The sequence below is a fragment of the Danio rerio genome, chromosome 24 (genome assembly GCF_049306965.1).
Source record: "Danio rerio strain Tuebingen ecotype United States chromosome 24, GRCz12tu, whole genome shotgun sequence".
In the NCBI taxonomy this organism is placed as follows: Eukaryota; Metazoa; Chordata; class Actinopteri; order Cypriniformes; family Danionidae; genus Danio; species Danio rerio.
Window position 1 is genome coordinate 29,068,103 of NC_133199.1, and position 243,793 is coordinate 29,311,895.

Below are 243,793 nucleotides of genomic sequence, written 5' to 3' on the forward strand. Positions count from 1 at the left end.
TGACTGCGGCCTGAAAAAACATACCAAACATTGAATAAAAACAAAAATGTAGCAATACTAAACATTTATATAACATTAGAACATTAACATCAGTTCTCTCTCCTGATTTCAATGCCAACTCAGCTTTACCTGTGAGCGAAGCATCAATACCAGGAGCCGATTCTCCATTTCTGCAACACAGCTCAATGTCCTCTGGACGGTCAATGCCTAGGGCACCCTGGGGCCCTTTACTGTGCTCGCTAAGACCTGCCACTGTGCAATAATATCCCAACGGTATACACTACTGTTCAAATGTTTGGGTTTAGATTTCTTTTCTCTTATTTGTTTTATAATTCAATACATTTTGTCACCAAGGATGTATTAAATTGATTAAAAGTGACAGTGAAGGTATTTAAATAGTTATCAAAAGTTATCTATCTCCTAATCTTACTGAACCCAAACGTTTGAATTGTAGTGTATTTGAGACAAATCCTTACTCCAATTCACACATTGTATCCCAAGTTCCCTCTTGAGCTGTAAGTCCACACTGAAGAGATATATTTGTGTTGTAGATCTATCCTTTCTTCTGGAGATTCAGAGCCTAACTTGAAGCTAGAACATCTAGTACGGCTAGAATTAGCTCAGTGGCTATGAGACTTGAATCCACTACAACTTTGATAACATCAACGACTTCAAGAAATAGCAGAGACCCGCCTTTCTGATGATCCTACCCAAGGGATCTTCAGATACACCGTCCAAAACCCTAACAACAGTTTAGTTTTTCATGTAATAACCAAGTCATAACACTCAAAAATATTTAAAAAGTTTTAATGTATTTATTTAGTAACTTATTCAAAGGAGAAACAAGTAAAAAATATGAAAACTCATGAAGTTGAAAGTTGCGAAGATACAGAAACAGAGTGGAATAATTTCCTGTCTTTTATCTTTCCAACATTCTTTCACTATCTCCACAAAACAAGTAAATAAGTTCTAAACATTTCCACCCAGTTCCAATAAACACCTCCCACTGGAGGACATCAAGGCTTTGTTGGGCAAACTTACTTCAATGGATCTTGATTTGCTTGTTCTTAGGGTTCAGAGAGCCATAATTTCACAATTACTAAGAGTTACTACACAAACAACTGATGAGACCATGAGTGATCATGAGTGGTGTTGTTGCATGCTGGGTATTTGATGAAGCTAAAGCTGGATTTTAACTGCTGTTGCCAAAAACGCCCTTGCAACAAGGCAAAAGACTGAAGCCTGTTGTCTAAGTCTCCGGTGTGCCTTGAGGTTACACATGTGTTTCTCAATCCCAAGCCTTATTCCCCACCACTCTGCACATTTTCTGTTCCTCTTTCAACATTCGTTCTAATTTGACCATACACTCCCCCCAAAAGTGGACTTCACAGGATATGCCCCCATGATTTCAGTTTGAAGTGATCAAATATGAGCTTGATGGACTGGGATTGAGAAAATATTGGGGCAGTACCGTCTCAAGCCTAAATGTGGTGCTCTAGGCAAACGACGGTCGCGCCGCCCTCACGGTGTTCATGCCATCCTTTTGAGGACAGAAGCGAAGAGCAGAAAAGAGAGAAGGGGGGGGGGTTTAGTGGTATTGCGGACGAAAGCAAAGGGGGGGTTGGTGTCATGGATAAAAGAGGAACCTGTGGGGTCGGGAGGGAGGGGTTGCCACCCCTAGCAAAATGCAGATCACTCATATTGCCCATGCCTAAATCTGACACTGATTTTGGGGTGAGCATTACCCTCCTTAAACCTCACTCCCACCCGAGTCACGGCACCAACGTGATCCTTGTGGTTATACTTTCCACACTCAGGAATAAACATAGCATTTCTGTCTTGCGAGGTAGGTGCACTAATGGCCCGTTTCCACTGACTGGTACAGTATGGATACAGGTTAGTACGGGTCACCTTTATTAGGCGTTCCCACTGCCTAAAGGGTACCAAGGGGACCCTTTTGGTGGGCGTGATGATAATATAATAGTTAAACATGGCAGTTTGTTCGTGTTTTAGGTTGGTGTAAGAATTTATTTTATCTATTTCCCAGTGAATACAGTGAAATCATGTTTTTTTCGGGCTTCTCCTTTGTTTTTGTTTTTTTGCGTTTCACTCTCACGTTTGTTTATTTCTGAAAGGATCAGAAGCACTTCAATAATCACTAATAATAGTCCCTAATGCACCTTTTGAGGCTTGGGGTGTGAGGTTTACACACACAGCTTTTACTAGATGGCCTTCATTATACAATCATATTTAAATTAATACTTTTTCAGTGAATTTTCTTAGGTGAAATTAATTTTAATTAAAAACATCTATGCATTAAGAGAATATTTTACCAAATTACTATAACAAAAAAGGCTTGGTTTAAAAAAACTTACATGTCTCCTGTGTTTTATATTGTTAAACTGTTGACAATTGTCTTTGTACCTTTTTGTGCCTGCTAAATTCATTCATGTGACCGCACATAAACTTTGTGAATTCCACAGAAGAACCGTGAGGAATTTTATTGGTGCCATGCCTCATTTCTGTCAAAATACCCATAAACACCCACTACAGACCATAAACAGCAGGGTGACATAACAATTAGAGTCTAGGAATAGAATGAAAATGAAAACAAATGACTGCAGGCACACCTCATCATGCAGAATTACTAAAATAACACCACATCATTGAATGAAATTAATGATTTCATTCCTCTGTAATATGTATAAAATAGCTGATTATTTCATTTAAGAATCAGCTTTGTTATTTAAGACCCATAAAAGGCATGAGAGAGAGAGAGAAATAGGGAATAAAAGGGAGTAAACGCTGGAGGTTTCTCCATTTCAGTGAGATCTGACAAGACAGGAGATGACATCAGACAATGAATAAGGCAATAAATGTTCCCTAAAGGAAGACATTCTTCACCAAACCAAGACTGATATTATTTGAATGAAAATTATGTAACAGGCACATCTAGACTACTGTACCTTTCTTAGACTTGCCTGCAGGATAGAGAAAGTGATCCAAGATTAGGTGACGTTGATGTACAAAGCACCACTTTTGATGTGCATGATGCAATGCTATATAATAACACAGTGTGTTTTTTTAGATGGTTTGTGTGTTTGAGGTGAAGAGCCTTACCCTTGTGCAGGCGGTGTGTATCCATGTGTGTCTCTTTAGGGGAAATGGCTAGGGCTCGGTTTAACACACTCCCACAGCTGGAGCTTTGAGCTAAAGGTGGATGAGACTGTACACGAGAGACTAATGTTAGAGTGAGTTTTTACTACATATGTACACAAACATTCAAAATTTGAGGTCGGTAAAAAAATTTTCATGTTTTTTTTTTCAAATGTTGTCTTTTAAATTTTTCTATTATTTTTTTTAACCATTCAGTTCAAAATTATCATCATTAGTGTATTATGTATGGGTGGCATGGGGGCTCAGTGTTTAGGGCTGTTGCCTCACAGCAAGAAGGTCACTGGTTCGAGTCCTGGCTGGGTCAATTGGCAGCTCTGTTTGGAGTTTGCATGTTCTCCCCGTGTTGGCGTGGGTGTTCTCCGGGTGCTCCGGTTTCCCCCAAAAGTCCAAATACATGCGCTATAGGTGAATTGGGTAAACTAAATTGTACATAGTGTATGTGTGAATAAGAGTGTATAGTTGTTTCCCAGTGATGGGTTGCAGCTGGAAGGGCATCCGCTTTTGTTTATTCTTGGCGGTTCATTCTGCTGCGGCGACCCCAGATTAATAAAGGGACTAAGCCGAAAAGAAGATGAATGAATGAATAGTGTGTTCTTACTTTAGGGGATATGTTGCGACCCAGGGTGGCACAGGTGAATTGTGGGGTAATAGTGGGCTGGGTTTTCTTGCGTGGAAGAGTGTCACTCAAATGAGCTCCGCCTTCTTTACCGTACCGTTTTCTTTCCTCTAGACTGCGAAAATGCTGAGGAACAGAAGGTTAAAGATAAGTCATTTCAGTGATAATTACATTCATATGTACAGACACACTCAGAAGGATTACCTGCCTGTGGCGGCGCATTTTTTTTGCAGGCAAAGGAGGAGGAGGAGGAGAAGGATTGAGGAAGGTGACCATGTCTTCTGGCCAGTGCACGGAGGGAGGTTTAGGGTTTGGATGAGAGCATGCAGTGAAAGAGGAAGAGGAAAGGATGGAGGAGGACAGTGGACTGGAAGAGGGAGAGAGCTTTGGCAAAGAGAGGAAAAGAGAAAATCTGAAAATAATGCCAGAAGAAGGTGAGCTGATAAGACTAGGTAGTTTAAAAAGAGTCATATCATGAAAAACTGATTTTGCCTTGATTTTGTACAATAAATATTGTCACAATCACCAGCGTTCTAACCCTCATATATCGCTGGAGAACATTCACTTTCAATTGGACTCTGCCACCATATGAACAACAACTACCTTCAGGCAAAACACGCACACACCTGCCTCGGTTCTTCATTGAATACACACAAACACAGATCTGAGCTACTCAAGATTAATTACATAGACCATATAAACAGCATACACACTCACATACATAGCGGAGTCTTGTTGGTTTTCACCCTGTAACATCACAAAGCGTTTTCTCTTGTTTTGTCTCCGTGTTTGACCCTTCCCTTGTACTTTTGTTTGCGTTGTCTGCTGCCTGCCATTCGACCTGATTCTGGATTGTCTTGTATGTACCCATTTGCTCCTGTGCCTGACCATTGCCTGGCATACTACCTACTTCCTAATTTAACAGCACGTGGATCCTCGCCTCAGTTGTCAGCATCCTATAGTTACATAAGACTCAGCCACAAAATGGATCCAGCAGTTTTATTGGTCCTTCAGCGTCAAGGTAATCAGTCCCTCAAAAAGGAATGTCAAGAATCCATCAAGATTTTTTGAACATTGCTAACATCACCAATTTTCCAGGCTGTGTAATAATTACCCTTTTTATTTATTTACTAAATGAACCACTTAAAAACATACTTTTCCATGTTGGTTCTTGAGGCACGCTAATTCAAGTTATGGACTTTGCCCTTATCTCTGTGGGCTTCCCCTTCACTGTGGGCGAGGGTCAAAACACAGAGAGATTAAACACAGAAACACGCTTAGTAGTGTTACAGGGTATGTGCCAACAAGACTCTGCAATGTCTGTGAGTGTGTGTGCTGTTTACATAGTCCATGTAATCAGTTTTGGGTAGCTCTTAGCTGTGTGAGTGTGTAATTAATGGAGTACCGAGACAGGTGTGTGCATGTGGTGCCTGAAGAGAGTTGTAGTTCATACGGTGGCAGAATTGTAGTCCAAGTGAAAGTGAAAGTTCTCCAGCGATCTATGAGGGTTAGATCGCTGGTGATTGTGACAGTTATGATTAAGTAGTAAAATTTCATGTCTTCAAATAAAATATATAGTAAAATTACATTTTTTGTAATTAATAAATTATTATAGTAATTAAATACTTTTTAAAATAAGTATATTATTAATAATATTAGAAAACTGAAATATTATTAAACTGATTAAATTATCAGTTATTATTTTCAAGTAGATATTCAATATTTCAATTAGTAGAGTGTTTATCTAATTGTAATTAAATATTATATGTTAGTCTTTAGAGAAAGAGAAAAATGATTTAAAAATATACATAAATTCTGAAAACAGCAGATTTGCTTTTTTGTTTTTAGGTGTCATTTTCTACCATATAAAATTTTTGAAAATTGACAAAATAAAACATTTTGGGGAAATCTTTATTAATCAAACACATACCGACTGTATGCCTAGTAAATTATAATTATTATTGTATAATAAAATGATATGAGCTCTTTTTTAAAGAAATAAAAAGAGAAAGGGAAGCAAATAATGCAAATAAATCACAAAATACAAATCCCACAGTAGCAATGTAACATGACCTCACACCCAGTATTTCCAGTACTTTCCATGTATAAGCTAAATTCTGGACACGCTTAATTCCTAACACACATAAACCACACACACCTCAGCCTCTCCCGGTGGGGCAGTGCTCTCGGCAGGACTGGGGTCAGGACTGGGCTCAGTCCCCATGGCAGGGGTGTCAGGGGAGGACTGGGCTTGGGTAGGGAGAGGGTTTGGGGAAGAATCAACCCCCAGCTGAGAGTACAGTTCATTGAGCTCAGTGACTGTAACATAGCCCTGTGGAACAAACCATTCAGAAAAGAGGGGGAGAGGTAAGGGGGAAAGGGAAAAGACATATATTCAAGTAGGTTAAAATGATTAATGATATGCAAAAAGATCAAATAAAATAAAAATAACATGAAAAAAATAAAGAAATTAAATTAAATATTACAAATTAAAATAAATAAACACATGTAATTGATTAATAGATTAATTACAGTTAATGCTAAAGGAAATTTAAAGCATTGACAAAAAAACGATTAATTTGGATGTTATTTTTAATACAACTGTTTCCTCCAAATTCTTAATAAAAATATTCATATTTATAGATTTTATTTTCTTTCAGAAAATCAAAATTGGTCAAAATAATAATTGTTTTTATTTGTCATGTTTGACAAATCAGGTTTATTCAATCAACTTTTTGATTTAACTAATTATTAAAATAAAATGAATTTATAAAATAAATAAATAATTTATTAATTATTATTAATTAATTAATTCATGACAGTTAATGTTTAAGGAAATAAAAAAAACTCTCAAGAAATGTAAAGCATTAATGGTGCAGTGAAAGAGCAATAATTAGGATGTTATTTTCAAAATCCCGGAGAGAAGCAACATGTTAGTAGTTGTTCTTGAAAAGCAGGCAAAAAGCAACAATCAGCATTCCGGATGCACACAACTAATGCATTACCTCAGCGTTTTTGGTAGTCAGAGAGGAAAGAAGAGAAGAAAACATCAGGAGATCAGCAGGAAGTGGAGAAAGGGTTTTGTGGGCATGGCTAAATTCACTATGAGGTGGACACACGTCAGCCAACTGGAAGCAGTCCTGGAATACAGGGGAAAAGACCCCGTTTCCACAGTGAGAAAATACAAACAACCCTCTGCAAGCAGGTTGCAAGGGTCGTGATGAGGACACGGGGGGAAAAAGCAATCAAAGTGAAGACTTCCTTATTTACTGTAGTTCCCTTTGTGGTGTTACAGTAACCTTCTGGGGCTGCCACACATGACTGAAGTGCTCAAAAATGCATGTGTAGTCCAAGAGAGGACAGATTTGCTTTAAATAAAATGAGAAAACCCAATCCTTTAAGGCTTACCTCCTTCATACTGATAGGATTGACAGGGAAACCCAATGACCCAGTGAGCTCGGAGTATTTCTTCTCCAAACTGACAAGATTCTCCTTTTCCTGGAAGAAAACAAGGAATGTCATGGTTCAGAAGCACCGAACATACTTTCATCAATGAAGTTTGCAAAAAAAAAGCCCACTAGTATGAACTCACTCGCTGTAGCATCATCTGAAGATTGTTCTTTTCCTTCACAAAGCTGTCCTTGTCTCTCTGAGCTTGCTGGGAAATCTGGGTGCACTGTTTCTTCAGAGCCAGGAGCTTCTCCTAAGGGTGACAAACATATGGATGTGTTTGAATGATTGTGTTTACAATATAAATTTTGAGAAGGGTCATATAAAGACTCATGACAGAAGCTTATATAGTTTGCTTAATTTATATTGTGAATGTTAAAACTAATTTTTTGACAGAAAATATTGCTCATTTGCTACTTTTTAGTGCAATAAACAACTTCACCATCATTCACTAGAATGATAAAAGACACTTAAAAAGCTTGAAACTGACTTTATTCAGAAAGTATGCATTCAATTGATTCTAGATTGAACTTCTTTTAATCCTAAACTGCACACAGCACACTGTCGAACAGAAGTAAACAGGAAGGCTGCTGAAGTGGAGTGCACTTGTACATTTATTTAAAGATGATTTGTGTTCTGGCATTAAAGAGGATGAGGACAGGCAGAAAGAGAGTGATATTGTCATTCACTTAAAGGGGATCTATTATGCAAAAATATATTTTATAAGTGGTTTAACACATTTGTGGGGCAACAGAGTATGAATATACACAGCTCCTAATGGTGAATATTTATTCATTTTCTTTTGAATTCATCTTCCTTCTCATTTTTCAGTCTGCAGAATCACTTTGATGGGCATTCTCCCTTTATACATGTCATCACAGAGTAAAATTTCTGTGCATTATTGACGAACTTTCCCTCATTTGCATAGGATGTTAGTCTTGTTTCTGAATCTGCCACTATGCTGACACATAGGCATTTGTAGCTCTGCACAATCTCATTTCATTTTAAAGCGACAGTCACCAAAACAGCACAATTTGCATTCAAGCAGAGTTATTAATCGTTATTTGTGTGGTATTTTGAGCTGAACACACACACACACACACACACACACACACACACACACACACACACACACACACACACACACACACACACACACACACACACACACACACACTCTAAGGACATCAGAGACTTATTTTACATTTTGTAAAAAGGGGCATAACAGGTCTTCTTTAATGACCAAAGAACTAATGGTGTCTGAGGCTGCTTGCAGACTGCAGAACAATAGGGATTAAATTCAGTATATATTTTGATTGTTTTTACACAATTCGTACCATAATGTCCTGCGTATCTACAGATTTTTAATACTTAGTGAATATGACATGTTGCATACTGTGTGAAGTCAGTTGAGGGAAAGGGAGGTGGTATAAGTATTATGGCTTTTTCTAAACTACACTTAAGGAGTTGTACTCGAAATATTTGAAAATGTTGCATCGTTGTCCACCTTACTGCCTGCTCAAAAATTAGCTGGCTTCTGTGGCACATCATTACCTTAAATACATACAAGTATAAACACTGACATCAGTGGCCTCTGAATTTACTTTAGTATGACAATGTGACAATTTTACTCGTTGACAAATGTTACAACACATTTTAATGTTTTTTTTTGGCATGTGGGTATAGGGCTGTGCGATTTGGGGAGAATTTCCATTTGCAATTTTTTTGACAGATATTGCAATTTCAATTTAATTTGCGATTTGATTTTATAGTCTAGCTTTAGCTCAATAATCTGTATCGTAGCTTATTACTGCTAAAATGCAGCAAGTGTTAGTTAAAAAAAGGAACTGAAAAGATATTAACTTACTCAAACATATATTCAAATTTGTTTTTAAATATTTAGAAATAAAACCTTACCTTTCTGTAAACTTTCTGTAAACAAGTTGTACTCCAATTAGGGAGAGTGTGTAGCTTATTATACAAACCAAAATAATATTGAATAAAAAAAAATATATATATACATATATATAAAAATACAGAACATTCAGCAAACTAACATGGCTAAACAACTCTGAAATTGTACTTTGCTGTTGTTTGCCACTAGATTGAGTGTCACTAGCAATACTTTCAGTTGAGTTTTTAGCAAGATGCTCCTCATATAGTCACCGGTGGTGCTTTTTTAAGAATGGTTGTTGTATTTTCTCATGCTGTGGCAACAATTCTTACAAATGACCTGTTTTTGTTCGTTGTCTGTTCCTTTGAAACCAAAATATTCCCATATTACCGACATGCTGTTTTTCTTTGATATGAATTCATCTATTAATGCTTTTGAAGCGGCAGACCACTTGTCTGTGTTTTTCCTGTTTGTTTGTTTTATTGTGGGCTTTCTGCATAGTTTGGTTGAGCATTTCTGATTGAGCAGAACGAACGTGTGCTCACTCAATTGGCTAGTAAAACTATCACACACAGACAGCAGTCACGCATTTGCTCTGGGCAACTCCCAATTAAAAAATACATTTATATTTCATATTGCAGCCTCTTGCGATTAGCTATTTTCAACGTTTTCAATCACGATTGTGATTCAATTTCAATTAATCACACAGCCCTACATATGGATCAGTTGAGGACCATGATCAGATCACACTGGAATCTGATATTTGCCACATTTAAAAAAATGTGAACCAGTTTTCTAACCTGTGTCAAAAGGCAAAAAGTCTGACCCTTTTTTTTCTAAACCTGAACTTATCTAGACAACGATATATTAAATCCATATATCAGAATCATATATTTGTTTGAACTTAAAAGTTTGGTGATAGTTAAGAGGTTACACCTTTTTATCTAAATCCCCAAAATAAGATAAAAAAATCCATGTGTTTTTTTTGCTAGTCACACTATCAGGAAAAAAAAAAATCTGGATCACATATGGAAAAATACTAGAAATTTTGCTCGGTACTGATACATCTTTTATTTGGAAGATAATAACTAATTTATTATCTGATAAATACAAATCTTTCTCAGCCTGATTGCAAAAATAAAACACAAACAAGCAGATTGTCACAAGCACATTGCTCACATTTTGTCTAGCATAAACTCTTTTAAATTGTCCATCTCATTTATGGCTGTTAGCATGCATCTGAATCTGATCAGCCAGTGCAAATAATTCATCAATTATTTGCCAATGCTATATTTTCCTAAAAGGTTAACACCGTTAACATTAAAAATAACATTTACCGGTTAAACATAATACTGATATAGTCTCGGATATTTTGTGCATCACTAAGTTAAATTTTCCAGGATGACTTGCGTACCAAAAGAATCGTGAACAAACATTGAAGAAACTCACCTTGCGTGTGACAGTGCTGCGCTGGTATTCTGCGATCTCCCTAAGAATGTGTTGAGTTTGAGACTCTTTCTCCTCGTCCTGACGACTCTCGCGCTCCAACTGCTGAAACTCGAGGTCTTCAAAACGCTTGGTCTCCACCTCCAGCGTCTCTGCATCCTGATACACGAGAAACATGATGGTCTTAATGAGTGCAAGATCTGTATCTTCAAAGTGGAGAGGAAATTAAGTCGTCATACTCCTACAGTTCAAGCAGCTTCAAAAAAAAACCAGCAAGAGCTCAAAACAAATCCCCCCTGTTCCACTGGCCTCCCGAGGGATGGAGACACCAGGGTTAAAGTTTCACCCCACCGGAAACAGGCCAACCACAGTCACTGCTATAAACATGCCTTCAGCCACCACATGCCACAACTTTCACCTGTCACCATTGACCTTTAGAGATCAATCAAGTCAACACTCGCATAACACGACCTTCTAGACCTACATGAAGAACCTCTGCAGCCATTACATGTTGTTGAGACGGCCACTACACTCCATACATTCATTCAATGCCTGCCAGCTTTAAATAACTTCCCAAACTTAATTTACAGCTCGTGTGACCACCACCAGGGATTGTTCACCAGCCTATCAGGGTGAATCGCAAAAAAATAAAATGTGAATAATTATTTATTTAGTTATATTTTTGTAGAATTCAACCTTACACAGTCTGTCACTATTGTAATGCAGAAAACTTTTATTTTGAAATATAAAATAATTTGAATATATAGAATTATTAGAACACCTGTTTATTTTTTCCCTAATTTCTGTTTAAGGGAGAGATTTTTTAAATAAAACAACTTGCCTAATGACCCTTACCTGCATAGTTAACCTAATTAACCTAGTTAAGCCTTTAAATGTCACTTTAAGCTGTATAGAAGTGTCTTGACAAATATCTAGTCAAATATTATTTACTGTCATCATGGCAAAGATAAAATAAATCAGTTACTAGAGATGAGTTATTAAAACTATTATATTTAGAAATGTGTTGAAAAAATCTTCTCTAAAAAATAAACTGGGTGGCTAATAATTCAGGGGGGCTAATAATTCTGACTTCAACTGTATATACTATAATTTAGTTTCTTTAAGTTGAAAACAATAATTAAATTCACTAATGTGAATGCAAAATTTCTATTTTCTTGTTTTATTGTTATAACTGGATTTCTTTGTCAATTTTATTTGTACTGTAAACTTAATAGATATTTTAAAGCAGAGATGCCCAAAGTAGGGTCCGCGGGCCAAAGTTGGCCTATGGTAACCTTTGATTTGGCCTGTTATCCCTTCTGAAAAGAGAGGGAGAATGATGTGGAGGTGGTTGGAGAGAATTTGACAAAGATCATCATTCCAAATTTAACAACCTGTTTTGTCTTTGTTTCATTGCTGAGCTACGAATAAGGCAACTAAAATTAAATGAACCAAATAAATGTTGTAAATGAATCAGACCATTTTAAAATGGAAACTTTAAAATGGAAATACTCTCACTTGACAAAGAGGACAATGCACAAGACATCTGCGATCAAATTAAGGTAAAGGCAGGAGCAGCTGGAAGAGTGTATTCAGCATTGAACTCTATTGTGTTATAAATGGTTTATGTTTTTACTGTAATAAAACGTTAACATAAAATGGTAAATATGATACTACATTAGTTAATTTGATTTAAAGCAACGTTTTCCAGATATTTTAAAATATTACCGAATTAATTGCAAAATTACCATGACAAATTTAATATATATGGTTTGCTATATATTTAGGGCACACAGGCCTTTATCAGGTTTGCTTTTTGGAAAAAGGAAAAAGTTTGGGCACCACTGTTTTAAAGTGTCTTTTTTAAAACCTCTCTATAACTTGTCTTTTATTTTGCAAAAAAAAAAAAAAAAAAAAAAAAAAACTGAGGATTTTAATTAGAGTGAGAGCAAAAACGTGAACATATAAATGTACAATAGAAACTGTATACAATGCTAGATTCTATGACAGAATCAATAATAGTATTTGATCAGTGATTTATGTATAATAAATTGTACATTTGGTTTGTTACTGTATTCTAAACTAGACGTTTCAATTTGATTTAAAAATATAATCAGTTTTCTCTTATGATTTTTGGAGTGAAATATGACCCATTCATTACCAATTAGTGCCAGAAACAATATTTTAATATCATAAAAATCTCATGCAATGCATTCCTTCACATACAGGAAGCACATGCCATGTGCGAAAGGGGAAAAACAGCCTAAACGTCTGTCCTGCAAGTCAAGCAAGCAGCAGTGATGAAAAGGAGAAGGAGCCGGTTATGAGGAAGAGGAGGATGAAGGCTGTGGGTGAGTACTGACCCTGCAGAGCTGCAGCTGAAGTTGCTCTTTCAAGGCTTCAGGGCAGGTGTCCAACTGAGTCTTCAGCTCTGCAAGCAAATTGGCCAGTCGCTCTAACTTTACGCGCTCCGCATCTAGCTTGGCTTTGTCCTGCACGCACGCGCAGTGGATGCAGGGAGAGAGGAGAGGAGAGATGGGTTAGTGCCAGGGCGGGTGGGGTGGGGTGGATTAGTTACTGCACACAGTCAGAAACAACACAACAGGGGAATGATGGATGTGTGGAGGTGCTCAATTAAGTGGAGGATATGGAAAATGCAGGAAAATTATTGTTTAGGGTAACTTGATGATGTTAAAGTACAAATGAAATCGAAACTAACCATATCATTTGGTTAGCTCACATTGCTAGTTTTGTGGTGAACAATCGGTGCATATCATTAAGAAAAATAATAGTTTGCCCTTGTATTTTAAATTTAAAAATCTGAAAATGTACTTTCTGTTGTTTCAGTTAAATTCCCAGATTATAACCCAGGCCCGTGGTCTGGTAAAAGAGGTGATTCTTTATTCTTAAAAGTGGACCTTTTTGCAGTTATACCCCTCATTTTCTATTTAATTATGAGATTTAAATACTGCATTTTAGTGACATTTTAAGCACTATTTTTAGCTGAATTAGCTTGTCGGGTGGTCATCATAACCACACTTTTTGATGTAGCAAATATATTTCCAAAAGAGTTAGTATAAAGAAATGTGAAAAATAAAACTTATTTAAAAAAAAACACATTTCTGACATCGTATAACATTAGAAAAGAATAGGAATAGTTTTAAATTAAAAACAGTAGCCTATTGTCATTTATTAGGCAAATAACAAACTGGCCAGCACATTTAATTTTCCCTCGTCAGAATTTGGCCAAAATAATAATAATAATAATAACAATTCCAATGGGCCACTTTTGGTGCTTCACACCTTTTTATTGTTCAGTTTTTGTTTCAAGAATAAGATCCAAGATTTACCCTCCTCGCCCGGTGAGGAGAAGGTGTCTGTTAGGTTGTAATAACTTTCCTGAAACCCTTTACTACATCCAATAAGCTTGCAGTAGAAAATATTTTCTTATTTAATATTCCATTTCTCTAGGGAATGCATCACAATAAGAAAAAAAAAATGGTTGCAGCTTCCGGTTGATGCAGACTTTAATATACAGACGAGCAGAAAATACCTTAGTAATCAATTCAAAGTGAACTTAACACATCTATGAAAATAGCCCAAAACTTGCATTTAAAAATGCATTAAATCTGTTATCGGACATCATTGTTCAATTATTAAATTATTACAAGTACTAGTAATTGCATCAAGTAATATTGTCCAACTGTAGATGGTTCATGGTAAGGTTATGGTATAAGTGTAAAATTTATTAATGCACACACACTTTTTCAGTGGTGTTATTTCAGTGGTAATATTTCCATAAATTTTTCCCATATCAATAAAAAAAAGGTATTTAATAACGTCATGAATTGTGTATTTAACCATAAGGAAAACAATTACGATCCCATTAAGATGGCATATGAAATAGAAGGAGACATGCAAAACTGCTCTTTCAAAACTCTTAATCTTGTCTATACTAACAAGTTAATCATGACATGCATCTATATACAATATCAAAGAATCAAAAAAACCCAGCGAGACTAAATAAATGATGTTCTTTGACTTTCTCATAATGATATACAGCAGCATTCATGGTGCAAAACTACATTACCCATGATGCTGCTGTGTATCATAATCAGAGGATCAGCAATTTTGTAGTTCACAGTACATCTTGTCTTAGAAATCTAGTTTCTTATGAATGGGGTTTTAACTTCCACAATCTGACTTTTGCATTGTTTCATTATCTAAATACTTCATAAGTGAACAAATGCATCCTCCACAAGGACCACAACTGTTGGACTCTCTGCTAGAAGCTTGCTATCTCCAGTGTCTCTACAGCTGCCAGGCTAAATGGAATGATCCGGAAATTAGTCTAAACTTGATATGCAGGTGCCAGGGTTTCCACCACCTCCTACTGTAGCTTACAAATGCCTTGCATCAACACAGTGTGTGGTGTCACTCGCTTTAGCAGAGGTGTATTTAGAGCAGGACCAGGATTACCAGCCATGACACAGATTGAGAGGCTGCCAGAAAGTACAAATGTTGGTGTGTGTGTGGTGAAATTAAGGAAATATTATGTCAAAATTTGTAAACAGTGGTACTTTTAAACCATAGCTCCAAAAAAAAAAAAAAACTTAAACTAGCATTCACAAACATATACATATACATATATATATATATATATATATATATATATATATATATATATATATATATATATATATATATATATATATATATATATATATACACACACACAGTTGAAGTGAGAATTATTAGCCCCCCTTTGATTTTTTTTTCTTTTTTAAATATTTCCCAAATGATGTTTAATAGAGCAAGGAAATTTTCACAGTATGTCTGATTATTTTTCCTTCTGGAGAAATTCTTATTTGTTTTATTTGGCTAGAATTAAAGCAGTTGAAAAATGTTTAAACACCATTTTGAGAACAAAATTATTAGCCCCTTTAAGCCAATTTTTTTTTGATAGTCCACAGAACAAACCTTTATTATACAATAACTTGCCTAATTACCCTAACCTGCCTAGTTCACCTAATTAACCTAGTTAAGTCTTTAAATGTGACTTTAAGCTGTAAAGAAGTGTCTTGAAAAATATCTAGTAAAATAATATTTATTGTCATCATGGCAAAGATAAAATAAATCAGTTATTAGAAATGAGTTATTAAAACTATTATGATTATAAACCTGTTAAATAAATCTTTTCTCCATTAAACAGAAATTGAGGAAAAAAATAAACTAATAATTCAGGGGGGCTAATAATTCTGACTTCAACTATATATATATATATATATATATATATATATATAAAATGTCGAAAAAGTAAAGCGATACAAATATTTTCCGGATGCACATTAAAACATGTTAAGTCTATAATAGAGTCAATAATGACTGCAAAACGCTTTGCAAAGGCTCCAATAGAATCAGAGACTTGTTCCTATAAATTGTAGATTTAATTTGCTAATGTACACACATTTTTAAAAGTCTGGGATCAGCAAGATATTAAAATTTTCTTATGCACATTAATGTTGCACTTCTTTGATGTAAAAATGATAAAATATTATTAAAATGTAAAATAACTGTTTTCCGCGTTATTATTTTAAAATGATATTTTTTCCTGTGATTAAAAGGTGACATTTCAGCAATATTACTGTCACATGACCCTTCAGAGGGCGACGAGGTGGCGCAGTAGATGTGCTGTCACCTCCAAGCAAGAATGTCGCTGGTTCGAGCCTCGGCTGGCTCAGTTGGCATTTCTGTGTGGAGTTTGCATGTAAGCTAAATTGTCCATAGTGTATGTGTGTGAATGAGTGTGAATGGATGTTTCCTAGTGATGGGTTGCAGCTGAAGGGCATCCGCTGCATAAAAAAAACCAAAACGTGCTGGATGAGTTGAAGGTTCATTCCGCTGTGGTGACCCCGGATTGGTTAAGGGATTAAGCCGAAAAGAAAATGAATGAATGACCCTTCTGAAACAAATTTGAATATGGTGATCTGGTGCTCAGGAACCATTTCTAAATATTAAAACATTATTAAATGACTAACATTTCTGCGGACACATTTATTGATGAACAGAAAGTTTGCTTAAAGCATTCATTTGGAGTAATGAATGTTTTGCAACCATCCTTGCGTTGACTTCAATCAATTGAAAGCATCCTTTCTGAATAAATTATTAATACCTTTCAAAATAAATCTTACAGACCACAAACCAACAAAGCGATTTATTTGTTTGAATAATCTACCTAATGTACCTAATCACCACCAAATGTTTAGCAGAGTGCATTTGAGTTCAGGATATTCTTGCAGCTTTATTTTTTCAGTTGAATTAAATTAACATTTCAAGTCCTCTCAACTTATATCAATCAAACTGACTAAACATATTAAGTTAAGCTTTGCATAACATAGTTGACACTTGATTAACTTATCATCTTTCATCATATCACATATATTTTTACAGTGTAGCATTGCTTCATTTAGATAACTGCTAACTAACCCTGAAAATACATGGCTACATACCTGAGATTTGTCTGTCTGTGCTTTGTTTTCGATTTCGGCCATCTTTTCTTTAAGCTGCTCCAGAGTGTCTTTTTCCTGCTGCAGCTGAGCCATCTCCGAATCCTGCTCGCCTTCCAGCAGAGCCCGCTCCACTTCCAACTAAACACACACAAATATATATTTAATTTTAACATTTCAAACATTTCAAACATTTCAACATTTCAAACATTTCAACATTTCAAACATTTCAACATTTCAAACATTTCAAACATATAAAAAACATCAATTATCCTTAAAAAAATCAGTCATTGAAGTCACTGATTTTTAATGCTGCAACAACGTCAATGATTTCACAGCAAACAGTGATGTAATACCACTACATTCTGGACCACCAAGATGGAGCCTCATTTCACACATATAAAAAGGAGGCCCACATTCTGAGCCCATAAAATCTCAACCTTATAAAACTTGAACTCATCACTGACAGTGCGGGTTTGTTGAATGTTCTAGTAATGGAACAACTGACCTCGCAGGAACTACTGGCTAAAGACTAACTTACCTGCGAATCATTAATCAAGAGACGGGAGTTTCTACTTTGAGGCCCACTTTAGCTATAGCTTTCACTTGAGCTTTGGGTCATCTTAACTATTTCTAACTGCAAAGAACACGTTCAGGACTTTGTGTTATATTCAAAAACAGATTGAAAGCTAGAATATTCCTGCAACAATAAATAATTTTAGTCATGCATTATATTGTCAGAGATATAGCGAGATCATTTTTTGACCATTTTCTGACACGCTATACCAGGGGTGGGCAAACTCGGTCCTGGAGGGCCGGTGTCCTGCACAGTTTAGCTCCTACTCTAATCAAACACTCCTGCTTATAGATTCTAGTGATCTTGAAGACATTGATTAGCTTGTTCAGGTGTGTTTGACTAGTGTTGGAACAGAACTCTGCAGGGACACCGGTCCTTGAGGATCAAGTTTGCCCATCCCTGCTCTATACTATATATATATATAATTATGACAGCAGAATAATAATGACATTATAGGCACAAACACTTTCAAGGGACACAATCTTTTTCTGTCCTGTAATATCATAAAAAAGGAAATGGCATTAACATTATTTGCGATTTTATGGAAGTGGACTGCAGCTAAACCAGATCTTGCTGACACCTGCAATAGAGATTAGATGCGGTGACAGAGGCGATGCAACCAGCTAATATTTTGCTGACATATAAACAAGATGTGTGATATATATATTGCAACACCAAACATTATTAAGGCCATGTGAAGTTTTGATTTCCATGTGGAGTTATGGTTCCTTGCCATTGTTACCTCTGAAGAGCAACTCCACCGACCTCAACTAAGCAAGCCAGTTGTTTGCTCTTCAGTGCTTTGGTACTTCACATTGTCTATAAGTGCTATAGATATAAAGATGACTTGACTCTACATGTCCATGTATTGCGCATTAAAATACTGTTTATTGTGACAAGCCTACTGTAAGCAGGAAAAACTATAAAAAAGAAGTGCGGGAGTCTCAAGACACCATTCAATTTTTTGTACAGAACTTAAGCTTTTAATTATTAAACTAATTAATTTAGGGCCTGTTTGCCAAAAGAGGTCACCAAATACACGTTCTTTGATGACTTTCTTTCCTAAAGATACTTTATCAGATCTTTTGCAGTCTTGGCTTACATATGACTTTCATTTATAATAATAAATTCTACAATTCTGCACCGCTAACTTACAAGAATACAAGAGTACATTTGCTGCATACTTCCTGATAATATGGTTAAAAAACAGGAATCAAAACAGCAGCATGTGTGAATATTTAGTATTTAAATAAATACATGAAAAGTTTCAGAAAGACTGACTACTTCATTAAGATTCTGTATCACACATTTTATAGACAGACTGTTATATTTTGAGGCCATATGCGAGGACTGGTAAGTGCCAGTAAAAGCAGTGCAACTTGCATGACAGTAACCGCATATCACACATACAGTTGAAGTCAGAATTATTAGCCCCCATGTTTATTTTTTTGACAATTTGTGTTAAACAGAGTGAAGATTTTTTTTCAACACATTTATCATCATAATAGTTTCAATAATTAATTTCTAATCACTGATTTATATTATCTTTGCCATGATGACAGTAAATAATATTTGACTAGATATTTATCAAGATACTTCTTTACAACATTTAAAGGTTTAACTAGGTTAAATAGGTTAACTAGGCAGGTTTGGGTAATTAGGCAAGTTATTATATAACAATGGTTTGTTCTGTAGACTATCAAAAAACCATATAGCTTAAAGGGGCTAATAATATTGATCTTAAAATAGTTTTTATAAAAATAAAAAGCGGATTTTATTCTAGCCAAAATAAAACAAATAAGACTTTTTCCAAGAGCAAAAATATTATCAGACATACTGTGAAAATTTCTTTGCTCTGTAAAACATCATTTGTGAAATATTTAAAAAAGAAAGATAATTCAAAGGGGGTCACTGTATGACCACTTTCACACTACCCATATTCCCATACTATATGGAACTTTTTGTTTTATTAATAGTCATAGTTCACTAATTCAGTACCAACTCAAACAGTTTACTATTTCTTTAAACACTGATTCTAGCGTGCGTTCAAACATCACCACAACATGATGGAAAGAAAAGAACAATTGGAAAGTGAATTACAATGGAGGAGAAATAGATGGAGGAGCAAATACTGAAATCTAATGAGGAATGAGGCATGTCATTTAAAAGGGAAAAACAGAAAGTGGGGCTTGAAGTAAAACGGATTAAGTCTTGGCAGGTCAGTTTTCCTTGTCTAACTGTGGTCCTCATCAGGACTCCTGATTACTTTAGCACATGCTCAACTCCTCCACAAAGACACTCTTTTTGTTTTACTCCCACTACTGTTCTACTGTATACCTCTCTGATGGACTCCTCCATCTGGTTGTCCAGGTCTTTGATCTTCAGCTCCAGTTCTTCCATATTGTTGAGGACCTGGATCCTCTCCTCTTCTATACGTCTCACGTCGTTCTTTAGCTGCGTGTCATCTTCGGTCGTCTGTTGAACACATGATAATGTAAGCAAATATGCAGCTATGCTCAGCACTGCAGTACTATGCTCAATCCCAAATGGTGGTGTAATTTTTAAACCAAAAAGAAAGAATAATACTATATATATTAGAATATGCTTCAGTGACCACAATAAAGCTGAAATAAAATGTAAACCTTGTATGAAAACTTAATAAATAATTATTCAAATTTAAGTCAGAGTACAAAAATGACCAAATAAAAAATATGAAGAAAATAAAATCTATATAAATACATGCTTATAATAATAATTAAATTAGCATGTATGTAAATAAAACTAATTTAATCAGTTGTGTGGCTAACTGATACACAAACCTTTGTTTTGCATGAAGAAAAAAAATCACTAGACTATTTCAAAGTAGTCACAACACTTTTGTTTGGATGCTGTTTTTTAAAAGGTAGTTACGGTTATTCTATGCATTTCTTCTTCATTCAGGCCTGAATACAGTTCCACTTGATATTTGTGAAAGTTTAACCTTCCAAACTTAACTTATTATCAGTCCTGGTTAAAAATTTGACCTCTAAAGCTGCATTTAGAACTGCATTCTGGGCTAGATGTCAATGCACCAAGTGTAAAGCCCTTTGATGCAAGCCATGTATAGCATAGACCTGCCCCCTTCTGGCAGCTGCACTGATCTGGAGTTCTGACAAACAGCTTTCACTGAATTTTCAATGAACGCCAGCTACCATCAATGGCTACAATGGAAACCTCGAGGGATAGTGGGGTGGAGATGCATTCTTGATTTCCTATACCAATTATTTATATAAGATTTCAATATCCATGTAAGGCAATCTGCCTATTTTTGCTTATTATTACATTAAAAAAACAAATTATTAATCATCATACAGTACTTACAAGTATTTTTAACTATACAAATAAGGCATTAAGTAATGAAATATGTGCTAATTTGCATACATTTATAATATAAAAAGTTTTCACAAAGGGAATCGCTTAATCAATAAATAATAAAAAACTAAATTTTTAGAAATATAAAATCATTTATCAAATGCTCCTCTGCTGATTTCACTTGCTTCTATTACCCACATTCGTAAGCTACTTTTGATAAAAGGCAACTGCTAAATAAATAATTGTAAATTAGTATATTCAGGCAAATTACACACGGACAAATCCTTTTGCAAAACCTTCAGAATATAAATATGAATGCAAGTGCTGCCGAAGTCAGTCAGTCAGTCAATCAGTCAGTCAGTCAGTCAGTCAGTCAGTCAGTCAGTCAGTCAGTCAGTCGGTCGGTCAGTCAGTCTTTATTCATTTCCCAAAGGCAATTTGGTTGCAGAATAAGCATGCCACACATAATACACAAAAACACATTTTACAATAAAAATCTACCCTAAATTTCAAAACTTTACAGCTGTGGGGACAAAGGAATGTTTGAACAGATTTGCTTTACTAATAGAAGTTCAGTATCGAATACCAAAAGGGAGAAGAAAAAACTTGTGGGATGAGAATCATCTGACAAAATACTCTGAGCTTTACTCAAAACTTGTCTATGGTACACCTGAGCCATAGTCAAATGTCTCCAAATAACTCTTATTTTCCACACTTAAACAATTAAACCAACAAAGCAAGGAAAAGATAACAGCAGGGTTCATACGGTCATGAAAAACCTGGAAAAGTCATGGAAATTTTCAACCCCAAAAGTTTTGGAAAAGTCATGGAAATTAGTATGATTAAAATATAATAATAAAATATTTATATTTATAAAATATATAAAAATTTAACCTTATTATAGTTATAAGTTAGTTGTCTTTACTTCTTTTTTTCCATGGTCAAACGCATCCTCTTACGTTATTAGTGTTGTGTTATTAGCATTATCTAAATAAAATTTACATAGATATAAAGATTCATTTAAACTAAATGTTGCATATTTTATGATATGCTGTAATAATTTCGAACATGCATTATTTTTCTTATTATTTAACATGTATACATAGACATTACATGAAACATAAGGTCATGAAAATTTACTTGAAAGTCCAGGAAAAGTCATTGAACTTTAGTAGTAAAAATGTGTATGAACCTTGTAACAGTGAGTGAATGTATGAACTGTAAAACATGCACATGAGTGATTTATCTATATTTAATGATCTTATTTCTGTAAGCAGTACAATTTTTGCAGCCCCTTCTTACACATAATTTTATTATTTAACAGAAAAGGACAATTTATTATCTAAAACAGTACCCAAATACTTGTACTGTTATGGTGGAGGTTTATAGCTCAGTGCAAAAGAAAAAAAACTATTGAGAAAGCAGCCTTGTATAAAAATATCTATTGTAATCGAAATATATAGACACAAACTGCAAAAGTGAGCCAAAAAAAAAAGCTTAAAATTGACAGGTTTTAATGTGCATATATACGGCTAAATAGAGTCCTTCATTGTGTGGGGTAAAAATCAAACAAACACAATGCTCATGACCTTGCTATATTTGGACAGTGATGTTTATATCAGCTCATCACAGTTTATACTATGGATGGCACATCTCTGAACTCCTTCAGCTGTTTCTGTGTGGGTTCATATACACATTTGGTTTTCAAAGCCATAGTGTGTTATACAGCATGTATCAGTAGATGGATATAAAACAGAACCTGCACATGACTGCAACTCCTGCATAAAACAGTAATTAGATTAGGAGTTTGAGGAAAGACACCGGCACATTCCTTTGTGGATTAAAGAGCGTGCAAGGTTGTGCGAATGCCAGGGAAGGGTGGGAAACTCTTATAACGTCTCTGAAAGGTCACAGGAATTAGCAGCAAGGAAACGACCTGGCTTTACAAACGATTCAATTACTTAACCAGATTAAAACACACACAAGCTGCATGACGAAAGGAGTTCATGCATGAAGCTGTAGTGGAAAGTAAAGCTGAAGGTCAAATCTAGTAAACATGTGACTTCAGGCCCTCTCAGATTATATCAGTGCAGACATCTAATATGATGCTAATATAATATAAAATAATAAAATTAAATGAAATATAAATCACAAAACCAGTCATAAAGGGTAATTTTTAGAAAGTATAAATGCTAAATAAGGCGACACGGTGGCGCAGTAGGTAGTGCTGTCACCTCACAGCAAGAAGGTTGTTGGTTCAAGCCTCAGCTGGGTCAGTTAGCTTTTCTGTTGTGGAGTTTGCATGTTCTCCCCGCGTTCGTGTGGGTTTCCTCCGGGTGCTCCGGTTTCCCCCACAAGTCCAAAGATATGTGGTACAGGTGAATTGGGTAGGCTAAATTTTCCGTAGTGTATGTGTGTGAATTAATGTGAATGGATGTTTCCCAGTGATGGGTTGCGGCTGGAAGGGCATCTGCTGCGTAAAAACGTTCTGGATAAGTTGGCGGTTCATTCCGATGTTGCGACCCCTGATTAATAAATGGACTAAGCCTAAACAAAAATGAATGAATGAGCGCGAAAGAATAAATAAGCTTTCCACTGATGCATGATTTGTAAGGATAGGATAATATTTTTGGCACAGTATATGCAAAAAATCAACATACTGAGAAAATCTTATTTATAGTTGTCCAAATTAAGTTCTTAGCAATGCATATTACTGATCAATAATTACATTTTAATATATTTTTGGCAGGAGTTTTTGGTAGAAAACATCATTGTGGAACATGGTCTTTAGTTAATATCCTAGTGATTTTTGGCATAAAAGAATAATTTTGTGTAATAATAACTTTCAAATTTCCACAAATATACTAATACAACATGGTTCAGGGTCACAAATACACTACCTGACAAATTCTTGTCACCTATCCCAGTTTTAGGAACCACAAATAATAACATGACTTCTAATTGATCATTTGGTATCATAGGTGGCTTAAATGAAAGGCAAAGGCCTCTAGATTACGCTTATTTGATCAAAATAAAACATGATCATGCTTAATTTTTAATTATTTAATTAGGACGATAAGGTCTGATTTTGCTTGGACAAATTGTCTTGTCACCTAACAGAAATAATGTACGGTATAATATAAAGTCATGGTGCAGTGGAAAAAGAATGAATATTGTATATGACTCCCATGAGCTTGGAGGACTGCATCCATACATCTCTGCAATGACTCAAATAACTTACTAATAAAGTCATCTGGAATGGCAAAGAAAGTGTTCTTGCAAGACTCTTTAAGATTTATTAAGATTCTTTGGATTCATCTTCAATGCCTTCTCCTTCATCTTACCCCAGTCATGCTCAAAAATGTTCATATTTGGTGACTGGGCTGGCCAATTTCGGAGCACATTGCCCTTCGTTGCTTTCGGGAACTTTGATGTGGAGGTTGAAGTAGGAGCTCTATCCTGCTGAAGAATTTGCCCTCTCCTGTGGTTTGTAATAAATGGGCAGCACAAATGTCTTGATACCTCAGGGTGTTGATGTTGCCATCCACTCTGCAGATCTTTCACATGCCCCCATACTGAATGTAACCCTAAATAATGATTTTTCCTTCACCAAACTTGACTGATTTCTCTGAGAATCTTGGGTCCATGCAGATTCCATTAGGTCTTCTGCTATATTTGTGATGATTGAGATGCAGTTCAACAGATGATTCATTGTAAAAATCCACCTTCTGCCACTTTTCCAAATGATCAACTAGAAGTCTTGTTATTAGTTGTTGCTCTTACAACTGGGATCCACAGCAAGTCTTTTGTCAGGTAGTGTATACAAATTCCAAATACAGAAAATGTGGTTTTAATAAAAAACAGCAGCAGTTTTTACTTTAATGCACTAATGCAATGTACTTCTTTAATCTTATTATTAAATAAATCATTTAAAAAGAATATAATTTTTATTTCTGCTGTTTAAATGCTTTGATGCAAACACAATGACTGTGAGCCATATGTAGTTTTCAGTAAATGTGTATAGTCCATTCCTCTCATTCATGTGTTTTTAAAAGAAGCTTGATAGGTTTAAGACTTTACCAATTACCTTGTTTATCCGTGTCAGCCGAGGAGAAGGGGTGGGAGCAGATCCACGGACTGCTGTTGTCTCCGACCTGGCGTCCCTGTGTCCACTGTTCTTGCGCTGTCGTACCTGTCTCTCCTCTCTGGCCTGGGGCTCCCGGAATTTAATCCCATAGTCATTTTCGGCAGAAATGCTGGCAGAGAGACTAGCAGAGTCTGAGAATGTGGAGTCATCATCTGACACCTGCAATTTCTCCAGCTCCTTGTTAATTTTCTGCAAGTCTGCGACGGCCAAACCAGTATTGTCCTGCTCTGCACGTCCCAAACCGGAACACAGATTCAGGATAGTCTCCAAACGCTGACGTTCCTTTGGATCACATGAAGAGAAATAAACAGTTTGATAAAATGCATATGGATAAACTCTACATTAAAACATGCAACTGGAGGGGATGATGCATTTGGAAACATTTCTCACCTTCGAGATGCAGACACATTTACCTTCAGCAGTTCTGAACATGTCTGCATGAGATTTTGTCTCAATAACAAACAGTTCATACTAATAGCCCATGGGCAGCATATAGAAGAATATTACTGCAATATATTCAGGAAAATCCAAATTTCAAACATCTGAAAAAGCTATTTTTACAGCCACAAACTGCGATCAGAGAGAGACCAGATGGATACGACCAAGCATATACATCCAAAAACAACCGTGGTTCATGAAGGAGTGCACTTGGCTTGAAAAAAAACCCAACCTGTATTTAATCGACTGATATGCAAAGCCACCCATTTCCAGAGCCAAGAAAAATGATCTCACAGATTCACATAGCCATGAATCAACAACCCAACCTGCATCACAGGCATATTAACAGCCAATAAATCCATATAGAAGATATTTCCTTGTAAAATGAAACACATTTGCATGGCTCTCCCAATCAAAGAGCCCTACTCACCATGTCAGGGGTCAGAGGGCACATAGTGACCTCCACCTCAGAAGAGGAGTTCATGCCCTCATTAAAAAGATGCCAAGTTCAGTTACATTCCACAAGTACAAATTATAAGAGACATGAGCTCAACAACTTCTGCTCCACTCCAAGCTGGTGTTAGAAACACAAACCCTCTGATGAGTCGGTAGGATGGGAGAGCGAATGGGAAAGAGAGAGAGAGAGAAAGAGCTTTGGAGAGAGTAAACCGGACCCAATCAAAACACTGCTGGCACTGGACGGGAAAGGATATGCAAATAGGAGAAGCGTGATTCAATCCTTTCGCTTATATTAATGACACGCTATCAGTCCATGTGCATGAGTGCAGGGTGAAACCTTAATGAATCCCCCATGGATATAAAGGGCAATGCTAATAACCCTAAACAATTTACATAAACACTGTATCAATTCAAGGTCTGTTGGCATGCTTTAAAAAGCTTGGACCTAAAATGGATTTTAATTCAAGCATAGAGCAAACGTATCCAGAATGTGGACTGATCCAGTTTTAGGCCCTGCCTTGCTGTTGTCATGCTGGGTTCAAACAACTTTTTTTTTCAGTTCGATCATTGGGCTCTACTTAAACAATCTAGGCACAAAGTCTAAAGCGAATGGCGCAAAATCATTAATGGTGTGTCTGAATTCACTTTTGCTATTTTAAGATTGGAAAAATACGCTTTGCGCCCCAGCTCGTAGTCTAATAGGGTTGTGCTTATTTTCTTATAGAGTTATGGGTGTGTTATCAGCATAACGTGCATTAAACCAATCAGAGTCCCAGAGTCCGCGAGAAAACAGTTAAACAAACCATCTACGATGTGAGGATAAAGAATGAGCCTCCTCCATTCGGCCTCTTTACTTTCTCTTTACGTTTACTCTTTGCTTTACTCCTTTACTTCAGTGGATAAGGAAACGGTGTTGTATGCACTCTACACTTTAGACAATCATTAGCCTACATATTTAATTTTGTTTGTTAAGCTCAAAGATTTTTTCCAAACTATTTCTAAATTCAGTTCTAATTTTCAGCAAACAAATAAATGAACAAAAATAACAAAGTGTGGTCAAACACACGTCCTATTCTCATGCCCCATATGGTGATGCATACATCTCCAAAACCCAACAGATGGCCAAATCTAAACTTGTTTTATTAAATAAAATATAAATATGATTATAATAAAAAATACTGCTAATAGTAATAACATTATACAAATGCAAACTGTCATGAATAAACTGAAAAAGTCTCAAGCATGGAGGTAGTTGTTTTTATATTCATGTAGAAAATAATAATTTTGTAACATTTTAACTTTTTTTAAAGATATTTGTGTATTGCTATACATCCTGTGTTTATTAAGCAATGTGTAAGCATTTTGGACCTGCATAGGTGCATAAATAACACGCTCTGCTCTAGACTTTAGACCAGCTTTCAGGTGGTCAGTGGCGCAGTTTATTTTAGTTCCTTAAAATAGCAACGTGGCAACAATGCGCCTTAACACACCTCCTTTATTCACCTTATTCTCCACCGACGAGCGGGCGCTGCCATTTGAATCTTTTTGGCTTGAGATTTCCGGTCTCATTCACTTCCATTCATTTTTTGACGTTAAAAACTGCTCATTACGCTGCTTGATGTTGCAATTTGATATTTTCTTATTATATTATTCAACGTGGTCTGTATAGTCATGCAAACATTTGTTTGTAGAGCAAGTAGTTTGACCGTTTTCTGCCGTTTATTATTCCTAGTAATTTCTCCCATTGGCGACTGAATCAGAAGTTCTAAGACAATCGCGAAAACAGGCGCACTTCCGCATTTTAGAATAAGGTCAATAGAGCGGAATTCACATGAGTCCACAAAGCAGTGCAAATAGAATTGCTATTAAAACAACGTGGCAGAAAACGTGAAAATTAGGGTTGTGCTGGTCTGAAATTTGCACCAAACACCTTATTGACTTATTGACCCAGGTGTATAAGACCCATGGACTGTAAGAAATATGAGCAACACATCTCCACTTTGTATCACGGTTGAAAAGTTAGGCCATAATGTCCAAATCTGGCCATGTTAAGCCAGAACTTTCACATTCAAGGGTGAAAGCATTGGGTATCATGAATAAAATGTGTGGTCTTTCAAAAAAATAAAAAAACACAACAGCACATGCTATGCAAGTGCATGCCATCATGAATGAGTGTGTGTTTTTAGACATATGACCAGAGATGAAGTCTATAATATGACATTCCTATGAGAGAGTTTGTTTTTCGAAGAAACCCATGTGTGGATATACATCTCCACCTGCAGAGGCCTTGTTTTCACTCAACGCTGGCCTTGTAAAGATCACCAGCCTGTAGTTGTGGTGATAGCTAATGAGTGGGCGGCCTAGGCTGATGGTTTGGCCTCTGCCCAGCAGGGCGGCGCCACAGGTGGCCTCCCTTAACCACAGCATACAAATACTCTGTTGCCTTTCATTTGAACCCCACTGAGAGCAGCTGAGAAGCAAGAGCGGAGCATGCTAGTGTGGGCAATTTGCCAGGATCATCTGCAGCTGTGGGCGGCCTCCCAGAGAGAGTGTTCGGGAGGCCGGGTTCAGTGAAAGTGGATGTGGTTCTGGGCTGTCGAGCTGTCTATTAATAGGAGGTTTATGCAGCCACACCTCTGCTTGGGACTTCCACCGCATCCACTACAGAGCACCATAGGGGCCTTCATGCACGTGGTCTGTTTGTTATAGCCAAGTGGAATGTGAGAGTGCAAGTTTGGCGGCAAGATTAATTAGGCTGCAGGTGGGGTTTCCTCATATCTGAGCTCCCACATATTGCAAGAAGAGATGAAATATCAGCAGCTTTAAGCTCGATACCCCTTCACAATGAGAAAAGAAAACATGGCCATGGAGGAGGAATGTTAAATATTCTAGATGAGATCAATCATCAAAGTCATTGGTTCTATATTTTGGGTCTAATCAGAACGATATGGTTATAAAGAATATAAATAAAAAGGAAGCAGATGACTGTGCCGGTAGATGTTTGAATTGTTTTATAAATGACATACATATTTTATGTTAACATTTGTGATTTTAAAAATGGTATTTGGGTCATCAGGAATTGATTCGATTTTGAAAGATGGTTGTTTTATAACAATGGGGACAGAACTTATAGTGCAAAATGACAATTGATTATACCTACTGCAAACTGATAGTTAGCTACCATAGCACAATCGCTTCTCAGCAAGAAGGTCGCTGGTCGAGCCTCGGTTGGGTCAGTTGGCATTTCTTGTGAAGTTTGAATGTTCTCCCAGTGTTTGCGCAAGTCCACAAGTCCAAAAACATGTGGTTTAAGTGAATTGGGTAAGCTAAATTGTCCGTTGTGTATGTGTGTGAATGCGTATGTATGGATGTTTCCCAGTGGTTGGTAGCAGCTGGAAGAGCATCCACTGTGTAAAACATATGCTGGATAAGTTGGTGGTTCATTCCACTGTGTTTTTGGCTACTTGTTAATGTTTATGAAATATGCCTTGGTGACATTTTCAAAAAAAGAAGACTTTTGGAGGCAAAAAAAAAAGGCTTTAAAGTTGTACACATGTTGTAGGACCTAGCCACTAGGAAAGATTCTAGAACATAAAATTTTCCTCTTGGCCCTTTTCCTGATTGCAATCACAGCGGTAATAGAGTATGAACTCTAAAGTGACTTAATCTGACTGACAGCAACATCATTTGAGTGCATGTATTCATTAACAATTAGATGATGAAAGACATAATAACGTCCCGACGCAGTGGTGCAGTGGGTAGCAAGTTCACCTCACAGCAAGAAGGTCACTGGTTCGAGCCTTGGCTCAGTTGGCGTTTCTGTGTGGAGTTTGCATGTTCTCCCTGCATTCGCTTGGGGTTTCCTCCGGGTGCCCCAGTTTCCCCACAGTCCAAAGACATGCGGTACAGGTGAATTGGGTAGGCTAAATTGTCTGTAGTGTATGAGTGTGTGTCTGTGAATGAGTGTGTGTGGATGTTTCCCAGAGATGGGTTGCGGTTGGAAGGGCATCCTCTGCATAAAAACTTGCTGGATAGGTTGGCGGTTCATTCTGCCGTGGCGAACCCGGATTAATAAAGGGACTAAGCCGACAAGAAAATGAATGAATGAGGACATAATAACTGAAGCTATGTATTTGTTCCTGAGATTCACGATAACAGAGATGAAATGTTATGGAATCACAAGAGATTAATCGTTTGAAGACAACTTTCAATGTTACATATCACAGATGTTTAAATCACTGTGGTGGTGTTTCATATAGTCAGTAGTTTCATATAGTCACTAGTACTTCCTTCTGTGCTGGGTTAGACCCTTCTTTGAAATGGGGATTAATACCACCTAAAAAAGGTATTCTTAGCCAACTGGTGTTTCACCTAGCTTTTCTGAACAGCTCTCCGTCCACACTATACTGCTGAAAACGCACATCACGTGACCACACACACACTCTGGCATGCGCTACAGAGTATCCGCATGTCTGAGATCTAGGCAGTCAGCGGGTGCTCTGCGAGTACCTCCTCAGATACTGTAAGAGCAGCACAGATCGGACAGTTCAAGGATCTTCCGCTGGATTTCATCACACTATAGTTGTTAAACGTAATTGTGGCGAGGGGGCGTGGCTGAGAGCCGTGGGAACGGAGTGAGGCCGCCGCGTAAGTGGATACACCTGCGGTGCGCACCTGCCTCGAATCCCACGGAAGGAGCTCTGGACTATAAAGGGAGGAACGATGGCAGAGGAAGCCGAGGGAGGACCGGGCCTGGGCATTTTACTTTTGCTTTCAGTTTGACGGCAGTCTCCGTGAGGAGCTGCCGTCCGTTTGTTTTGGTTTAGACGGCAGCCTCCGTGAGGAGCTGCCTTCACTGTTATTAATAAATTATTTAAAAACTGCGTCGGTTCTCCGCCTCCTTCTTCCCGGCGGCCAAAGAGCCGTGAACTTTATTACAGTAATATTTAATTCATCTAGTTTCTATCTAATTACTCTAATTACTATTACTTGTTCTCAGGTAACGTGTTTTGGCTAAGCACAAAGATAAGTTAATATATTCATTTATGTAACTACGTACACAGATTCTGCTCATTATACTAATTTGCTTGCCTTTATTTCTTATATTGTATAAAACTATTGTACGTTATACTTTTATAATGGCCATTATTGATTATTAAAACTAATATTCAGCAAAAGAGAAGGTATGCTCCTTACGAAAATTAAAGGAGGCAGTTATTTTATAGGTTGTTTTGTTTTAAATATGCAAACAGTGAAGATGACGGTCATTTAAATATGTAGCTACACAACGCCTCAACATTTTTATTGTCTTTTAAGTTAATATCAGAATGAAAATATGCAGTTCCTTATATCATGTTTTCATTTTATTGTTAAGATAGTGGAACAATGTATGATGCGAATGATGTTATAAATTACACTGTTTTAACCTGACATGTTCACGGTAGTTTTTTTTCCATATCAAACTTGGGAAGTCTGAACTTACAAGGAAAGGGTGTAAGGCTGAACTTTGTGCACTTAATATTGAGGAAAAGCCCCAGCAGATCACCGGTGGTCTGCAGCCATGTCTCTGTTTTCAGACGTCTTTGTTTTTAAGCCATCCACACTAACATGGAGCAGAAGTATTTTAAATCCAAAACGGCCTTTTCAGCATTTTCAAAAAAATGTGAAGAAAAAAAAACTTTCAAAAAGTTTCAGGGCTGGAAAACTCCAGCGGGTAGTGTGGACGAACGCGTAACCATAGCTAAAACATATTAGTGTAAACGGGGCCTAAAATTGTTCTCTTTCCCTATAGTACACAGACACAAAAGGGGGGAAAGCTGAATTAATAGTTATAGAAACAAAAACTATTGACCATCTTATAATAAATTGACTGCACTGCATACGACACCAAAAAGAAGTTTAAAAATGAAGCAAATGCATGGATGAATTGGTAACAGTAAGAACGGCATGCATTTTGAGAATGACCATTTCAGACTTTGAGTCTTTAAAGTAATACCGTACATACAAAGAAAAGCCTCTTACCAGTCTCTCCACCTCTTGTTCTCTCAGTCTTTCATCCCTTTGTCTCTGATGGTAGTCCTGAAGCTCTTCTTTTCCACTGAGAGAGCTGATGCTGCCTTTTCGCTCCCTGAATCCAGTTGGCGGACCAAGTCCAGCCTTTCCAAATGACTGTCTCCTCTCCCCGAGACCAATCTCTAGAGCTGGCGAGGGACCACACATAGCTTGTCTGTCCACTTCTGAGTAAGAACTGGTGGATGTCAAGCTCACCTTCTTGGCCTGGCGGGGGCTGGTGGCTTCTCCAGAGGTCATGGTGACATCCGGTGGGGCTACGGGTTGTTTGGTACCAGGTGTATTGGACAGCGAGATGGAGATGACTTCAGAATGACCATTCTGGTGGTTGGGATCAGAAATACCACTTATGTGAGATATATGTCCATCGGGAGAGCGATAGATTGGCAGGAGGGTGAGTTGGGAGTCTGCAGGTCGATAGAGACGTGGAAGGGAGCGACTATGTGAGCTCATGCCTGTTAGTGACCCAGCGGAGTACTTTCGCTGACGTGGAACCGGCTCGAGTCCTCCGTTACGCCCAGACTCTGGAGTGTGGAATCGACGGGCCAGACGGGGACTGGAAGGCATGCTGGCTGCTCCACTGCCACCCCCTGGTGCTGGAGGAAGGGGATCAGTCGCACCGGTGGACGAGCCATTCCACATTGAGAGTGCTGAGCCTGAAGTAGCAGTACGTCGACTATCTGACGAATTGAGGAGCAGACTATCCTGAGATTGATTCCGGGTCATGGGTCGAGAATAAGGAAGTGATGTGTCCCGCTCTCGAGGGTCAGAACGGCGTGGAGATGAAGGCATGCTGGTGGTTGAAGGCAGCACTTTAGTGGAAAACGGTGGACGTTCTGAACTGTACAGTCGGCGAGCTTGTTCCTGATAGGAGTTTGGGGAAGAAGATGTCATGGGTGACAGCAAATTGGGCGTGGTAGGCGGAGACTGTGTCATACTGAAGTAGGAGGGGCTTGAGTCTCCATTGGCTCGCAAACTGTTTTCCAAAGCCTGCTTCTTTTTTTGTAAAGTGTCCATCAAATCCCGCAGCTCAGAGACCGAGCGCATCCCTCTGGATCCAGAGCCACCCAGGCAGTGGCTGAAGTCGCTGCTGAACTTCAGGTAATCTAAAAATAAAAACAAGAAAGGGTCTTTAGAGGAGATTATTACCACCAGCTTTGATTTTCAAAAGGTCATACTATTGCTAGCATGAGAAAGTGGTTACGAGAAGTTATATAACTGTCTGCTTGGCCCTCGTTAACTCCTGGAATTGCTTTAATTGTTTGCAGGAGTACGAGGAGCTGCTGTACCTGAGGCTTATTTGGCCTGCAACCACCTGGAACAAAAAGATCTTTGGTTTTTCCTCAGGGATCAATAAATTAAGCTGGTCTGTACTGCAGTCCTATTCCACGTTGCTCCACAGTTTAAACTAACCTAAAGTTAGACAGTTAAGACATTTTATAAAAACAGCGTCTGAACAAAGTCCAAAGTTTTCTGTTAACAGAAACTGAAATTATCCAAAGTCTACTCAACATAAATGAGATGAGCCAGAAATGCAAAACTCACACACACAAAAAAACACTTCAATTGTTAAATATTGTACTTTTAAAATAACTATAGATGATCCAGCACAGGTTAGGAAAGGTTTGAACAAAAAATGACAATGTTGGCCTATAAGTTTCCTAATTCTGTCTCCCTCCTTCACAGACACACTTTTCTCATCTGCTTTCTGGACGAGAGGTGAGCTTTACTCCGCCACGTGCCAAGACAGTAAAGATCAAAGAAATCCCCCTTCAGATGACTGACATGAATGCTCATAAAACACACAAACCTGCAGATGCCAAGAAAAATCCCTTTATCTCTTTAAGGTGCATGTGTGCGTACATTAGATTGAACTTAAATCATGGAGGAATCTCTCATGTGAAGTTAACGAAGGAAATAGAGCAGAAAAAATAAAAGATATATCATAACAATGACACAGTTGGAGGAAAGGCATGCAAGATCACACAAACTTTTACCATACATGGAGAGGTTCTGGCAAATCATTTAGCAGCAAGCTTCACTTTTTATGGAAACAGGTAGAAACTGATGCATGGTGTTTATACCACCCTGATGAGGCCATCACCCCATAAACCAAACAGACAGCAACACAGGGGTTAAAGTGTACCTATAGTGAAGTCCATAGTGTGTGCTTTTCCCAGGTTGATGCACTTTGAGTGAGTGGGTGCATGTTTGTTTATGTGCAGATTCATTCCTGCTGTCTAGCAACAGTGTGAGAGTGAAAGAATGACTGAGAGGAAAGGGTAATAATTCATGTCACTTTCTACACCTCAAAATGTTCAATCAATCAACAGAATCAACAGGGAGAATCCAAACCACATCTGTGTACAGATTACACATTCCACCAGACAGACTGGCTCCCTGTGTCTCTGTGTAGGTTTGCTTAGATATGCTAGGGTCAGGGCTACTATAGAGAACTAAAAAAAAGTGTGTGTGTGTGTGTGTGTGTGTGTGTGTGTGTGTGTGTGTGTGTGTGTGTGTGTGCGTGTGTGAATGTATGTATATATATAATCAGAAATCATTTTTATGGTAAATAAATAAATAAATAATAATTAAAAAGTGTTTAAATACCAAACTTCATTCATTATAAAATTTATGTTAGAACTTTTTATATTTCTCTTTTTCATTTATTAAAATAAAAAAAGGATAAAAATACAATTTTAACTACAGTGCATCCGGAAAGTATTTTTCCACATTTTCTATGTTACAGCCTTTTTCCAAAATGGATTAAATTAATTTATTTCCTTAATTCTACACACAATACCCCATAATGACAATGTAAAAAAAGTTTTTATTTTATTTAATTTTTGCAAATTTATTAAAAATAAAAAACCTGAAAAATCACATAAGTATTTACAGCCTGGCACACCTGTCTTTGGGAATTTTGCCCATTCCTCTTTGCAGTACCACTCAAGCTCTGTACAGCCATTTTTAGATCTCTCCAGTGATGTTCAATAGGATTTAGGTCTGGGCTCTGGCTGGGCCATTTAAGGACATTTACAGAGTTGTTGTGAAGCCACTCCATAGCTATTTTGGCAGTGTGCTTTGGGTCATTGTCCTGCTAGAGGATGAACCGTCGCCCCAGTCTGAGTTCAAGAGCACTCTGAAGCAGGTTTTCATTCAGAATGTCTCTGTACATTGCTGCATTCATCTTTCCCTCTATCCTGACTAGTTTTCCAGTTCCTGCTGCTGAAAACATCCCCACAGCATGATGCTGCTACCACCATCCTTCAATGTAGGGAAGGTATTAGCCTGGTGATGAGTGGGGCCTGGTTTTCTCCAAACATAACGCCTGGCATTCACTCCATAGAGTTCATTTTTAGTCTCATCAGACCAGAGAATTTTGTTTCTTATGGTCTGAGAGTCCTTCAAATGCCTTTTGGCAAATTCCAGGCGAGGAGTGGCTGTCTGGCCACTCTAGCATAAAGGTCTGATTGGTTGATTGCTGTACAGATGGTTGTCCTTCTGTAAGATTCTCCTCTCTCCACAGAAGAACTCTGAAGTTCAGAGTTTCAAAGATTAAACAAATCCCTGACTAAGGCCCTTCTCCCCCGATCACTCAGCTTAGATGGCCGGCCAGCTCAAGGAAGAGTCCTTGTGGTTCCAACCATCTTCCACTTAAGGATGATGGAGGCCACTGTTGCTCACTGGAACTATAAGAGGAGCAGAAATTTTTCTTTAACCTTCCCAAACCGTGAGGCAATCCTGTCTTGGATGTGTACAGACAATCCCTTTGTCTTCATGCTTGGTTTGTGCTTTGAAATGCACTGTCAACCCTGGGACCTTATATAGACAGGTGTATGCCTTTTCAAATCATGTCCAATCAACTGAATTTACCACAGCTGAATTATGCTTCTGAAACATCTCAAGAATGTTCAGTGGAAACAGAGTGTACCTGAGCTCAATTTAGAGCTTTACTGCAAAGGCTGTGAATACTACTGTACATGTGATTTTTCTGTTTTTTTTATTAATAAATTTGCAAAAATTAAAAAAGTTCATTGTCATTATGGGGTATTGTGTGTAGAATTTTGAGGAAATAAATTAATTTAATTCATTTTGGAATAAGGCTGTAACTTATCTTGAGGCTTGAGGTAATTTATCTGCATCTTCATGTACAGAAAATGAAGCAGAGATTGCTCAGAGTATTAATTCAGCTGTGTTAGATTGCATTGTCTGTAAAATAAATGTTTAGCACTCTTAAAATAATTCTGGGAAACATTTTAGAATAATGGTGCATTAGTTAATGTATTTACTAACATTTACTAATTATGAATAATCTTGTGTAGCATTTATTAATCATAGTTCCAATCCAATCTGGTGCTTGTTAACATTAGTTTATCCACTGTGTGTTAATATAAACAAACAATTAATCAATGTTATTTAACTTAATGTTAACTATTGTAAAAGAGATTAAAACATTCCATAGTAAATGTATTACTCATTCTTTGTTCATGTAAGTAAATACATTAACTGATGAACCATTATTTTAAAGTGTTAACGAATTTTGCTACATCAGAGGTTTAGATCAAATTGCACACAGTTAAAGAAGAGGTAACTGAAACCTTGTATCACACACACATACAGAGAGAGAGGCAAAGACAGAAGGAGAGAGAAAAGATTCCCCTTAAATGATGTTCTGGTATGTTGTGATATGGGATCTGGCGCTGTGTGTGTGTGTTTGTACTGGTTTTGGTGGTTTACAAAAACAGAAATTTTATGATGACATAGGTATGACATAAGTTTTACAACATCGAAGGTGGTTTATGAGGACATGTCTTGTGTCCTCATAATTTAAAATGCTTTAAAACATACTTAAGTCCTTTTGACATTCGAAATTTGCCACAGCTTTGCTGTGAGGGTTGGGTTTAGTGATGGGGTGGGTTAGTGCCATATAATAGGCGTTTTTTTAGTGTATAAAATTATTATTCCTATGCAGTGCTCATAAACTATTAATATTAATCAGTGGTTAGTTTCAGTTCCTGGTGAAGTTTGGGTGCAAAATATAGAGAGGTTACTAATGATAGAACAATATGTCAGTAGAAAGAGAAAGGGGGAGAGAGAGTTTACCTGTGCTGTACACCAGCGGAGAGACAGGACTCTTCTGAGGCAGCATGCTTTTCATACGGTTGGCTTCCTCGGGATGGTTAAAGCGAAAGATATAAGATTTACCTAGACAGAGTGTGTAACCTGAAGAGAGATAGAAAGAGAAATAAACACACAAATCAATTGAAGAAAGGTTAGATTAGTATTCATGTCACTCAAGTCCACAGTCCATTGAAACCCAAAAAACAAGAAGATAACAGAAGATAAGTTCATACACTATGATGCACCATGACACAAAGCTCAAATAATCTCAAAATGGTTTCTTCAACATTACAGTGCATTCACTAAACTCAAATGACCTCCACGGTCACCAGATCTCAATGCAAAAGAGCATCTTTGGGATGTGGAGGAAAGGATGTGGAGCCAACAAATCTGCAGCAACTGTGTGATTCCATCATGGCAATGTGGTATAAATAACATTTTGAGGGAAAGCTAGAAGACAGAGATGAAGCTAAAATGTGAAATCTTCAAAACATTATACCCTTTAATGAATCTTTCAGTCATACAATTCAATTATGCTAATTGTCACTCAGCAACAGGATAAGAAAGGCATGTTTCGCTATAAAAAACTGTCTTAGACATCATTCTCTTATTGTTTCTACGTAGATTACTATGTCCAGAGGGTCTGGGTCTGCTCTCTCCACTAATCTGAAATCAGAGACCACAGAACGGCAGATGGATGCAAGCCCGGAAAAAAGTCATAGAAAGCGGAATAACAGCTCATGGAAAATATGTAGGACCTTTTTCCTCCACACTGAAACCCCAAAATATTTGCTTCAATGCTCTGTTTGCTGGAAGCAAGGATATAGATGGAGACGAAACTTGTGTGAGAGCTTAAGAGAAAACAGTTTCATCAAAACATTTTGAATGAGAAATAAATAAATAAATAAATAAAAGCAACGCAGTGGCGCAGTAGGTAGTGCTGTCGCCTTACAGCAAGAAGGTTGCTTTTCTCCCCGCGTTCGCGCTGGTTTCCTCTGGGTGCTCCGGGGTCCACCACAGTCCAAAGACATGCAGTTCAGGTGAACTGGGTAGGCTAAATTGTCCGTGTATGAGTGTGTATGGATGTTTCCCAGAGATGAGTTGCAGCTGGAAGGGCATCTGCTGCGTAAAACATATGCTGGATATGTTGGCGGTTCATTCCGTTGTGGCGACCCCAGATTAATAAAAGGAATAAGCCGAAAAGAAAATGAATAAATGAATGAATGTGTGAACTAAATAAATAAATACATTTACTTCAGATTTCAAAGCAGAAACCTACATGTTTTTCCAATACTTTTACTTATCAAAACAGTTCATCCAACTACATTTTAAGATTTTTACTTAAAGATTTTTAGCAGAAACTGTGGTCCTTTGTGATCCATAAAATGCAAGTCAATGTCTACTACCACTGACTAACTTTGAGCGTTAAAAACAAACCCATGCATATATATGCAATAATATTAATATCCTTGACTCCTAGGGATAAATAAAGGTCTTAGGAAGCAAAACAATCAGTCTGGGCAAGAATCTGAACATTATTTACAACATTATTGCCTTTAATCCACAGCCTTGACTAACGGTGATGTTCCATTGAACCCTGCAATGGTTCAGTAGTAGGTTACATTTTGTTTGTTTGCCCTGGAATTTTCTCACAGATGAAACCCCAAGCTGCAAAGGTGAAGAGTTCTCTGAACGTCTTCTGTTATTAACATGCCAAACCTTTGACATTTAGTCTCCTAAATCTGTCCCACACATTACAGGGTTTGGTGCACTGACAGAAATTGTCTTCTCTGGACTTCCCTTTAATGTGTCACAAAATGGACAAATACAGCTTGAGCAGCGGGATGCACTGATTTCATAACAACAGATGGACACAATGTGCAGGAAAATAAAACCTTGAGTCAGTCAACACTCTTCCATAGGCATAACACGTCCAGAGAAACACTCAGCAGTCATGAAACAGAAATATAAACAGACACACGTGTGTGTGCGCACACACACTCGTAAGTGTTTAGTCTACACAGCTGTTCTCCTAGGGCTAAATAAATACACTTTCAAAAGAATAAAGATGTACGCATCTAAGCTTGGCACCCAAGGTGACTGACTTACAATTCTGTTTCATCTACATCCATGCAGAATACATTTGTGTAGGTTCATAAAAGCGTTTCCAAGACTTTCATAAAAGGAGTTTACAGTTGTAGTTTATTGCAAGTCTTTTCCTGCCCTTCTGTCCCACAAATGAATCCACAAACACAGCTGCTTCATCTTATAAACTCTCTCTTCTAAAGTCAGTCTTGAATTCAAAATAAGAACCCTTTGATCACATAATCAAATGTGCATGTTACTTTATGAACAGCTCCTTGCTCAAATTATTGGATTAAATCGGCACCACAAGGAAACAATCTTTGGGTACAATGAAACATTTATGATACGTTTAAATTAGAAGGGAGAAAAAGTTACAGTCGTAGCAAGGATATTAGCAGTAACTGCTTATTAATAAAGAAAAAAATAAAGTTTTGCCATTTTGCTTACTGTCAAAGTTTAAGTGTAACTACCCTATAGACCATTTTGATGGATATAAACAATAACAATGGTCCTTACGTATTTTCTGTTTTACATTTTTTATTTCCATATAGCTTCCAAGAATACAAAACCGTCCACAAATTGATAAATAATGCTATGATAGCTGTTTTATTGTGAAGGTATGATTAAATTGCCTCTTGTTATAGCTATGAAATAGTTTGATAACAAGCAGGAAATGTTTATGGGCCAATGACATCCCTGCATTAAAATGGTCTTTATAACAGACATATTATTATTACATGTTATAAAATAGAATCTTATGATTCGAATGGCCAGTCTCTCATTAATAGTTTACTACACTCTAAAAACAATAAGAAATTTAAGCCTAAATATGGGTAAAATATGGACAATCCCAACTCTTAGGATAAAAATGTAATGTAAAATTTTAACCCAGTGGTGCTGTTTGTCTAATGTCTGGATTTTACCCCTGCTTGGATTGAAACAACCCAACATATTTTGTTTGCCTGCAAATATTAAATAAAGCTGACTGGCATCATAACCTCAAGACTTAATTTGCAATAATTAACCCAGCATATTTTGTCTGCCTGCATCCATTAAATAAAGCTGACTAGCATCATAACAGACTTAATGTACAATAATTATGCCTCCTAAATGTTTACCACATTAATGAAATAATTCCAATAACATTCTTTTGAATAGTATATCATCACCTACCAGTACTACTACCATTTATGAATATTACGTCCATCAAACAGGCAGTACTTAATTATTTACAGTAAGATCCAGATGTTTGAACTTGAACTCGTAACGTGAAAATGTGGGATTATTACTAAAGATCCGGAAAAAAACAATATTTCTCAGTTGTCAAATATACGTCACGTACGCCAGTAAAATATTGTAATATTTAATACATTGTAAATGTAAAAATGTAATAAATAAATGTAAAGTTTTTAACATACAATCACAAAAACACAGTTTCACGAATTAATTATCAATTGACACAAATGACGTGACACACCAATGTGAACGAGCACGTCGTTTATCGTAACAGATGTAACTTTACTTCACAGTTCTTGCAGCGTGTGTTATAGTCTAATCCACACAATTATCTGGAAAGAAAATGATGAATGATAAAAGAAAGCAAAACAAACCTTTCAGGAAGTCCCATTAAGCGAGTACCTCAAAACATTAGCGGAGGTCTGTAGCCAATTAGTGTTTCACGCCGAAAAGCAAAGGCATCATGTAAACTCGCGTGCGTTTCTCCGTCCGCTCGTGCGTCTCACGCGACCGCTTCTCTTTCCTCCACTACTGTCCTGAGGTCAGTGAGAACAGCACAAACGCTGAAAACCCGTCCTAAAGGGGTGGTGCTCTGTACACACTCAAGTACAACTTGGGAGGGAAGTCTTGCTAATTCACTGAAGCTGTTGACGCTTTTAAACGTAAGTCAAGACTTTTAATTATCTGCCTCAGTGATGCATTCAACTGTGAACACAATCTTGATACGTACACTGCTTGGTGAAGCAAACTCGTGAGTGAAAGGTGATTTAACCCCTCCCCCTCTACTTTCTTTGTCTGCCTACTCAGAGATAAAGTTACCTGAGAGAAACATTAATGAAATAAGTTGAGGTCAGACACTGCTTTCAAGATATAGTGCTGAACTCTGAATGATGTGCCTGATGAGTGATATTTTGTGCAACTCTGTAACTGAAATCAATTGTTCCACTTGCACAAGACTAAGCATATCATCTTGTTCAAGTTTTTGACCTTTCTGCATCATCATGTGAATGCCAGCACAGCTCTACCACCAACCTTCACCAATCATGATGCAGACGACAAGAAATCTGATTTCAGGCAGGCTCAAAAGTCAATGGTATAAATAGATGTTTGTATAAAATCAAGTAACTTTAGGGGATTGCAAACTTTTTAGTAAGGACCTGAAAAATGTGAAATGACCAGCCTTAACCAATATGAAATAATTTTTACATTTGAGTGCTTTCATATTGTTGAAGCTTTGAAATAAAAAAAAAATAAAAAAATATATGTATATATTGCTGAAGGCTGGTCCCTCATATTTTGCAGGTCCTTGTTCCAAACAGCATTTTTATAGTTCAATATACTTTATAAATACAGGCCTATTTGGTGTATTTATTCAACATTTTTTTATTGCAAAAAGATACAACAAATTTTCTTTATTAAAACCCATGAATTTTTAAGGTATGTCTGATAATGTTATTTTTTTTTCTTCTGAAGAAAGTCTTATTTGTTTTATTTTGGCTAGAATTAAAGCAGTTTAAAAAAATTTAAAACCATTTTAGGGTCAAAATTATAAGCCCCTTTAAGCTTAATTTTTTTGGATAGTCTACAGAACAAACCATCGTTATACAATAACTTGCCTAATTACCCTAAACTGCCTAGTTAACCTAGTTAAGCCTTTAAAATGCCAGTAAAATATTATTACGGTTAAATGTTAGGGATATATATATATATATATATATATATATATATATATATATATATATATATATATATATATATATATATATATAGTATATGAGTGGTGTTTTTGATAAAAGGGGTTTTCTGATTCTTACATACCAGACACATTAGTCAGAATTAGATAACTACCCAACAGACACATCTAGTCTGAAACAGCCTAATAATAGGTTAAGTCTGACTCTGAACATAGAATTTGCCAATCAAATGAAGTTTTGCAATTGCCCGGGGGAAGGTGACGTCACTTCTTTCATCACAGTGACTGCTGGAGTTTGAACCGTCTTCATGTGAGCTCCACTGATTTATTATTTCACGCTCTGCAGCTCTTGTGCTTTAAAGTGTTGAGAGTTAAGCCAGGTCAAATAACTCGCATGCAGGTCCTTGTTGTGATACAGATGTATGAGTTTCCTTACAACTGCAGTTTTACATAAAACAAAAATAAATTTGTCTTAATTTGCATCACAGTCGTGTCTATTGACAATTCCTCCCACAGAAACAAAGACACATTTCACAATCCCGTCAATACTTGCACTCCACCACTGTAAAGTGTGAGAATAAGTCTGGTAAATGTTTATCTGACTCGCTCTCACTGAGATGTGAAAGAAAATACGCATAGAGAATGATGGATCATTTGTTGAGGAGCTTGGAGAGGCTGAAGAATGCAGGAATTGCAGAGAAAATACAACCTTGGGGAAGAAAAAAATCTGAGCTTGGTAGCTCTAACGCTTCTGGAAGCTCTGAGTCACAGCACTGCATTAATACAAGATCCCAAGCCACACCAATTAAACTTTGCGTCACGTCCAAAACCCAGAAACCCTGCTGGAAACACACATTATGTCTTTCCAATACATAACACACTTCATTCCCAGGTCATAAACCTCTTCCCTTTTTCATTTACTCAGATTCACTCTGTGTTTTCCAAAGTAAACAAACACAAACATGCATGTGTAATAGTGTGTGAAAAATGGGTAGTACTGACAAATAGGCAGTAAAAATGCTTTTGTTGTAAAACACTATTTTAGGGAAATAAAACTGCTATATTTATGTAGTTTGATGTTTGAGTATAATATAAGGGGTCGCTAACCAGCGATGCAACGATTATAGGTTTTGGTTGTACATTTATTGGATATGGAAAAAGAATTAATTTGTTAATTTCAGAACACTACTAGTTTAGAAAATCACATGAAAACTCTTTATACTTTAAAAAGTTATTTATTGCTGCTCAGTAACCAAATAATACAGGTCAAAACAATAATGGAAAAAAAACAAAACAATATTGGGTTATTTCGACACTGGTGCTAATTCAATACTTTAAAAATGTTTCCGGTTCCAAAACTTTTGAGCCAAAAAATTATAATAAAAAAATAAAAATAAAATAAATAAATAAATATATATATATATATATATATATATATATATATATATATATATATATATATATATATATATATATATATATATATATATATATTTATATATATATAATTTAAATTGAACATTATAATTAATGTTTAAAGTATACATCAATTCCTATTTTATATATTGAATTACATTACTTTATTTCTTTTGATCCTTTGTTTGTTGGATGTGATTATTACTGTGCGCTTTGCCTACTATATCTAAGCAACAAGAACAAACGCATAACATTGACAACCGTGTCCGTAACCCTCAAAGTTGTTTAGAATGAATTGTTTAGAGATAGTGTGACCCAACGGGTACCTTTGTATACCTTTGATGTACCCCTTCATGCTTACGTCCATGTCGCAGCACCAGTGGCACTGAAATTATTTACTTTATCAATTCTTTCACAGATTTTTTTGTTTAAAAGTTTTACTTTTATTTTTTTTTACTGAAAAGTACCATAAAATATTCTATGGTATGACATAGCAAAGTTGAAGGAAACAACACTTAATATTTTACAATAGGGTGAGAGTGATTTATCTTCACTGTTGGACACTCATCTTCATATAGTGCTATTTATTTTATATGAAATTATGAATAATAAATACATTTTTTTCTCCATGACATGTTGGACTTTTTGCACATTTTCAATAAACAGGGGTGTCACACCAAAGTACAACAAAACGTAACAATTTTATAGTGGCACTGGTTAAAAAAGTTAAATATGTGATAAATTCTGAGACAAAAACTTAACAGGGGCACATGATGAACTTCACAAGGGGGCTTCAGTCACATGATCTTAAAGTTGAAGTTTTACGTAAAATTTCCAAATTTAACAGTTATTATAGTGTCACACCAGAGGACATGGTTTCAGTGACAAATGTAAATGTAAGTTCCTATGTTTTTTTTTTAATGTATAGATAAAAAATTACTTAAATAGCCACTTTATAACCATAATGGTTTAATGATTTTCTTTTCAAACTATGTTTGAGAGTCACACCATTGGACATTTTTAAGATTTTACTCAAAAATGTAAAAAAAACAATGTTATTATTATTTACTTGTTTATTTATTTTTAAATATTTTTTTACTGTTATTATGATTTTCTGGGATGGGATAGGTTAGGGGAATGTTTTTTAAAATGTGAAAAACTTTGAGTGTTTTTTTAAAGTGTTTTTTTTAATAAAAAGAGATCCATGGAAGAAAAATAAATGTTTGAAAAAAGAAAACTATTTAAAGCATTTTAAATGATGACAGTATTTACAATTATTTTAGTCATGTGTGACAATAAAAATGCAATTACACATCAACAACTCAAATGCATTTGAAGTTCCTGGTTACCTTGTGTGAGTTGTGTTGGTCTGCTTACAGGGACTCCATCGAGTGAACACAGGTGTCCGCAGGGGTCAAGGGTGACGACCCCTCCGCTGTTTTCAATCCTGCAATGTTCCGCTTCAATGCCCGGACCCTCAATAGTGATGTCCTGAGGTACAGGGGCGTCATCGCGACCTATGCGTGTCACTCCTAGAAAATAAAGACACTCGTTTTGTAAGTATGAGATTTGTGAGTTTAATTTGTATTAATATTGGTGGTAAAAAATGCAAGGCTACACGAGTCTGCGTTTGATTAGTTCATCTGTAAATCTTGCATGTTGTTCTGGTGTTCGTTCAGCCGACAGCTTTATTGAGTGCTGAAATAAATCTCACCAACTGTGAGGCTTTTACGTCTTTACCTCCTGGGGACTTTTGAAATTGAATTTTGATGAAAATGCTCATTTTAGAGTACTGGGGGATTTTCAGGTTAAGTTAAATCCTGATCAAGGATCTAGATTAAAATTAGTACAAGTATAGTTATATGTGTGTGTGTGTATTCACAATGAAGAAAATGTGTGCTTGTACTAAGGGGTATGACACATTATACTGTATGTTCTAAGTAGTCAAATACTGTGTATTTGAAGACAAAATGATTAGCCGTCCTGTTAATTGTTTCTTTTTCAAGTATTTCCCAATTTCTATAAATATTTAAAATATATATTTTTTTCACAGTATTTTCAATAATATTTGTTATTTTTGGAGAAATTTTTATTTGTTTTATTTTGATTAGAATAAAAGCAATTTAAATAAAAAAAACATTTTAAGGTCAAAATTATTAGCCACCTAAAGTAATAGATATATTTTTTTGTCTACAGAACAAACCACTGTTATACAATGATTTGCCTAATCACCCTAACATGTTAACCTAATTAAGCCTTTAAATGTCACTTTAAGCTGAATTCTAGTATAATGATGATGATGATGATGATGATGAACAAAGCCTTTATTTGTCACATGCACTTTTACATGTAGCGAAATTGGACCCCTCTGACCATACACAAACATCCCACATTTCAGGGGGAAGACAGGTCAGACAAGAGGTAGCTTTAGAAAGAGGAAATCAGATACAGTAGGTAAAAGGGAGGAGAAAAAACCTTCGCTACAGAGTTCTCCCTGTGTCCATATGGGTTTCCCCCGGGTTCCCCAGTTTCTTTCCATCGTCCAAAGATATGCGTCATATATAAACGGACTAAGCCAAATGGGCACCATACTCTAGCTCCCAGCATCAGTATTTTTTTCTTTCTCAAAGTAGTTCACCTCAGCCACTTCAGCAGGGGAGTTTTCGAGATCCCTGAGCTCAATCTCACCTCTCGCTGTGCAAACGTCCTGGGTTCGAGGATCCCTTGAGCTTAGAGCTCTCTCCCGGGACAGCATGCCAAACAAGCTTATTGTAAATCATCAGCTAAGTGTGAACTTTTGAAACAGAAATTGTGGGAAACAAAATATACAGGGGGCTAATAATTCAGGAGGGCTAATAATTTTCACTTCAACTGTATGTATATAATTATCTGTGACACGTCATGTATTGTTAATGTCCATTGGTCTACTTCAGATGCATGCAGATTACAATTTATGAAGGATTTTAGGAAAAGGAGTTTTTTTTGCCATTTACTATACATTTACTATCATCACCTAAAATTTCCATCAGAAATCATCCATTCTAATTGTTTTTAATGAGAGCCCTCTTTGTTTTATTCACATTTTGTCATCTCTCAGGCGGCACGGTGGCTTAGTAGCTAGCTCTGTCGCCTCACAGCAAGAAGGTCGCTAGTTCGAGTCCCAGCTGGATCAGTTGGCATTTCTGTGTGGAGTTTGCATGTTCTCTCCGTGTTGGTGTGGCTTTTTTCTGGGTGCTCTGGTTTCTCCCACAGTCCAAAGACAGGCGTTATAGGTGTTAAACTGAGGTACCGACTATCTGGGGTCGGGGAAAATCCCAGGATGTCCTTCGAAAACGAGTAGAGTTTAACCTCGGTATCCTGGCCAAATTTGCCCACTGGCCTCTGTCTATCATAGCCTCCTAATCATCCCCATATCATAATTGGCTTCATCACTCTCTCTTCTCTCCACCATTCAGTCTGGCGCAATATGTCTGTCGTCTCAACATCCAGGTGGATACTACACAATGGTGGTCGTTGAGGAGATTCCCCCTAATGTGTAAAGTGCTTTGAGTGTTTAGAAAAGCGCTATATATGTAAGGAATTATTATTATTATTAAAACTTATGCTGGATAAGTTGGCGGTTCATTCCCCTGTGGCGACCCCTGATGAATAAAAGAACTAAACCGAAGTAAAATAAATGAATGAATGTCATCTGTCAGTAAATAGGTTGAAGATCTAAATTACATAAAATTAAAGTGATACATTTTTTTAAATGGGTTTGAAATCTGAATTTTTCAATGCTTTAGTATACAATTGCCAATATTTAGCTGTTTCACATAATTCTACGCCATCACCAATGCTAGATAAAAATATTCATAGCACTTTTTTTTTTCGCATTTGTGTCAATTTTATTCACAGTCTAGATAAATGTTTCTGGCATGGAGACACACTGCTGTAAAGAATGAGGTGTGTGTGTGTGTTCTAAATCTCCACTCTCCTCTGACCTCTGCTGGCACACACACTCAACCAGTGACGCAAGTCGCCCAGTTACAGATTGACTTCAACACCTCACAGTCTATGGCTAGCGGAAATGGTCAAATATTTGCTCTTTTTATATCAAAACATAATTAACCTCTCTTGAAATAGCAGGTCTAAACCTGTCTTTGTGTGTGTTTGGTTCTGTAATAATAACTGTGACTTTATTGCTCATTCCCGCTGGGAGGAAGTCAGCTTGACTTCTTGTCCTGTCTCTATTCTGATAGGTTGCATACTTCATTTCCTGCGCCATTCTCAGATTGCATTCCCCTGTTTACTATAGTGACCGTGATAAGATGAGCGAAGTATGAGCTTTATGTGTGCAGAAGTGAACAATCTTGATCGCATGGAAGCCAGGGATGGAACAATTACAGGTTTCACAATTAACCTTAGTCAAAATTTCTGAAGGTTTTTTGGTGTAAAACCATTAATAGTGATACTGTTCCAAATTTTAATTATCATTAAAGGAATAAAGTTCACTTAAAAATGAAAATTGTCATCATTTACTCATCCACTACTTGCTCAAGATTGTAGATATATTGATATATATAGAAGATATGTCAAAGAATGTTGGGGAAATTTTATTTTATTTTTTAATTTCTATGGATGTTAATGGCTGCTTTTCCAACATTCTTCATAATGTTTTGTTGTGTTCAACAGAAGAAAGACCTACCACTTCAGTGTGAGTAAATTGTAAGTACATTTTCATTTTCGGTAGAAATATCCTTTTAAAACCACGTTTTGGAAAATCCTGCACAGCCAGAATCAGTTTTTTATTGCAGATGCAGCATGCCGTCTATATGGGTGGATATATTTATATATACCACTTGTAACTAATGTGAATCTTCCCCATAAAAAGAAAATCTACATTTATTGTACCTTTATCACATGCAGAATTTCACAATTAAACTGTAAACAATTAGATGGACATAAAGCATGTATTTCTGTTTTAAAATCTCATGTCAATTATCTTGATACTAATTTCCTCCAATTCCATTTCAAATGCATTCAATACAAGAGACGCATCACAAAGTTGCATTTAAATAAAGCAAGAGCACAGTGTTCATGGTGATGCAAGAGTGCTGTAAAGTTTTCTAAATCATTGCTGTTGAAGCAAATATATAATTGATAATATATAATATAGTTGAAAATATATCATTAGGTTCATTATTGGCTTTATACTGTATATATTTTTTGAAAATTAACACATTTTATTTAATGTTATGGTAAAAGTCATGTGAAAACCTGGTAGGCTTACCTTTTATTTTTTTTATTTTTATATCTAATTGCTACCAAAGTACTGGTTCTTATGCTAATGTGTAAATTCAAATACCTATTGAATGACCCAAGTGGTTCCTTGATGCATCAAAATTACAGATAATATAAATACTCAATATTTGAGAGAATGCAAAACCACTGAAATAGGCTGTTTTATTTCTCATTAAGATGGTAAATAAATGATAAGTGCAGTGTGAATCAACATTTGATAGCATGGCTGGAAAGCATAACAGCCCTGGAACATCAGGCTAGCAATTTTGCGAGCCCTCTACTGTTAATTAAAACCTACATTCAGAAAAATTTAACTCACAGAAATACACATTAATGTTCTTTATGATCATAAAACAGCACAGAGCTACAAATATTATATGTTGATTATTAATTTTCAGATATAATACAGAAATGCTTTGTTTGTGTATCAGTTCTGAATAAATATTTTCATCTCATTTTAATATAACAGAGCTAATACTGATAACTGATATGTACTTTTCACCCCATTACATCTCTAGTGTAATCAGAGACAGGTGGACCCTCTTTAGGGCAAAGACTAAATAAAACACACCTGCTTCCGGCATGGGGAATATTACATTAGAAAAACCCCATCCTTCCTCCTCCTTCCTTTTACGATAACCTAAGCTCGCCAGCAACAAAAAAAAGCCACATGGATCCACTATTTTATGAAGGCACACATAGATGGAGGGTCACATCTATTCTTTGCAGGCTATTGTTCATGGATATTTGGGTTTGTGTGAAGGAGGGATGATCATGTGATAAGACAAGTCAAACAGAGAGACAAAAGCTCATACCCTCTTTCAGCGGTAGAAGAGTAATGGCCACACTGAGTCTTCCACTGCCCAGACTGACCAGATGAGGGGTTGCAGTTTGTACCTTCAGTCCTTTTCCTGTATCAATCAAATCCAACGGTGGACTCTGAAAAAAAGTATTCAAGTTCATTAAAAGTTCCCGAGTCAAAATAAAGTGCTTAAATATGGTCTGCTTACTTTAGGAGAATTGAAGCTCTGGTCTGACTCGGGTTCGAGGATACTTGCAGGACAGTTTGCCTCTGTGTCCTGTACCACACAAGGAGAACAAAGGGCTGATATGTTTAAATGTACACATGCTTGTTGTATAACTTTGAATATAATTGTCAAGAGATTTACAGACTTTTTCCTCACTTAAAATTGTTTTTGTTTTAGGTGGAGTAGCAATATGTTCATGATTCTCTTTTGTCATACAAAAAAGTGAGTGCAGACATTGTCAAACTACTATCTATCTATATATATATATATATATATATATATATATATATATATATATATATATATATATATATATATATATATATATATATATATATATATATATATATATATATATATATATATATATATATGGTGGCTTTGTCTTAAAGTTTTAAGAAATTTGAAACAAGCATAGTTAAAAAAATACATATATGTTAGCATGTTTCTAGCATGGATTGGCATGTTTTTTGCAAGGCTGTTAATAGAGGGTTCTGAGTAGTTGCTAATGGGTTGCTAGGGTGTTATGAATGGTTGCTAGGGTGTTTTGACTGTTTGTTAAGGTGTTCATCCCAACCAATGGTGTGACGAATCCAGCCATGAAAAGCATCAACTGCTATATCTCCTTTATGCATCTTCAATAGCTTGAGAAGGGGTGGATTCTGGTTATACACTTTCCATCCCCAGGCAGAAAAAAAAATTCTTAATAGGTTTGAGGAATGGAGAATATGGAGGAGATAAACAACTAAAAGACGTGAACAAGTTATGAATCAGATGAGCTCTGATTTCTAAATCGCACTTATGTGTGACAGGTGTTTACCCATGTGATTCATTCAGAGGGCAACTGACTTTACAATTTTGAATGACATTGTGTTCCCTGTAAAAACAAGAGATTTTCTGCATGAAAAGTGTGCCAAATGCTGAGAATTGTGTGTAGTGTTTTTAAAAAACTGTTTTAAACCTGCAATTTGAGTGTAAAGCAGGAATTGGTTCAGAGGGTTGCATCAGTTACATGTTGTAGTCATTGTGTCTGAAGTACAAGTAATTGTGTGTAAACAACTGAAAAAAACTGTAATCGTGCTTGTTTGAAGATAAGGTTTGGTCTTTAATGGTATAAGAAAATGGAGCAAGGGTTCAGAAAATGTGTTTTAGTTAATTAGTTGTTTTAGTAGTTTTTTTTTTTTAATCAAGAAAAACTGTAATAAGTATACCATCCAAAAAAGGGAGACAATTAATTTTTATTTATATGCTTATCATGGGGGCATTTATTTGATCATAATACAATTTAAAATAAAAGTATTCTATGCAAATTTTGTTCTGAAGCTTTCAGAGAAGGATTAAACATCTAATTTTACTTTTGGAGTAGCTAAATCTGATTTGCACCTCAAATATTTGCATAAATTGGCATGGTGGAAAGGAAAAAGAAAGAAAGAGAAAGAAAGAAAGAGAAAGAAAGAAAGAAAGAAAGAGAAAGGGAAAAAGAAAGAAAGAAAGAAAGAAAGAGAAAGGGGAAAGAAAGAAAGAGAAAGAAAGAAAGAAAGAAAGAAAGAAAGAAAGAAAGAAAGAAAGAAAGGAAGAAAGAAAGAAGGAAAGAAAGTAAGGCATATCTTGCTTTCATTTTTGACTGCATATTTTTCTATTAACTAATGCCAAATGTTTTCTGAATTTCATGTAGCAACCATTGCAGCAATGCTTGGCAGCCTTAGACTTCTGTTTCATGGAGAAAAGCAGCATGAACATTCTTCACTATTCATTTTCCCCCATAGAATATGAGTTGGAGAGGTATAAAGGTAAGTAAGTAATTGACTAACCCCTTAAAATGTCCCTAATCATCTGCATTGTCCTCTCCAGTATGATGTTTACAAAAACACACTTCAGCCCACATCAGCAAACACTTGCTAGCTATCTGTCAGTTCTAGTTTGAACACCACTGACTGAATCCAGATAAGGCAAAAGCTATTATGTTTAATGGCACACCAGTAACAAGATAGTAGTTCAGAGACCCTCACAAACAGCCCCTGAGGGCCATAAACATCAGAGTGAACACACTTGCAGTCTCTAATCCAGCTTTACATGTTACACAGGTCACAATGTGTGTGAAAACCAGTCCACGGGGGACAAAAAAACAACAGAGAGTGGGAGGAAAAGGCAGGAATGTTCCATGCCTACTATTTCCCACGAGTCATTGGGAGTGTTTGGCATACCATGCCAGTGGAGATGTAGTGAGAAATGGCTCTTGCCACCCTAGAGTTAGCATACAAAGAGGCCCAGACGTTTAAGCTAACCTCACTTACCCACAAACACATGCACATGCAGACTCCGAACACCAAAAGAGGGTTTTAGGCATCAAAACAATGTGTAATTTTAGTTATTTTCCCATTGCATGTCCTGCCCCCCCCCACCCCCTTCAACAAATAACTTAATACATTTAGACACAATTAATGTATTCATTTCAACCAGTTAGGCTAAACATCAAACTAAATGGATGAATGCCAGCTTACAGGGTTTCTGCAGGGTCTTAAAAAGTTTTAAAATTTCTTAAAACTCAAAATCCAAATTTTAGGCCTTAAAAAGTCTTCATTTACTGCAATACTGTGTTTTAGGTCTTATTTAAAAAAAAAAAAAAAAAAAAAAACAGGTCTTATTTTTCCTGTGTTCATGTATTCCTGCCCAATCTGTCCAAAACCCATACAATCATCAACAAAACATCTTAATAAAACTTTAACAATTTTATTTAAAAAGGTAATTTTAAACTTTATTTATCATAATGGTTGAATTATCTTCTTTACAATAACATTTGTTAATACAATGTAAATTATATTTATACAATGTAAATTTTATACAGTAAATACTAGTTCTCCATATATTTACTGCTGACGACACTGACCTGGACAGATTGTTGTCCATAGATTTAGTTTATTGTAGTTTTTAAACCTTTTAAAACTTTTGTTCATGTTTTATTATTATTTTTAAGAAGTTTATGTTGGGAAAAAGTGTATGTATACAAGTAGAGCTTGCTTGTTTTTACACAATATTTAAAATATTTAGCTTAGAAATAAAATCTAAAATATTGTAATTGTTTATTATTAATGTATTATGAGTATTAAATTATAATAATTTGTTTTGATAGGTCAAGTAAAAATCTTTTTCATCTGGGTCATTTGAAAAGTTATTTTGCCTTAAGCGCATAATGAGTCTAAAATTTTATTCATAATGGTCTTAAAATGGTCTAAAAAAGTCTTAAATTTAACTCTGTGAGACTTGCAGAAACCCTGAGATTAAAACGAAGGGTTTTCGATCACATTTTATAGTACAGCACATGCGTACTTATTTTAAAAAGTATATAATGTACATATATAGGGAGTTAAGGTCAAGGTTAGTTTCAGGGGTAGTTTAAGTTATAGTATAGTTTTTACACATTAATACACAGTACTTTTCTGAACCATTTCTGTTGCAAGTTACTATATGAAGTCACAATGTGAGTCAATTTCCGCTATCTTTAAAATGATAAAAAAATATATATTTTTATATTTTGCAATGGCAATTATACATTTAACAGTTTTTAACTTATTCTCGCCATTCTCTGTGTGTCATTCCTGATATGCCTAAGAGGAACTTCTAACCATTACTGCCTCACGCTGTTCCCGTTTCCTCAGATACAAAACTGATTTCCTGAATGAGGTCACTGCTGTTTAAACACCCTCATTTCCAATCCACACGTCAGGGTCCAATAAGAGCACCCACAGCCACACTTCTATACTACTGTTCGCCATACTGGTAACATGTTTACATTAACGTTCTGTTTGTAAGTTTGACCACAGATACTTAAAAAAAAAAAGACTAAAAATGCAAGTATAAGTTATTTTGATGGCCCCCTTTAGACATCATGTTGACTTCATACACTACTTGACAAAAGTATTGTTGCCTTTCAAAATTTTAGGAACAACAAATAATAACTTGACTTCTAGTTGATCATTCGGTATCAGAAGTGGCTTATATGAAAGATCTCAGGCTGTCAATGTTGACATCCTCTCTGCAGATCTCTTGCACACCCTCATACTGAATGTAACCCCAAACCATGATTTTTCCTTGACTGATTTCTGTGAGAATCTTGTGCCCATGCGGGTTCCAATAGGTCTTCCCAATCATCACAAATATTGCAGATGCAGTTCAACAGATGATTCATTGGAAAAATCTACCTTCTTCCACTTTTTCTAATGATCAACTAGCAGCCAAGTTATTATTTGTTGCTCTTACAACTGGGATCGGCGACAATACTACATCCTACATTCCAACTTGGAGTTATTTTATTGATGGTCTCACAAGAGACATTATAGTGACTATAATGATTTTTGCTTGTTAGCTTATTCCATTAAGCTTATTCCCAACCCTTAACTATCTACTAATACTGCAATGAGAGTTAGTTGATAGTTTGCATACTTTAGTTAACAAAATGTTTAAAAGGCAGCTATAAAATAAAGTGTAACAAAAATGTTTTTTTATTCCACATTTAGCATTGCCTAATAAAGGCATGTGGTAAAACAAACATTTACTTTTGCAATAATAAAATAAAAGCAAATATCGAATAACCAAACACTGAAGGAATGGGAAAAATGTCAAACATTTTTTAGGCAGGCTTAAGTGCACTACTGTTGAAAGAGTCTGTAAGATTTACAAATATTTTTGAAAGGCTCCTTTTTTCAACAAACATGCAGTCATTTTATATTGTACATATACTGCCAGTTAAAACTTCAAATCAACAGCATTTATTTAAAATAGCAATCTTAGTCACTTTTGAGACTAATTTGTAACATTTTACGCAATTATGTGTTTGACCCCAAACCTTTGAACGGCAGCATACTCTGTAAAAAATACGTTCATTAACTTTTGTATAACTGTGAATTTTTAACACGCTGTAAAACCCAACAGTCAAATGTATCAAATGAAATGAGTGTAGTTTACACAAAATTTACTGTAAGCTAATTCTACTAATTTAAAAAGAGTTTTGAACCCTTTGTTGAAGTTAATGAGTAAATAAAGTGATTAAGTGTTGATTAAACATTAATAATGTACACATGCAACTAACTAACTAACTAACTAACTTAAATGAAGTAAGTTCACAGTACTTCTATAGATTAGTTTTATAACTCAAATGGTTTGTAGCAATCAGTTTCCCCAAACAGTTTGAGTTGCCTTAACTAATAAGGTTTTACAGTACTCAGTTGGTTTGAGTTCTCTTCTTTTATTGGGTTTTTCTGTGCTCAAATAGCTTCATGTACTCAAATGGATTAAGTTCACAGTACTTATTAGGATTAGATTTGAACCTAAATGGTTTGTTGCAATTGGTTTCCTCAAATGGTTTGAGTAACTTATTGGGTTTTACGGTGCAGAACTTGTCCATAGCTCTTCATTTATAGGTATTTTCAGAAATTTATACCTTTTTGATATGAATTATATTGATCTTGATGTCTCCTCTGAAAAATTAACTATAGTCTAACAGAGTGATTGACTTTTATTGACATTTTAATAGTTTGAAACAATATATTTTCTTGGTTTTTCATATCAATTACTGGTACAAAAAAAAAAAAACTAGTAATGAGCTGCTGTTGTTATATTACATTCTGTTATATTACATGTTATATAAGTAGATACGCTTAGATAAGCTTATTTATACCATAAACTCACCTGATTTAAAGTAAACATGAAATAATCTCTATTCACTGAGGTTAATTTCCTCTCTTTTTTTTAACTGCATGGTCAAATTGAAGTTCTGTGAGACTTTTAACACCCTTGACGTTCCCAAGAGGGCACTTGACTATTACATGACCTACTTTATAGTTCAACAACAACTGCACATGAACTATAAACCCCCTCCTCAACTCTCTTTGCCCTCTTTTCCTGACAGGTAGACAGGCGTGTTCCTGCAGGAATGTCCCAGTATTTTGCTTTGGAGAATGGCTTAGGTATGTCACCCCAGGATCAAAATACCAGCTACATTCCTCTCTAGCACCTCTCCGTCCAATCAGCTCGTAGGATTACAGATGTGGGCGACTGTGGGGCGATAAGGGCAGGTTTGCTATTTACACGCTGGATGATCTTTGTTCGCTGACCCTGACTATGGCTTTAATCATCAAGACCTCTTGATCCAGGTAATGTTCAGGCATGTTTAGACAGCTAACAAACAAGCCAGATTGTTCATAAAGACTGTGGGTTTTTTACACACAGGAAAGAAATCAAACAGGGGAAGGAAGAGGGGGGTGAGTGTTAATTTGAAAACAACATTAATTTTATGAGCCACCGAGACAGGATGAGAGATAAGACACACACACAGAAGAATAATGAGACATCAGATCAATGATGGAGTGAGCAAGGCCAGAATTTGACACAAAACGCTTTTTGAGACTTTGTGCTTTTGCGCAAGACACGATGTGGGAGGACATTCCTGAAAACTCAGCTGTAGCACACATGGGACGATCAAAGAGGCATTGCACATTTCAAAGTCTCACCCAGAGCTGCAGGACGGGTGGTGACGGCCACATACAAGGTTAGCGTTTCGGCAGACGGGTGGGAGATTTAAAAAGGGAAACGGTCTGTCAGCCTTTCCCTGTTTTCATTCCTTTCCTCCATCAGATATAACCAGATCACTGGCAGAAACGCGCTCGCTTTCCAGGTCATTTCCAAATGCGTTTGGCGTGGGCTGATCTTGGTTGTGATGGCTGGGTTAATCTTTCTGCCTTCCATATACGAGCTGTGACCAGAATGGCATTCTAGCTTACTATTTATTGTTATCCGCTATACAAGTATTAAAACCTAATATTTATTGTTAACATCTGTTCCTTTAATATAAATTCACAGTTATGCCATTTAAGACATATATTTTCTCTTTTAAATTTCTTTCCTAGTGTGAAAAACTTTTGAATTATCTAAAAGGACATTTCCCGTTCATTTACTGGAGTAGAAGTTTCTACAGGTGTTGAAGGCTCTTCATGAAAGCATCAATGGCAGTTAAAAATGGATAGTGTGACCAGTGTAGTCTGATGTAGGTCTTTTAGAGTGAATCATTCATTTTCCTTCGGCTTAGTACTTTATTTATCAGGGGTCGCCACAGTGCAATGAACCACCAATTATTCCCAGCCATTTTGAATGTTATCACTCGATTGAATGGGCGGTATCAGTGGTTATCAGTGGATAGATATGGGCCAGTAGGGGCATTCTGTGCCTACTAGTGCCTACCAGCCCAAGACCGGTTACTCACTGAAGCTAAGGAGGGCTGAGCCTGGTCAGTACCTGGATGGGAGACCACATGGGAAAACTAGGTTCCTGTTGGAAGTGGTCTTAGTGAGGCCAGCAGGAGGTGCTCAACCTGTAGTCTGGGTGAGTCCTAATGAAGGGGACACTATACTGTCATTGGGCACTGTCTTTCGGATAAGGCGATAAACCGAGGTGCTGACTCTCTGTGGTCATTAAAAATCCCATGGCACTTCTTTTAAAGAGTAGGGGTGTAACCCTGGTGTCCTGGCCAAATTCCCTCTTAGCCCTTAACCATCATAGCCTCCCAATCATCCTCATCCACTAAATTAGCTGTATCACCGTTTCTTCACTCCACTTATAGCTGGTGTGTGGTGAGCGCACTGGTGCCGTTGTCTTGTGGCTGCCATCGCATCATCCAAGTGGATGCTGCACACTGATTGTGGTGTGGAGAGACCCCCCCCCCTCCTCATGATTGTGAAGCGCTTTGGGTGTATGGCCATACACAATAAATGTGCTATATAAATACACACATTATATTACATTACTCAGAAGGCTGTTGTCATCCACCCTCATGGTTCATCAGCTATAGATCACATACGGCTGTGGCTGGAAGTTAACAAGAATTATTTATATTATTTATTAAATTTTCCATTAATTATATTTTATTAACACCTACCCCAAACCTAAACCCAACTGTCACAGTAATGTTAAAACAGATCTGGAGTCTTCTCTATTAGTATAGCTGGTTAACCATGTAGATGGATGATAACAGCCTTCTGAGCCTACTGAAAGGCCCATACTGATCCATATCTATCAGCTGATAACACTCATTGAGTCGACTGATAACATTCAAAGTGGGTGCTATTCCTGCATATGCTTTACCCAGCGGATGTCCTTCTAGTTGCAACTCATTACTGGGAAACATATACTCTCACATTCACACATACACACTCGCATATTACGGGCAATTTTGGTTACCCAATTCACCTATAGCGCATGTGTTTGGACTGTGGGGGAAACCGGAGCCAGAGTGAATCATTCAGTCTAATTTGTGAATATATGACTGTTATAAATTATTTCAGGTGCAACCAATTTAAACGTGTAGTCGAATTCCTGAATGCATCACTCTTGAGATCCTGTTATTTTTAGTAAATCAAAAAATTATTTGTTCCACCTGAAAAAATAATTCATAACAGTCATATATTCAGTGTAGTCATTCTTGAAAAACAAGACTTATGAGCCGGTTCTCTTAATGAACAGTTCAAAAAGCATTTTTAGATTCCTCCTGATGATCCTTCACTGAACTGAAGTGATTAGAGCATTGGCTGGATCAACATCTGACTCACTGAACTGCCAAATATGATTATTTGCCGTAATGAGTATCCAAATTTACAGAGGGAATAAATTAAGAGATTTTTTGGTGCATTTTGAACAAAGTCTTATATCCATGAAATGACATGAATGCAGGCTTTGTTTCTCCTCTGAATATATAGTTTCATATATTAAACAGATGTCATGTCAAGCTTACGCTTTATTAGGGTTCAGCATCGTTTTATTAAAGGCCGCACACTTGCCTCGTAAACAATGTCAGCATAGAAAGCTCATCAGATCTCTCAAAGGTGGCGAAGCAGCGTTGCTTATTTAGTCCAGTCTGTCACATGTGACAATGATCTCATTGTGCCTGGACCTCAGCTTAATACGGGATCCCCTTCATGGCATGCAACTCATTTACGAAGGCTTGGACACTCAATGATGCGAGATCTTTTAGGTAGACAAACCACTCTCTGTTCTGGGTTTCCTCTGCTTCCAGTCTTTGACTTATATGAGGCCATTGAAAATCATTATGTTGCATGAGGAGGGGGATGTTAGTGGCGTTATGTTTAAAAATAACAATCGTTAGCTATAAAGACCGTAATTACGATAGCAGTTTGGAACTGTTTGTGGCAGGATGGCGAACATGACTCGCAGTTATTTTCTTTTTCAATTAACGACTTGAGGGATTGAATACATAATTTGCCTGCACCATTAAAATGCATGCTTTTTTAAATGATCTGAAAAAACATATTAAGACCGCTCAAACGATTAGCTCCAAATTCCAAAGTGAACAAATGAAAAAGTGGAATGTTGTTACAGCTGCAGGAATAAGAACCGAAAGGAAATCCACGTTAGGCTGCAAAACCTTACGTAATATTATTTTAACAGTATTCACCTAAACCTAAGATTTCTTTTGAGATTGTCTTTTTAAACGTCAAGCCACTTTAAAATATGAAGTATACCCTGCTGAAGTACAAATCGAAGCTGTTCTCTGACTTTCAACACTGTATGATTGTCAGGTTTTTGTTAATGTTCTAAAATGTTGACATTATTTTAACACTCGCTACGTTCATCTGCATTCTGACCATAATTCATTAGGCTATTTATTAATATTTTTATTCATTTATTAAAATATTTTTCTTGATTGATAATTAAAATAACAGTATATACACTCACCGGCTGCAGAGTTGTACACCTGTCTAACTGCTCGATAATGCAAATTTCTAATCAGCCAATCACATGGCAGCAGCCTAGTGTATTTAGAAATGTTAGACATGTGCACGCAGACGTGGTCAAGACGATCTCCTGCAGTTTAAACCGAGCATCAGAATGGGGAGGAAAGGTGATTTAAGTAATTTTGAACGTGACATGTTTGTTGGTGCCAAACGGGTTGATCTGAGTATTTCAGAAACTGCTGATCTTCTGAGATATTCACGCACAACCATCTCTTGGGTTTACAAAGAATGGTCCAAAAAAGAGAAAATATCCAGTTCTGTGGGCGCAAATGCCTTGTTGATGCCAGAGGTCAGAGGAGAATGGCCAGACAGTAACTCAAATAACCACTCGTTACAACCGAGGTATACAGAAGAGCATCTCTGAACGCACAACATGTCCAACTTTGAGGCAGATGGGCTACAGTAGCAGAAGACCACTCCGGGTGCTACTCATGTCAACAAAGAACAGGAAACTGAAGCTATAATTCGCACAGGCTCACCAAAATTGGACAATAGAAAATTGGAAAAACGTTGCCTGGTCTGATGAGTCTTGATTTTTGCTGCGACATTCGGATGGTAGGGTCAGAATTTGTTATCAATAACATGAAAGCATGGATCCATCCTGCCTTGGATCAACTGTTCAGGCTGGTGGTGTAATGGTGTGGGAGATATTTTCTTGGCACACTTGGGCCCATTAGTACCAATTAAGCATCTGGTCATTGCCACAGCCTACCTGAGTATTGTTGGCTACTTACAGCAGGATAATGCGCCATGTAATCAACAGTGAGGTGTACCTATTAAAGTGGCCGGCGAGTGTATAATTATAATTATGTATCATTCAGAAATCACACTTGTGATCATTGGCAGTTAAAGCAGATTGAGGATAAGCATATAAATTTGCATTGGAGATATAATTATTTATCTATTTATTTATTTAGAGATTATGTGATTATGAGTCATTTTAAATCATATGCAAACTAACAATTGCCAGAAAAGTCACATCATTTCATGCAGTGCAATTTTGATGAAGTAAAACGTTTAAAATATCACTTTTTGAGAAGTGTGAGAAGACCACCAAAGGGTGAACATAAATTGTAATCTTTTGCATCAATGGTTTTAAGAAGATCCTTTAACTTCCATAAATAATTTCCAAAGCAAATTAAGTGGTAAAATGTTCTTTATGTTAATAAAATGCTGTTCATGATCATTAAAAGAGCTGTTCACTGGAATGATCTTTAAAAGTTTTGTGGCTTTGAAAGCTCTCTGTTGAAACCAAGAGTATGACTTCAGGCAGATGTTTGTTAAATTCAGCCAGGCTTTAGCTAGCCAGAGCCACAGGGGGTATATTTATTAAAAGAATCATCACTCAGCACATGTGATTACTGTCTCTGTGGCATCTGCACAGTAATCAACAATGATTTCACACCTGTTTATCACAGAAAGCTCTTTGAGTCAGCTGGATCGCAGATTAACACACCTGAGCCAAATTGTGCAAAGTTCAATGTTTTCACAACTACAGTGTCTGGATCACTTGTAGCATCTCTCTCTGTCTGTGTTTATTTCTTTTCTTCCTCTCGCACTGACTCATGAAATAATTGCTGCTCTTATGCATGTTACTCATGGCAATTGTGTACTGAGCGTAAAAGACGGTGTTTTACAACCATAACATCTGGTTTGAGGGTTCAAAATGTTGTTTTTGCATAGTAGATGGATCTTTTTTTTGTTCAGTTTGATTGATGAGTCTTTTTCAGAGACAATGAAATCTGCAGTCATGTCACAAGTTCATAACCTGCAGGTTATTTCTAATGTGGGTTATTTCATTGTCTATGATGTTGGATGTTTACTGTATGATGCCTATCTCTCAGTCACGAGTCATGATTCAGTGCCAGTGATGAATTCAGTAGACAAAACACATCCAGACCCAAAAGTCGGTCACAGATTAAAGTCAGAGTTCGCTCAAACATAAAAAAAGTTTTTCTTCATAAAATCTCAATGTATTGAGTCATAGGTATTACTTTTGTTTTGCCAATACACGTCTTTTTGGCACCACAAATTTCTGGTAGCCATGGGCTTGCATTTTATGAATCACCAAAGACCACAGTTTCTGTTAAAAATCTTCTAGATGTGGAGAAAAACTGTCTCCTACTGCCAGGATGGCCTGAAAATGAGTAAATTAACAGCAAATTTTCATTTCGGGTCAGTAAATGAAAAAACACTATAGCAGTCCAAATTATCAGTTTATTTATCCGCTATATAAGCAAACAGGTATTGAGGGGTTGTAGAGACATTCAAAAAAGATCATATTTTCTATTTTTTGCTATTTATATTTATTATATTATATTTAGTTATTTTATGTAAGACTGCAAATCAGATTCAATAATGCAGTATATCATTACATTATGTGTTCAGGTGATTTTTATTAAAGTTTATTCATTTTCCTTCAGCTCAGTCCATTAATTCAATTCAATTCAATTCAGCTTTATTTGTATAGCGCTTTTACAATGTAGATTGTGTCAAAGCAGCTTCACATAAATGGTCATAGTAACTGGATCAGGGTAGTTCAGTTTTTTAGTGTTTAAGTTCAGTTCAGTTTAGCTCAGTTCAGTGTGGTTTGAAGTCATTACTGAGAGTCCAAACACTGAAGAGCAATTCATCAGGGTTTGCCACAGCAGAATGAACCACCAACTTATCCAGCATTTGTTTTACACAGCAGATGACCTTCCAGCTCCAACCCAACCTCATTCAGACTTATAACACAACGGCCAATTTAGTTTATTCAATTTATAGCGAATGAGTTTGAACTGTGGGGGAAACTGGAGCACCTGGAGGAAACCCACGTGAGCACGGGGAGTACGTTCAAACTCCACACAGAAATGCCAACTGGGTTAGCCAAGACTTGAACCAGCCCTCTTGCTGTGAGGTGACAGTGCTACTCACTGCGCCACTGTGTCATGTCTTTTTGGCACCACAAATTGCTGGTAGCCATTGGCTTGCATTTTATGAATCACCAAAGACCACAGTTTCTGTTAAAAATCTTCTAAATGTTGTTCTATTGGGGAAAAATGATCTCTTACATCCAGGATAGCCTGAGAATGAGTGAATTAACAGTAAATTTTCATTTTGGGTCAGTTAAGGTGACTGCAGCCAAAATAAATAAATAAACACTAGCAGTCCAATTTATCCGTTTATTTACCCACTATAAAAGGAAACCGGTATTGAGTGGTTGTTCAGTGAGGGACACTCAAAAAAGATCATATTTTAAATTTATTCAGTATTTATATTTACAGTTATTGACTGCAATTCAAATTCAATACAGCTGTATAATTACAGCAAGCACTTGGTTAAGTTTTATGAGAGTTCATATTTGCTGTGATGGAAATAAAACTTAGATAAAAAAAATCCACAGCTGGGACAGCAGAAAGACGTCTTTTTTATTTTTTATTTTTTTAACATTCACTTTATAGAAATATAGCCTATTTATTTTAGGTGTCATTACCGATCCGCACCAGACAGAAGAATTCATTACCACCATCATTATCGTGATAATATACCATTACACATATACAATAAAGTTAGTAACATATATACAGGATATATACTTAAAAAATAACAACCAATTTTTCAAGAAATTTATTTCCGGGGACTCCATGCTTAATTTGAGTTACTGAATTTGATTAATTAAATGTTTACTTCGGGGTTTATATTTGCAGATTAATCAAATGACTAATAAAAGGAAAAAAGTAAACTTACCATTGCTGAAACGATGTCTGTCATATCCTATGGCTGTTCCAAACAAACACACTTATTGAAGATGCGTTGCGCTCTTCTCCAAATATACTCTGCGCTTCCAAATCACTGAGAGAAAATACCTCAGATATAAACTCCACCTCTTCGCCGAAAGTTTTAAAAATAAAACTAGCGAAACAATATGATCCAAAAAATGAGTTCGCAGAGTGATTAAACAAGTCCAGCAGTGGCTCTTTGGTGACTTTAAAGGCGCTGTCCTGACTGCTGTCGCTCTTGGCCAGCGGCGGCTCCGCTGTGCTGTGGAATGCGCAACAGCTGGAACCAGAACGTGCGGTGGTGATCTGAGCATGCGTTCTGGAGACCGGGGCGCGTGCACCTCAACTAGCATTGACAGTTCGATGCGCACAAGTCAAGACATTCACCAAAGCAGCAATTTAAAAGGTGTCACATGATCCTCAGCGTATTCTTAATATAAATGCATTTTTTTTTATTTTTAACGGTTTATTTTGTGACAAATTTGATTGACATTATTAATTGTCACTGTTATTATAAAGCTTCTTGCTGAGAAATGAGTAAAATCTACTTTAAGTGGACTGACGGATAGCATACACATTTTAAATGATTTAATTAGTATTTTTGGGCTGCAGTAAAGTAATTTGAATTATTTATTATGTCATCAAACAAATTAATCTAAGCATGTCTGAAACCTTTGTTTGTTTTTGTTTTGTAAACTAAGGTTAATTCATTACATTTTATATATACAATTAAACAGGACACACTAATGTATGGGGGAAATGAATTAAACTGTAGTTTTGATGCTTTTAATGATCTGTTTTTATTTCTGACCCTTGCATAACGATAACTAATTTTTAAAGATTTATAGATTTGTGCTAATCTTATGATGCCAGTTTATTGGGTGCATTTATTGTTCATTTCTACTCACTAATTCCTTCTTTATTGCTTCTAGTCTTGATCAACATTATTTATTTTTCTGACTGCATCATTCCTCACCCACATCCTTAACCTGGCTGCAATGCATGTGGTGAGTTTTCTTGTCCAAATACCCTGAAATAGATAAGATATGATCAAATAAAGCATGCTTCATTTTCAAAAGGATAAGCTCTCTGCTCAGAATATTCACTGTAACACTATTTGTTTTTAATTAACAAACACAGTTTACAATTTCTGTAATAAATTCTTACTCTCCTCCTCCACCACTCACACCCTTCATCAGTTTGTGATTAGTGATCATGTGTCGCTGAAATCTTTTGGTAAACAGGATGTTCCAGCGCACGCTCACCCAGTTTTCTTTATCTCAGAAATAAGATGAATGGCGTTTGCTAAACAAACAGGTAAAGGCTCAATATATAATTTCTGTAATATTTCGATTTTTACTTTTAAGGGTAAAATAGTATGGCCAATAGTCTTAAAATACATGATTGATTAAAAAAGTTAATCATAATGCAAATTTTGATTACTCACATGCCAAAATAACAAATATTCTTAATGAGTAATTACACTGTAAAAATGCTGACTTTCACACAATTCCTTCATGTTGTCCCAACACAATTGTTTTTACAAATTTAAGTGGATTGAACATAAAACGATTAAATTGTCCCCAAAAAAACAAGTTTTGTGTTGATTCAGCTTATTATAAATCAGTAGTTTGAACAAGCAGCAAAAATCATGTTGTCTCATGTTTGTTTATCAATACCAGTGTACAATTGCATCACATATGCAAATATAGTCTCAATAACAGAGATTTCATTGGCTGTTGGTGATATCTGACACATTGACATGCTCAATCTTTATGTTGGTTTCTTTAAAGGCTTTTTCCCATATTCAGTGTGTATAATGCAAATTTCACTGGACTCGTGCACACACGGTACAGTATATATATATTTTTAAAACATGATCAATATGTAACCCTGAAACAAAAATGTACAACTATTATTTTTTTGTGTGCCAAATATGCATTTTATGGGTAAAAATGTTCACTTTGTCTTTCATGTCAAACTCATAAAAATATTAAGTTGCATGTTTTTATAACAATATTCTGTAAATTTCCTACTGTAAATATATCAAAACTCAAGTTTAAATATGATTTTCTCAGCATTTCTCAAAGCCTGGCTTTAAAGATATTTGTTGACTAATTGTATCGCAAGTAGATGAGGGACACATATTTATATTTACACTAAGTGTATAAACAGTGGTGGAAAGAGTACTGAAAAATCATACTAAAGTAAAAGTACCACTACTTGCCTAAAAATGTAACGCAAGTAGAGTAAAAGTATCTGTTGTGAATATTACTCAATGTATGAGAAAAAAGACCTTTCGAAAGTACTTAAGAGTATGCTGATGCATTTACATGTCATTTGTGGATGTGTGTAAAGGTTACATTTTGTACTGCATTTAGATATTGCCCAGCAGGCACACAATCTCATAAGACGTTTGGGTTAGAGTTAGGTTGTGTTGTCGGGTGACCAAAATTCAATGTCTAGCCAGTGTCTAAAGACAATGTTATTTTGATATCCAATAACAATGTCAAATAAGGTTGATAATTGGTTGATTTTAGGTTAGAATTTGACCAAAATCGTACGTGCAGCCAACATCTTAAACCAACGTCATACTGACGTCAAATACTGACATTTATTCATCAGGTATGGCAACCAAAATCCAATGTCTGATAGGGATCATAGTGGTAATGACAACACAACATCACGCTGGAACATCATTAGACGTTAATATTTGGTTGATTTTAGGTTGGCTGTTGGACATTGACATCGACCTGACATTGGATTCTGATGTCAACCCGATTTTAATTTCCAAACAAAATGCAACATCCCCATGACGTTAGTATACAATGTCAATCTGACATCTTGTCGACGTCTTGTGCCTGCTGGGTGTTCAAGGCCATTTCGCTCATCATAAACATCTGTCATCTTCTCATCAGTGACATGCATCTAAATCTTTAGTTGGACTTAGTTGGACAGGAATCACAGGACTGACTTCTCTAACCCTCATTGACAGAAGAAAATAGTGTCTCCAGGTTGAAGGAAATTTGTGGAGTAAAAGTATTGATATAGCACTAAAAATGTACTCACGGGAAAGTAAGAGAAGACATATTTAAAACTAATAAATTGTACATTTCAGAGAAAAACTACACAATTACAGTAATTTGAGTATTTGTAATTTGTTACTTTACGTCACTGTGTATAAATCCATCTCTTCTGTCCATTTTTGATCACTTATTTGATGAGAGAGATTCTATGGACTTGTGTATGTAAGGGCTTTTTCCAAAACCTTTTAATTGAATATTATAAAATAGACTTGTGCAATTCAGCTTATAACTTTTGAAAAGAATAAACCCACATCCTCCTATGAATCTTTACTATGCACGTGTCAGTCATCTTTTTGTACCTCCATAAAATCAAGTATATTTTGACTGTATGCATAAAAATATATATAGACTAAAATAATGTCTTTCATTTATAGGGAAGAACCTGATATTTGCTCTGTCACCTGCTCTATAATGAGTTATCACTCATTACTAATCTTCAAATGACACATAATTGTCCCTTTTCTTCACCCTGGAGACCTGGAGAACCCAGCAGAACCCTCAGCAAACAGAAGATATATGAGTGTTAAGCGAGTTAGAGAAAACATTGGAAGATGTCCACAAGCAGTCCTTTCCTACAAGGCCACAGCAGTGCGTAATTACACTGTAGTTTGTGTCCCTTTATTTAAGTCACTGCATTGCTGCCGACATGAAAAAACAACTCCTGACATTCTTTCATGATCTGGAATGAAGTAAAGAGGGGGAGTGAAGAAAGGGAGAGCCCAGAGTGTGAAAGAGAGGATGGAGAGAAGGAATTTTGTTTGTTAAGGTCTTAAAAAGACCACTGGTGCTCACTTTCATGGAAAGAAACGAAGAATGGCAGAGTGTAAAATTGCAGCTGGCCAGAAGCTTCTAAACATTTTGCAAGATGTTTTTGAAGGCTTGGAATTGCATGTCAAATTACTAATATGGTATTGTTTATATGGTATTTATGGTTGTTTTTTTGAAAAGTTAACTGTGTTCACATATGGAAATAACAATATCCCAATATGTTTTGAATAGCTTTGGTGTTCCCTAACAAAATAGGCAAAAAAAAAAAAAAAAAAAAAAAAAGCCTCTTATTATACTTTATCAAAACCATACTATATGTGACCCTGGATGACAAAAACAGTCAGAATTTGTACGATATTTATTTTGGGAAAAGTCGAGAATGAATTGTATTTTTAAAAATAAATAATAAATAAATAAATATATATTGCTTAAAACTTTATTTGGACAGCTTTATTAATGATTTTCTCTCTAGTTCTATTTAACCCTCAGATTTCAGATTCTCAAATATTGTCCTATCATAACAAACCATATTAGTGGAAAGCTAATTTAGTCACCTTAAAAATAATAAAAGATAGAAATGTTATAATATAAGATGATTTTAGGTCATTGATCACTAAGCAACTAAGATTTCTCACCTGAAATTCACTATCTGTATCCCCTTCCAAAATAAACCGAAGTGAAACATTCCTTTAGTGATAGTGGTGCTGAGCAAAACCTAAAACTATAAAGCCCAGAGCAGCTGTGCAGATTAGATCTGTCTCTCGTACTCTCTTCCTAAATACCTCCACGCTTTGAGCACATAATTGTTCCTTCATTGGATTCAAATGTTGTGTGTGGACTCGTTCACATGGTCCTGATCATTATCTGATGGCTTTCTCATCCCAGAGACCAGAAACAACGACTGGAATGTGGACATGGTCACTGGAAATGGAGGTGTGGCGGAACCTCTTGCTCTCTGCTTGATGTGAAGATGGTCACATTGTTTCTGTGAGGACTGGTAAGATTATTTTTTAAATACTGAAGAGCTGAAATTTAGGAAAACAGTTGCAGAAAATGATTAAAGCTGATTCTTATATACACTCTCAGAAATAAAGGTACGGCAGCTGTCACTGGGGTGGTACCTTTGCAGAAGGTACACATTTGTACTAAAAGGATCCATATTGGTACCTCAAAAGTATATATTAGTACCTAAAAAATTTAAGAGGAACACTTTTGTACATTTTAGGTATAATATGTATCCTTGAAGCATTAATATGGACCTTTTAGGTACAAATTTGTAACTTTTGAAAAGGTAGCACCCCAGTGAAAGCTTGCATACCTTCTGAGAGTGTGCAGTTAAAGTCAGAATTATTAGCCCCCTTTTGATTTTTTTTTCCTTTTTTAAATATTTAACAAATGATGTTTAACAGAGAAATTACATTTTCATTGTATGTCTAATAATGTTTTTTTCTTCTGGAGAAAGTTTTAGTTGTTTTATTTCGGCTATGAATAAAAGCAGTTTTTAATCTTAAAAAACATTTTAAGGTCAATATTTTAGTCCCTTTAAACAGTTTTTTTTCGATAGTCTACAGAACAAACCATCGTTGTACAATAACTTGCCTAGTTACCCTAACCTGCCTACCTAATTAACCTAGTTTAGCCTTTAAATGTCACTTTAAGCTGCATAAAAGTGTCTTGAAAAATATCTAATAAAATATTATTTATTGTCATCATGACAAAGACAAAATAAATCAGTTATTACAAATGGGTTATTAAAACTATTATGTTTAGAAATGTGTTGAAAAAATCTCTCTGTTAAACAGAAATTGGGGAAAAAATAAAGAGGGAGGCTAATAATTCTGACTTCAACTAAATTACATTACAGGACCTTGATCTTTCTTCCAACAACTTTTAATCTTGAAAGGTTCAAAAAGTGACTTTTATTAACATTTTTAATAGTTTAAAGTGATATATTGTCTGGGTTGGTGTTGTATATTATGTTACATAAACCTTGTAATTAACTGCTAGTACATTTCTGTTATTTCACAGACTTAATTCTTTATATATTATTTCTTATACTATTAAAATATCAAAACTCAACAGAGCAAAGATCAAGGTCCCATAATGCAATTCATTACTGTAAATGAACAGAAAACACTGACCACAGAAACTGTTAGTTAACAGATATTTTTTACGGTATAATTTAGAAACTATATTATTGTCTTTGAGTACATTTAAAAAAAAACATGAATTTGTGTAAAGATGACATTAATGTTTGTGTGAAACTGAAGACTTTTATTTTCAGTGTATTTTATGTACTTTATGTTAATTAACACAAAATATTGAGTAGGGGGTGGAGTTTCTTTTAGCGCATCATTCCCTCATAGCGAACTAAAAGTAAAAGTAGACTGTGATTGGTTTATTAGCAAAACACACCTATAACTCATTAAGAAAATAAACTCAACCCTTTTAGACCATTCGCCACGGCGCAAAGTGGATATTTCCATCCTTATATTAGCAAAAATGCATTCTGACACGTCCTGAAAGGGTCTGCGCCCTGCATTTTGCGCATGGACCATCAAAATAGAGCCCCAAGTGTTCAACTAAATAATAACAATGTGCGCTAATAAAATAAACATTAAAAATTTAGAACTTGACAACCAAAAAGCACTACAGGACTGTATTTGTATAGGTGTGATGTGATTCTTTGCAAAATATCATTGCCATCTATTGGCTTGGCATGTGTATTACAGCATGTTTAGTTGTTTTCTTGGATTAGTGTTACCGGGTCATTTCAACAGTGTTTTCGTCAGTATACAAAACTTTTTAAAAATGCAAAGACAAAATTCAGTTTTTAAGTTTGTTGTTTTACTATACATTTTTCATTAATTGTTAAAGCACATCCTTTAATGATGCAGTAATTGAATAATAAGTTATCATCCATCCAGGCATTTTTTATTTTATTGCTACATTTCTAAGAAAATATAAGCAAAAAAACAAAACTTCTAAATAGAGATTTCTGCTGCGACTGACTCGCATACGTCCCCTAGAAAAACACAAATAAAGACCATAAAATGAGGGCACATCATGTGTGTACATCAACCATTGTTGAATCAATTTCAAATATGAGCAACTTTCCTTATTACTATGTGAATTAAAGCTCAATGACCCTGTTCATATTACTTTGATACTATTATATACACACAACATGTTCTATATGACAACATTTTTTCAAAATATTTATTCAAATCTGCTAAAACTATAAACAAATACACAATGTAGGTGAAAACCTGTGTATAAATAAAGAAACTTCTCAGTTCCAAAGGCTGATGGCACTTAAATATAAAAGTGTTGAGCTCATATGTAATTCCATGTGATTCATGGTAAGCATGCCTTTAGTTTTTCGTGGTGGTCTCCAAAATGGTCATTTGGTATCCCGATCCTTAATGAGGAGGGTGTTTAACTTGATGACGGTGTTTGCAAAGTCCACAAGTTCTACAAAGTCTGACGTAATGATATTGACTCCATCTTTGCCAGGCTTCTGTGCTTCAACCCATGTCATTATGGTTGGAAGGTTCCTGAAACAGAAACAACAGAAACGCTCGGTAGTGCATATTTTATAAAAAATACTTCTTTTAAGCTATCTAGTCATCAGAAATTAACTTCCAGAAAAATATTCAGCAGTTTTAAACATTGACTATAGGATGTAAAGTTCTCTTGAGCAGCAAATCAACATGTTAGATTGATTGCCGGAGGATCTTGTGACACTGAGGATTCAGGTTGCCATTTTGGGAATATATATTAACCTATTTCACTGGTAAAAGTTGTAAAATATTTTATTTTAAAAATATATTTTAATAATGGTAAAATATATTTAAATAGAAAGCTGGACCTTTAAGATATTTTACATTTAGTCACAGGACAATGGTGGGGTATTAGAATTCTACAGCATTATCATTGCCATATTTTATCCATAACATATAGAATATAAAAATAATAGTTATATTAAAGTCAGATGCATCAAATTGACTTTATGACAACAGGTTAAACTTTCTAACAGCTTTACGACGCTCACATACATTAAACATAAAGACCATGACTGAATTTGGAGGAAGGTCATGCGCTATTGCATGCATGGTTTATATATTTATAAACACCTCAGAGGATATTGGGGGTCACTGGAATTATTATTTTGAGGGTCATATAGGCTGAAATGTTTGAGAACCCCTGATTTAGCAGACACTTTTGTCCAAAGCAACTTACAATTTAGGAGGCATTCAATGACTCAACAAGAAAAGGCAGTACACACAAGAAGTGCTGATTATGCAAAAGAACTGTTTAGTGCTAGAGGAGAGATAAGAGTGTTTCTACTGGTGGTTTGTTAAGCCCACTCACTTCATAAATACACAATGTTATTTATTTATTTATAATAATATAGGATATGGTGCCCTATCATACACCCTGCGCAATAAAGCACAAGACCTGTTTGACGCAATTTGTTGCTATTTTCAGACCAACGCTATTTTCGCGCTTTGCACTATGTTGTTTAAATAGCAAATCCATTGCTCATTCTTTATCCTTGCGCTGCAGATGGTCTGTAGCACACTCAGAATAGCAAAATCTTTAAAAAATTTCAGAATATTGCGGATTTTGCTTAAATTATGATCAAATAAATGAGGTCTGGTGAGCATTAGAGACATTTAAGATGAGGCAGTACAAAAATGCAATGTTTTTTTATTATTATAATCCTTTTTGCAATGCAGATGACAGTTTTGAGGTTTTGGGGTTCATAAAAACAATCCTTTTAAACTTGACAATGTAATGTTCTTACAAACTTGACTGTACAATGTTCGAATTAGAGTGTACTTGCTGAAACATAACAGAAAACTTGTCATTTAAACAATTTTAGAAAACTAATTTGCAGTTCTTATTGCAATCAAACAACTGGGGAAATAATTGTGATTATTTTAATGTTATTTTGAACCCTATTTTTCTTTCTTGTGACTTGCCTTTAAAAATATTGCAGCACATCATTTAAAATAGTCGTGTATTTTGTATAGAGCTGCATAAATACACATACATATCAAAATAAAACCTCAAAAGCTGTCTACAGGGAGCTGTTAACATATTAGCAATAAGTATGTTAGCTTTATTTCAGGCCAGCCGAGTCAACTTTGAATAGAAATAAACAGAGCAGTCATTTGCAGCAGCGGCCCGGACAAAACCAGGAAATGGGAAGCTCAGACTGTGTTTATCCTGGAATAACAAACAATCCAACTTCCACACTCAGGCAGATTTACCCAGCTTCCTCCGAGACAGCCGTCTCATAAGGATGTCCGCTAAAACACAGCACATGGCTCCACACTTCTGAGATGATGAATATATGTGCCACTAAATATGACACTTCAATATATATTTTCTAGACTGTGCATGCTTTATTTTTGCATAAACCGGTAGATTAAAAGTAAGCACTGAATTTATAGGTGTTTGCGAATTTTACGAGAGGCCTTGTTTAAAAGGAGTCCAGTTAGTAGGTTATGGGACATTATTCCATCCTGTAGTGTGATTATAGGTTGTGTTTGTTTAACAAGTGTTTCTCTGTCTGATCCTGAGACTGCTTTTCAAATGTGCATTGATGGTGAGCATGCCACCTAGTGGAGGGTTTTAATATTACTACAACAAAAATGACCAGTACAGTACAGACTGCTGGAATATTCAGTTAAAGAAAAAAAAAATCAGCCCTCCTGTAAATTTGTAATTATTGTTTAAAGTGCTTTTTAAACTCCAGAGCAAGAAAATTGTAACAGCATTTCATATTATATATTTTAATATATATATAAATTTTCATTTTTAAAAATAGTTTGTATGCTCAATATTATTAGCCTCTTTGATCATTTTATTTTAATTGGCTATAGAATAAGCCAATGTTGTTCAGTGACTTACCACAAATTAACCTTACTTCCATAGTTAAACGAATTAACCTAAGCCTTTAAACTGGTCTTTAAGCTGAATACTAGTTGCAATATAACCTAAATATTATGTAGTGTCATCATGACAAAGACAAAAGAAATAGGTTATTAGAAATTAGTTATTAAAGCTATTATGTTACTAAATGTGTTGGAATAATCTCAATCAAACCCCAATTAGGTATTAAACGTAGAAAATTTCACATGAGGGTACATGATTTTGCTTTCTGTACACACTACTGGTCAAAAGTTATCACATAATCCTTAAGAAATCATTCTAATTTACTGGTTTGCTGTGTATGAAAGAATTATTATTTATTAGTATTATTATTATTATTACTATTATTACTACTATTATTATTATCAATAGTTATTAACAAGTGAGTAAATTAATTCCATTCAAAAGCATGGTGCCTGTATATCTAAAAAATACAGATTTTTTTAATATCTTAGTAAAATAAAGTATAAATGAATAAATTATCAAAAGTGTTGCTAAAGACATTTATATTGTCACAAAAGATTTCTACTTCATATCAATTCCGTTCTGAAGGAACTTTCTGTTTGAAAAAAAGCTGAAAAAAAAACTGCTCAGCTGTTTTTAAATAACAAAAAAAGTTTTTGAGCATCAAATATGAATATTATAATAATTACCGAAGGATTATGTGACTGGAGTATTGATGTAAACAGTTCAGCTTTGAAATCGCAGAAATAAATTGGACTTTACAATATATTCAAATAGAAAACCGTTATTTTAAATAGTTTTGCTGTACTTTGGATCAAATAAATGCAGGCTTGGTGAGCAAAAGTGACTTCATTTAAAGAAAACATAAAAAAAAAAAACATTACAAAATAGTACTGTTCTAAAACATTTGACTGGTAATGTGTATACTGAATAGCCTACTTTTACAGTAACCTACTTTTACTGGTAATGTGTATACCCTAGTTGTACTGATTCATATTTACCTCTCCACCAGGTAGTTCCTCAGACCCTGTACCAGGCCCCTGGCGATGGTTTTGACACGTGGGGTTAGAATAGCCTGCGACACATGAAAGCTGCCGTATTTGGCTCTTTCACCCAGCGTGGTCTCCAGGAACTGGATGAGTTTGGTGGTGTCTGTAGTATTGGCCCACGGTGCAGGAATTTTACTACCAGGCCACATCACAGGACAGCCCTCAGCAGATGGATGATGGTAGAACACCAGTACCTATGAACCCAAACACAAAAACTCCTTTTTATAATTGAGTTAAATAGTTGAGTTTTATACAATTTTTAATCCATTCAGCTGATCTCCGGGTCTGGCTGGAGGAATATTAGCTTAGCTTAGCATAGATCATTGAATCAGATTAGACCATTAGCATATCACAAAAAAAATCCCAAAATATAATTTTTCTATTTAAAGCTCGACTGTTCTGTAGTTACACCATACAAAGTCTGAAAGAAAATGAAAAGTTGCTATTTTCTAGGCTGATATGGCTAGGAACTATATTCTCATTCTCAGTGATATTTCAGTATTTCAGATACATATATTAAATACAAAATAGTATTTTGTATTTGATAGGGTTTATGAATATGGGTTAATATTTTGTATCAAAATACTTTAGAGTTTTGTATTTTTAAAATACTGTGAAATACTTTGTCTGAAGTCTACATGATGACATCATAAAATGCGGCCTTTGATTGGTGCTTTCTCAGATATTTGCCTAAGCATGAGATCAGAACAGGAAGTTTGTTAAGAAATTGGTCAATGCTGGAAGTATGGATGGAAATTATGCAACACACATAAAGAAAATAACAGACAAATGGTATGGATATATTTAAGAGCCAGTCAACTCATTAAAAATAGTGTACTGCGCAATGTAAGACCCATCATATATAATGGCAGTATAGTGTACAATTCGGCATCAGCATCTTTGCTTAAAAAATGAGATGGAATAATATCTTCAGAACATCATCAGTGCTGCAGGAGCAAATTCAGATGAAATTTAGAAATATAAAATATTTAAATATGATGTACTGCTGTTTGTTCACTAAGGGGGTAAACTGAGACTCTTCCAGTTAAAGAAGATCTAAAAAACTCTTGAGTATACTGCCCAAATAATAGATGGATTAGATGGATTGCTGCTGTAGATGCCAAAAAATGAGACAAACAATAATAAAATAGGTCTCAGCAATGTTCAACTTCATTTATTTAAATCCAGCTTATTAAAATTGTTTGCAACAATTTGCAATTAACCATTTTTTTCAGTGTATCAGAAATGGTAAAACTCAACTGTTTAACTCTATAGGTGACTTGAGGTGTAAAAGGAGCCCCCCCCCCCCCCCCCCCAAAAAAAAAAAATAAATAAATAAAGTGGAGTGTTCCTTTAAAAGTTAAAGCTGATGGATGATAATGATGCTTTGCAGCTCATTTCTTTAAAGAGATAGTTCACCAAAAGATACAAATCTCACCATTTAATCACTCTAAAGTGGCTCCAAACCTTTCTGAGTTAATATTCTCTTTGATATGACACAAGATGACAGGCTTAAGAGTGTTTGTTATTTGTTTGTTGATCACCTCTTAGAATTTTAAACCTTTTGACTAACTTTTTATGCTAAAAAATCATATTTTTGACAGTTTTTTTAAAAATGTTAAGATCTTCTTTGAGCATACTGAACTAAATATCTTAAAACTGAGCAAAATATTTCAGAGTCTGGTCACCACCTTTTCCGCTACTTAATACCATGTTGGTTTGTATGTTTCATACATACTGTCAAGGCCTAAATTATTTATATCCCAACAAATTCTGACATCAAGTTTTTTTTCACATGTAAATAAGAATTTTTTTGTTCCTACAAATATACCTTTTGTACATCATCTTATTATCATTTTTAGGAAAAGCATGTGTTATTTCCAGTAAATAAATCAATAAATAAATCAATAAAAAATAAAAAGATAAATAATAAAAATAAATAAATAAATCAATAAAATCTTGCTGGTTAAATAACAGTATAACTTTAAGTTATAAAGTTAAGTTGAGTTGCTTTAAGTTGAGTTTGCAAGGGTTATGAATAATTTTGTGGAGTCACTGTATATTCCTTAAGCTTTCTCTAAGGTGTTTACAAATAGAATGTTTCTAAAGGATGTTGTGTCCAGTTTTTGGCATTTGTACACCTGTCTGTTTCCATCAGAGTGTAAAGTGAGACATTAATCCGGTGGTGATTAGGGTCAGACTATCGCAGGAATAGCTGACCTCTGCTCCAACACACCACTGACACACAAAGAGTCGACAGCACAGTCAGACACAAGTCAACTCTACCGCTAGTTTAATTAATATATTCAGTAAAATGTAAACCAACATTAAAAGGTCAGCTTTTTTATATCTCTTGATGTAAATACTGTTTAAATGCACACATTATTCTATACTGACAGAATGTTCAAATCTGAAAGGTCATTGATATCAAGCAAGTCAAAGATTTGCACTTTTTTTTTATTCTGATTGTACCAGAAATAGCTTTCGTGTCTGTTTAATTCGAGAGACAGATCTGGCATTTAAATCAGTTATGGGGAAAAATGTATTTTCCAGATTTTGTCAAATGTTAATGTAGGTTAGTTTCAGTTTGACTGATCATCATATAATCACTGACGCATTCACAGTTCAGTTTTAAAGTTGAAAAAGTCAACAAATGATCAAAGTCCCAGTTTTTTTTCCATTTCCTAAATTGGACAGCACTAGTTTAACAGAAATATCTATAGTTGTTTATATACATGCTGTATTTTACACTGAAATCAAATTGCTGCAACAGTGGAAACCTTTGTAACTCTATTTTCCTACATAATAAATGACCTTAGCATAAAAAGATGCAAATTACAAACATTGTTATACAATTTTTTTTTTTTTGCTTTTCCTAAACAATTATTCATGATTTTTAACCTTATGTAAAGCCATCATTAGCAACATTTACATCCAAAGTTTAAAAAGTAAAGTATAAATAATAAATATTACTTTTACAATAAAACTGTCACATCTGTGTTCATGTATTCAAGCAACTGTTAAAAGCCCAAGTAATCAATAGAAATTTGTATCCTGCAACCGGGGAAATCCCCATTTTTTCTAGGCTTTTTTCTAGGTAAGTACATGCAAATCTGCCATAACTTGCATTTTTGACGTACTTTTCATAATTATAGAATGCTGAAAACAACATTTAAGATTGAGTATGTTTCCATTTTAGGGAAATTAATCAAAACAAATGTTGGATGGAAATGACAACATGCACATAAAAACCTTTATAAAAAGAGTATGATCTGTTGAGGTGGATAATTTTATATAAATACAGTATATATGCAAATAAACTCAGACAGCAACATAATTAGTGAATACATTCCTTGATGCACAAAAAAAAAAAGAAAATGATTTCACTTCCAAACACAGGACAATAATAAAATAGTCACTCCTAAAAACTGACCTAAAGTGTCAATAATAAAAAAATGGAAGTTGCTTTAAATGGAAACCACAGTAGCTATTTTTTCCCTTTTACAACGTTGCAAAAAATGCTTTTCTTAGATTTTTTTGTCTTGTTTCTAGTCCAAATATCTAAAAGTTCTTAAATCAAGAAGCATTTTCTAGACAAGCAAAATATATTGTCTTGATTTAAGAAATAATATGCCAAAATGAAGTGAGTTTTTCTTCAAATCAAGCAAAATAATCTTGTTTTTCGATTTGTGATAAGATTATTTTGCCTACCCCATTGGCAGATTATTTATCTTGATTTAAGGAAAAACTCACTTTATTTTGGCATATTATTTCTTTAAAAAAACCCATATGTTTTGCTTGTCTTGATTTAAGAATTTGTAGATATTTGGACTAGAAACAAGACAAAAAATCTAAGTAAGAAAAGCATTTTTTGAATGAATATCATGAAAGAAAAAAATGACATTTACCAATGACAACCATGGTGTAATTTTGCTGCTTTTTATTCTCATTGAATATTTATAAACTCCTGAAATGATAAATGGTAGGGTCAGGTGCAAAAAATGCTGTGTCCATGCCTTTTCAGGGCTATTGTTTGCCGCACATTTAGTGAATACCAATACAGTTTTCAGATCAAAAAGATGTTAAAACAAGCTGTCAATCTGGCCCTTAAATCCACGTAAAGCCATAATTAGAGCCTAATGATTTTCACCCAATATTGCAAAAACTTATTCTAATAATCTGTTATTAATCTAACATTCATTCATGCATTTTCTTGTCGGCTTAGTCCCTTTATTAATCCGGGGTCGCCACTGCGGAATGAACCGCCAACTTATCCAGCAAGTTTTTACGCAGCGGATGCCCTTCCAGCCGCAACCCATCTCTGGGAAACATCCACACACACATTCACACACACACTCGTACACTACGGACAATTTAGCCTACCCAATTCACCTGTACCGCATGTCTTTGGACTGTGGGGGAAACCGGAGCACCCGGAGGAAACCCATGCGAAGACAAGGAGAACATGCAAACTCCACACAGAAACGCCAACTGAGTTGAGGTTCGAACCAGCGACCCAGCTACCTTTTTGCTGTGGGGCGACAGCACTACCTACTGCGCCACTGCCTCGCCTTAATCTAACATATTTTTAAATATAAAAATGATTTAATGTCACATTTGTGAACAAAGAGTCCATGTGTTTGAACTAATAAAAAAAATTGTTGCTACACCTGATTCAGGAATTTGGGAATAACAAAAATCCAATTCCATGATGCTTTTTCCCCTCCTCATTAAGCATTTCCTTTCAATTAACTGAAAAGTTTTCATATTATTTTCTTATCATTTAAAAACATGACCCGCATCTTTTATTTGTTTACTTTTTGACCTTTTTACCTTACATTTTTACCTTACAGCCTTTTTTCATAGATTAGATGGAAATGTGATATCAATTGGTTGGCAAAGTTTCTTATAATATGAAAAAAGTATCCACCTCAATTGAGTGCAAATATGATTGTTATGCACATTTTAGGATTACACGTGCATCTTGACTTTTACATGAAGTGTTTTTTTTACACCTGAACATGTATTGAAAGCAATGAGTTTACATCTAAATTTGTAGGAATGTTTTCTTTTTCACATTTGCCTCAATTAATATATGATATCAGTTCACCCAAAATTAAAAATGTCATAATTTATTCACCCGTCACTTCTTCAAAACTAGTTTTTTTTTTGTTGAAGAGGAAAAAAAGGTATTTTGAAGAATGTTGGAAGCCGGTAACCATTGTCTTCCATAGCAGGAGAAACAAATACTATGGACATCAATGTTTACTGTTTTCCAGCATTCTTTGGTCACTTTACTTTGATGGTCCGTTTGTTGAATTTAAGTTACATTGCATCTACAGTACATGCCAACTGATTTGCATTAGATCAGTGGTCACCAAACTTGTTCCTGTAGGGCCGGTGTCCTGCACATTTTAGCTCCAACCCTAATCAAACACACCTGAACAAGCTAATCAAGGTCTTGCTAGGTGTACTTGAAACATCCATGCAGGTGGGTTGAGGCAAGTTGGAACTAAACCCTGCAGGGACACCGGCCCTCCAGGACCGAGATTGGTGACCCCTGCATTAGATTATAAAGAGACTGTTAGGTTAGGGTTGGGGTTATTGTAAGTTGAGATGTACTTGCAAAGCTCCTCATAGTTAGTTAAATGTCTGTTGAAGGAGCAGTATCAACAGATATTAAGCATATACTAATACTCAAATGGACCATCAAAATAAAGTGTTACCCATTTTTAGTAAATCCTTCAGTATATCTTTAACAGAAGTGAGGATAAATAATGACAGAATTTAGATTTTGACTGAACAATCCTTTTTAAGTTTTTGTGATCTTTCGCACAATTTAGAATATTAGCCTCTTGAATTTCTATGTAGTGTTCATTTTGGTAATATCTCTTAAACAAAAGCTTGTTTAATGTTACCCGGTGATGTTTTGATCTCACCTGGTATCTATTTTCCCACAGATAATTCAGAGTGATCTCCTCCACCACATCGATCCTGCAGAGCTTGTGACCGAACACGTCCTGCAACATCTTGATTAGGTAACGATGGTGTTCCTCTCCCATTGCATAATGATGATTGAAGTCTAAAAAAACAACCTCTTTCTTGTGTATGTTGAGAAAATTGTTTATGTCATTAAGGCCGTCGCGTACTTTGTGTCCAAACAGGCCGTGTATGAAGTATATCTCGTGGCCTGCTTCTCCTGGTTTGGAGGACACCCGCAGGTCGAAATAGCGAATGCCTCCCTCAAGCTGTTCCCTGAAGGTCAGGTTCTGGGTCATGGACCACTTCTTCATCACCTTCTTGGCCAGAAAACGGAATATCGCAGCCAGGTGTTTGACATACGCTTTCTGGTCTGGACCGACTGGAGCTTGTTCGTCCACCCAGAAACTAAAGGAATCATGAGAGCCTGAAATGTAAAACAGATAAAAATGACACATATTTTAAAATCTACAGTTGAGGTTAATATGATTAATTCCTATTATATTTTTTCTTCGGGAGTAAGTCTTATTTGTTTTATTTTAACTAGAGTAAAAAACATTTTTAATTTTTTAAAAACCATATTCAGGTCAATATCATTAGTCTTTTTAAGCAATATTCCAACCATTCCAATATGACCATCGTTGATATTGTTATTAACTGATATGAATTTAAATTAACTATTAACCGAGAGGTTAATTTGATGGTGGTCATTTTACAATACACAGCATTTAATAATTAGGTGCCTAAAATCTTGAATAGGGGCGAAGCAGTGGCGCAGTAGGTAGTGCTGTCGCCTCACAGCAAGAAGGTCAATGGGTCGCTGGTTCGAGCCTCGCTCAGTTGGCGTTTGCATGTTCTCCCTGCGTTCGCGTGGGTTTCCTCCAGGTGCTCCGGTTTCCCCCACAGTCCAAAGACATGCGGTACAGGTGAATTGGGTTGGCTAAATTGTCCGTAGTGTATGAGTGTGTGTGGAATGTGTGTGTGGATGTTTCCCAGAGATGGGTTGCAGCTGGAAGGGCATTGTAAAAACTTGCTGGATAAGTTGGCGGTTCATTCCGCTGTGGTGACCCCGGATTAATAAAGGGACTAAGCCGACAAGAAAATGAATGAATGAATGAAAAATCTTGAATAAAAACAAAGGAAGAGGTTTAAACATTTAAGATCTTCCTCTAATAAAAACGTATAAAACAATAATAAAAAAAAAGAGACGGGCATGTGTCAATTTCAAATCTGAAAAAAATATGTAATTAATTTTTATTTATTTTAAATTCTTTTCAGAAGAGAATACAGCTTAAAAATATAAGATAAAAAACAGCTAAAAGGATTTCTTTAACGTGTTGTAAAAATAAAATCAGTATAAGTAAAAATATATCAAATCTGATTACATTTCTGTCTATCTGTTTTTCTGCCTACCTCTGTCTATCTGTTTATCTATCTATCTATCTATCTATCTATCTATCTATCTATCTATCTATCTATCTATCTATCTATCTATCTATCTATCTATCTATCTATCTATCTATCTATCTATCTATCTATCTATCTATCTATCTATCTATCTATCTATCTATCTATCATCTATCTCTATATCTATTTGTCTGTCTGTCTGTCTGTGTTTTTTCTGTGTGTCTGTCTGTGCATGTTTTATAAACAAAATAACATGATTTCTTAAATTAAAAAAATTTAATTTAAACAAGTTATATAATTAATTATGAGAATTCTAAAATATCATAAATATAATTGTAATTTGTTTTAATGATAGTTCTTTTTGTTATGTTTTAAGAATTGTTTATATTATAGTTGTTAAAATTATATTACAGTTTTTCTCTGTCACTGGTCCATTTCTCAGATCAGAATTGAAATTTTCAAAACTCCTTGTTCAATCTTCACATTCTCATGTCACTTATGAATATCGGAAAAGCAGTTGCAAATGCTTTGATGCACCCATGCAACTGATTATGTGCAATTGTCTAATGTTTCCTACATTGTCTGTTATATATGTCATGTTGATTAAAATGAATTATTTTGGTCTCTGTTGAATAGTCTCTCCGCCACAACATTAAGGCGTTAGTTCAGAGCACAAGTCTTTACATGCAAAATGCTTAAACAAGCTGTCTTAATATTTTGTCATAATTTCCCCATATTTGCATTAGACCTTTTTTCTAAATCTGTCTAAAATTGGTAAATTTTTCCCCAGGTGAATCTTTCATTCATTCATTTTCTTGTCGGCTTAGTCCCTTTATTAATCCTGGGTCGCCACAGCGGAATGAACCGCCGACTTTTCCAGCGCGTTTTTATGCAGCGGATGCCCTTCCAGCCGCAACCCATCTCTGGGAAATTAGGTGAATATAGACTTTTTCTAATTAAAGTGCACCTCAAAAGAGATGTTCACATTTCTACTTTTGCTTTGTTTTTTGTGCTGTGCAGTGCTGTCTTTTCCTTTCTGTATCACAGTGACATGATCAGTCAACAAATTACAGTACAAACAAGAAAGTAATAAACAAAATAGCCATAGTTTACACTATTTACTATATTAAATATTACTATATTAAACACTATATTACACTGTTATATTGACAACATGACTGTAATTTGACGAACATAATGACATACATAAAAAACAACGATAAAGTGTTATTAAAATATTAATATGAATATTGTCAATGAATCAAAATAAAATGGAAATAATGTGGGGCAGGTTAAAAAAATATTTAAACAGAAAGAAAAGTATATCAATATTTGTTTTATTTATTATAAAAAAAACATTCTTGGTGTTTTGAAGAAATTGTCTATAATAACACATATTATAATCATTGTGTACACATTGTGTTAAAAACAGACTGCATCTTTAAGTGGCATCTTTGTTTGTTCACATTAAACTAATCCAAATGGATTTCTTTATACTGTTAGGCTAATCAGAATTTCATTTGAGGTAAATGTCAAAGGGCAGAAAAGGTCTCTCACCAGGAACCGCCAGGTGTTTGAGGGGCATTGACGTGAGGGCAGGGCACAGGGAGCCCATCCAGTCAGCATTGGAAGTGTTTCCTGTGGGTCGCGTCTTCATTTCCCCTAGTTAAGCGTTTCAACATCCACAAAGCCAATGTAGCACTTATCCAGGCCAGGCTAATCCATCAATTGTTCTTCTCCACGAAATCATTATTGTCAATAGGGTCATCGATGTAGGATTTAAATCAAGATAACAATGATTTAGTCATTATAACATCACTGGATGTGCGAGGCGGACTGCAGATGGAGAGCGAGCTCTTCTACTCGGTTAATCTTCTTAAACTGAAAGTACAATCCTTATCCTCCTCCCTGCTTCCCTGCTGGAGTTTAAAACGTCTTGGTCAGGGGATGATTATCCTCGTCTCTGCCTCTCCGTTAGACAGGTGACAGATGGGACAATTTACCTTCAGTGCTGCGTATTGTCATGTTTGAGACGTCTAGACATTCACTTTTGACTTATCGCAAAAACAAGTGAGTCACACTGCTCTTCAGAAGTTTGGAATTGTTACAATTTCTTAAAGGTTTTGAAAGAAGTTGGCGACACGGTGGCTCAGTGGTTAGCACTGTCACCTCACAACCAGAAAGCTGGTCCGAGTCCCGGCTAAGTCAGTTGGCATATCTGTGTGGAGTGTGCATGTTCTCCCTGTGTTTGTGTGGGTGTCTTCCGGGTGCTTCTGTTTCCCCCACAGTCCAAAGATATGTGCTAAAGGTGACTTGAATAAACTAAAGTGGCCGTGTATGGATGTTTCCCAGTGCTGGGCTGCAATTGGAAGGGCATCCACTGTGTAAAAATTATGCTGGATAAGTTGGTGGTTCATTCTACTTAGGTGACCCCTGATGAATAAAGGGACTAAGACGAAGGAAAATGAACGAATGAATAAATAAAAGAAGTCACTTTTGACTTATTGCAAATACAAGAGCTGCATGTGGATATTGTCACATTTTAGAGGTCTACACTTCCTGATAAACCACATAAGTTTCATATGTTAAAACCACATGTCTAGCAAAGTGGAACAGACAGCTGTTCAAAGTTTGGTATAGGCAGGATTTGAAATCAGTCACTCTTTTAATAACAATACTTACTCAAAGAATGCATAAGCTTCATTTGTTAAAATCACACAAAGGCCTAAAACACACATGGAACAATTTTAATTCCATCTTTATTTCTATAGTGCTTTTACAATGTAGATTATGTCAAAGCAGCTTAACATAGAAATTCTAGTAAATTGCAATTAAAACTGTCAGTCCAGAGTTGAAGTTGAGTTTAAGTTCAGTGTGGTTTAATTTTCACTGCTGAAAGTCCAAACACTTAAGAGCAAATCCATCGATGCACAGCTCCACAAGTCCTAAACCATGCAAGCCAGTGGTGACAGTGGCGAGGAATAAACTACACTTATTGACCAAAGTGAAGGACAAAACCTCGAGACAAACCAGGCTCAGTTGAGCACAACCATTTGTCAGAGCTGCAAGTACTGGAGGCCGGAGAAGGAACAGAGAAAACATTCACTATTGTTCAGGAATATTATCAAGCTATGAGAGTACGTTAGTGTGCACACAAAATGAAAATAACAACTTATTTGAAGTTTCTTCTCCTCAGTGTCAGTATATTGCACTCTTTCACTGGCACTGCCTCAGTTTGAAACAAGCACAGGTGCATAATAATACATCAGAGGCTTGACCAAGCAATGATACATGAATGTGCATCCTATACTGACACTGAGAAAAAACTTGTTGTTATTTTCATGTTTTGAGAACACAAAAGTATATTCTTTGCTTGATAAAGCACTCAGAAAAATTACCTTTGATGCTTGTTTAAATTACTCATTTAAAATGAGTTGAAACACAATTCTTAAGATAACTTAATTGTTTTGACTTCAATCCGTTTAAATTTGTGAAAACTTGTGGTGGGACAACATGAAGGAATTGTGTGGAACCCAGCATTTTATTATAGTGTACTAAGATTGAACTACTGAAAGCATATGGTCTTGATTTTCTTTTATATTTTCCTAGGCATTTCAAGAGTTCACACTTAGATATTGCTTGATACAATTTGCAGATTTGGTATGCTGTCCCAAGACAAAACCCAGAGTTCAGAGATACTTGAGCCCAGAGCTCCTGCCTGGTCATGTAGCGTGACAGGGGGTCCGAGATCATAGATATATACACTAGATATTGCATATGGACCCTGGTATGCGTCAATAGCGACATATTAGTACAGTGCTTCCTCGACACAAGTTATTCATCTGCACTAGTCAAAACTAAAGCCAATCTGAAGATGCTGGACTTTAGCTCTGTGTGTGGGTGTAGTATAGAGCAAACAAAGAAAACAAAACACAAAGGCAGAACATTTCATAGGTAAAATTTCATTTTTTTTTTTAAACATTTTTATATGTTACAAACTTTTGTGCTAAACAAGTATGCTAGTAATACAGTGACTCACTTACTGCACTGATCATAAGGAACGTAGCACCAACTCGCACTAAATTCTGGCCTTATGCTAGTTTGGTTGAATAAAATCAGCAAACAATGTGAAGGAAATATGACAACAAGAGGCTTGTATTATTGTCGGCTAATAGAACGAGTTGTTTATAACGCAGATTCATTCACAAATGAATAGCTCCCTCCGTTAGAATGAGAAGTGAAAGCAGGATGGGGCTGTGTTTCAGGACATGGGTTAGATCAAATTTAACAGGTAGGGAGGATAATACATTTCCATGCACATAAACTCATGCTCTTTGTCGGCAATGCCCGTGCGAACATGTATCCATCAATGTTGAAAAGTGATGTAAAATTATAATTTTCGTAATTAAAAAAAACATTTACATACTGACTCCCGGGAAAACTCCTGATCATAGATATATGTTTATATATCTATGGCTGTGGACAGGCACGTGCACACATGGAGCTCAACCTGTGCAGTGCACATGCCCTTTTTAGTCTTGGATAGAAAGTGCCCTTCCAAAATGATCAAAAGTGCCCCCGCGACCCGGCACACCCTCGGTCCCGCTCTTCAGTAGGCGCGCGACAACACCGCTCTTGAGTACGCGCGCGACAACACAGCTGATCAGAACACGCGCGACAACACCGCTCTTCAGAAATTTATCCTGCACATGCCCTTTGGACGGTCTCTGCAAGGGCCTGGCTGTGGATGACCAGCCCTCCATAACACCTTGGTCCCACATTCATTTCAAAGGAGCGCTACCTTGTACTAATGGCAGCTCTATTGACACATTCCTTCCAATAGACACCAATAGCGTATAGGCGACATCTAATGTAAATATCTATGGTCTGAGATCAGGTAGGGCTCCAGAGCTCCCCCTGTTAAAGGAGGAAAGGGGGAGATGAGGTGCATGGGGGACTACTCAAAACTAAGATAAGGAAAGTAGAATGAATAGGTCTATGTAGTGGAGACTAGAAGTCAACTGATTAGTCTAGCAATGATATCTGATTAGACAAACAATGATTATGCGAGACCAGCCGCGGTCAATCATATCACGTGTTCCTCTCAAAATTAGTTCATAAATCTTCATTTAATGAGTCTGGAACCTTCCTGTCAATGATGGATGAGGAAGCTCTCGGATTCCACCAAAAATAACTTAATTTGGTTTCAGGGGTTTGGAATGACATGAGAGTTTCCCTAGTCTAATGAAAATACTAGTAGCCTATTTTAAATAGCAGCTAGTATCTAATGAATATATGAGTATACAATTAATAAAGTACATACTTTACTACTATATAATTGCCTTATTAGTATTATACTAGATAATGAATGCAAACTTAAAGTAGCATAAACATAATATACAGCATAATGGGCACTATGCACAGAGTTTTGAAGTCAATGATAAACTTCCAGTGAAACCTAGTGTGGCTAATTTTAATTTCACAAGGTTGTTTTTATAGCATTCATGTTGTAATCAAGCGGCAACATCCCGCTCTCCCTCGTGAAGCCAATACGGAAGTAACTAAAACTGCAATTCATCGACTCGCCTTGGGGGGCTGGCTCCAGGAAGTGCAGGTCATTTCTGACTGCAATGGGAAATTGGCCTTTTTTACAGCTGATAAAAACATGTTTAAAGCCTGGTACATTTGATGGTTTTAGTGCATATAGCTAGCGTTACCCTTCATGACAACTCTGAGGGGGGTGAATTTTTTTATAACTTATTCGTTTGGTTTATATTAATGATTTTTTATTTTGCATAATTAAGGGAGTGGTCACTTGAGTGACAGCCGTGATTGACAGTTTGTCAGCTGCAGCTAGCCCGCGTGGTCGCGTCACGTCTGCTAATTCCGTCTAATGAATATGGCTTCTGCAGTGTTTGTGCTTTAGTTGTACATGGTTTTATGCAGTCTGTTCAATTTGTTGGTTTTATTTCTTACATTTATTAAATAATATGGCTTGTTGTGCAGTTAATTGTACTAACAGACCGTCCAAGACGGGTCTCCATTTTTTCCGGTGAGTGATATTCTAGTACAATGTTAAACATAAATGCATGCAATGATGTCTTAAATAATTAATTATTTAGAACTTTATTTTAAAATTTACTGGATTAAATCCTTCATATTGTGAGTAATGTTAGCTGCAGGCTTAAACCAGAAGATATCTGAAACTATAACGGTAATATGCGCCTGCTTTTCAAAAATAAAGTTGGCTTAATGATTACTAATATTGTACAAACGTGATATTATATTGTACAAACGTGATATTATATTGTAGGAACGTGAAAAGTATATTGTACAAACGTGATATTATATTGTACAAACGTGATATTATATTGTAAGAACGTGAAAAGTATATTGTACAAACGTGATATTATATTGTACAAACGTGATATTATATTGTAAGAACGTGAAAAGTATATTGTACAAACGTGATATTATATTGTACAAACGTGATATTATATTGTAAGAACGTGAAAAGTATATTGTACAAACGTAAAATTATATTGTACAAACGTGATATTATATTGTACAAACGTGATATTATATTGTAAGAACGTGAAAAGTATATTGTACAAACGTGATATTATATTGTACAAACGTGATATTATATTGTAAGAACGTGAAAAGTATATTGTACAAACGTGATAAAGCTCTTTTTTTTACCTGGGTGGCAGCTCTACGCTTCCGTAGAAGATGAACAAACAATCCTACCAAAAACTTGCAAAATCAGCCGGATCAGAACTCTGCATCTCGACCTGTAGCCGCAGGAAAGGGTGTTCAGCTGCTGGACGCACCATGAGTGAGAGACTGCGCTAAAGCCAGTGGATTTAATAATGTTCCTCCACAAACACACGTAGCCTAATCTTGGTGCGTAAAGGGTTTTTAAATTATAAATAAATATTAATTAAACCATATAATCATAATGTAGACAGAGTATACAGACTAATGGTGGCATTATTCTTTTAATATTCAGCTTCACCGCCGCCTTAATGCCAGATTGTGAAGAGAAGTGGAGAAACAACTTGCACAGCCTTTATCTTAATTTCGTTATTGCCAAAATACCCGTCATCATTTAGAGTTTATTTTAATTTGATTTGTTAAGCAAGATTACTTTTCATTGGTGTGTTGGATAATTTAAAGGCTAAGTGCATGTACCTAGACCAGAGCGCTGAGATGTTACGATGTTACAGCTGTAGGACTTATTTTATTTCTTTGTTCCAACTTTCAAGTGGCCTATAGTCTACGCTTGTTACGAATAAATGATGTTAAAACATATAAATGACTCATTCTTAAAAAAATGCATTAGAGCTGTGTGCATGAGCACATTTTAATGTAGGCTGTGAACGGGTTTGGGCTGTATAAAGCTGTCAGTCAAAATGTACCTGTCGGACTCGGGACCTATCGGGTATAACTGCTGTTCCGCGGGAGCCGGCCAGATTTCTTACGGTGTGGGAGTAAATTTCTGAATAAATCGCGGGAGAGATGTGTGTGTGTGTGTGTGTGTGTGTATTAATATTAACTAATACTTTTGTTCCAATATAAATGTTATACTCACAATACTTTAGATAATGTTAACAAGCTCAAATTAAATGGATTACTAAATGTTGAACTATTATTAATAAATACATTATTGTGTTAGTAAATAAACCCAAGTCACATTTTACTAGCATTTCTTATCACATTTCAACCAGTAAACAATATCAACTGCCAACATTGAACATACAACTGTTAATTGTTGATATAAAAAAATATTTAATTTAAGAATTTTATATAAAGAATACTTTTTGATGTTAACAATTAAATAGTTGATATCAACAATTCAGTTATTTCAAACGAAAGAAATATAATGAATGCTGAATGTTGAAATCAATAAAGCATATCCTAAGAATAAGTCAAAACGGCTTTCCACAGAGAGCCATAATAATATCAACAACATTTATTATTTTAAGTTTTGTTGTGTAGTTTCAGGTTAATTTACCTCGATAGTACGCTGAGATGTTCAAATGATTCAAATGTCGCGGGTGGTGGGATGGTCTCTATGGTTTCAGCAAACAGTCATCTTAACTCCGCCTAAGATCCGCCTCTGCCCATTTTCGAGTATCCGGGAATGACGCACTTCCAAGATGGCGACGGCTGACCACGCCTACAGTAAGCTTCATTTGCGCTCTTCAGAAACCTATGGGTGACGTCACGGACACTACGTCCATATTTTTTACAGTCTATGGTTGTAATGCGATTACAACACATGCAATAAATAGACTTAGGCATTCATTTAGTTGTTCAAGTGTAAAACGAGATGAAAGACCTTTGTAATTACTAGCGCCATCAGTAGCAACAGGCTATTGCAGAAATTCCATTGAAAAATACTGGGGTAAAATATTCTGTCATATTTTAAAGACATGGCGGGGGGAAATGTAATTTAATGCAGTGCTAGTCCGATCTGAGACCCACTTTATAGCCTATCGTATATCTGACATTCAGTGAAGATCGCTGATTTTTAAAGCAATCAGACCTTAAACGTGACAATTTTGTAATGAAAGACTGTCTTGCTAAAAATTAAAAGACTGTGTGCATATAGCCTATTGAGTTCGCCCAATTTTGAAAATGAGTATTTTTTATCCTTTTCCCAGTAAATATAGTCAATGTATTTTGGTGCATTTAAGCAAAACAGATTTATTAAATATATATTTATTAAAATAATATTTAGTCACTAAACATATTTAGTGATATTTTACATATTTGTAAGTTATTTTGTTAGATAAGCTCTAGGTTTGGCTTCAGTACTGACCAATCTAATGTATATGCACAAATATAACATTGTATAGCTTCCTATTAAAAATATGAATTTAATAGATTTGTGAGGGTGCACTATATGCTATAGGTTGTGAGTTTTTAAATAATCTTTTTAAACCTGTTAAAGTTCTAAATTTACGGAACATGTGTAAAAGACGGCCACTAATTATGAAAAATGATATAGGCTAGGTTAAGATAAATATATATATATATATATCGCACGGTTACTGCTTTTGGTACATCTACACTTCCTTTGACCACTACGCACTCTAACCCACTTCCTATGAGCTGGTTCGTGTCTGTCTGCATGATATGCATGCCCTTTGATGGAAAGCGTGCATCACGCACATTCATCGTTTCTGAGTGTAGGCATTAAGGAAGATTCCCTCCGCAAAGATAACAAGTGGACTTGTGACGGAAACATCTGATCTCTTGGTGTAAACAGCAGTTGACCTGCTCTACCCGCTCCTCACACGTGCGATGTGAAGCATGGACCATCCATCGTATCATGGCGCGATCACCAAACAGAGATGCGAGGAGCTGCTCGGCAACAAAGGGCGGGATGGGACTTACCTCATTCGGGACAGCGAGACCATTCAGGGAGCTATGTGCCTATGTGTGTAGTGAGTATCTTTTGGTATTCATGTTTTTAGTCATTGACTGAGCAGAGCTAATTCGTTGTAAATGTCTTGCTTTCTCAGTTATACCAACGTGTAAAGGTATTTATTCAATTACCAGATGAATGAATGGAGACTGGATTACAGTACTTAAAGGGATAGTTCGTCCAAAAAATGAATAATTCCTCGCAATTTTCTCAGACTCATTTGGTTCTAAACTTATGTGAGTTTGTTTTTGTTAAACACAAAGCAATATTTCGAAAAATGTTGTAAACCAGCAGACATTAAGTCCATAGAGGGAAGAAATAATACCATTCAAGTCAACAGCTCCTGCTTTACGTCGTCCTTCCTTCTATTTTCTTTTATGTTCGACAGGAGAAAGAAACTCAAACATGTTTGAAACAAATTGAAGATGAGTAAATGATGACAGAATTTTTGGGTGAGCTAACTTTAAGCTATCTCTTTAAGTTGAGCCACCCCCTAGTAAAGTTTGACAGGTATTGACAGCTACATTGACAGTTGTGATAATGTTTTGTTATATTCATTAATTGGACATGTTTTTACTTTAAAAACAGGGAAAAGGCAGAAACATTGGCATTTTTAGGGCTGCACAATATGCTGAGCCACCCCCTAGTAAAGTTTGACAGGTATTGACAGCTACATTGACGGCTATAATAATATTGTGCATATTGCACATGTACATCAGTTTCTTGCTTTGCTTGCTACTATCATAAAAACATACTTAAATTATGAAAATATAAATTTAAGACATTTTCCACACCGCTTTTTTTTGTTTGGGTTTATATGTTGACATCAAATAATGAAATGTAATAAAGGAGTAAACAAGCTAAAACATCAATATAAGTTTTACTACAGCCATTTTATAGCAGGTCAAATGTGAAACTTTGATTTTGACCAGTCTTAAAAAATTATTAATGACATTTTAAAAAAAGTGTTGCGTGATTTTTGTCACTTAGTGCAATAATGTTATGTTATATTCATTAAGTGGACATGTTTTTACTTTAAAAAGTACAGGCAGGAAAATTGGTATATTTAGGGTTGCACAATATCCGTTTAACTGGCTGCTCTACCAAATGGTTGACCATATTTTAAATACTGACTTTTAAGTCATCTAAAGAATGACTGTTTTAAATAATAGTTTACACAGCATTGTTGATTTACAAAAAAACTAAACAAATATAATCCTGTTACACTACTACAGTTGATTTTGGTTTTATTGTAAAAAAAAAAACAAGAAAACATGTTTAATAAGAATCTGAAATATTTCATGACACACTTCAAAAAATAAAAAATGATTTACTGTTCAAAAATGTTTTATTATGATTATGTTTTTAAATTAACTTACACTTCAGATTTTCACATTTTTTATAGTATATGTATTAATTCTGGTACTTTACACATAAACTGACAAATTAACCAATTTGGTAGGGGTTGATAATTTAGAAATTATGGAATGTGTTGAAAACAAATGCATTGAGTGTGTTAACTAGCGACATTAAAAAATGTTTTTCTTGGTGGGACAGTTAAAGGGGCATATAGTTTCAGCATTGATAAGATCGATGAGACAGAATTATAGTTTAGCAGGAGCCACAGTTCAGAACACATGAGGTTTTGTGCAGTCACTGTGTTTGACGAGTGAGTGAAAGTTTATAAGAAAGTCCAGCCTTTGTTTTTAACCTGCACGTGTTTTTAATGTGTGTGATGTAAGCATTTCAAGAGACTTTAAGCGTTCATGCACAATAAATGATACTTAATTTTACGGAATAATTGTTTTTTAATTTTTAGACTATGTAGTGCTGTTTTACGTTTGATTATTACATTTATGTTTTGTCGAGATCCTAATCCCCCCAAAACCGTAAAGCAATTTTTACTTAATTTTTTGCTCTATTGTATTGTACTTACAGTTTGTATTTATCTTATTATTTTCTTCCCTACAAAATCACTTCAATCGATTTAAATGAATGAACTCTTTTTCATGTGGTGAAATTGCCTTCATATGTTGCAATATATGCCTCAAAAAAATACATTTTGCAATGTCGGATGTTTCCAATGTTGTGACGAACAAATGAAGAAAGAAACTGTGACGTGCCTATAGAAATATTAGTTTGCTCACTTTTATTATCTATCAAAATAAGTATGGGAAATAAGGTGAATCAACATGTAATTTATATACAGTAATTTGCTCTTCTTTCCCTCTGTAATGCATTCATTTTTTCGATTTAACCAATGTTAGCTATATATTATTTTGTGGGTCAATTTAGTACACAAGATTTATGGGTTTTTAACTAAAAAATGTGTATGTTTGTGTTTTCGGAATGTGTATCAAAATCTTGTTTTAGACAAATGTCCATGAGTGTTAAAGACAGCAGCATTTATGACCCCCACCCACACTTTTGTAGTTCATACATGTTTAGTTCACTGCATTAAACCCATGATTTTGCTGTTAGCGACTCTTCGATAAGAGCTTCAAAATAAAAAAGCAAGTTTATTTAATTGTATATTTATTTATTTAATTGTTTGTTTGTTATTTAAAGATTTGCTATTTGACCTAAAATTATAATTTTTTATATTGATGTATGATTTATCAGTATTTGTTCAGCAGTTACAGTTGGTTTTGACTTAATTCCATAAAAGGCGTTGCCAGATTACTAAAATGATTGATGGGTGAGTTTCAGACATCATGTGAAAAGAGTATAACTACATACTTTAACCAACCATTTAATTGTGTGTTGCACATTTAGCTACTTCTTCCTCAAAAATTTGGTTAATTTCCTGAAAACGTTCAGGTATTTCAATATGGTTTAAGCTGATCATAATTGTTGTATGGTGTGGATGCACTTTACAATGACACGTTCAGCATATTTGCATTTGAAAAATGGAGAAGTTTAAAAATAAACATTGTAGTCAAGGGAAGGAAGCAGAATGGCGTTGTCAGTCTCTGTTAAAACATAATATGTTTGTGCGTTCTGCTCGAGTTGTTGTTTAGTCGCATTGGAGTTCAAGTTTGGCTATACACTGAATCAAATCTGTGACCATCTGTGGCCAGTTTTTGTTAATGTCATGTCAAACAGCACATTTATTTTGGTGTAAGAGTTTAAAGTAGTTCAACTTGGAAAAAGAATTACTGTACATGGAACATTATATATTGGTTGGTTTTCAGTTGCTCTAAATATTTTAAATGACAATATACATATGTTGTATGTCATTAGCTTCAAATATAGAATTGCATTTTGAAGGGTGAATACGTTTTTAGTACAGTAAGAATGAAATGCTGCTATGGTCTATGTTTACATTTAGTCATTTAGCAGATGCTTTTATTCAAAGCGACTTGCAATTGAGGAGGCATTCAACAAGAAGAGGCAATACATAGAAGTGCTCATTATGTAATACGATAATGATGGTACACTGTTAACAATTTCCTATAGAATCTACAGTCATTTACTGTCAGCAGTTCCCCAGTAACTTACTGTAAATCAATTACAGCAAAAAATTGTATTTACATTAACAGCACCATTTATCTTGCTGTGTATGTATTTACAGTATTGTATATATTTATACAGTAATTTTCACTATGTGACTTTAAATACAGTAACATACTGAATAACTGTCCTACAGTTAAATACTGTAAAATTTAGAAAAATCATCAACAGTGTAAAGTAGCCTTACTTAACTTTGAAACTAGGGCTGCAACTAACGATTATTTTAATAATCGATTAATCTGTCAATTACTTTTCGATTAATCTGATAAAAAAGCCAAGAAAAGCTTTAATTTCCAACCCTTTACTTAAAAATGCTCATCCCTGAGCTGTTATAATAATAATAATAATAATAATAATAATAATAATAATAATAATAAATAATAATAACAAAAATAATAATAATAATAATGATAATGATAATAATAATAATAATAATAAAAATAAAAATCTAACTAGTTTTTTCCTGTTTTCAATTCAAATATCTTAATGTTTTTAAATGATTATGCATACTTGACACATGAAATAGCATAAGAAATCACTTAACCTCAAAATTAAGTGATTGTTTGCTTAAAACAAGCAAAATTATTTGCCAATGGTGTAAGATAATTTATCTTTATAAGATATAATCTTAAACAGAGGTTTTCAGCATCACTTCATTTTCTCATGTCATTTTTTTTGTCTGTTCTTGATGGAAGATTTTTTAGATATTTGACTGGAAACGAGACAAAATGACTAAGTAAGAAAACTTTTCTGCAGGGCAGCTATACATGACAACAGATGAAAAATGAAGGATCCAAAAAATGCAAGTGCATAAAAATGTCTTTAGTCTTGCAATACAAAGTAACTCTACCACCGCTGCTTTACTACTGTTATTAACTCTTTCACTGCTGAGTTCAAAAGATTCTCTCTGGTCCAGGAGTCAGTTTTTTTAGAACATTCACCCCTAATGTTTTCTTGGCGACGCATCATGTTTGTCTCGTGACACACCGCTGCTACAACAGTGATGTATGACAGATGTATCCCTTCTACTTAGTTTTTTTCTGTTTAATTAAACATATTCACATGCTTGCTCATCATGTCATCAACTACCTGATATTCTAATTCACATAAACGTGTAAGTGATCGTGATCTATAACGTGAGATGGAAGTCTCTATGTTTACTTGCGGCCGCTGCCTTATACATAAAAGGCAGAACACGCAAGATTTAGCACGTACATTCATAAGTTACCTCAAAATACGTGCAAGTAAGTGGCTGGTGAAGTAAGAGCAGAGTAGATTCAACTTTATTGTTACTTTCACTATGTATAATGTGTATCTGATATGAATAAAACACATCAGCAAATTATATTTGAATGGATTGTTAGACTTCCTTGTGTGTTTTACAAACTCTAAACGTCTTGTTTTACTAGAACTTGTGTGTATTTACATATCTAAAACATAAATTAAGTATTAGGTGGTTAAACGCTGCATAATTGTGATAATGTGACACGTCAGTTGAGTTGATTTTGTTTTTCGAAAAAAAAAAAAAAAAAACGGAAAAAAAATGAAGCACTTTTTCAACAGTCCCTTACAGAGAGCTCTGCTCGGCGCAAGCTCTCTCTGCCTCAGCGCAGATTGCGACTGCTTAAACAGAGCAGTGCTCGTAATATCGAGCGAAAAAAAAGAAAAAGACAGCTGTGAAACATAACCTGCTTTGTCTTTTTGTAGGAAACACAGTTTAGATCTTTTTAGGGTAAGAGGTTTTTGAGTTAATGCCGTCTATCACTGAATGTGTCGGGAATACCGAAAACAAAAACAACTTTACCCCGCTGTCTTTCTCTGGCTCAGTGCCAGACACAAAACACTAGCACCAGGGACTTTACAGTTGTCACTTCAAAACGGAACAAAAGTAGGATTCTGTAGAGATTCTTCCGCATCATCCCTGTCTTCTTGAGGCGCTGAACTCTGTATCAGTGCGCGAGAGACAGAGAGGGGCTGTGTTAACTTCGCTCCACGATGAACTAAAGTGTTCATTTTTTAATCAAACATCTTTGTGTCGCGCGACACAACGAATCGATAATAAAATTCGTTGCCAACGCTTTTAGTAATCGATTTTTATCGATTTAATCGATTCGTTGTTGCAGCCCTATTTGAAACATTAGTCTTTCTCACTATTTCTGTCTTGTTTTACTAATACAATTATCATTTATTTAATAATGTTCTCGGATGAGATACTGAGTCTTCATTCATAAACTAAGATTTTGCAAATTGAAGGGCTCCATTTTAAGGATCTAGGTGCAAAGTCTAAAGCGCAGGGCGCTAAAGCATTAAGGGCATGTCTGAATTCACTTTTGTTATTTTAAGGATTGAAAAATACTCTTTGTGCCACTGCTCATGGTCTAACAGGGTTGAGCTTATTCTCTTAACGAGTTATGGGTGTGATTTGAGCATAAACCAATCAGAGTCTCATCTCCCATTCCCTTTAAGAGTCAGTTGCGTCACACCATGGCACATTTGCTATTTACATGACGGACTTTGTAAGAGGAAAAACTGAAGGCTTCACTAGCAAGAAAACTGTTAAACAGAGTCTCTGCAGCGCAAGGATAAAGAACAAACCTCCTCCATTCAGCCTTCACTTTCTCTTTCTCTATTTCGTTGATAAAAAAGTGTTGTTCACACAGACATGCAATAGCCTACATAATTTTGTTTGTTAAGTGCAAATATTTGTTTCAAAACTATTTCTAAATTCAGTTCTATTTTCCAGCCAATGAATAAATGAGCAATAATAACGAAGTGTGCTCAAAACACACGTGTCACATAAGTGAGTCATATGCAAACACACATGCTATGCCCCATGTAGTCCAAAACCTGACAGGTGGACTTATCTAAGCTTGTTTTTAATAAAATAAATATAAATATGCATATAATGAATGCGACCACTACTACTAATTATAATAACATTAAACAAAAGCAAATTGTCATGAATAAACTGAAAAAGCCCCCCGAGATGAAGGCATAAAGGTAGTGGTTTTTATATTTATGTAGAAAGTACCATTTTTAAAATTATTTTATTCCTTTAATTTTTTTCATTTGTAAAGATATTTGCGTATTGCTGTGTATTATTTGTGTTTTAAGCAACATGTAAGCGAGGTGCACAACTAATGCGCTCTGCGCTGGATTTTCAGCTGGTCTGTTGCACGTTCTATTTTATTTCCTCAAAATAGCAACGCGCCAACAATGCGCCTTAACACATCTCCTTTCTAAACCGAAACACCCATGTGTCTACAAAGTGGCACAAACAGATTTTCTATTTAAACTACATGGTGGAAAACGGAAAATTAATGTTGCGTTGGTCTGAAAATGAAAATAGCAACAAGTTGGGGCAAACATGTCTTGCGCTGGGTGAATGATAGGGCCTTTAGTGTTAATTTACCTGAAACTGTCTTAAAATTCAACCAAAGAAGAATATTCTGTCATCAATAACCCATTATTAACTTGTATCAAACCAGTTTAAGTTTTTTTTGTGTGTGTTCTATTGAACACTAAAGAAGATAGTTTGAAGAGTGTTGACGAAACCTGTGACCATTGACATCCAAAGTAGGGAAAACAAATGCAAATCTTGTAGTCAAAAAAACTCTTTCATATGCTGATATAGTACATTTTCTGTAAATTCAGTGACTCAATAGTTCATTTACGCTGACATAATGGAAATGACTATTTCTTTTTTTAGTTTTACTTTTTAATTGTTCCCCTTTTAATAGCTTAAGCATTTCCACTGCTAATGAAAGAACCTGGTGATGATTGAAGGAACTGTTATCAGTGGTGGTTAGAAAAAAACAGAGCCTAGCATTTCCTGGAGGTCTTTTGGTCACTTTCCAGAGAAAGTGTTTACTAGTTTTATTTCAACAGTTAAGTTACTCGATATAAGTTACTTGTTTTTAGGGATGTAACCATTTTCTGTGAGCCGGTTGAATTTTGATTAAAATATTTGACGATTTAAATTGGGGGAAATGTTGAATAAATTTCGATACATTTCACCGTGTTTACAGGCACATCAATGACAAACAAAAATGGCATCAGTGAAGTGCGCCAGACAAAACACAAATGCTGCGTCCCCATTTGCATACTATCCGTTCTAAATAATATTTGAGAATAGAATTAGTATGTCCCAATTCGTACTGTTGAAAAGAGGTTTCAAAAGTTTCTGGATGGTTTATTATTTGCAGTGAAAAATTGAAGTGTGGAACTGTCCATACTCTGGTACGCTGATATTGCCCACAATACATTGCACATTGGACGTGAATTCAAGTAGAACTACAAACGCAGGTGAAAAGTGTAAATAAACTACAAACATGATAGATGCTCATGACCAATCCTCAATTAGGGAGGCTATGGTAAAGATGTTTGTATGACTGTTATTTAATATCTAGCCCAGTGGACAATATTTAAATAGTATTTGTTGTGTTGTATTTCATCTGCAACAACAATACTGTACTTATATAAAGACGTGTTCAGAAGATAACCTCTGAATGCATAATTATTCAAACACTTGAGGAGATTTCCCTGCATGAAATACTGGTGAATGGGAGATTAACCTGCTGCATCTTCAATAAAGTAAGAAATTTAATATGAAATATGTGTGGATGATTGACAAGGCTCCTAACTAAGCAACACAACGATCTAATAATGAGAAAGTAGTATGTCCCAAAGCTTGCACAAAGCTTGTCCCAAAAGTATATATTTTTCCTTAACAAAAAAGTATATACTTTTAGGGCCTATTAAAAGGATGCGATTTGGGACGCAGCAAAACTGTGTGCAAATACTGCGAAAAGACGTTTACTTACACCAACAGAACAACAAATAGAATGATCACCGTCAGCACTGTGAACAAACTACTGTCACAGGCGTCTGTACGCAAAAAAACTCTTAATAAGCCAAACCATGTGATTTGCTGCTCCGCTTGATCTGACAAGTGCTACAGAGGTCACACGGTGCATCAGTGTTTTCATAGCAAAAGTGTGAAGATGTTTTTCAGACTGAAAGAGAAAGTTGCTCTGTTACACAACCAGGTTATCGATTATTTTACCCTCTACTTTTCACATTAGTTTATGCTTATTTTAAAATAATTATTGAAGATTTAAATATTTTGAAGATTATCTTTTCTTGAGTGTATAACACTAATACTTAGTTAATTATACAAGTAATATTAATTAATCACCTTCATAATGTTCAACTCCTTTCTCTATTCTACTGTATAGTTAGTCATTGTATTGTCAGGATTTTTATGCCAGTGGCCAGTCCCCTGAGTCAGAGGGGATACTGATCACCTCTCCTCACTGGTTTAGGAAAGGCTTTCCTCTCCTCACCAGCCATCTCAGTCCCCAGTGAAAGAGTTTTTTCATCAGCAGGGGACATTGTAAATGTTTAAGGACCTCAGCTTATGCCAGAAAACATAGATATGCGGATATATATATTTTTTTTAAATGTTAAATCCCTGCAGTCACAGTTTTAGTTTGTTTATATTAAGGAGTCTTCGTTCGTTTGAAGTATTATTAATATTGGAATTTATTTGTTTTTAAAATAGTAATTTGGCTATGGCAGAAAATATATTATTTAGCAAAAAAAGTGCAGCATTTAAGAAAAAAATGAAAGGGCTCTTCAGCTTAAATTTGTTTAAAAGAATCTAGTTAAAAAAAATCATGACTAAATCTTGAATCGTATCGAATCGTAAGCCAGGTGAATCGTTACATCCCTATTTGTTATACTAAGTTACTAGATGCTGTTGTCTAAATGAATGCACGTAACACTTCTTACTGCTCGTAAGAAGAAGAAACTGCTTTTAAAAGCTGATAAAGGACTTTTGTTTCTTACAAACCACATTCTCAGACTAAGATTGTGAGTGAACTATAAAGCTAGATTTATTAAGAGCTTGTTTGAGAACCACAATTATAAAAAGGAAAATTACTTTCAGTCAAGAATAATGAACAGAATTATTTATGTAACATTTTATTGAACATTTCTAAGATGTTTAATCATTATTAAAAAAATTATAATAATAAAGAACTAGTTCATAACAAAACTGAGAGCCCTCCCACCACCACCAAAAAAAGAGGGATCGTCACTTTGAACAGATTCATGCAACATATGCACTTAAATGCAGTATTAAGCACATTACTCACAACTGTTTTAAAGAGCCAGTGACATCAGTGTATAAGTTAGAAAGAGAGGATTTACAAACTTAAAATGCTAGATTCCCAAGAGTCTTTAGATTGAATATGCGAATGAAAAGATTTTTGGTGGCAAATTTACTACCCTTTCGTTATGTTTGTGGCTGTTTTTGCCCCATTGGCTTCCATTATACAGTGATTACTTTTTTGAATACAAACACATGACAGCATATAATCATTCTTTATTGTTGGTTGGTTGCTCTGTTGTTAATCATGAGTTGCAGTGCGATAAAAGCTTAGTTTCCATGTGTGTGTGTGTGAGAAAGACCTTTGTCTGAGAACATCAAAATAGGCACCTCAGCTCTCAGAACATAGTAAACAATAGTACTGCAAACTATAGTGCACTGTTACACTTATATAAAAGTAGATATATAGAACTCCATATATAAGCTGTTTTGTGTGTATCTAGAGGTTTAATGGTGCCAACTGATGTTCACAAATGGGACAAATTTTACCAATTCCCAAAATGGAAAACTACCAACAATCAAGAATGCATGATTATATGGTGTCATGGCTTTGCAATCTAAAAAATTTCATTATAATGGTCAATTGGGCAAAAACAGCCACAAGCATAACAAAATTGTAGTCTATCTGAACAATAAACTAGGGTTAACCAAGAAGTAAAATCTTACTTTGCATATTTAAATATAACTGGCTCTGTGCTCAAAAAACATGAACTGTTAAAAAGTTCCTAATAGTCCTAAAGTTACACTGTATAAGGACGCTTGTTGCCACAGAGAACAGAGAGTTACCAATGATCATTGATAGTGGCTGAACATGTTCTAATGCTTGGTGAGATCTTTTGTAATGAAATGATATTTATAAAAAAAAAAGCTTGTATTGAAAGTTTAATTGACTAATTATAAAACAATATTAATAATATATTATTATATATTATATCATAATATAAAGTTATTTTATTTAAATATTATATTTTTATATTATCTTATTGTATTATTATATTATATTATTTTATTTCTATATTATATTTTAATATTCTATTATTTTATTTTAATATTAAATTATATTATTATATTTTATATTTTTATTTTATTTTAATATTTTATTTTAATATATTATTTTATTTGTGTAATATATATTTTATATTTATTTTATTTTAATATTATATTTTAATATTAAATTATATTATTTTAATATATTTTATATTATTTTTTTAATATTATATTTTAATAATATATTATTTTAATACTTTATTTTATATTAAATTATATTATTTTAATATTATATTTTTATATTAAATTATAATATTTTAAAATAATATTTTTATATTTCATTATTTTATTTTAATATTGTTTTTATATTATATTATATTATTTTTTAAACATACATTTAATATAATTTTATTTTAATATTATATTTTTACATTATATTATATTATATTATATTATATTATATTATATTATATTATATTATATTATATTATATTGTATTATATTATATTATGATTAAACGTGCCATATTTCTGTATGTAATATTGTGGCTTACTGTATATTTATATATGCATTTTTACAGCAAACACAAAGTGGTCTATACATACAGGATCCTCCAAACTCACTCAGGCTCCTTCACCCTACAGGTAGGCTACAATGAAATAAGCATTGTAATTATTATAACCAAATGTATTCAATTCAATTACTGCAAATTACTGCTGAATTCAAGGAAATGCAACTTCAAATTGTTTCAGGCCAGTTCAGGTGTAGAGGAAAAGTTTTTCAAGAACATGAAGGATCTAATTCATCATTACAAGCAAAATAATCAAGGACTTGCAACACGTTTACGCCATGCACTGAAAAGAAAAACACTGCCGCAACAACAGCTTTTGCAATTTCCAGCATCAGGAGCAGAAGTGGGCAATGAGGAGAACGATTATGAAAGTGAGTTTTGATTATTACCATTTAACACATCATTTTCACCTTTATTTCAGTTTTGCAGATTTTAGAAGAATATCCAAAAACTGTTACTTTACCCAAATTAATCATGAACACTTTTTTTATTATTATTTCTCTCAGATGTTAATTGTTCGGGGGATTATGTTGTTGTTCTGCCGGATTAATTTCATCGCAATGTGAAGTCCTGAATGGAAAAAAATGGATCGGTCAGATGCAATTCCATTTTCAGGAACTTTCTGGTCATTTTCAATGCACACATGGGAATATCCATTACATGAAGCCATATGTTCAGCTATATCATCATCCAAATGGAAGATTTAATTTATTGAATGTCTTAGTGACTCTTACACTATAAAAGATGCTGGGTTCCGCACAAATCTTTCAGGTTGTCCCAACACAAATAGATCAAATTGTCGTAATTGTTTTTAAAGATTTGAGTGAATTAAACATTAAACAATTAAGTTGTCTACATATTCTATATGTTTACACCAGCAGCAAAAGTCATTTCTTAAGGTGTATTGTCAATATACTGTAGCTTCAGGTGCATTATCTGTCCTTGGCCCACCAAAAAAAGTCTCTTGGTTTGTAATGTAATACTAATCTGGATGAATGAGAAATGGTTTGTTTATATAACACTTTACAAAAAGGTTCATTAGTTAATGCATTTACTAACATGAACTAATCATAAACAACAGATGTACAGCATTTATTAATCATAATTGAGCATTTACAAATGCATTATTAACATCCAAGTCCATGCTTGTTAACATTAGTTAATGCACCATGAGTTAACATGAGCTAACAATGAACTACTGTATTTTCATTAACTAATGTTAACTAAAATGAACAAATACAGTAGTAAATGTATTGTTCATTGTTTGTTCATGTTAGTAAATGCATTAATTAACATTAACTAATGAACCTTATTGTAAAGTGTGACCGTTTATATTGTGTGCTTTTGTTAATGAACACAAAAAGAGAAAGATATTTTGAATAAACAATTCATTTTTTATGAATTGTTGGATGTAAATATGGTATGTACAGCTTATAAATATAATATATTGTCCGTAAAAGAGTTTATAAGAAGGTGTGATGTGCGAATGTTTTTGTGAATGTGCTGTTTTGAGGTTTTTATATATATTAAACTCTTAGATTGAACTCGTCTACTGTAAATGTTTGTTTTTAAGATGAGTTATTAGTGCCTTTTAATAAATCAAATTGAAAAAGAATTAGTAACCAGGTGTTTTATGTCTTATTTCAATTAACAATTATTTTTACAGACACTTTTATGCTGTCATAAATTGTCTAGCAGTTAACCCTTGGTGCTGTTGCAGATGTTTTCTGCTGGAGTCACATCTTTCACTGTTTCAACAATCTGAAAGAGTTTTGGTGACAAATGATTCATTTTGACGCATAATTTAGGAAAAGGCTTTGAAATAAAAAACAACAACTCAACAATACCATCTGGCCAAATTTACTACCCTTTCATCATGTTTGTGGCTGTTTTTGCCCCATTGACTTCTATTATAATTGCATTTTTGATTGCAAAGCCATGACACCATATAATCATTCTTTATCACTGGTGGTTTTCTCTGTTGGGAAGAAGTAAAATTTGTCATTTTTACTGTTGATCATCAGTTGCAGTGCAATAAAAGCTCCTTGCGTTTATACTGTATGAGTATGATGAGTATGGTGTGTGTGTATGTGTGAGAGAGAGACCTTTGCGCACTTACCTTTATATGTTTAAGAAAATTAAAATAGGCACCCCAGCTCTCAGAACATAGTAAACATAGTACTGTAAGTGTATTTATGCATGCAAACTAGATTTAGCTATTATACTATATAGAACTCCATATATATAGGGCAGAATTTTTTTTGCACATGCGTATCTAGAGTCAGCGGTAAAAATGGCACATTTTACCTCTTCCCAAAAGGTAAAACCACCAACAATCAAGAACGCATGAGTATATGGTGTCATGGCTTTGCAATCTAAAAAATGTCATAATAATGGAAGTCAATTGGGCAAAAACAGCCACAAACATAGCAAAAGCGGAGTCTATCTGAACAATTCACAAGAGTTAACCAAGAAGTAAAAGAAAAGAAAGAAAAGACAGTCCATCATGTTAAGGGTCAGACCGAATCTGTGGACATTTTTTGCTATTTCTGCACAGAATTGTGTTAAAAATCTGCGGATTTATGCTGAATTATTTTAGGAGTATCATAACTAAAACTTTATTATATTGATTAAAAAGTAATACAGTTTAACTTGTATTTAATGTTTACATTGCAAATCCAATTATATCCTCTTTATTTGGTAAACAAAGCATATATTCATATAATCTCTACTAAAAGACAGAAAATATTACTGTACAAACTGTATTGTAAATAACTCATATGAATATTTTCACATTAGTCAATAATATTATTGTAAATAATTTAAAAACTGAATAAATATTGATTTACAAACATTTACACAAGTAAATAAACAGAATCAATGATGGGCTAAGAATCTGTGAAATTCTGCACACGTAGTTTCTTTGTGGGCCTGGTCATGTTGTCAGTATAAAAGTGTACTCTTGAGGGGTGTTCTGATGTAAACTGTTGCTAATTTATTTTTTTATTTATTTGCTGTTTGTACTGTAATTTGTTGCCAGATCATGTCATTGTGATACAGAAAGAAAAAGACAGCCCTACATAGGACAAAGAAAAAACAATAAAAGTAGAAATGTGAACATTGTGAAGGGACAATCTCCCTTCAGATGCACCTCACCTTCACTAGACAAAGTCAAGATTGACCTGGGAGCAATTTACCAATTATAGATTTAGAAAAAAAGTCTAATGGAAATGTATAGAAAAGTGAGTTATGACTAAATATTGACAACTTGTTCAGCTTCTTATATAAGTTGAAGTTATATATATATATATATAACTTGACATTAACTTTTTTTCTCACCACCCACTGGTCATTTGCAAAAGACAAAATTTTATTGTTGGAAAATGTATTTTATATAATTACATTTGACTTTTGCATGCTAAAAGTACTTGAGTAAAAGAAAAGTTACTTGATTTGGGTCATTTAAATAACTCTGACTACCAATATCATGATATAGATAACTGCTGTATCAACCTAAAACCTACAGTAGTTTGACATAAAACCAAAACAAAACCCATTCTTGTCTTAGGACATTTTATATTAAGCAAATGTATTTGCTGTTTGTTTGAATAAAAGTAAGTTCACAACATGTTTATTATATAGTATAATCTAATGGTTTTAAACATACAGAATAATAATAAATACAGTTATGTAACAACCATTACATTACCACTATGTCTTTAAACATATTTGATTAACTTTTTATTACCTACACCAAATGTTGACTAATGAAGGTACATTTATAACAACTATTTTTTTTAGACTACTTTATTGTCAAACCATATTGCATACAAATGCATTCACCAGACTTATATGACAGTGTATTGCTGTAGAGGACAAAAAAAAAAAAACACGAGACAGGTGTTTAGATAGAGCATAGTTTATTTTGTTTGACCTGCAAACTTATCTAAACAGGATAAACTTTCAGAAAACAGCACGGAAACATTATAATGCGCGCTCATGAATATAACCCGTGGTTGTCTTCAACAGTTGTTTTCAATAGTCCTTCTTTGCTTAACAACTCTGCTAAAAAACAAAGCAAAACATTACAACAGCCAGACATACAGTTAAATCATTACAGTTACCATGGTTTCTATTTTAAGCTATAGTAAACTAAAGTTTGAAACTATAGTTTAAAATAGATGATGAATGGGCCTCGCTGCTCCCACCCACAATAATCCTCGCAGCAGGGTCCCACTACCGGCCTCCCGTGTTTTCCTGAGGGTCCTCACGGATTGCATTGATCCCTGCCTAGGGTTCACAAGCCGCCTCACCCCAGGGAGTGCACGAGCTAACCGGGCACCAGTCCGTGCCAGTGTTCACTGGACGTTGCTCCGCGGCACATTTCGAGCAACAAACACATAATATTCTTCGCGATATTGCGTTTATGTACGCAAACTGCAAGGAACTACAGCACAGACCGGCCCGAGTGAAGCTTCACAAAGCGGACTTCGTGAGATTGGCGTGGCTCCACTCGTCCCGTCAGGTATTGAACTCACCTTGGTCAAGTACAAACAGCAACACCGAGCGAACTGACAACACTGACGCCCTATTCACACGGGGCGTCAGCGTCAACGCTTCCCATTCACTTTGAATGGGTGACGTCAGGCGTTGCCGAACTGCATTGTGGATCCGTCGGCGCCGCTTCAGGAGCGTTCCTCGCTGCAGAAGTTGGGACCAGCTCAACTTTTCAAGCGCCGACGGAAGCGTCAGCCAATCAGATCGCTGTATGCAAATACACCAGCTCAGACAGTGGCCTATTGCTGACTGAATTTCATTGGCTGACGCTTCTATGACGATCGTTTCAGCTCCAACTTCAGACACGCCTTCAGTCAAGCGTTGACGCTGAAGCCCCGTGTGAATAGGGCGTGAGAGAGAACCGACGAGCTTTATAGGAATGCAGATGCAAATGTTTACAATACGTCTCTGCTGTGAGTCTTGTTGTCATGGTGAGCGCTGAAAAGAGCACATCTCATTGGAGCACACGGGCTCGGGAATTTCCGTCACGGCGAGTTGCGGTCGGCTGTGGACAAAAACATATTAAATATATTGAATATTTTTACATTTTTGGTTCTGTGTAATATTCTGGGATGCCGTACAATATGGAGACAGATGAATATAATTAAAGACAGATGCGGGACATTAGAACAGAAAGTGAGCCCGGCTAGGACACATCGCTCTAACGCCTAGTGGTGGTAAGCTTCTTCTTATCCAAGATCGCCATCTAGCGGTCACATAACCTATAGCATGTTACTTGCTGCTAACCACCCCCCGCGGCCAAAAGGTCCAGCATTTGTCCTTTTAATTATTTTATGTAATTTAATATTATATAATATGTGTATTATACAATTAATATAATATATTTATATTCAATATATATTCCCGTCACGTCTGTATTTATAGGGCTGTTTGCTCACTTCATTCGTTTTATTCTGATCAGATTTCCGATCGCTCAAACCACTTTAGTAGGTGATCTGGGATGCATTTCAGATAAAACTGAACAGGTCTAATCATTTTTTAGACAAAATTCATATAAATAAATTAAATTATGACCTGGAGAAAATCTGACCTGCGCCTGAAACACCTTGTAGGTGCACTTTTACAGCCACGATTCTATTAAAAACATGGTTACTATAAGCATAAAGCATGTTCTAACTCTTCAAGCTTTTAGCCAAGGGGTTCGGAAGACCCCTCACTGGCAAAGGTCCAGAATTTGTCCCATACATGAGCTCATTTGTCCTATTTTGACTGCTATGCCATCATAAGTAATGAAAATAATCCATTGAGATCAGACAGAGTCCTCTGTCGGCTGTTACTTTGGTGGGACTATAATCTGATGTAAGGGTCTTCGTTCACTACTTGTTTTTAAACAGAGAAAACATTTTACAGGTAACTTTAATTCTAAATCTGGGATCTTATTTCTGAAAAAAGAGCAATAAAAAGGTGTGAAGCACCAGAAGTTGACCATATTAAATTAATTTGGAAATATTTTGGCTGTTGTTGATATCCAGGAATTTTCAAATGTACTGTTTTTTTTTTTTTTTTACCAGAGAGACTAGAAAATTCAGAAGAATTGATTATAATTGTTTTATTTTTATAATTATTATTTTGTCTAATAAATGATAGTGGGCTACATTTTATTTTACTTTAAAACTTTAACAGATTCCTATTTTTTTTCCTAATGATATATGATGTCCGAAATTTGTATTTTAAAAATTAGTCTTAATTTTTTTATTGCAATTTTTTAGGAAATATATTTAGTAAATCAAAAAGTGTGGTTGTGATGACGTCTGACTAATTAATCCAGCAAAAAAAAAAACACTAAAATGCAGTATTTAAATCTCATAGTTAACTAGAAACTGAGACGTATAACTGCACAAAAGGTCCACTTTTTGAGAAAAAAACAACCACCCCTTTCACCAGGCTGGCTACGGGCCTGCATTTATCGCGAGAGCGAGCTTGTTTATACCACGTTGACGTGCTTACGTCAGGGCTACGAGGGCGTCGCATTACGCTGGTTTACAAACCATGCTTCTAAAATGAGGGGGTTCTATTTTCCTAAGTATACAACATTTTAAATCAAATTAACATAAATTAAAGAACATAATCCCACTAATTTATTTATTAAGTTATGTTTTGCTTGATGAAACGCTTAACACTATATTTACCAGGGAAATAAATAAACATTTGTAAATGTTGACCACATCTCCCCACTTCTTCTTGGTAATAAACTCTTCCGGCGAATTCGAAGTGCTCGCGGGAGGAAGTTGCTGTTGTTATGAACTAGTGGGGAACCTTTTTTAATAAACTTAACTTTTTTTAGTTCAAACTGCCTTTAATAAAACCTAGGATATATACTTTTAGTACATAAGTCACATTAATACTTTTGTACGGGAGTTAATACGACATATCCGTTATTTTATCTCACTAACGTCGTCTTTTAACGTTACTATAGCTAGCATAGCCTACTACTGTATGGTTACCAACTCTAAGTTACTTTGAAGCAATTTAGATAGTTACCCTAATAAGTGTCATTGTTATTAAATATTTATTTTGAAGGCCGATATTGACCGTACTTGCGTGTAAAGATGGATGTATCGACCTGTTTGAAGTCTCTGCTGTTGGCCATTCGACAGTACAGAAATAACAGAAGCGCTTTAAACGCATCACAGCTGCAGAAACACATTGAAGTGAGTGAAAACCTTTTTAAAATTGTTTTACTGTGTGTAAACTTAATTTGCATTATCATTTAGTCAGCTTCCTGTTGGTTCAACCTTATGACTTGTTTAGGGGAAACACAAAAGGAAATATTAGGGAATGATTGTCAATGCACTTTCATGTCATTTACATACTAAAGAAATAAAAGGTGGCTGAAACTCATTGTTATCTCTTTTAGTGTTTTGAAAAGGACATAAGCTTTTACTTAATGTATTTTACTTGTAGTTATGATCAAAGAATGTGTTTTCAAAGGTTTAAATTAGGGCTTCATGATATTGGAAAAAAAAACTGACATTGCTATATTTTCATTCACTGCGATATACACTCCCTGGCCACTTTATTAGGTACACCTTACAAGTACCGGGTTAGACCCCCTTTTACCTTCAGAACTGCCTTAATCATTTGTGGCATAGATTCAACAAGGTCCCCCATTCCACCACATCCCTAAGGTGCTCTATTGGATTGAATACTGGTGATTGTGGAGGCCATTTGAGTACAGTGAACTCATTGTCATGTTCAAGAAACCATTCTGAGATGATTTGCGCTTTATGACGTTGCGTTATTCTGCTGGAAGTAGCCATCAAAAGATGGGTACACTGTGGTCATAAAGGGTTGGACATGGTCAGCAACAATTCTCAGGTAGGCTGTGGCATTGACACAATGTTCAATTGGTACTAATTGGCCCAAAGTGTGCCAAGAAAAGATCCCTCACTCTATTACACCACCACCACCAGCCTGAACCGCATGATACAAGGCAGAATGCTTTCATGTTGTTGCTGCCATGCGATAATTAGATATTTGATTAGAAATTTGCATTAACAAGCAGTTGAACAGGTGTACCCAATAAAGTGGCCAGTGAGTGTACATTGTGATTTGAATAACTTGTAAAAAAATGCATCATTTTTGATTGATTGGAATGATTCTCTAGGGGAGCTGATCTGCATGAAATACCATTTAAATAAACAAACAAGCAAAGTTGAGTACAACAGAGGAAATATGCATTTGTTATTTTGAAAATTATGATTTTCTTGGGAGTCAAAATGTATTCTAAAGCAGAAATTTAATACTCACCGTATAATAATAATAATAATAATAATATTAAAAAGATTCATTTTAATTGAGTAATCTTAATCTTTAAGCTACAAACATTACGTTTTTTGTGCCCAAATGGCTTAAATTTGCTTTAAATTCTTACAGTCAGGTCTTAAAAACACATGCAAGTAAAAAAAACTTTCACTCAAAGGTTAAAATATGAAATTACACCACTATGCTGTTAACTGGTCAACTATAATATTAACCACATTGTGACTGTGACTATTGTAGACTCTCACATTGCAGTATCAGTGTTAAAACGATATATGCAGCCCTAGTTTAAATGCATAAAATAAAATTTAAGGTATTTATATGTTTTGACAAATAAATATGCAAATTGTAATATAAAAGATTATAAATATAATTTCACAATAGAAATATATATAATGAAATATATAGTGTTTATTCTCCTCATTTTATTAATTGCATTGGTTTCAAGTCACTAGAATTAGTACAAATTTAAATGTTAACATATTTTAATTCACATCTATGTAATTTTTTATATATTCCACCTGATAGCAATAGGTAAAAAATCTTTATGCAAATTTTATTCTGTAACACAGAAAAAAAATTTAAGGTTTAATTGTTAAATACTTCAACCCAGTGTGGTGTAATAAAAGTTATAATATAGTTGACTAAACAAAGTTTAATGTTAAACTGATGTTTTATTGTTATTTTTGTTTCGTTCTGCAGGACATTTCTGGGCTGAAATGTGCTGGAGTGCTGTTCTCGGGTCAGGTACTGCCCAGCGAGTGTCTCAGTGGACTCATGGAAGTAGCAGGAGACATCAACACCAGTCACGCACTGACCGGGACCATTATATCCCTGCTGGCACAATTTGGTATTAAACATTTTAACATACTTATATGGCCGGTGTATAGTCTCAAACACATACTTTATCAATGCGTGTACATGTCTTAATGCCCCAACAGCTTCTGATGGTGAGACCAAAGAGGCTCTTCACAGCAGCTACAACTTCACTGGAACTCTAGCAGCTATAATTCACTGCAACAGAAGCACACCAGAAGAGCCTCTTGTGCTGCAGGTGAGAATGAAAGAGCTTTTTAAAACTTATGTTTGCATCTTGTCATTTATGCGTGTTAATGTGCAAATTTCTATATGTGGTCAGGATCGTTTATTGAAAGGTGTTTGATGTGACTTTGCTGTTTTTGGTCTACAGTTGGTTAAATTTATAAGATGCTTTTCAAATAAGTTTCTTATGCGTAACAATATTGCATTGATTTTATCTGAAATGCTGTAAAATAGTATTATATTATTTAGGGATGCTCCAGTCAGGATTTATGCAGATGAAACCGAGTAGGAATTTTTCGTCATGGTAATTGGCCAATACTGAGTACTGATTCTGATGCTTCAAGCTTTATAATGCATAAAGCCCGATTTCCTTCTAAGTGGAGATCTCTCTTTACCTAAGAGAATAAAATAAGGATGCTGCATACAAACCCACATGTCTTTTACAGCCATTTATGTGTGAACAGAAAATAGATAAAACAAATAAATAATTGGTAAAAATGATAAACAATTCAATTTGGAAACATTGCAAATGATTAAAGAAGAATTTAACATGTCTTAATGAAGAAAAACTTAGCAGTGCATATTTGATGCATAAGAAGTTAAAATGCAAACCTTTACTAAGAGGAAACAGGCCTATATACTACAGTTTATTGCAAGAAGTTATCTTAAATATTCATGTTAACAAATTATTTTTATGCTTTATGTAATATTTCCTGCAAGGCTTTAATGAACTTGCAATATTGTCAAAAAACAGAAGTTCTTATATGTAAAAACGCCTAAATACATGCAAGGTCATTCAAATATTTAGCATATCTCCAACTAATACAAACACTTGTGATCGGTTCATGAGATCGGCACGGATGGATTTGCTCTTCAGTGTTTAAACTCTGAGCAGTGAATATTAAACCAACAAAACTGACACTGTATCAATTTACTATAATCTTCTATGTGAAGCTGCTTTGACACAATATACATAGTAAAAGTGCTGTGTAGAAATAAGGATGAATTGAATTGAAATTAATTGAATCGGCCAGATCAGCGAGTACCGATCGAGTCATTAATTGTGATTATATCGGCCAATACCGATCTTCAGCTGATCGATCAAAGCATCTCTAATATTATAACATGGATGCTTATGAACTCATACAGGCTGCGTCCGAAACCGCCTACTACTCAATAAGTACTGCAATTAAATTTAAACGTACTACTCGTCCGTTAGAAAAGTACATTCTATACAGTATGAATGTGAAAAATATGAATGGAATTCGGACGTACTACATCCGCCAGTTTGACATAGTCACATGACATACCTGTGTAATATACGTCGCTTTACTCCCATTCATGAATTCGCTCGCGGGGCATCATGGGATAGCGCAGCATGCATGGGATGCTCACTCCAGAATCTCGCCAGAAGTAGTAATTCTATGAATTCGGACATACTACTCGGCTTACATACTGATTTTAGCGTACTATATAGTATGGAAGTATGCGGTTTCGGATGCAGCCATAGTGTTGTTTTAAACACGGCATGTTAGGAAGTTAATTTTAAACCTCAAATTGAATATATCCTTATTTTAATGAAGCAATATTGATTCTTAAATCCCAAAATCAATCTTTTAGTCGAGGGGTTTTAAACTGAGTGAAAATAAAAATATTTTTAAAAAGTTACAAATAATTCAAATAAATCAAGTATTAAATTGCTAAAAATAATATTTATATTAATTAGTGGTGGGGCGGTTCACAATATCTGGTCATGGTTTTTGGTTTGATTCAGTTTACAGTGTTAAAAACAAAAAAACAAAAAAAACAAAAACAGATTGTAACACTTGTGTACTATTGGGGTGTCCAAACTCGGTCCTGAAGGGCTGGTATTCTGGAGAGTTCCAACCCTAATCAAACACACCTAAGCCAGCTAATCAAGGCTATCTAGAAACATCCTTGCAGGTGTGTTGAGGCAAGTTGGAGCTAAAATCTACAGGATACTGGCCCTCCTGGACCGAGTTTGGACACCCCTAAATTAGAAACGCTATACATCAGCATAAAATACATAGCCTTATAATAAAATTTTTATATAGTATTTTAGTTATTCTCAAGTACATGTATTCTAATTTCAGCCTTAAAATTTAATCGAGTATTTTGTTGTTGATTAATGGCAATGACCACAGTGCCTTAATTTTAGATACAAACTTTAGTCTTTTGATGTTGGCTTTTAAATGAATTCTAAATTGTTATAAATGAATCATAAAATGTTAAATATACTGTTTATTATCATTGTTTATCCTAAAATGTTGATTATTAAATATATTGTAATTTTTTCCTTGTGTTTTTATTTATTTTTATTCACTATTATGTTGTTTGTTTTCATATGTTGTATTTAATGTAAACATCACAAATACTTCGACAATAAATATGTAACATTTAAGCTAATTTAATGTAATTAAATGGCGGCCTGCTGACTTTTTGGGTAGGGCTGTCACCTCACTGCAAGAAGGTCACTGGTTTGAGCCTCAGCTGGGTCAGTTGGCATTTCTGTGTGGAGTTTGCATGTTCTCCCCGTGTTCACGTGGGTTTCCTCTGTGTGCTACTGTTTTTACCACAAGTCCCAAGGCATGCAGTATGTGTGAATTGAGTAAGCTAAATCGTCTGTTGTGTTTGTGTGTGTATGAAAGTGTTTAAATGTTTTCCAGTGATGGGTTGCAGCTGGAAGGGCATCTGCTGCGTAAAACATTTGCTGGATAAGTTGGCGGTTCATTCCGTTGTGGCGACCCCTTATTAATCGAGGGACTAAGCCGAAAAGAAATGAACAATTTAATTTAATTTAATTTAGTGAGTGAACATTTGATTATTAAAAATTTCAAATAAATATGTAAATGATTAAATCCTGCACTATAATGAGTAAAAATGCAATAATGTAACTTCACAGAATTTAAATAATTTCTATAAAATATTTAGAACCTATATACGAGTATTAGAACGTGAGTCTTACAAGACACTATATTATATAAATACATTTTATGAAGGGGTTACCTTACATGATGGTAATCATATATGTTGATATATTCATGGTATCCAAAAGATTACAAAAAAGCAACTGTTTTTGGCGAGAGACTTTGTGTTTTGATACTTTTACAAGAAACAGTCTCATATTCAAAAGCTGCCCAGTTTATCAGAAGATTAAACAAATTTTGATGCTCTGAAAATCAGTGTCATGTAGCATAACATTTACACGGCAAGTCTATAAGATCTACAGCTCTTTAGTCAATAGAGAACTCTGTAGAAGGTTAGTGAGGTTGTCAGTGATGTCATAATCATTTAATTTACTTCAAAAACATCAAATATAAAGATGATAGAAGTTATTAAAATCTATTTGTTGTTGTGGTCGTGTGTATAATATTTCTAATGGTCTCCACAGTGCCTCAATGTCCTGCAACGACTGACTTACAACGTGAGGACTCTGCATTGCGCCTCTCACATTCACGAACTCATCAGCTTCTTAATGCAACATGTGTAAGAGCCACAACATTCCCTCTTTTCTTGCAGATGTTTGTATGATGTGGATGAATCAGGCACTTTTGAGCGCAGCAGACTTCATATTGATAGTGTAGAATATTGATCTAAAATTCTAGTAGAACAGTTATAATGTAACAACACTGTTCTGATTCAAGTAAATATATTATTCTGTATTCTTTAAATACTTTAAGTGTTGTGGGTGCTAATGATGAAAAGAAATTCAACATTGCTAACACAAGAATAATTTAAAAACCTATTTTATTTTGTATAATAATACTTTGATATAGTATTACAATTTTATTCCAGTATTTTTGATCAAATAAATAGCATTTGAGGCTTTTAAAAATATCTTAACTGGCGTTGAGATGTATAAATGAATACTTAAAGTGTATGAATTAATACTGAAACTAGTTGTTAATTTGTATGCAAAACTGTTCTGTGGTGTCTTGTCTGAGAAAAACTTTTAGGTATTGCAGAGGAAGTAAGGGCTGTGTGTGTGTGTGTGTGTGTGTGTGTGTGTGGGGGGTGTGTGGGGGGTGGGGGTGGTTAGGGGGGGGTGGAAAACCACGAAACTTGTTCTGTAATTTTAATGGCGAGGGCTAATAGCTGGCAAGTAAAATACAAATTGTGATTGTACATGAAAAAAATACATCTTTTTTTATTATATTCAAATAATTTTAAAAGAAATGCTGAAAAAGTGTTTTAATAAATATCTAATATCTAATGCTTATGTTTGTCCCTAGCCAGTCCAGTAATGATGACATTGTAAAGGCCTGTCTGGGCCTGGTGGCCAACCTCTGTCGACATGACGTAACAGTGCAGGCACACATCAAATCACAGGTGAAAATCAACATCAACTCTCACTCCCACACTCTCAATGTGAACTTAGAAGTTTAGATGATTAATATTATCGCCTTTTTTTGCAGAGTAATGTGAAGGCGTTTTACAGAGCCTTGATTAATTTCCTGGGTCATAACTGTCTGACAGTAGTTGTCTTTGCGCTGTCCATTTTATCAAGTTTGACTCTTAACGAAGAGGTTGGGCAGAAGGTGAGTCAGGATGCTTATTTGTAGGTCGTTTGCTTTGTATCTTTTTGTCATCTGGTCCTGTGGCTGGAAACTTTTAAGTGGCCCCTGTTGTTGTTTCCATGTGTGGTATTGAGGTTGTATCTCTGTTTTTGCAGCTCTTTAATGCAAAGAACATTCATCAGACTTTCCAGCTAATTTTTAATATCACGGTCAACGGAGATGGCACGTTAACCAGGAATTATGCTGTGGACTTGTTAGTGGATCTCCTGAAGAACCCCAAAATTGCTGATTACTTGACTAAGTATGTTTGTGAGAGTTTTTGTTTGAAATGCGTTTCTTATTTCGGAAACTTATTTGTATCTTTCTCAACACTAGGTATAAACACCTCTCGGTTTGTCTGTCTGAGGTTCTCGGGTTGCTGCACAGCAAAGATCCGGATACTGCGTCAAAGGTGAAATGCATAATACAGTTTGTAGAAATAATCAATACATTTGTAGGCAATATTTATGTATTTTCAAGCTTTTGTATATACAAGAGTCAATTAGCAGGTCTTTACCCCATTAGCTGTCACTTGATGTTTACTTAACTGTATTGCTATGAAATTCTAATCTAATCACAACAAACAATATTGGAAAAGTCTAACTCAGGGGTGTCCAAACTTGGTGCTGGTGGGGTTGGTGTCCTGCATAGTTTAGCTCCAACTTCCTTTAACACACCTCCCTTGAAGTTTCTAGTATATCTAGAAAGAGCTTGGTTAGCTGGTTAAGGTGGGTCTAATGGGGTTGGAACTAAAATATGCAGGACACTGGCCCTCCAGCACAGAGTTTGGACACCCCTGGTCTAACTCTTCTGAATACATATTTTACTGTTGTCTTTTGTCTTACAGAAGAGTAATTGATCAAAATACATTTACTGTCACAATTCAACCTGTGAGACTAATTACTGTTACATATTTAAACCATAATATTATAGTCTAAACATTAAGCAATCATGACAAACTATGTATCATTTAAAAGCTTAACTTTTCTAGTTTTCAAATTTGTGACTGATTTTTGTTAGATATTACTAAGCAATAGTTATTAATTTGCAACAAGGATGCTAACCTGAGTTGTAAAACATTACTTTGCTACAGCAATCCATATGTAAAACAATTTTTAACATGTTTTTTTAGAGGCCAAATTCAAACCTAATATCATCAAACTGCCCATACTATAGAATTTAATGCCTACTTTACAAGTATTGTCAAAAGTGTGAAAAGTGAAAAAAATGCTTCACATTCCTCAAAACACAACACAGAAATAGGAGTACCATCATACAGTCAACAATGGAAACTGTTTGCCATCTGGTGTTCATGTTTGGTACTGCGGCCAAACAAAATCTTACTAATAGCTATATTTTGAGGTATCAACTTCAAATTTGGAATATTTAGCTTTGATTTTTCAATTCATGGCTAAAACAGGTTTTTGTAAAAATACATATGTTATGTAATATAATAAACTATACAACTACTGTTTTATTATTTTCATAAACTTAAAGGCACATGCCTTATTGAACATTTTTCACTTTATCAACTCTAACAAGTTTCTTTTTTAAAATTAGACCTTAAATCTTTGCACCAAAGCATTGGATGATTGAAATCATTTAAACTGTCATGTTCAAAAGTGAGGGTGACAGCTATAGGGTTAATTGTAATCTAAAATGGTGCAGATGCTCATGAGATGTTGTTTGTGCAGGTTATGGAGCTGCTGGTTTCTCTGTGCTCAGTTCCTGTTTTGCGTAAACTGGTCTGCGAGACAGTGCTCCGACCTCCAGCCCCTCGACTGCAGCCTGGTACTAGAAAAGGTGTTCAGGCTCGAGGATCTGAGCCAAGTTTAGCACTCGTTCACTGGGTCACGTCACCTCTGGATGGTCCGGAGCAGTGCTACATGCAGGCTCTGTCCCTGCTAGCTGAGCTGTTTGAAGTATGAAGTACTCTACAATTTCTAACGTAGTATAATTTTCATATTATGACCAATGACTAGAAATGGTATTAGAAGATAAATATATTTATATTTTAAAATAGTATTGTCTAAATAAAATTTAAATAAAGCATAGTTTTATGCAATTCATAGTTAAATTAGATGTAAAATTACTTGAATGTAAAATTAGACATTAAATGAGATTTGATTTAATAGATACAGATCACTTTTAATAGTTCTATCAGATTAATTTATTTCAAGCAGAATATTATACACTTAAAACAATTCTTCAAACTAAATACATTTCATTATAATCAACGCAATGCTTACTTATCCATATACACTTAAAATAATGAATGAATTGTGAATAATGAATGACACATTAATTTAGATTTATAAATTCCAGCTGATTTATATTCATTATACTGTACATATCCATTATAGTATTTATATGCAAGATTATTTATATTAATTTATTGTTTTAAGTTAGTGTTTGATATTATTTTAATGTCTGTTAGACAGTTGTATGTCAGATTGAACCATTACCAACAATAAAAGAAAACATTAAGCAAGTAAATTAGGTAAAACTTGAATCACTAGAGCTGATAGACATACACTGATGGTAGTTTAAAATAGATACATTTTAGTTAAAAGTTTGAATAACAATTTGGTTATTTGTCATCTGTAATATTTAACATAATTATTTGTGTTAATATATTTTAACAAATCATATTAATAATGTTCCAAAATCTAAGAATTGTTTTTGCTATATCTGACAATGCATATAATATTAATTTGTGATAAATTAGGAATACATGTAAAATGCTATCATCTCAGTGCTGTTATCATGTCACTTTAAATTGATCATTTTCTTCTGTGTGCTGTTCCAGGAGGCGATTGGATCCTCTTTGTGCAGCTCAGCGCAGTCATTTGTGGAGCTGCTCCTGCAGGAGGTGTTGGTTTTGCTGCAGTCTCCAGACTCCACAGAAGGAGACCAGCTGCTTAAAAAACACTGTCTACGAGCAGGCCGTGTCGTTGACTTTCTGCTAGATATCCTCACTTGTTATGCACACTTCACAGGATAATGAGTATGGGGTATTCAATGGCTATTGTTATAATCCAGAAAGCACAGTAGCTGTGGGATTTACACAGCATATAATGTCATTTGATTTATTAGGTATGGGTTTTAAGAAAAATGTTATTTTTTAGCTTTATTCTATAAACATTTCTTCAAAATTTAAAAAAATTTGCAATTTAGAGCATTTTCTACCAGAAAACGACAGTTGATAACAATAACAATTCTTTTTGGTGTCATTGAAAATCTGCACTATTTTGCCAAATTTATTATAAATACTTTTAACCAAATATGTGACCCTGGAACACAAATCAGACATAAGTGCAAAATCACACAAAAGCTGAATTAATTAGCATTTTATTGATTTATAGTGTTTTGGGATGGGACAATATATGGCAGAGAAATATGTTTGAACATTTGGCTATTTCTGCAAATTAAGAGTTCTGATGCAAAACCGAGAAAAAATGCAAAAAAGGGACATTTTTGTCTTAATTGAGCTTTTTTTCCTCTGTTGTAGTTTCCTCTGTTTCTCTCCTGTGTGTATGTTCAATAATTTCCTTTCTTTTGCAAATAATAGGTTCTTATCATTGCCTTCAAGGTGAAATAACATGAACATCAACACAAGAGGCTGAGAAAAATGCTCATTGCAATAGAAAATGTCAGACAGAACTTATAACAGCACTTACAAATATACCTGTGCATCTTTTGTGGTCCAGGGTCACATATTGATTGCTTAGAGATTTTCCTCTTCTCAAGTTAGAATATCGGTTTTGTGTTGTCTATTACTATACTAGAAATACAATATGTAATATAAATATCCGAAAACATGTCATCTTTTTTGTTTTTTTTTGTTATTTTATTAAATGAACAAGACATTTTTATTTTATATATGACATAATTGTCATCAGTCTACAGAATAAACCAAAATTATGAACAAATAATAATTTATATAATTAAAATGTTAATAATAAATTACTGAAGTGTATTAAAATACATTAACTGGTCTTTCATGAAGTTCATAGCTGCATAATGATGAAACATGTTTGAAAAATGTCAGAAATTAGTTAAATGATATCAATTTTATTAAATTATATTTATATTAAATTATAATTATCTTAAAATATAATTACATTATGTTTATATTCATGCTTTTATGACACTTCTTTACAGAGACATTAGAGTGATGCTCATTTAGCAAACAAGATGTCCCAAAATGTGCTTTGAGGATAGAGAGTCTACACTCGTTTGGCTTGAACTGCCTTAGTCTGGCTTAAATATGAGCTTCCTGGTAGTTTTCTAGCTGCGTTAAAGTGTCTGATCCTTGACTGTTTCACTGCTTTGTGGTGATGATGCTCTGAGGATGCTGGTGTCTCAGCGGGTGAGTCCTGAGGTGTGCGTCTCGCAGGTGGAGCTTTTGCTTTCCTACAGTCAGGACCTCACCGGCTCCACCTGCTCCACCTCCAGCTACCAGCTCAGGTAAGCAAATCTGTTACACTACTATTCAGTTTCTTTCTTTTAATATTTTAAAAAGTCCCTAATGCTCACCAAGGCTGCATTTATTATAGTTAATCTAATGTCACATTGGTAAAGATGAATTTTGACATTATACTGTCCTACTAAAATTATTCTAATTTGCAAGTTTGATTCCCACGAAACATTTCTTGTTATGAGTGATGAAAACATGACATGATACATTTGTTTCTTTTCAGTTCTTTAATGACTAGAAGTTAAAAAAGGAGGTGTTAGTTACTGCAGAGCCACAGTGTTGATGAATGGAAATAACAGCACACTAAAACAAAATAGTTTGACATTTTATGATTGGCTCAGAGCAAAAATTCTTATGTCAGCATGTTCTGTCCTTATACGTATTAATACCAGTAAATGCTTTGTTCACACATTATCATGGTGTCATACCCGTAATTGGTATTTTTTAAAAGGTCAAGTTCACATTTGTAAAGTGGAAAGTATAAATGTTTTACTTTTGATTTATGTAATGCATCTTTGCTAGATAACAGTGGTAACAGAAGGTACACACTCTGGATGACTCTGGTCGAGAAGGCTCTTCTGGGTCTGGAGCCTTTATACCTTTGTTCCCTTCTTTATAGGTCAAAAAGCCAGTATGCCCTAAGTTCAAGTGAAACGTATCATTTGTCTGTTCTCCAGGTTCAAACTGAAATAGGGAAGCGAGCCTTTAGTCATGCCGCCCCCTCATCCTGGAATACTCCTCAGTTTGTACTAAAAATGTTTGCACACATCCCAATTAAATTATTTTGCTCTATTCTTTATAACAAACAGTTATTTCTCGATGTATGTTTTAAATGTGATACAGCTAAATAACTAAACTGTATTTTTATATTACCTTTACTTTTATTATTATTATTATTTTTATTTATTCATATATATTTTTTTCGCAAGTCATGTGTTGCGCTTTACTTTTTCCACATTTCTTATGTTACAGCCTTATTCCAAAATGGATTAAATTCATTTATTTCCTCAAAAATCTACACACAATACCAAATGACAATGTAAAAAATTTTTTTGAAAGTGTTGCAAATTGATAAAAAAAAACAAATAAAAGTAAACTGAAAAGTCACATGTACATCAGCATTCACAGCCTTTGCTCAATAGGCTGTAAAAAATAAATAAATGAAATAAAATAAAAATTTTATTTTAAAAATAAAATTTTGTTGATGCACCTTTGGCAGCAATTACAGCCTTAAGTCTTTTTGAACATGATGCCGCAAGCTTGGCACACCTGTCTTTGGGAATTTTTGCCTATTCCTCTTTGCAGTACCTCTCTAGCTCTATCAGGTTGGAGGGAAGCAACAGTGTACAGCCATTTTCAGATCTCTCCAGAGATGTTCAATAGAATTTAGGTCTGGGCTCTGGCTGAGCCATTCAAGGACATTTACCAAGTTGTTGTGAAGCAACTCCATAGATATTTTGGGGGAGTGCTTTGGGTCATTGTCCTGCTGGAAGATGAATTGTCGCTCCAGTGCGAGGGCAAGAGTTTTCATTCACGATGTCTCTGTACATTGCTGCATTCATCTTTTCCACTATCCTGTCTAGTCTTCCAGTTTCTGTTGCTGAAAAAACATGGTATTAGCCTGGTGATGAGCGGTGCCTGGTTTCCTCCAAACGTAACGCCTGGCATTCACTCCAAAGAGTTCAATTTTAGTCTTATCAGACCAGAGAATTTTGTTTCTTATGGTCTGATGGCGCACTTACACTATGCTATCTGAGCCATGATCATGCGCGGTTCCCAATTCGTTTGAGAAGTGTGAGTGCTCTGAATTTACCACAGGTGAACTCCAATTAAGCTGCTGAAACATCTCAAGGATGATCATAGGAAACAGAATGTACCTGAGCTTAATTTAGGGCTCCACGGCAAAGGCTGTGAATACTACTGTACATTTTCAGGTTTTTTAACAATTAAACAATTAAAAAAAAAATTCTCACATTGTCATGCTGTTAGCTGTGCATTTTTTTAAAATAAAAAATGCACAGCTCACAATTAAATTTGTAAAATTTTAAGATAAAGATGCAAACGACATTTAAAAGTAAAAAGTTAATCTTTTTAGTAATCTACAGTAGCATTACTATGAACACCAGTGAACATATTGCTGGTGTAATGGCTTTTTAAAGTTGTCTGTTTGTGCATCTGCAGTCAGTTGTGTGCTGAGGTGGTGTTAAAAACTCTAGAGCTGATGAGCCATCTCAGACAGACCATGCCAGACATGGAGACATCCTTCTACAGGATCCTACAGGTACAAGACCCACGCTGCACTTCCTCACAGTTTCCAATCAATCTGTTTATAACTGTTTTGAAAAGACCACTGTTCCATTGCGTCTAGGACCAACGCATGGTGACTCCACTGTCTTTGGCCATGACCTCTAACCGCAGAGAACATGTTCAGATAGCGCTTCGCATATTATTTGAAGCGGCCCCTCTCCCCGACTTCCCTTCTGTCATGTGAGTCAAAACACTTTGCCATTGTGTGAACTTATGCTTGCAGGTGTCAACATATTTAGGTTTAAGTGCAGTGTTGTATATATAAAGCACAAAATAGTGTGAAATTATTGTTTTGTTTTAACGTGGCACATTTGGTTTATTATTGATTAGGGTTAGAACTTTATTTCGCTGTTAAAGGGATGGTTCACCCCAAAAATTACTGTTAATTTAGTTTTTTCGCTGAAACTGTGTGGTGTTTGGTGATTCTTAAAGTGGAAGCTGTTTGCCATTGGCTCTTTTATAGTTAAAGGAATACATACAGGCAAAACATGAATACTCATGCCTCCTGATGATACATTCTGGTCTTATGAAGTAAAACACTTGGTCTTTGCAAGAAACTGAACAGTCTGTTACTTTTAATACACTGTCACCACAGTCTTCTGGTAGCATAATGACTTGTTTCAAGAATTGTGAATCTAAGCCTTAATTTACAGCTGTTTTTTATCATAAAAATGGAAGATGCCTTTAGATGCAAGTTACAGTTGAGATTTCTTGCATGTTTCTGAAGCACAAGCTAAAAAAAATACTTTGGAAAATGAACAAAATTGAAGGCCAAATCACTGATTGTAGCATAAAGAAATATGATAATTGACCTTTCTGAAAGTCCCAGCAGTCCAAAGATTTGTAGGGAATGCACAGGCACTTGATGGAATGACTTCAGTACATCTGTCACAGGATATTACATTGAACTGCTGTGATCTTTATCAGCTCATTCTTGTAGCTATATCTCAACTTCCTGCTGTAAAAAATCTTTCAAACCACAGGTGGCAAACTTAGTTCCTGGAAACTCAGTTCTGCACTGTTTAACTTAAACCCTAATTAAACACATCTGATCATATTAAGTCCTTCAGGCTTTCTTGGAACCTACAAATAAAGCCGTGGTCACAATGTACTTTTCGACCCATAGGTTCATATGCATGTGAATACAACTGACTGGAAACAAAAGCTCCTGCGACAAGTTTTGAAGTTTGCTGCATTGTAAAGTTTAAGCTTGGTGAACTCTAACCTTTGAAATCGCATCATGTGCAGGCTCATTGAAGATCAAAACATGACCTCTCTGGACAGAAATTTTAAACATGGAGCAATCGTTCACTTTTCTTTAATGTCTAATCATCTTGTTTAATTCCGTCCCTATTCAAAGCACCGTATGACAGAATTTCACATGCTCTATATATGTATAACTATGTATAACCCATGCTCAAAAATAGTATAACTCCAGCATAAGTGTAATGAAGCAGGGTTGGAACTAAACTCTGCAGAGCTGCGCCCCTCAGGAAACTGAGTTTGACACCTGTGTCTTAAATGAACTCCGTTATACATTTTGGACTCATTCTTTCCCCAGTTCGAACACAAATGTTTTCCATTAGCCCCAAATTAATTAAACATACTTTCATCACTCAATGGAACTTTGGACCAGTTTGGACCACACACAATATGCCCCTAACTACCAAATAATGTGAAAAAATTCTAAAAGTGTGCTTTAATTTTGGTCAGTTCAAATATCAAATGTTTTTTTTTTATATACAGATGAAGTAGGAATTATTAGCACCCCTGAATTATTAGCCATCCTGTTTATTTTCTAATTTCTGTTTAACGGAGAGAAGATTATTTTCAACACATTTCTAAACATAATAGTTTTAATAACTCATTTCTAATAACTGATTTATTTTGTCTTTGCCATAATGACAGTAAATAATATTTAATTAGATATTTTTCAGGACACTTTTATACAGCCTAAAGTGACATTTAAAGATTTAACTAGGTTAATTAGGTTAACTAGGCCGGTTAGGGTAATTAGGCAAGTTATTGTAAAGCGTTGGTTTGTTCTTTAGACTGTTGAAAAAAATATAGCTTAAAGGGGCTAATAATATTGACCTTAAAATGCATTTAAAAATATTAAAACTGGTTTTATTCTAGCTGAAATAAAACAAATAAGACTTTCTCTAGAAGAAAAAATATTATCAGACATACTGTGAAAATTTCCTAGCTCTGTTAAACATAATTTAGAAAATATTTAAAAAACAATTAAAATCAAAGGGCCGTTAATCTGACTTCAACTGTATAATGCTCAGAAGACTATATTTAACTCCTGTTTAAAATAGCTCTTTTACCCATTTTAATAATCAATAATCAAATTATGATTATTTTAAGTAGGACTAAGCAGTGGCCTTAAACTTTAGGAAACTGGAGGTTAGTCTCTTATTCCAGTGAGTGTGTACTGTTAGGTTGGACCAATAAAAACATGCAAGAATGCCATAGTAAACCTCCAGAAGCCCTTAGCAACCTTCATTAGTGTAGAAGTGTCATCTTAGTATTGACTTTACATAGTTACAGGATAAAACCACTTGAAGACTTCATGAAACTTCACCTTAGTAACAGCCACAGCAGCCTGGCATTGTGGTTTTTTGCATGTACATGCTTTTTGTTTTCTTTTAAAAATCAAATAGTTTTCTTTAGCCATCAAATTGTTAACTAGCTATCAAAATTGGGTTTGGTAAGCAAAAATTAAAGTGTTTTAAAATGTTTTGCTCACCAAGACAACAGTTATTTATCTGAATTTTTATTGTAATCTAAATTTCTTGGATGGAAAAGCTGAATTTTAACATCTTTTGTTGCATTTTTAATTATCTCTTGATCCTCAAGAAATTGTGGCTGACATTTTTAATAGTTATCAGTAGGCCCACACAGAATCTGCACCTGCAGAAATATGCAGATTTATAGCCCATCGTAGAGTTTATTTATTTACTTGTGTAAATGTGTGTAAATTTATATTTATTCAGTTTTTAAATTAATTTGAGTAATAAAGTGATTTGACTTTGATTGTAAATAAATCAAATGAACAAAGTCAGCTTTATTGTCCATTCACCCACTTGTACAGGACATACAGAGAATCAAAACTGCGATACGCTCAGATCCTAGGTGCCTAACATATAGTATTATTACAAAAAAAGTAGAATTTTAAAAAGTAATTGCAATAAATACAATTGCACATATAATGTAATCTAAAAATATAAGCAAAAAATACAATACAATTACACTTAAGGGAATATGGTAAGGAGTGCAAACCAGAATTTTGCAGATGCAAAACAGTATATAGTGCGTATAGTATATGTAAAGTAATACAATACATTTTGTAAAGTAATATTTTCTGTCTTTTAGTAGATCTAATATATAAGAGACTTGCTTTGTTTACCAAATAAGTGGATCTAAATGGATTTGCATTGTAAACATTAAATAAAAGTTAAAAGCTATTCATTTTTATTTCATATATTAAATTTTTAGTTACAATACTCCCAAAATAATTCTGCCTAAATCCGCAGATTTTTATTTTTTTTTACCAAATTCTCAGAAGAAATAGCAAAAAATGTCAGCAGGTTCTGTCTGGCCCTAGATATCTGTAATAAAAAAAACACCAGAGAAAAAAAATCTATATTTATTTGAAAAATAAAGTCTTTTAAACTTAAATTATAAATCTCGTTTCTGTTACTTGCATTTAAAAGTATTCTAGCTGAACAAAACATTAATGCTTAAAAAAAATAAAATAATGAACACAATATTTTGAACAGGTTTGCTAGCTTTGCTAAATTTTGGGAATCTTCCTCTCTGGTTCTTCTTTAAAGTCTGGGTGACAGTATTGCTGCCAATAATGCTTATCGTCAGAGGGATGGCGAGCTGTCCATCAGACGCAGCTCTGCTAGTGAAGACGCATCCTTCATTAGCAAGAGTTTTCCCACGATGCACACCGAACCCTCTGGTTCTGCCTCCCACAGCATCGACAGCCTCATCGAGAAGCTTCAGAACGGCGTGGAGGTGACTTTATTTTTTACTCCGCTTGAGACCACAATGTCTGCAAATGTTCCTATGTGGGTTTAGTTGCACATAATCAGAAACTGGCAATAGACATATGCCCACAAAACCATAGTAAACAGCAAGCAACATTAAATCAAACAGACATTGTTTCTAATGTTGTGGTCTTGCAGTTACAGGAGAAAGTTAAAGATGTGCACATGTCAGAGATCATTGATGTATATGAGCAGAAGCTGTCTGCCTTAGCGGTGAGTAATTAGGTCACATCTTCCTGTGTATATATGTACCATACGCATGCATGCATTTAAATATATGTTTACTCCTGTGTATGTAGAGTAAAGAAAGCCGTCTGCAGGACCTTTTGGAGGCCAAAGCGCTCGCACTGTCACAGGCAGATCGGCTCATTGCTCAATACCGCTGTCAGAGAGCACAGGCGGAAGCTGAGGTTACACACAGACATGCTTTTTTTCCTATGTGTAGCATCAAAGCTAACCACTTCAACAAAAACGCTATTTTTGTACATGCAAGGTATCTTTACTTTTCAATTCTAGGCACGTAAACTGGCATCGCTGCTGAAAGACACGGAGCGGAGGAAAGAGGATCTGCAGGCTGAGTTGAACGATCAGCTGCTGGAGGTCGAGAGACTGAAGTCTGACAGCCAGCAGCTCCTGCAGCACAATGGCCGTTTGCAGGCAGTCGCTGACCAGCATCAGGAGCTCAAGGGCACCTATAACCAGCTGCTCAGTAGGTCTGTGTCTCACACACACACACACACACACACACACACTCGTATCCAATGTCTGAGTCTTCCAGAAATGGATCTGTCAACTGTTTTGTTATTGATAAGCAACTTTTTCCTTTTAGGTATGACAAGAGTGAGGGGACACTGAAGGATCTGCAGGCCGCTCATATCTCTCTTACCCAGCAGGCCGAGGGACTGAGAAAGACCAATGAGGGATTAAGACTCCAACAGGAGAGGTCAGTGTTTTAAATAGATGGGTTAAATGTCTGGATTTTTTGTTCAAGAATAGTGTGAAACATTTATTTCCCATAATAATAGTAATATTTTTACTACCATCACTAATAATAACAATTCTAAAAATAAAAAACTTAAATGAGTCAAAAGTAGTATTGTAAAATAGCATTATTTTGCAATATTATATCATGAAGCATAACCAAACTCTAATGCTGTCATTATTTTTTCTTAAGTTGTTATATAGTTATAATAACGATAACATAACAATATATATAATAATGACGACAATAATAACAAATACAATATAATAATAATGATAATAATACATAATAATTATTAGTATTATTATTAAGAAACAATACTCAACTTCCACCTATAATAATTATGATATTAACAAGTATTATTATATTTATAATTATTTTAGTAATGTCATGCTTGAATGGATCAAAATTGTTCTATTTTGTTGTCATTTTTATTATTAATATTAATTATAATACATTTTAGTAATTATTTATAATGATCATTATTAATATTATTAGTAAGTAAGTAATGTGTATTTATAAAGCACATTTATTGTGTATGGCCATACACCCAAAGCACTTCACAATCATTAGGTGGGTCATTTCACACCACCACCAGTGTGTGGCATTCACTTGGATGATGTGACGGGTGACGGCAGCCACAAGACAATGGCGCCAGTGCACCCTCTACACACTTGCTATTGTTGGGGTGTAGAGATAGTGATAGAGCCAGTTCGGTGAAAAGACTTAATAATTGGTTGGCCATGGGCAAGAGCCAATGGAGAGAATTTGGCCAGGACACTGGGGGTTACACCCCTACGCTTGGCCATGGGATTTTTAATGACCACAGAGAGTCAGGACCTCATCCGAAAGACGGCGCCCACTGACAGTAAAGTGCAGGGCTATTCAATTGGCGGCCTTCGGGCCGAACCCGGCCCCAGAGACAATTTGTTCCGACCCTCCAAATAATGTGTACAAGACATCAAAAATAAATTTAGTTCAGTCAAAAAACGGCCGCTATAGTTTTGAAATGATGTGCGTCTGTTCAATACAGCACGAGCTGCAGTTAAAGACTACGCAGAGCGTGAGTTACCAGAAGCGAGTGGCGTGGGCAGCCGAAAACATTTGGATATGTTTGTAGAAAATGCCTTTTGTACAATGCACTGATATCGTCAATAGGGATTCAACGATTAACCGATTTCACTATTAACTGCACTTTAATTCGTCACAGTTAATTAATCGTAAAGACTTCTAAGCCGCATTTCTGTTGCACGGAACAAAATGAAACTGCTGTTAATAAACAAAGTTGCCAAGTTGCCAACTGTGCTTTAGTTTAAAGTTCCAAGTATGTTCACCGAGGCTAATACACACGCACACCGGATTAACTGTAGCAGCGGCCGTTCCCATATCACGTCTTTTCTGCTTGCAAGTTTGTTATTTATAATGTAAGAATATATGACAATATCCACGCACACACGGAGCAACGCGCTTGCATCTTTTCGGGCGCACACAGTGAAAAACATCTCACTGTCAGAGTTGTGTGTGCCTTTAAGTGCAATGTAAATAAAAGATATGTTAGACGAATTATTATTAAAATGATTATGTATGCATGAATGCAGATGGCAACAACAGTTAATCTAAATAGCTACTTACTTAATATAAAGCTTGAATTTACATTAGACATGATAACCGTAAAACCATGATTATTCTTGAGACTATATAACCGTACAACCAAAATCTATCATGGTTGCATCCCTAGTTGTTATGCAGTTCAAAAAATAACATATGAATGTGTCTGAATGTAGAAAAAGCCTACTTTAGCAATGCACTGCTTTTGTTGTGCTCTGAAATACAACATTTGAATGTCTGTAAAAAAAAAAAAAGTCTATTGTACATTGCACTGATATAATGTAGTTTCAAAATACAATATATTAACATTTTAATGTAGAAAAAGCCAACGTGGGTGTCTTAAGGAAAAATACATTATATGTTCTCTTATATGCAGTTGTGTTATCACTCTCTCCGGCGCTTCGTTTGGGATGCTTTTCATGAACTAGGGCCCCCATGACAAACTAATTGAATAGCCCTGGTATAGTGTTTTTCTTTCACTTTAGTAGGGCATTAGGACTCTAACCCACAGACCACAGGTTGAGCACCCCCTGCTGGCCCCATTAACACCACTTCCAACAGCAAACTAGTTTTCCCATGTGGTCTCCCATCCCAGCCCTGCTTAACTTCAGTGAGTAACCGGTCTTGGGCTGCAGGGTTATATGTTATTATTGGTGGTATAATAATAATAATAATAATAATAATAATAATAATAATAATAATAATAATACATAACAAAACTTATCAATAACAATAATCCAATTAATAACAATATTAATAATTCAAATAATTGAACACACCACCCTTAAATGAAGGAATAATAGTATTATCATGTCAATTTATGTTATCAGTAATAATATTTATAATAATGATAATAATAATAGTTATTATTATAGAAAGATGTTGGCATATGCATATCACCACCATTGGACAAATGTCAAAATGACATTAGTAATATTATTGTTATAAGTTATTGTTGTTGGTATTGAAGTACAACACAACCCCATTATTGAGGAGAACTATAGTTATAGTTTTTATTATTATTACGATTTTGCTTCAGGCTATTCTTAAATTAGTCAACAGCTTTTGTCTTGTAGTGCAAAATATTATATTTATCTAACAAATGTTATTTATAACTTCATTATTGTTCCCACTATAATAGTTAACTGCTGATGTAAAGTTAATCATTTGTAAGACTGTGATGTCTTTTTAGGACTCTTGCTGAGTTGGCAGAAAAAGAACAGCAAATAAAGGGCCTAAAAGCAGATGTGCTGGAAAAAGACAGCAATATTACAGGTGAGGAAAAAGTTTTGCGCATCAGTGGAATAAAATAGCTGATATTTTGTTTTATCTTTTTTCTTGTTCAGTTTTATTTAATTTTCACTCCAAAGTGTGCTGCTGTACTAAACAGGTCTTCAGAATGAGCTGAGGAGACAAGAAGAGCAGATCAAGGAGATGGAGGAGAATATTTCCATCCTCAGAAAAGAGCTCAATAAGACAGAGCAAGCCAGAAAGGACACCAGCATCAAGGTGCCGTCAACACTTATTCAAACCTACCAACAGTCAAGCTCAAATCATGTGCATCATAATTCAACAAATATACTCATAATTTATCTGTACATGCTTTCTCTCTACAATATAAATATTCAGGAAGCCAAGTGACCCTGTGTGTCGCATTCATGTTTCAGGCTTCATCTCTAGAGCTGCAGAAATCCCAGCTAGAGGCCAAACTGGAGAAGATAGAGGAAGAGCTGGGCAAACACACTCAAATGATTGCCATGATTCACAGTCTCAGCAGTGGCAAACTCAAGGGCGACGTCACTGCCAACCTTTCTTTGTGAAATGCTTTTAAATCACGAAATACTCCACATTCTCAATGAAATGAACATAATTTATTTTATCTGTATGTTTTGTCACTGTTCATCTGTACACTTTCTTATATATGCTTATGAATGATTAAATCTCTGTCAAACATAAAATATTAATGTCACTTTTTTGTATACTTCCATATCTGATATCTTTATGACATTTTTAAATTACATTCTGTTTCCACCAGAGGGCACCGTACAACAGGCAGATTAAATATTTACACTATTAGAACTTTTTCCTTTTCATTTTTAAATAAACAATGATGTTTTTATGTTTTAACTTAATATAAAATGTCTTCTTCATTGTCTGATGCAGATCATTATAGAATGCCAGATGTCCTGACCAACTCGTCCTCTCTTTCTGAAGACTTTGGTTAGAGACACCCCTGGATACAGGTATTTTTTGAACATGCTTTCAGGTTCAGGTTGATTAGGCCATTCTAGTTAAAGGTATGACTTTATTGTTTAAAGGAAAGGTTTAGGGCTGGAATGCTATTAAAGAAGCTTGTAAATCATTATTTTTTTTGTGGAAACAAATTAATATGCACATAACAGATCAAAAAGGGTATACTAGTGTATAAGCACAAACAAAGTTATATTTTTTCTGAGTTGTTTCAAGCTTGTTGTTTTTCACTTAGCATTTGTTTCTGTGTTTTTGGCAGAACCTGATTAGTTACATTCACGGTTGTTTTTGACAGGGTTGTTCATCCAGTCAGATCTGGCTGGACCAGATAATCAGTTAAGATTGTAACTACACTATCTATGCAGTAGATCCCATGCACTCCTGGAGCGTTCAATTCTTTGTAATCAATAATTTTTAATTTGTATTTTATCTTTTTTTTTCCAATTTTCAAATTTTGGGATTCATTTCAATGGTTAATATAAAAAAACTTCTCAAATAGTTGAAATCATATAACTTTATTTTACATAAGAGTGCTTTCATTTGTAAATTTAATGTGTCTTGCTACCATTTATTTGTAGATGATTAAAATAAATCATTACTCTGCTTTCTGATTCCAATTGTTATTTCTTACCATACTATTTTAATGCATCTTAATTATAAGTGCAGAGTCCCAAACACAGAGCAAATTTTAAGACCTTCCATGTTTTGGCAATAAGTTTCATTTTTATAACCGGATTCCATTCCACATTGCAGAAAACAGTTTCATTGGCAATTTAGGGGATTTTCTGACGTCTACGTGTGACTATTTTTTAAAGAAACATCTGTTAATCTTACTTAAACTGTTTTAGAACTTCTCACAGTTTGTCACAGCAGCTTGATTTTAGTGGCAGCACTTGTGATAAATCAGTAACTATATACAGCAGACTAAAAGGTAATCCTTTTCTCCGAAATTAGTTATAATTCAGTTACAAAATAGTTTGCTAGACCGTAACTTTACAGATAAACTATACATACATTCAGATAAACTATACTGTACATGCATATAGACTTCCATACAGTCCAACAAACACATCAAAATCATTCCGTCAAACAAATTTCTGATGGAACTTACACATTTCAATTTAATAGACAATCACATTTAATGGCATATTCTATATTTAAAATCACTTGTAACAATAATTAAAAACATAATAGCTCACAACATTCTTATCTTTTGTTCTTATGTTGTTGTTGTTCTATAAATGGAGGTGTGTCTCAGTTTCAGGTTAAAGGTATGATTGACTGATTATCTCTGACTCACAGTTTTAGTCTTTAGACCAAACCCTCTTATGGAATGAAGAACACTTTTTCATTTATTTACATCACTACAGTTGAAGTCAGAATTATTAGCCCCCTTCAAATTGTTTTCTTCATCTTTTTTAAATATTTTCCAAATGATGTTTAACAGAGCAAGGACATTTTCACAGTATGTCTAATAACAGTTTTTCTTCTGGAGAAAGTCTTATTTGTTTAATTTCGGCTAGAATAAAAGCAGTTCTAAATTTTTTATAACCCATTTTAGGGACAAAATGATTAGCCCCTTTAAGCTATATTTTTTTCTCAAAAATCTACAGAACAAACCATCGTTACACAATAACTTGCCTATACACTATCCTGCCCAGTTAACCAAGTTTAACCTAGTTAAGTCTTTAAATGTCACTTTAAGCTGTATAGAAGTGTCTTGAAAAATATCTAGTCAAATATTATTTACTGTCATCATGGCAAAGATAAAATAAATCAGTTATTAGAGATGAGCTGTTAAAACTATTATGTTTAGAAATGTGTTGAAACAATCTTCCCTCCATTAAACATAAATCGGGGAAAAAATAAACAATCTGTCTAATCAGGGGGGAAAATAATTCTGACTTCAACTGTAGTGTTCTAGCGCAGTGTTTCTCAACCATGTACCTGGAACACCACCAGATCTGCACATTTTCCATGTCTCCTTAAACAAATACACCTGATTCAGATCATCAGCTCATTAACAGACTGAAAGACCTGTAACGGTAGTGACCGACAAAAGAGACATCCAAAATATATATTTATTTATATTTATTTACATTTGTATTTTATATATATATATATATATATATATATATATATATATATATATATATATATATATATATATATATATATATATATATGGAAATGCGGGTAAACTTATGGCCTTTTTACCCATATTCTTCAAAATCTCTATTTTTCACGCACGCATAAATGTTTGATAAAACTTGAGATGAGATGTCTCAGTGACACCTTTTAGTGGTTGTTTTTTTCGGTCTGCTGTGGAATTCACAGAAACTGGTTTCATGTTGGATAGGACATTGAGTCGATGGAATGATGACTGGAATCTGATCTATCCTCTTCTGTCAGAGGTTGAAGCATGTTGAAAATTAGAAGGGTAGAAGACGGAAGTCCTTCAGTATACAAAAAAAAACATTGTCTAAAATCTTCAAGCTTGAAGGTCTTAATGCTGGTAGTTTGTTCAGGGCCTTTTCCTGTTGAATGTTGAATGAGAGGCAAAGTTTGTTTTATATCACAGAGTTCTCCAGTTTGGATGTTCCATTGGTTTTTCCTTGCTTTTCCTTCATCTCTTCAGAGCTATGATCTGATGTCTTTTGTTTTTTACAAAATATCTGTGAAAGGGTGGGGGCTGAGTTTTAGGTTAACATGTTGGGGCTACGTAATTAGTTTTCTCAAGTTATAAGTAAAAAAAAAAAAAAACGATTCAGTTGAATCACATGAAAAGAGTTGTACTGGTAATAGTGCCAAGATTTTACATGGTGCTTTCATTATTTTATAAGCAGGGCTTGACATTAACACCCCCCAACCCGGCAAATGAGGGTAGATTTCAGCTGTGGCAGGTTAGATAGCCACCTCCACTAGCCACTTTGGATGGTAGAAAAATATTTTTAAATTGCCAGTGCTGGCTTATCACTAAAGATTAGAACTTTAGTTTAAGATCGTTTGTCAATATGTGTGCAAATGCAATCAGCATTAACAGTAAATTATCATCCTTTACAATAACATTGCTTTAATAGGAGATTAACTTTCTATTTATGTATAGGTAACTATCTGGGACTTTTAGCCTGGACAAACTACTGCACAGGTAAATCCTTAGTGTTGGAACCTGAAAATTCATTTGAAATAAAAACTAATTGCAATGTGACACTATGAAAGCACAACCCATTTGCTCATGCAAGGTCATACATAACACACACAAAAAGTGAAATGAATGAGGAGGCATGTGGACATAACACAAAATCTAAATCAAGTAATTTTAGCATGCCAAATTTAAATGTTATGCTTATACTATATAGTTTCCCAACAACAAAGTTGTGGCTAGTTAAAGTGTCAAGTGGCTAATAATGCTGGAAAACTACTAGCCATAGGGGCTGGTGATCAAAAAAGTTAATGTCAAGCCCTTTTTATGAGTAAAATGATGAGATGAGATGAAATGAGATGAATGATGAAAAAAGAGTGGAACAAAAGAAATGAACTTACCTTCTGCAGTTTTTTTCTGTATATTACGACTAAAACAATGGCAGAAATAATAATAAAACTGACGATAACACCGATAATTATGTGGGCAATTTCCATACCTGAATGGAAAGAAATTGTTAAATTTATTCTAAGCAGAACAAAATTGGAAGCTTTCCATATGGTATAACTATACTGTACCTCCTTGCAGAAGTGTAGCTGTTACAATGTGTCTGTACTGGCCTGTAGTGCAGTCCAATGTGTATTTCCCTGATTGTTCTTCATTAAGATGGGAGAGTTTAATGGTTCCAGTTTCTGGATGAAATGTGATTTTGGGTTTCCATTGGTCTGCGATTTCATTTATAGATGCTTTGGTGTCATATTTAAAGACGGTAGTGGAGAAATTCAAGATAAGAGTATAGTCCAAGCCCTTAGTGACCGGACATTCGTAATCGAACTCAGTCACAGGGAGTTCTGAATAATATAAACATCAAAGAAAATAGTTTTAAAGGATTTCTGACAACACCACACACAATATGCTGTAAGCCGTCCACTCCAAAACATTTACCTTGTTGTTCCAGAATAGCTGTATAACGTATCGTTCCTGTGTCTTTATTGATTAATGAGCAGTTATATTTGTATGTTTCATTGATGGCGCGCACTTTAATTATACTGGTCACTGTTGACAGGTTTTCTTCTGTTTTGCTGAAATTGTTTAATGGATCCTTTGCCAGGGGGTTTGATGAAGACCACAGGACATCTGGTTCTGGATAAACTCCACTGGTGGTGCAGGTGACCGTTTCATGTACTAATGTGATAATCAATGACCTAACTGGAGCTAAACAAAATGGGTTATTTTGTGATGGTTAATAAATGAAGTACGCAGATCATTTTAGAATGGTTGTAGGTTATATTGATGCTTTAATTTTCAATTACTAGCTTTGGATTTTTGCCAAATAGTGCTGCTATTTTTTTTCCCCAATTTTGTCCTTAGAATTGCAGTCTTTTGTCCTGCAATTATTTCTTGCATTTTTGAGAAAAAAAGAGATTTTTAATCTCAGAACAGTGAAGTGTCTGAATTTTGAGATGTGCAAAAGTCACAATTACCTTTTTATTATAGTGTCTTGAGAAAGCCAACATACTGTTATACTACATAAACCTATTATTCCGTCTTCTTCTTCTGAGACTAATTTCTATAAGCATCTCATTCTAGACCGTTCATACTACAACCACCAAACCAACACCAAATCTCCAAACTGGTCTGACTCGAGTTGCTATGTCTTTTCCAGCTGATCCAAGTTACGGTTTTCCAAAAACTGACCCGGAAAATTCAGAAAAAGTCCCATTGACCTAACGTTGGACCAAACTTTGAGACCTTATAACTTTGGTCCAGACTGTCATACAGACTTAAGGTTACGCTCATTTAACTCAGACTACCAATCTGCCAATCACTGATGACCTTTCAACTAAGTAGCCACACCCTAGCAACCACTTAAGGCACCTTGGTAACTTTCCCATGGAATTGTAAAAAAAACTGCCATTGACTTTACATTAGACATACAAACAACAAACCAGTTCATACTAACAATTTAGCAATCCATACTAGAAACATGCTAGCGACATACCAATCCATAGTAACAAACTTAATCATAGCAACATTCTAATTTATACTAAATTCATGCTAACAACATGCTAGTTTATACTAGAAATATGCTAGCAATATGCTAATTCATACTAGAACCATGGTAATTCTTGTTAGCAACTGCCTAGCAACCACTCAGAACATCTAAGCAACTTCCTACCAACACCTTAGCAACCACTCAGACCACCTTTGCAACACCTTAGTAACCACCTAGAACATCCTAGCAACCTCTCAGAACACCTAAGCAACCACCTAGAACACCCTAGCAACAACTTGGCAACTGCCTAGCAACCACTCAAAAGACCCTAACAACCACCTAGCAACACCTTAGCAACCGTCTAGCAACCACTCAACACTTTAGCAACTGCCTAGCAACCAATTAGAACACCTTAGCAACTGCCTAGCAATTCATTAGCATCCACTCAGAACACCCTAGCAACTACCTAGAACATTCTAGCAAGGCCTTAGCAACCAATTAGAACACGATAGCAACCGCCTAGCAACACATTTGTAACCACTCAAAACACCTTAGCAACCACCTAGAAGCATTTTAGCAACCGCCTAGCAATGCCAAGCAACCACTCAGAACACCCTTGCAACTGCCTAGCAACATCTTAGCAACCACCTAACTATGCCTTAGCAACAGCTTAGCAACCACTCAGAACACCCTAGCAACACCTTTGCAATGACATAGCAACCACTCAGAACATCTTAGCAACTGCCTAGCGTCACCTTAGCACCCTAGCAGCGCTTTAACAACCACTCAGAACACCATAGAAACCACCTAGCAACACCTTAGCAACCACTCAGAACACCCTAGAGACCGCCTAGCAAGGAACACGCCAATCCATGCTAGAAACTTGCTAATGTACATGTATTTTTCTGTCTGACAACTGTTTCAAACTTTGTAAAAACTACTTCTGTTATTTAAACTAAAAACTACTTCAAACATTCAGACTAAGCTTTCTCAAGACACCATACAGTTTGTCTACGAAAGTTTGTCTGTTGCATCACTTATAGTAACATTTCATCCTACAAAAAAAGAGACACAAAACTTTCTTAAGAGTCTTTGATTTTATAAATGCTCGCTCTCACCTTCTACAGACACAGACACAAACTGCTCATGATTACTTTTATCATTGGCGGTGTAGCACTTGTATCTGCCTTCATCTTGAATCTTGATGTTTTTCAGCATGAGAGATACATTCCCTGTGTTTATTTCAGATGCTGGGAGCAGAGATGTTCTTCCTTTGTATTCTTCAGACTGATGCGCCAACTGGTCTGCATCGCGGTAGAATGAATGGACTGGTGCTTTATCCTTATACCAGTGAATGATACTATGGTAGTCAGATTTGCAAGGTAACATACATTTCTCAGAGTAGACACAAGTGACGCGGTTGTCTGTAAAAACATCAAAATACAGTGTCAAAAACAACAGACAAACATATTGATATCAATTAGGCATACACCCACTGGCCACTTTATTAAGTACAGCTGTCCAACTGCTTGTTAACACAACTTTCTAATCAGCCAATCACATGACAGTAAGTCAATGCATTTAGGCATGTAGACATGGTCTAGACCAGTGATTCTCAAACTTTTCTTATCAAGTACCACCCCAGAAAAGAATTGTCTCTCCAAGTACCAACATAATGAGCAGTATTGAAATATAGTAGCGTAGTAGGCCCGATGAAGCAGCTACAGCTCTACTAATTCCTATTATTAAAAATATTTATTATTGTCAGCCACTTTAAGCATTATAAATAGTTTAAACATTAACACTGTACTGTGCTTATATGTAAAAATCTATTAAAATATGCTTTTAAAAATAAAAGGTTACTGTTCTTAAAAAGTAAAAACAAAAACGAAAAAACTTCTGTACTTCAATGTAAAGTTTTTGCATATAGTAGCCAATTCATCAACACCTGGAAATGTTGCCTGGATCTTTAGAAATATAGGTTATATGTAGGCCCACACGGAATCTGCGCACGCAGAAATCCGCAGATTTTCCACAGAATTCCGCAGATTTCTGCAGATTTTTAGCCCATGATTAATTCTGTTTATTTACTTGAGTAAATGTGTAAATCTGAATATATTCATTTTTGATTCAGTAATTTATTTCTTTTTATTTAATATATTAAGGTTTTGGTTATGATACTCCGCTGTATACTCCCAAAATAATTCAGCAGAAATCCGCAGATTTTTACCAAACTTCTCTGCAGAAATAGCAAAAAACGTCCGCAGATTCCATCTGGCCCTAGTTATATGTCATCATATTTATAAATAAATTATTTTTAAACTATATGTAGCATGTACATATGACATTTGACATATGACATATTTAATTCATGAAAGCCCGTGTACCACTAGTGGTACAAGTACCACAGTTTGAGAACCACTAGTCTAGACGATCTGCTGCAACAAACTGAGCATCACAATGGGGAGTAAAGGGGGGATTTAAGTGACTTTGAATGTGGCATGGTTGTTGATGCCAGACTGGCTGGTCTGAGTATTTCAGAAACTGCTGATCTACTAGGATTTTCATGCACAACCATCTCTAGGGTTCACAGATAATGGTCCAAAAAGAGAAAATGTTCAGTGAGTGGCAGTTCTGTGGGTGTAAATGCCTTGTTGATGCCAAAGGTCCAATGAGTCTCAATTTCTGCTGAAACATTTGGATGGTAGGGTCAGAATTTGAGAATTTGACAAAGAATTTGAGAATTTGACAACATGAAAGCATGAATCCATCCTGCCTTTTATCAGCGGGTCAGGCTGCTGGCGGTGGTGCAATGGTGTGGGGGCTAATTTCTTGGCACACTTTGAGCCCATTAGTTCCAATTGAGCGTTGTGTCAACTCCACACCATCTCTTTATGACCACAGTGTACCTATCTTCTGATGGCTACTTATAGCAGAATAACACGCCATGTGATAAAGTGCAAATCATCTCAGACTGGCTTCTTGAACATGACAACCTTTCGTGGCATAGATTCAACAAGGAACTGGAAATATTCCTCTGAGATTTTGGTCCATGTTGACATGATAGTATCACAGTTGCTGCAGAATTGTCAGCTGCACATCCATGATCCAAATCTCCTGTTCCACCACATTCCAAAGGTGCTCTATTGGATTGAACTCTGTTGACTGTGGAGGCCGTTTCAGTACAGTGAACTCATTATGTTCAAGAAACCAGTCTGATTGATCAGCCCCTAACAGCGCTCAAACCTCAAGCTTGTACTTTTGTCTGCATTACTGAGTTGTTTCCACATTATGACAAAATCATTCCTACACACATAATCATTGCATAGAATTGCTTGACATTGCAGCCCTACATTATCAATTTGAAAAATTTTCAAACAAACATCTATGCAAATTAAAAGTGGCATTGGGGTATGTAACAAACACTGACCTGGGGTTGCTGAGGTGGATAGTGTGTAAATCAACAATGCCACACTAACAAACTCAGCTTTCCACATGATAGGATGATGATCTGATTCTAAACACAGATGAACTGTTTGCTGTAACCAAATAAAACAAACATGGATTATATATATATATATATATATAAAATTGAATCTTTCAGACTAATTGTAAGTACACCTACATCCTTTAAATTCAATTTTGATGTGAGTCCAGTTTTGTATTACCTTATCTTGTAAAGATTTCCATGAACAATGTATTGCAAACATAATGGCTAATACGCTCAGAGAGTTTATAAAAAACAAGCTTCATGTTTTTTTTTTTTTTTTTTTTTTTTTTTACTTGTCTGAGTTGGCAGATGCATGATGTCACCTTTAAGATGGAAACCAGTAATGATTTTAATAAGGCACTTTTAGAAGAATTACTTAAATGTTCTAATTTGAACAAAGGCCTAATCCTGACTTAGTCTAACCCATGTGAAACAAGGCTATTATGTGTATTATCCATGTCGTTCTGGGGCTCCAATGTGATGCACATTGGAGACAGAATTGAGCGTGTTTATGTATGGAATGAAATGTTTATTTACAGTATCAGAAATTGCATGATAAACGAATCTAATACATGATAGAAATATGAGTGGAATCTCATTCTATTTCTGCAATCATTATCACGTGACATGCCAGTATCAATTGTCACTTTTCTTCCATTTATAAATTCCCTCTGTGGCTTTATAGGATACTAAGTTCTTTTTAACATGTTACTGTATGTACTGTAGTAAGGAAGTATGATTTTTGGGTTAAGCGATTGATTGTACTCCATGTTAGCTAATTTGTTTATTATCACTTAAAGTACAGATTACCGGGAAACCCTCAATCACTGAAGTAAGTTGGTATTGGTAACAACGGAACTTGTGTCCATGGTTAGTTTAAGATTTTGGGAAGCACAATTTAGTGAACACGTATACTGGAATAAAGAAAACAAAAAAAAAACACTCTGAAATTTAACAGAACTAAATCAATTACGAATACATTTTAAACGTTATAATGATCTGTATTGAAAGAGGGTGTTTTTTTTTACACCCATTTTAATAAATACAGTTCTGTTGAGCTGCAAGTTTTTTGACAACAAATAAAACGTTTTGCAGTAAATAAATTATTGTTTGTTTATTTGGTTACATTTTAAATGATTGATCCAGTTGTTGAAGTTGTTGAACTGATTTAATTAACAAAACACCACTTTTAAAATGTAATTTTTAGCTTAAATCTTTACAAAAGAAAGAAATGCTGCCAATTGAATTTAGGGGAAATTATTTTTAGATTTCATGGAGCAAAAATACTGTAGCTTCCTCAGTGGAGTTTAATTGTGAACAAACATTTTGAAGATGTTATGTGACAATAAATTATATTTTTCCCATATTGTCCAGCCTCACACGGCAAGGGTGAAAGGGCCTCGATGACTTTGGACTGGGCATGTGACTCTATCAAATCTGGAATTATTTACTTTTGTATACCAAAGGTCAAAGCTTTCCTGATATATTTACCTCAGCTGAATGTAGTATAAATGATTACAAATACACACAAAACATTGCTAAATATACCAAAGAAACGTTGCAAATTGACATACAATAGTCATTTTGACAGACAAAAAGAGTATTCTTTTTAAACATGTACTCCATTGAGGTTTAATTTTTAAAATGAAACAATATGTTTTGACTGTACTAACTCATACTGTTCAAAATGAAGGATCAAAACATTTTTACTTTTTTTTTCGTAAATTTTTTACCTACAAATGCCTTTTGAGTATTCAACATAATAAAAGTAACCATTAGATGGGTCTCTGTAATAATACAAAACAGTGACTCAGTTCAAGCCATGATATTAATGTAATACAAAATAATATGATTTTCGTTCACATTACCAATACATTAAGGTGCTAATGTCACTGTATTTGACTGTATTTTTTCTTACCTGCTGAAGTTACTGGCAAAGTCCACAGGAAAAACAAAAGCTTCATACTCTCATAGTTCAAAACCTGCTTGTGAGGGAAGTTACTCACTTGTAGGAAAGAACAGGCTACACCTGCTTTTACACAATCACCCCTCCCACTACAAAACAAAACAAACAAACAAACAAAAAGTATATATAACCTATTTTCTAACTAAATTGCTGTAAGTTGCATAGCGAAAAAAATGCTCAAAATAAATTCCCGATTGTATGATGTGTTTGAGAAAATATATATATATATGCAATCTTGCATAATTTGCGCGCTTCCTCCTGGCCTAAGAAATCAAGTCTGTTTTGGCTACATTTAGATATTTATGATTGAATACACAACATCTAAAATTTTAGCAAACACAATAAAGATTTTATTTGCAGATAAATAATAAATTATGGACAATTTGAGACAATATGAGTTTTTCCGCATAGTCAGTAATTTAAACCTTACATCAAACTTGGCAAACATTGCATTAAACTTTAAATAGGCCTATTTAAGTTGAATCCATCTCATATAAATGAAAAAATTAAGTTGAAACATGGTTAACCTCTTTAATGAGTTAAAATAACATAAAACAATAAACCTTGATTTATAAATTTTTAAAAGGCAGCAATTTAATTTAAATTAGAGTTTAACACTTTAAACAATTATTTACACAATAAGTATAACAATATTGATAATTATTATTATTATGAAATATATATTCTTTCAGTTTCTTCTTCAATTCTCCCAGGAAATCCGTCACTTTTCAGGATTTAATGACGTTCTAGATTGTGGTTCAGATTTTTGATGTCCCATATACAGCATGTTGCTGTAACACATTTCCACCCATTAATTCTCATGTATGTCCGTTTGTGATCTGTTCTTTTAAGCAGATGTCCTCAGCTTCAGTCACGGTGTTCGCTGTAAAGGACAGAGGGATCAGTGAATATAATGCAGTGAAATGAGGAGTATTTATTACATAACTGCTGCCATAAACAAACCTCTGACTTGCATTTCTGCAGCCTCCACATGGCTTTGACTGGACTTTGAACAGCCAGCTGTTTTGAAGATAGAAGTGAACAAGTATGTTAAACGGGAGTACAAATAATTCACAACACCTTTTAGTCATTTTAGTAATCCATACCTTTAGATTTAATAATTCCTGTGATGATAGCTGCAAGTGCAGTGACTGCCAGTCCTGTAATGACAGTAGGAACCCACCACTTGGTGGCGCTCTTGGATAGTCTTTTTTCTGCTGGACAAAACAACTTGTATGAGTTAAGGATTAAAGTAGCCTATTGTAAATATTTATAACCCAACCAATTATGATTCTACTTCTAATAACAAAAACAGACACTCTTAAACTATATTTTAGATATTGTTTTTCATTTCGCCCATAATCATAATATACTTTTTAAAGTTTAATTAATTCAATTATTTTAAAGGTTTTTCTTGCGTCTTCAACATAAGATGAAATGTTAGGAAAAAGGACACCTCCTTAACGATGACATTATTTAGGAAGTGACCTCAGTTTGGAAAGGAAACAACAGCACAAACACTGATTTCATGAAGGATTTTTATTTTTCCCTGGAACTGCTCTCCTGCTGTAATCTTTGACTGTGTCCCATGGAAAAAGCTAGTAAATTAAAACTTATCCAAAGCTAAAATCTACATGCAAATATAATCTATTTTAATTTGTTTACAAAGTTTTGCTTCTGTTTTTGTATTTATTGTTATGTTATAATTTATATTATTTAATTGAATTGATCTTTTTTTATCATTTGATTTTTTGGATGTGTGTTGATGTTTTTTTTTCAATTATTGTAATGATCATGGATATACTTTGTGCCTGAATTTATGTTAATATTTGTAATGTTTAATTACTTCTAGGATAAAATTAAAACAAACCAACACTTCGAAGGTAAGTGCAAATGGATTTGATTGATTCCCTTTGTGGGCAACACAGTGGCTCAGTTGTTAGCACTATCACCTCACAACAAGAAGGTTGCTAGTTCGAGTCCTGGCTGGGTCAGTTGGCATTTCTGTGTAGAGTTTGCATGTTCTCCCTGTGTTGGCGTATGTTTCCTTGGGGTGTTCCGGTTGCCCTCACTGTCCAAACACATGCCCTATAGGTGGATTGAATGAACTAAATTGGCCTGTTTTGTATGTGTGGGAATGAGTGTGTATATGGATGTTTCCCAGTACTGGGTTACAGCTGGAAGGACATCCACTCTGTAAAACATAGTAAATGTATTGACCTTTGTTTAGATCATGTCCATTGAGAAAATAATCTAATTATTATTATTAAATTGTGCCCAAACATGACTAGTGCACAGTTATGAATTACATATATACCATATACCAAAAATGTACTTATAATTACACTGTAAAACCCAAAAGGTAACTCAAAATATTGAGAAACCGATTGCAACAAACCATTTAAATTCAAAAACTAATCCGAATGAGTACTGTGAACTTAATCCATTGGAGTAAACGAAGCAATTTGAGCACAGTAAAACCTGATAAATGAAGAGAACTCAAACCAACCGAGTACTGTAAAACCCAATAAGTTAAGGCAACTCAAACCGTTTGAGGAAACCGATTGCAACAAACCATTTGAGTTATAAAACTAATCTATATGAGTACTGTGAACTTACTTTCTTTAAGTTGAAGTGATGAGGTATTTAATTAACACATTACCTTCAACACTGCTTTCAAATGAGTAGAATTAACTTTTAGTAAATTTTGAGCAAACTACACTAATTTCATTTGATAAAGCTGATAAAGTTTTATAGTGTAGCAACACTAGTTTGGTTTATGTATTAAAGTATTTAAATGTTCTCTGTTCTTTTACATAATTCATAATAAATAGCCAATAATTTGCCAAACATAAAATAGTTACAAATTGGCATGAGAGCATGTTAGTAATACAGTTGACAGTAAATGTCACTTGGTATTTTTTCTTACCTGCTGAAGTTACTGGCAAAATTCACAGGAAAAACAAAAGCTTCATACTCTCATAGTTTAAAACCTGCTTGTGAGGGAAATTTCTCACTTGTGGGAAAGAATAGGCTACACCTGCTTTTACACAATCACCCCTCCCACCATAGATAACCATTTAAAACGAAACAAACAAACAAACAAACAAAAAGTATGTATAACCTATTTTCTAACTAAATTGCTGTAAGTTGCATAGCGAAAAAAATGCTCAAAATAAATTCCAGATTGTATGATGTGTTTGAGAAAATATATATGCAATCTTGCTTGATTTGCGCGCCTCCTCCTGGCCTAAGAAATCATTGTGAGCAACCTACACTAATTTCATTTGGTAAAGCTGACTGTTGGGTTTTATAGTGTAGCAACACTAGTTTGGTTTATGTATTAAAGTATTTAAATGTTCTCTGTTCTTTTACATAATTCATAATAAATAGCCAATAATTTGCCAAACATAAAATAGTTACAAATTGGCATGAGAGCATGTTAGTAATTAGAGTTCGTACTATATGCTTTATGAGGGAAATAGTGTTTTTGTAAATTACACTTGTAAAATCCATAGTAGTGGTTTACAGAGTATAAGTTCTCACCGGTCATTGGAATGATGTTGAGCCTAATTTGGACCTGATGTTTAGTTTGTGGAGCAGAGATGATGCAGGTGTATGTCCCCGTGTGCTCCAGTCTCTGCGGGCTCTGGAGCCACAGTGACCCGTCTCCACCTTCACCCCCGGGGGTCACCAGCCGCACCTTCTTCTGCCAAACACTGGAGCTCAGCTGTGTGAGACTGTCGTAGGTGAAGAAGGATGTGGACTTGTATTCTCTGGTGAAGGACCACGTCACTGTGAAGTTCTGCAGGCTCCATGGGGCCACACAAGGTAAGATGAAGTCCTGTCCTTCCTTGCTGAATATTTCTGTTCAATTGAGAAATTGGTTAAACACCACTATAGTGAAAGTCATATTTTTGTGTCAAAAATGTAGTTTGAAACCACCATTGTTTCTTACTTCCACAAAAATACAGTTTATGCACTCATGCCAAAGTGTTTTTAATGTGTTCACACTTTGCAGGTTTGATGGTATAAAACAAACTCTAGTGTAATTGCTTTGTTAGTGGGGTTTGTTTAAATATGTGTATGTGTGTGAACGCTGTAATCTGAACGCTGGTGTGCACCAGATGATCTTTTACTTCAGTATGAGTGCAGCGCAAACCAAATATATCTGAATTAGGGATTATTTAAATGATTAGAAATAATCAGGTTTTGGTCAATTATTTAGCTTTTGCAATTTGTTAACATATTAAGTAACACGTAATAAACAAAACACACGTCATGGTTTAGAATTTTTTTAATGAGAATTGTGCCAGCTCACTAACCCAATGTCCTTTAGGTTTTCTGTCCAATGCATGACTAGTGTTATTTTTAGGTCTGGACATCCAATTATTTATTTATACAAATTTGCAGTTCAATTTTGCTATAGATTCAGTTCAATATTAAATCATGTGCATCCAATATATATCAGCTACAGATCTTTCTCAGGATAAATCAACCAGTGCTATACAATAGCGCATCCCAGTAAGCCGGTACAATACTATGATATTGAAATTAATATTACAAGCTGATTATAGGTAATTCATTGAAAATTACTCTTTAGAATCTAATTTGGAAGTCATTCATTAATTCATTTTCGACTGCTTTTCCGGGGATGGGTCACAGGGGTAGCAGTCTTAGAAGAGAACCCCAGACACTTCCTCCAGCTCCTCCAAGGGAATCCCGAGGTATTCCCAGGCCAGCTGAGAGACGTAGTTCCTCCATGACATGCCTGGAACACCTCCCTAGGCAGGCGACCAGGAGGCATCCGAAACAGATGCCCGACCCACCTCAGCTAACTTTTCCTAATGTGGAGGAGCAGCGGCTCTACTCCGAGCTCCTCCTGGGTAACAGAGCTCCTCACCTTATCCATAAGGGTGCGGCCTAACACCCTGCGAAGGAAACTCATTTCAGTCGCTTGTTTTCGAGATCTTGTCCTTTCGGTCATGACCCAAAGCTCATGACCATAGGTGAGAATAGGAACGTAGATTGACCGGTAAATTGAGAGCTTTGCCTTTCAGCTCAGCTCCTTCTTCACCACAATGGATTGGTTGCACCAATCCGCCTGTCAGTCTCACGTTCTATCCTTCCCTCACTTGTGAACAAAACCCCAAGATGCTTGAACTCCTCCATCTGGGGTAAGGACTTTCCTCCAACCTGGAGATGATAAACCACCTTTTTCCGGTGGAGCACCATGGCCTCGGACGTGAAGATGCTGATTCCTATCCCAGCCGCGAATAACAGAGATGAAATCCTGTGGTCCCTGAATCTGACCCTTTCCAGCCTAAGACTGCACCTAAAAATTCTGTCCTTAAAAATTATGAACAGAATTGATGACAGATAGCAGCCCTGCCGGAATCCAAGATGTACTAGAAACAAGTCTGACATATTAACGGCAATGCGAAACAGACTCCTACTCTGTTCATACAGGAACGAGACGGCCGTTAACAGAGCACCACTGACCCCATACTTCCAGAGCACCCCCCACAGAATGCCGGTCGAATGCCTTCTCCAAGTCCACAAAACACATGTGGTCTGGTTGGGCATACTCCCATGAACTCTCGAGCACCCTCGTGAGGGTATTGAGCTGGTCCAGTGTACCACGGTCTGGATGAAAACTGCATTGTCCCTCCTGGAATATAAAGTATATATATATATATATATATATATATATATATATATATATATATATATATATATATATATATATATATATATATATATATATATTCTTCAACATCCAAGCTCCTTAGATGATTAAAATAAATAAATAATTCTTGAAAGAACTTTTGAGTAAAGGTGAATCATTTGGGACTCGAAGGTGAATCCTTCTTTTGGAACTTTTTTATGATTGTAATGTTTATTTGTCTAGCTAGCTATACAGTTATGGTCACTGGATGGCTTTCCTGAGGTAAGTGTAATGTTATGTGGCTTATTGTTTACAAGCTGGTTTATAGGTGTCTTAATGCTTGAAACATCGATTGAGTGATTTCCTCTGTTGTATTTATTTTCTTTCAAAGTAACTTCCGATGTTCATATTTGCGGCTAGAAAGCAGTAAAGTAGAACTATTTTATTTAAACTGAGGTGCTGATATAATTTGTCATGCCACTTATATATTATTGCTCATATCACTAATTATTTCAGTCTTTTTGTGGACTAATTTTGAAACATTTGGACTTATTCATCTTTAAAAGGAATAGTTCACTCAAAAAGTCATAATTTGCTCATCCTTCACTTGTTCCATACCAGCTGGAGTTTCTTCTGTTGAACACAAGGGAAGATATACTAAAGACTGTTATTTGACTAATTATTGACTTCTATAGTATTCCTACTATGGAAGTCAATGGCTACTTTTTTCCACTATTTTTCACAAAATCAATTAAGTAATTTTTTTTTAATTTTTGGGTGAACTGTCCTTTTAACAATAAGTGCATGTAGACATATATCTGTGCTTCAGGAGTTCGCACAAGTCACCTTTTGATGCATCCTTGGAAAAAGGGGCGGAGCAAGTACACATCCGGGAATTTTATCTGTACTTGGCAAGATGTGAACTTTGAATTGGAACAGTAGACGAAGGTTGATGACATTTCACGAGAACACAAGAACGCAAGTACAGACAAGAATGCATATTGATAAACAGCCAAAGATTAGATTACACAAGACGTGTCACTCATAGTTCTGAATGGGGAAAGTGTAATGGTTAACATGGCGAAAGAAGCCCCGCCTTCTAGTGCAGGAGCCAATCATCAATTGCTATCATATAGACTGAGGATTCTCTTGGTGAGGGACTCGTACCAGATGAGAGTTTCTGCAGATTTGGGTGATTCGAACATTTAAAAATGAAACTAAAGAGTCAGTTGTTGTTTAATGTTATTGGTGATTTCCTAATATGACATTTAATCGTAAGCTTGGCAAGCAATTTTGGAGAATTTGCCTGAATGAAATGGAGAATGGCTGCAGAATAAAATCATTTGCTTAAAGCAAGGGTGACCAACCCTGTTCCTGGAGATCTACCTTCCTGCAGATTTAAGTTGCAACTGCTATCAAACACACCTGTTTGTAATTATCAAGTGTTGTTCAGGTCCTAATTAGTTGTTTCAGGTGTGTTTGATTAGGGCTGGAGCTGAACCCTACAGGATGGTAGATCTCAAGGAGCAGGGTTGAGCACCCCTGCCCTAAAAGGACTTTGGTAAAATCCAAACACTTTTATTTTCACACTATAAAAACACAAGTATGTCATTCTGAATATCAAAGATGAGACTTAAAGGACAACTTTAGTGACTGCAGGTGGAATTTAAAATGCCACCAAGGTGTCATTTGAAAGGTCAGTAAGTTAGAGAAACACTGTGATGCTCTCTTTGCCTCCTTGTGTGTGTTTAACTGTTTAGTGGTCGCTGATGGAAAGATTTGGTGATGCAATATCATGTAATAATAATAATAATAATAATAATGATGATGAAATGCGCTGTAAAACGTCCAGTGGTCTATAAGCTAGCAGAGATCTGTGAGATCAAACCTTTCTCCTGCAGTGATGTCCTCCATGTCTGAGACCTGTAGAAGGATTGGATGAGGCAGATGTAGGTCAGGTCCTCCAGCTTCAGGAGTTTGCTCTCCACCGTGTACAGGCCTCGTGGGTCTGCAGTTTTGCGTGTGTAGGGGTGAAGGGCGTCCGGCTGAGCAGTTGGCTCTGTGAACAAGGTAATACGGGGGGCAGGGTAGATGTTTCGGCTGGAGCATTTGACTTCCTCAAAGCCACTGAGACCTGTCGTCTCCAGACTCACTGAAGTGATCGGGGCTGGAATGACAGAGTAAATTTATTCTTTCTTTTGTTTGTTGTGTCATCGTCAGTTTCATTGTGGTTGTTGGTGGAAAAAAATCTGTAGTAATGTTTTGCATTGGTCACAAACCCAGTGTTAATTAGTTTGGAGAATGCTACGTAGATAAACATTTTTAATTATTAATCTAACTTTATTTTTTATTTCTTATGCATAATACTAAGTTGATTTAATATTTCTTGCTTTCATATTTATTCATTCGTTTGTTCATTCATTCATTTATTCAGTTATTAATTTTTTTTCTCTTTCTCTCTTTTAGGCATAATGCTACGTTGATATTTATTCTTTCTTGCCTACATATTTATAGTAGACATTTTTCATTCAATTATTAATTAATTAATTCATTCATTCATTCATTCATTTTTTCTCATTTATTTATTTATTTATTTTGTTCTCATTCATTCATTCATTCATTCTTTTCTCTCACTCATTCTCTTTTCATACATTCATTGATTCATTCTTTTCTAATTCATTCATTTGTTCTTTTCTCATTCATTCCTTCATTCTCTTCAGATTCATTCAGTCATTAATTCATTCATTATCCTCTCATACATTCTATTATTTATTCATTCTCTTATCATACTTTCATTGATTCATTCTCTTCTCAATCATTCTCTATTCATTCATTCATTCATTCATACATTCATTCATTCATTCATTTAATTTTTCTTTCTTTCTTTGCTCAAGTATTCTTTTTTCATTCATTCCTTCATTCTCTTCTCATTCATTTAATCATTAATTCATTCATTTTTTCATTCATTCATTCTCTTATCATACATTCATTGATTCATTCTTTTCTCAATCACTCTCTTTTTATTCATTCATTTCATTAATTTTCTTCTCGTTAATTCTATTCTATTCTATTCCATTCATTCATTCATTCATCCGTTCATTCTCCTCTTCATTCCTTCCTTCATTCATTCATTTCTTTTATTTATTTCATTCATTCATTTTTTCTCATTCATTTATTCATTCATTATATATAATCCTAAATTTATGTTTATCCTTTCTTGCTTTCATATTTAGAATTTCTTCTAATTATCTTCTCATTCATTCCTTCGTTCATTCATTCATTCATTCATTCATTCATTCATTCATTCATTCATTCATTTATTCTTTTCTCATTTATTCAGCCAATAATAAAGTTTTTTTTTTTATCTAATGATCATTCAATGTATATATATTTTTTGCATTTCACATATAACATGATCAGAGTTGACTGCACAAAGTTAAACACTCGAAACATAAACTCATGATATCCCACCTTCCACCGTGACTATGATGATGTGCTCGCTGGGTTCTCGACTGCTCACCACACACCTGTACTTCCCTCTATCCTGCGGGCCACTTTTTGGCACATGAAGAGATGCATTACCAGAGGAGATCGTATCAGTAAATAATGACGTCTTGCTCTTGTGTTGATCTGACAGCCCGCTCTCCAGGTTGTAAGTGTGGATCAGGACGTTTTGTTTGAACCAGTAGATTGTCTCATCTCCAACTGCTTCAAAGACACAGGGGAGGACACAGTCTTCTGAAAACGTGCAGGTCACATGAACATCTAGAAGAAGTTAAATATGTTTCTTTATGCTAATCAGTAAAAAAAAAAGAGTGATATATCTAATTTAATTTGCCTTGTGAAATCTATGATTGCTTTGAAGGGTTTATATGTCTTTAAATCTGCACAAATCTGATACTTATGTGTCAAATTCATGGGACGCCACGATCTGTTTCTTAATTGTTTGTTTGTGTCTTGTTCTAGAACATCTTGTGATCTCTGAATTGACCTGAAAATATGTAGGTCGTAGGTCAAAAACAGGGCTGAAATGCTGGTTTCCTACTGTATGTGTCGATAGTCATCAGGTGATTAATCAGCCCAGTGTTTTGGCTGTCAGACTGTTTTTAAATTGAGAGCTTGCACTGTTTTTACTTAAACGAGTGCTGCGTTTTTGGTCCCAGTACAGGAATAGACCAGTTAAGTATTGTTTTGTAATAAAATATGTCTATCGAAGTAAGTCACGCATTAATGTAGCTTAATAATGACTTTAAGCCACATAAATCTTAGTTTATATCTGGTAAGATGTGCTACTTGTCTGATTTGATCACAGATGGACCAAATTAAATCGAGGTGTAAAATATTCCAGAAGCAGTTGATGTTCTAACTTCTAGCAATGTAAATGCTTAAAGTAAGTAATTAAATGTGTTTAAAGAGTCAGAAAAGAAAGCCTACTGTTGTAATTCTTAATCATTACAGGGTGTTTTGGAATACAATAGACAGATGAGATTACTAAAATCATACAATTGGTTTTAAATGCACGTGATTCCCTTTCCAAATTTTGACAACCCACATTATTCAGCATAGTTTTGTGGCTATCAACAACTATGCTTTCCATTGTCTCCTATCTGTATCTTGTGAGCTCTTTTTTTTTTTTACAATATTAGACTCAAGAATAAGTGAAAACTTGCCTCCATCTGCTCATATAAGGTGTTTGGGTGGGTGTATATAGGCTTTGATTTATTTAGACGTCCCAAATTGACCAAAGTTGTACAAAAAAGCAAAAGTACTTCAAGTGTACTTGTGAATGTTTGTCCATATTTGAACTAAAGTTGAGTTAAAAAACCCCAACAATTTTAGAATGTTTTGTTGGTAAATTTGTTAAGTATTTCTGTCATTTTCTAAAAGTAGCTAGTGTTTTAGTTATGCATCGGTTTAAATGAAAATCAGTAGCATTAACTATTTTAAAGAGCTATTAGATGTATTTTATTTTAGGTAAATGTTAAAATGATATTATGAGGTAAACGTAGTTATTTGAATATATTTAACTTGAAACAGCAAACAATGTTTATGGTTTTACTTTCATATAAATAGGAATATTAGGGAATATTTTAAAGAAGCTTTACTGCGTTGTAAAAAAAAAAAAAAAAAGTTTTACCTGGAGTTTTCCCAGTTGTCTCAGCAATAATCCACACCAATATTAAACAAGTCCAAGACTGCGCTGTTTTCATTGCTTTCTGTGATTTAATGCTTGAACTATAGAGGAAAAAGCAGGGAGCACATGAAGACACTCATTTCATTTTCAAGCATTTATCAACGTCACTCTTTGTTTACCAGATATGTGATTGTTTTTAGCAACTTTCGCTTCAGCTGAAGGTCACCAGACATGTTCAAGTGAACTAAGAGAGTCAAATTCAGCATTATGTTGGATATTTAAAGAGATGAAACTTTTAACATTATGATTTTAACAATATGATCTAGAAATGTTATTACATTATTAGAAATATACAATCATTGTATTGTCATAGCGTAATCTTTACATTCTTTATCTTGCATAATTTTTTTTTGCTTTCTTTTGTGATATGACTAAACATATTAAGGCAGAATTTCTAATTGACATTAAGTTTAACTAAACAATTGCTCATCACAATACAGTATATACTGAAAAAAGCTAGATTTTACACTGGGAAATGGTTACTAAATTTCATTAATAATTTCAATGGAAGAAAAAAAATATTGCAAATAAAAAAAGGAATTAACCTTGACCTTTGTGAAACTTACTGTTGTATTTTTTACAACATTAAGTTTTTACAGTGAGCACATTTCATTCTCAAAATAATTTATTAGATTATAATAATAAAACTTTAAATACGTGTTATTTGCACTTAAATGAAGTGTTTGTGTTTTGATCGATATGAAGACAGACTCACGTGTGTGTGTTTTGACTGCGGATGGAAGTCTCTTCTCTGAAGGCGATCTAGATTGTGACTCGACTGACTAGTTTATTTTAGAATACACACACCTGTATCAGCATAGGCCTGCTACAGTTTGTGGGTGGAGCAAAAAACGCTCTTTGGACCAAATATAGTAGACGTTTTAATCATTTTGATAATGTTTTAAGAACAGTATTCATGTGTAAAATTATTTAAGTAAAAAAATATATTGTACTTATTTAAATTAAATAGATTTTTTTTTAGTAGAAGAGACATAATCTATAAAGTTTGGAGTGGATTTTAGTCATCTTTGTTTTTTATATAAATCATTAATTATGGATTGACTATGACAGATTGTGTATTTCTTTGTGTTTTTAATTTGCACTGGTTTACTTTAGACTTTAGCTAAATGTTATTCATTTATTTATATATCTGAGGTGAACGGGGCATTTTATTTTAAAAATAAGTATTTTATGGCCAATAAGGCTGCATTTATTTGATCAGAAGTAAACATAACAGTTATATAGTGAAATACTATTGTGATTTTTAGAATAATATAAATAAATACATTTTCTGTAATGGCATTCATTTTCAGCATCACAACTCCTGTTTTTATTGTCACAATGCCTCCAGAATGCCTTAATTTATAAACTCCTAATCAATTATTAAAAATCAAGATTATTATCAATAAAAAGTTGTAAAATGAATCAATAAACAGTTTTGTAAAAGAGCAACATTTATTTGTAATTTGCATTTGTCTTTTTATTAATAAAATAAAGCTACATTTCTTGGAAAAAGCTGAAAATAAAGCTACATTTCTTGGAACATACATTATTAAATTCTTTTATTAATGAAATAAAAAAATTATATCTAGTATACAAAACCTAAAAAAAAAATCATGTCATCGTGTCTGCTATTGGACCCAAGATTCTCTTAGCAATCAGTCAAGTTTGGTGAAGGAAAAATCATGGTTTGGGGTTTCATTCAGTATGGAAGCGTGCGGGAGATCTGCAGAGTGAATGGCAACATTAACAGCCTGAGGCATCAAGACATTTTTTTGCTGCCTATGACATTAAAAACCACAGGAGAGAGCAAATTCTTCAGCAGGATAGTGCTCCTTCTTATACATCTGCCTCTATATTAAAGTTAAAAGGACTAAGCCGGAAAGAAAATGAATTAATTATTTTGAGAGGATCACGTGCTTATGATTGCTTGCAGCTGGTCTCACATTATCCAATTTATGTTTTACCAATCAGACGATTCCTAAGCCACTATAAATACCCTAAGTTCCATATAACAGCCATCTTCGTTTTGAGGAATCCCCCTTCAACCCCTACTCCTCCTTCTCAATCAATCATCAGCTAAGTGTGAACTCTTTAAAGCTATATATTTGTTGGTTTACAGTGTGGCCTAAAAATGTGTCAATATAATTTTTTTAAATACAAAAAGACCTTAATTTAGTAATACCATGGTAACTTTTGCACAAAAATTTAAACTGTTATCACACCTAAGAAGTTGCTAATCAGACTTAAAAAAAAAATAGAATTACTTTCTTTTCACTTAAAGCAATATCTATTTTATGCATGCGTACTATGCAGTTTTTATGTATGGGTGTCTTGAGCGCATATACAATCATATTCTATATTTTATACAATTTATTTTAAGTAATTATAGCACTTAACTTTTTATAGAGACCAAATGATTGGTGCACTGACTGAAAGAGCAAGCACTTTTTAAGTTTCATTGTACGTGTGACAATGATAATAAAGATCTATTCCATTATTTTATAAAATTTTATATATTTTATAAAAAAACATTTATTTATGTTGTTAAACATTTATAATTAATGTGGTAACATGGTTCTGAATGGGGTTAAAATGTTGAAATAGTTTTTTTTTTTATATATATATATATATTTCTAGGTGCCATAAGAATAGTTTTATAGTATTATTAGATTTACTCATCTCTCTTTCTCTTTCTTTCCATCTTTGATTTGTTATCAAAGACCTTTTGTTAAACATTTAGCTATACAGTAAAAGTGATGCATATACAATATCTGTGATGATCTGTGGCTCGCCTCCTGCGCTGATCAAGCTGTAATCCACCAGATTAGGCAATCCACTGGGATTACTGGACACAAGCGAGTCAGCGATTGGTTTATGATTTTTTTTTCCTTCCCTCCTTTGTATCTGTCCATCCGGCACTCCTGTCATCCCTCCCATCCCCCCTCCAGGCATGCTTCTGTAATGTAATTGATTGTGTTAATATGATTTGATTGGTTAGCCCCCTCAGCTTTTTATAATAATAACTAATGATGGAATGTGCCTGAAACTGGAGCAGATCATCAGGTGATGACCGACCGGCTGTTCAGCAAAACACATGGGGTGGTTCGACTAGGTCTGCTGTGATGTACAAATAAATAAAACTGTGATATATGTTCCCAGATGTAAGTTTTTTTGTGGATATAGGCATAATCACATCAATTCACTCTGACATTTACATCTCTTGTTTATTCGTTTCTGTAGGTGCAGCGGATGAAGTGTATGGATGTGAATTAACAGGTATGACGTTTATCTTCACCAGGGACTGATGTGGAAATCCCGATTAGAGACGGTCCCGTCCCACTGTGTAGGTTAAGGGAAGATCCAGCAGCTACGGATAAGAGGATTTGAGAGGAATTAATGTCATTCTTTTATTACTGTAAGAATAAATTCCTATTGATTTATGTTTGGGTGACAAAGCAGCAGCATCGTGCTGGGACGTGCTGGAACACACACTCCATGGATGCTGAATACATGCTGTAGTACTAACTAGATTTCAGATTTACTGTGCTGAACATCGGCGGAGGTCATCAGGACTGCCGGATTGTCTCCCTGAGCCACTTGGCTGGGGTTTGCTTGGGATGGCCAGGACCCAGGAATTGTCCCGCCTTGGAGAAAGAGAGCCAGAAGAAGTGTTTTATCCTAGTATCTGGTCATGAAGCTGGTCCTGCTGACGCTCAGGCTGCTGTGCCTTGCTTGTTTCTGGCCCGTCGCCTTGGTCAACAACCACTACCTCAACCGGAAGAAAAATAAAGATATTTATTTAGTTGATCACGCCAAACACAGATTCAGAGGGTGAGTAGTGCTGAACTCTTTTGCATGTTCTGTATACACCTAAAGGACTTTTTGTGAATTGGAAAGTTTTAAAGGATTCTTTCTGAAACCTTTATTTGAGAGGGTTTACCATTTAAAAGTTTAGGGTTAGGAGCTTTAAAAGAAGTTAACTTTATTTATTTAAATAGGCAATAGTAAACATAAGCGCAATACCTTTTTCAGGAGACTTTAGTGAATTAAAAAGTCACTTTATAAAAGACTATAAAGATGTATATTTTCCTTGTGTAGATTTTTTTGTCTTGTTTCTAGTTCAAATATCTTACATTTCTTAAATCAAAAAGCATTTTGTAGACTAGAAAAACCAACTTACCAACGTAAGATAGACCAAAACTAAAAAACAATTAAGTGATGATGACGACAACTATAATAAACATATACTGACATTTTCGTTGACTAATAAAAACGAGACGAGAATGTGATTGAGAGATATATTTTAGTAAATATCCAGTCATAGTTTAATTTAATCGTGATAGTTTACCACGTTAAAACAAAGGGTTGGCTAAATAATTGCACAATTCTGCATTTTCAGATGGCTGCTTTTCTTATATGTGGATTGTTTGTCGACACATAATTAATCTGACATTACAAATGATATAAGTAAACAATGCATACATTTTTTGGTTTTCAATGGAAAAGCTATATTCCATATTTTAATAAGTTAGAAGATTTTGTATAAAAAATGTTTATAATATTTTTGTTTATAATATGCTTATAACATTTACAAATCTATTGTAGCCCATTATATCTAGAGCAGATTTAGTCGACTAAAATCTTATGAAATTTAGTAGGCTAAATCTAGACTAAAACTAAAATGATTCAGAAGATTAACATATGACTAAAACTAAATCAAAATTTGCTGTCAAAATTGCTGTCTTGTTTTAGGAAACAATAAGCAAGTTTTTCCTTACAACAAGCTAAATAATCTGCCAATGAAGGAAGCAAAATAGTCGAAAGGAAAAAGAAGATTATTTTGCTTACCCCATTGGCAAATTATTTAGCTTGTTTTAAGAAAAAATTCACTTCATTTTGGCACAATATTGCTTAAAACAAGACAGTATTTTTGCCTGTCTATAAAAAGCTCCCTGATTACTTGGACTAGAAACAACACAAAAAAATCTAAGTAAGAAACACATTTTGGCAGTGTGATATGTTACTTAATATAACATTTAAATAATAATGCTAATTACATCTCTGTGAAAAATTGTAATGTATTTACCTACTAATTTGTAACAAATTGCCAATGAAAGAAAAAAATAATGATACAAATTGAGAATTAATTTGAAAATTCTTTGTAGTTTCTCGGCATTTACAATTTATTTGTGTAATGTAGTTACTAGCTATGTAGTTATAGTAAAAAAACAACAACTATTTGTTCTGCAAGCTATTAATGACATTAATCATAGATTTTAAATAGAAGTGCTGTCATTTAAAGCATAAAATTACAATTTGTCCAAATAATGAAAAGGTGCTATTTTTTCAGATGTTTATATTAATTTTTTGACTACCCAATACATTTTCTTTGTAAAATATCAGAACAGTTAAGGAAGCAATTTTTGAAAACAAATGAAAACATAAATTTTTTATTAACGTAGTCCCTTTATTCATCAGAGGTCACCACAATTTATTCAGTATATGTTTTACACAGCAGATGCCATTCCAGCTGCAACCCATTACTGGGAAACACCCATACACACTCACATTCTCACACATACACCCTAGCCAATTTAGTTTATTCAATTCACCAGTACCACATGTCTTTGGATTGTGGGGGAAACCAGAGCACCCAGAGGAAACCCATGCGAACACGAGGAGAACATGCAAACTCCACACAGAAATTCCAACAGGCCCAGCTGGGACTCTTTTCGCTTTGAGGTGACAGTGCTAACCACTGAGCCACTGTGTCGCGCATATATAATATTTCCCTGTGATATAATATGTTACATTTTAATTTTAATTTCAGAAAATGTGAACATATGGGTGTTTTTACTTGTAATGAACCTAAAGTTGATTAGTTTTTTAAAAACATGCACTTCGGGGATTAAATATTACATCAGTTTGCCAGAATGGTTCATTGAGTGAACAGATGGGTGGTAATTAGGAAAGAGTAAATAAGGGTTTAATTACACCAACACCAGGTTTGAAGGTTTTCTGTCTCATTTAGTCTGGGGTTTGACAGCAAAATAATGTTTCTTTGGGGGATTTCTGAAAGATGTGACTGTCATTAAGCACTATATTATAAGCTGGAAGATAGTCAGTGTTATTTTGGTGTCACTGGTATAAGTAATTGTTTTGTTTGTTTAATTAGATTTGATACATTTTTCATTTGCACTTGTTGGTATTTTTGTCCATATTTATTTATTTGTTTGTTTGTTTGTTATTTATTTCTTTAATAATTAATTTATTTTTATATTAAAGTTTACTAAAAGTTTTTGACTTACCCTTTGAGGTAATGATGAGAAATGTGACCATAATCTAACGCAGAAGGAATGGCAGAGTATTATGATATGTGTCAAAATTGTGTAAAAAGTGTAGTTTGATATGAACATGCTGAAAGTTTAACAACCAAAATGTGTCCCTGACTTTAATACATCTCTTTGCATATATTAAACAAACTTTAGATTTGTAAACATTACTTTCAATAACATTTGTGTTTTCTTACTTATGGCGTAAAGGCTTAGTTCACCCTAAAAATAAAAACGGTAATAAAATACTTACCCTCATGTGGTTCCAAACCCCTGATATATCATCTTTGGAACACAAATTAAGATATTTTAGATTAAATCAGAGAGTCCCTCATCCTCCATAGACAGCAACACCGACACGTTCAAAGCAATATGAGTGCAAAAAACATCCAACCATATTCTTCAGTTGTTCAGTCAGAATATTATCTGCATGTTCAGGGCATGTTCTGGCCGGTACGGGCCCTATGACAACATTTTGTGGGGGATTGTCATGGATGAAAGTGAAGAGTGGGGGAGCTGGGCAGATCGCTGCTTGGGACCTAACAGTATCTCTGGGTGCCCCAAAATGGCCTGGCCCATTAGAATCGTCCTTCTCCCCTAGCGGTGCCCCTATGCATGATGTTGCAATCTGTCGTGTTGCTGACGTATACCACGAATACTGCTTCTCATGAACGTGCACCCTATGTTGACACTGAGGAAAAGACACCATTGAATAAAGATGTTATTTTAGTAACATCCACAACATGATGTCATGGGGCCGTACTGGTCAGTGCCACCCATTTGTGTTGTAAGAAAAATTCTAGTAGCTTCATAATATTTAACTGAACCACTGAAGATACATGGAGTGTTTTGACAATGTTTTTTAAACTTTGAACTAGTCGGAACCATTCCTGCCTAGGGTCAGAAAGCTCTAAAATTGGAATTTAAAACATCCACAGATCATTGAATTGCTTCCATGATATTTTTTGTACACAAGAAATAAGGCGTGCTTGAAATTTGCTGTTGCTGGTTGTATGTAATTACAGCATAATGAGTTTCACACTATCTCAGGAGTGCCCATATTCTTTCATCCTGTAATTAAAACCATTTCGGTGCCATCATCTGGGTTTTCCTGTCATAGCTGAGGATGGAGAGCAGCCAAACTGCTTTTTTGGCAGTGAAATCACGCCTGCAGAGTTTCCTAAAAAGCCTTTTCACTGTGCCAGCCAGGTTTTCCAAGTACAGTTTTTAGTATGCGTCATTGAACTGCATATGTATCCAATTCTCATCATTACTGATTTGAGGCGTCTGCGCTCTCACATTTTAGTTTTTAAAATATAGATTTCAATATTGATCATACTCTGTGTTTTTAATAAGCACAGTAATGTACAGCAGTTTCACTCAATGCATTGAGCGACTGTTGTCCATTGTTGTGTATTTGTTAGCATGATTACATAATGAGTTCATCACATAATTATTAGTTAGAGGTTTCATTTAGTGATTGCACTTCAGTGTGCAATTAACTTCGCCATGTAATGAGCACAGCGTGATTGACAGTATATTTGGGCTTTCAATTAAAGCTCGCAGAGGGAAAGGATATGTTAGGGGAAACATTGTAAATCTATGAGCGTCCTTCATTAGGTACTGCTGCGTTTTTGGCATATTCCTTGTCTTATCATTCTCTGAAAGCAGGGTGGCTTCTGAACCCCTTCCAAACCATAGATCATTTTCACAACCTGGCACACAAATACAGTTGTATAACAAGCTGCTCCTTGTAAATCATTCCTCTAATGGCGGGGTAATTATTTCCCTCGTTCACATGCTGGAGCACTGAGACAGATGTTTGGTGGGTAACATCTTCACATGGAAGCAAAACATCAAAGGCTCATTAAAAGAAAATACTGCTGACATTTTTGCAAGATTAATATTACATTGCTCATTGCACATTTTATGGTGGCTTCATAGTAAAACGACAAGTGAGCGATGCCAAAAAGCATGTTTAATTTTCAGAAACAGGAATAAAGCTGTTAAATTTTATATTTTGCTGAAAGATGTCAAAATAAATGATGTTAATGTTAAAATAAGGAAAGAAAATGATGAACATAAAAAGTGCATTAAAAGTACATTTTCTGGAGTAATCATTTTATTTATTTATTTTTTACATTTATTAGTGCATGAAAAATGTATTAAGCATAATTTAGCAACTCATTTGTCATTCTTTGGCTAAGAAATTACTCCCAAAATGTATTATTAATACAAACCCGATTGAAAAATATTTGGCACACTCTACAAATTCTGAATAAAAAATTGAATGCAATTTTTTTTAATTGCTTTTTTTTTTTTTTTTTTACAGTAGAATATAGATAACATTGCTGAACATTGTGTGCATAGCATTGCTAAAGATAACAATGCAGAAAGTGAGAAATTTTACAATTTCAGGCCAAATGTTAGCTCATTTGAGATTTCAAGCCACATTTCAAAAAAGTTGGGATAGGTAGCAATAACAGGCTTGAAAAGTCAAATGTCCATATTAGGAACAGCTGAAGGACCAACTTTCACAGTGGTAGCGTCTCTTAGAGGGCAAGATGGCCAGAGGATGACCAATTTCCCCAATGCTGCGCCAAAAAAATAGTGAAGCATATCAGAAATGAGTTTGAAGTCATCACCATCTCACATGCATATCATCTAAAGATTCAGAGAATCTGTAACAATCTCTATGAGTAAGGTTTAAGACCGGAAAACCATACTGGATGCGTGTGATCATCGGGCCCTAAGATGGCACTGCACCCCAAACAGAAATGCTACTATAATAAAAACACAATATAGGCTCAGGACTACTTCCAGGAAACATTGTTGGTGAACACAATACACAATATTTAAAAATGATCCAGAAGAGCAGACATTTTCTCTGGGCCAAGGCTTATTTAAAATGGACTGGCAAAGTGGAAAACTGTTCTGTGGTCAGACGAATCAAAATTAAAGTTCTTTTTGGAAAACTGGGACACCACGTCATTCAGACTAAAGAGGACAGTGACAACCCAAGTTTTTATGAGTACTCAGTTCAGAAGCCTGCATCTCTGATGGTATGGGGTTGCATGAGTGCGTGTGGCATGGGCAGCTTACACATCTGGAAAGGCACCATCAATGTTGAAAGATATATCCAAGTTCTAGAACAATGTATTCAGACCTTGTCTCTTTCGGGGAAGAACTTGCATTTTCCAACATGACAATGCCAGACCACATACTGCATCAATTACAACATCATGGATGCCTAGAAGGATACAGATACTCAAATGGTCAGCCTGCAGTCCAGATCTTTCACCTATAGACAAAGAAGACCTAAGACAGATGAGCACCTTGTCTCCTCAGTTCCCAGACGTTTTCAGACTGTTGTAAAGAGGAGATTCCTCACAGTGGTAAACATGGTCTTGTCCAACTTTTTAAAAATGAAATATTAAATCAACTTATTTTCAACTTAATATGCTACAATTTTCGCAGTTTAAACATTTGACATGTCATCTTTGTTCTATACTAAATAAATATTGAAATTAGGAACTTCCACATCATTGCATTCAGATTTTATGCACAGTTTACAGTGTCCCAACTTTTTTGGAATCGGCTTTGTAGTTTTAGAAAATTGTGGCCATCTTATGCTAATTGATTGATTAGTTTTTAGCAACTGCATTCTGACTAAATTATTACGATATTCCCAATATTCAGAAAATGAAGTACCAATTGTTCTGTGCTCTATTTTCCTTAAATGAGAACAAATTAGTAAAATGTGCTGACATATTTTTTAAGTTATGGTGACGCATTGACAAGCTAACAATTTTTAGTTCCCTGAGCAAAACTTCAAGCATTCTGTTGGCTAGTCAGGAATCTTTTTGTATGTAAATGGAATGTCCCTGCATTGTATTTGTTTCCTAAAAATAACTTAATAGAAACCATATATGACTGGTAAAGGGATAGTTCATTCCAAAAATTGTGTCATTATTTACACAAAACCAATTTGAGTTTCATTTTTCCTGTTAATCACAAAAGAAGGTATCTTGAAGAATGTTGGTATAGCTGGAACCCATTAAAAACTCATTCAAAAATATTATGAAAGACAGTGGGGTGCCAGCTACCAACATTCTTCAAAATATCTTCGCTAAGCTTTACTTGAAGGGGCATTCATAAGACATCAAATCTTTATAATGTGAATGAGATTTTCATGCATGCTTATAACAACCGCTTTAAGCATAATTAGCTCAGTTATGACATTTTAAATGCAAAGATGAGATTGTTTTTTTATGACACCTTGACATAAACAAATACATCAAACCTGTTTTTTGTAGTTGTCATGACAACTTGACATTACCAAGACAACAAACTTTGTCATAAATCTGTCATAAACATGATTGGCACGAGGCACTATATTATGTCGTGAATGTCATAACACTGTCATTAATATATATATTTTTGACCTCAACTACAGTGGTACAAGCTATATTTGTCATTTAAATGTCAATGTAAATATCTATGACACTGTTACAAATTATTTGACAGAGTTTTAATGAGACATTTTATGATAAATACACACATTTGTTCAAATGAAAATGTGATCAGAAAAATATTCATGACAATTATAATGATAAGCGTGTTTATGAGAGATTTAGGAGAAGTTATGTTTTCTTGTAATGTCAAGTTGTCATGACAAAAATGAAGACAGGTTGTGATGTTTTTATGTCATAACAAACGGTATCATCTTTGCATTTAAATGGTCATAACTTAGCAAATGACACTTAATAACAATTTTCATAAGTATGCATAAAATCTCATTCACATTCATGACGTGTCATATCATGATTACAAATGTGTTATGACTTATGAACACCCCTTCAACTAAAGGGTGACCATATCTTCCTTTAATTTCAACAAAACAAATAAATGCATAAAGGTTTTATCCTACACAAGGTTTAGTAAATAGTGAATTAATTGCAACTGTCTCTTTAAACAAATGTCCTGTATTTGCAGAGATCCAGGTATCAAGCAAATGCAAAGAGTAAAATATGCTTATGATAACAGTATTGCTCAAGAAATCATACAAAAGTAAGACTTTGTTTAATCTAGTCATAATTTGAGAGAAAAGTACTGCCTGCACTGGTAACTTTCCGATGCAAGCTGCAGAGAATTGTATGTATAGGTATATATTTGTAGTTTTATAGAAATATTGATTGCTCATTGAGCCCATAGAGGTGTAAAAATGCTCTTTGTGTTTTCCTAATGAGCCTTTTCTCCTCATTCTTTCAGACGGATTGACTACAAATTGAAGCGAAAGGACAGCACCAAGTCCCTCCTCATCAAAACAGAACAGCTGCTAAGAATCGAAGACCATGACTTTGCCATGAGGCCTGCGTTTGGAGGTTAGGATACGCTGTTGGTTTTGCTCCAGTTATTATCCTGAAAATCACAATTAGAGTGTTCTTTTTAATAAACCTGATTAGAAACGGACTCTACCATTTTGCTGTGTCAGAGGGCAAAGGGAGACAGGCAATACCATCTCTCTATTTAGGACAAAACAGCCAGGGGTGCCTTTGGTGGGGTGAGTGTGGTGCTACTTTCAAACATGACCCAGATTGTGTAAAACACACATCAGACAATGTGTGTCACAATGGGTGTTGAGCACACAGATGCGCTTTGGTGGATGGTAATCTGGATTACATCCCAAGCCTGTTAAAACAGATGCAAGATGTCACTCGGAGATCATTTCTGCTCATATTTGAACACTTACTCAGATCCATGCTTAGAATATAAGAATGCCATTATAGTGTATTTATTCTGAATACACACCAATCTCCAAATGTCAAGATAAATTTCATTAAAATAAAAAAGTTTTTTTTTCTACCCACTGAAGTAATCATTATGTTAAAGTATGCATAATATCTTAATGTGTTATCTTTTATATGGTAATGACATTTGTTTATACAGTTTTATAAAGGGTCATATGAAAAAAAAGTGCAAAAACTGATGCTAAAAATGAGCACTTTTCTTAGACTCATGTTTATGTTGAGTTATTTTGTTTTAAAAACCATGAAAAGAGCATATTCTTTGCCATAAACGTGACATTACTGAACCCACACACAACTGCCTGTTAAAATAGCTAATTTTTAAAGAAGATTTCAGACTGCCTTTAGAGGTTTTTGCATCTAAACTCTTCATATACTCTGTAATTAAATGCTCTTTTGTTTTATTATTAATCATATTGTCAGATTTGAAGTTTATTATTATTATTTGTTATTATGGTCTTCAATAATAAAAACCTGTCTGGTCTTTTCCAACATTTACATAATAATATAAAATAAATAAACATAATCACATAAAATTGTTAATAAAATAATAATAATAATGATAATAATAATAATAATAAGCCAGTCCACAATAAAATAAAAATGAAAGTTTTACTTTTTAAGTTTTGTGCTTTTACTGTTAGTTTCATGCTTTTTTATTGTTCGTAATTTTAAAGAAATTATTTTGTTAGAAAAAATCTACATAGGCAGAAGTAAATCTTTAAAAATTCACAAAGACAACTGACAGTTCATTACCGTTTTCTTTTTTTTGTGCCTTTTATTATGCAACTAATGTTTTTAATTTACATATTGTCTGATTTGAAGTTTATTAGGACACTTCTTTTTATTAGAACCTTTAATAAAAAAAACCTGCCTGACACTTTCAATATTTAAATATTATTATAAAAATAATAATAAATGAAAAGCACAACCAAATAAATGAGTAAAAATAAATTATAATAAATAACCAATACACTTAAAATATTAATTAATTAAAAGTTTTATGTATTTATGCTTTTGAATTGCATTATATGATATTTGTAGTAATTCTTTTAACAATACTTTGTGTAAGAAATAATCTACACCTGCTGAAGAAAATCTGTAAAATTTCACAAAAAGAGCTGACAGTTCATAACCTGATTTTTTTTGTGCCTTTTTATTATGCAACTAATGTTTTTAATTTACATATTATCAGATTTGAAGTTTATTATTAAGGACACTTCTTTTTATTAGAACCTTGAATAATAAAACCTGTCTCACTCTTCCAATATTTAAATATACTATTAAAATAATAAATAAATAAACAAATAATCACAACCATATACATTTGTAAAAATAAATAATATTAAAATAACAAATAAACTAAAAAGATTAATTAATTAACAGTTATGTATATTTTTGCTTTCGAATGGCATTATAAGATATTTTAGTAGTTTGAAATAATATTTTTTGTGTAAGAAATAATCTACATATGCAGAAGGAAACCTGTAAAATTTCACACACAAAAAAATAATAATAAAAAATAACTGGCAGTTCATTACTGATTTTTATGCCATTTTAAATAAAATAATTTTGTTGACCAGCCAAAATATTGTTTCAAACTACTTAAAAAAAAGAGATTGAGCTCTCATATTGCAATTTAATCCCATAAATATATGAAGCCGTTTTCACAGCACAGGTGCACGGATGCAGTTTTTGCAGTTTAGTTATATGTGCTCATAAATGACAAAAAGAAATAGACACTAAATATGGCAGCAACTCTGTAATCAAAAATGATTATATTGTTTACTTTCAGCCAGCAGGGCGGCGCTCTAATCTGCCAATGTTTTAACTAGAAATAAAGAGAGTAGTTTATTGGCGTGTGGGCTTCGCTTCACATGATTAAAGAAGATTGAGAAGTGGAGCTTTGAATGGTGTCCTTCAGGGGACCACTGTTAATTAATGATGGTACAAATAGGATTAGAGTAACATTTTGAGCGCCGTATGCTCTCTCTGTTGGAGTGAAGAAGGCGGAGGATATCAAAGCATTCTGAACCGGTATGCAAATGTGTTGTGTTTACAGGATCTGCCATCCCTGTGGGCATTGATGTGCAGGTGGAGAGTATAGACAGCATCTCTGAAGTCAACATGGTAAACGTCCACATTCTCTTTTTTATGTCTAATGATTCAGATTTTCATAATGGTCATAATTCTTATAGCACTTATTTTGAATGAATGAACGAGTACAATTATTTAAATGAAATAAATCATACAATTAAAGTCAGAATTATTAGCCACCTTGAATTATTAACCCCTGTTTATTTTTCCCTAATTTCGGAGAGAAGATTTTTGCATCACATTTCTGAACATAATAGTTTTACTAACTCATTTATAATAACTGATTTCTTTTATCTTTGCCATGATGACAATACATAGTATTTTACTAGATATTTTTCAAGATACTGTAATAGCTTAAAATAACATTTAAAGGCTTAACTAGGTTAATTAGGTCAACTGGGCAGGTTAGGGTAATTAGGCAAGTTATTGTATAAAAATAGTTTGTTCTGTAGACGATAAAAAAAATATATAGCTTAAAAGGGTTAATAACTTTGACCTTAAAATGGTGTAAAAAAAAACTGCTTTTATTTTAGCCAAAATAAATCAAATAAGACTTTCTTTAAAAGAAAAAAATATGATTAGACATACCATGAAAAATTCCTGGCTCTGTTAAACATTATTTGTTTGCTTTATTTATAGAGCACATTTAAAAACAACAGATGTTGACCAACGCTTTACAAAACGACCAACATACAAAATCTATATTTGTCTATATAAATTAAACAAAATATGTAAAACTGATTAAAATTAATTAAGTGCAATTTTAAAGCAAGAGACAGAAAGTGATTTTTTAAATGAGACTTAAAAGCACCCAGCGAGGAGCATGACCTGATATGTAAAGGCAGACCATGCACAGACAAGGGGCTATGACAGAAAAAGCCCGGACACCTCTTGATTTTAACCCTGATTTGGGAACTAACTGGTTTTCCTACCTGATTGGCCTTAATAAAGTATGCCAGTGAAGAAGCTCACCATTCACATTATTTGGAAAATATTTGAAAAAGTAAAACAAGAGGGCTAATAATTTTGACTTTAACTGTATATTTAAAATTAATTAATTAATTTAGTATAACTGCAGCTCAATAAGAATTTGAAAGCGTGATACTATTTTTTCTGCTAACATAACTATTTGTGATATAAGTATTTATAAAATAACTACACTGATATATGAATATCAATTTAGCGAGTTTAAGAAAGTTATTGATTCACTTGCACCAATTAATTTGTTTAGGAAACAGACAATACAGTTGTATATACACACACACACACACACACACACACACACACACACACACACACACACACACACATACAGTAATAAATAAATAAATATATATATATATAAACATATGTATATATATATATATATATATATATATATATATATATATATATATATATATATATATATATATATATATATATATATATATATATATATATAATGTAAACCATAAATATCAGTAATTTTATTCAATCACATCATAAGAATTATTGGTTCAAGAATTAGACTATTAAAAATGCTGTGGTGTTTAATCTCAAAGTTGGATAAGAAAATAATCCAAAATTATTGGATTTGTCCATATTTCACCTAAATTTTGGGTAAAAGCAATGCAGCATTTTATTTATTTATTTTTTTTTTTTGCAGTGTAGTTATTGTGGGAATCTCTCTGCCTCCCAATTTACATACTATCTGTCCTAAATAGTATTCAAAAATAGACTTAGTATGTCCCAAACCATAGAATGTTGAAAAGACTATGCCAAAGGTTCCCGGGTGGTTTACTATTTCCTTTAAAGATTCGAAGTGTAGAACCATCCATATGCTAAATGTTTATATTGGCCATGAATTTGATTTGAACTACAAACCCAGGTAAAACGTGTAAATAAAGTACAAACATGGTGGAACAACCGTCAAGTAGGCTTCAGTAAAGATGTTTGAATGACTATTAATTAATATCTAGCTAACTGGAAAATTATTCAATCACGTTTTCTGTGTTATATTTCATATGCAACACCAATGTTAACTTATTATTAAGATATGTTCAGACATTAGCTTCTGAATGCAAAATTATCCTAAGACCTGAGAAGATTTCTCTGCATGAAAGACTCGCAAATGTCAGAATGTACTGCTGCTTTTCCAATAAGGTAGGTATTAAAATATGAAAGAAATGTGGATGATGTATTGAGATGATTGACAAGACGTTACTAAGCATTATAAACTAGGTAGTATGTCTTAAAACTTGCATACTCTTCTGTCAAGTCAGCTCAAAAGTATATACTTTATAGAACAAGTATACTTTTAGGGCATAGTATAAGTATGTGAATTGGGACGCAGCACATACGTGTTTCAGTCTACATCTGCAGGATGTGCTAAAATCTTTAAATGAGCTGAAGATTATTTGGTTTCAAGGTTCAGAAAAGTGATCATTTTGTCCCCAATGTAAAACATCTGACAAAAGTAAATCTCAGAATTATAAAGGGTCTTCCTCTTATATGCTAAAACATTTTGTTAGTCATTTTCCTGCACTTTTTCTTATAATAAATGATCAAATGTATCCGTTCAGTCAGTAAAATGTAGTTCTCTCCCAGGACTTTACCATGACCCTGTACCTGAGGCATTACTGGAAGGATGAACGGTTGGCTTTTCCCTCCAGTAATAATCTAAGCCGCACGTTTGATGGCCGGCTGGTGAAGAAGATCTGGAAGCCTGATGTGTTTTTCGTCCATTCCAAGCGCTCCTTTATTCATGATACCACCATGGAGAACATAATGCTAAGGGTTTACCCAGACGGCAACATCCTTTACAGCGTCAGGTACTAAAACAACCTCTGCTGATACATTTTTTTTTGTTAGAAGTAGATGTTTTAATAATGGAATGTTGTCTCTCTTATAGGATCACAGTTACCTCCTTGTGCTCAATGGATTTTAGCAGATTCCCGTTGGACACTCAGAACTGTTCCCTGGAGCTGGAGAGCTGTGCGTCTTCAGTTCTTGAGTAATTTTTATTGAGTCCCACCTACATTGCTTTTGATTGATATTTTACAGAACGGGAAAATGTTGCAATTGTGGATCATTTTAGGAGTAGCAGCATCTCTCACACAATTTCTACAGAAAAGATAATCGTCAAAATCAGAATAACCAGAATAGGCATATGAAGTGAAGCACTGTATGTAATTAATATTAGTGCTGGGCAAAGATTAAGATTTGTTTGTGTGTGTATTATAAATGTTTATTATCTATTATATATGTTTATTTCTGTGCATGTGTGTGTCACATACACAGCAACAAAACTATACAAAACAAATTTGTTACATAGATATTTAAATGTGTATATAATTTGTATGATACACACATATATTTAATATCTAAATATATATAAACATCATTATATGCATGCATGCATGTGTGTATTTATAAATAGTTAATAAAGATACTCAGTACACACACTCAAGTTGTCAAAACAAACTTTTACTTTGGATGTGATTAACTGCAATAGATATTTGCCCAGCACTAATAAATATGCATAGTTATGAACCAGTGAAACTATTTAGATATAAACAATATCATAGGAATACATTATACACTCACCGGCCACTTAATTAGGTACACTTTACTAGTACCGGGTTGGACCCCTTTTCCATTCAGAACTGATTTAATCATAGATTCAACAAGGTACTGAAAATATTCCTCTAAGATTTTGGTCCATATTGTCATGATCGCATAATGCAGTTTCTGCAGATTTGTCGGCTGCACATTCATGATGTGAACCTCCCGCTCCACCACATCCCAAAGGTGCTTTATTAGATTGAGATCTGGTGACTTTGGAGGCCATTTGAGTACAGTGAACCCATTATCATGTTCAAGAAAGCAGTCTGAGATCATGCGAGCTTTATGACATGGTGCCTTATCCTACTGGAAGTAGCCATCAGAAGATGGGTACACCATGGTCATAAAGGGATGGACATGGTCAACAACAATACTCAAGTAGGCTGTGGCGTTGACACGATGCTTGGTACTAAGGAGCCAAAGTGTGCCAAGAAAATATATCCCACACCATTACACCAACCCCCACCAGCCTGTACCGTTGAAACAAGGTAGGATGGATCCTTGCATTCATGTTGTTGATATCAAATTCACCAAATTCTCACTCAGAATTCAAAACTCATCAGAGCAGACAACATTTTTCTTTTATTAGCTAGAACCAGTCTGGCCATTTTCCTTTTACCTCAGCCATTAACAAGACATTTGCTGCCATAGAACTGCAGCTCACTGGAGATTTACTCTTTTTCAGAACACTCGCTGTAAACCTTAGAGATGGCTGTGCGTGAAAATCCTTGTAGAGCTGTTTTTAAAATACTCAGACCAGCCCATCTGGCACCCACAACCATGCCACTTTTAAAGTCACTTAAATCCCCTTTCTTCCCCATTCTGATGCTCGGCATGTCTACATGCCCAAATGCATTGAGTTGCTGCCGTGTGATTGGCCAATTTGAAATTTGCATTGACAAGCAGGTGTACCTAATAAAGTGACCGGTGAGTGTACAGGCTTACACAATTCACACAGCTTTTTGATTCTTTGAGGGCAATACGGACTCAATATAATGCTTTGCTTCATTTTTAATATCAATAAAGCTTGAATTTTTACCTGAAAATGTATTTATGAATATGAAATTTGGCCATATAAATTAAGATATGTATAAAATGCATGGCTCTGTTGTTTCTAGAGTTTTCAAAAACTCCTAAAAAACACCTTGAGCAATGAAATCAATTACATTTTGACAAAAAAAAAGGGCAGTAGCAAAATAAATGAACGGTACTCTCTGGCGTCTGCTTGCAAAAGCTACAACTTACATCTATATCTTTATTTAAATTTAGTTATACAAAGTTTGCTGGGATATATGCAGTGAAGGTGTTTAAACAAAATTTCTTTAACCTTATTTGTTAAGAGATAGTGATTGGGCAGAAGCCAGACTTTTTCAAAATGTTGGACAATTGAATGTTTAATGGATTCAACCATTCCTCAGTAAAGCTTATTATATGCTGAAAATGAGACTAGCTTGTAATGTGTAGTACTTATAGTACGTAGTATTGTATCAGCCAAAAAATCCGATCAGTGCATCCCTGTTCATCAACCTTTTCAAATAACAGATATTTCCAGCGTTATATGGATTGCTGTTGGAATAGGATTGAACATTATAACCCAGATAATTCCTTTAATAAAACAGTTCTATATAACCCATGCATTTAAACTGGAGCTAATCATGCAAATACTTCCCTCTGGCTCTTTTCTTTATCCTCCGTCTTCCGCTCTTCATTCCCTTTCAGATGCATATAATGAGAATGACCTTATGTTGTACTGGAAAAACGGCAACGATTCTCTGAGGACGGATGAGATTGCCCTCTCTCAGTTCTTCATTGAAGAGTTCCACGTCTCACACGGTCTGGCCTTGTACAGCAGCACAGGTACAAGATGCTTCTCTATCTGTGTATTCATGCTATGACAAATGTCTTCTCTTGTGCTATCTGGTCATATTCCAGCAGATCATTAATTACAAGCTTTTACACGTGTTTCTGTCAGGCTGGTACAACAGACTCTACATCAACTTCATCCTCAGAAGACACATATTCTTCTTCATGCTGCAGACCTATTTTCCCACAATGCTGATGGTGGTTCTGTCCTGGGTGTCTTTTTGGATCGACAGAAGGGCAGTGCCGGCCCGCGTCTCGCTCGGTGCATAACATTTATCCACACACATACACAAGTGAAAGTGTATTAATTCAAGTTGCATGTTATTACATATTACATTACACAAGTGTTTACAGGAAAAAAGATCATTTCACAAAAAAAAGTCTTGTCGTTGATCCTAGTAGTAAGAGCAACAAATAATAACTTGACTTCTAGTTGATCATTTGGAAGTGGCAGAAGGTGGATTTTTACAATGAATCATCTGTTGAACTGCATCTGAATCATCACAAATACTGATGAAGACTTATTGGAACCTGCATGGACCCAAGATTCTCACAGAAATCAAGTTTGGTGAAGGAAAAATCATGATTTGAGAATTCATTCAGTATGGAAGAGTGCGAGAGATCTGCAGAGTGGATGGCAACATCAACAGCCTGAGGTTAAAAGACATTTGTGCTGCCCATTGCATTACAAACCACAAGAAAGGGCAAATTCTCCAGCAGGATAGCACTCCCTCTCATACTTCAGCCACCACAGCAAAGTTCCTGAAAGCAAAGAAGGTCAAGGTGCTCCGGGATTGGCCAGCCCAGTCACCAGACATAACCATTATTGAGTATGTCTGGGGTAAGATGAAGGAGGCATTGAAGATGAATCCAAAGAATCTTGATAAACTCTGGGAGTCCTGCAAGAACGCTTTCTTTGCCATTCTTGATGACTTTATTAATAAGTTATTTGAGTCATTGCAGAGATGTATGGATGCAGTCCTCCAAGCTCATTGGAGTCATACACAATGTTAATACTTTTTCATTGCACCATATCTTTATATTATACTGCACATCATTTTTGTTATGTGACAAGACTTTTGTCTAAGCAAAGTCAGACCTTACTGTCTTAATTAAATAGTTAAAAATCAAGGCATGATCATGTTTTATTTTGGTCAAATAAGCGTAATCTAGAGGCCTTTGCCTTTCAAGCCACTTCTGATATCAAATGATCAACTAGAAGTCATGTTATTATTTGTTGTTCCTAAAACTTGGATAGACGTCAAGACTTTTGTCAGGTAGTCCACATTCACTTACAGTATGTAGAGTCATTTACGCAATGTCATTTTAAAAAGTATATGCATTTTTTATTTGTGCATCACTGTGCTGTGAAGACAACATGTTTATGTGCATTATGTGTTCAGTTTATAGGTGCGCTCGAGGAAAACTCTACTTTTGTTGAAAAAAGGCTCATTTCACAAGTACTCTAGAGTTAAACATTTGAGTTTTACCATTTTTGTATCTATTCAGCCAATCTCCAGGGGCTTTTAGGTTAGCTTAGCATAGACTATTGAATTGGATTGGACCATTAGCATCTCGTTTAAAAATGAGCAAAATGTTTAGATGTTTTTCCTATTTAAATTTTGAGTCTTCTGTAGTTCCAAAGTGTCCTAAAATCTTCTGAAAATGAAGTTTCTGTTTTCTATTTATTATTTAATTTTTTTAATGTTCCTCTAAAGTGGTTAACGCTGAAGGTCGCTGGTTCGAGTCCCAGCTGGGTCAGATTGGCATTTCTGTGTGTAGTTTGCAAAGACGCAGTATAGGTGAATTGAATAAATTAAATTGTCTATAGTATATGTGGGTGAATGAGTGTGAATGGATGTTTCCCAGTACTGGGTTGCAGCTGGAAGGGCATCCGCTGTGCAAAACACATGCTGGATAACCAGAACACCAATGGTGGGCTACAGGATTATTGGCCAGGCCATTTTTTGTCTTGGCATTCAGAATTCAGCATTTCTAATAGTTTTCGTGTGAGCAGGGATTGTTTTGACATCATTTCTGCATATTGGCAAAACATTTTTAAGATGAGAAGGAAAACATCTTAATTGTAGAGCACTGTTTTGTAAACACTCTCTGTTACTTTATTCAGTTGTAATGTTTTTCTGACGACAAAATAAAAGAAGCCTATACTATGGGATTTAGTTATGACATGGATCAGCAACACAAATATTTATTTGTAGATTAATGTTTATAATGCTATGATGTATAAATAAGATTATTTCTTAATTTAATTACAATGGTGTAACTAATAAAGCAAATAATAAATAATAATAACTAATAAATAACTTTGCTGACTTTTATTTGCATATGGAAAATATTACATTGTTAAAGTAGTCATTAATTGCTGTTAAGTCTTTAATATTTATTATTATTATTTGCTGTTTGCTACCTATTTTTGTTTTATTTTCATAGTGTAACTTACAATATGTGCTTTTCAAAAAAATAAAAAATAAATACAAATAATAAATAAGTAAGTAAATAAATAAATAAATCAGCAATCTTGCCGATTCTGAGAAATCAGTAATGGCCTCTTTTGTTAAAAAAAGTTATCACTTCATTTTTAAAACAACTCTTATTTTATTTGGTTTATACATTTCTCATTAACATTGTAACCCAAGCCTGGCTTAAGTAAGGTCTTACACAATTTTCTTTTAAAAAAATCAATAAAATTCAATAATGAAGCAATATATAGCTTTTAGTTGACCAACAAGGCCAATGTAAATGTTTGAAATCAGCTGAAATCCTATAGACGAATTACCAACCTACGTCACACATGAGGTCACACGGATTCCCGGTTGCAAAAAGAAACCGGTGGCAATAGTAAACATGTCGTGCTGTGCAGTAGGATGCCAAATTCGAAAGTCCAAAAATAGAAAACTTAACATTTACCGTACACCACACTGCTTTAATGCCAACTGCAGAAGTCTTTGACTAAAAGGGAGCTGAATGAAGAGCTGACCTAATTAAAAATGCTGGACTCATGTTAATGCAGTTTCACATGTTATATTAGGTAAGTTATAACAAGTTACGCATCCTGAATGTTTACAAACATGGTAATTCGTCTATTGTAATATTTCACCAATGAACATTTTCTCAACACCTTAGATTATCTATCTAGTTAGAGGGAGTGGTTTGCACTGTCGTTGGTTTCAGTCGCATGTTTTTACCTCGGCTTGTCTCTTTCTGTGTTTAATCCAGGAATCACCACAGTGTTGACCATGTCCACCATAATTACTGGAGTGTCGACGTCCATGCCTCAGGTTTCATACGTGAAAGCGGTGGACGTTTACTTGTGGACCAGCTTCCTGTTTGTGTTTCTAACTGTCATCGAATATGCAGCAGTCAATTACTTCACCACCAAGGAGGAAATGAAGAAACTTAAGCAATTAAAGGTAAACGTCCTCTAAAATGTACTACTATTGTTAGTTCAGTGAACACTGAAAAAAAGATAGTTTTACAATATTCTAGCTTTAGGTAAATAGAACATTGTAATGTCAAATGTCGCCTCCTGTTGATCAAGTATTGTAATTGCTCTTTAATTGCCGTAATGGGTATTAGTCTTCATAAATATATAATTAAAACCTAAGTCTTGCTTTCAAACGGTCAAATGAATATCTACTGTAAAAGAAATTCCTTTAATGAACAGTCCAAGCCATATTGTAGCTGTCTGTGGTGAATTGTTTTAACTTGTGCTTGAGTAATCTTGATTTTTTTGTCTACAATGAATCAACAGAGCCTGTTTGCATATCCATAACATGAAAAAGCAGTAATCCTTAATGACCAATGACCATTTTTTTTTAGAGCAACAAAATTTTCATTTGTTGGCGCTCGCTCTATTTATTGTACATCTTTACTAGCATCTCATTGTAATTTTAAGAAAATAAATTGATCAAAAATACAACACTTATATGAATATGTTTTGCAACAAACATCCAAAACAATCATAAGGAATAGCTCCTTTTTATTGGTCCATCTTTTAATAACTAATAACTTCAGATGTCTTGGTCCATGTTGGCCTCACATTTCTGATTATGTTCACAATTTGCTTTGATTACACCAACCTCTGGTTTGTTTAGAATTATGGTAAAAAATAGGGAACTCCAGCAACACTTGTAATAAAAGAATATAATAAAATAAAATAAATGCCAATGTGTTTCGGCTTACAAGCCTTCCTCAGGGCACAAAAAAGTTTGCTCCAGATCTTTCCTTACCAGTTGTTGATAATTATGGCAATTAAAGAAAGCATTGGGCCAAAAAAGGACATCATATCACAAGATCTGTTATTTAGGATTTTTTGTGTCTTTATGTGTGATTAATGGTAATTCTAAGCAACCAGGACTAAAATAATAATAACAATTTTTGAGTTCCAATTGAACTAGGAGAACTGATACAACAGTTTAAAAACCTCAATATTTTAGCAGTCTTGGTATTAATAGAGCTAGTGAATTTAGAGCTGGGGTTAGGTGTGGGCATTAAAAGCATTGCATGCAGCCCAGCATGCAACTGCACCGAGTCTGCATCCAGACTTCTCTTCACCAAGTGTAGATACTAAGGCACTGTCCACACGAACATGGGTATTTTCAAAACCACCATTTTTCTTCAAAGCGGTTTGGCCATTCGTCTGAAAGCTGAAACTTGCTGAAAACTCCCACCAGGGTGAAGATTTTCCAAAACTCTGTTGTGTTGGCCACTAAAACTCTGCATCTTGGCCACATGACATCAGTGTGTGCACTGTTTTCTACTTTCTGATTGGCTGATATGCCTTCTAGTGCTCCCATCAAGCACGTTTTGTATTTAAAAGATGTCTAACAGACGTCTAAACATAGCCGTCTTGGCTAAAACAAGGCTAAATTTGGACGGTCAGATAAAATCTAATAAGCCAAAACTAGACTAGACATCAAACAAGCAGAAATGAATGACTACACATACAGTATAAAGTCTGTCTAATCTGTCTATTTGACGACTAGTCTAGTTTTAGGCTGTTCTTAGATGTCTATTAGATTTTGTTTGACAGCCGAAGTTTAGCCTTGTTTTAGCCAAGCTGTCTAGGTTTAGATGTCTATTAATCACAAAATAGTTTGCTGGGCTGGGTCACTTCACCTATGTCTGGCATGTTTGCATTCACTTTGTATGTAACTTGCTCATGCTAATACTTAATTGTGCGTTTGGTGTGAACCCAGTATAAAAGCCATTTATCGCCACCTGTTGGCTCAGATGCATTTTAATGTAGACAGCATTTTTTTTTAAACAAGTGCAGAGAAACTGGGTTTGTAATATAATCAAACCTGCTATGTGTGAACATATTTGAAATCTACTTTATAAGATCTTTTTTTGAAAAAGTGAATAGTTTTTGTCTTTAACAGATCTCAGAATACGATGCGTCTCAAGCCATGGCGTTTGACGGTTGTTTCCATGACCAGGACATCGAGCTCAGTTCATTCCCTCGTCTGTCTGACCTAAACGCAGACACGTGTGTTTCCTCCCGGAACTCAACAACAGCTGACCTCCCTCCTGTCCTGGGCACAAGACTCCGCCGGCGCCGCTCCATCCGCCAGAGTGTCAACCATATCATCAACAACAGTTACAAGATAGACTCCTACTCCAGAATATGCTTTCCTCTGGCATACTTTCTCTTCAATCTCATCTACTGGAGCATCTATTCTTGAGGAGGCATCCGGAAAAATGCATTAAAACATTTGTGATCACAAAACTCACACACAAGAGAACATGTGTAATAGAAAGTATAATAAACTATTTAATAATTATGTTAGAATCTCAGATTCCTAACTTTGCCTAAAATGTACAAATGTAAAATAATCATAAATACATACAACTACAAAAAACAATGATCCAAACACAAGAAATCACATTATTTTACGTTGGTTTTTAAGGAACCAACTCCTCAAAACCTACAGTACTACTCAAAACAATGACTCTTTATGTGTGTAGTGTACTGAAAACTAATTTGATTACATTTACAGACACATTGTCTCCATATTTCCTCTTTAAATGAGGACTATAAAACTGAGAATGGCTACAAAATGTATAAATGAAACAAATAAACATCAAAATAGAGAACTTGACCAGCAGTGAAAACAATCTCAGTCTTTCTTAAACACATCAGACAGATTGATGTGAAGTGGCGTATACTATACTTCATCAAGTCCTTCATTATTATAAAAAAACTGAAAGTTTGATTAAGTGCGCTGGTATTTTTAAGCACAAATTATTATTTTTGTTGCAGAGAAGCGGTGTTTAATACTGTTTGCTGAAAATATATGTCAGTTTAAAACTGTTGACACTGCAAAAGTGGGGTGTAATAAACCAGTCACACTCTTGAAGATATTCTTACGCAGTGGCTCCCAAAGCTCCTTGCTCTTTCTGTTCATTATTCATCTGTGAACAGTTACAAATAATAAAGTATCTGCCATTGAAGCTGAATGGCTTTACAGCATGTAACTCATTCAGAGAAATGATGAGATTTCTGTTTTTGTCCTCTTTTCATGAGTCACCAGATTCATTATTCATTATTTTCAGGGCTGCAGGTCTGTTTTCTTTACCTATTCTTCTCTATAGGTTGACGTCTTCTACACAGATCTGGGTCTTGAATGGAGCTGACTGTTGATCTCGTTGATGACCACATCATCATTCACTTCCTCTGACATGATTGTACTGTCGTCAAACGGTGAGCCTGGAATTTGTTAGAAAGTTAAAATCATTCTTGACTTGAATCAATTCATTTGTTTATTTCCTGTCAGAACTGACCGATGCCATGGGACGGCACTGAATCATCGCTGCTCACTGAGCTTCGTGGCGCACTGTTTGTCCCCGAATTAGATGAGTCTGCTGTCATAATTGAAGTCTTCTTGGTGTTCTGGCTTTGTGTGGCTGTCCGACTCCACTCTAGAGAGAAAGAAATGTTTGAGAGGTTGGGATTAGATCTAATAATGTGGCTATTTTATTTGCTTTGTAATTGATGTGGAAATACCTGAATTTTCAGGCAGTCGTAAACTGCCACAGCAGAGGTATATTCTCCACTCTTTACGCACATTTTCCTTCAGAGCGCAGTGGAAAATAAAAATAAAAAAGCCTGAGAGGGAAAGAGGACAAGAAGAAATAGACAATGAGTCTCATTCACTAATAATGGCATATTTTTTTGTATTTAAAAGCACATTATTGACATTATTCTACGATGTGGACGTGCGCTCATTTTATCGTTTCAGTTTCCTATGGGAGAAATGACTAGAAATAATAAACGGCAGAAATGGTCAAACTACTTGCTCTACAAACAAGTGTGTTCATGACTATACATAAAAAAGTAGAATAATTTAATAAGAAAATATTAGTTTGCAACATCAAGCAACAGAACAGGCTGTTTTTAACATCTAAAGATCAATAGAAGTGAGTGAGACCGGAAGCCAAAGCGATTCCAAAGGATGCGCCCGCTCATACATGAAGAATTAGGTTGATGAGCACACTTCTTACGAAACTTTTCAACTAATTCATAGCACGTGCGTACAGTACGCACATGAGTTTACTCTTTAACTCGTTCTTCTGTTCTAAATGAGGGTTCGCATTCACAAGCTGCCAATAAGGGCTTTCTGCAAAGCTGCACTTGTCCGGAGAAAATTATGAGACAAATGGTAAATGAGTAAATGGCACTGAAACAAACAAACAAACAAACTAAAAAAAAAGTATGTTGGTTGTGGAACATGCTTTCATCTCTAAAAACGTAAGGCGCAATGCACTGCATTTTTGTTGACTTTAGAAAAGTGTGCAGTGCGTTAGGCAATGAAGCTAGACTACCCCTGAATCAGCAGTCTTGATGCTCAAGTTCTTTCTGAATTGACTTTTTCCAACTGCAGGCGCACAGAGCACTCCTTCAATTGTCTGTCCACATACAGTAAGTTTGTTGCTGTATCAGTGGTTTTCTGACAGTGAAGCAATAGCTTGGCTCATTGTGGACATTTTTGTGGATGAAATAAATAGTGCAAAAATGATTATGATTTTTAAGTAGTATACGTACAATATTTGTATGAAATATAAAGTTTGATCTTCCTAAAGGGTCATGAAGGCCCCTTTTTTCAGTTCAAGTCTACCTCAGGATTTCTTCAAAAATGCTTCTTAAGGGGAGTGGCGTGCTGCGAGCAGGGAGGAGTGGGCGTGGCCAGCCGAGCAGGGGAAAAAGAGGAGAGCAAACAACTGTTGTCAGTTGGCTCACAAAATGAGACACAAATCGTGAGGAGACACATGATTTTATAGTTTACATCTCCTGGTCTGAATGCAGACACAGTGGATAGAAATGTAGCAGTCTCTTTCCCTGTCTATTCCAACCATTAGCCCAGGTAATTTAGAGAACTTTAAACATAGGCGTACACAGCTGCACAGATATAGGCGATGTGTCTGAATGTTAACAAACTAAATTGATAAAAGACAAAGTCCGCCATTCTCCCATTCTCGTACAGCTCTTCCGAAAAAGAAAAAAAATGCTTGCTGCAAACCAACAGCTTTGCAGTAACTGCCCTGACAGCATCACCAGGTAAAGACAGGCAACAAACTATGTGAATCATTGAAACAAACACACACTACCCATCATCAATGGCTAAATACTGCTTGCCCTTCACGGATGTGTCATTGGGTCTCAGAGGTTGGCAGGTCTGCCTTGCCTTCGGAAAGCACGTGCTCTCATGAATAATTAAGAAGCAGGGTTATCAGGATTAAACTCTGAAGATGAATTTAGCTAACAAAAGCTCAAAATTATTAAGTTTTCCCCACAATTAAAGCTGACAGATGCCATTGTTGTCTTAAATGATGCTCAATACCCATACAAATCTGTTAAAATCTAAAAAAAAAAGTACTCCAGGGTGTCTCGAACCTTTAAGGCTGACCTTTTTGGGAGGTCAAATAACATCTGATGTTTGCATACATACATGCCAACACATAATGACAACATTGGTCACAGTTCAAAACAATGTCTGATATTTTTATATGGTTATCTACCATATTATTATTTTCAAATATGCAAAAATAGTCTAAAAAAATGTTTTGTTGACTGTTATGATCAATTCAAACTGTGCGTGTTGACAAACAAATTTCAGACATTTGGTTTCAAAGACTTTTGGTCTTGGTCACCTTCCATATTATTCATTCATTCATTTTCCTTTGGCTTACTCCCTTATTTATCAGGGGTCTCCAAAGAGGGATGAACCGCCAATTGTTCCAGCATATGTTGCCCTTTTAGCCATACACTCTCACATACACACACACATACACCATGGCCAATTTAGTTAATCCAATTCACCTATAGTGCATGTCTTTGGACTGTGTGGGAAACCAGAGCACCAGGACGAGAGATGCAAACTCCATACAGGAATGCCAATTTGCCCAGCTGGGATTGGAACCAGTGACCTTCTTGCTGTGAGGTGACAGTGCTAACTGCTGAGCCACTGTGCCACCTTACCATCCATATTAATGTATGGTTAAGAAAGTATTTTGTTGGCTTATTATATAGATTTTCTTTCCTAAAATAAACTCCATAATATTGTTTCTCACCCTGAAGGCAGTTGAAGATGGAAAACAGATACGTGAAGGCCAAGTTGACAGGTCCCCAGGCGAAGAAGGCAAAGCCCCATGTAAGGCCCAGCAAGAAAGTGAGTCCCGCGATGCTACGAAGGTCTTGCACGCCACTGCGGTACTGGTTATTGTGAGGGTTTCTGCGCTTGATTCGTCTCAGATGGACCATCACCACCACAAACATGGCCAGGTTTAGAACAAATATGATGCAGAAATATGCCACAACAGCCACATAGAATGCTGTGCTATTTTTCAGCCAACAACTGGAAAAAAGCAAAGCTTGAAGTTAGCACATGTCATTTCTGTCTTTCAGTAAACTCATAATATTTAAAGGGTTAGTTCACCCTAAAACAAAAATTCTCATTAATTAATCATTCATTTTGTTCTAAAAACCTGAGACTGTTGTTCATTTTTAGAATACAAATGAAGATTTTTAAATGAAATCTTAGAGATTTGTAAGTGAAGTTTATTTATAACTAATTTTGAGAGGATCACATGCTTATGATTGACCACGGCTGGTCCAGCATTAGCTACCATAATACATCAATCAGACCATTCCCATGTCACTATAAATATCTCAGTTATCTTTGGCTTTGAATCCCATCCCCCTAAATAGGGCAGCACGGCAGCAACATAAGTGAATTGACTAAACCAAAATTGGCTCCTAGCCAGTAGTATATCCCTTTATAGCAATCTCTAATTTGTCATTAGCCATAAACAGCAGTTGAGTTCTCAAGATCTACCTGAGCTCAAACTCCCCTCATGACCTACAAACGGGAGGGAGCCCAGAGCTCGAGGATCTTATGAGCTCAGAGCTCTCTCCCAGGACAGCATGCCAAACAAACTAATTGTGAACTCTTATAACAGCAAAGGTCATGAAATGTTCAAATTTCAAAAAGGAACCAAAACATTCCATGTGACTTTAGTAGTTTAACAAAAAACAACAACAGGGCTTTACTAGCAATTTCTTCTCATTAGAATATTTCAGAATGCATGTTCACGAGACACATTTTACCAACACGGAAGTATTCTTGTAGCCACATGAAATATTTGGACGACCTTTTTGGTACCTTGCTGTCTATAGAGGGTCACAGAGCCCTCTGATTTCATCAAATTACACCTTAATAGGTGTTTTGAAGAGGATGGTTTTATGGGTTTGCGACAACATGAGGGTGAATAATTAATGCAAAAATGTTAATTTTTGGGTGAACTAACACTTATATTTACTCAAAGTTTGAAGTTATTGTGAGCATATGTTCTTGTTATTGTCCTAAACCAGCTGTGTTTTGTAAAAAGTGACTATATTGTCATCATTCAAACTGAGAAAGAAGAAAAAAAAAGATAAAAAAAACCCAATTTTGCCGTTGGTATTAACTAATCTAATGTTATATAAACCAGATTTTCACAAATATCTCACTGTATAGCATCCCATAGAAATGATTCACTTAAAAGTAAAATGACCTGTGTTCATTTGTGCTGAGCACTGTATGTCAAAGAGGAAAATATTTGCACCAGGACTTGATATCGGAAATTGATTGAAAAACTTTGAGAAGCCAATTATTCTGCCCTCAAAGTGGTGAATTTGTCATTAGAGATAAGATTAACTTATATTACAACCAGGGTGCGATTTACAGAGGGGTTTGGGAGGGATTGACCCGCCTAATTAACGCTTGATCCCCCTGAGGGATGTCAAAACATGATGTAAGGAGGGTCAGCCCTTAATCAGTTAGAAAAAAAATTCCCTAATCTGTATCTTAAATAATAATATTAATAAATAAATAGATAATATAAATATACATTGGGTGTCATGTTGTGGCAACGCCAAATTAATAAAGGGACGAAGCTGAAAAGAAATGGTAATGATTATTGCAATATTTGCATATGCAAGATGTCCAAGAGATGCCCAAACTAGGGCTCGCAGGCCAAAGTTGGCCCATGATAACCTTTGATTTGGCCCACCAACCAATCAGAGAACAGATGTACAAATGATGGGGAAGGTTGGGGTGAATCCCTCAAAACAGATCGTCATTTCTAATTTTACATAACCTTTTGTTTGTTTGTTTAATTGCTGAGCTACAAAAAAAAAACAGAACTGAACTGAACTGAAATGTTTTAGTTAAATGGATATTAGTCAGATTTTTAAAGGGTCATGAAAACCTAAAACACTTTTTTTTTTTTTAGATGTTCACATATATGTGTGTGGCACGTTGCTAAAACCAATATTAGGAGACATATACTTCACTATTGAGTGAAATGTTTTTTTTTTTTACTATGTGTTATTCCTAAACTCTACTGGGTTTTATTGTAAGAAGTACATTATAAAATGCTAAATATATCTATATTTATTGATATGATTATAAAGTTTTTTTTCTGTATTTTGTTTATATTATTAAATTAGAAAGGTAACATGGCAATTTTTAATGTAATACAGTTTGGTATATTTAGCTTCAGCCTACCACACTCAATCAAGTTTGGATTTTGGCCCTTTATAAGAAAAAGTTTTGGCACTCCTGCACAAGACAAATAAAAATTGTAAATGTTAATTTTCTGCTGACTTTAGAAGGAGCACTTTCAAACAACCTGAATACTTACAAATCATCTGTTGTGCCATCAGAAAATTTCCCATAGCTTATGAGGCCGTAGTTATCCTTGTTTATCGCAATCACAATAATGACGACAGCCAAAGGCACTCCTGCAAGAAAACGTCAACCAAATCAATTCAGAAACCATCAACAGGAACAGGAACAGAATCAGTCAGCTAATTGAACAGCTGAACTCACCCCAGCCAATCAGAGAGAACTTCAGCATGTATCGGGACATGAAGTTGTTAAAGACCTTGACGATGGCCAGATACATATGCAGAGCCTCCAGCCCCATCCAGGTGAAGGAGACCAACAGAAAGTAGTGAAGGAAGAAGGCTGTAGAAATGCACAGACCCACTGCATCTGTGTACAGCGCAAGCCACGAGTCCAACAAGAACACCAGGTTCAGGAACAGCAGTGCGAAACACAAATGGATCAAGATCTTCGAAGGAATGTCCCGACGAATTTTGCTGAAAGAATTGGGTAAATCAATACATATTTTTGGTTGCAATTATACAATATTTGATGCATTTTAGAAGATTTTGAGTGAGTAACTGTGTGTTGTTTTATTTTAGCAGAGAAAAGGAGAATGTTACTCACTCAAATGAGAGGTAAGTGAGTAAAGTGACTGAAAGAAAGATGGCAGACACTCCGCATCCAATGTAAGAGATGAAGGTGAGGATGGTGGCCTGCATTTTGTCAGTTACACCTTGCTGGCTAATGTCCTATGAAGACAAAGCAAAATCCAAAATGGTTTTCATTATACAGAATGCAAGTAGAATAATGAATGCACACATATATAAGGACACAGATATGTGTAATTAATAGCTAATACATGATTAATAAGGTTAATGTTCAGCAAGAACCATGACTGATGTCCAGTCTAACACAGTGTCCTAACAAGTGAAATGACAACATTTGAGTTACAATGCGATGTGATGTGACACAACAGAAACACTTAAATACTAGCCATTCATTTAAATACCAGCCACAGCAGTCCCAGTGAAATTGTAAGGTTTTTAATGAATTTCTAATGAATACAGAATACATATTAAAGCTATTTTAACAATATTAATAGGTTACTGAGGGACTGGTGTTGTTGATTTGCACAGTTCTGACTTTCATTTTCAAACTGTTTACTAGTTATTCTATTTTCAAGCTCTAAGGTAAACTATCTGCTGCTGCTTTCGGTAATATGGCAATAAACGTGACGTTAAATAGTATTCTAACTCACATTGGTAACATTTAACACTAAGTAAAGCACATCATTTGTATTTGAGAAGATCATTGTCATAGTATTATTTGCTGTTGTTCTGCATCACGGAAATAGAAAGCATTTTTAAAATAGATATTCTGTGCATCGCTGTCGCAGATGGTTAGGACAAAAACTACTCTTACCATGGAAAAGATTCCTTTTATCACATCACAGGTTAAGAGGACACAGTGTAATGAGTTACGACCCTGTTTTTTATTTTTATTTTATTAACACTTTACATCTTTATTGTTACAGCACTGTATAATAAATTTTTTTTTTTTTTTAAACTTCCTATTCATCCTATTAAAAAAATCATGCTTTTTCTTTTTGCATTCTGGCTCCAAGTTATCAAATTTTTCAGACTTGATCATTTGAGCTTTTAGAACACTACCAAACAAAAGTCTTGTCACCTATCCAAAATTTAGGAGCAACACATAATAACTTGACTTCTAGTTGATCATTTGGTATGAGAAGTGTCTTATGTGAAAGGTGAATGCCTCTGGATTATACCAAAATAAAATATGATCATGCTTTGATTTTTAACTATTTAATTAGGACTGTAATCTCTGGCTTTGCTTGGACAAAAGACTTGTCATTTAATAGAAATAATGTACAGTATAGAATATAAAGTCATGATGCAGTGAAAAAACAAATAATTTAGTGTATGAATCCCATGAGCTTGGACGACTGCATCCATACATCTCTGCAATAACTCAAATAACCTATTAATAAAGTCATCTGGAATGGCAAAGAAATCATTCTTGCAGAATTCCCAGAGTTCATCAAGATTCTTTGGATTCATCTTCAATGCCTCCTTCTTCATCTTACTGCAGACATGCTCAATAATGTTGATATCTGGTCACTGGGTTGACCATTCCTGGAGCACCTTGACCTTCTTTGTTTTCAGGAATTTTGCTGTGGAGGGTGAAGTATGAGAAGGAGCGCTATCCTGAAGAAGTTGTCCTCTCCTGTGGTTTGTAATGTAATGGGCAACACAAATGTCTTGATAGCTCAGGCTGTTGATGTTGCCATCCACTCTTGCATGCCCCAATACTGAATGTAACCCCAAACCATGATTTTTCCTTCACCAAACTTGACTGATTTCTCTGAGAATCTTGTGTCTTCCATGCGTGCTCCTATACAGTAGCTCTTCTGCAGTATTTGTGATGATTGAGATGCAGTTCAACAAATGATTCATCAGAAAAATCTACCTTTTTTCACTTCCAATTGAACGACTAGAAGTCAAGTTATTATTTGTTGCTTTTACAACTGGGATCGACAAAAAAAGTGCACATTTACTCTTATTTTTGTCTAAAATGTCAGAAGTACAAACCATTGTGCTTTTTTTCAAATTAAGCTTGCTCAAACATAAAGTCATGTAGTTGTAATTACTGGATATTACTTGCGGTTGCTTAACATTTCAATTGTAAAACAGTTGTCATAAATTAAATGTTTTGCTGCTGCAGTCTAATCCTGCTCTCTTAACTTAATTGATGCTTTTGTGCTTTGCCCAGGCTACTTCAGTTTGATTGGCAATTTTAATCTAGTTGACACTGATTGCATTGTTAAATGATGAGGCAGGCTGATATAAAACTTCACTTTAAACCTTTTTGTAAAAACATCAGAATGCAGAACAGCAGAGCGATGGCTACTTACCATGAGCACTGCAAAGCTGGTCAGATGACTGCAGCTGCAGATGGTTTCGTTCTCTGTGCTGCTGTTCATGACACTGCAGCCATCCCTATTCCAGCCTCCTAACCCTTCTAAAAAATCCAAAACACATAGAAATTATAAGACTATTCTTAATTAGAAAGTTAGAAAGCTCACATATTTTATTAAGCTTACTGACAGCTCACCATTTTTGTCAAAATCCCAGAAAACACAAACAGCTACATAGTTTCCCTGTTGGAGAAGAGTGAAGGGAGAGAAAGATGAGACAGCTTTCAGGTGGCAGAGAGACATATGATGTACAGTAAAATATGAGTGCATGCATACCGCAACAGGCTGCTTATTCATCAGAGTAAACTCTATGTTCTCTCTCAGGTTTCTGATTGACAGGTTAGCCACGCTAGAGCCCAGAATGTAGCTATTCAGCTTCTTTTGGTTCAGATTTGTATCCTGTAGATGAATGAAAAGCAATGAACAATCTAAAATAAAGTGGCAGATTCAACTTATCAGCTTTAATTTTGGTAAAGCGTCTTTTAAATCTGTTTATGATGTGTTTATGTAAGGAACATATAATAATAATAATAATAATAATAATAATTTTAATCTATTTGACACTGATTGCATTGTTAAATGATGAGGCAGGCTGATATAAAACTTCACTTTAAACCTTTTTGTTAAAAACATCAGAATGCAGAATAACAGAGCGATGGCTACTTACCATGAGCACTGCAAAGCTCATAGCAAATAAGCAAAGCAAATAATAATAATAATAATAATAATAATAATAATAATAATAATAATAATAATAATAATAATTCCTTACATTTACATAGCGATTTTCTGGACACTCAAAGTGTTGTACACATTTTTGGGGCAAATCACCTCATGCACGACCAGTCACCACTTATACTATGGTTAAAACACCTACCCCCGGTTTCACAGACAAGTCTTAAGCCTAGTCCTAGACTAAAATGTAAGTCTGAGCTGTTTCAACTGAAATAAAACTGCACTGATTAATTTTTAAATATATAAATACCTGTAAATATATGTTTTGTCTCAAGATGCACACCAGTAATGTTTTTTTCTAAGTTTGTTAATAAAAATGACTTAAATGTCCTAATTGAACTATGGCCTAATCCTTGCTAGTCTAAACCCTGTCTGTGAAACCTGGCCATAAAGTCTTTGTTCAGATGTTGGATCTCAAGACAATCAATCATTCATTCTAAAACTTTTTCTTTGCATAGGATTCCTTTTTTTTTTTTACCTACCTTATCCAAAGCCTTTAGTTTTGATTGCATTTCTGACCATTGTAGATTGTCAAATAACATAAATCATTCAGTGTACTGATATTGAAATGTAATGTGGTCAAGAATAGCTTGAAGCTATTTTAGCTGTGAGTTTATCTGAAAATGATTACCAATCAGAATAAAGCATGCAACAGCTCTGGAGAATAAATGATATTTCTAATGGAATTTCCCTTCCATTTTTTTTGCAAATATTCATGTTCATGTACAGACCAATGCCCTTGTTAAAACAGCTAATATTTGTATGTATTTGTATACATACAAATATTTGTATTTTCAGCCCTGCATATGAATGAATGGTCAAAAGGTTCTGTGTCCTTAACTTCCTCAATCTAAACACAATCGTAAAGTGTTTTTGTACAAAAATGTCTACTTGATATCGAATGAAAGCATGCGTTCTAACCTTTAAAATGTAAAAGATATTGCAGTATTACCTGAAAAAAAGTGGATTTCTGATAGAATGTGAACTGGACCCTAGAGGCCATCTTTTGTTCCTCTGGAGAGAGATTTTCAGTTAGAGATGCCGGCAGTGTTACTTTTCCTAGGTTTGGGGAGGAACTTCCCACAGCCCTGACTGATCTTTGAAGTGATTTTGTGACCTGTATTAACATAAATGTATATAAAAACCATGCATCACATTTTAAGTATGACCGTTGGACTTCTGCACTTTAAAAAAAAACATTTTTAATTAACAGGTTCCATATTTTGTGATTCATGCAGTGTTTTCTCTTTATTTATAGTTGTGAATTGCATTATGGGAGTTTTATCTTTCCTTTTGATGTTGAAAATTCAACTCTAAAGATTAACAAAGTGACTTTTATTGACATATTAGCAGTTTGAAACAAGATATTGTTTAGGAAATAATATAGAGTGAATTAAGTCTGTAAAGTAACAGTAAAAGTACAGGAAGTTTATTACAAGGTTTTCATACCATAATTTACAACACAAACAAAGACAATATAGGTCACAATTACCAGCAATCTAATCCTGGCAGATCGCAGGTAAACACACAGATCCTGTAGAACTACAAATCTGCCATTATATGGACTACAAGATCCAGCCATGCACTGCACAGAACACATCTGTTTCTAATCTTGCCTGATTGCTAACCAACACAGCTGAAGCTGTTCAGAACTAATGATGTGGACTTTAAAAGCAGCACAGACACAGTTTCATTAGCTTGCCTTCTGTGTTTGAACCTTGCCTTGATTGTTTGTTTACGTTGCCTGCTGATGAGACTCTTTAAAAGAGGCATGCGGGAAAGAGCTCCAAGGTGGTGAGTTGTGGGTTCCGCTGGGCTGTCTCTCTCGGGCAATATGCCCTCCAAAGATGACGATAGTTAGTTAGACAGAGCTTCATATGCGATATAGTCGAATTGGAGGGGGGTTATAAAAATGTTAAGTTGACCACTACCTCGGCCTAAGCCTCTCGCCTTACCAAGTCATGTGTGTGGTGAGTCGTGGAGTCCAGCCTTGCCTTCTGTCTACATTTTATGAATAAACTGAGTTTCCTGGCCCTCGCCTCCAGACTGCGGACGGACTAATCCTATAGGGGATCTGTGTGATTGTGAAAGTGTGCTCTTTCCTACTCGGTGTGATGAAGCTGGTGCCTTTCTCCTTGGACGGGTCTCAAAGGCTGTGTGAAGGGAAGTCTTTTATACCTTCATTTGTGTTTATGCCTGTTGTATGTTCAGTGTGATTTGTTATGTGTCTGAAAGGTGATTAGTGCGGGAGGCGAGTAAGAGGGAGATATGATTACAGGGGATGCGCCCTAATTTTGTGTGCAGCATAGATTGAGGTGTTGGATGCTATTTGAAACACTGTTGTAGTGTGTTAAACTCACAGTGTGTAAAGGAAGGGGCGTGATAATTACATGTAGCCTTTGCATCTATATCTCTTGCCCTGGTACCTGTATTTAATTTACCCCTGTTCTTAAAGTAAATAGGGCATTTTCTCTTTTGTACATTACATTGTGTGTGGTGTTTTTCTGACGAACATAAATGTCAATAAGGTTTATTACATCACTTTAAACTATTGAAAATGTTCATAAAGTCACTTTTTAAAAACTTTTCCAGGTTAAAATTTGTTAAAGGAAAGATTAAAGTCTCATAATTCAATTCAAAAACATAAATAAATAAAAAATAAACAAAAAAACATATAATATGTTATAACGCATATGATTTTACAGACCGTCATTACCTGTGGGTTTAAGGGATCTGCAATTGAAAAGGATGTTGGCCTAAAATTGGTCCCATCGACTTTGGCTACAGTCAACGCGAGTGAATCAAAAACAAGGTTTACAAACTGGTCCGGAATCACAAGTTTTAGAGCCAAATCATCCACAGCTTTGATTAACCTACAAAGCAGAATAGAATGTTTACATACTGTATTTCTCAACTGATGTCAAATGGTTGTTGCACTTGCATCTCACCGGTTTGAGGAGGAACCCAGAGTTCCTGAAGTGCTGTTTAGACAGTTGTTGATGACCCCAAGCACAGTTCGACCCAGATCCACACTAATATTCGGTGCAGAGAGAATATTCTCTAGCTTGCTGATCAGCTGGTTCACCTCACTTGAGTTTAGAGATGCTATATCCTGGGTTTGATTTAGAAGATTACCAGCAACTTCATCTGGGCTTTCAGTTGTTGCTGAAAATGTAGACATTTAAATCAGATATTGTTTACTGCATGGCATAGAAATATACAGTAACCCTGAAACATTTGGACACTTTAATTATTAAATCAAAATGGCTGAAGCATTAAGAAATGATAAATAAATAATATTTCAGTCTGCAAAAATGGTTATGTGCAACATTTAAGACTATAATTCAGACCTTCTCCATGCAATCCGTTAAAATAAGACATGACATTCATAAAACGAGCTGTGTCTGAAATCACCACTACTGATACTGCAAGATAATACTATACTGAATATACTTTTATTTGTATTTGCTTTTTCAAAATGAATACCACCTTAAGAGCGTACGGTTTGTAATTTCACACACAGCCAATGTGGGATTTGTTGTTTAAGCTTTACAAAACTACACACAACCAATATGCTGTAATTGTTAAAATAGTTGTAATTGTGTAGTAGTAACAAAATTAATATAATTATATAATCCTTTTGGTGATTTCCTGAAGTGAAATCACGATACCATGACATTGGCATTTTTTTTTTTTTTGTTAAACTGGGTACAAAATATCAGGCTGAATGTACATACAATTAGACAAAAGCTCTGTCTGTTTCTTGAATCTGATTGGCTGATAGCTGTGCGATATTCTGCCAGTAGCAGCACTTGTACTGACTCTTCACCCTTGTGTATTACTCTGCCCACATACAGCAACAAGCACAGGACACACTACAGTTTGACAAATATTGCAGCTGTTGGGCAACATAATCTACTTTTGAGGCTTTTTTTAAGTCAAGAATGTAGTTGTTTAGATTGCAACTATGCAGTTTATTTATAAGGATAGTGCCTATTTTAAATGTTTATAATTTCTGAGATACAACACGTCTGCGGCCATTAGCCTGTCTTTGAGTTGAGGATGTTGATCCACAAGATCATCCACAGGTTAATGACTTTCTAAGTCGATCTCTCTCTCTCTCTTTTGTATGTTGTACTGCCGTATTTATACCAAAGTAATTTTTTGATCTCCCGATTGCAACAGAGAAATACTGAGATATCTCTGTAGACTGAGATAACATTTCATGTCAGTCAGTCTTAAAATGTGAGCAAAATCAGCTGATTTGTCATCATTTTAGACATTCGGCTAAAAAAATTCCTCTAACAAAAGGGTTTTGAGAACATCCATGTTTGATTTTCTTTTTTGTACACATGACTATGCCATTGAACTTTTGTATAAACGCAATATCACACAAGTAGCAGTGTGATGTGGCTGTATATCATCACTGGTGGGACACTAACGCCTCCCACAAGTGCCGATCCACAGCCACATCGCCCTGCTACTTGTGTGATATTGCTCATATACATTATAACAATTTATATTTTTAAATGTTTAAATATATATAATAAATGCTACTTGATTTCATATTTTGGTATCAATACCATATTTGTAAATACCATATTTGTAAATATCTATACCATATCAATACCTAAAATATACCATATTTTATGGCAAATTTTGGTAAAGAAATCAATACATTTAAGCCCAGTGCTGTAAATAGTAAAAATAGATTTTCATTTCCACAATTTGGCATCAGTTAAATAATGATCACAGAATAAAAATAAATAAATAAATAAATAATATATATTATATGTTATATTTAAATTTTTTTATCCCTTTAAGTGTCCAAATATTTCTAGGAAACACTTACTAAATATGTTTATATTCAGATATTTGAGTAAAGCATCTTCAAACCTGAAGTGGTTGCTGTGGTAGCAGTGGAAGTTGATGGAACATTTGGAGTGGTGGTGATTGTAGTAGTTGAATTTAGAGCAAGAGTTGGAGGGGCTGTTGTTGAAGTGGAGCTTGTGGTTGTGTCAATAATAGTTGCATTTGTTGGTGTGTGTTTTGGAGCAGTGGTTGGGGTTATTGTAGTAGTTGTATTACTGTCTGTATTTTCAATAACAGCTGAATCTGTTGTGTTAAGGAGACTAACAGTCGTGACAGACACTGTAGTTGGCACACTGGTAATATTTTCTGTTGTGTTATTGGAGGATTCTCTGTTGTCTATGATAGGACTGACAGTAGTATTGTTGAAGCTGGTGGTATTCATCTGTATAGCTGTTGTCTTTTTTACCAAGTCTGTTGTGTTTGATTGTGTTGTATTGAATGGGGAATCTGTTGTGTTCAACGTTACATTAACTGGCATAGCTGTTGTGTTTATTGCCAAGTCTGTTGTGTTTGATTGTGTTGTATTGAAAATGGAATCTGTTGTGTTCAAAGTTACATTAACTGGCATAGCTGTTGTGTTTATTGCCAAGTCTGTTGTGTTTGATTGTGTTGTATTGAAAGGGGAATCTGTTGTGTTCATCGTTACATTAACTGGCATAGCGGTTGTGTTTATAGCCAAGTCTGTTGTATTTGATTGTGTTATATTGAACATGGAATCTGTTGTGTTCAAAGTTACATTAACTGGCATAGTGGTTGTGTTTATAGCCAAGGTTGTTGTGTTTGATTGTGTTGTATTGAATGGGGAATCTGTTGTGTTCAACGTTACATTCACTGGCATAGCTGTTGTGTTTATAGCCATGTCTGTTGTGTTTGATTGTGTTGTATTGAATGGGGAATCTGTTGTGTTCAGAGTTACTTTAACTGGCATAGCTGTTGTGTTTATAGCCAAGTCTGTTGTATTTGGTTGTGTTATATTGAACATGGAATCTGTTGTGTTCAAAGTTACATTAACTGGCATAGTGGTTGTGTTTATAGCCAAGGTTGTTGTGTTTGATTGTGTTGTATTGAATGGGGAATCTGTTGTGTTCAGAGTTACATTCACTGGCATAGCTGTTGTGTTTATTGCCAAGTCTGTTGTGTTTGATTGTGTTGTATTGAACATGTAATCTGTTGTGTTTAAAGTTACATTCATTGGCATAGCTGTTGTGTTTATAGCCAAGTCTGTTGTGTTTGATTGCGTTGTTTTAAATGAGGAATCTGTTGTGTTCAGAGTTGCATTAACTGGCATAGCTGTTGTGTTTATTGCCAAGTCTGTTGTGTTTGATTGCGTTGTTTTAAATGAGGAATCTGTTGTGTTCAGAGTTGCATTAACTGGCATAGCTGTTGTGTTTATAGCCAAGTCTGTTGTGTTTGATTGTGTTGTATTGAACATGTAATCTGTTGTGTTTAAAGTTACATTCATTGGCATAGCTGTTGTGTTTATAGCCAAGTCTGTTGTGTTTGATTGCGTTGTTTTAAATGAGGAATCTGTTGTGTTCAGAGTTGCATTAACTGGCATAGCTGTTGTGTTTATAGCCAAGTCTGTTGTGTTTGATTGTGTTGTATTGAATGGGGAATCTCTTGTGTTCAAAGTTACATTCACTGGCATAGCGGTTGTGTTTATAGCCAAGTCTGTTGTATTTAATTGTGTTGTATTGAATAAGAAATCCGTTACGTTCAAAGTAACATCTGTAAAGCGTGTTGTATTAATACTTGTATAGTTAAGAGAATCCATTGTGGTGCTGTTTAGGGGTGTATCTGTTGTGGCATTACCTCTAGCATGTATGGTGTCCATTGTAGAACTATTCAGAAGTTGTGTAGTCAAATATGGAATGTTTGTTGTATTGAATTCAGTTGACTGAGTTGTGTGGTTTGATGATTTGTTCATGATTTGTGATTCTGTTGTATGGGCTAGGATTGTATCATTTAAGGTAGTTGCATTTTCTGAAAGAGCAGTTGTGATATATTGTGTAGCATGTGTAGATTCGGTTGTGTTGTGGTAGTCGTGAGGATCAGTGCTTCCAAGTTTTGTGCTGTACTGTGTCATGTTAAACTGTGTAACATCTGTACTTTTGTTTGTTACACCAGAGAAATAAGAAATACTTGTGTTAGATTGCGTCACATATTCGGCAGCTTTAGCTGATGTGATAGTAGAGTTGAGAAGTGGCACTGTTGTTTTGAATGGTGTGACTGTTGTACGATCCAGTGTCGTCGAGGTGTAAGGCCTGGTTATTTGAGGTCTGACTGTTGAATTTGGTGCAACGGGTGTAATAGGAATTTTACTTATCTGTGAGGTTGTATTTAAAGGTGTACCTGTTGTATTATTGTATGATGGTGTATTATTAAGTGGTGTGACCATTGTAGTGACTGGTGATGCTGTTGTATTGAGTGTTGTACCAGTTGTACTGACCAATGTGGTTGTTGTATTGTGTGGTGTCCTGGTTGGGTCAATTAGTTGGGTTGATACATCAAGTGTAGCATTTGGAGTAATTATCAGTGATGGTGTTAGATTGTATGGCATATCTGGTGTGCTGGCATGAGGGGTTGCTGTACTAAGTGGTGATGATGTTGTATTGTGTGGCATTCCTGTTGGACTGACCAGTGAGGTTTGAGTATTGAGTGTTATATCACTTGTACTGATCATTGGCGATGTTGTACTGTGTGGTGTGCCTGTTGTTTCGACTGATGAGGTTGTTACTGTGTGTGGTGTAGCTGTTGTACTCATCATAGCGGTTGTTATATTAATTGTGGTTTCTGTTATTGTGACTGATGTTATAGTGTGTGGTGCATCTGTTGTGTGTACTGGTACGGTTGTTATGTTGGGTGTCATTTCTGTTGTTATGCTAAGTCCCTTTGTAGTTGTACTGTCCAGTGATGGTGTTATACTCTGCAGTGTACTAGTTGCTTCAATTGGTGAGGTTGTTTTATTTTGCAGTGCATCTGGTCTGTTGTTCAACACTGTTGATGCATCAAGTGTTGTATCTCTTGTACTGTCAGGTGAGGTTGTTACATTTAGTGTTGTATCACTTGCACTGACTGAGGTTGTTAAACCATCTGGTCTACCTGTTGTATGGGCTGGTGAGGTTGTATCTCTTGTGATATCCAGTGTTTTTGTCATATTTAATGCTGTTTCTGTTCTCACTGGTTGGGTTGTTATTTTATGCATTGTACTTGTCATTGACGTTGTTATACTGTTTGGCGTGCTTGCTGTATTAACTGTTGATGTGCCAGCTGTGCTCTCCAGTAGGGGTGCTATATCGGGTGTTGTATCTGTTGTGCTGACTGTTGAGGCTGTTGCATTGTTTTGCACCATTGTACCTGCTGTACTCTCTGTTGAGGTTGTAACATTAATGGTCATATTCACTGTACTGTCCTTTGGGGTTGCAATATTGGGTATTAAATCTGTTGGATTGCTGACAGGTGAAGTTTTATCATATGTTGTATGTGTTGAACTGATCTCTGAAATTGTAACATTGTGTGTTGTAGCTGCTGTTGTACTGACTACCGAGGTAGTGACTTTGTATGGTGTACTTGGTGGATCGACTAATGGGGTTGTTAGTTTTTGTACTGTTGTACTGACCATTGAGGATACTTTAATGTACTGTGTATCTGTTGTATTGACCGTTAGGGTTGTTATATCGATCGTTGTATCTGTTGTGCTGACAATTGAGGCTGTTTCATTGTTTTTTGAGCCTGCTGTACTCTCTGAAGTTGTTATACTTGCTGTTGTATTCATTATACTGACCATTGGGGTTGTACTATTGTGTGTTGAACCTGTTGTGTTGCCAATTGTATATGTGCTATCATATGTTGTTTGTGTTGTAGTGACCATTGAGTTTGTTTCACTGTATGGTGTACCTGATGTATGGACTGGTTCGGTTGTTGTCTTTTGCATTGTTGTACCGACTGCTAAGGACGTTTTTTCATTTAGATTATCTGTTGTATTGACCATGGAGGCTGTTATATTGTTAGGTGTAGCTGTGGTAATAACCGTTGGAATCTTTATATCAAGTGTTGTATAAGTTATGTTGACCATTGAGGTTGTTGCATTGTTTTCTGTACCTGTTGCACTCTCTGTTAGGTTTGTTATATTTATTGTTGTATTCATTGTACTGACCATTCGAGTTGTAAAATTTTGTGTTGGATGTGCTGTATTGCTGACTGGAGATGTTTTGTCATGTGTTGTGTCTGTTGTACTGACCACTGATGTAGTTTCATTGTATAGTGTAGCTGCTGTATGGACTGATGGGGTTGCTAATTGTTGTAGTGTTGTACTGACCATTGAAGTTGTTTCATAGTTTTCTGTACCTGCTGTACGCTCTGCTGAGGTTGTTATATTGATTGTTGTATCTGTTGTGCTGATCACAGAGGCTGCTGTATTTTTTACTGTACTTCCTGTACTCTCTGTTGTGAATGTTGTGTTTAAATTTGCATTCATTGTATTGACAATTGGGGTTGTATTATTGTAAGTTGCACCTGCCGAATTGCTGATTTGAGATGACTTATCATTTGTTGTTTGTGTTATACTGACCTCTGAGGTTGTTTCAATGTTTGTTGCACTTGTACTGAATGGTGAACGGGTTGCCTGTTGTATCGTTGTACTGGCTATTGAGGAAGCTTGTTCATGTGTATCTGTTGTATCGATCATTGATGCTGTTGCATTATTTTTTGTACCTCCTGTACTCTCTGTTAAGGTTGTTATATTTGTTGTTGTATCCATTGTTGTGGTGATTGGGCTGGTAATGTTGGATGTTACACCAGCTTTATTGTCTATTTGAGATGTTTTATCATTTGTTGAGATTGTAATATTTTGTGATGTATCTACTGTATTGCTGATTGTAGATGTTTTGTCATATGTATTGTCTGTTGTACTGACAACTGAGGTAGTTTCATTGTGTGGTGTACCTGTTGTATGGATTATTGGGTTTGTTGGTTGTTGTACCGTTGAGATTGCAATATTGTTTGGTGTACCTGTTGTATTGACCGGTGGATTTGTTTTATTGAGCTTAGTATCTGTTGTGGTGATCACTGAATCTGTTGTATTGTTTACTGCACCTTCTGTACTCTCTGTTGAAGTTGTTATATTTATAATTGTATTAGTTGTACGGACAGTTGGGGTTGTATTATTGTATGTTGCACCTGCTGAATTGCTGATTTGAGATGATTTATCATATGTCGTAGGTGTTGTACTGACCTCTGAGGTTGTTTCATTGTTTGACTTACTTGTAGTAAATGGTGTCTGTTGTATTGTTGTACTGACTATTGAGGATACTTTTTCATATTCTGTATCTGTTGTATTGACAACTGATGGTGTTGTATTGTTCAGTGTAACTGCTGTACTCTCTGCAGAGGTTTTTATATTTATGGTTGTATTCATTGTATTGATCATCAGGGTGGTGATATTGTGTGTTGAACCTGCTTTATCATCGATTTGAGCTGTTTTATCAAATGTTGTGTTTGCTATACTCACCACTGAGGTTGTTTGATTGTAAGGTGCACCTGTTGTACTGATTGGTGAGTTTGTTGCTTGTTGTATTGTTGTACTGGCCATTGTGGTTGATTTCTCATATGATGTATCAGTTGGTATACCTGTGCTACTCAACAGTGGAGATGTTGTGTTGTTTGGTGTAACTGTTGAACTAACCATTGGGGATGGTTTATTGTTTGGTGTACCTGTTGCACTGACCAGGTTTGTTTGTTGTATTGTTGTGCTGACTACTGGGGATGCTACATTGTTTGCCGTACCAGTTGTACTGTCTGGTGGGGTTGCTGTCTGTTGTACTGTCATACTTATTGGTGTAGATGTTATACTGTTTGGTGTACCTGGTGTATTAACTGGTGCATCTGAGGGATTGACCAATGGGGCTGTTGTCTGTTGTTTTGTTGTACTAATCAGTGTGGATATTATATCATTTGCTGAACCTGTGCTGTTGACCAATTGAGATGTTGTCTGTTGTATTGTTGCACTGCTCAGTGGGGATGTTACATTGGTTGGTGTACCTGTGCTATTTATCAATGGGGCTGTTGTCTGTTGCACTGTTGTGCTGGTCAGTGTGGATGTTATATTGTTTGGTGTACCTGATGTATTAACCAGTGGGATTGTTGTCTGTTGATTTGTTGTACTGATCAGTGTGGATGTTACATTGTTTGGTGTACCTGAGGTATTGACTAGTGTGGATGTTGTATGTTGTGTTGTTGTACTGGTCAGTGGGGATGTTAAATTTTTTGGTGTACCTGATGTATTGACTAGTGTGGACGTAGTATGTTGTATTGTTGTACTGGTCAGTGGGGATGTAACATTGTTTGGTGTACCTGAGGTATTGACTAGTGTGGACGTTGTCTGTTGTATTGTTGTACTGGTCAGTGGGGATGTTACATTGTTTGGTGTACCTGAGGTATTGACTAGTGTGGACGTTGTCTGTTGTATTGTTGTACTGGTCAGTGGGGATGTTACATTGTTTGGTGTACCTGAGGTATTGACTAGTGTGGACGTTGTCTGTTGTATTGTTGTACTGGTCAGTGGGGATGCTAAATTGTTTGGTGTACCTGTGCTATTGACTGGTGGGGATGTTGTATGTTGTATTGTTGTACTCACTAATGGGATTGCTGTCTGTACTGTTGTACTGATATTTGAGGATGTCATATTGTTTTGTGTACTTGTTGTATTGACCAGTGTACCAACTGCTGAGGGTGTCATATTGTCTGGTGTAACCACTGTTGTACTGAGTGCTGGAATAAATGGTAGGATTGTTGTATTAGATAAAACATTGTTTGTTTGAGAGTCTTTACTGCTGATGGATGTATGAGATGTTAATACTGTTCTATTCAGTGGTGTATAAGTGTTTATGATCATTGTAGATGCTGTGACTGCAGTCTGTGTTTGAGTGGTAGTTACTAATGGAGAAAGGGTGTTTGGTAATGCAGCACTGCTTTCAGAGCTTGTTTTGGGTGGGATAAGTTGAGTTGTGTAGGAATCAGAAGGGAAGATCACACAGCTGTCTTTCAAAAGAAGAGCAAACGTTTGACCCTGTGCACTGGAAAACAGAACAGAATTGTTCAGTTTGTTTGGAGCCCTCTTTTTAGTCCTAGAACAACATTCAAGTTAAACAAATAATCTTATTCCATTGTAGGTTAAAATTCTTGATTCTGATTGGCTTGAGGGTGTGCAATAAAATTGTTTAATGCACAAGTAGTCCTTGTCAGTTTTCTGTGCGTTCACACCAAAGGTGACAAGCTCATCAAAGTTTATTCTGGCTGGCCTGGCGACTGTCTGCCTTCTCAGTTTCAGGGGCGAGAGTGTCAAAATTCGCTACATTGATGTCATATTTAAAGCATATCAGCAAATTAGTTACGTTCCTGCATAAAACATGCTTTCTAGTGTGAAAATGTTGCACACTTTTTATCAAATTCATAAAACAATGGAAAAATAAGTTGTTGTGTGTGGTGTGGCTTTGCTCCACTTATCCAATATGTGTCCATATGTCTGAAATATTCTGAAGCAGCATTACTGTACTGTATTGTTGCATGAGATTTACACTTTTTTAACGTTAATGCACATTTGTTACTTTGCAGTAACTTTTTTTAAATACATGTCCCTGTCAGAAAATATCGCATTTTATTGGAAATCCGGTTACAGCAATAATCAAACTCTTGGGAACAACTGTGGTCGGAACCAAAGTTCACAGGACTGTATTCTCTGGACTTCTCTCAAGTGGTGGACTTTTACAGTCTGATTGCTTGCTGCCAAACCATGTCATAGCTCATTACCATGAAGTTGACTTGATTTAAACTCTCCTCAACGCCTACATTAGCAAAACTGCACCATGCTGCTCCTCGCCGCCTATCGCCATAGGCTCCCATTCAAAACTAATGACTTCGGCTACTTTGACGCTTTCGGTGTGAACGCACATTTAGAAATAAATGCATTTTTCTAAACATTAGCAGTAACCATAGCAATTCAGTGAGAGTTGTAAAGCCTTCATTTTCATGTATTTGAACAACTGCTTACTGGTCCCGATATGTTTGCTATTTCACTTTATGCAAAAACAAATAGGATTCAAAAAGGAGATTAGTTATTTCATAACTGACAAAAATTCGGTCAAAATACTGCTCTGCAAAGAGCAAAACTAATCTATAACTTAGCAAATGACTATGAAATAAGTGGCATAATCAACGGCTTGCCATGTGTTAAAGGATTTTGAATGAACTTTGCATAGGCACCACTGCATGTTGGGTGTTTTTTTGCCTCCATGTTGTGCATTTATAATTCTTTAATGCAGTCAGCAAGCCATTGATTGTGCCTTACCTAAATAGGACAAAGTTTTTAGCCAAAATATGCTGATAAGAATGTTTCTCAATACAACAAATGCAGTCCTAAACCTAAAATTTATATCTGACTGGTTGGTTCCATAAATAATAAGAACACAATTCCATAAATTGTGTTCCATAAATAATCCAGCCACACAAATCAGGGATTTATACACTGCCAAAGATTCAGAATTGCTTTGAAAGTTGTTCTTTGTGGGTGACACTTCATTAATCTTGCCATTTGGCTTAATTAAACAAATTCACATTTGTAAATATAGCAGATTGCAAACGAAAATGCCATGTGCAAAAGTGTAAAAACTGGACTTTATAATATTTACCATGTCATATTGTCGGTGACGTCATTGATATCCAAGTAATTGTCAACCGAGACCCAAGTTAATGTGGAATTCAAAGGAATGGTTTCTGAGACATTGAGCGACTGACATATAGCTGTATAGCAGAGAAGCAGAAAATAGCATTTTCACTGTTTACATCACTTGAATAAATGAGGAATACCTGTACATACAGTTTAACACTCACCCAATCTTCTGAGAGGGCCATCAAAACTAATGTTGATACTGTTCATCCAAGACTTGCGAATAGCTTTACTAACTGTACAAACATTCAGTGGTTTTGACAGCTGCAGAGCTAGCATACATGAGTATAGCCTTAGGGAAAATAGACAGGTTAATCTGATGTATTGTACAGACATACATACACATATATTGTAGAGAAAAATACCTTGTTCCTTCACCAAAACATTCCAAGTGCATTCCCTGCAAAGCATCAAGAACTTTATGTACAGAAAAATGTTCATCCAACAAGATTATTTAACTGAAATTGGAAACAAATGGAAGTTTACCTTGTACAGCTGGTACAATTCAGAAGAAGAATCACACATAGACCTGTGAACAAAGAGAATAATTGTCATACACACAATTTATATAATAACTTGTCAGAAATCTGTCACTTTTACTTAATTTAATGTTATTGATAAGCCTTCATTTTTTTTTTAATCTTACTGATCCCAAATGTTTCTTTATCACAGTAACATATTAATTTATTAGAATGTGTCTTGTTTGTTTTAATTTTTAAATTACTTTAAACAATTTTAATCATGAATTACATTTACACACCAAATAAAAACATGTGTATCAATACAATATACACCAAATAATCCTGTCAGAGGTATTTAAAACAAGATTCAAGATAACACAAGTGACACAATAAAACGCTTATTTATTCGAATGAAAACTTTTTATTTTAAAAGTTTTTATTTATTTATCATCTAATAAAATGAAGTATGATCAGATTTAGTAGGAATTGTATACATACTTTGGTATTCCAAATCCGCTACAGGGAGTGCTCAACTGTACAACCTGTTGGATGTAGAAATAATAGTAACAAAACCATATTCATATTTTGTCATTCATTGCAATAATCCACTGTCATGCCAATTTTATTAAATAGCGATACTATTTGCTTACCCTTTCACTTAAACCATTTTTACAGAGACTCACCATGTTCTGAACGTAGGTGAAATTCACATCTGGGCTTTCAATCTTTAGACGAACAGCATAATACGTCTCTAAAAATAGTAATACAAGTAGAAGAAAGAGAGCCTCCGATTAGTGCACAACACACACTTGTATACAGTATATTAACAATGTATGTACATTTATATACAATCAGTTCCACTTACCATTATCGTTAGCCCCATAACACGTACAATTGCTTGTGACTTGCTTGTCATTGTCTACAAAATATATATATATATTTTTTAATTGGATATAATTTTTGTTAATGATGGCCAAAAGTAAATATAAAGAGAAATAACACTCACTGGATTGATTAGCAATCAAGTAATTATAGGAGCTAATGCAAGAAAAAGAAAGAGGAATTAATAGTGTGATCTCGCATAAACTTCTTAACATTACAATCACTTGTAAAATTATGTCAAGTCTGTAATGAACAGTATATCTTACCATGTGACGTTGACATATTCTTGGCTCTTGCAGACATCATTGTAAGACATTGGAGATGTGCAGTACAAAAAACCATCTCCAGGGGCTGAAGTATTGGGCTCTGGACAAAGACCTTTTCCTATTAACAAAAGTCAGTCAATGAGACTATCTTTTAAACTGCTGCCTATGATTTTTATGTCTTCATATAGATCACTTTTATGGTGCTTTAAGATTCATTTTGTAGTCTAACAGACTTAGTATGCACTCACAATTCTTTTTTAGAAAGACATATGGATGGGTAATTGAGGATTGGATTTCATTTTTGTGTCAGCTGTTCCTGAAGTCTGAATATAAATTACGTGATAAAATCCAAATGTATGCGTTTGTCTATACTCACCCACTCTTTCAATGTCTCCCAGAAGCTGGACCTGGATTGATGGGTCTGTAGTCCTGTTTTCTATCAGACTGTGGAGGATGTATTTATTCACAGGCTGGCTCAACTGTAGCAGCACAGTGCAATTGGTCGCTCTGTAGGAAGGGAGGCAGTAGCGGCGTCACTTATTGTTGAATTTGAATGAGAACATTGCTGCATTTCAAATGGGGTAAATCTGCATCTGAAGGGTATCATATTTGAAGGGTCATTCCAAATATAATTGCTCCACATTTAAAAGGCCCTTCAGAATGATATATGTAATGGACACTTTTTACTTCCATGAATTTTGGTGCATGTTTAATTCATGGTGTAGAAGTTACAAGGAATAGGTATTTTGGTTGCTTATACACCTTATCTCTTCAAAGCATTCATTGAGGAGGGTAAACCCTTTAAATAATGTAGGTCATGAGGCAAAATCAGTCCATCTGAAGGCCATTTAATAATAATTATAATTCCTTGTATTTATATAGTGCTTTTCTGGATACTCAAAGTGCTTTATGCATTTCTGGTGGGAATCTCCTCATCCACCACCAGTGTGCAGTATTCATCTGGATGATACGACGGCACAGTTAAACCCAGACTCTTTTCTGAAGCACATCCTGGGACTTTTAAAGACCAAAGAGAGTCAGGATCTCGGTTTAACGTCTCATTCGAAAGACAACACTCACTGAGCAGTATGGTGTCCCCAGCAATATACTGGGACCCACACAGACCACAGGCTGATCGCCCCCTCCTGGTCTCACTAACACTACTTCTGGCAACAACCTAGCTTTGCCATGTGGTCTCCCATCCAGGTACTTAGCTTCAATGGGCAACCATGTGAGAGTTTCAGAGAGCTAGCTGCCGGCTATTTATGACCCTGGACCACAAAACCAGTCATACACTGCAAAAAATGCTTTTTTTACTTAAATTTTGTTTGCCTTGTTTCCAGTCCAAATATCTAAAAGTTCTTAAATCAAGAAGCATTTTCTAGACAAGCAAAACATATGGTCTTGTTTTAAGAAATAATATGCCAAAATGAAGTGAGTTTTTCCTTAAATCAAGCAAAGTAATCTGCCAATGGGATAAGCAAAATAATCTTTTCACAAATCGAAAAACAAGATTATTTTGCTCACCCCATTGGCAGATTATTTAGCTTGATTTAAGGAAAAACTCACTTTATTTTGGCATATTATTTCTTAAAACAAGACAATATATTTTGCTTGTCTAGAAAATGCTTCTTGATTTAAGAATTTGTAGATATTTGGACTAGAAACAAGACAAAAATCCAAGTAATTAGGTTAGGATAACATTAGGCTGTGATGCAACTGCTTTATTTGGAAGTTTGGAATCAGAAGGTTCAAAGAAATCTAAATATTGAAAAACATGAATTGCCCTTAAGCTTTTTAAATAAATTTAAATGATTGCAATGCTTTATCAATTATTAATAGGAAATTTACAAAATATCTTCATGGAAGATGATCTTTATTTAACTTTCCATTTTTGGCATAAAAGAAAAATCAATAGTTTTGACCCATACAATGTTTTTTGGCTATTTACAAAAATATAACTGTGCAACATAAGTTTTATTGTTATATTGTTTTTTTTAATTTTTGTAATCCAGGGCAGTGGTCCCCAACCTTTTTATTACTTCAGACCAGTCAGTGCTTGACAATTTGCTTATTTCATGTGGCCAATATTTAAAAAAACGAAAGCGAGGCTGTACGTGTATATTCTAAACAAATTATGAAGCTGATCGGTCAGTTCGTCATGTGACTCGCGTAGCACTAGCAGTATTCAGAAAAGTTGAGGTGTTTTCAATTGGATCCCCCTAGATGGCGCGAGAGCATCGTTCTCAATATGTAAGCTGCATGCCTCCATTGGAAATAACAAACTTGTGCATAGAAAAGATGTGGTATGTGAACTGTGCCGCCATCATTTGCAATCTCCACCAGTTGATCTCATGCTTGCATAGACATGCTGGATTCACCCATTTGTTGTCAAATAGGTTATAGATCCATTCCTTGGCAGTTCATAGGTACTTCAAAGGGCTTTTTCCCCTTCGCAAAAGAAACTTTCCAAAGATGTCTGTTTGTTACTCATTTTGCTATACTTGTGGGTTAAATTTTGGCCTTCAGGTGAACGAGATATAACCGACAGAATTTTTTTTAAATAAAAGATTTTTCAAAATAAAAGATTATTAAGACTTCAATAATAAATAAAACAGAAATAATTTATGATTTCTTGTACGGCCCGGTAACAATTGATGCACGCATCGCTACCAGTCCGCAGCCTGGGGGTTGGGGACCACTGCTTCACGGTCACATTTTTGTTGTGTAGTTAAGAGGTTTTGTTGAGTAGTTAAGAAAATTTGGTTTGACTTACTGAATGTTCTGCTTGTCTTCACATCTAACCTCAGCAGTCTATGTAGATGAAAAAAATATATTTATAATTATTAAATGTTGGACAACATCCAAACATTTAACTCCGAAACAAATAAGACTTACCACAAAGACTATGCTAGTTTGGCATGATGTATTATTGACTCCTGTTATTGAAAATCCAGCAGAGCAGGTGCTCATATTAAAAAGATCTGAAAACTGAATATAGGGGGAAAGCATGAGAATAAAAAGATAAAATGTCACAATGAAAACATTGCAATAATTTAAATCAGGGGTGTCCAGGCATGCTCCTGGAGGGCCGGTGTCTAACACAGTTTAGCTCCAACTTCCTCTAACAAACCTGCCTGGATGTTTCTGGTAAACCTAGAAAGAGCTTGATTAGCTGGTTCAGGTTTGTTATAATGGGGTTGGAACTAAAATATGTAGGACACCGGCCCCCAAGGACCGAGTTTGGACACCCCTGATTGAAATATTACCAAACGTTACACAACTTTATTGAATATATATTTATATAGACGTTGTTATTAGAAAAATCTGCTCTTACCCAAATGTCAATCTCTTTCTCTGTCAAATTAGAGCCATTCACCTCCACAAGCATCCAGTAGTATGAAGCTGTGACGTAAAAACAGATATTTATACACATACCCAGAAATCACCACATTAAAATATGTCTCCTCTAAGTAAAATAAGGTTTGTCTAAAAAATGTTTTCCTTCTTACATTCATTAGTGCAGTACTGGGAAAAGTTACACTGTGCCACGAATGGATCTGAAACAAAGGCAAGGACACATCAAAGCCTTGAACCATTAGGATTAATTTTAAAATGTATAAATTATGTAATATGTGGCAGAATGAGAGAATGAAGGTAAGGAATTTAATTTAACATCCTGTAATTATCACCGAATTAGAAACCATCTGTCTTTTTCAGATAATGGAGAAAAAAAGACATAATCAGAAGGCAGTGATAATAGCCGCACCTGTGACTAATGTATCATTATTCGTCATTGTTCGCAGAACCGCCGTCTGATTGGTTACTTGAGTTGTGATTTTTGGTGCAGTGGAAAAGATTGCTGTTGCGCTGTTGGTTGTTGTATCTGAGTTATCGGAGTCACTGATTGGTTGGCTAATGCTTGTAAGATTCTGGGCAGATATTGATGTGGTCAGGGTAGTTTGAGGGGTTGTGGTAGACACTGGTGAGGTTGGAGAAGAAGAAGGAGATGACATGTTTGACAGAATAGTTGTGCTATTCACATCTGAATCTGTCAGAGCTTGAGCTGAAGGTGTAATGGTTGATTGCGTTGTGGTAGTTGATGTGAGGGAAATTTGTGTTGATGTATTTGGATTCATTGAAGAAGCTGTAGTTGATGTGGGTGGAAGTTGTCTCGATGTATCTGAATTCATTGAAGTTGTAGATGGTGTTGATGTGAGTTCTGTGGCTGTATCTGGAGTCATTGAAGAAGTTGTTGATGTGAGTTGTGTTGTTGTAACTGGATTCATTGAAGAAGTTTCTGATGTGAGTTGTGTTGCTGTATCTGAAGTCATTGAAGAAGTTGTTGATGTAAGTTGTGTTGTTGTATTGGGATTCATTGAAGTTATTGATGTGAGTTGTGTTGTATTGGGAGTCATTGATGAAGTTTCTGATGAGAGTTTTGTTGTTGTATCAGGAGTCATTGAAGAATATTCTGATGTTAATTGTGTTGCTGTATTGGGAGCCATTGGAGTTGTTGACATGGATTCTGTTGTATCAGGAGTCATTGAAGAAGTTGTTGATGTGAGTTGTGTTGTTGTATTCGGAGTCATTGAAGTTGTTGATGTGGATTTTGTGGTTGTGTCAAGAGTCATTGAAGAAGTTTCTGATGTGAGTTGTGTTGTATTGGGAGTCATTGAAGAAGTTTCTGATGTGAGTTGTGTTGTTGTATTGGGAGTCATTGAAGTTGTTGATGTGAGTTGTGTTGTTGTAACTGGATTCATTGAAGAAGTTTCTGATGTGAGTTGTGTTGCTGTATCTGGATTCATTGAAGTCGTTAAAGTGAATTTTGCTGTTGTATTGGGAGACATTGAAGAAGTTTCTGATGCGAGTTGTGTTGCTGTATCTAAAGTCATTGAAAAAGTTGTTGATGTAAGTTGTGTTGTTGTATTGGGAGTCATCGATGAAGTTTCTGATGTGAGTTTTGTTGTATCAGGAGTCATTGAAGAATATTCTGATGTGAATTGTGTTGCTGTATTGGGAGCCATTGGAGTTGTTGACATGGATTCTGTTGTATCAGGAGTCACTGAAGAAGTTGTTGATGTGAGTTGTGTTGTATTTGGAGTCATTGAAGTTGTTGATGTGGATTCTGTTGTTGTATCAAGAGTCATTGAAGAAGTTTCTGATTTGAGATGTGTTGTATTGGGAGTCATTGATGAAGTTTCTGATGTGAGTTGTGTTGTTGTATTGGGAGTCATTAAAAAAGTTGTTGATGTGAGTTGGGTTGTTGTATGAGTAGTCACTGAAGAAGTTTCTGATTTAAGTTGTGTTGTTGTATTGGGAGTCATTGAATTAGTTGTTGTTGTGAGTTGTGTTGTTGTATTGGGAGTCATTGAAGAAGTTGTTGATGTGAGTTGTGTTGTTGTATCGGGAGCTATTGAAGTTGTTGATGTGGACTCTGTTGTTGTATCAGGAGTCATTAAAGGAGTTTTTGATGTTAGTTGTGTTGTTGTATCGGGAGCCATTGAAGAAGTTTCTGATTTGAGTTGTGTTGGATTATCAGGAGTCATTGAAAAAGTTGCTGATGTGAGTTGTGTTGTTGTATCGGGAGTTATTGAAGTTGCTGATGTGGACTCTGTTGTTGTATCAGGAGTCATTGAAGAAGATTCTGTTGTGAGTTGTGTTGTATCAGGAGTCATTGAAGTTGTTAATGTGACTTGTGATGTATTGGGAGTGATTGAAGAAGTTGTTGATGTAAGTTGTGTTGTATTAGGAGTCATTGAAAAAGTTCTTGATGTGAGTTGTGTTGTTGTGTTGAGAGTGATTGAAGAAGTTGAAGATAGTTGTGTTGTTGTATTGCGAGTTATTGAAGTTGTTGATGTAAGTTGTGTTGTTGATTCAGGTATCATTGAAGAAGTTGTTGATGTGAGTTGTGTTGCTGAATTGGGAGTCATTGAGGTTGTTGATGTGAGTTGTGTTGCTGTATCTGAAGTCATTGAAAAAGTTTCTGATGTGAGTTTTGTTGTTGTATCAGGAGTCATTGAAGAAATTTCTGATGTGAATTGTGTTGCTTTATTGGGAGCCATTGGAGTTGTTGACATGGATTCTGTTGTATCAGGAGTCACTAAAGAAGTTGTTGATGTGAGTTGTGTTGTTGTATTTGGAGTCATTGAAGTTGTTGATGTGGATTCTGTTGTTGTATCAAGAGTCATTGATGAAGTTTCTGATGTGAGTTGTGTTGTTGCATTGGGAGTCATTAAAGAAGTTGTTGATGTGAGTTGGGTTGTTGTATCAGTAGTCACTGAAGAAGTTTCTGATTTAAGTTGTGTTGTTGTATTGGGAGTCATTGAAGAAGTTGTTGATGTGAGTTGTGTTACTGTACTGGGAGTCGATGAAGAAATTTCTGATTTGAGTTTTGTTGTTGTATTGGGAATCATTGACGTTGTTGACATGGATTCTGTTGAATCAGGAGTCACTGAAGAAGTTGTTGATGTGAGTTGTGTTACTGTACTGGGAGTCAATGAAGAAATTTCTGATTTGAGTTGTGTTGTTGTATTGGGATTCATTGAAGTCATTAAAGTGAATTTAGCTGTTGTATTAGGAGTGATTGAAGAAGTTTCTGATGTGAATTGTGTTGCTGTATCTGAAGTCATTGAAGAAGTTGTTGATGTAAGTTGTGTTGTTGTATTGGAATTCATTGAAGTTGTTGATGTGAGTTGTGTTGTTATATTGGGAGTCATTAATGAAGTTTTTGATGTGAGTTTTGTTGTATCAGGAGTCATTGAAGAATATTCTGATGTGAATTGTGTTGCTGTATTGGGAGCCATTGGAGTTGTTGACATGGATTCTGTTGTATCAGGAGTCATTGAAGAAGTCGTTGATGTGAGTTGTGTTGTTGTATTCGGAGTCATTGAAGTTGTTGATGTGGATCCTGTTGTTGTATCAAGAGTCATTGAAGAAGTTTCTGATGTCAGTTGTGTTGTTGTATTGGGAGTCATTGAAGTTGTTGATGTGAGTTGTGTTGTTGTATGAGGAGTCATTGAAAAAGTTCTTGATGTGAGTTGTGTTGTTGTGTTGGGAGTGATTGAAGAAGTTGTTGATAGTTGTGTTGTTGTATTGCGAGTCATTGAAGTTGTTGTTGTGAGTTGTGTTACTGTACTGGGAGTCAATGAAGAAATTTCTGATTTGAGTTGTGTTGTTGTATTGGGTATCATTGAAGTTGTTGATGTGGATTCTGTTGCTATACTGGAAGTCCTTGAAGAAGTTTCTGATGTGAGTTGTGTTGTTTTATTGGGAGTCGTTGAAGCTGTTGACATGGATACTGTTGCATCAGGAGTCACTGAAGAAGTTGTTGATATAAGTTGTGTTGTTGTATTAAGAGTGATTAAATAAGTGTCTGATGTGAGTTGTGTTGTTGTATCAGGAGTCTTTGAAGAAGTTGTTGATGTGAGTTGTGTTGTTGTATTGGGAGTCATTGAGGTTGTTGATGTGGATTCTGTGTTTGTATTCGGAGTCATTGAAGTTGTTGATGCGGATTCTGTTGTTGTATCAGGAGTCACTGAAGAAGTTGTTGATGTGGGTTGTGTTGTTGATTCAGGAGTCATTGAAGTTGTTGATGTGAGTTGTGTAGCTGTATTGGGAGTCATTGAGGTTGTTGATGTGGATTCTGTTGTTGTATCAGCAGTCATTAAAGAAGTCGTTGATGTGAGTTGTGTTGTTGTATTCGGAGTCATTGGAGTTGTTGATGTGAGTTGTGTTGTTGTATTGGGAGTCATTGATGAAGTTTCTGATGTGAGTTGTGTTGTTGTATCAGGAGTAATTGAAGAAGTTGTTAATGTGAGTTGTGCTGTTGTATTGGGAGTCATTAAAGTTGTTGATGTGGATTCTGTTGTTGTATCAGGAGTCACTGAAGAAGATGTTGATGTGGGTTGTGTTGTTGTATCAAGAGTCATTGAAGTTGTGGATGTGAGTTGTGCTGTTGTATTGGGAGTCATTGAGGTTGTTGATGTGGATTCTGTTGTTGTATCAGGAGTCATTGAAGAAGTTTTTGATGTGGGTTGTGTTGTTGTATTCAGAATCATTGGAGTTGTTGATGTGAGTTGTGTTGTTGTATTGGGAGTCATTGAAGTTGTTGATGTGTATTCTGTTGTTGTATAAGAAGTCACAGAAGAAGTTGTTGATGTGAGTTGTGTTGTTGTATTGGGAGTCATTGAAGAAGTTGTTGATGCGAGTTGTGTTGTTATATCAGGAGTCATTGAAGAAGTTGTTAATTTGAGTTGTGTTGCTGTATTGGGAGTCATTGAGGTTGTTGATGTGGATTCTGTTGTTGTATAAGAAGTCACAGAAGAAGTCGTTGATGTGAGTTGTGTTGTTGTATTGGGAGTCAATGGAGTTGTTGACGTGAGTTGTGTGTTTGTATTGGGAGTTACTGGAGTTGTTGATGTGAGTTGTGTTGTTGTATTGGGAGTCATTGAATTTGTTGATGTGAGTTGTGTTATTGTATTGGGAGTCATTAAAGTTGTTGATGTGAGTTGTGTTGTACTGGAAGTCGTTGAAGTTGTTGACATGGATTCTATTGTAACAGGAGTCATTGAAGAAGTTGTTGATGTGAGTTGTGTTGTTGTGTTGGGAGTCATTGAAAAAGTTTCTGATGTGAGTTGTGTTGTTATACCTGGATTCATTGAAGTAGCTGTTGGTGTGAGTTGTGTTGTTGTACTTGGATACACTGAAGAAGTTGTAGTTGTCGTGAGTTGTGTTGATACATTGAGAGTCATTGAAGAAGTTTCTGATGTCAGTTGTGTTGTTGTATTGTTAGTCATTGAAGAAGTTGTTGTGAGTTGTGCTGTATCTGGATTCATTGAAGTAGCTGTTGGTGGGAGTTGTGTTGTTGTACTTGTATACACTGAAGAAGTTGTAGTTGATGAGTTGGGATTTATTGAAGAAGATGTTGATGTGAGATCTGGAGGACTTGTTGTGGTTGTAGGTTGTGACGTTGAATCAGGAGAGGTACTGCTGTTCTGGCTTAAATCCTGGTTCTGTCCTGTGTAAGAAAATGAAAGGAATTAATTTTGATCACTACACCATCTATGTAGTCCCAAAATACACTGTGAGAATCAGGGCAAATCAACACTTACTACATGCCCTTAAAAGAAGTTAGCAAGCTTAAAACCTAAATCATGTGGAAAAAAACATAATGACAATCGAGAGGTGTTTTCTAAAAATAACCTGTTTATTTATAGCTAACATGAAAAAAACATAGCTAGACTAGTTAATCTATTAAACAGTAATAAATGATTAATGCCTGAAATGTCACTGGCATATGAAACAATCAAATTATTTAGCTATAATGTGCTTTTAAAAACTTTATAAATTTTATTTATACAACAGTATTTTGCTGTTTATAAAATCCAGTTTGGATGTTGTACAACAAGTACACTCCCATGTCACACTCAATGGGCCCTATCACACAGCCGGATCAATAGGGCACAAGAGGTATTTGGCATGATTTGCACAACCCTAATTTTTACGTTTTGCGCCACGTTGTTTAAATAGCAAATACAACTGCGTCACTTTGTGGACTCATAGGTGTTCTGGTCTAAAAAGGAGGTGTGTTAAGACGTATGGAGACATATGCACTACCACATGGGCATAAGAATAGGACGTGTGTTTGGATATAACTCTGTTTTTTGACCACACTTCATTTTTATTGTTTATTCATTTGTTTTCTACGAATTAAAACTGAATTTAGAAATAGTTTTGAAACGAATCTTTGAGCTTTTCAAACAAAATTAAATATGTAGACTAATGGATGTCTTCAGTGGAGTGTGTACAACACTGTTTTCTTATCCACAAAAGTAAAGGAGTAAAGTAAAGAATAAAAGGCAAATGGAGGAGGCTTGTTCTTTATCCTCGTGCTGGAAATTTTCTGACTAGTAAAGCATTAAGTTTTTCATTTTACAAAGTCTGTCATGTAAATAGCAAATTAGCCATGGCACGACACAACTGACTCTTAAAGGGAATGGGAGATGAGACTCTGATTGGTAATTGAATGCTCTTAAGTGTATTTTTCATCTCTAAAATAGCAAAAGTGGACAACATGCTTTTTAGACTTTGTGTCTAGATCTTTAAAATGAAGCCTAATATGTCCCAATGTGTAGTGAACCAACCTAATCACTGTCTTTACCAGGGGCTAAATTCATATACACAACCTACTGATCCACAACACTGGAAACTAGGGAGTGGATTGAGATTCATGCTACGTATTAGCTTTGTTGTCTGCAGCTTTAAATCCTTCAGCTTGTTAAAACAGGATGGATTCTAATAGTCTGTTTTTATCATTCATACGCTATAAAAAGTGATTCTAACAATTTTGTTCTTTCATTATCGTTATAATTATGATTAAACTACTATTCTTTTAAGGGGGTACTACACACAAAAAGGACATTTACCCACTTTCTCTCTATGTTGTACACAAAAAAGTTGTTTTGAGCAATGTTGGTATCCTGTCGTCATGGACTTTAATTGTATAATATATTTCCCCCAATCTAGGAAATGTCTTTGCCAAAAATTTATACTTTTTTTGTTTTTAACAGAAAAAAAAAATCTCATAATGGTTTGGAACCACCTAAGAGAGAGTAAATTGTGATTTAATGGCCCTCTGACTAAAGGCGATTTAGCACTCACACACACACACTTCAGCTTTTGATATTCAGCAACATCTTTCATCTGTGTACTGACCTTGGTTTGTGTTAGCCTGTACATTCGTAATTGAAGATGTTTCTGATGTGAGTTGTGTTACTGTATTGGGAGTCAGTGAAGTTGTTGATGTGGATTCTGTTGTTGCATCAGGAGTCAATGAAGAAGTTGTTGATGTGGGTTGTGTTGTTGTATTGGGAGTCATTGAAGTTGTTGACATGGATTCTATTGTATCAGGAGTCACTGAAGAAGTTGTTGATGTGAGTTGTGTTGTTATATCAGAAGTCATTGAAGAAGTTTCTGATGTGAGTTGTGTTGTTGTATTGGGAGTCATTGAAGAAGTTTCTGATGTGAGTTGTGTTGTTGTATTGGGAGTCATTGAAGAAGTTTCTGATGTGAGTTGTGTTGTTGTATTGGGAGTCATTGAAGAAGTTTCTGATGTCAGTTGTGTTGTTGTATTAGGAGTCATTGAAGAAGTTTCTGATGTCAGTTGTGTTGTTGTATTAAGAATCATTGAAGAAGTTTCTGATGTCAGTTGTGTTGTTGTATTGGGAGTCATTGAAGAAGTTTCTGATGTTAGTTGTGTTGTTGTATTGGGAGTCATTGAAGTAGCTGTTGGTGCGAGTTGTGTTGTCATAATGGGAGTCATTGAAGGAGTTTCTGATGTGAGTTGTGTTGTTGTGCCTGGATTCATTGAAGTAGCTGTTGGTGTGAGTTGTGTTGTTGTACTTGGATACACTGAAGAAGTTGTAGTTGATGTGAATTGTGTTGTTGTATTAAGAATCATTGAAGAAGTTTCTGATGTCAGTTGTGTTGTTGTATTAGGAGTCATTGAAGAAGTTTCTGATGTCAGTTGTGTTGTTGTATTAAGAATCATTGAAGAAGTTTCTGATGTCAGTTGTGTTGTTGTATTGGGAGTCATTGAAGAAGTTTCTGATGTCAGTTGTGTTGTTGTATTAGGAGTCATTGAAGAAGTTTCTGATGTCAGTTGTGTTGTTGTATTAGGAGTCATTGAAGAAGTTGTAGTTGATATGAATTGTGTTGTTGTATTAAGAGTCATTGAAGAAGTTTCTGATGTGAGTTGTGTTGTTGTATTGGGAGTCGTTGAAGTAGCTGTTTGTACGAGTTGTGTTGTCATACTGGGAGTCATTGAAGAAGTTGTTGATGTGAGTTGTGCTGCATCTGGATTCATTGAAGTAGCTGATGGTGGGAGTTGTGTTGTTGTACTTGGATACACTGAAGAAGTTGTAGGTGATGTGTTGGGATTCATTGAAGAAGATGTTGATGTGAGTCCTGGAGGACTTGTTATGGTTATAGGTTGTGATGTTGAACCAGGAGAGGTATTGCTGTTCTGATTCAAAATTTGGTTCAGTCCTGTGTAAGAAAATGAAAGGAATTAATTTTGATCACTACACCATGTACAGGTATGTAGTCCCAAAATACACTGTGAGAATCAGGGCAAATCAACACTTACTACATGCCCTTAACAGAAGTTAGCAAGCCTAAAAAATGAATAGTATAATATTTTTCCCAAAAAAATTTATACTTTTTGTGTTTAACAGAAATAAAAAAATCTCATCATGGTTTGGAACCACTTGAGGGAGAGTAAATTGTGATTTAATGGCCCACTGACTAAAGGCGATTTAGCACCCACACACACACTTCAGCTTTTGATATTCAGCAACATCTTTCATCTGTTTACTGACCTGGGTTTGCGTTGGCCTGTACATTCGTAATTACTGAATTTAAAAGTGAGTAGAGTGGACCTTTGAAAGGCAAAGAGGAAGAAACAAAATATGATTCCACACAGCAACAAACAAATGACATGTAAAAATCCAAAATGCAAATTTATACAAATTACATTTTTTGTGAAGTAAACACAACAAAATACACTGTATTTTATACAAATTTTTTACACACAGGTCTGTGTTTAAGCTAGTTTTTTGGCCTGTGCTACTGTTGGTAAAGCAAAGATAGAACACATACTTATTGTTAGAGTAAAATCCCGGCTGGAAGCTGTATTCTGGGATGCTGTAAGTAGGGAAAAAACATACATTTAAAACTTTAAATCCAAATAATTTCTAGCAAACAAAGTAGTACATTTAATTAAGTACAGTGAAAGAATACACAAAGGACTTTTTTGTAAGTGTGGAAAAAAAAATTATAATGACAGGGAGTTGCTTGTTTATTTCAAAAGTGAAATAAATTTGATTAAACTATTAGAATTACCATATTTTATAAATAACCTACAGAAAATATAAATAGTTATAGTTATTTAAAAAACAACATCAGCCTAAAAAAAGGCCATCAGCCTTTTAATTATTTGTTTTATAGGATTAGTGTGTTTATGTTAGATTGTAGCAGATTGATTTTATAGCATCAGGTTAAACTTTCTGACACCTTTATGGCAATAAAATATATATAAAAAAATTCAGGTCACAACTGAACATTGAAAATGATCTCTGATTGGCGGCCTCCAAAAATATACCAAGAATAGACTTATGCTATTGTGCCACCAGTCTCTTTAGGTGAGATTAACATAAAATTAAAAAAAATGAAAAAACTGTAAAAAAGCACGCACATCTCTCTTAATTGGGTGCTCAGCCAAATCAGCCAAAAAGTGCAAATTAAATGTAAATCAAAGGCGGCAACACCAAGGCTCCAAAAATACAAATTTATTAAATTAAAAAGGCTGACACAGAGCGTGCACACCTTGTTTCAGCCTTTTTAATTTAATAAATTTGTATTTTTGGAGCCTTGGTGTTGCCGCCTTTGATTTACATTTAACATAAAATTAAACAAATTAATAAATGGCTATGCAAATTATATGGTTGTTTGACTGTTGCGCTTTTTTGTGTTGTCAATATGGTCGTGTTTATGTAGGCCTATTGTTGTGCACGCAACAAATGTATATTTATAACCACCTCCGAGGAATTTGGAGGTCGCAAGTCACTGGCATTTTTATTTTGGGGGTTGTGGACTAAAAAGTTTGGGCACTGTGTAACTATTAAACTATTATAACTATAACTATAAAAGTATTTTAAGCTCTTTGCACTTGTCAATTAATTCAGATTCTAAATTGAATAGATGAGTTGTAGAACAAACTGTGTTGATGAATATAATATTATTGTACAGCTGATAGATTTATACAGTATACTCATATCAGTTTTCTTTATCGCTGTCAAATCTATCAACTCCTGAACTTTTCCTCTATTCAAATGTATGCATCTGATGTGTCTGTTTGTGTCATGCATTGTATGAGGAAAAAGTGTGAATGCTCAGTGCAGGATGCCGTGAGATCGAGAACAAAAACAAGAGCCACATTTGCAGAGAAGTAGAAATGACATTTCATGTTTAAACAAACATTGACATACCTTTACTGGAAATGATCCAAATCTTATTTTTACTTGTAAACTATCAAGTAAGTAATGCCTTCTTAAACGGATAGTTCACTCAACAATGAAGTCATGTGGTTACGTTTCTTTTTTCTGTTGAAACTATTAAAGAATGTTGGAAGCCATGGACATTCATAGTCGAAAAACAAAATGGAACTCAGTGGCTGTCTGTTTCCAACATTCTTTAAAATGGTTTTGTTCGTGTTCAACAAAAGAAAGAAACTCAAAAAAGACATTGAGTAAATGATGACAGAATAAATGTTTTGGAAGAACTATCCCTTTAAAGCACATTAATGATGAGTATTATATAAAAATCACTGTAAATTGTAAAGATTAGCATAGATGCATCATATCTTTAACGTTAACCTATACAGATAAATGAATTGATTTTATATTTCCAGCTGAGGAATGGTGAAAACACTGATGGCTGATCCGAATACATTCTGCAATATGTGTTTCAGATAGGCCGAATGATACTGTCAGTTGGTGAGGGCATTAATATAGTTATGATTTTTAATTCAAACATACCTTAAATTTAAATTGTGACAGGCCAAACTTTGTTACATTAATCATTCGTTCATTTTCCTTCAGCTTAGTCCCTTTATTTAACACAGGTCGCCACAACAGAATGAGCCGCCAACTCTTCCAGCATATGTTTTACGCAGTGAATGCACTTCCAACTGAAACCCAGTACTGGGAAACGCATACACTCTCACATTTACACATACACTACAGCCAATTTAGTTAATTCGAATTTACCTATAGCGCATGAACATGCACACTCCACATAGAAATGCCAACTGACCCAGTCAGGACTTGAACCAGCAACCTTCTTGCTGTGAGGCGAGAGCGCTAACCACTGAGCCACCGTGCCGCCTTGTTACATTAAAATTGACTATCTAGGCAAGCAGAAAGAAACAAAAATGAAAGCTAATATTTTTGTTTCTTTCTGCCCTGTCTAGATTGTCAAAGCAACGTTTTCAATGTGATAAAAATGATGAATCACATCTCAAAAGTACGGAGACCCGGAAGGGATGTGATGGTGGGGGAAAAAAATTGGTGGGAGAAAAAAAAACTGATAGATAGGAAAATATATTTAAAAAAAAAAGTTTTTGTGTTCACTCAAAAAACTGTTGTTTAACAAACACTTCCTGTTCACTTTATCTATGTCAATCCTCCTGTTTTTGCTGGGATTTTCCTGTATTTTACCATTCTATCATCTTATCATTAAGTATTTTTTCCATTTTTCTCCCATATTTTGAATCTTGAAAGCATGTTAAAATTAATATAAACATGTCTGCGTTCACTTTCCTTTTATTAAAGCTGTGCATTGATCGTTGCCCTTCATATGCATCCTCTGAATTAGTACAAGCAATGACTTACGGATGCGCTCCGTACACTCTCAGAAAAAAAGGTACACGGTGGTACAAATAATGTTCCTTAAGGAACAGTTTTGTACCTTTGTAAAAAGTAGACCTTGTATGGTATACTTTTGTGATACTGTTCTGTACCTTTTATGGTACAACTGAAATGAAGGTACACAATTGTTCTCATAAAAAAGTAAAAGACAACTTCTTTATTACAATATTTAATAAATATGACTTGAAAGGAAAAGTGATTTTATGAATGTTTTTCATATTAAAACAACAATCATCATTTAAAAGTATATGTTTAAAGAAACTCATAAACATTAATTATTAGTTCTAAAATACAATAATACAAAACAACTGGTAAAACATAAAACTACAGGTATTGTAAACTAAACATTTAAGGCATTTCAAATAAATGTTTGGTATGCATGTTTGACACTGTTAAGGTAAAAAAGTGTCTTGTCGCTGTGGTGGTACCTTTATGGATCAGATTTGTATCTTTGATGAAGGTACAATTTTGTGTCTGCAGGTTTTAAAAACCAAAGGTACATTTTGGTTTCCCATGGTACAAACTGCAATGATGCAAATTTGTTTCTTTGTCAATTTAAAGGTACAATTCTGTCCCAGAAAAAGGAGGATGGACACGTTTACATATTATTAAGTTTATTTGTCTGTTTAAACACACCTGAATCCCAAAGTGTCCTGCACTTTAGCTTCTCTTAAAATGTCGTGTACAGAAGATGATCTGGGATTTATCATACAAAGCACATCCGTCAATCAGCGATTATGCATTCGCTAATTCAGAGGTTGCATATGAAGGGCGATGATCGACGCACAGCTTTGATGAATAGAAAGTGAATGCTGAAATTTTTATATTAATTTCAACATGCTTTCAATGATAAAAATCTGGAAAAAATACTTAATCATAGGATGATATAATATAGAAGAATCTAGGCAAAAACGGGAGGGTTGACATGTATAAAGTGAACAGGAAGTGTTCTGCGAATGATAGTTTTGCGAGATATCGCAAAACATCTTTGCAAGGGAATGCAAAAACTTTTCCTATCACTCAGTTTTTTTTTTCTTCCACTTATTTTTATTCCCACCATCACGTCCCTTTCAGGTCTCTATATAAAAGAACTAAAATAAACACTGCTACAAAAGTATTTCCACAGACTGGAAACTACAGTATATTTTAAACCTTCTCAAGATGTACAATACCATCAGGTGTGTGAAAAAACTGAATTCTTTTTTGCATTCGTTTAAATCAATACATTCAGATGTGGGTGGTGCGGTGGCACAGTGTTCTATGTGGAGTTTGCATGTTCTCCCAGTGTTCGCGTGGGTTTCCTCCGGGTGCTCCGGTTTCCCTCACAAGTCCAAAGACATGCACTATAGGTGAATTGGGAAAGCTAAATTGTCCGTAGTGTATGTGTGTTAATGTATGGGTGTTTTCCAGACATGGGTTGCAGCTGGAAGGCCATCCGCTGCGTAAAACATACGCTAGATAAGTTGGCGGTTCATTCCGCTGTGGCAACCCCAGATTAATAAAGGGACTAAGCCAGAAAGAAAATGAATGAATGAACATTCAGATGTGCCACACTGTATGGAATTAGTTGTTCTATTTCAGTAATACATAGCATTAATCATGCTGTAGTAAACTGTCTCATACATACCCCTTGCAAAGCAGATTCTTTACACAGTAAGATGATTTGTTTCTAAGAGGTCATGCAAATCAGGTTTCTTTCACATTCAGGGGGGTTCTTAGTACTGTCTCTTACCTAAAACAGCTGAATTTGTTTACTACTAGTAAATCCAAATGTGCAATGCTGCTCCAGAAGCTGTTTGAAAACCACTTATTTAAATGAACTGCTTCAGAGATTTTTTGTTTGTAAATTCACTGAAACATTATTTGGTATTTACATTAACATTTCGTTGTTAATTGGAATATGTGGAATATCTGTTCAGTTGTAATTGGGTTAGATATAATAATGGATTAGTTCACCTTAACATTTTTATTCTGTTATGACTTACTCACCCTCATGTACTGTGAAACCCCTGAGACATTCATTCATCATCAGAACACAAATTAGGATATTTTGAATAAATCTAAGAGATCTATCGTCCTCCATATTAGACAGCACAAGATTCCAGAATTTCAAATTCCAGAAAAGAAACCAAAGCATAGTCAAAACATTCATTTGAAGCTCCATGATAAAGTTTGTGCGAGAAAAGTTGTCTCCAGCATTAGGTTAGATTAGGTTAGGATGCAAGGTTACGTCGTACTGCCTGTACTAAACGCCGACCCTGACCTGAAGCAGGAGAGAAGATATGTAGGCAATAAGTTGTTTATATCTAAGATAAAATGTATAATATGTAGACAAGATATTGTCATATTTACAGGTTTTTTTTTGGCGCACAAACGTTTTCATGGAGATTTTTCAGTTGATCACCTGAAGTCATGTGGAATGTTTTTGGTTCCTTTTCAGGAAATTGTCTTGTGACTGTTGCTCTCTATGGAGAATGAGATATCTAAATTTGTGTTTTAATGATAAAGAAGCTCTCAAGGGGATTGAATCAAGATGAAGGGGAGTAATTAATAACAGAATATTGGTTTTTGGGTGAATACGTTAAGGTTATTCAATCAAACAGGCAACTTTCAAGTAGCTTTTAGCTTCAGTGCTATCTTTCCCAAGACATTTATCCACCACCACACAACAGTACAACTCAGTGAAGTGAAATTACACTTGCACTGCACTTACCAGTGGATGAGGGCGTAGATAGTTGTGCATTGCGTTTCTTACGCAGATGCTTTATGCCTAGAAGATGAGATATAGAAATAGCATGCACAAATGATAGAAAGTCAAGAGCTAGAGTGCTGCTACCGCTGCCCTTCTTGTACCCTGCATCAAAATCAGATCTGATCATTTCAATCAAGACATCCAATGCTTTCAATCCAGCCTCGCCCTCTGGCTGTATTTTGAAACGTTTCAAATATCCTGTAGGATATTTGAAATTGATTTGACTTCATAATTTCCTGTGGAGGACAAACTCGTGTCTTATACACTGAGCTCATGCACTTCTGGAACAGAGTAGCCAGGTTTAATCAGATGTGTATCAGATGCATTTTATTCACTGAAATGCCACAAAATAAATGTTAAATAAATTCTGATGCAGGTAACAAGCAAGGCTATTGATGTTGGAAAATTCAACCCGAGTCAGAAACCGTGGATCAGAACATAATCACTTGTTTTTAGCTAGTTCAAGATAGTTATTAACTACACATGACATGGTCTTAATTGAACATTTGCAATCCCCAATCTGGTAATTCACTAGTGTTTGCTCATCATTAGCTGGTTCTAGATAGTTTTCAGTTGGTTCGAGTTAGTATGTGGCCCTGCTAGACATTAGATGAACAAAGCTGATTATTATTCGGCCCTGTCGAGTCATTAGGTGGACCAAGCTGGAAATTATCTCTCCATGTTTAGTCATTAGGTGATCCAACTTGGTCATAAGGTGGCCCAAGCTGTTTATTTTGTGGTCCTATTTGGCCAATAAGATTGGCTAGGAGTTGTTCAAGCTGGTTATTATAGGGCCATGTCTAGCTATATGTAGACCAAGCTGGTTTTTACATGGTCCTATATAGTCATTTGAAGATCCAACTTGGTCATTATTTGGTCCAAGCAAGAAGTTATTCATTCTGTACCAAGCTGGTTATTATCTGGCCATGTCTTGTCATTAAGTGATCTAACTTGGTCATAACGTGGTACTAGCTATCAGGTGGACCAAGCTGGTTATTTTGTGGTACTATCTTGTCATTGAAAGATCCAACTTGGCCATTAGTTGGTATTAGCTAGGACAGTGGTTCTCAAACTGTGGTGTGTACCACTAGTGGTATGCGGGCTTCCTTCTAGTGGTACGCGGAGGAATCCAATTTGTAATATGTACATGCTACATATATTTCAAAATTTATCAAAAATTATTTATATATGAATATGACATATAATAATATTCGTTATATGACATACATAGCCTAAATTTCTGAGGTCCAGGCAAAATTTTCAGGTGTTGATGAATTGGCTACTATATGTTAATACTTTACAAGTACTTAAATACTTTTCTTTTGATCTTTTACACATTTTAATTTAAATGTTGACTTTTTTAGTTTTTTATTTTACATATAAGCACAGTAAAGTGTTAACGTTAGACTATTTATGTTTAAAGTGGCTGACAATAATAAATATTCTTAATAATAGGAATTAATCTGCCACGTTTTTGAATTGTGAAGAACTGTAGCTGCTTTACTGGGCTTACTACGCTACTGTATTTCAATACTGCTCGTTATGGTGGTACTTGGAAAGACAAATTTTTTCTGATGTGGTACTTGATGAAAAAAGTTTGAGAAACACTGAGCTAGGACATATTCAAGATGTTTATTATAGGGCCCTATCTAACCATTATGTGGACCAAGCTGGTTATTATGTGGTCCTATATTGTCATACGAAGATCCATCTTGGTCATTATTTGGTCCAAGCAAGGAGTTTTTCATTCTGGACCAAGCTGGTTATTATGTTGCCCTGTCAAGTCATTAGGTGGACTAAGCTGGTTATTATCTGGCCATGTCTAGTCATTAGGTAGTGAAATTTGGTCATAAGGGAGTCCTAGCTGTTAGGTGGACCAAGCTGGTTATTTTGTGGTCCTATCTAGTCATTGAGAGATCCAACTTGGCCATTAGTTGGTATTAGTTAGAAGGTATTCAAGTTGTTTGTTATAGGGCCCTGTCTAGCTATTAGGTGGACCAATCTGGTTATTATCTTGTCTTGTCTAGTCATTAGGTGATCCAATTTTGTCATAAATTGGTCCAAGCTATTAGGTGGACCAAGCTGGTTATTCTGTGGCCCTATATAGTCATTAGAAGATTTAACTTGGTCATTAGTTAGTCCAAGCTAGGAGTTATTTCAAAATGGACTAAGCTGGTTATTATGCTGCCCCTTCTAGTCATTAGGTGGACCAAGCTGGTTATTATGTGGCCATGTCTAGTCATTAGGTGATCCAACTTGTTCAATAGTTGGTCCCAACCAGTAGTTAATTAAGTTGGTCATTACCTACAAGCTTATACAGCAGCAAAAATCTGTGTACTATCTAAAGATGATTAGTAGGCTAATAACCACTTTAGACCAGCTAGAAACAAGCTACCACTTTCAAAAACACAGCTACTAGCTAAAGCTGATATTTCCAACAAGAACATTTTATCTACAAAAGAACACATGCATGAAAGTGACCTTTCTTCAGAAGATAAACCATCATGCATGTTATGCATTATAACACTACATACAGAATGTCCCCAACAATCCGCATGCTGTTCATTACAAACAAGACAACAGTTCTGATAGTTAATTCATCTTTAAATAGCTTGAGAGAAAAATACTATGCATGCTTTTAGTTCAGAGAGAAAAAAGTGCTTGAGGCTGTTTATGGTGTGCAGAGTTGATCTGACGCTGTCTAATACACAGTCATTACGCAAATAATCATTGTTATTTTAAGACTGTCTCTGTTATCCACTACCGGTTCAACAGGCTTTTCTCTTGTGAATCAGTGTTACTCACCACACTGCAGTGTGTAATCTTGGACTCTGGCCTGGGTTCGTGTGATAGCCCAAATTTGTGAATCCCAGCCAATCACTGTCCCATCTTCACATGCCTTGTGGTCTCCTACATCGTCCCATATGCGAAACAGGTAGAGCTCAGTCGTAGCCATTTTTACCCCAGGGAAGGCTTCATTTGGTTGGCAACCCAGCAGAAGACTACCGGAAGGAGGGATTGCTCGAGCAATGGCAGTACGCTGATATACTTCAGAATTTCCACCTATTGTCAGACTGAAACTCTTGCTAAAGGCATCCCATCGTAGGCATATGTGATGCCAGCGTTGAGCGGTCAGCTGGACAGTGAATTGGTGTCGTACACCCAACAGCCAGGCATACAGGTTGTTTTGGTCCCCCTGCAGGGCCAGTTCATATCGGCGCGTCGGCGTCGAGACATAGCTAAATGCAGTCCATGTTCCTGGGGAAATGACCCTTACGTTCACACATATTGTTGTTTGGAAGAGCACAGGCATACGGCTCGGTCCCTGGAAAGTCCAGTGGTCATCACATCCTTGCAGGACAGCTTTAGCATCAGACATAAAGAAGCCATCAGCTTGAAAGAGAGAAAAAGATATTGTAAATATAAATATGTAAAGTGTAAATATAAGTTTTTTTTAAAAGTACATTTTAAATCATATGTATTATTTAGAAAGTAAGCATGTCAGAGTTATGAAAAAAGTAAATTAGATTAAAATTACCATGCAGCCCAAATGAACTTCTATTGTCAAATGTATTTTTTTTTCTCTGAAACACCTTTGTTTCCTCTATTTTTTGCACATGTTAAAACCAAATATTAAAATCACATGGTAAACACTGGTTAAATGTGGTTTTGGAGAATTTTGACATGAAAATGTTCCAAAACTACAGGTGATAATGCTCCAAAACAGCACTTGATATGTGTAATTTCTTTATTTCAATCACTCACAACAGGTCTGCATATACACTCACTGGCCACTTTATAAAGTACACCTGTCCAGCTGCTCGTAATGCAAAATTCTAACTAGCCAATCACATGACAGCAACTCAGTGCATTAAGGTATGTAGACATGGTCAAGACGATCTGCTGCAGTTCAAATCGAGCATCAGAATGGGAAAGAAAGGAGATTTAAGTGACTTTGAATGTGGCTTGGTTTTTGGTGTGGGGCTAGTCTGAGTATTTCAGAAACTGCTGATCTACTTTTATGCACAACCATCTCTAGAATTTACAGAGAATGATCTGAAAAAGAGAAAAAATCCGCTGAGTGGCAGTTCTGTGGGCGCAAATGCCTTGTTGATGCCAGAGGTCAGAGGAAAATTGCCAGACTAGTTTGAGCTGATAGAAAGGCAACAGTAACTCAAATAACCACTCGTTACAACTGAGGTATGCAGAAAAGCATCTTTGAATGAAACACATTCAACCTTGAAGGGGATGGGCTACAGCAGCAGAAGACCACACCAGGTGCCACTCATGTCAACTAAGAACAAGAAACTGAAGCTACAATTTGCACAGGCTCACCAAAATTGGACAACAGACAATTGAAAAAACAATGCCTGGTCTGATGAGTCTCTATTTCTGCTGTGACATTCATATGGTAGGGTCAGAATTTGATGTCTACAACATGGAAGCATGGATCCATCCTGCCTTGTATCAATTGTTCAGGCTGCTGGTGGTGGTATAATGGTGTGGGGAATATTTTCTTTGCACATTTCGGGCCCTTTAGTATCAATTAAGCATTGTGCCAACAGCCTACCTGAGTATTGTTGCTAAACATGTTCATCCCAATGTATAACCAAATCATTTCAGACTGGTTTTTTGAACATGTACACTGTACTCAAATGGCCTCCACAGTCATGAGATCTCAATCCAGTAGAGCACCTTTGGAATGGAACGGGACATTTGCATCATGGATGTGCAGCCGAACAATCTGCAGCAATTGCATAATGCCATCATGTCAATAAGGATCAAAATGTCTGAGGAATATTGTCAGTACCTTGTTGAATCTATGCCACAAAGGATTAAGGCAGTTCTAAAGGCAAAAAGGGGTCTAACCCGGTACTAATAAGGTGTATCTAAACAAAATGGCCAGTGAGTGTATATAGATGTATATTTAATAGGCAAATATATCAAGTATTATATTTAAAATATTTATTGATTATAGTATTGGCCATTTTTCCATATCATTGACCTAAAGTACCTTGGTAAAAGGCCTTATTAATTTTAATAATAATAAAAAAAAAAACAAATAAAAAAACTATTCAGAGGTGGGGCAAGTTATTACGCATTGATTAAACATTACAATGATTTCTTTGGAATAAAGATGAGGTGACGTCTACCATTGTTAAGCTGTATACTGTGGGCATTTAAATAGAATTCCACACATTCTGAAATTTAATCATGATGTGAATGATTTCCCCACACAGATTTTGCAATAGGTGTAAACTGGTCACATGAATTCAACACACAGCTATTTGATATCGAACATGACATCTGTGGGAGTTTTGCGAAAACAGAAATCTTACATTTTTTGTCTATGAAATTTCATCTTAATTATGTTATTGTGAACGCATCTGAACATGCACTACTGGTTACAAACAACACCTGATATTAGAATGTAAAATGATACATTTAACTTGTTATTTTTAAGAAAAGGTTAGCGTCATCCAGAATGACAACTTCTGTCAAAGGCTATGATTGTCTGTTTGGCCACTGACATTTATTATATAAAACCTACAATATGAACCACAAAATTTATGAAGACAGACTAACCTTTCGTCTGACAGTAAAAAATTATTCTGCTCTGTTAAATCTTCAAAAACGTAGCCTCACACCTCTCCCTTAGACCTGTGCATTTTGGTCGTGAGGCCTGTCAGTTTCATAATGCTTCTGTTTGATGCTTTGACAAGCAAACAACCAGCTAAAACAGGCTGGCCCAGATTTAACACAAGGGAACAACTTTAGCTCCGCTGACTGGCATAAGTTGACTGATATTACGTGTGTGAGAACATGTGATTTCAGCATTCCATGAATACTAAAGGCGTGACGTTACACCTGGCTATGTCGAAATAGAGCTGGTTGCTAGCACTGAACCAGCATTTCCTGGACCTTAGCCAGGTTAGATGACATTTTTAATTATGATGGCTAGATGTGCATTCTGTTTATTCAACTTCATATTATCCTTCATTTAATTTCATAAAATGTCAATGTTGTCCATTCTTCAACAAAGGTTTACCAAATTAGATTTCTTATTTACTAAAAGTAATGATGCTACTAAGTAATCTTCCTTTTAAATCATGATATAATATTGCTAACATGGCCTTTGCGATCATAACTTTTTTCGCCCTGAAAAGCAGCAGCTTAATGTGACCAGGGTAGGGATGCAAGTATTAACCTATTTCACAATTAACTGTGTTTTAATTCATTACAGTTAATTAATCGTAAAAAATTCTCATCACTGCTCTCTGCATGGAACAAAACTGCTGCAACTAAACAAAGTTATGTCAAATGTGCTCTATTTAAAGTTCCAAGCTTGTGCACCGAGCCTAATATGCACGCATACTGGATTAAAGGCTGATTTAAACTATGGCTGAGGACAGGGTGCCGCTGGGGCGGAAAAGTTAGGACAATTTGGGGCCCCCAGAGTTACTATTAGGGGGCCTAATTAAACCAAACCCACAACTGCACTCTTCATAGGGCCCGTACTGGCAAACGGCGGCCCTATTAACTAAGGGCTGTTCACAAATCCGGTCTTTTGTGTACACAAGTTTGTTGCTTCCACATGAGATGCGCGGCTGTCGTTCATTTTCAGTGTAAAGTTATGACTTATGTTTAAATGCCAAAAACTTTTTTCAGTTATTGAGTTAGTTTACTAAGTCCAAAAAGAAATGGACTATTGTTTGTTTTATTGTTATTTTGTGCTGTATTAATTGGTTACTGAGCTGCAATAAATAACACTTTACTAAATAAGAAGTTTTCATGTGATTTACTAAATTTATAGTGTTTTGAAATTAATGAAAGTGATAACCGTGAATATTTCCCAGACTATAATCATACAACCAAAATCTAAAATCATTGCATCCCTATACCAGGGGTGAAAAGTAACAAATTTTAGTAACAAACTATTCACATTAGTTCAGTTTCAGTTTCCTTTATTTTCATTCAAAACATCACAATAAAATTGTAATGCAGAATGAAATTACGTTGCGTCAGACCAAACAAGAACATAAAAAAACATAATTATACAAACACTATACAATCCTAACATAATAAATAAGCTTTTATAATTTTATAAATATATAAAAATATAGTTGTATAAAATATAACCCAATTTAAAAAAAACTCTGAAGAATATAACTTAATACCTGAATATTTCACCAATTGTTATGATAGTTGTTATATTAACAATTTATGCTAGTTTAACTATTTACTGATTTATTATTTCATACTAGTTATCAATAGTATTTAAGATATGGTATTAAAAGTCTTATAATGACATGATAAGAACTATCATGAAACCACACTGATTTGCTCCTCAGGCTTCTGTAATGCCTACCTGATGGCATAAGCGTGTGCAGGCTATGGGGCTAATTAGGCTAATTACTGTAGTTGACTAGTATTTTCCAGTATTTGTACTTTTTTTGAGTGTATTTTTACAAATTTGAGTTTTCTACTTTTTTTTAGGACTATAGGAATGAACTGCCAGTCCTCTCACTTATTATTGCATGTAAAACTAAGCCTGTTTTTTTTTTCTTTTTTTCTTTTTTTCTCACTTTCGTCAATTGGTGAAGTTTTGTTCCTCGCCACTAGCTTGCTTGTTTTGGGACTTGTGGAGCTGCACATGATTGGATTTGTTCTTCAGTGTTTGTTTTGTTAGCAGTGAAAATTAAATTCTAATAAATAAATTAAACTTCAACTCAAAACTGCACTGAAGCAGTTTCAACTGACTAGAACTTCTATGTTAAGCTGCTTTGACACAATCTACATTGTAAAAGTGCTATAGAAGTAAAGATGAGGGGTCCAGATACTATTGTCCGAGCCTGAGCACATTTATGTTATTGATGATGCGACTGTTCAGTGTAACAGAATAGAAGTGCTCTTGTACAATGGAGATTGCTTTAGTTCTATTGTTTTGCACTATTTTAAGATGTTTGGATGCAGTGACACAGTCAAATCTTTAGCTGAACAGATCCACAACTTTTGACGCTTATAAACTTTCATTAAATCACCATTCCGCATGTGTTAGAAGGTTTGCGCATCAATGAATTTGCTCTTCAACATTTGGACTTTCAGCATTAAAAATTAAACCACACTGTACTGAACTGAACTTAAACTCTGAAAACTGGACTGACACAGTTTCAGTGTACTTTAATCTTCTATGTTAAGCTGTTTTGACACAATCTACATTGTAAAAAATAAAAATAGTAGAAATAAAGATGAACTGAATTTAATTTTGCTGAAATTGCTTTTTTTCTATTTCAGTGAACTGATTAGAGAAAAACCTTTCTCTCCCATATCCAATAGAGTCTGGCTGCAGATTTGCACTTGCACCTCCAGGCTTGCACGCTCAGACTTGCATGCTCACACAACCGCACTTCCTCTGCAAGTGACGTCATTTACAATTGCCACCTGTGTCCGCTTGCATAAAAGTACTTCGGTAAACTTAAGGGTGTCTCTGGGGCAAAAAAAATCTCTGAGGATTTCAATAAGATCGTTGCAACAAGCTTCTTATTTGTCAGCCTAACTCAAGTGCGTTTTTTTTTTTTTTTTGCTTTCACTGAGGTTTCTGGCAACATACGGCGATGGGCGCCACAGTTGCTATAGTTACGTAAGCCGACCGTAACGAATTACGAATGCTTGCCTTACAACAGTCTGCAGTAATGTTACACATAATCTGTGTCGCTTTCTTTCCGTTTAAGCGAGTTGAGACTTTCCCTTATTGAGTCGATATCGACATTATGTTTGGTGGACCTATAAAACTGGGCTTGGTTTATGTAGAGACTGTTGAAGCTGCGCTGCAACTGTGATCCTGCACAGACGTGCTAACTCATCAAGAATAACAGTTAGTTATAAAGAATAGTTTCCCAAGTCGTTCAAGAATCATTGCTGTAAGTCCATAATGTGTATCTGTTAAAATAAAAACTAAAATTCAAATTTGCCTGGTGTTTTTTTCTTCATAACTGTGGAATACCTTGTGTGTATATATATAATGATATTTAGTTGATTTAAACAATAAGCTTGCTGGGATGAATGTTAATAGTAGCCTGGTTTGGCAAATTTACATCAAAGCATATAATCATAAATATACTAACTGCTTTTCGGGGGGTGGGGGGCGTCTGTCATGGTGTACAACGTAAGTAGACAGATTAGAATTATTTGACAACGTCGTCACTGGCAATGCAAAAGAACTGGAAACTTACTTTTGGTTTATTTGTGTTGATTTTAAGTAATGTTACAGGTGCAGGTGTCGATTGTAAATTATGTCACTTGCATAGGAAGCGTGGGTTGCTTGAGCCTGCAAGCCCGAGAGTGCAAGCCTGAAGATGCAGGTTTAACTCTGCAGCCAGACCCTTCTCCCCATATGTAGTGTTGGTAACTGCTTCAAAAAGATTCTATTCTAGTCCTTTAGAATGCAGTCATTTACTGCTGCGCTTCATATTTTTGCAAGTGTAACGGAGGCTGGCTGGTGAGTGCTTTGCTGGTAAACCTCACTTTACTGATCTCAAGGGGTGTTCTGGTGACAGATGCAAGAGTCTGTGTCCTTTAGCCTCCTCATTAGAGGTCAAACCTCACATGACGAAATCGCAGGTTCAAGCCGCACTCGAGCGTGTGGGTGGATGTCAGACTAGAGGGGTTACTCTGGCAAAATCCAGTCATTCCACCAATCAGTTGTTTTGCTTAATTATGCTAACGGTTATATAAAAAGCTCAATAGAGAGCAACAGTTGGGTTTTGCATGTAGAAACGTTAGTTATCTTCTTAATTTATTTTTAACCGTACACGTTCTACTTAAACTCTGTGGACCCGGTACCGGGTCCGTGACGTCATCCACTTTCGCTTTCAGATTTAAAGGGCTAGCGTTGCACCAGACCCCCGTAAGTGGTGTCGTTTGAAAGTGTAGAATCTATATATTATGCACATATGCAGCTTTGGTTTTTATCCTACTGTATAAAAGTTATTTACACTTAAATACACAGAATTTTGGATACCCGAGCTAGGTATTTTACATTGGTTCATTTTCATATTTTTTTATATGACACATGTACAAGTTATAGCTGTAATGAAAGCTCTTGACGGTGCTCATACAGTTCTAGCATTCGTTTTACTGAATTATATTCATATGCCAAACAGTTGTTGAATGAATTGTGGTGTTTCCATGGCGCAGAAGTGAAAACAATACATTCATGATCAATAAGCAGCCCCAGATAGCACAGACAGCTGTCATCTCTTACCTTATGCTGTGCCCTTCAGGGCCATTCTCCTCTGTTTTTGAGGTGACGTGCATAGTAATCCTTTTATATGTCTGATGTGGTCCAAACACAGTGAATTATGTTTGATCAAACAAAAGAATAGTGAAATATGTAAACATGGATCGGTCCCTGTGGCTTGTATAGCACCTCTCATCAGTAGGAATACAATAACTTTTGCATAGATTATGGTAGAGACATTTTTCTTTTTTCCTATGATTACAGACATGTGCAGGAACCACCAAAATTAATTACAGCACGCTAGTCCACACAGAACTAAAAAAGGTACACTTTCAAATTTGAGTTTATAAAAAAATACAAAAAGCGCCTCTTTTTTTAGATGTTTATCATAACACAGATGACATATACAGTTATTTTAAACACTTTAAATAGTGTTTTATGAAAATTCAAAGGGTTTTCTTTAAAATTATACAAAATTTTTGCATTTACACCTCTTTATGTGCATTTGGGAAGCTTTAAATTTGGGTAGGCAAAATCCAGGCGGAAATCCCCAAATAGCAGCAGAGTTGTGGTTAGAGCATGTGATCTTTGAAGATGTAATAGATTGTATATACCTTTCGTGATTCTATCTTTTTGCACTTTAAATTATTAACACAAAATATATAATGCAAATTTGGCAGTGAACTTGACATTGCTTCTAGCTTCTAGCTAGTCTTCTTCCTTTGACTTGTATGAATCATAAAGCATGGACATTAATGAAGCTTTCTTTAAATGAAAAATTCTTAATAAAATAAAATAGAAATATTAATTTTATGTTTTTGAGAGACATATCTTACATTCATTAATCTCTTATGCTTTAACCGTGAACAAAAATAACTTATTTTGGTGATGGCAAATATAAGATTTATTTTAAAAGATTCTGACTCTTGTTCACTTTCTTGTGATTATCGAAGCTGAAAACAGATGTGCTGCATGCAAAATTTTTTGTGGATATATAATATACATTTTTAACAAGATTCTTTGATGTGAAAGTAGAAAAACAATCCATTTTGAAGTGTCTTTACTGTTGCTTTTGATCATTTTAATGAATCCCTCTGAATACAAGCATTAATTACTTGAAAGAAAATACTGGCACCAAATCTAGTGCTCATTGTTATGATTCGAAACACAATCAGACACTTTCAACCTTTGCTCTCTAAGTGTTGTGTTAGTGCTTTCTCTTGGGGAAGGAGGAAAGAAATGGTCTGAATCGCTTAGTCCTCACTGTGATCAGTACTAATTAATTCATTAGGGTAAGAGGACCATCATGCTGCAGGGCACTGGACTCCACATTATCTCATTTACTCTTTCTCTTGTTCTCCTTCAGCCAGTCACCCCCGGGGTGTGTGAATTCTCCTAGTAATATTAGTAATTAATATTAAATCTGAACCAAACGTGATCAGAATGTAAAATGATATTATAAAACACTGTCCTCTAAAATATAGTGAGCTTTCTTCAGCATAGAGTGACTCTTCAGCACAGCTGACTCAGTTTCTCCTGTTTGCAATTTACAGCATCCTTCCAATGCTATTAATCATTTTACTACTTGAACAAGTTTTATAGACTTGTACAGAAGTGTTGGCAGGCAATTAGGCAAATGCAGTCTCTCTTTCTTTCTCTGTCTGTGCTTTCATCATGCAGAAATAGCAGATTTAAACAACTAATTATCTATGCAAAGATAATTTGTCAAGGAGAAATATAACAATCTTAGATGCTGTTTGCATAAAAACACTAAAAACTAAAAACTTTGTATCTGTTTTGGGCTGGGTACCTAAGTCCAATAAGATTTTCCAGCCCAATAACAACTCAAAATCCACCCAAAATTAATAAAACTTAGGCTATTTTTTTTCTTGGCCAAACAGAGTCAATTGCTGAATTCCCACAAAGTGAATTAGTTTATCATATCGTCTGGTGAAAGGAGTGACTGCTGAAAGTAGTGGTTCTTTTTTTTCAAAAAGTGGATCTTTTTTGTAATTATATGCCTCATTTTCTATTGAATTATGAAATTTGAATACTGCATTTTAGTGACATTTGAGGCACTAGTCTGAATTCGCTTGTTAGATGGTCATCAAAACCATAGGTTTTGACTGTTTTAGCCAAAATAGTATTCAAATCAAATTTAATATGGGCTGCTTTTGGTGCTTAAAACCTTTTTATGGGTCATTTTTTTGTTTCAAGAACCAGGTCCAAGATTTACAATAAAACTTACTTGTAAAATGTTTTCTCTATTTAAAAACAGTACTGTAGCAAAAGAAGAGTTCTCTTACATCAGATTGTATGTATTGTGTGTGTATATATTGCATTTTGCTCTATAAGCTGCTATCTCAGCAAGGGCAAGCAACTGAGTTTGTGAGTACGTAGTGAAACCTTTTTCATCTTTTAATTTTGTCACGTCTTGTGCCGTCAAATCAGTGAAATAGCTTCATTGCTAATTAGTAGCACCCGTCACCACATACAAACTGACGATCTAAAAATCAAAACAATGAAGCAAAACTCAAAAACGAATAATATACAAAAAGCAAATACTCAAACTTAAATAATATACAATAATTACTCAAATGTAAACTTACTGTAGGCCTAAGCCCAATTCTACCCCTTAGCCCTTCCCCTTACCCCTATCCCTTGCTTTTGCGCGTTCTCGTGAGGGGTATGGGTGTCCCAATTCTCTTTAGCTTGAAGGTAGGGCTAAAGGGATTGGGTAAATAAACTTTTGAACAAAGATTTTTCAGGACCAAACTCGAAACCAAGGGGTAAGAAAAATTCCTCAGAATACACCAGCCACAATGGCAGGATAGCAGCACCCGGAAGTAAAGAGATTCACAAATTAGAATATTTTTGTCACTATTACGAATTTTTGCAACAAACAAGCACATGTTTTATCATATTCTTAACAAGCTCAAATAAAAACCGCTAAATTTCGCAACCTATAATCCACAATCATAACTCCAATATAGCAGTCCCACAACATTCGGTTACACTCAAATACCTTGTCAGTAATGTCTAGTGGCTGGAAATGAGCTTTTTACAGTGTCTGGTATAATGTTAATGTTGTTTTTTGTGTAATTACGAATGTAATTATGGCCACTGTGTAAATGCACAGTACAGTTATGATCTTATTGCCAAATTATATCGTTATGATAACATAATATATGCCTTCAGTGATTTTCTGAAGATAAATACCAAAAAATAATGCAGCTGGAATAACAATAGTAGTTGCCATCGTCTGATCTCATATGAAGCAAGAGATTGCGATGACATCTGATGACGTGTGCAGGTGCTGTAGTGCTGTCCCAACTCTTGGGGGTAAATTTTGAAGTCCTTTCCCTTCACACTTGGTTTTAAGGGCCAAGGGGAAGGGGAAGGGTAGGGGTACAAAATAGAATTGGGATTGGACCTTAATAATCATCAAATCATCCAATTAACCTATTCTGTCCAAACACAATAAGAGAAAAAAGAAATGGCTCCAATAGTATGTTTTCTTGCACAGGTAGATGTTGGACACATGAAAAATATTTGTTAGCACTGGCCAAAACTGATTAGCTGAAGTCACGCTGAAGCCACAGCCAATAGAGAATTCGGCTTGATCTTAAATCCTTTTTTGATGTGTTATTTTCAAGCAGTCAAGTAGGGCAAATTACCCCATATGGGACAAATTCTGGACCTTTGTCAGTGAGGGCTGGGTCTTCCGAACAATCTGAACCCTCCTGCCTAACGGGCCTGCCTAACACATCCTTGTAGATACACTAAACACGTTAAAAGTTCTTACTGACGTTCCTGCACATCAAATAACACTTCTATCTGTAGTATCTTTCCCAAATGTGGGTATAAGTGATGTTCTGCTCATTTAATATCTAACATGCCATCAGATTACTTACACACTTACAGTCATTTTTGGGTTGCCAACTATGCATTCCCATTATTAGTGGCCAGTGTTGGGGAAAGTTACTTTTGAAAGTAATGCATTACAATATTGAGTTACTCCTCAAAAACTAGTTGCGTTCATTAGTGACTTTTTATGGTAAGTAATGCATTACGCTACTTTTGAGTTACTTTCGCATTACTTTTTCTTACCTCTGCAGAGGCCGGTTTTTCATTTTGTTTTTCAATAGATGAGCTCTGCAATTAACAATGCACTGTAGGACCTTCATTTACATAAAAAAAACACAAAAAGAAGTTATAATTTAAGATAATGTTATCTTCTGAGAACTTCCTGAACCCAGAGCTATGCCGTACTGTATATAGATAATTGAACATTCAAATGTTTCTCATTGAGTGCATTCTAATCAATTAAACTAAAAAGTAACTCACATTAGATTTTTAAAAAAAGTACCTCAAATTTTATTTCTTAATTTTTTTAAGTAACACATTACTTGTTACTTGGAAAAGTAATATTATTACGTAACTCACGTTACTTGTTATGCATTACCCCCCCAATACTGTTGTGTCCTTAAACGACCGAGTTTTCATTTTGTGTTTATGAGAACAATTACAACTTCAAATTTTTACTGAATTTTCAAAAGAGCTCAATTGTGAGGGAAAATCATGACCCTTTCAACGCTGATTTTGGCCATTTACTTTTGTAGTAAAAAAGCAGTTTGGGGGTATAAAAACTTTTAAAAGTGGGTTTCTGAATGCCAGTTATTGAAAATGATGCCATTTATTGTGGATTTATGTGATCAAGAATAAACAAAACACTTCTCAAAGTTGCACATAATAAACCTTTTTAGTTTTTGGCTCATTTTTTCATGCAAATGTACTGTAGTCTAAATACTATAAAAACAAAGTGTGCTGGTCACTTTAAATGTCAGTAAGATGATTCCCGTCTAAGCTGCTTTATATCACAAGTTTTTCTTTCTTTTCTTGTTGGTAAAACTGCAGTATATTGTACTAACCTTGAGGCAGAAGGTGAATCCAAAGACAGAGGAGCCAAACAAAGTGATGTTTGGACTTCTTGTATCGTCCACTCAGGTGCTTGCTATGCTTGTAAAGCATCCTTCCAAGAAAAAAAACAAAAGAAAACTTTTCTTCAGAACGAAAAGAAAAACTGTTTTCATCTAACACAATAGCAGGGTGTAACTAGGAAAAGATCAGTATTGCTGTGAAACTCGAGAGTGTCAGACATCATGAAATAAAAATGGACCATGTTTGTGTTCAGAATACACATTTATGGCCTAATGCTTTTCCTTGGGGTTTGTTATTATCAAAATAGTTATTTATATAGTAGGTTACATTCGTTGGAAGTACAATAATTTACAAACATGTTTCATGCGTACTGTTCAATGCATTGTCTGAATCTCTATGAATAGTATTCTGCAAAATTACAATATTTTCATGTTTGATTATGTTCTGTATCATTTCCAAATTCTAGCATTACTATATTTGTGTTAACTTTTATAAGAGAGGCATTGTTTGAGAGGCTTAAGCAAATGCCATGGTGTATGCCACATCATTTGACTATCTTGTAAAATTATAGACAGAATGATTTCTGAATTATTATTAAATTTACATTTAATCTTCTGCAGACAGTTTTATGCAAAGTGATTTCAGAATAATAAACACAGACAATACTTTGCCTTATTGTACAACTTAGAATAACTCATATATTATATTACACACTTATTAATGATCGACACAAAAGGACAATTGAAAGATATTGAAATGTGCACTCAAGTCCTGTCCAATAGGAGTTTGCTGTGTCCTGCAAAAGTCCATGCTCTATAAAAGGGATAAAAGTCTTACTTGATTTAAAGATGGAAAGGACAGGAAACGTAAAATGCCTGAGGCTGGTTTAAAGTAATATGACAGACTGAGATGCTTTGCTGTTGAGAGTGATTAAATGGATGTGCGGGGGTGTTTGAATAAGACTGATGAATTTCTGGTTTACTGTCCAGACAAAAGCAGACAGGCTTTACTAACTTTGTACATGAGGCTGTAATTCTATCTAATGTAAAGTGGCACCCTTTTATCAAATCAGTCTGGCCTTTTATTTATTCAGGAACTCACACATATCATCTCTTTTTCTTTCTATCTACCTTAACATTCTCTTTTTAAACATTATACTAAATGTAACGTCTAATATACCTGGCTGTGCATTAGCTTTGCCATTAACCTCAATGCAACTGACTGTTGTAATTAAATTATTATGGATTTAGTCATAATGCGAAATGACTTTCAAATAGCTGTCAGTGTTGAAACTTTTTTGTTTTGGCACATACAATCCCATATGATCCCAGTTGCAAAAGCAACAAATAATAACTTGACTTCTAGTTAGGGTATCAAGACATTTGTGCTGCCTATTAAAGTTTCCAAAAGCAAAGAACGTCAAGCTGCTCCCGGATTGGCCAGCCCAGTCACCATAAGTGAACATTATTGAGCATGTCTGGGGTAAGATGAAGAAAGAAGCATTGAAAATGAATCCAAATAATCTTGATGAACTCTGGGAGTCCTGCAAGAACTCTTTCTTTGCCATCCCAGATGACTTTATTAATAAGTTATTTGAGTCATTGCAGAGATGTATAGATGCAGTTGCCAAGCTAATGGGAGTCATAAACAATAAGAATTATTGTTCCACTGCACCATGACTTTAAATTCTATACTATACATTAGTTCTGTTACGTAACAAGAATTTTGTCTGAGCTAAGTCTGACCTTACTGTCCTAATTAAATAGTTTAAAATCAAAGCATGATACTATATTATTTTGGTAAAATAACCGTAATCAAGAGGCATTTGCCTTTCAAATTAGCCAATTTCTGATACCAAATGATTACTAAAAGTCAAGTTATTATTTGTTGTTCCTAAAACTTGCATAGGTGACAAGACTTTTGTGAGGTAGTTCAGTAATAGGGAAAACAACAAACAAAACTAATACTTCAGTTACACTAAAGCACTGGTCACCGGAGTTATTCCTGGTGGAAATCCTGCAGAGTTTAACTCCAACTCTAATTTGACACACTTGAATAAGCTAATCAAGCTATTACTATGTATCCTTGAAACTTCGAGGTAGGTGTGCTGAGGCAAGTTGGAGCTAAACTCTGCAGGGACACCAGCCCTCCAGGACCGAGTTTGGTGAACCCTGCACTAAAATGTTCAGACTCTAATTAGTGTCTCAGGATGTCTAAAAGTGCTACAAGTAAGGTAATATGCATTAGAACAATAGCGTGATACTGTATAATGGGTTTTATATATGTTATAATCACTGCATACTAAGTTTAAATGCTGTCAATCTATCTAGTGTTTATCTGTGTCTAGGGTTTATCAAATAAATGGTTGTGTTTGATTTAATGAATTAAACAGACTTTGTTAGGAATGTAAATGCTAAAAGTTTGTGCCACAGAGTTTCGTTTTCTTTTTTTTTTTTTTTTAGGAAAGTTTTTTTTTATACTCATAATTCATTCATTGTTAAAGTTTGCTGTTTGACTATTTCACTAAAGATTCTTTCTACTGTATGTTGGGTATAATTTTTATATTTTTAGTTTAATTATTTGAGATGTTTTAGAACTAAGAGCTTACTTGGAAATCACAATCAGATATATGTCATATGCTCTCCGGCCACTTTATTAGGTACATCTTGCTACTACCGGGTTGGATACCCTTTTGGCTTCAAAGCTGCTTTATTCCTTCGTGGCATAGATTTGGCAAGATACTGGAAATATTCCTCAGAGATTTTGGTCTATATTGACATAATAGCATCTTGCAGTTGCTGTAGATTTGTCAGCTGCAAATTCATAATGCAAATCTCCCATTCCACCACATCCCAAAGGTGCTCTATTGAATTGAGTTCTGGTGACTGTTGAGGCCATTTGAGTACAGAGGACTCATTGTCATGTTCAAAAAACCAGTCGGAGATGATTCCCTCTTTGACATAGCGCGTTATCCTGCTGGAAGCAGCCATCAGACGATGGGTACAAATTGTAGCCTCTGTTTCCTGTTCTTAGCTGACAGGAGTGGCACTTAGTGTGGTCTGCTGCTGCTGTAGCCTCAAGGTTGTGCATTCAGAGATGCTCTTTTGGATACCTCAGTAGTAACGAGTGGATATTTGAGTTACTGTTGCCTTTCTATCAGCTTAAACCAGTCTGGCCATTCTCCTCTGACCTCTGGGATCAACAAGGCAACAACAATATTTTCTCTTTTTCGGACCATTCTCTGTGAACCCTAGAGATGGTTGTGTGTGAAAATCCCAGTATATTAGTGGTTTATGCACCAACTATGGCACGTTCAAAGTCACTTGAATCCCCTGTCTTCCCCATTCTGATGCTTAGTTTGAACAGCAGCAGATCGTTTTGACCATGTCTACATGCCTAAATGAATTGAGCTGCTGCCATGTGATTGGCTGATTAGAAATTTGCATTAACGAGCAGTTGGACAGGTGTACCTAATAAAGTGGCCGGTGAGTGTATATCTATATATGTTGTATTACTCCATGTTAATTCTTTTTTATTTGCATCTAATACTAAAATAGACTTGTTATACATGTATACTAAAAGATAAAAGGAGGAAGTAACACTAACTGCATGATTGTATGTAGATTGTGTTATTGTCAAGAGTTCTAGGAAAACAAATGGAAATATTTTTTTCAAAACTGCAATACTCCCCATCACATTATGCCCATTGTGCAGAGGTGGATGTTATTAATAGGTTTAGCTTATGCCATTGTTTTATCTTCATAAATCTAGATGTAAAACATATCAGATTAAAGAGCCTGCTGGCTGAAGAAGTCAAATCAATACAGTGTGTTATTGACGTTTTTGGTATGCAAACTGGATAGACAGGATTTAAATGTGCTGATAATCTTCAGACTGTATTTCAAAGACAGTTGACAGAAACACTGCTCTAGACTTTTTGATATTTAATGCATATATATTTTTTTCATTTCCTGCCAAACCGAGGGTACAAAAGCCAAGATAATTCAACATCAAATTCCATTCATAGCTGAAATAATTTACCTGTCAAGAAACCCCACGTATATTAATCTGTCTATCCGTCTATCTTTTTATCAGTCTATCTATCCATCGGTCTGTCTGAAAAATAAAACCTCAGTATATATAATAAACTTGAAATGATCTTAAAGTTTTTCAGTGTCTCATCACTTTACCCTTCCATGAATCCATCACAGTAGTATGTATATATATTTTTAAAATCAGAATTATTAGCTACCTTTGAATTTTTTTCCCCTTTTTAAATATTTCCCAAATGATGTTCAACAGAGCAAGGAAATTTTCGCAGTTTGTCTGTCAGGATGTCTTTGTTTGATTTTAGCTGGAATAAAAGCAGTTTTAAATAATAAAAAAATCCTGATAGTTTACAGAACAAACCATTGTTATACAATAACTTGCCTAATTACCCCAACCTAGCGACGCAGTTGTGCAGTAGGTAGTGCTGTCGCCTCGCAGCACAATGGTTGCTGGTTCGGGCTGGGTCAGATGTGTTTCTGTGTAGAGTTTGCATGTTCTCCCTGCGTTCGCGTGGGTCTCCTCCGGGTGCTCCGGTTTCCCCCACAGTCCTAAGACATGTGGTATAGGTGAATTGGGTAGGCTAAATTGTCCGTAGTGTATAAATATGTATGGATGTTTCCCAGAGATGGGATGCAGCTGTAAGGGCACCTGCTGCATAGAACATGTGTTGGATAAGTTGACGTTCATTCCGCTGTGGTGATTGGATTAATAAAGGGACTAAGTCGAAAAGAAAATGAGTGAATGAATGAATTACCCTAACCTATCTAGTTAAGCCTTTAAACTTTAAGCCATGTAGAAGTGTCTTGAAAAATATCTAGTCAAATCATGGCAAAGATAAAATAAATCAGTTAGAAATGAGTTATTAAAACAATTATGTTTAGAAATGTGGTGAAAAAAAATCTTCTCTCCATTTAACAGAAATTGGGGAAAAAATAAACAGGGGGCTAATAATTAAACTGTATGTATATATATATATATATATATATATATATATATATATATATATATATATATATATATATATATATATATATATATATATATATATATATATATATATATATATATATATATATATGTACATTACAAGCATTTATGTTGGTTTAATTTAGTTCAGTGTAGCCCACTGTATGACATAAGGAAAACTTTTTCATCTAAAGTCATGCAACTGTTCACCATTATTCCAGTGGTCTATGGATTACATTTTAAACCATATATATAATTAGGACCCCAATTAATCCAACATTTTAGGTATAATAAATAAAAAATAGCTCATTTTTGTTTATAGCTTTAGATAGAGTGCGTGACGCGTCACATCACCAAAACCTGTCAATCAATGTGTTTTGTCGTTCAACTTCTCATTTTCTACTTCTGCTTACCTTTACGTTTATTTTAAACGTCGTGTTGTGCATAAACTTTTAAACAGCTTCTTCATGTTACCAAATATCAATGAAACCATTTATTTTACTTTTGATTTAGGCTACAGTTGTCTGAATTTGTTCCTGTAGTCTCGCACTCACCTGCTGACTTCGTGCGTACTGCGCCTGAAGACATCCTGAACTCGCGAGTCTTTTCCCGCTCTTAACTTCATCCAAACCGACCCGCGTGAAGTAAATCCCGCTGTTGATCGACGTGGTCACAAACAGGTAACAAAAAGTAACAATGAAATCAGCTTAAACTCAGGTGAAAGCTAAAATACAGCTCTTAGGGTTGAAAAAATGTCGACACTCCCATTATTGTGAGAACTTGTTTCCAATAAGAGGATGACACGCCTTCCTCTGTGACTTGGTGACTTTTCAGTCAGCATCTATAATAATGTAGCCTAGCTTTTCATTGTCATGAGCAAGATAGTTATTGTAGTAGCCTATCCATCTCTGCTATAGCCTAATTACGTTGCATCACAGGTGAACGTTTTCATCATCAAGGCTGAAAAGATCAATAAATGTACAGGTTACAATTTTACCTGGAATTTTTA

General features: G+C 35.2%; 8 protein-coding genes and 1 long non-coding RNA gene across 61 annotated transcripts in view; 4 read left to right on the forward strand and 5 right to left on the reverse strand.

The window, feature by feature from the left end:
- phldb2b (pleckstrin homology-like domain, family B, member 2b) overlaps positions 1 to 63,817 on the reverse strand; it is a 74,418-nt gene extending 10,601 nt beyond the window's left edge. The window contains exons 1-20 of one of the 27 annotated variants that reach the window (XM_021470325.3): positions 63,525 to 63,817; positions 49,978 to 50,046; positions 49,783 to 49,906; positions 45,034 to 45,216; positions 37,237 to 37,356; positions 32,083 to 33,236; positions 25,105 to 25,446; positions 20,004 to 20,141; positions 17,093 to 17,230; positions 12,947 to 13,075; positions 10,587 to 10,742; positions 7,386 to 7,496; positions 7,202 to 7,291; positions 6,799 to 6,933; positions 5,952 to 6,125; positions 3,998 to 4,177; positions 3,776 to 3,919; positions 3,121 to 3,226; positions 2,967 to 2,981; positions 1 to 10 (exon numbers count right to left, since the gene is read on the reverse strand). The exon at positions 1 to 10 is cut by the window's left edge and continues 189 nt beyond it. In XM_021470325.3, the coding sequence (XP_021326000.2) occupies positions 1 to 10; positions 2,967 to 2,981; positions 3,121 to 3,226; positions 3,776 to 3,919; positions 3,998 to 4,177; positions 5,952 to 6,125; positions 6,799 to 6,933; positions 7,202 to 7,291; positions 7,386 to 7,496; positions 10,587 to 10,742; positions 12,947 to 13,075; positions 17,093 to 17,230; positions 20,004 to 20,141; positions 25,105 to 25,446; positions 32,083 to 33,236; positions 37,237 to 37,356; positions 45,034 to 45,216; positions 49,783 to 49,906; positions 49,978 to 50,046; positions 63,525 to 63,548 (3,542 nt within the window). In that variant the 5' untranslated portion in view covers positions 63,549 to 63,817. Of the gene's footprint in view, positions 11 to 2,966; positions 2,982 to 3,120; positions 3,227 to 3,775; positions 3,920 to 3,997; positions 4,178 to 5,951; positions 6,126 to 6,798; positions 6,934 to 7,201; positions 7,292 to 7,385; positions 7,497 to 10,586; positions 10,743 to 12,946; positions 13,076 to 17,092; positions 17,231 to 20,003; positions 20,142 to 25,104; positions 25,447 to 32,082; positions 33,237 to 37,236; positions 37,357 to 40,949; positions 41,154 to 45,033; positions 45,217 to 49,782; positions 49,907 to 49,977; positions 50,047 to 63,524 lie in introns of those variants that run through there. The other 26 variants (XM_073940733.1, XM_073940735.1, XM_073940736.1 and 23 more) reach the window with 26 other exon arrangements.
- A 6,518-nt stretch (positions 63,818 to 70,335) lies between these two features.
- Positions 70,336 to 91,089, reverse strand: plcxd2 (phosphatidylinositol-specific phospholipase C, X domain containing 2). 2 transcript variants are annotated; one of them, XM_073940764.1, is made up of 4 exons: positions 90,813 to 91,089; positions 80,306 to 80,772; positions 74,319 to 74,560; positions 70,336 to 70,967 (listed from the first exon to the last, which is right to left on the reverse strand). In XM_073940764.1, the coding sequence occupies exons 2-4, from the start codon at positions 80,657 to 80,659 to the stop codon at positions 70,814 to 70,816; spliced, it is 750 nt and encodes a 249-aa protein (XP_073796865.1). In that variant the 5' UTR covers positions 80,660 to 80,772; positions 90,813 to 91,089; the 3' UTR covers positions 70,336 to 70,813. The 2 variants fall into 2 exon arrangements, with proteins under 2 accessions (XP_073796865.1, XP_688423.2); XM_683331.9 differs by lacking the exon at positions 90,813 to 91,089 and adding an exon at positions 83,310 to 83,635.
- si:ch73-264p11.1 lies at positions 89,891 to 104,053 on the forward strand. Of its 2 annotated transcripts, XM_073939904.1 has the most exons (5): positions 89,891 to 89,939; positions 90,954 to 91,207; positions 102,441 to 102,504; positions 102,613 to 102,802; positions 102,938 to 104,049. In XM_073939904.1, the coding sequence occupies exons 2-5, from the start codon at positions 91,074 to 91,076 to the stop codon at positions 102,979 to 102,981; spliced, it is 432 nt and encodes a 143-aa protein (XP_073796005.1). In that variant the 5' UTR covers positions 89,891 to 89,939; positions 90,954 to 91,073; the 3' UTR covers positions 102,982 to 104,049.
- Positions 104,054 to 106,730: 2,677 nt separating this feature from the next.
- cip2a (cellular inhibitor of PP2A) lies at positions 106,731 to 131,966 on the forward strand. 8 transcript variants are annotated; one of them, XM_073940455.1, is made up of 23 exons: positions 106,731 to 107,016; positions 107,344 to 107,665; positions 109,530 to 109,660; positions 111,474 to 111,621; positions 111,713 to 111,825; positions 115,225 to 115,319; positions 116,066 to 116,162; positions 116,249 to 116,371; positions 116,506 to 116,651; positions 116,726 to 116,801; positions 118,084 to 118,311; positions 119,199 to 119,358; positions 120,718 to 120,859; positions 123,051 to 123,150; positions 123,238 to 123,356; positions 127,016 to 127,205; positions 127,376 to 127,450; positions 127,537 to 127,647; positions 127,754 to 127,950; positions 128,067 to 128,180; positions 131,020 to 131,102; positions 131,218 to 131,336; positions 131,495 to 131,966. In XM_073940455.1, exons 3-23 carry the CDS (start codon positions 109,559 to 109,561, stop codon positions 131,645 to 131,647), a joined length of 2,691 nt encoding a protein of 896 aa, XP_073796556.1. In that variant the 5' UTR covers positions 106,731 to 107,016; positions 107,344 to 107,665; positions 109,530 to 109,558; the 3' UTR covers positions 131,648 to 131,966.
- Positions 131,967 to 131,990: 24 nt separating this feature from the next.
- LOC141380709 (uncharacterized) lies at positions 131,991 to 147,818 on the forward strand. 2 transcript variants are annotated; one of them, XR_012399409.1, is made up of 8 exons: positions 131,991 to 132,070; positions 135,184 to 135,225; positions 136,286 to 136,388; positions 138,463 to 138,597; positions 143,527 to 143,716; positions 144,524 to 144,554; positions 146,263 to 146,502; positions 147,337 to 147,818. It is a non-coding gene; the product is annotated as an uncharacterized lncRNA (long non-coding RNA). The 2 variants fall into 2 exon arrangements; XR_012399410.1 differs by lacking the exon at positions 135,184 to 135,225 and having other exon boundaries at positions 146,309 to 146,502.
- hhla2b.2 (HERV-H LTR-associating 2b, tandem duplicate 2) lies at positions 133,003 to 142,695 on the reverse strand. Of its 5 annotated transcripts, none has more exons than XR_012399407.1 (8): positions 142,624 to 142,695; positions 140,646 to 140,754; positions 138,334 to 138,639; positions 136,165 to 136,434; positions 135,798 to 136,070; positions 135,621 to 135,718; positions 134,502 to 134,752; positions 133,003 to 133,446 (listed from the first exon to the last, which is right to left on the reverse strand). XR_012399407.1 is itself a non-coding variant. In XM_073940761.1 (8 exons), exons 2-7 carry the CDS (start codon positions 140,710 to 140,712, stop codon positions 134,648 to 134,650), a joined length of 1,119 nt encoding a protein of 372 aa, XP_073796862.1. In that variant the 5' UTR covers positions 140,713 to 140,754; positions 142,624 to 142,695; the 3' UTR covers positions 133,003 to 133,446; positions 134,624 to 134,647. The 5 variants fall into 5 exon arrangements, 3 of the variants coding, with proteins under 3 accessions (XP_073796862.1, XP_073796864.1, XP_009295721.2); XM_073940761.1 differs by having other exon boundaries at positions 134,624 to 134,752; XR_012399408.1 differs by lacking the exon at positions 140,646 to 140,754.
- hhla2b.1 (HERV-H LTR-associating 2b, tandem duplicate 1) lies at positions 143,001 to 154,304 on the reverse strand. Of its 6 annotated transcripts, none has more exons than XM_021470332.3 (8): positions 154,249 to 154,304; positions 153,477 to 153,574; positions 151,811 to 152,044; positions 150,228 to 150,506; positions 146,218 to 146,538; positions 143,778 to 143,885; positions 143,635 to 143,691; positions 143,001 to 143,554 (listed from the first exon to the last, which is right to left on the reverse strand). In XM_021470332.3, exons 2-8 carry the CDS (start codon positions 153,547 to 153,549, stop codon positions 143,490 to 143,492), a joined length of 1,137 nt encoding a protein of 378 aa, XP_021326007.1. In that variant the 5' UTR covers positions 153,550 to 153,574; positions 154,249 to 154,304; the 3' UTR covers positions 143,001 to 143,489. The 6 variants fall into 6 exon arrangements, with proteins under 6 accessions (XP_021326007.1, XP_021326005.1, XP_073796860.1 ...); XM_021470330.3 differs by having other exon boundaries at positions 143,778 to 143,888; positions 151,811 to 152,047; XM_073940759.1 differs by having other exon boundaries at positions 151,811 to 152,077.
- Positions 149,839 to 179,715, forward strand: LOC561083 (gamma-aminobutyric acid receptor subunit rho-3). Of its 5 annotated transcripts, none has more exons than XM_073940757.1 (10): positions 149,839 to 150,035; positions 156,777 to 157,367; positions 165,140 to 165,252; positions 167,738 to 167,805; positions 170,362 to 170,585; positions 170,666 to 170,748; positions 173,098 to 173,235; positions 173,351 to 173,503; positions 176,479 to 176,672; positions 178,644 to 179,715. In XM_073940757.1, the coding sequence occupies exons 2-10, from the start codon at positions 157,228 to 157,230 to the stop codon at positions 178,944 to 178,946; spliced, it is 1,416 nt and encodes a 471-aa protein (XP_073796858.1). In that variant the 5' UTR covers positions 149,839 to 150,035; positions 156,777 to 157,227; the 3' UTR covers positions 178,947 to 179,715. The 5 variants fall into 5 exon arrangements, with proteins under 5 accessions (XP_073796858.1, XP_009295726.2, XP_068073310.2 ...); XM_009297451.5 differs by lacking the exon at positions 149,839 to 150,035 and adding an exon at positions 156,437 to 156,648; XM_068217209.2 differs by lacking the exon at positions 149,839 to 150,035 and adding an exon at positions 156,502 to 156,697 and having other exon boundaries at positions 156,835 to 157,367.
- Positions 179,012 to 243,482, reverse strand: adgrg2a (adhesion G protein-coupled receptor G2a). 4 transcript variants are annotated; one of them, XM_073940732.1, is made up of 37 exons: positions 243,339 to 243,482; positions 237,759 to 237,859; positions 225,393 to 225,980; positions 222,549 to 222,605; positions 217,008 to 217,052; positions 216,728 to 216,787; positions 215,064 to 216,395; positions 212,998 to 213,366; positions 207,860 to 207,907; positions 207,685 to 207,752; positions 207,246 to 207,338; positions 207,124 to 207,161; positions 204,724 to 204,854; positions 204,348 to 204,465; positions 204,206 to 204,237; positions 204,065 to 204,118; positions 203,883 to 203,950; positions 203,698 to 203,741; positions 203,225 to 203,267; positions 203,104 to 203,138; positions 202,903 to 203,030; positions 202,701 to 202,812; positions 200,446 to 201,089; positions 194,041 to 200,367; positions 192,093 to 192,309; positions 191,861 to 192,017; positions 190,097 to 190,261; positions 188,686 to 188,808; positions 188,547 to 188,592; positions 188,347 to 188,453; positions 186,036 to 186,160; positions 185,634 to 185,905; positions 185,446 to 185,545; positions 182,833 to 183,116; positions 180,269 to 180,370; positions 180,046 to 180,183; positions 179,012 to 179,971 (listed from the first exon to the last, which is right to left on the reverse strand). In XM_073940732.1, exons 1-37 carry the CDS (start codon positions 243,407 to 243,409, stop codon positions 179,868 to 179,870), a joined length of 12,546 nt encoding a protein of 4,181 aa, XP_073796833.1. In that variant the 5' UTR covers positions 243,410 to 243,482; the 3' UTR covers positions 179,012 to 179,867. The 4 variants fall into 4 exon arrangements, with proteins under 4 accessions (XP_073796833.1, XP_073796832.1, XP_073796830.1 ...); XM_073940731.1 differs by having other exon boundaries at positions 194,041 to 201,089; XM_073940729.1 differs by having other exon boundaries at positions 194,041 to 201,089; positions 208,117 to 213,366.
- Positions 243,483 to 243,793: the final 311 nt, after the last annotated feature.

What these genes read in the sequence shown, in the direction of transcription:
- plcxd2 (XM_683331.9), bottom strand. Translation starts at nt 83,409, where the DNA reads ATGAAGACGCGACCCACAGGAAACACTTCCAATGCTGACTGGATGGGC. An exon ending in CAAACACCTGGCGGTTCCTG is followed by an intron (nt 80,773 to 83,309) that starts GTGAGAGACCTT and finishes TTTACATTTCAG; the next exon opens with GCTCTCATGATTCCTTTAGT. An exon ending in AGGAACTACCTGGTGGAGAG is followed by an intron (nt 70,968 to 74,318) that starts GTAAATATGAAT and finishes TTTCTGTTTCAG; the next exon opens with GAACCTTCCAACCATAATGA.
- si:ch73-264p11.1 (XM_073939904.1), top strand. Translation starts at nt 91,074, where the DNA reads ATGGACCATCCATCGTATCATGGCGCGATCACCAAACAGAGATGCGAG. An exon ending in GCTATGTGCCTATGTGTGTA is followed by an intron (nt 91,208 to 102,440) that starts GTGAGTATCTTT and finishes GCATTTTTACAG; the next exon opens with CAAACACAAAGTGGTCTATA. An exon ending in TGAGGAGAACGATTATGAAA is followed by an intron (nt 102,803 to 102,937) that starts GTGAGTTTTGAT and finishes TATTTCTCTCAG; the next exon opens with ATGTTAATTGTTCGGGGGAT.
- cip2a (XM_073940455.1), top strand. Translation starts at nt 109,559, where the DNA reads ATGGATGTATCGACCTGTTTGAAGTCTCTGCTGTTGGCCATTCGACAG. An exon ending in AGCTGCAGAAACACATTGAA is followed by an intron (nt 109,661 to 111,473) that starts GTGAGTGAAAAC and finishes TTCGTTCTGCAG; the next exon opens with GACATTTCTGGGCTGAAATG. An exon ending in TTAAGACTCCAACAGGAGAG is followed by an intron (nt 128,181 to 131,019) that starts GTCAGTGTTTTA and finishes ATGTCTTTTTAG; the next exon opens with GACTCTTGCTGAGTTGGCAG.
- hhla2b.2 (XM_073940761.1), bottom strand. Translation starts at nt 140,712, where the DNA reads ATGTGGAAAGCTGAGTTTGTTAGTGTGGCATTGTTGATTTACACACTA. An exon ending in ATCCACCTCAGCAACCCCAG is followed by an intron (nt 138,640 to 140,645) that starts GTCAGTGTTTGT and finishes ATGTTTTTACAG; the next exon opens with ACAACCGCGTCACTTGTGTC. An exon ending in ACAGAAAAAAACTGCAGAAG is followed by an intron (nt 134,753 to 135,620) that starts GTAAGTTCATTT and finishes ACCCTTTCACAG; the next exon opens with ATATTTTGTAAAAAACAAAA.
- hhla2b.1 (XM_021470329.3), bottom strand. Translation starts at nt 153,549, where the DNA reads ATGAAAACAGCGCAGTCTTGGACTTGTTTAATATTGGTGTGGATTATT. An exon ending in GACAACTGGGAAAACTCCAG is followed by an intron (nt 152,105 to 153,476) that starts GTAAAACTTTTT and finishes AACTTCTTCTAG; the next exon opens with ATGTTCATGTGACCTGCACG. An exon ending in GACATCACTGCAGGAGAAAG is followed by an intron (nt 146,539 to 150,227) that starts GTTTGATCTCAC and finishes TCAATTGAACAG; the next exon opens with AAATATTCAGCAAGGAAGGA.
- LOC561083 (XM_073940757.1), top strand. Translation starts at nt 157,228, where the DNA reads ATGAAGCTGGTCCTGCTGACGCTCAGGCTGCTGTGCCTTGCTTGTTTC. An exon ending in GGCCTTGTACAGCAGCACAG is followed by an intron (nt 173,236 to 173,350) that starts GTACAAGATGCT and finishes TGTTTCTGTCAG; the next exon opens with GCTGGTACAACAGACTCTAC. An exon ending in GCCGGCCCGCGTCTCGCTCG is followed by an intron (nt 173,504 to 176,478) that starts GTGCATAACATT and finishes TGTTTAATCCAG; the next exon opens with GAATCACCACAGTGTTGACC.
- adgrg2a (XM_073940729.1), bottom strand. Translation starts at nt 243,409, where the DNA reads ATGAAGTTAAGAGCGGGAAAAGACTCGCGAGTTCAGGATGTCTTCAGG. An exon ending in AGAAATCCACTTTTTTTCAG is followed by an intron (nt 188,809 to 190,096) that starts GTAATACTGCAA and finishes ATTCATCTACAG; the next exon opens with GATACAAATCTGAACCAAAA. An exon ending in AGTGCCGTCCCATGGCATCG is followed by an intron (nt 179,972 to 180,045) that starts GTCAGTTCTGAC and finishes AACAAATTCCAG; the next exon opens with GCTCACCGTTTGACGACAGT.